At 42.8% G+C, this 288,358-nt stretch overlaps 2 protein-coding genes across 4 annotated transcripts; one reads left to right on the top strand and one right to left on the bottom strand.

Annotated features, from left to right (window-relative positions):
• The first annotated feature begins 33,029 nt into the window (after positions 1-33,029).
• Positions 33,030-92,027, top strand: mad1l1 (mitotic arrest deficient 1 like 1). Its single transcript, XM_030422521.1, has 18 exons — positions 33,030-33,173; positions 33,763-33,918; positions 34,011-34,151; positions 36,501-36,680; positions 36,780-36,904; positions 37,010-37,091; positions 38,614-38,744; positions 39,710-39,824; positions 40,456-40,517; positions 45,767-45,853; positions 46,614-46,758; positions 50,061-50,201; positions 50,679-50,735; positions 52,284-52,375; positions 52,678-52,768; positions 65,040-65,271; positions 71,512-71,705; positions 89,772-92,027. The coding sequence occupies exons 2-18, from the start codon at positions 33,775-33,777 to the stop codon at positions 89,919-89,921; spliced, it is 2,169 nt and encodes a 722-aa protein (XP_030278381.1). The 5' UTR covers positions 33,030-33,173; positions 33,763-33,774; the 3' UTR covers positions 89,922-92,027.
• Positions 92,028-110,563: 18,536 nt separating this feature from the next.
• On the bottom strand, positions 110,564-248,911 carry LOC115584721 (protein ELFN1-like). 3 transcript variants are annotated; one of them, XM_030422360.1, is made up of 8 exons: positions 248,320-248,911; positions 198,490-198,607; positions 160,082-160,148; positions 122,683-123,443; positions 122,439-122,592; positions 121,075-121,241; positions 115,525-117,089; positions 110,564-115,480 (listed from the first exon to the last, which is right to left on the bottom strand). In XM_030422360.1, the coding sequence occupies exons 4-8, from the start codon at positions 122,964-122,966 to the stop codon at positions 114,951-114,953; spliced, it is 2,700 nt and encodes an 899-aa protein (XP_030278220.1). In that variant the 5' UTR covers positions 122,967-123,443; positions 160,082-160,148; positions 198,490-198,607; positions 248,320-248,911; the 3' UTR covers positions 110,564-114,950. The 3 variants fall into 3 exon arrangements, with proteins under 3 accessions (XP_030278220.1, XP_030278203.1, XP_030278211.1); XM_030422343.1 differs by lacking the exon at positions 160,082-160,148 and having other exon boundaries at positions 115,137-117,089; positions 248,320-248,910; XM_030422351.1 differs by lacking the exons at positions 160,082-160,148; positions 198,490-198,607; positions 248,320-248,911 and adding an exon at positions 136,307-136,327 and having other exon boundaries at positions 115,137-117,089.
• Positions 248,912-288,358: the final 39,447 nt, after the last annotated feature.

Genomic DNA, 288,358 nt, shown 5'->3' with positions numbered 1-288,358 from the left:
GTGTCAACTCTCTGTTAATGTCAGTTCTTTCGGTTGTGATGGTGGAGCTGTAGTTTCCCCAGTCAACACATTGTCCTCCTTCCTGAGCTAGGCAGAGCGGTCAGGCCAGGTCTGCTAACTAGCCCAGAGACACTGTAGCTGTGAGTGTGGAAGAGGTCGGTGTGTTTACTGGGGGAACTACCCCTCATAATCCGCCATATCAGCTCGACTGCTAGCTGTTTGTTTTACAAACCAACCACAAGAAAAGCACAGACATAACCCATTTAACACAAGACAACCACTGAGCATACGGTTAGTAAACAGCATGCTAGCAAGCTAATTCTCATCTCATGTGATTAAACAGTAAATTGATCGCGGCCCACTGACCTCCCTCTCTCCCTTTGGTTGTCCAGCAGACTACCAGGGCACACAGAGCAGTGTGGACAAGCCCATAAAAATCTCTCCCATTTTTTTCAGTTTTGTAGATGTGATAAAGGCGCCTGTAAATTGAACTCCATTTGCTTTTTCTTGCCTTCTCCCATCAAAAAACTACTTGGACGGTGAGTACAGGGAACACGAAACCTCCGAGACTTTCATCAAAAGACAACAATGGACGCGAGCCGATCAGAGGCAGAGCAGGGCGAGTCTTGTCACAAACCCGGTTGGATCTATAATAACGCGGTCCCACTCCCTCTGTAACTATCAAAGGCTCAGTCTAAAGTTGTTTTATATCCTTGAGTCCCAAAAAACGTGTCTAGATGCATTTCTTCTTTCTGCACATCTGATCTTTTCCATTTTGAGGTGAAACTTCTATCTGTTGTAACACTGCCTGCCACGGTGGCTTGCAGTCTTCTTAATCCCTGCTTTTTGCTTGTTCCTTGCTTGGTTTTTTGGCACATTACTGCAACACGCTGATAAGTGGAATAGTGTGAAGCCATTGGCAGTGAAGTCTATTGTTTGGCCCATGTCCTGAAAAAGAAAAATGGGGACCTGCTCAAATATTACTCCATTCCAAAGTGAACTTCACTACATGGTAACTTTGTTTCTTCTGAAGTCCTAAACTTCATGAGTTGGTATCTGAGTTACGTCAGCATAACACGGACTGTGATATGAGTCTGGGATTGATTAATGTTGATAATAATACAATTTTTAGAAAGTTATGTAATTTCAGACTTGGTGAATTTAACAGTGAATGCATCTTCAATTATTTCCCCCATTTTTTTGTGTCACGGCCAAAAAAAAAGGGGGAATGTGAATTTGAAGAGTGCTCAAAAGCAGCTGTGGTCACTGCAAAAAAAAATTCATAAACAACATCTGGACAGGTGGCGAAGTAAAGACATGACCTGGACAGACGAGTGGAAGAACATATATGTCATCTGGACATGTACACCAATGATGAGCAGGCCCGGTTAACCTTTTAGGATCAGGACGGCAGAGGGAAAAGATCTAAGTCTCTTACAAAGGGGATTTATAATTAGGGCACAGATGGCAAGAGCTTCAGTCACCAAGAAAAAAGAAAAAGAAAAAAAGTCATACCATCAGCTGAGTCATTTTTCACCATAATATCGAGTGTGTGGGTGTGTATGTGTGAGTCCTCCAAATCAAATAAACTCCAGAATGGTACCTAAAAGAGTTTTCTGGTTGGACGCCCCCGTTTCCACCGGATGACAATTTGTCTTTGGCTTTAAAAGTTTACAAATCGCAGCGATAGAAATAAATAATTTACACTTTAACGCTTTATGGCTGCTCAGCCAGTCGGTCACGGCTCTCATTGTTCCATTAGTTTCAGGGGCTCTCCTCATTTTTACACCCAGTAACTGGTAATGACTCTTCCACCATCCGCTCCGCCTCCTAATGTGAACATCAGGTCGTAGACGTGCATGTGAGGAAGTTGTATGACACTTCGCTCTAGACGCCACTGACACACTTTCCTTCAACCGCTTCGTTTATCGCACTATTTCTGAGTCAGAGCACAGTTCTGCCAATTCCTCACTCTTCTCCAGTGTCATGTCGTATTTTTTTCCTACAGAATATATTTAGTTGTAATATGAGCCGCAATGTCTGACTGATTGAATTTCACAATGCCGGTTTCCAATTTCAATGTAATCTGTAATTTGTAAGGACCTGAGAGCTCTGCAGACGACCCTGTTTGTGAAAGTGATTCTCGGAGCACTCGCGAGGATGGAGTGAGCGCACACACAAACACACACACACACACGTGCACACGCAATATCGCCCACAATTTCAGATATCCCCAGGACTCATGATGAGGCACTTCGAGCGATGATTGCTTTCATTTCTTCCGACATCTGGCCATTTTGAGTCCCTCAGATCTTTTCACCGCGTCCTCCTCTCTTCACTCTGTGTTCCTCTTTGTGCTCGCTGTCTCTCTTCCTCCTCTCCCCACCTCGATGCCTCGCCTTCTCTTCTTGTTCCTTTCCGTTTCGGTCATCTCCTTTCTGCCTTGCGTCATCACCAGTGTCAGAAGAAACTCGTGCTAACAATAGCCTGTTTTTTCTTTCTTTCTCTCCCTCTCCCTTCATTAACATCTTCATATTTCCTTTTTTTTGGCAAAGCGACAAGGGCCATTTAACACCAGAGAGCATCGCCGGAGGGATGCAACGCACACTCGAGGCGGAGAAACACTGAAGCAGAAATGTTGAATAATAATGCGAATGACGAAGAGGCCTCTGTTGCAAGGTCCTAAAACGCTTATATTCCATTGGCGAGGTTGATTACAGGAGGTGAATTTATGTACTGAAACGACACTCTGTCGTTGGCATAACGTCAAATTGCTTTTACTTATAAAATGTAACAATGTCAGCAGTCTGTGAAATGATGTGTCTCACCACAAGGTTCAGAGTTTTTTTAATGTTGCCTCAAGAGAAGACGACATCAGCCTTCTGCACAGATCTGAGCCAGGACGTACCGCACCGACCTGCTGGAAAAAAATATAAAATACACTATAAATCATTAACATAAACGCTGATTTGGTGATAAAAATTGACAAGTTTTGTTTCTGCATGAGTTTTATAAACTTTCCACAGTTTAACAGAGTCGTTCTTGAGTGTTTTTTTTACCGGCAGGAAAAACACAGTCGTTGCTAATGACGATAACGATGGCCCCGTTCTATTCACGTGTCCCAGTAAACCATGAAAAGGTGACAGTGAGTCACCATAACTAACAGGAGACTGAAAACTAGAGCGACTGAATGGATTTCGACCATCATAAATGTGATTTTTTTTTTTGCACCTGTGCTTTTCCTGCTGTGACAAATGTGTGAAACTGCCCATAGGACAGCCAGCACTGTACTATCACATGCGGCTGTGACTGACCTGTTATTGCCCAGCGATGTGACACACCTGTCCTGCGAGGATACACAACGGGTGACTCGCGGCGCTGAATCCGAGGCCGGTGCGCTGGTGAATTTTCTGTCAGTCAACGAATGAAATACGTATTTGATGGTCGCTTCAGCATCATTTACAAATCAGGCATCAAATATTCAACCGTCCTTGTTTTTTTTGCCTGCAGCAGGTGGAAGAAGGGACTGTTCTCTGTCAGCATTTCAGGGCTGAGCTTTGTTATGCACGTCTCAGCGGTAATGTGAACTCAGTTGCTCTGGGCAACAACGTGCAGCCTTCTGTCAGTCATTTGTGTTGCTCCGTTGTCCCCGTTGGTCTTGGTTGGTCTTATAAGGCAAACGTTGCTGTGATATTGATGCACTCCACTGGAGAAAGAAAAAAGAAAAAACTGCAGTGCGTGTAGCAGTCGAGGCACCGGATTTAAAGAGCATTTCATCAAACCTTGAGAGGCTTTGCAGGCGCATAAAGCTGAAGAAGTCTCGGGGAAGTGTGAGGAAGGCTGGTCGAGCTTTTTTTTTAAAGAAGAATCCTGCTCTGTCTTTCCTCAATCACATCATCTTCAATAAGCGGATCTAATAGACCCCCGCTGGAGATCTGACCAGACGAGCAGGAGGTCATTGTCCTACCAAATGTGATTTAGACAAATAACCAGACGACATCATCCCGCTAAATTTAGGATGCTAACCTAAGTCTGGCTCAGATGAAACCTTTGATTTCTTTCTTTAACCATTTTACTTTGCCTAATTGTTGATCGGAGCCAAATCCCTTTTGTGTTGTCCCTGTTTGTGCAGAATGAGGGAAGCCTAAAAAAAAGTCTGAAATGTGTTCAGCCATATTGATATAATTTTTTCATCACTGAAAAATGGGTTATAATTACTGGGACAATTATGAGTGTACGCATAAACAGTTGAAATATGGAAAGCGTTCTGTCAGCGTTGGCTGGATGTCAGCTGTGCTGGGCTCTGTTGCAGCTTGTCATAATGGCTTCAGTCACTTGGCAGCTTCGCATGTAATCTGTCATCCTTAAAAAAAAAAATTGATTGTTGTCCTCAAAGCAAGAGCGCACTCGGGATGTATTTTTTTCTTCCACTTATTTATGAAAAATATCCGTGTTAGCAGTTTTGGTGATCCGTCTATCGTCACCGTCACTTGATGTTGCATTCCAATTTAGTCAAATGATCCTCAACGGTCTGGAGCTTGTAGGCGAATGATAGACAAGTTCATCAATTAGCCACATGTGGTGAATCTTTTTTGCTCAAAGCAGCTGGCAACACAGCTGTAGTAAGCAAAAGCTGAGCCAAAAACACCCTTGTTAGTTTCCCTCGGTGCCTGTAAACTAACATATTGCACATGCATAGTCTAAAAAGTCTTGGAGCTGTGATGGATTTGAACTGAATACACCTGACAGACCTGGATGACGAGTCAGCTGAACTTTTGACCTGCCATCAAGTTAGTGTTTGGCACCACAAGGTCAGCGGTCGTCAATACTAATCCAGCCGTCGATACTAATCCAGTGACAAGTCAGTTTAGTGAATCCCTCTTTCGCGTCGATAAAAGACACGACAAGTGAGGATGTATCTGGAATCAAACATCACTAGAAGATTAGAGCAAGCTGCACTGTGAGGTGGTATTTTTAAACCTTGGCCCCATAGTTACATATTTCGGTGTGTATGTGTTTCATATTTACCCAACGTTTTGGAATAGGTGGAGTAGATCGCTTTAGCTGGCAGACACGACTTGGCTGCAACGTAATCTTTTTCGAGCAGCTCCTGCTGTCAAAGTTACGCCCACTGCAAGAGATTGTTTCTGCCACAAGCAGGCTAAAGTTGTTTCTTCCAAGTGTCAGTAGATATCAATAAATAGGCCTTTTTATATATATATATAAATATCCCTTTTTTCAAGGATGAGTCCTCTAGATGAACTCTCAGCTCGTCTTTCCAGCTCTGACTCACTGTTCCTTTGTTGTCTTCCTGCAACAACTCTCCACTCCACTCGATTTCAAACTCGTATCTCTGGTTAGCAGAAAGGATCTTATCAAGGATCTTTATTCAGCTGAGAGGTTCAACAGTATGGGTGATGTTGTCATGCACTCAGAATAACAACCTCAGTCCTTCAGTGGCAAGTTTAAACATCACAGTTGCCCAAACGTACGTTGCAGCCGTTACAGCCTTGTTTGGGCCGCCGGCTGAGGCGATCGACTGGATCCATTCCAAAACTTTTGAGCATGAATCATCCAAAATTGTTTCCCCTTAAAGCACATTGGTGACCTGAATGCAAAAAGCAGCAGCTAGCATGCTTACAAAAGCAATGCTAACATATGTTCAGCAGATAACATTTTCATTATGTTCATTTTCTTATTTTAGCCTGTTAGCATGACATCAAACTCCAAGTTAACCAAACAGGAAGTACAGCTTAGGGTGTCCAGTGTTGCAGCTGTATAGCCACTCGGGCTGCAACTAACGATTATTTTGGTTGTCGTCTAATCTATCGATTATTTTTTCGATTAGTCGCGATTTTTTGGCAGCATCTGTTTCGACTTTGGTTTTAGCTCATATTCTCAGAGCAAATTAAAAACCCATGAAACATGCATTTGAAAACACAATATTTTGAAACACAACTGGATTTTTGATATATCAATTGAACTAATTAATGCTAATCATTACAGTTTTTAATTGATTACATATCTATTTTGTTATGAATCATTGCATTAAAGGGATAGTTCGTTTTTTTTTAAGTGGGGTCATATTAAGTACATATCTATAGTCGATCTGTTTCCTACCGTAATCACCGATCAGCGCAGCCTCAGTTTGGAGAAGTAGAGAGCCGCTCCAGCCCAGACGCTCAGCTTTGTACTGCAGTGAACGGGGTTCAGCAAAAAAACTAAATTAACCACCTAAAACAAGGCTCACCTAAAATATTTTACATCAGGTCAAGTGTACGTTGTATAGGTAAAATTCACACCGCTTTACATGGCCGTCAGACCGCGCTTTCTTTTGGCACTACATTTTCTCAACCGCAGAACCCCCGTATCCCTACGCATGAGCGCTAATGCGGAAGGATACGGAGAGTTAAGTTTAGTTTTTATCGAAAGTAAACCTCTCGTCCAGCCTCTGCTCGCAGATCAGCTGTTGACCAGTTACGCTAGTGCGTAGGGATACGGGGGTTCTGCGGTTGAGAAAATGTAGTGCCAAAAGAAAGCGCGGTCTGACTGCAATGTAAAGCGGTGTGAATTTTACCTATACAACGTACACTTAAACTGATGTAAAAAATTTTAGGTGAGCCTAGTTTTAGGTGGTTAATTTCGCTTTTTTGCTGGACCCCGTTCACTGCAGTACAAAGCTGAGCGTCTGGGCTGGAGCGGCTCTCTACTTCTCCAAACTGAGGCTGCGCTGATCGGTGATTACGGTAGGAAACAGATCGACTATAGATATGTACTTTATATGACCCCACTTCAAAAAAACTGAACTATCCCTTTAAGTGTTGGTGTACTATTCAGTGTTTTATCCAATTTATTTTATTACTGTGTTGTACTGATTTCATATCCTACACATGAATTATTACTGATATCGTTGCTGTCAGACAGAAACCTCTCATTTGCAAATTTGACTTATATTTTCATAATCGATTTTACTGGCCACCCTTCACGTCTGTACACATTATTAACCAATGAATGCATTCAAAGAGCTTCTCTCTAGCCGGCCTCTTGTCTGATGATACCCGGGGGAGCATGGTGATGTTGTTGTCATACGAGATCTGTTGCATTTTTAATAACTATGACTTTTGATAAATCACTTTTAGGTTGCACACTAATGGATGAATATGTCAACAAAAAAAAAAAAAATGCAAATCCATTTCGGTTTGATTTACTTATAGGTCTGTAGGCTACTACAGAGTCACATGTAAATGTAATACCATGTTATATGATATGAGATATGAGGTTTCCGCCCGACAGCGACGATATGCTCCAAACCACGACAAAACAGAGCTACAGCTATAACTCACTGATAACTAAGACAAATAACTTTTAACAGTTCAAGAACTTACCCGTCTGCGCATACATGCCACTATAGCTCCAGGGTGCTTATGCTTCAGGTGCTCACGCCTGGCTGTAGTGCTGCCATGAAATGACAGCTGTGTTTGAGAAAGTTTGCAGGTCACATGTTTCGCAGTTTTATTTTTAAAATGTTCCCACACTTTGGACATTTTTGGTCTCTTTTGGGCTTTCCTGCTCTCCTATACGTGTTCCGCCATCATTCATATTCTTCTTCTGCTGCTGCTGCTTCTTCTTCTGCAGAACCGTCTTCTTCTTCTACGCCACACTGTGGTGTGCATTCTAGTGGCAGTGCTAAAGCGATGTGTGCAAAACATTTGCATTGAGGAATTTTAATGTAATCGATTACATCGATTAATCGTTGCAGCGCTTATAGCCGCCTGCAACACTAGACTCTTAATGGAAAACTGTCCAGTAGTTACATTAAAAGTCAAGGGTCAGCCAAGTCATTAGGGCTCATGAATCAGATGTCTGGGCATCAAGCCACTAGCTGTCGAGATTTTTCAGTCCGGACCAAAGTGGCGGATCTGCATACTTACATTACGATCCCCAGAGTCATGATGATTGCATGGCAGAAACCCCATCAGATCTCCATTAGCATGTTGAATAAAATCCCTCCTTCGATTGTTTTTCCAAACCCAATCTGTCTTTGTGGTTTATGTGTTTTACTTTGAATCCCAGAGGAACGAGGGCTGCAGGAAAAACCATTACAGAGCCACTAACAGATGTCCTGGATTAATGTGTCCTCAACTAAATGAAGTTTATCGTCCTGTCTAAACACATTTATGGGTTAGCCTGGCTTTAGGGCTCAGAGGGAAGCCTAGTATTATTCTTTGTGAGGACACACAAGCTGCTTTCAATTTCTGCAAATGTGTTGTAACTGAGACATTAACTAGAATTCTATTAATTAAACACAAATTGCACACAGACTCGGTATCACTCACATCTTTACTCTCTTCTTCCACCTGACAAATCAAATTAACTGTCTCTCATCTGGTTGTCTTACAGCAACTCTGAGAATATATAGTATAATATAACACAAACATGTGTGTATTACTATTAACAGTGTAAAAAATCCATCTCGGACATATCTGTACACGTAAAAGATAAATACAGTGTGTATAGTTCTGACATTATTCTTTTTTTTTTTTAAATCTTCCCTTTACCTTTGTAATGACCTGAGTGTTGTCTTTAAAAGAACTAATATACACGCCAACTTTTCAATACTGTTTGTGTTCTTTATTTCACCTGTGCAGCTCGGTACGCACACTAACCAGTCGGGCGGAACCCCCCTCAGACACAATGGTTCCTACTTATAAAGGTTCCGGGGCGCAGCCCCTCTAACACAGCTGTGATAACTCAGTCACTCTACAACAACCTTTATCTTGTTTTCATTTTTATATCTCATTCCATCTCTTCTGCCTCTCGAGCTGCTGTAGGAAGTGAATTTCCTCAGTGCGAGATACAAAAGCAAGTCATATCTTAACTGCCTTAAAAGCTCAAGGCTGAACAGGAGTAAAGGCTCAATCATAATCCGGTCTTCTTAAAACAGATTTAACAAGGAAACAAGATAACAAGCCCGTTTTTATTCATCATCAAAGGAGGGCTGCGTAAGGAAATTAAAGTTTGTGAACTCCTTCATGCCACACACACATAGAACATATATCCAGTTGTTTTTATACAGATGCACAGAAACAGGTTTAAACCCAGGTAATAACTCTGTCACTCATTCGTTTTAATTAATAGTAGAGGCAATACTGCTGTTCAGTCTCAGATTAAAAGTTGAACCTCAGGTAAACACTATCCATTAACTCTGACGGCATTCGAGCACCAAGCATCAGCGACGTCCACGACTCCTCGTCCTGCTGGAGTGCTGCGCTCTGTTGGTTCCGACCAGGGCTCGACCCAATTTGATGTTACACTTTGACGCAGGATGTAGTGGTGGAGACAGGTCTCTGTAAAGACAGGCACAGCAGTCTCCGATCTCTTGTTACTTGGCCGGCCTGAGTGCTATTTGATCATTCCTGCAACCAGACATTAGCCAGGATCAGCCTTTAATCCAAGTTGAGTTAGCTTAGCTCTTAGCCCAACTCTCTTCGTTCTCCTCCCCGAGCTCCAAGCATCAATGACGTCAACACACCCGTCCTTATCCCGCTGTAGTCCCGCGTTGTGTTAGCTCAGAACACGACTGCAGGTGTTGAGGTGGAGACGGGTCTCCGCAAGGAAGTAGGTACATCTGTCTCTGATTTCCTGCTCCTCATTTTTCCATTTCATTTTCTCGCCACCAGGCAGCCAGGAGCAGCCTTAAATCCAAGTTCGATTAGCGAAGCTCTTACCCCAGCTCTCCCTGGAGCGGTCTGGCTGGTCAAGTTGGATGGTAAATAAAAATGCCGCGGGCGGTCTTCGTCGCAATTTCTGCTGCTGCTGCTCCGAAATCCTTTTCCAATGCTGAAGAGTGAATTTCTGTAATATGGCAGGTGCCTCAGCAATAAAGCTAAAAAAAAAAAAACTAATTTAAAATAAATACTGTGCTTGTTGGAAGAAAATTGTCCAAAGTCACCATATTCTACCAAGATGACATTATTCCCCACCATTTACTCAGGAAGTAAAATATGTTTTTGGTGAGCATTTCCCTGATCACTCTTTCATTCACTCATGAATACTTTTCTTATCATGTTAATTAGAAAAACTCTAATCCCGGGCGGTCTGACACTACTTCCAAAATGTATCTGCTTTTGCAAATTAAGAGAAAGTTAATATAGTTTTCAGGAGACGGTCTTCTTCTGCAAATAATTCATCTGTTTCCTCTTCACTTTCACTGAAGAGACAAATTCAGCTGGAGCTCCGTCGGGTCAAAGTTCAGCCGCTCAATCACACGCTTTGGTTACAGATGTGACAACGATGTTGTGTGGCGTCTTCCGATTGAGCGCCGAGCCATTGATTCTGGCTGTCTTGTTCAGTGAGGCATCGCTCTGCCCGGTGTCACCGTTGTCAGACCTATGAAATACGTTTCTGTGTGGGTGAGAAGTGCTGGGAAATTTCATTAGACCTCAGATAAATCTGACTGAAGTCGGAGAACGGTTGGAGCCTCCCGAGCGACCGAGGCACCCGTCTGACTGACATCGCTGTGCGTATGTCTCACACCCCGGGAGCCAAGAGGAAAACACTTTAAATGAGAGGTCTGTTTTGTTTTTCTCCTTCTACTCAGTTGATTCAGAGGCCGCTGCGGTGAAAGACTGGGAGCGAAAAACATTACTTCGGAGCTGCTGAAATCTAAAACTGAGAGCTGTTTCAAGGCAACACTTACGCTAACTCTCAACCATGAAGATGTTTTTGATAATGACTGTGTGGGTGGACAGGCTTGCACCGTAATTACCATCGGCTGTGATCTTGTTTCTTCCACACATTGTCAGGCCTTAAAACTATTCGTCTAAAGCTCATTTGTGCATTAGACCTTCAGCAGAGCCGGTGGACAACCTTTTGGCTTGCCGATTGATGATTCTCCCTAATTTATAGTCTGGACAAACACACACGCGAGCCCTGAGTGAAACTCGGCGAGCGCAAAATGATTACATAAAGCGTACTGAGCAAGCTTGTTCAAACGACAGAATGCTTGTACCAGGAAAAAAGTGGGCAGGAAAGCAATCCCTGACAATGCATATATCAGAACAAAAAGACAAATGCACACACACACACACACACACATCCGATCAGAAATGATCCTCAAAATGTGCTTCCAGCAGTGCACAGGGAGTGTTTTCCTGTGAGCTGCAGATAAGGTTTTCTTATTTTCCACAGATGCAACAACCGAAATGGAAGCTGTGCTCGTGTCAGTGTGTTTGTATCTGCATATATTTGTGCTTGTATCCGAGGATCAGGGGGCTATCAAAGAATCTAACTCGCTGATGGACTCACTGTAGCCTGAAGTGAAGGGCAGAGCTCCGCAGATGGCGGCCGGCTCTGTCGGAACACTGTTGTGTGTCGCCTCCATCACCGATTTCCAATACTCGATATACAAATCAAGTGAAGCGGAAAGCACAACGTTTTTCTGACTGGGCGCCGAAAGCAAGAGTCACCTGGTGAGATTGGCATTGTCATAGAGCCGCAGACAATCTCCGGAATACAGTAATGGAGATGAATGAGCTCCAGAAATAGCTGTCTCTTGTTTTCCTGCTAAAAAGGTGAGTTGGGAATATTTCTCTGCGGCAGTAATTCAGTAACATCGGCTTTTTTTTGGAAAAACAGCCCAAAATGTCATGTCATGTATGTATCATGTTTCATTTGGTCTCCTGTCCCTGTGACCTCCAGGAGAAAGTAAGAGACTGAGGAAGGAAGTCAGAGAATGAAAAGAAACATGACGTGAATAAAACAAAGGAAGGAAGGCTGTTTAATATGTTGTTTACCACCAGCACCAGCAGCAGCACCACCAGTTCCCTCCAACAGTGAAGCCTCAGTGTCCTGGAGTCCACCTGCACATCACTGCAGCTGTGTGACGAGTTCAGCCACAGGACGTCTGCAAAAACACACTTTTCAGGTTAAGTTAAATGCAAAAGCAGAATGTCTCACATACCTTATTTAGCATTCAGCAGCTAAAGATTCTGGTATGTCACTCAACAGAGCAAAAAACAGAGTTACTATTTGACCTGCATTTATCATAATCTGGACTCCAAATCAATAATAATGTTGCCGTGTGACTGCTGGATGTGTTCAAAACTGTTTGTGACTGTAAGAAGTTTACTTTTATCAACTTGTAATGTGATGATATGTCAACACTGTGTTCACAACATGTTTCCTCCAAACCCAAGTGGCTAAAAAACAACATATATATATATATATTTTTTTTTTTTTGTTAATAACCATCTTATAAGGACTTATCACGGCCTATTTACCTGTTCACTAAAGCTTTGTGCGAGGACCTTGATATAAGGCGTTTCTGACGTTTGATTCCGTACTGTGGAGGTTTCCACGCGGACGGCTGTCGTTTTGCTGCATAGACTGAACACACAGTGTGCGAGTGTCCTTTTATGAGTGCGTTTGTTTGTCTTTGTTCAATGTCCTGTACAATGAACTCACCACTGACCAGTGGTGGATAGTAACGGAGTAAATTTACTTGAGTACTGTACTTAAGTACATATCCAGAGGATTTGTACTTTACTTGAGTTTTAGATTTCTTTGGTACTTATTACTCTTACTTGAATACATTTCCAAGACAAATATTTTTACTTTTACTCGAGTTAATTTCTAGGAAGGCTGAAAAGTACTCGTTACTTTCAGGTCTTGTCTTTTTTTTTTTTTTTTTAATACTATTGGACACAAGCTGTGTTTGTCAAAGAAGGAAACCTATCACAGTGCACGCTCTCCACTGGGATCTACGTGAAAGCGGAAATACGTCATCCCTCCCCATAAGGATACCACCAAAGTAGCCACGCTCTCGACTGCGTTTGTCAACACAAAACCGCGACAATGGCTGCATCAGATGTAGTTTTTTGTAAAGCAGTGATTCTCAACCAGTGGTCTGGGGACAACATTGGTCTTTGAGGGGGTTCCAGTTACCAACTTAGCTAAATGATAGAGAGTTAGTTGGACGGTGCAGGTTCATTTGGTTACAGTTTTAATGATTGTTAATTAACATCTGCATCTGCAACATCTGCTGTCCTCCTGTGATCCCATTCATTTTATTTGTTTTATAGGTGTTTCTGCAGGCTTTATATAACATTGTGGTTCTAAAAGCAAGCACATCAGTGCAGGTGGTTTCAAAGAGTTAATTCTCAGAAACAAGAGTTAAAAGCTCCTTAAATTCATTTAGAAAAAATTATAGTAATTCATTGATGTAAAAAATAAGAAATTTACTCTTACTCTTACTTTTACTTTAAGTACATTTAAAAGCATGTACTTTTGGATACTTAAGTACCTTAAAAAGCAAGTACTTTTTTACTCTTACTCGAGTAACATGTCGACTGAGCTACTTTTACTTGTAACGGAGTAAATTTTGACCAGCAGTATTTGTACTCTTACTCAAGTACTGGGGTCGAGTACTCTGTCCATCTCTGCCACTGACTCACACAATGTGACACAGTGGGTGCTTCTGTATGTGTTTGTGCTAATCACACTACAGAGACAAAATCCTGCTCACAGAGTCACATCGGAGATAGTCCCTTCTCGCGACCTCACAAGATGTTGCCTCAACATGATGATGTTTTATGTCCTGTACAGGTTCGGTGGTGTTGATTCATTTCTTGATAGATTAACGAGAACATTTGCCAGTCTGTTGACATCTCAACTTGCACTCCGGGTCACCTATTGTTCTTTTTAAAAATGGACTGTAAACCATGAAGCTTTAGCCAGGAAAGCTCATTTTCTACATGTGATGTCACCTTTGTGTTGCACTGCTGCCAGGCGATCAGGGACTCTAAATTGCCAGTAGAAGCGGATGTGAGGGTGAATGTGTTTGCCCACTTGAGATGCAGCAGTGACATGTCTCGCCTATCGCCCAGTGTATTCTGGAATTAGCTCAAGCCCCCCGTGAGTCCGAACAGGAGAAGCAGTTTTAAAGATGGATGAATGGATGTCGAAGGAAGGAACCGGGGGTTTGGCTGGCCCCGAAGATTTTATTCAGATCGGCTCCGTGCTTTCAGGAAAATGGCTGGATTTCTGTCACAGGTTTCTAATGTATGGATCCTCTTCATTTTCCAAACATCACAACAAAAGTGTTCACCAAAGAGTCGGCAACAATAGGCGGTAGTTAAATCACCCGCGACCTTGCCCGAACAAAGGAGACCGACATTATCATGAAAATGCAGTTACAGGATGCAAAGAATAAATGTCTCCTCCTGAAGAAAAATCTGCAGAGGGCTACAGGGTTACAGAGAAATGGTATTTATTCATAAGCCTTGTATTTCACTTCTCCTATTACAGAAAGACCAAAGTGCATTTCTGGGAAAGCAGAAGTTGTAACCCGCAGTTTATCTACATCTTTCATATTTGCTGCCAGTGGTGGAAGAAGCACCAATACCACACTGTGAAAATACTCCACTACAAGTAAAAGTCGTGCGTTCAAAAGTATGCAAGTAACATAAGCAAAACATATATATATATATATATATATATATATATATATATATATATATATATATATATATATATATATACATATATATATATAGAAGTACTTCCAATCCAAGAGGGTTTTTAAATAGTTTAATTACCTTAAGATAATGTCCTCAAACAAGCACTTTATCCTTGAAAAGGAACAATTAACTGAAGCTGTCAAGACAAATATAGTTGAATGAAAAGCACAATATTTCCCTCTGATATAAAGTCGAGAACAAAGAAAAAAAATTACTTAAGATGGAGAATGGTGTGCCAACTACTTGGACGAGCATTGTCCTGTTACATTGCAGGTAATCAAAGCACAGAGGATTAAGTTCATTGCAGCATAGCCTGATGAAGAGCTCTCATCTGAAGAGTGGCTCTGGTTGCATTCATGCATCCGCAGTGGTTACTGTGTCATAAAATCACCCACTTCTGTTACAACAGTGCGATGATAACGACTCAGATTGATTTGATAGCCTCAGACCTTTTTAAATAAATGAGTAGCCTTGGACACAGCATGAATACTTGAAAACTCGTGCTTGAAAACTGATTTCCCTACATGCATTCGCTGCACTTGACTGTTAACTTTTAAATTCGATGTGTCTTATTTCGACTCTGCAGCCACTTCAGCAGCTCATCAACATGATTCTTCTTCAGGGGGAAGTATTATTGGTGGGGCACCGGTGGAGGCGATGTGTTGAGGATAAATGCTGAGAAAAACATCATTAACACTTACATTTCAGCTGGTAACGAGTAACCGGACATAAATTACTCCAATACTGTTTAAAAAAGTAATAAATTACCATTAACTTTTGCTTCTTGCTTTTGGCAAGTACAACTACCTTGAATCTGTTGTTAAAGGTGGGGAAAGCGATTCCGGACAAAAATACTTACTTTAAAACTTTTGGTATTCATCCTCACTCCTGTTTATCAACCTGACTGCAGCAGCGATCAGCGGACGTGTTGGGTGTTCGTGTCTTGAGTGTGAAATGTTCATTACTTCATGAAGACAGTACAGTAGCAGGGTGTCTGGTGAGTGCTGAATTCACTGAGAGTTGACCTGATTTTAAACACACACACACACACACACACACACACACACACACACACACACACACTCGTTTACACTAAAGTAACAAGGCTGTTTGCAAAGAAACAAAAATCAAACTCGCTCAACACAACATTAAATACCAATTTAAGGGTATTCGGTATTCGGCCCATAATAGCCAAAAGTGCTGCTGTTTGATGAACTGTGAATGAGTTTAATCAACTACCTTTCTCCAGAATTACCTTCCTACCGTTAATTGCAGTACTTCAGTAAATGTTAGTTGCGACCACAGTTTGCTGCTGTGTTTTGCAGTCTCTGTTGGAAGAGGGGGAATCGGAGAGCCTAAGAGCAGCATTAGGAGGAAATTGGCAGCAGCCTCTTATCGCCCCCCCCACTGATTTCTTTGGACTGTGGCTGTGGCCAGCTTTTTAAATGGTAACAAGATCTTTTGAAAGCTACCCTCAAATGGTCCTGGCCTGGATTCAGTGCCACCAGCCCCCTGGCTCGGCTGCAGCAGTGACCCCTGCAGACAGCCATCCATCCAAACAACACGCTGCTGTTGAGAAAACCGATGACAGCTGCCTGCTTATGTCTCTCCCCTCTAGTCGGCCACTCCTTCTCCCTGAGGCGGCCTTTAGTAGACCAAAAATAACACTTTTAAAAATCACACCAGTCTGTGCAGGTGTGGGTGTGTTGCTATGGGTGAGAAAATGAAACACAAACTAGGGGGTTCGCTTTTAAAAGGCTTGTCAGAGGCGGTGCATAACAATTTGATCCATGCCAGGATTTCATGTGGAGAGCAATCGTGGCAGCCGTAATTCGCCCCCTTCATCATGACGCCTGTGAGGACAACAAAAGTGGTGATAAAGCGCCGTATTCAACACACAACAATGCAATCTAACTGAAATGTTTATGACATCTGTCCTGCAAAAGTTGAGGCAAAAAAAAAAAAACCCACTGTTGTGCCGCAGTGGGCTTTGTCGGCCATGTTTTTTGAAGCGCCGCTGCTTGTCTGAACACATCCTTAATGTCCTCTGTCTCGCTGTTGCTCCACATCCACTCTGGCCACGCACACGCCTGGAAGGGAGAGCGCCAACAGATGTCTGTCGCAGGTTGCTCGGATGGCTGGTGTGTCAGCACTTTCCTCTTGTGTAGCTTCAGCCATTATGTATTCAAGAGAGTGCGCCACCACCCGCCGTCGGTCGGCTCACACTGTATCTGCGTCCGAGATCAGTGTTCCTGACGAGATGCTGGATCAATGTATTCCTTTTTTATCATCCTCTCTGCACCGCACTCTTTCATTGTTGTATATTCCGTCTCCTCCCTTACAATTGACCTTGTTTTTATTACTTTCATTACACAGACCTTGTTATCATCTTATTGTAAGCTCTTACCAAAACGTCCCAATTATCTTTCCATTTATTCTTCCGTCAATATGCGCGTAAGGCATTCGTGCGTGTGCATATCCAAGGTGTAAACATCCTCGGTGCGAGAGATATTGGACCATCTCTCAACATTAAACGGGCCTCAGCGCAATAAACAAAGCACCTTAATGCAGACGGATCACTCGCAACAGGATGAAGTTGGCGTTATTGCACTTTTTGTCCGAGTTCTCCTCGGTGATTTTTCCTCCAGCCAGAGCTCCGTGTTCACTTTTGATGCGTGTTATAAATAAGAGATATTTTGATGCGTGTTATAAAGATGTGAAGTGGCGAACCCCTGCCATCCGCGCCCGGCGTGAGCAGCTGTACTGTACGTCGAAGCAGACACAGGTGCTGAATCACAAACGCACATCAAAAAAGAAAAGACCCTCTCCGCCCTCTGGACACTTTCTTTTTCTGCCGGGGAATAAGCAGGACTGAAAATTATGAGAGAATAAATAAGTCATCGTTTTCTCACGAATAAAACATTGAAATCGCAGGCAGTAAAATGCATCTTTGCTCAGTTTCATTCACTCTGGGGTTTTTGCTGCTGCAGCCGTAGATGTTATGGTGGCTTATATTGCTGAAAGAAGAATCCTGCATACAAACGTCTAGAAATGACTAGACCTTTGTCATTATGTCTATTTCCAGTTGTGTTCTTACATTATCCAAAATGTTTAAAACAATGTTTGAGGCCAGAAATCCACAAATTGGCGCAAGATAACCGAGCATTTCACTGGTGTGTTGTCGGCGGCCACCAGTTGGGTTTAAACTGTTGTTTTTCATGGATTACAGCATGAAACTCCTGATAATGCTGTTTTTTGGGTTGGACAAACAAGATACGTGTTTACTGTACTGAAGTTTTCGAGGTGCTGTTTGTCAGACTGGTTATTTTACCCCGTTTACCCTGTTAAAAGGGTCTTTTTTCCATCAACACGCAAAATTTTCCCTCACTCGAATCGAGGGTCTAAGGACAGAGGATGTTGTTCACTGTACAGATTGTAAAGCCCATTGAGGCAATGTGATTGTGATTTTGGGATATATGAATAAAATTGATTTGATTTGATTTGTTTTCCCCAGTTCTTGGTCTTAATGCTAAGTTAATCTCTAATGTGGCCATCGTAGAGGAGCATCAATCTTCTGATCTAACTCTTGGAAAGATAAAGGATAAGCACTTACCGCTTAAATGAAGCCTCGTAGGAAGTGCTGACATTTGGACAATTTAACCACGACAGCAATCTTTACCTCACCTGAAAGTGACACTTTATCTTCTTTTTGCCAGCTTTGTCACGTAGAGCTTTAGAGCTGTAATCAGTAATCAATAATCTGAGCTACCTCTCAGATGATAAACCAAGGCAAGATAACGAAGACCAGCGTAAGAGAAGGAAAAAGCGTCAAGCTCTAGATTCAAAACCACAGAAGCACATCCTGATTGACCGGGTATTTCCAACCACGAGATAAAACAATAGAATTATAGTATTCAAAGTGAAAATAATAAAGCTTTTTTACATTTTTATTGAACAACACTGAGGTAATTTCACACTCCGGTGGACCTGTGCATTAATCACGCCATGTGTTTGCTGTCAGCGTTCCTCTATTAGAATATTTAGCAGCCTCTGAAGTGAAGGAAACACACAGTGGTACGTGTAAGTGTGAGAAGGGAGGGCCGTGGAACGGTAAGTAAGAGGCAGAACCAATCTGGTGGTGAAATTAACCGTTTTCGACAGCGACCATCTTGAACAGGAAGGAGGTCAGTTTGGAAGGAATTGGCATACATTCAAACCAATCTACTAAAGCTCTTTACAGTTGGCAACGTGCCCGTAGCTTTCCCATCGCTTGATGATTTATTTAGAAATAAAAGCTGGGGTGAAATGTTGGCCCGCTGAATTCATTAGCTGTGTAAAAGGGCTCCAAACCTGCTGTTTTATTAACCATATCATAGTGATGAATTATTAGATTTACAACACAAGTCAGAAAATACGTTTCATATCAGAAATTATAAGTCGTCGATAAACTACAAATAACAAGAAGATGAAGAAGAAGAAGAAGAAGAAGAAGAAGAAGACAAGTGGTTTATACGCCACTGTCTGTTTTTAATGGCTGGTCCAACGTCCAGTCAAAGGTGGAAAGCATAAATGTTGGTGGTGTTTGTGGAAGACGATCATGGCGATGATGAAGACGATAAAGATCACTGTGTTCTGGCTGCCTGCTGTTATGGCTTTTCTTTCCGCTTCCGTCTGAATTAAGCGAAACCCTCCGCGACAACATTTTACCAGGCGAGACACAGCTGTCCTCCCAGGCTCGAGCCTGTTGCGACCACTTACTGTCTGTTAAATGAAGCTACGTTCTCCGTGTCCGTAGGCTCGATCTAGTGGGCAAGTTAATAAATTCTATAAATTTGCCGCGGAACACTGTTATCATCGTACAGCTTCTGTTCGCAGCTGTATCCGGGAAATCCGATTTGTTTTATGAGCTTGCGAAGGCCTGGCTGTGTGTGGTACATTGTATACAGGTAGGAAACTGTAAGGGAGTGAAATGTTTTGTAACATTTATTTGGTAGAAAATGAGTTATAGTCTAGTTTTTACATTACAATCTGGATGCTGGTGAATCGTTAGCCTCTCTCCAAATCTACTTGCTAATTCTAAGCAGGTTTTGTGTATTTACTGCCTCCACAACGGAAAAGCGATTAAATTTATTCACTCCTGCATCGATTGACTCTGCTCGTCCCATATATAACGCTCAAGGGGAACAGAGAAAGGCCACTGAGTCTTTGACTCCCGTAAAGTTGTTTTCACCTCATTTCACAGGCATCAGAAACATGTGGACGAATACACCTGCAGCCAATCACAGCGAGCGCACGTCATCGAACAGCCGACCTCAGATCCTCGGGCAAAGTGTAAGTCGGGTTCAACACTACTATCAGATGGTGAGGCAGCCTCAACAAAACGATTCATTAAATCTATGTAAAAGACTTTTCTTGCGTTTCCCTGGCGGCGTCTTTCCAGCTGTAGCTCGACTGACTGTTCAGCAGCACAGAACACAACATTCATTCCCTAAAGTCCTGTACCACATTAATATAGAGGAGACTTAGTCATAGTTCTTGACGGTTAAATTTGTCGGGTCTTCTCTACTCAAGCCATAAAGCGCACAATTTACGGAGAAGTGTGTCACAAACGACCCGTGCAACCCGTCACTTACGGAGGCTCTGCACTGTAGGAATTATGATGAATGATAAAGAGGGCTCAAAAAAGGCCTGCAGGTCTCCTTGGAGCCTGGGGCGGCAACGGGAGTCAACCCTCTATAATAGTGACTGTCTCTACTGAGTAAGGTTAATTTGACTCGTCCTCCTCCTCGGCCCAGGTGATCCTCCGGGCTGCCCGTGCCCTCACAGATCTCTCCTACACGAGCTCCCAGTGTAGCATTTATCACTCTGGACTCTGAACAGCTGGTGAGCTCTGGACGTGGGTCTACATTTTCTCGCTCTGATTAAAATTCTAATCCTGTTTCCAACAAGGTTCACACCCAGAGAAATCCACAAATAAGCTAAGGCAACATGCATTTCATACGATAGCCCGTCGCTTTAACTTCCAGGAAGGAAGTCAGCGAATGCGACTAAATGTTACGGTGCGAGTCCCGTCAGATAGATTTTCATCAGTAATGGTGGTTGTTTAAAGCGAAACCTAGGTTTTTTTTTTTTTTGGTTAATGTATATCAGTCAAACCATCGTGTAAAAGCATAATTACGACAAAAGAGGCACTTTTAAGATTTACCGTACTTTCGTTTTCAGGTCAAACTAATTTTCAATGGGAGTGCTACGGGCACTTTAGCGATAGCATCAAAATCGCTATTTTTAAAACACTAAGAAGTCTCGACACAACATGAAACTTTGCTCGTAGTATCACCAGGGTCTCTACACATGAACACGAGCATTGAGAACATTGTTTGTGTACACAGAATTTGCTAAAAGGAAAGTTTTTGAACAACTCACCTTAGCAGTAGCTTGTTCCGCTAGCCGCCATCATGGCAGTGGAGAAATATTGATCTCCGAATGCGACGTAACCTGGAGGGCAGTTAAGGTGGACCGCTACTGTCTTCTGGCAACAACGTGACGCGATATCTCACGTGACTTTTCCGGCTTTTTATTTTAGTATTGTTTCTTATTTGAGGCTCCTTTTTCCACTTCAAGGTCAATATTGTTTTTCGCTAACGACAAAACAACGAATTATCTGTGCATTTATATGGAGCTAAGCTTTAGGAGTGTTCCACCTTAACTCTGCTCCATGTTACGTCACATTCGGAAATCGATATTTCTCCGCTGGCAGGATCATTCCAAAAGCTTAAAATGAATCCCTCGCTCCTCCAGTGTGACTCCCACTGCTTATTCTTGCAGAAGGCCTGGTTTGGAAACCTGACTCTCTCTTTCAGAACTATCTGTTTTATAGGTACCCACTTAAAATTGAATGAACAGGGCGAAGGAACTTTTGACAGTTGTTCACATGTTGCGAGAGCTTGCATTTAATATGAAGCTCCATATTTATCTATTGATGCTGTTTTTCACTGCTCGTGTCTGTTATTACAGCGTAGTCTTCAGGGCTTTTAGTGTCCATTGTATATGAATTTTCCTCTGTATGTGAATGTGGTATTTAGTATCTATGCTTGATACATACTTTCATATAGAAAATTTTAATCCGGTATTTACCTCTTTATTTCCTGTGGTGAATGCAATTGGTTTCCGACTTGCAGTAACTCCCTGTTAAAGATGGCATCTCATTATAAATAACTACTTGCCTGATGTAAGATCTTTACATATAAATGCATTTTTCCAAGTTAGACAGTTGCTGTGTTTCAGTTCAGGGTCTGCATCCTTCGATGGACCCGGACTTTGAGGTCTTCAAAGGCGAGTCCTTCAGAGAGACCTTGTTTTTTCTTTTTTTTTAAAGATTTTTTTCTGGCATAGACACCTTTATTAAGCAGTAGACAGATAGGAAATATGGGAGAGAGAGGGGGATGTGACATGCAGCAAAGGACCTCCGGCTGGAATTGAACCGGGGTCGGCTGCGTATGTGGCATGCGCTCTAACCACTCAACCACCTGTGCGCCATCAGAGAGACCTTGTTAACCACTTCAGCCGTTGTTAAATGTGACGGTCTAGCCTTTGGAGCATTTCCTGGTTGCGTCACCAGATGTTTTACACTTACGTCACGATTTCTCCCGCCCAGGCCTGCGAAAGTGACGATCTACGCCACGCGATGTCGCCATTTTCTCTCTTTGTTTCTTCTTTTTCGGGGATGCAAAGAATCTTGGGATATGTGAGGCCATGAAGGATAGTAGCGAAAAGAAGGAGCGTTTGTGGGCTGCATTTGGAGGAGCCTTCGGATTGGGACAGACTGTGCAGTGTTGTGACATGATTGGCCTTCAATTGCTCCTCCGAAGGATGCAGACCCTGAATTGAGACGCAGCAAGTGTGTGGGAGTTTGCTTTGCAAAAAAGTGGTGAGGCAAATAAAAGAGTACATTTACCTAAGAAAGAAAGAGATACAACTACACACATAGTCATTTTATCCAGTGTTTATATGAAGATTTTGATTAAAGCAGCTTTGTCGGTGTTGTGCTCGCGTGGTGCCTTCCAAAATTACAATGCTTCTATAAACTATCACAAAAAGACACACAGAAAACCAGCCGAGGAGCACGGGTTGGTTTACAGCTGGTTTAATATTAAAGCTGTTTTGCTGCTGTGTGCACTGTTCTGTGGGGAACAGGGTACATACACACAGCGCGCACAGTGTTCGGAATATGACAATCAGAGCTCATGGAGCAATAGGTCATCCATGAAATATCTTCCATTAAACTCTCCAAGGCCAGTGCCAGGGCACAAATGAGGCCGGCATTATTAGTGGCGGAGGGATCGATGTTCTCTGACAGGAGACAGAGAGAGAACAGTCGCGAGCAAAAAGTTATCTGACTGTCCCGTGTTCATTGGTTTGAAATGTTTTTCACTCTCATCTTGTATTTCTCAAGGAAAAGGACATTTTCTCAGCTGGTGTGTCCATCGCACTGTTTATCTCCTCTGAGGTGAGAACCTGATGTTATGATGCCGCTGACTGGAGACGAATCCGCAGTTAAACCGAGCACAGATGGCAGTTTACTGCAACATAAGGCCATAAAACTAGTTTCTACATTATTATCATCCTATCGTAGTTGATAATAATGTAATTGTCATTGTTGGAAATGACTTTTGATTGTGGGTTTACTTAACAAACTAAAAGAGAGGATAATAAACTCCTTTCTACCTCCTGAAATGGATTTCCTTGTTTAACCAGCCCCGCATTACATTGTTTCAATAGCTTCATATCATTCTCTGTGAGCCAAGAAAGCATACAGAAGACATAGTGTAGGAGGGCATACTAATAATCTTTACTGAAGTGAAAGTAGCAGAACCGCACTGCAAAAATACTTCACCATGAGCGTCGGTGGAGTCCGGCTGTCTGAAGGGGAAGAGGAGAAAAATAAAAAGGGCACTCCGGAGGGCACTTCATCATGTTTTTTCAACTGGAAAGGCACCAGAGACGGCACTTGATCACGTTTTCTCGCACAAGGGTTCACTGTAGAGGGCACTTTCTCATTTTTTTAATCTAATATCAGGACATCCAAGAGGACAAGTAGAGGGCACAATTGGAGCCCTGTTGCAGTGTTGATCCAACATAAAGTTATTATCCAACGGAGCATTTTAGTGTCCTTCAGCTTGTCGTTTTTGGTTTTGCGATCCACAAATATTTTGGCTCATTCTCGCTGCTCTGATCAACTTTGTCTCTAGCCTCAAAGGGCAGCCCTCCCTGCACACCACCTGCCCAGCACCTGACAGCTTAGACACAGCTACTCTCTTAAATCTTTTACTTCAGGCTCTCTTAAACTCGGCTAAGCAATGTGCGAGCGCTGGATCAGCTCCCCCCATGCGGAGAAGCAGCGAGTAGCGCCGGCAGGAAGTAGGTAGTAAACCGACTAGGGATAAGTATCTCATGCAATCCCACATCAGAAGACCCGAACCGTCCCTTTCATGCGCATCACAGAATAACGCCGGAAACTCTGGATGAACAGCTCAGAAAGACTGACAGACAAACAGTGAACAATACACAGTGCGTATCATGTCCAAAGTAATAACCCTTAAAGTGGATACATTTTATGCGTTAATCATTTTTGACCTCGTCTTCCACACATTCTCACCGAGTATCTTTGTTGTTCGACGATGCTCCCTCTGAGTGTCTATTGTTTGAAGTACAGAGGGCGACTGCTGACAGGATGAGAGAGGACAAATTTCAAAAGCCGGCTGCCAGAAATAATAAGTGAGAAAATGACAAAGCTGAACCTTTTGGCCAAAGAGAACAGACGCTGGATGTGGGTTCATGTGTGAATCAGTGCGTGTTTGATAACAAGAGAGAATAATTGAAACGGAACGAGGACTAATGACGAAAAAAAAAAGGGAAAATATAACTGTCAGGACATTTTACAGAAGACATTTGTAAGAGATAAAATCCACATTCGGACAGGGTATTCATTAAACTCTATTGCTCTCGTTTTCACACACACATACACACAGCCTTCTGCTAATGGCGGAGGCCTTTTATGTGAGATAGGCCAATCTATTAGACAAGGCTTTTTATATGTCTTTGATTTATTCGTCCCTTTTCTCCGTGGCTTTCATACTCAGAGACAGGGTGACTATTCCGAGCTATAAAACCAGCAAACACTTCTGACACTGGACGGATACTGATGCTTTGTATTTACGGTCTTATAAATACACACTGTAAATATAGCAGCAAATAAATCTGTTGTCATCCGTTATTGCATTCTAGGTTAGTTCATACAATTGCGATGTGTAATATAATATTGTGGCAATTTGTGCTATTTATAAGCTGATAGACTTGAGCACCTCCTACTCCTACACGCTACCGCTACATAGCATCTAATGTGTGCCCGGATGGGATTCTTTGTTTTGCCCTCGCCTCAAATTGACTTCATAATTCTCGAGTATATATCACCTAATTGGAAAAGAGGGAGACAAAAAGCATCGCACATTGCACCTTGATGTGTAGCCACAGGCCATCGGCTCCCATAATGTGTATTCACGTTGCACTGTCCTGATAGGTAATAATTGATTCTCAACAAGGACGGCTGCTCTGTGTGGGGTTCAAAGACGCTGGAGGTGGAGTGAGAAGGTGGAGCTGCACTAAAACTGACGAATGAATAAATATGTCCGAAATGACACGAACGCTTCAGCGATCTGACGCTCAGGCTCGGGCCGGAGGTTTTGTTTATAATTGTTGTCATATTAAAGATGTAATATGCAACATTTCTGCGGTAAAATCATTAAACCTTTCTTATACATCATTTGAGTTGTGTACTTCTAAATGATTCTAATAATGTTCCAACCCAGAGAAATCCATCATTTTAGTCAATGGTGTGTTTCATTTGGTTGCCCGATGCTAAACGTTCCGGGTAAACGCCGGACGATACGTCAGAGAGAGGAAGGAATCTGGTTAACGTGACTTAACGAGACGCGAATTAAACTTCTACACAATAGCTCAACCATGAAAATTCCTACCCGAGTCATTGGCAACGGCGGTTGTTCAAACAGTAATGACAACAACAACTCCCATGACCCCACGCAACTCATCAAACGTGTCTTTTCATTGTTTTTTAATTGAAATACCCCTCGCGGCAGATATTACACACTGCGTGTTTACAGGAAAGGTGACAGATGATGTGTTGTATGTGGTTCAACTTCATAAATAATCCAAATTGGACTCTCACATATTATCTACGATGATTGTCGGTGTGTCGGTGGAGGTAATAAGAAAAGTCTAAAATGATCATGAGAGTCTGGAGAGAAAAGGGAGGAGGAGGAACTTGGCACACGAAAAGGATGTATTTCATTCGTTGCTTGTTTCAGATAATCTCTCCCGCTGTGTCCTCCACCTGGTGTGTGTGCAAATGAATGAGCCTGAAGAGAAACAGCAGTCCGCTGAAACTCCCAACACCCCTCTGTGCCGGAGTGTGCTGATGATAAATGATCCCGCTGTCGATGGCCAGTTATAGTGGCACATTACTCAGAAGTAAGCAACACACACACCCTCCCCACAAATTGTTGCTGTCCTCAGTTAGACACACACCTTGGATTTAAAACACTGCAAACTAACAAATACAATAAAAGGACAAATGCAGGGTTCACCTCAGTGCTGCGGAGCCTTTTAGCATCCGCCGGCTCGTTGTTTTGGTCCGACGATCTCCACTTTCGGTTCAGCCCCACCACTCTTTGTTTTAACAGTGTTTCCCGTCAGCATGTTCTCACTCCCAACGTGTCAGATACAACAGCCTCCTCTAGCGTCACGTCTTGACGCACTCTTCCGGTGGAGTAGTCTGAAGAGTGAGAACAGACCGAGTCAGGTGGTGATTTCATACATTGAACTTTCTCTTCAGGGACCAGGGTTCTTGTTGTGTTTTGGACCAAGAGTAACGTGAGTGACAAACATACTTACTCTATGTGAAGTGAGTTACAAGGCTGAACATGGTAATTTAAAATTATACAAACCGCAACTATTTGACAATGTCAATAACAATCCAAAAAAACTTCATGTGTCAAAATATGCAACGTTTTTTTTGAAGGTCCAGCTGGATGTTGGATATAGCATAACACATAGACCTTTTTATGCTGAGGGGTAGATAGTGGGTGATGGTTTGAAGCTTAAGGCCACTGACCAAGCTGCATGTTGTTCAGGCAGTAGGCTCTAACAATGCTGGAGCATTTAGCCGCCATACAGCCGGATAATCCCTCCAGGAGTTGGTGTTGACCAGAAACAGAGCTGAAAAGAGAATGAACGTTGGTCGTACAGCGTATTTATTGTTGATTTTACAGATGCGTTAGGACGTAATGGCAAGATTAAGCAGGCGAGAGCACGGCGTTTCTTTCAAAGTGGACAGTTTTCGGAGGATTTACAATAAGTGCTGAACGCATTTATCTGAAATTTGTGTTGAACGGGACGTAAAATAGTGGTTTTCTAATTCAGCGTTGCCTCTCTTCTATTTCCCATCCCCGCCCCAGGAAGCCCATTTCCCCCAGGATTAAAATCAAACTGTGTTTTAATAATCAACCCATGAGATATAAAACGTGAGTAGATTTTTCATTTGTTCAAGCATTATTTTCTTGGTTCATGATTCACCGTATGATCGATATGTCTCGTGCCCGGCTGTCTGACACGCATGTCAAGCGCAGAAAAAAATGACGGCTCAAGATAATGGCGCCAGTATTGATGTAAGTAGGAGGAATTACGACGTTAATATCCCTTCTTGATTTATTCCTCTGCGTCTTCTGTGCTGTGATTTGTACAATTATTTGTTCTCGCACAAACAAAGTCATCCATCCACGTACTGCGATCATTTACATTTTCATCCATTTTCAGATAAACTGATGAAGAAGCTGCCGGATCCTCTCGTCTTAATGCGCATCCAATTCCAGATGTTCTGTGAAGCAGAACGCCCTCACATTTGTAAGGACTGTAACCACGGCAGCTTTCTTTTTTGCGTTCGAGTAAAGCTGCGTTCATTCATGGGAAATTCCACCACATATGTGCCGAAGGTCTTCATCATAGACGAAGGAGGACTACAAAATAGAGAGTCAACAGGGCAAAAGTGCTGATTGATGAACCGACTGCCTGAGGCTGGAGGAGGTACATGGGAATTCACTTCTATTAGAAATCGGTCCCTCCCACGTTAACCCGCTCATCTTTCCTGTTGTGAGACTCTGTCAGCCTCTATCTGATTCGCACCCAATCCAGTCACAGCTATCATATCTGCAAAGGTCATGGGGGAAAGAGTAATTTTCTTCATAGTGTCACACAGATCACAAGGCACAGCGGCAGCCATTTCTGCAGGCTTCACTGATTACCAAGGAAAGTCCTTGCAAGTCTGTGTTTAAAGTGCAGTAACATTAGTATTCAGTGTGTATGGCAACGGTACGTAATGCAAGACAGAAGAGAAGAATGTAAATTAGTGCCTTACATCTTGCTCGTCGAATAGACGATAGTTTAAGTCGCCGCTTAGGTAAGTCTGAAGTATCAGATGAATGTTGTGAAGAGCGTTAAGAGCTCGACAGTTAAGAAAAAGCATTGATCTAACTTAATCATGTGACACCACCGTCCTCACCACCGCTGTTTGAACGACAGAAATGGTTCGACCTGGAATTCCAAGTAAAGTAAGTAAAAGTTATATAAAATACAAGCAAACTGCACACAAGTGCTAACCCTGCACATTCTGTGTCTACTCGCAGATTGTTGACATAACAACAAATGAACAACAAGTTGGCCCCAAAGGGACATCGGGGGCAGAGGATGGCGTGAAAATGCTCCCTCCATCTATGACTGGTCGTGGCAGCAGCAGGCTCAGCATGGGAGTCCAGATGATACTTCTCCCCAGAAAGGTTTTTCAGCTTCTTCTCAGATATCCCGAGGTGTTCCCAGGACAGATGAGACACGGTCCCTCCGGTGAGATCTGGGTTTGCCTCTGGGTCTCCAGCCTGCTCCTGCGACTTCTGTCTGCTCCTGCGGAACTTATCGAGTGATGTCGTTAGGTCACAAATACTATATCCATGTTTGTCTGAAGCAGGGCGGCTCAAAGTTTGATTGACCTCCAGGATGTTATTGTGTATCAGCAGTGATGTGCACAAGGGGGGGGGGGGGGCCAGGGCAGTCGCCCCCCCCCCTCTTGGCCCAATTGTGGAAAGACGCACGCTAAAGTGCCCTCCTGGGAGCCAAAACCTGCGCTAAAGTGCCTTCTTGGAGCCAAAAAAGTGTGTCAAAGTGCACTCTTGGTTGGCAAAACACACTAAACTGCCCCCTTGACTGGTTAAAAAATGATAAACTGTCCTCTTGGGAGCCAAAACGTGTGCTTAAGTGCCCTCTTGGGAGCCAAAACACACGCTAAAGTGCCCTCTTGGGAGCCAAAACACACGCTAAAGTGCCCTCTTGGGAGCCAAAACGCACGCTAAAGTGCCCTCTTGGGAGCCAAAATGCTCGCTAAAGTGCCCTTCTTTTCGCCCCTGCCCTTCAAAAAGTCTGTGCATGCCACTGTGTATCAGTATAGCAGTAAACTCAGTACAGGGGCCTCAGATATTAGATACAGGCTTATATAGCCTCCGTGATCCTGCTCACGTTTTGACAATAAAGAAAATCACTAATATGCTTCGAGAAAATAACCCATTTCATGAACTTTCCTATTGGATACAGGGGCTATAACTGAAGACAAGAACACGTGAGGTGGATCACTGCACGCCAGAATCAGCTGCTAACCTGAAATACTTTTGTTGGCCCTGGGTTGTTGATGATAGTATCATTCATTATTGACTCTGTTGGTATTGGCATTCGTATCAGCCTCTAGAATCCAATAAGAGATGAAAAGGCAGGATCAGCACATGAACACACATCCCTCCACATGGGAGTTATTCATGTATGTTGCTTATCTGACTGTTGGGTGCAGCTGTTTTTCCACATCTGTGCCTCTTCTCCGCATCTTTTACCTCCTCCTCCTCCCCTCCCTGCATCTCCAGTTTATTCCTCATCTCCTTCTCCAACCGCATTCGGTGTACCACCGTGATGCCTCCACCTTCTCCTCCCACTGGGGTTTTTTGTTATTATTATTCTCCTTCCATTCCCCCCGACACACCTGCAGCAATGCCTTGGTACTTCTTATTTCCGCGTGTCAATCAAGCCGCCCCGCAGATAAAAACCCATCTGTGCAACTGGTCGTATTTCAGCTGATGGCTCACATAAGTGGCCACACACACACACACACAGACACACGCACGGCACACACACAACACAAACGCGTATCTTTCATAACACAGTATGTGATTCCCAGTGGCATGCTGCTGGGCAGATTATTGACTGACAAACAGATAAGTGACAGCAGTTCAGGAAAAATGTGATGCAGGCCGCACATCAACACTCACACGGTCATACAGAATGTTATACGTGCGCACACGAAATGACCCTTTATTAAACGTCTCCTATAAATATTTTAGGTTGAGCAGAAGAAAAACGCTCCTGACTTTGCGACGCGTCCCGCTCTGACGATATTGCTTCTCTCTGGAGGGCCACCCCGCGGACGGTAGACATGATGTTGACGTTGGAGATCCCCTTGGGCGGGGAATTCAGAAAATCACGTGACACACACATCAAGTCCCCATCTTGACTGCTCCACTGATTTGCTTATTTTATTAATTAGTAAGTGCAATTTTTAATCCCCCTTCAGTTGGTGGTTCCTCTATGCATCATCAGGTACCTCTCCCTGTGTGTGTGTGTGTGCGCGCTAGGCGTATGAGCATGCACGCCAAGTTAATATTGTTAAAGTATTCCCTGGGGCTGGAGAACACAGGAAGCCTGAATCAGCTATTGACTCTGTCCTCCTTCATTAGAGGAGTATAAAATCACTACATTATTGATTCCTCTCTTTAACCTTTGCCTCATTTGATCTCTAACATGGTTTTCTTTCCCTCTCTCTGCTTTTTTTCCTCCAATTTTCTTTTTGTCGCCCTTGTTCTCTCCACTTTAGGGACCCATCATGGCCGCAAATTCCCATTTCTCTGTCCTCACCTCCTTGCCCCCTCTTATCTATTTAATCTCCCGCTTTTCTCCTAATTGCCCATTTTCCACTCTTACAGTCACAATAGTTACTGAGGCAACGCGTTGTGTCTGAGTGACCTTGAAATTACCTCCTTCTCTGTCTACTGTGAGTGAAACATGATTTGACTGGCTTCGTTTCTATTTCAGGTCCTCGCGCAGCAGCTCCCAAGAGGGGTGTTTTCTGCATCACGACGACATCGTGCTTCAAAAATCGAGAGTCATTTAAATAAACATGAAGTCTATAACAGTTTACAACTACGAGACACGAATATGAGCATAGTCGGGAAATAAAAAATAAAAAAAGACTACTCAGACGCACTGAAGCAGTGAATGAATGTGTAAAAAAAACCCTCTGATTCTCACCATTTAGCTGTTAAGTTGTGAAAGTCGAGATTGTTACAAACGATAAGAGGTAACAAAATACAATACAGATCTTTCTATAGATTTCAGCCTCGCCACTCTTTACAAGCTACATGAAGCCGCTGTGAGCTCCTGAAAGTCTCTCTGTGAGCTGCTTTCACATTTTTCACAACAGATGGCAATGAAGGGCACATCTGCAGGCACTTCTGCTGATTTTCTTCTTATGGTTCGTGTGTACATGTGTGTGCCGCATCTGCAAGTGTGTGGTTTTTCTTTTTTCTCTCCTCTTTTTTTTTGTTTTTTTGTTGTGCGTTTACGTCATCTAACAGAAATCACCAAGGCCGATCTCAGGAGGGGTGCGGGCAGGTGGAGGAGGTGAGGAGGTCCACGAAACACTCGAGAGAGAGGGAGAGAGAGAGAGAGAGATGGAGAGAGGGGGGATCGACTGAGTCAGACTGTGACGAATAAAAAAGGACAGTGAGGAAAAAAGTGTTAGTAGCCAGTAAGCGAGGGAGATAAGGGGTCCAAGAAAAGGAGACAAGAGAGGCTGGGGAGGGGTTGAAGGGGTGTGAGGACAGCGGGCCAAAACAGGCAGAGTACTCTTGGGGGTGAGGAGATGAGAAAGAAAGAGACAGTGACAGAGGGAACGGGAGCTCTTGTGTCACTCTGAAGAGGACATGTCTTCTGCCTGACCTTTTCAGACAAATTCACACCCCTCCACCCTCTCCCTCTTGTATTTCACCCAACTTAAAGAAAAAAAAACTGCACTCTGTGGCTCCCCCTAGCTTTTATGTCAAGCTAAAGATAAGTCTTTCTTTAAATGTAGGTGAGTGAGGGCGACGGCTCTGACCTCTTCAGCCGCTGCAGTCCACTGGGACCTTGGTGTGCTGATTGAGCAATTAAAGCTTTACTCTTGCTGCAGACCACTTTGGATCAGACCCTCTAATGGCCGAGGTGTGAGAGCGCCGCTCCCTCCCTGCATCCACCCTTCTCCCATCTCGTCACAATCACCGAGCCGCTGACGGTTTCCTCTGCTTAATTGAGTGGCACAGTGTCTCAGCAGCACTCAGTGCTGTAATCTCACAGGTGAGGCATTGATTCTTATGAGCATTAATGTAAACATAAATCTTCTGAGCCTTCCACTTTCTTCTCGCATTAAAAGACATAAAATGTATGTGAGGTGTAATGAATACTCTGGTGATCGCCTCAGACCACAGCACTTGTCACAGAGCTAGAGTTGGTCCCCTGGTGCCGGGCTGCGCTGTGGCTGTCACATGCAGGGAATGAATTTGCTTGTGGGGATCATGAAGTAATTATGCAGAAGCCAACTGGATGCATAAACATGGGATATAGTTGGCTATATGGCTATCAAGGTCAACACTGACACAGACGTAAGCCCATAACTGTGCCATCAGAGACAGAACTGGGCTCACGTGTCTTAAGGCAGTGCCCAGTGAATGCCATCAGTGTCAGATCAGTCAACAATATGAGTACAATATCCATATCTAGTTGTTCACATTGAATAAGTAAATGTGCATCTAATGCAAGCCAATCAAAGCTTGCTGGTGACTAGTCTTCCCCCCCATGCTGTGTAAAATACAGACTGATGAATGAAGCAGTGCTGCTCTCTGTGGGACAAACTTGGCAACTACAATTGTAGATATAAAAAAAATAAAAAAATAAATAAAATTAATAAAGTCACTCATCTCAGTACATACTCGCATACATACAGGTGTCAGGCTAATGGAAAGGCTCATAAAATGTATAATATATTTTCCCAGGGTGCTCTGTTTTTATTTTCTCAATTTCGTTAGACCAATGTGAGCTATTTGTGGTGATAATGACGTTGTTGACGATCTCTTTTTGTTTTTTGTCTGCAATCACCTATAAAAGTCACAGGTTTATGATTTAAAAAAAAAAACAACAACGGAGAAGCATGTATTTAATGTGGTAAAACAACAGTCCAGTGCTACTTTGATCCATTTCTCCATACACGACGCCTTTAATGCAAGTCTGCAACTGACACTCTCGCGATATGCGATTAAGTCTCGCGATACTTCGCGCATCTCATTCGAGCTAAACTGGAGGGATTTCTGCATGTATGTTGTGAGTGCAGCTAACATGCTAGCAGAGCAAAGATAACTTATCTACGAGTAACTTGCTCAGCCTCACAAACAAGTCAGCTTTGAGGTGAGGACATGCTGCGTGCTTCCAATCGACACTGTAATAACGTAAATGCTAGCTGGCTCTTGTAAGATTGTTAGCTTGTTAGCATTCTCTGATTTGCAGTAGAAAGTACTCACACTTTGAATGTAACGTTGACTTAGCAGTATGCCTGGTCTGTTGGAGGCATTGAAGCCAAAAAAAACAGTTAAAACTTAAACACAGAGACGAGAAAGACAACGCGCTAAGATATTTTAAGTATTGGCTTTCATTTTTCACCGTTTAATTAGCGTGGATAACTTCTTTTGCTGTGTTTTTGTTAGTGAGAATAGCTGGCTAATGTCAGTTACTGTTAACGTTACATAACGTTAGCTGTCTGTTACGTTAACGTTAACTCAACAGCTAGCCTTAGGTTTTTTTTTATAACGTTGAGTTGGTGAACCTTACCTGGGACAAGTTATCATTAGAGTTATCTGTTTATTTTAACATCGTAGTTGATATTTTTGACTGAATAATAGCCACTAAAATGGCTATGTTTTATTTTGCAGTACTGCTGTACAACTTTACAGACCGTTACTTTAACTGTGACTCTTACATTTGTGCTCTGCAACACCAGCGAGTCTGAAAAATGGATTTAGAAGACGATACCACTGTGTTAACAACCTTGAAGTCCTTCAACTCCTTCATCAGCCACAATGAACCTCCACAGCGGCTGTCAGAGCACTCAGTGGGAAGTGGAAACCTGCAGAGCCAGTACAAACGCAGCATGGAGGTACACAGACACTGACCGCATAGACAATAAGCTGTGTAAAGGCAGGTGTTGACATGAGACCTCTGCACCTGCTGACTTGTGTTTCCTTTTAGTTGTTGGAGGCAGCAGAGAGGCTTCACTCCAAGAATCGCTACCTTCAGTTGGACCAGGAGAAGAAGCAGATGGAGCTGAGTCACAAGCGAGCTCGATTTGAACTAGAGAAGGCTGCTTCTGACAGCGCACGAGACCTGGAGGTAAGGGGTCACACATCCTTAAACTAGGGTGCACCGATCTGATATTAAGATCGGATATCGGCCCCGATATTGACAAAATAGCTGGATCGGGGATCGGAAAAATTAACAGATCCACGGCCGATCCAGTTTGTTTTTTTTCCTCCGTTGCAGCACATCCTACGTAATTCGTCAGTGTGCACATGCACGTGTGTCGCATGCTGGAAGAGTTGACTTAACCGTTAAGCAACATGGAGCGAGCCAAACAGTCGGCTGTGTGGAGATATTTCACACTTGCCACGCCAACTAGTTTGACGGCTGTTTGCAATGTCTGCAAAGTAAATGTCTGGACGGGCGGTGGTAGTAAAGTTACTGCAAAGTACAACACTACCAACTTATTCAAGCACATCCAAAAGCACCATGCTAAGGAGCATGCTGAATTCCTGCAGCTCAACAAAACCAAAGGAGCAGGAGACAGTACAGCCCAGCAACTAACTTTGGCAGATACACTTCAACCACACAAAGTTTCCTATGGAAAGCTTGAAAGCGTTGACAATAACACTTAAAGTTTTAGAATTCATTGTTTATGCTCAACCGATGTCAGTTGTTGAAGACGAGGGCTTCCATCGCCTACTGAAATACTTAGAGCCAAAGTACTCTCTTCCATTATGCAAGTATTTTTCTGAGACTGGTATACAGTTTATTATTAATTCAACAACGGTATCGGATTGCTATCTGGTATCGACAGATGCACAAAGCCCAGGCTTCGGTATCGGGACTGAAAAAGTCTGATCGGTGCATCCCTACCTTAAACATTCATATAATACAAATAAGTCTATGGTTAAGATCAGAGTTACTTTATTGTCTCTCGCAGGAGAAATTATCTTGTATTCAAACATCACAGTTTGAATATTGAAAAAACTTGTAATCTCAACACCTGCAGATGTAAGCTTAGGATAAAACCGCAAAGCAAAGTTTGTAAGCAACCTTTAGTACATAAATTGAAAGCAAAGAAACACCTCTCGCTTGACATGCTGCAAGCTTCTCTCTCCTCTCCAGGAGTTGTCCATTAATAGTTTCTGTAAAGGCATCCCATCAGAGGTTTTTATCCCATCAGAGGTTTTTATCCCCTCAGAGTTGCAAAAACTCAAGAGTTGTTGGCATTTTTGAAATGTGGGAAGGAAAATGAAAAAGACTTTGTTGCGGCTCAATGCATTAATGTTACATCTCCATGTCCCATTGATTTTCTTAATAACCATGTTTGATAATGAATGGTTTTGTTAGCCCAAGATGCTTGGTCAAATCATTGCCAGCGACGTTTCTTTCAAATTGTGCCAATGATATTTACATTTTCTTAGCTTAGCGTCCTCAGTACATCTAGCCGGCTAGCCAAGTTACAGATACCTTGTGCAGAGACGGAAGACCCTTTTGAATGCAGCATGATGATGCAATAATGGAGGCGCCTACCTTATAGTGCAACAATGGAAATGGTCAGATAAAATTCTATCCAGTCGCTGAATAGTACATGCGTCTAACTGAGAATATGTATTTGCCTTAAACTTGACTGTTAGGTTTCCAAACCAGCTGGTCACATAGTAAGGTAAGGTGGATTCATGGTAGCTCTGAAAAATGTTCACAATATTCCTACAGACAACAAAAACTCAAGAGTCCCAAGAGGAAATGGAGGCGTTGTTGGATTTAAGCACCGACATCAGCAACATATTTGCACCAGCTTAAATCTATACAAAGGTTCCCTTTCAAGGTTTGTGCAGGTTTTGGGCCTGATAAAACACAACCGCAGAGCTTCATTTTTCGCTCTTCATCACTCACTCTGCCTCTTTTTCGGTGCAGCCTATGCAACTTCTCCTTCCTGATACATTTGAATACTGATTTGTACTTATGTAATTTTACTAAAGCATTTGTACAAGCTTCAAAGCAATTGGGTCAGCCCTGTCTTATACAGAGTAAACGAAAAGTGTGAACTAATCCATCATTAAAACGACTCTTTTAGAGAGTGCTGAATTAAATTGAACTTTCGTAGCCTGTAAGCCTGCCACTTAACATCAAAAAGGGTTTCACCTTCAACAGAACATTTTTTTTTTATGCAAGCTGTGTGGATGATTAGTGTTAAAAGCAGGAAAGAAATCTTTAAAACGCACTCTGGCATTTGCAACAGTGCTTCAATACAAGATGCAGTATTTTGGAAATGGCATGATTTGTGCCATATGGTGAAAATTATCTCTAATAGTTACACAAATACTTTTTTTTTTTTTTTTTGATTTCTTTCCTCCCTACTATAATACACAGAGAATCTTGCATATTATGTGAGAAGACATTGGGTAAAACATGTTTTCCTAACCTTTTGTATGACAGCATGAGTTTGGTCGGAACCAGGACCTCATCGGGCAAATAAAAAAGTTGGAGGAGAGGGAGACCGGGGCCGCTAAGAACCTAACAGAGCAGACGGAGGCGAATCGTGCCCTCCGTAAGAACCTGGAAAGCCTGAACAAGAAACTGGAGGAGCGAGATATGAGACTGAACACTTCTAACCAGGTACACACAAACACACACATGCAGACACACACTCACTGTGTTTGTACTCTGGTCATGTCTCTTATCTTATGTTGGCTTACGCCTGTAATCTGTTCCCAGCACATCAGTTCTTTGAGGGATGAGATCAGAGAGCTGAAGCAGAAGATTCAAAACCAAGACTCGACAATTTCGACTCAAACTCTGGAGAACCAGGAACTGCAAGAACAGTTAGATTTACAACGCAGGTACAGACACGCACAGAGGCTGTCTTTCATGCTGCTGGATTGTAAGCTGTGCTGCACACGATAAATGCTGACCACACACTTCTATCTGATCTGTATTATAATCAGGAAGTATCAGGAAGTCTCTCAGCTTTGCCAAAGTCTCCAAGCTGCTCAGTCCTCCTGCTCAGAGCACATCATCAAGATTAAGGTTTGTTACGCACATTTATTTTGGCCACTCTGTGATCTCATGATAGACAAACTGAGATCACAACATGCGCTTAGTTCGTTGATGCCCTAGCTGATAGGGGTGTAATGATACAGAGAAGTCACGTTTGAGTACGTACTGTGGTTTTGGGAGCCGTGGTTAATTTATTTTCAACAGACAATATTGTGAGTTCCAGTTTGTTCCACCTAATTTAATTTATTCCCCCTGCGATAGTTAGTACCGCCTGTAGTGCATTATGCAGTAAACAATGAACATAGACTCTCAAGTAGGTCATATTTTGATGCAGGGCTTATAAGAAAACAAATAATAAATGTAGTGTTTCCTCTGTAATTGTTTTTTAGTAGAGGTGGCAGTGAGTACATCATAGTATTTTGCATCTATTCCTGTTGGTCTTCGTTTTGGTTCCGCTACACTGTATTTAGTTATCTGATCATAATTGAAGGCAGACGTCTCTGCACTATGCTTGTTTATGTTTTATTTCGTTATCTAGGTCAAAATATTCAGTTTTTTATTTTATCTTGCTGTGGTGGTAATGTTTTTTACAGTGGTGGCCCACTACCTCCTGAATGAATGTAGAGGAAAAAACTGGTAAATGTGATTTAAATGCTTATCCCTTTCGGTAAGGTCTTTGGCCTCGTCTGCTTTCTCATCTAGAGGCTGTTTAAAAACAGTGGGTACAAGTTGTTGGACTGATTGACACATCTGGCTCATGCCTTCTAATGTGCATATGTTTGATGGGTTTTACTCACAAGCAACTGTAAAACACTGCTGACACGCCGTCCTTGTCCGATCCACTCCTTGCCCGCCAAAATTTTCGAACACAGCTTTTTATTTTTTAGAAACTGGATAACGTAATGTCCAGTATCCCCAGTGTCCCGTTTCACACTGTGGTCTTGGTTTGTAGTGTTTGAACAGGGTGGCCTAACTTGTCTGCTTTGCACATACTGAGATCAAAACATGCCCCGTCATCAATTTAAAGATGCAGTTGTTGATCATGATATTTTAGTTTTATTGACTTACTATATCAACACTATTTATGACGTACAGGAAGCGAAACTGGCAATGTATAAAATAAGTTGTATTGCTTGTTGCTCTCGCCCCCCATTAATGATGACAAGTTAGAGAAGTCAATGGCCTAATTAGGAAAAGTCAAGGAGAAATACAAACAATGAGACAACCAGGTTTTGACTTATGACCAAGACAGTCTAGTGCATTAAAACAACCCCCATATCTCATGTTACAGTATAGTTTATCATTTGAATTATTGTCATCGGTTTTCTTGTTCAGACTACTTTTGCACTTAATTAAAAAAAACATACATGTTTAGGGCTTGTTGCATGTGCGTATACATGCAAGTTTTCCATGATAAAGATTCATGTTCATAACTCTTTAATTCACCTATGCTTAAAAAAACGGCAAGGATTGCTGAATGCTTGTGCAGTGCACTGGATAGACACATTCTGTTTATTTCTTTCGGCCGATTTCTCTCTTCGCACTTTGGCAGGAGTTGGAGCGACGTCTCGCCCTCCAAGAGCAAGACATCGCCATCGTGAAGACCGTTAAGGCTGAGGTTGCAAAGGTTCCAGACCTGGAAAAGGAGCTGAAGCGCCTCAGAGAGGATAATGCCTTTCTCAGGTCAGATACATTTTAAAGTTTTTTTTTAATGCCTTCCAAAATGCTTCACATTTCAATAGAGTGTTCAAAGTTTTTGCTTTAGAGTATTTGACATTTCATTCTGACTTGGGGTTAACAAACCACAATAGCCGGCATTGGGAGACAAGTGACTGTGCTGCTCCTGTTGTTTTTACATTCTCCAAACCGGAGGATGTGTTCAGGTTTTTTTGCTGTGTATTTAGTGTAGTCTGGATGTTTTCAAGCCACATTATGCATACAATCACTGTGAAAAGCTGAGGAGGGAAACTGGGAGAGAAGTGCCGAACGAGAAATATCAACAGAATGTCAGACCAAGTGCGGAAAGCAGCATACAGTGTGTTTTCTCACACAAGATAACGGAGTAGAAATAATGTTGCTAACAAAACTATAAATCTGCAGAAGATCTTGTAACAGACTGCTGGGTAATGTCACAGCTTTGCTAGTTTTATGATAGTTCTCATTAGGCAAATGTGCATGAGAAAGAAGCAGAATATCACGTTGGAAAGTAAACTGATAACATCCTCACTGATGATATCTGTTGGCTGTCCTCTGTAGTACTAAAGGATTTCTCATTTGCAGCTGAAGAAGTGCTGTAAAAAAACTCAACACTCATTTCTTTTGTGCCCATCTTTGTAATTATAACCTGTTTGATCCATTTTTAGAGAGACACTACACGTAAAGTGGGTTTTAGGATAATAAGATTACTGTGATACAGGTTAAAATGTTCCCCAAATTCCTGCATTAACCTGCTCATTTAGAATAATCTTTGTGTGTGTGTATAGTCACGGTAACTGTGATCTCACTACATCCAAATCAGATTTTAAAAATCAAGCGTGAATGTAAAAGTATGCCATTCCTACATCCGACACAAAGCCCCAAAGCTTTGAAGTTAATTTTCTTCTTTGTTTTTTTTTTTGTCTTTGCGCCGATCACTCCGCTTTGTCCAGGGAGAGCAGAGAGAATTGCAGCCTTTTGAAGGAGGAGGTGGAGGGGCTGAGGAGGAAGCTGGAGAGGATGGCGAAGACAAAAGAAGAGCTTGTCAATATGGAGCTGGAGAAGGAGGTAAACTATGGAGCTGTGAGATTGTACACCAATAGTTAGAATTTTTGCATTTGCAATTTTAGGCTGCATGTTTGTGTATTTTTGACCAACTTTACTTTTTTGTAGTTTGCAGTTTTTGTTGCTTTTTAAAAGAGGCAACGCCACACAGATCCAAGAAATCACAAACATGAAAAAACAATACGACATAACTGAAAGGGAGAGAAAAAAAATATAGTCAGTTTAAAAACTGGTTTTACATATGACATTGCTATAACATTCGATCAACTGTAGTCACATACATAGTATATATTATGCATGGTAAGTATAGTGGACAGATAATTGTCCCTCCTATCAAAATGACATCATGCTACCTTTTACATTTGAAGGTAACAACCCTTAATCACAGCTTACATCATATAGTTATTATTCATATTTGACCAATTTTTCTTAACTCAGGTTTAACATATATTGTTTTTGTTGTTGTACTTCTAATATTTCTAGGATTTCCAGTAAAGTCTAGCATAGAATACCACTGTTATGTTGTTAAACTGTGGGCTATCATATTTTCTTTGTACTTGACTGCTGTCATAACTATATAATGTACTACCTATACATGGACAAACTGGTGATCTTTTGTGTCATATATCCTTAGAGGTTTGCAGAGAAGCTCAAAGCCTGGGAGAACCTTGGACAGTCTACAGGACTCAACATCAGGTCAGTCAGTCAGACAGACACTGTCAAAGTGTGCCTGTGTGTGTGACAATGTGATGGGCACAAGACGGAGACAGACGAGTGTTCAAACATCTTCCATTTTTAAGAAATATGAATAAGAACCACTAGGTGGAGCTCTGGTCATTGCAAATAAATGTGCCTGATCACTCTGGATTGATTTCACCAGCGTCTATAGGCGTGTGTGGTTGTTTTTATACCTGCTCATGTGTGCGTTGAGCGTGTCTCCATGCATCCAGTCAAAACTGGTAATGAGAGAATGATTGCATGTTTCCCTGTGAGCAGTGGAGCAGATCTGACAGATTATAAACACCGCAGCCTCGTACCATCGCATGCACATATGCATGCACTCACACCACACACCATTTTCGCTGTGATTAACTCTAGCTAGGATATAAAGGAAATGGTAAATGGAACACATCCACGGAGCAACTCTGGTTTGTGAGTGTGTGTCTGTGTGTGTCTAAACTGTGTGTTGCACCTTCCTATAGGCCAAGTAGAAAGAGGTAGATGTTCTATATTTTTTTGTAGATTCAATCTTTCCTCTTTTAAGATTTCACTTATGTAATATGTTAAAACTTTGCAGCTATTAAAAGACCTGGGAGGATCACAAAAATGCAAAACCAAACTTGATATACACAATATTTGGTTGGGCTGTCCATCATATTTTGGAAAATTTAAGCCAGTCTAGGCTGTCATCCTGGGTAAATTGATTTGGAAACTTGAAACCTTCTTCAAAATTCAGGTGTTCAGGCTGCCATGTCATTGGCTGCCTGAGTGCTGTTGCTGGGAAAGAAGAAAACTGCGTTGCACATAAGGCTTCTAAAGGGCAGCCATATGTGTGAGGCTCATACTGATCAAAAGTAAAGGTTAATGTAGCTTGCAAACAGCAGTTAGAAACTCCTTCCAGCTGTTTTTATTGTTTACTAAATGGCCAAGTTAATTGTCAGGATGTTGTTTTCCCGACACAGTCCTGTGATGTGAAGGAAAATGGAAAACAGGAGTGTTTCAGTCAGCAGTCTGTTTACCTTAATTTCACTCAGTACAACAGTGCCGCATGAAAATTAGTATTGATTCTCATTTGTGCATTAGTGGCATATTTTGATTGCCTTAAGCAGTCACTATATAATAATTTGCTTTGTGCTGAACCTGTTTAGGTATATGTAATTTCTATATAAGCTTTATTAGGAAGTTAAAGTCCCCCTTCACTCAAAAACATGTTTCCTTTCTGTTCCTACATTTAAATGTTCGTCATCGAATGATGTATGTGCAGAGTTTAACTCTTTTCCCATTAATCTACTCAGTATAAAGTTTCTCTGTGCTTATTGTGCATTGGATTTTAAGAGGTGGGCCTACAAGCATGATTTGTGACATCACTCAGTGAAGTGGCAGACATCCTCTATGAAAAAGATAAACTTTTGAAATGATGCATTTATCATATTAACAGATTCAGGAGATTTTAATAAGAGAGATGGAGGTGATGTAATTTAAAAGATTTTTACACTGTACTGCATTTAAAAAGAAACATGTCAGAATTGTAAGTCAAATTACTGTTTCTTATTTACATCTTACAGGTTAATTTCTCCGGAAAATGATAATTCAGTCCACAAAACTTTTTTGCAGCATTTTTTCTAAACAACTGAAGTAGATCGGGACGTGATCGTGGTAAAAGAGAACAACAAATACATGAAATGTCTGCATACAGCTCATCTGGCATAATCCAACTCTGCAGAAACCTTGACATGCCAAATTTACTTGAAAAGACAGGATGTACACACTTGACGTGCTTCGGGATTCAAAAAATTAACTCCCAGAGGATCTCCGCCTCCCTCTGACACGCCTCCTACATACTGTTAGCCAAATGTCTGCCTACAACTCAAAGCATGGGAGCAATGATGCAACATAAGTTTTTTTCAATAATCAACGTAAGCTGCAGACTCTTGAGTATGCTCTGTCTCTGCATCAATGCAAAATCTTCCACGTCCGCATCGCGATTCTTTTTACAAGCAAGAAAGTTCCACACCTCTAATAGAAAATGACTGAATTTTCATTTTGGGTAAATCTTTCCTTTAAAAGCATGTCTGAGGGGGACCTTTTTAAAGGAATGATGATAAAACTGAAAATTAAACTGGATTTATGCCATTGAACTGTTTTGTGTGATTGTCAGGTTTTGATAGAACAGAAATTGATGACACCGCATTGATAGAATTATATCACAGTGCCATCACACCGAATTAATGTTGATGTCTAAACAAACCTTTCTCTTTCCACCACAATTCTAGGCTGATCATGAAATATGAAATATCTCACAGGGGCTGTAGTGTTTTGGCAAACTAGTGTGTATTTGTATTTTTGAGTTGTTAACTTTGCTTGCCTGTAAGTCATTTCTTATAACTGCAAGCCACTGACATACTTAATACACTTACTGGCTTTAGTTTACGTATTGGAACTCTTTCTCTCAGTTGACATTGCCGGGTGGTCATTAGTGGTGTGGCGAGAATATGTTGTGGAGCAGTTGTTAATGAGGAGTAAACATGTTGGCGCTGTGGTTAAGGAGTTCTTCTCCTACAGGATTTGGTTTCCTACCAGCTACCTATCGTGTTTTGCCAGATGAAAATAACTTTTTGGACAGAAGTTAACCCTTTCCAACAACAATTAGTGTGGCTGCCTGGTGGAGTAGACAAGCCCCACAGCCACAGCTTGATTCAGCCAGCAGTTGGCTGGCTGCTGGTGTTTATTTCCTTTCCTTCTGTTACACAGTCTGATAACTCTGTGTGTGTGTGTGTGTGTGTGTGTGTGTGTGTGTGTGTGTGTGTGTGTGTGTGTGTGTGTGTGTGTGTGTGTGTGTGCGTGTGTGTGTCCGCCCATGTGGTTGACAATTGAAAATAAGATTGACAGAAACAAAATGAAAATATTTTCAATGTTGAACAGACAGTCGATGAAAATATACAGAGAGGTTTTCAGGAAATGGATTTCTTTTTCTGTAATGCTTTCACCAGAGAATTGTCTCAAGAAGTAGAAATAAGTTTGAAAAACAGCTTTAGTTGTTTATATGTGAGTTTGTGTGTGTTGTTTATGTATGCCCTGAACCTGTTCTCCACAATAAGTCATTCTTTCTTTGCATTTGTATTTTCTAAACTGCTCCCAAGTTTTTCAAATTAACATTTTCATTCTTACATTTGGCAAGAAAATATGGTATTTCATTCTGAGATTTCTCACTCTGAGCTATGCTACTAAATAATAATACAATGCAGTCAGTCAAACTTTTTTTGTCTGAACCCTATATATTGTTTCCGTAGAGAAAAAAAATAGTTACTTCTCAACAGTTTTGGTAACCAGTTTCACGTTAAATTAAACTGTAACAATCTCAAACCTCTAAAAAGTGAGGATTGAATGTCTTTGTAAACTTAATATCTTTGCGTTGGAATGGAAAAGATGAGAAAATTCAAGATGTTCCCCGACGCTTTGGGAAACTTTTCTTTTAGAGGATTTTAGAGCAATGGATGTATATTGTTGTTGATATGTAGATCAGACTGAAAGGGGGCAATTTGTGGTGGAATATATGGTGGAAATATTATTTTAAAATCCACTTAATTCAAGCTAAACATAAAATAAAACTCATGAAAACAGCATCGGTGCATCTTTAAAAAAAAAAACCCTCTTTTTACAGAGTTAGATGTGAAAATATTTCAGCTCTACACGCTGAGTTTACTTGCTACTGATGCCCGACTCCCTCTCGGTCTTCTGACACTTCATTCCTGTCCTATTCTATGTCTTTTCATCGCTGGAGTCATAGTCCTGATCAGAGATGATATAAATCACCTTCTTACTGTATTCCCAGACTTCAAACTGGCGTTTGTTGCAGAGTCTGTGTTCAGTCCCAGCATGACGTGTTAGGTTGCAATAAAGGCTGGCTTTTGTCACCTAATAGCACCTCTTAGCTCCATGGCCGACTAACAGCTAGTTTCAGCATTCAAAGATAGCCACAGTAAAGTGCTCAGTAAGTGCTTATGCTGCCCCTTGTACTTTATGAACTTCAAATTCTGGCCATTTTGACAAATGGCACCTTTAAAAACTCTCTGGGTTAAACTGTGGTGTTAGAACCACTTCCCTTAATTCTGTAAACTAGCACCGCCTTGCCAGTGCATATACTCATGTTAGCTTCCTAGCAGTTCACGACCTCCCACCCAATAATAATCAAGAAACATGTTATTTGCCACATCAACAGAGATGTCTGGCTCATGACCTGCAAAAATCCCCCCCTCAAAATCAGCACAACACAGAGAAGAGCCTCTCGTATAAGATTAGGAGAAGGCTAATCCCTCTCTGCTCTGGGCAATGTGGAATTACCTACTTTGGTTACCATAGTTATTCCATCGTATGATTCATGAACTCATATTTTAGTCATGAGATTATTTCCATACCTAAGGCTCCACCTAGCGGATGTGGGAGCGGTGATAAATCCACGCCACCCCAACATTCACATGGCGCACTCCGGCTTTGCAGCCTTGATGTTCACCTGAACTGCTCAGCCTTTTCTAATTTGCCTCATGACTCAGCGGATTGCCTAATGCTGGACCACAATCAGTTGGATTACATGCTTGATTTGTGTTTTGAAAAAAAAAAAAGCCCTGACCGCCTATGCGTTAGAAAGTTGGAAGTCTTTTGCCCTCATGTCCGCATCTAACCTCATGATGTCAAGTTGCAACTCAAATCAATTAATCAGTTTTCACTTGTGTGATTTTAACAAGTGCCAACGAAAGAAACGTTTTGAGCTAAACTCCCCACACGTCTGCCCATTTCAGAGGCGATAAAGAGATAATGGAATTCTTTTTTGTCGGACAGATCTGTAGTTCCAGGACTTTGGAGGTCATGTGATACATCTGTCAGAATATGTGACCTTCTGCTTTGTTGCCTTCCCACTGAGTGTTCCCGTGTGTGTGTGTGTTTTGTAATCCGTCAGTCTCTCCAAAGGAGTGAGTTTGTTTTGTAAAATTGTGACCAGTATTTAGCCCACTATCCTCCACTCATCTCTCCCTCTGCTGCTCATGCCATTTTATTTCCCAGCTCCCCACCGGCCGACTAACAAAGGAATATGGAAAAGCGGTCGTTTCCATCTATTCTCTGTCCTTCCTGCTCTCTCTCTTGTATAGATTTTTCATTGTGTGTGTCTGTGAATTTGTGTGCTTCTGTTCACATGTGTATGCTAAACTGTTCTGTGTGTCTGTATGTAGGAAACCAGAGGATCTGTCCAGGGAGGTGATTCAGATCCAGCAGAGAGAATTTGCTCTGAAAGAGCAGAACTACACACTCAACAGCCGGTAACAGACACTTCTTCACACACACACAAAATCCCTCTCTCTGCCTTCAGACCTTTTTCTCTCATTCTGTCTGCCTGTACGCCTCTCTCCCCCCCCATGTATCTAATAGAGCGTATCTCTGAGAAGTCCTTAATTGTCACAAAGTTAATTAAAGTGGTCCTGATTCTGATAGCACTCCTGACAGTAACCACTGGTGTGTGAGTGCGCGTGTATGAGAGAGATTGCGATTGAGAGAGAGGGGGAATTCACTAATTAAACTTGTCCTGTTTAGGCAGAGGTGATGTCTGTAGGGAGGGCTGCGCGCATGCTCTGGTATATTCATGCTGCAGCTCAGTCCAGCTAAGAAAGCTTTCATTAGCTAACAAGCGTCTCTTTTCTGCTGAGCGTATTGGGCTCATTATGAAATATTAGAAACGGCAGAATGGGAGAGTGGTGGGTGTGGGAGGGAAGGGTGAAGGGAGCATGTGGTGCAATTATTGTCCTCTGGTATAATTATTGTCCTATTGATCAGTCCTGGCACAAATCCCTGCTGCAAATAATTTCTGGACAGTTGTCTGGGAATTATTAGGTGTCAATCAGGTACGTTTTCTGTTGGGGAGTTTTATTTTAAATTGACTATAAATTGCTTTCTCAGATTGTCTTAACATCCAGCGCTAATCATCCTGTTTCCCTTTTCCTCTGCCCTCTCCTCTCCCCTGTTATTAACCTACACACACACGCGCTTTTGATTCTCACCTATTCATTTATCGTGGTCTGTCAGAGTGAGGAGTGTGGAGCGTTCTCAGTCTGAGCTCCGTGCAGAGCTGACCCAGCAGCGCGGCAAGACTCTGGAGGAGCAGAAGAAGAGGGAGACGCAGGACGCCCTTGTCCGTCGACTACAGAAGAGAGTGCTGTTATTAACAAAGGTGCGACGACAATCAAAAACACACACAACAGACCTGTAAATACCTATACATAAACAAGTATTCAAACCCTCCACTATCACCCCAGAGCCGGAATTTTACTGTAAATGCTCGGGGAACACAGAACACACTGGAATCTCAAGGCCAGCGCAGAATTCCTAATCTGCCCTTCTACCCTCGCGTCCCTCTGATTGGTCGAAAAATGTCATGTGACTCCTCAATCTGTCTGGCCTGCTTCCCCCTGCGCTGCAGTTCCTGACTAGACCTCCCTGTGATATTGATTTCTCAGTGTGTGTAATTCCCTAGGTCAACATGCTCTGTCTCCTTAGTACACAAATCACACACACATGCAACTGTAAGCACGGCTACAGGCATGCTGAAAATGTGGTTCGGCCGGACACTGTCTTGGCAGAGGATGCATACAACCATTCGCAGTTTACCAAATGCTCAGAGGGTGTGAATAAATGCTGATTCTCATCAGGTCCCAATGTAGTTTAGAATAATATCCAATCTTTTGAATAATGGGCTCTTTAGGACTTTCACTCATTCAGGGTTGTTTTACTTTACATCTTGGTTCTCAGCAGCTAAATGTTAAATTATACTGAGCTTAATGACTGGTATGAATTGAATCATATTGCATTGCAGTTTTTGATGACGATTTGGATGCCGTGTTTTGTTTCCAGGGCCTGACCGATGCTATCCGCCACCCCAAATCAAAGGACGAAGTGTATTTGGTTAAGAAATAACTTAAACTATTAATTAAATTAATCAAAAATTACTACCTGTGGGAATAATTGTAGCCACATATTTGTGCTCAATGATGATGAAGTGCCTTGCTCAGTTGCACCTTGACTGCACTTCTTAGAGAAGTGGAAAAGAGCACAAATGCCATCCTTCCCTCTCTGCCACAAGGCTGCAGCTCCTTTATGCTACTGCTCAGATGTTTTGTGTCTCACATACTTTTGTGGGACAGACTCGCTGACCTATTAGAGGCACAGTCACATCTTTACGCAGTAGATAAAAACAGTTGACATAAAAGCAATTTTTAAAAAAAGAGATGATGAAAACTGTAATGATGAGTTTTATCACGCCGTCCTCCTGCTCCCTGTTTGTGGGTTTTTTAGAATGAGAGTTTTTTATCGGAGAAATGCCGACAGATTTTTGATTTAGATTGAGTGCATTTTGAGTGCACGTTAATAGGCAGTAAATAGCCAAAGGGACTGCTGGTTAGGATTGGCAGCGGACCCGTACACACTGACCTCTAAATGTGTTTGTACTTTTTTGTAGTGACTTTTGTTCAGTCTGTCCTCATCTAGGTTTCTCTCTTTTCTCCTTTCCGAGTTTATCAATGGATGGATTCGGTAATTGTGTAATGTTGCATGGCAAATGATGCTGCTTTGGTGCTAAAACCAATAAAGTTGAATTAAGATGATTTCACATATAGTGTTTTTAAATGAAACAGACTCTCATCTGTCCTCTTTGAATGGATTATGTTGGTTTTGATCTGGTTAATCACTGGCTGAATCTGATTAGGGTAATCACGGTTTATTTTCCAATACTAGCCTATGAGCTAATCTGACAGGACTATTGAAACCCATTATTCACAGAATTTTAAATGCAGGAATTACAAGGTGCCTTTAAGCCACTCTTGACAAAAAAACACTTCAGTCAACATAGTGCTTGCAGGTATCTCAACTGGTATTTACTGCAGGTATCCAGGACCTAACTTCAACCCGAATCGCATACGCTTCTCTAAATTAGCACCCTTAATAAGAGACTATTGAGCTTTTAATGACCCTCAAAAGTCAAGATGCTCCAAAGCAGCTGGGCTGTTGGTGAGATGTTTATTAAAAGCCTGATTGCCACAAAATGACGCCTGCTTGTCTTTGTAATACAGAGCGGACGAGCGCAGTGAAGGGAGGGGAGGAAACGCATCATTTTAACAGTTTTGACTGACACTTAATTTGCATTAATAAACGGGCTGTTTGCCAGTTTTTAAACAGATGAGATTGTTCTCACTCATCATGTTACTTGGCAACCAGTACAGATTTACTGTGTCAAGACATGAATTAAATGTTGTAATCAATCAGTACTGTTACAAGCTAAATATTGTTTCAAGAAAAAAATTCAAATGTTATTGATGGTGCATTTAAAAAAACAAAAAAGATATATAAATTTCTTTTCGTTTAACTAAATGATGTTTTTTAGCATCAAATATACAGCTGGTGGCTGATTACATTGTTGGTTCTTAACATATCAAACAGACAACTGACTCAACAGCAATTGCAGACCTGTTATTAAGAGTTAAGAAGTTGAAAAGGACCGTCGGTTTAAAAAATGTAATGACTTTGATACTGTTACAGGAATTTTGCTGTTTGCTCGTGTTCTGCGTTCACTAATACACATCATAATTCCTTTTTTTTCCACAATCTTCAATTTCTAATTAGTCTTATAGCTGGCTTAATTTTCTTGCTATGCTTTTTTGTTTGTTTTTTGGGGACCGTATCAAGACATCCTTGCTTGTTTTTGTACGAGAATGAACATAATGTAGACTCTCAAACATCAAGCCGACAGACGCGCGCTGACAAAGACTCGTGAGCTATTTGGAGACGATGTTTCAGTCTGAGTGACACTTGAGAAGACGTTGACTTTGTGAAGAGCTTTTTATCCTCTCGTCTCTGAGAGAAGCGTCTGCTTGGTGTGTCGGTGTATTCACTGGACTGAGTGTGTGGAGGACAAGTCTTTCATTCCAGCATTATAGAGGAGAAAAAATTCATTTGAATTTTTAAATTATCTCATCACATTTCAGATAAGAGAGATGAGGCAGCATAATATTATATGCTTCATTTGCAGAGACATTTCTCTGTCGTGACTCTCTGATTTAATTTTTTTGATTTATTCTTTATTCTTTGTCGCCAAAGACATTTGTCTTTGATTTGATTATTACATGAGGAGAAATGCAGATGAGCACGACCGTAACCTTAAGCCTCTCTTGTCACAGCTTGGATGAGAAAGGCGCTGCTGCCTCATACTTTGTTCTTCATTTACAAAGACGTTTGCCTGTCATATTAATGCATCACACAGTCATACAGAAGTAACACGGACGAATCAGAAAAAGATCAAAGAGCTTTGATTTTCTCAATTTATTCACTCTCATGCACATTGACATCACACATCCAAAAGCACAAAATTATGTAAGGTCAGGACTTTTTTACTCCTTGGCTACATGAAAATGTGTGTATTGTAGAATTTCTTTTGACATTTTGTTGTATTAATGTGTCTGTATATGCGTGTTTGCGTTACAGGAGCGGGATGGAATGCGTGCCATACTGGAGTCCTATGACAGTGAGCTGGCGCCTACTGAGTACTCCCCTCAACTCAGCAAACGTCTGAGAGAGGCAGAGGACGTCCTGCAGAAGACTCAGAACCACAATGCAGAGATGGAGGTGATTGTGCATGCATGTGCACACTCATGTACACACATACAGTAGTAGTGTCCTACTTTGGCTTCCATATAACCAAGTGCATTGTTGTAAAGCAACATTTGAATATAAAGTACGTTTTTATACTGTTGCCAAGTGACACTTGTGTCATAGCCTAAGGTGCTGTGAATGTGTGCTGCTTAGCTGCGCTTTGTCAACACATTCAGGACTCCTGCTCGGTGGGTACACTGACAGATATCTGGTCTGAAAACTGATAAATCTGCACTTGTGGTAGACGGGCATTGTGAGTAACACTAGGAAAAAATGGAGAAGGCTCAGTGAATGAATTGCACACTTACGATAATATATGGCTGCTCCTGCTTCTGCTCCGCTCACATGCTCTGTTTTTGTCAATACTGTATATCAGTAGGTGAGGACAGGAAGTTATTTGCTGTCCTTCTCATCTGTAACTCTCTCTCTTTCTACTGTCCTTCGATTCAGGCCCAGCTGAGCAAAGCACAGGAAGAGACGGGGGCTCTCAAACTGCAGCTGCAAACAGTACGTATACATATACATATACATACACTCAACACACACACTAGAGATCTTTTTTCTTTGATGTGCAGACAAATGCATAACACTGATTTCTTTTATAGTTTAACATATTTGACCGTAGTCAACTTGAATTCGTATTCCACCAGTACATTACAACAAAAACACACCTACAACATACTATACATTTATTAGAGCTATAGAAACAGGTTTAGTTTAGAAAGTGGATTTTAAATGCCGTAAGCGTATCCTCCATGCAAAATGGTGACGTACTCCCCCATGGTTGGAGGAGGCTGCGCAGCCATCGGCAACTCTCAGGGCCAAGTTCAGCCTATAACAATAGATTGTAAAAGGTCCTGTCGGCCAAACTGATAAATCAGTCGACCTCTACCAGGTTCTATATAGATATTGTCAGTATCAAAATGCTCATCCACATGAAATGTGCACAGTCTGTATTCAGTTACTGTGTTTTTTAACAAGCCTTTTAATGATTAGACAAAGCATCACAGACCATGTTACTTCAGGCAGCACTTAAGCTGTCTCAGGTACCTTTTAGTCACGACTGTTATCCTTGCAGGTGTACGGCGGCTTTCTGTGAGTCAAAGATGCTCTAATGCCTCTGTGACTAACATGCTGACAAATGTCTTTTTTTCGAAAGGTGCCAAACGGTGACATAAGTCTTGTGGACCTCTACAGTCTTATTTAGAAGCTGCATTAGCATTTAAAGTGCAAGTGCAGTAGCTTCCTAGTGTTAAGTAATGTCTCCCTCCTCTTACATCCAAACCGAAGTGACACTAATTGACACGTAAGACTAATATAGGAACCTCTTTTTAGAATGATTAAATGAGGTTGCAAGGCTTCACTGAAAACATATTGCGGGCTGTGTGGAGATTGCTGTATGTATATTATTTTAATTTGAGGCGTGGAGAAATTACAGAAAAGTTACAAAAAAAAGTGGGCTGCTTCAAAAAAAAATACTGAATAAAGCAGAAAGTTGGCAGGTGTGACCTAAACTCTCTCACACACTGTGCATCTATCTTTGTGTCTTCACTTGTTCTATGATCTCCCTTCTTTTCATGGCTCCTTGTTGCCGAGGAGACATCAGCATAGCCATGGCAATGAGTATTGACGCGTGAAATCCACCTGTCTGGTATAGCAGTAATTACTTATCCGTCTTGGGAAGCCTGAGAGTGAGGATGAGCGGAGAGACGGACAGATGCTGTCAGAAAAAGAGGAAAAAGGGTGTGCAAATGGAAATGAGGGATAATTGCAGACAGGAGGGCAAGATCAGAGAGAGGAACTAAGACATAGACTCACTGAAAACAAGTACAGGGGAAAAGAAGATTGTGAAATGTAAAATTCGTCTGTGGGCTTATGGTGTATCAGGAATATATCTGTTTGTGGGGATGTCTGTCTCGGAAAAGGACAGGAAATCAGTACGCCGGAACAGAGTCATCAGGATTTATCTGCAGCCAAAAGGTTTCGGCCAGGCACAGGGCCAAAGGTGTTCAGATGTTATTGCACCAGGCCCATTTTCTCCTCTTTCTGTCCCAGGTGGAGCTGGAACTGGAGTCTCTAAAGAAACAGCAGGCCTCTGCGGCTGACAGTAGCTCTTTAGTGACCAAGGAAGAGGTCAACATACTCAGGTAGTTGGCGCACACACAAAAACACACACAACCTGTTGCTAAAGACCAATTCATAACCTGGGCCATAAAAGATTCATGCATGTTATCGAGGTTGGGTTCACTCAGGCTAACCGTACATACCCTGTTTGTGAGCAGACCTAAACCCATGGGATTAACCTATGGAGTCAAAGATAAGCCTAGTAATTATTCTGCATGGTTGCATTTTAATAAGCAAGATGTGTCTGTGCGTGCGTGTATGCGTGCATGCATGCTTGCGTGTGTGTGTGTGTGTGTGTGTGTATGTGTGTGTGTGAAATCTTTAGACAGAAAATTGAAGATTTAGAGACGGAGCGGCAGCGTCTGGAGGAGCAGAACAACATTCTGGAGATGAGACTGGAGAGACACAACCTACAGGTAGGCACCGAGTCTTCCCTCCAACTGTTTTCTGTGATGGATTTAGTCGTCTGGCACAAAGGAACCAATTTAATAACCCCAATGGCAGCGGCCCTGCCCGTGTGACACCGCAGATTGATTCTCACAAACGCCTCCCATATCTGACAGTTTTTCAAGCGCAATTGGACCCAGGTGCGATTCCAGCATCGCCCAATGGAAAAGCTGTGCAACCTGTGGCTGATTTAAAGTCCTCCTTTATTGGTTGAAGGGATTAGAATGGACAGAGCGGTGGGGGTAGATATCGTCAGAATAAATGTAGACCATCCTTAGTGTCAGCTGGGAACGAAACTGGCTGAAATGAAATGAATTCTGGTTGGTAGCCACCTTCATATTACTGACACACACACACACACACACACACACACAAACACACATGCATGAATGTTCATCTAATCCAGCTACTTTCTTCTCGCAGAGATACTTAACTAACTCCCTCTGTTATACCTGAGCCCTACTCCTTTTTAAATTGTCTCTCTTCCTATACAGATATAAATGTGTGTGTGTGTGTGTGTGTGTGCGCGAGCTTCATCTCAGTCAGGTCCTCTTACTCCCTGACTCACACTGTGCCAAACTAAGTCTACTAGGGCACTTTAATGAAACGTGTGTGGGCAAGCGTGTTGGTTCCATTTAGCCGTGGGGTGAATGAAATTCATGTGTTCTCAAGCATGACCACCACTTTTAAGGCAATTGACAACTGAGTGTGTGTAGGAGTGTGTGTGTGTGTGTGTGTGTGTGTGTGTGTGTGTGTGTGTGTGTGTGTGTACGTGCACAGGCTTCAAGGTTGCACGGTCAATGGATCAGTTCTTAAGAGTTAATTCATATGACTCCCCCATGGTCTAATGCACACCAAGAGACCTACATTAGACCGCGTGAAGAGATGAGTGACTGAATGGAGAAGCGTTTGAGAGGGGAAATGAATGGCTGAATGAGTAGGCATGAATGACTTATAGAATTGAATGCTTTAATAGATTGACAGTGGGATTTTCACTATATCAACTTGCGCGTCAGATTCCTGTGGCCTAATCCATCATTCCCGCCCTGTCTTTATATTTAGATCACGCTGACTAGTGTGACTGTCAGCCGCTCAGATTACCAATGTAATGAGACTGCTTCTTGTAGACTCTGGCTCAATCATCCCCGCCAGTATTCCGGAGGCACTCCTGAAAAATGTTGATTTCCTTCCTGTATTTGAAGTAAAAATATATGTACATTATTCTCAGTGGACGTTTTTTAAAGACCAGCACAAGTCTTACTATGCAAATAGAATGAATGCAACTGACTCAATCTGTATCATGAAAATTATAATTAAGAAAAAGAAATGACTACCAAGGATATGACCATATGAACTACAGATGTCAATAGTTAAAAGGGATTTTTCTTGACCTGCAGTGCTAAATGAAGTGGGGTAGAAAAATTGCCTCAGGAAATTTTAATAGTAAAAATGGCGAAATCAGGTTGCTGCTAGCTGGAGGGAGAAAGTGTAACGTGTGCTGGTTCGAGGGTATCACACCTTTGGTCTGCTGTTGGATTGAGACCAATCAGCATGACATGTGATGAGGGATTCAAAGATGCCGTTTACAGCCACTGTGACTAAACACATTGAAAAACTCTTGTAGAAGAACAAGGATGAGCTAAAAACTATTAGCCAAGACAGACAAGTAAGCCCTGACTACTTGACGGCACTCACCAAAGTAAGCAACATCTCAACTAACTGTCACTTCATCAGTGCTGACTGGGATTTGAATCCACTGTGCTCCCCACTCAGAGCCTCGACGTCCAACACATGCCAGACAATTTCTGCGAGAAACTGACTTGTGTGGAGGAGACATGGGGCCTCAAAGGCTGTGTGTTGGCCTGCATCCAGGATAACACCAAAAACATTGTGCCAACTAACTCCCCCTTGTGCGTCCCAGGGGACCATATTGTGGACACAAACTCCAACTTGCCATGAATGCTTAAAGCGCCTCTTGTATTATATGTTTGCTTTTGTTGTTTCTTAAGAATGTAATGGTTGTTGGGCTATAGGAAGAAAAACTAACCAAAACTGACATGGCTTATCTAAAAGTTGAATGCTTTTAATTATTGCTGAAATTATGGCTATGAAATGGAATACTCTTCACATTGCATCAAACATTCCTGAAATGTTGGAATACTTTAATAACTACTAATATGATGATGGTTGGTGCTGAAATAAGATCTTTATCACTGACAGGGCTAATTTGACTTTTTCTTTGCCAGTTGCGCATAAAGCTTGTTCTCCCTCTTGGCAACACAAACTGTTTGCACTTCAGTAGGTTGACTAAGTAACGATGGCCATGTCTCTGTAGCTAAAGCCAGACCTTGGGGCCAAATTTGCAACATGCATACATTTCTTTAAGCAGCTGCTTATTTTCTTTGTTTTCAAATGTGTGGTTGCTGTTGTTGCTCATGCTAACGAATGAGTTCTCTCCCCGAGAATGGAGCAAGCTGAATTGTCGGCTCTAAGGTAATGTGTGTGGAACGAGCACTTCTGCAAAGCTTTCATCTTTTTATTTTCAGACCTGCAAGATTCTCTGTTTATTCCAGCCATTCATTATTGATGATGAGAGAAACGTCAACATATTACATCCTGTGCACCATAGTTTTTGTTCAGAATATTAAATGTAGAGGCTTTATGAATTGGTTATAGATGTTACCTGTTATCATTTGACGACAAGAGAAGAGAAAAACTTAACTTAATTTAATGCCTGGCAGGCTAAAAGATACATTTAAAGACTGTGCTGAATGTTTGTTTTATTCAGTTTTTAAGGGTAGATTGAATGATATTTGCTCCAAATTGTTCTGACAAGGCCTCCTCAAAGAACTATGAACAATGTAATTTCCAGGTGGATTTTCAGAACCTGAACCTGTCAAGGGCTTTTCTGCTCTCCTTTATTTTGCTTCAGGTAGCCCCTCGGTGGTTTGGACTCCCTTTCTGGTAAATTAATGTTTATTAATATGGAGGCGAATACAATCACTTTCATAGTTTCACTAACTACAGCATAATTATAGCTATTTTGATTTCAGCTGGTAAACAGAACAAAAAAAGATCTGTGGTCGTATATCAATCCATTCCCTACAAAATTCTGTCTTGTCTTGTTTTTCTTCACTGCTTTATTACCTTTCGCAACACACCGTAGCAGTGATAATGGCAGACTTGATACTGCTCTTCTTGGTCTTTTGCTTTTGCTGTCATGCCAGTGTCTAGACAGAGATAATTGTTGCTCTTGCAAGAGGTTGCATCAACGTAGTCTCTCTGTTGTACATGTGCGTACATGAGCGTGTCAAATTTGTGTAATAACATCACCTTCAGATAGAAAGAGACATAGTACTAGATGATAAAGCTATTGATATTTTCTCTTGACCATGGCATGCTAGTATCCAAGTAAGATTTTTTTTCTGGTCTTAATGGACATTATAAGCTGTGCTGCTGCTTTTGTCGTGATGTACTTTGAAGGTTTGCACATTCACGGCAGTTTTACCTATTCAAGGGTTTGATCAAATAAATGTTTAAGGCCTCGAGCAATCCCTTGAATGCTCTGTTGACATTTTGCGTTTGCTATTCCAGTAATGAGGCTAAAAATATAATATATAGGGTTTTTATGGCAAAGTGGAAAGCAGTTATGCACATATTTTGTTCTCTTGTTAGATGTTTTGTTGGCCAGAATGACGGACCAGGTAATTGCTAGCAGGTGAAATAAAATAAGAGCCTATTCGCACAAGGACGACAGCTGCGAATGAGTGCAGTGACTGTCTCTTCATTCAGGTTTGGTTTAGTTGGAGGAGGCCTGCATAGTATTAGACTTCCATATGCCAACCTTACTTTTGAATTTGTCTTAACTTATCACAAATGTCCCTTTATTGCATTGAAGCCTGTGTCCCAACAGATGGTGTGTTGTGTACACTGGTAGGAAGACAAAAATCATGGCGTTCCTGAATAAAAAATCGTAACAGCCTCCTGACTCTTGAGCTGAAGAGATGATGGCAGTGCTGCTCCGTTTTTATCGACTAAATCAGTGAAATGATTCGAGACGTCAGAAAAGAGTGCCTCGTTCCCCTTCAGCCTGCTCAGTGTAAGATGTAATTTTGGAGAGAAATGTCAGTCATGACAGTTATGGTGAAACCCATTCGATTGGACATACAGTCGCTTTTTTGCTTCTATGTAAAAGCTACCAAAGGGGAAAAAAACTGCTGGAAAAGTTTCTAAACACTCACTGAAATATTCCCTTTACGTGTCTTAAAGCCATAATACAGCTATATTTTGGTATACAGATAAATATTTCAGTGATGAATCAGAAAAAGACCCATTTGTCCACTGGCTGACACATTGCAACAAACAATTGTTGGAGTCCAATTACCAGCCGGTAAAGACACAAGAAAGGTCACCCCAACACTTGGTGTACAGGTGAGATGTCATTTTCCACATTCCTGTTGTTCCTGAGTGAATCTTTGACCCTGTACTTTTCTCAATGTTGAAAAACTAATTAAGTATGAAGGCAGAGGAGTGACCTTGCAGCTCAATCTTCCATGGAAGATGCTGCAGCTCTGCAAACCTTTTACCTTCATGATTTCTAGGCACAGTCTCACTCTTGTTTATCCAGAAACTCAGTAAGCTTAGGTGCCTGTGGCAGAGTCTATCAAAGATTCTGATGGTAATACTACAAGGCCAAAAAGCTTTGCAACTTCATCTCCACCAAGGCTACTCAGCTGGTCCTCTGCCCCAGTTGGAGGAAGTTGTCTAATCAGTTCAACCAACACAAGAACACTGCTGCTATTTCTTTTTTGCTGTATTGGTTTTGGAGGGAAAATGACAGGCCAGCAGTTATCAGCTGTTTTATAAGGCATGGAGACTCTGACCGCACTCTGATTGCTATGTGGGCCCTCCAAAAAAAAACAAACAAAAAAAACAAAACTGAAGACCTAGGCGTCTTTTTAAGGTATGATCATCATGTTGGCTCTAACCATAGAGAGGCAAGTTTGTGATATTTATTTCCCGTGCAACTTCACACTAGTGTATCTGAAGGTGACCTCACAGCCTTCTTCTGCTTTTATCCCAAAGATGACCAACTCGAGCTGACATGTGGACCTTGGAGCCCTTCGGCAGTAGTCCTACTGCTTTTGAAAACGGCATATTCCATTCCCAGTTTGTGCTTTGCATGTGTATCTGAGCTTAAAGTAGCGTTACGGATGTAACATTGATGTAAAAAGATTGCACTTGATGCAATGTATCTCAAGGATACACACTGTGATATTGTGAGTAATACTATATTCATGCCAACGTTCATGCATTTATGCAGCTTTTTAAAGTTGCGGAACGAGAAAGATGCATTGTTTTTTCCAGAGCTGATGATCCAAGTAGCTCATCTTTGTTGAGAGATGCACGGTCACAGTATCTGGCAGTTGGTACAGATCAGGTACTGTGGAGGCCAGTGACAATATTATGGTGGCTACTTTTTAAAATCAATTTTAATTCGGTCTTGCTTTCAATCTTAGACCTAGCTTGTCGATCATCTTTCCATCAATACCCATCAGAGCTAGGGCCGATTCGATTTAATACCCGAGACCACTGCAGAGTCAGTTGACACAAGAAAGAATGCCATATCTTTTTTCACTGAGGGCACAACCAGATGTGTTTGAGGGACAGTCTGGGTTTTCTCCGGTGCAAAAGAGGCATTACATTGAATAACTGTACATAACTTTTGTTTGTTTACAAGAGAACTCCAAAAGGCCCCTTAAACAAAAGATATTATCAGAGGATACAAGATATTCGTGTCCTGGCCTAAGCTTTATAAGGATAAGACCATTACTAAACAAATGTTTCTCAGAGCATAGTGGATGCTTTTGCACATGTACTACTACTCCTAACTCCATCTTGAGCTTTCAAGCTCCAATTGGCTTATGTCTGCCTTCCACCAGGGACCTGTCGACCTCTCTGGGCTCCGTATAAGTGAGCCTCCAACAGACTTTCTGTGCTACAGCTATCTGGTTATCCTCAGATTTGACCCATGCAGGAGAAACCACTGAAGTGTATCTTTCTCCTGGATTTAGTCACAGTACCCTCGTTGCGTTTCGGACAGGTAGCAGTACCTGTTTAGCAACCGCTCTGCATTCATCATAGCCAACTCGTATGACAGCAAAGCCAAAGCAGAGTTTGTGCACGTTGTGATTCCTTTTTTTATTTTATTTAATTGACATCATGATTTTGAGTAACAGCTATCAGTTATCAGAAGACACTTGATAAGTGCCATCAACTAATGTCAACAAAACTAAGGCTTGAAAAGGAATAAGAGGGAGACTTTCCCTTGCCTTGGCAGCAGCTCGTGTAAGAATTCATCTCGTCAATCAAGTTATTTTTCTTGTAACTGCACCACAGGAGTTCGGACCAGTCAGCATCCTATGAGAAACTATTGGTGGCTACAGGTGATTAGTTGCTAGCCTGTTATAGACAGTGATAGACAGATGGTTCATCCAATCACTTGCCGAGTATATGTTAAAATCGCCTGCCCTTTTTCAAACAGTTTCCGAGGACAATTCCTAGTTTCCCTAGGTCAAGACAAAATCCCAGACCAATGTGAAAACTGGTTTAAAAAAAAAAAAAAAAAAAAAAACAGCATTGAGAGAGCCCATTAAATAGTAGCAATTTGAATGAGTCAAATCAGTAGTCAGTTTATATGTTTGTTTTTTTCTTTTTGGTAATTTGGTCGGTCTGATGGTGGCTAAAACAGCCAATATCAAGTAAAGAGCTCCGCTCTGTTAAACCCTCCGGTTTCTCCGGCTGCCTCGCCGTTCAACCTCACTTTTATCAGTTCAAGGTTTCAAGGGTTTGCGTTTGTGCACTTGTTTTTTTTTATTTTTTCTATTCTTTTACTTGTTATTTTTTGACGGTGCCTCTGCCCTCTGCACACTCACTCCCCATTAGTGTGTCACCTGCTCCATCAGTGACTCGTGTCCCCTGTGGCCGGTGCTGGATTTAGTATATAAGTGGAGGTTTCAGCGCAATTTGTTCAGCTGTGTTAAAAACAGACGTTCCTTGGACTTCGATGGCCCCTCCCTCATATACCTTTGCTTCTTCTCTCACACACTCTCTTTCTTTTCTCTCTCTCTCTTTCTCTCATACTCTTGATCTCCTGCTCGGTTGCTCTCTCTCCCTGCCTCATGCTCTTTTTTAAAACAGACTCTGCTCCCTGGTATTAGATGTGTTGTTATTGTTGTTCTATGAATAAGAGATACGTAGCCTTGGGCACTTAGAATGGCGCTCCACCTTTCTGCACTGTAAATACTGTGTGGAAGAGTAGGCTGTATGTATGCATGTAAAAAAAAAAACACACACACACAAAGACACAAAAATAGGCCAACTGAAATACTGTAATATTTAGTAGCAGTTTTCTAACATCCACTTTGAAACTCGGGCAATTTGTCATTTTTCTGTCATTGCAGCAGCAAACTAGATTAGAATTAATAAACATGTGGTGCAGTGGCCTTCCCTTTTTCTCAAATGCAGACATGCATGTTCAGTGAAAGGTGATTATAGCTGTCTTCTTTTAATGGATGATCCCTGTTTGATTTTTAGATTTAGTTGTTAATTTCAGCGGCTGATACTCATTCACTTGATTGCTTTTTGTCTTTCATACTCCCATACTCTGCACAGAAGGTAAAGTGGATGAAGATGAGAAGATTTCCCATTTTCTCACGTTGGTATGATATATGAGGAGAATTCAACCAATTAAAAGATGATTATGAAAGCGACTTGCTTTAATGCGGGAGAAGAGAAATACGTTTCCTTTGTTTTTTGCTGTTGAGCAGTCAATTAAAAACTTTGCCTGTTGGCTCAGTCCAGGCATTCAAAAAGTAAAATATGAATTGCACGGCCAAATCGTTCTAATTTTCTGTAGCTTGACCTAATTTTTAGGCAGTATGTTTAAAAGAGTCTTCACTTTTTTGACATGGTGTAGCTGTTGGCTGCGTTTTGAGGACTTTGCTCTTCTATTTGTGCTGGGTTTAAAGCTCTGATCTACATATCTGTCTCACACTATTTGGCTCTTCCTTCCTCTCCTCTTCTCTCGTTGTTTATCACGACACACACATACAGATGCATCCTTGAATGAACCCTTCGTATACAGATGTACAACTTGAAAAGATTTAAGCAAGAACAAAATAAGCCAGTGCTTTTTTTGGCTGTGACGTGTGTGCGCAGTCCAGTTGAGAATGTTTCGACATAAATACACATTCTCTTTTCCCCGTTTTGGTAAGCTCAATCCCTTTCTTCCTTTTGAATTATACAAAGCGTTATTTATAAGCGTGCAAAGGCTTTTTTCCCTCCATCCATTCTACTACTCCTCTACACCGAAGGCAATGATACCCCAACCCTCTTTGTTTTCACCGTGTTCTTTTTTTTATGTCCTTCATCGTTTCCCATCTTCACATCCCCTTTTCTCCTTGTCTGCCTCTTGCCCCCCCCCCCCCCCCACGCCTGTAGTTTATTTGGCAACTGTCGCTTGGGGGCATGTGGAATCTAATTTAGCCAGTAATCAAGAGCTCAGATTGGTGTGTGTTCCTGTTTGTGCTTGTCTCCTTATTTTGGCATTACGCTAAGATAGTCTCTCCTCATTTACCCACACCTCATAGAGTCGGAAGAAAACAAAGAAAGAAAAGAAAGAAAATCACGTTTTCTAGAAGCAACACACTTTTTGCTTTAGTACTGCCAGCTTTTTTTTTTTTTTCTTTTGTCACTACCATGTATATATATTTACCACTCACTGTATGTTGTGTGATTTTGTGTCAGTTTGCTGGATAAATATACTGCTACTTTAAGTTCTGTCATAATGGCATCAAGCTCTAATGAAACATTTCGTTTCAGTAACTTTAGAGTTTATGAAATATTCTGTAAACCTATTTTATTGCCTACATGATCTATTTACCGTAGTATATTCTGCACATTATATGTTTCTATGGTTAAAACACAACAACACAGCACTTTGATTAACACCCCAGAAAATTAGTAAATGCTTTTAGTCCTACCTTGTAGAGGTGTGAGATCTTCACTGGCCTCATGATTTGACTGTGATTCAATCTGTCAACGATTTGAATGCACAATGATTCTGAAGGCATCTCGATGCATCTCAATTATAATCCAAGCTCAATTTTCTTAATTACTTCACACTGCTTTTTCATTATTTAATACAGAACTCTAAATTCCCTTTTTATTGAGTAAATCCTTCCAACAGTCTGATATATATAAAAATGATTACAACTGAAATCAAAAGCTAAGCAAATATAATTTTCACGTAGCACCTCCTGAATGTGAAACATCACAAACCTGACTCTGCTTCACACACCTCCCTGAGTCGAACCACAAAGTCGACAGCCCTTCCTCAAATCTTGGCTGATTACCTGGGCCTGCTGATATTTTTATGGTTGCAGACCATCAGTTGATCATTCGGGTGAAAACGGATCACCTCCTTAATAGAGTTTGAGGCAGATTTTACACAGAGTGCATCTTACACAGAGTTCATGAAGTCTGAAAGGTGCCCAGATGTTCGCTTTCATAATACTGGGTGCGTCATGTCTCCTAACATAAGTAACACTGGCATTTTGCCTGCCAACAATTCAGAGCGAGAGAATGACGTTGTAATGTGACCATACAGCTTTATCGTCTGGACAAGGTCAGAAAGTGCAGAAACCAAATAGGCAGCAAACTCCTGATTACGCTCTGTCTCTGCACTGAGGCAGGATCTTCCCCATCCACATTGCAGTGCATCTTGTAATCGAGAAATTTCCACTCATCTACTGCTATGACAGTTGTTCACATTGTTCATATTTTAGAGCAAAAAAAGCTTTGTATCAACTGTACTCCTCTCGCTGCATACAGTGTATCAGTGCAGGGAAATCTGCTAAAGTGGTCCAGGCTGCTCTGTGCTGAGGGCAAAGAGTAGCACACTGGGAAATAAGACAGGTAGGCAGTCTGATGCTCATAACTTCACTGTATGCTCCTGTAGCCTCTGTAGTGAAGATTTTTGGCAGGCAAGATAAGGCAGAGCATCCAGAGGTTACACAAAATAATATCTTTAGAAACAGAAAGTTGGAAATAAAGTTACTTGTTTAAATTCCAAATTCAGTCTCCTACACAAACGTTTAGTAGCAGACCTGCTTCACCCATGCAAGGCTGGCACCGCCAGTTATTGCTTTAAATAGATGTGAACACAAGCTGCAATTTATTTCGTGTATGTATGAGGTATTTCATGCGTGAATGTATGTAAATGTTTACATTTTTGGTAAATGTAGCACTTGCAGCAGTTCATCGTGTTTGATGAAGTCGATGAACTTGCGTGATTCATGCATTTTTTGTGTTATATCCACATGGTTGGAGACACTTGCAGCAAGTTGCCTTTTTAGATTGAAATGTCAGCTGAATGGAATAAATGTTCCATTTCTGAAAACTGCCAAAATGCTATAAAGTTGCATTCTAATTCAGTCCAGGTAATAACAGAACCCCTGTTGTTTGCTTCCCAGTTAAAATTAATAAGAAAAGATCACCTTTGATCACTGAACAAGATGACCAAGATCACAAAGGAAAGGTCAGACTCTTCAACTGCCTTCACCTGCCAAGTCTAGACACCAATAAACTAAACTATTAGAACACAGTTGTAGAATAAAGTATCCTAAAGTGCTACTTACATCACACAAACCAAACATTTTTTACTGTCTAAAAAAGCTAAGGGTGCTAAGCGTGGAGATGGAGACATAGCTTTTCAGCAGCACTTGAGTAGAAAAAAAAGAAATATGCAGTTAAATGATAAATATCACTGAAGTGTCTAATATTTGAAATATACAAGTTTTCTGTGACTGAAAGCATGGATTGTTTTCTTGGAAAGCACTTTTATGCGCACACCTCACCTCTCGTCTCCTCCTCATTTATTCCTCGGAGTCATAGTCAGCACACTCTGATGGTTTGCATAAAACTCTTCCTGGCCTTTTTGATTATGAAAGTCTATTCAAGCTTTTTCTGATATGCCGGTGTTGTTACCACATGCATTTCACAGAAATATACCAGAATAATTTACTTTTCATGTGCTGGAGCCTTGTGCAGTTCACATATTCTAAAGGTTTTGTGAGTTATGTCTGAGAACTTCAAATGCTGTTTACTTGATCAATAGCTTAATAAAAGTCCATGGGGAAGGACAGAGAGGGGGATGCTCTCCTGAATAACAACACTTTTAAGTCCTATGTACTTTTTCATCCAAACCAAGACCCCACAGACCTTAATTGACTACATTATCTGATTATCTATTGATGTGACAGAAGATGCACTTCTGTGATGTAATGAAAGCTGCACAAAGACTACCCAGTCCATTAACAGCAATTTAATCTGCAGCTGTTTTGATAAACGGTCAATTATTTATATCGTATTTTGAAGTAAAATTGTTCTCTAGTTCTAGAGATTTAATTTTCCAGCAAGACGATCACCACAAACATGGATGATTGCTATACGAGGGCTATTTCAATGTTTAGCATTTTGGGAAATATGCTGCTTGGTTTTCTTTCCAGCAGTGAGATAAGTAGGTTGATAACCCCGTTTATCTGTGTGTCAGATATGAAGCTAGAGCCCAAGTTCAGTTTAGCATGATAACCCCAAACAGGAGAATATAACACATTATATCTTATTTGTATAAATCACGCAAATAAAAGTGTAAAATAAATAATTTGTGATCTGATTTGGGGTTATGCACTGGACTGTATCTTAATTGGGCACAGTGACCTCCCTACACTTAAAAAACCATTAACATGTGGCAGTCGACCCAAGAAAATGGCTACAAGTAAGCAGAGCACACTGGTTCAGCAGGGATGGATTCTCTTGGTGTTCCAAACCAAAATACAATTTTGGACACCATCGACAATAATGACATTTAAAGAGTATGGTGATATATGAATTCTCAAAGAGCTATTCCAGCCAACGGAAGAAAATGGTCTTTAAGTCATTACTAACGGCCTGACATCGACCGTTGAGATTTTTGGCACATGATGAAATAAGAGTTTTGGTGGAGGACGCAGACTCTTGGACTGTATGCACTGCTGTTACGTTATCTATCACATTACCATTAATAGTGTATCATCACTGTATTTTTCTTTTAAAAATAATGTATTTGTATTCTGTAAAGAGGAATTGAAGAATTGCTGGAGGTCTGATCTTCGTCTCTTGGGTCTCTTTCTGTCTCAGGGAGACTATGATCCAGTGAAAACCAGAGTTCTCCACCTAAAAATGAACCCTACTACTGTTGCCAAGCAACAGCGGCAGCAGGAAGTGGAGGCTCTTCGGGAGGAAGTGACGCATCTCAGGGAACTCTTGCGCTCGGTGCAGGACGGAACCGCTCTCGCCCATTCGCAAGACGACTCCAGTATGCACACCTCTGGCCTTGGCCTCAGTTTGCCACCATCGAAGGAGGTGCTGGGTAAGATCCACAACACGGACTCGCATTTATAGCCTCGCTTGTACTAAATTAACTCATTAGCTTGCACCAGAGTTATAATTAATGAACCTGGGTAGGGCAGGTGGATTGACTCTCTCATTGTCCAACACATTTCCATTACCATAAATTTTTATGAAGCTGAATGTCGGTGTCTCAGCTGATGTGACAGCAGTTGGAGAAGAAATAAATCTTCAACAACACTGAGTACGATAATGTGGGACACAGTAGGTACATGCACATAAAGTGAAATTAGTTACAGCCAGTTAATAGATAGCGTTACGCTTGAAGTGTTCTGTATGTACTATAGAAACCATTGCGTTCATTATGATTACATAACTGAAACTGTTATGAAATGGTTATAAAATGGTTAAATGTTTGGATGATTACCTCCCTGTGTTTGGTAACTTGTACTTTTCCCTGCCAAGGTGAAGAAGACCTTCATTGTATCATTTCTAAGATACAAGGTTGATTTATCATTTTCTATGACAAAATGCAAGATGTGGTCCCTTTATGCTACTCACAAAACAAAAACTAAAACATTTTTTATATTGGAGTGCAAAGGATGAGTTTAGAAGTCTCGGAGCCTGAGGCAGCAGGGTAAACAGGTTGTGACTGGGTTGTGTGCTCTCTTTTGGTGTATCTTGGGATCTGTGCCAGCACCTTACCTCACTGATATATCCTGGAGCTTGGTCGATGTGTACCACTGATGTTCTGGGCAATTTTAATCATCCTCTGCAGAGCCTTCATGTCCTGTCACGCACAGCCCAATTTGTAATGTTGCTAGTCATAATGCTTCCCGTCACTCCTCTGTAAAAGAGTTTGGCAAGGGAATTTTGCCCTGAGAAATAAAGTAACATCAGAGCTTTCTTTACCAGGATGGTGATGCCTGATGTCCATGACAGGTTCACTTTGATTTGACTTCTTTATAAGGAAGCCCTTTGATATTTCACTGCTTTCCACACAGCGCATTTTTGACATGTGTTTAGGCCCTGTCCACTTTTAGACTGATAAAAAAAGATTAAATGAGAGGAACTGTTAACCTACGTCCTTTTACTGGTTGCACTCTTAACCAAAGTAAGAAGGAAATTGCTTCATTGATATTTATATGTGAGGTCACTGAGACTTTTGTCCTCTTAGGTGTGAGTATATGACAGGCAGTTAGAGGGGGAAAGTGTAGTTATGACAGGGTTAAATATTTAATTGGAGTTCAGGGCAGTTCAGTGCCGGAAGTCTGGTGGCTAATTTGTCTTGTGAGGAGAACACTGCTCTGTCTCATTCACACTTCTTCTGTCTCTGGCTCACTAACACTTCTTAACTCATCTCTGGTTTCTTCTCTTTTTACAACTCCCACTGTCCTTTTTTCCTTCCTTTCGCTCTTGTCTTTTCTTTGCAATTTTCCTCCATCACATGTCTTGGTATTCTGTCTGTTCCTGACCCATTCTTTGACCAGTCTTTTTCTATCTGAAATGATAATTGAGCTTTCACCAGTGTGCTCCATTTATAGCCTGGCAGATAAAGGAGACCGAATTTTTGATATCTGTTCTTATCTTCAGACCAGGTCAGTAGGATGTGGAAAAGTGTCAAAGATGAGTAATGGTCAGATGTCACCATGCAATAAGACTAGATCTATACCTGATTATTATAATGATTTCTTGTCAATAGTTTCATGACTTAAATCGAGCATTTTCTGCAAATAGAAATTCAAAATTAATGTCTTACTGATTATTTTCAGATTCACTTTTTGCGTATCTTCTCGCTACACATTATCTCCCTCAGATTTGATATCCGGTAAAGATTAGAATTGCTCAGGCACAACCACAATTAATGCTCTTATGAAATTTTCCATTTCTACTATCCACCAAGATTTTTAATAGCAGCCAAGAAAAATGACAATGGGCACCTGTGCTCACTGGCACTTCCATTGACCTTTGAGCCAGGTAAACTCTACAGTTACGTTTTTAATAAGGTTTTAAACTTAAATGATGGCAAATACATGTAAAAGTAAATTTCAGTTTAAAGTGACAAGAGTGATCATTTAACTTTGGATCATTTTGGGCCAGATTAGAACCCCCTCTATTGTACTCATCAAACACACACAAAAAAATTAAATTAAAAGGGTGAATTGAGCTGGTATTAGCTTTATTAAGTTAGTATTATTCCTAGCTTTACACATGACTACATTTTATGAATGAAGGATTATTTTTGCTCCTTCACGGTTGTGTCCTGAGGGTCTCCAACTCTCCAGCTGAATGTTAAAATTATTGAACATATTGAACACACGATTGACCTTTTTTCCTGCTGTAAGGCTCCTAGATAGATTTTTTATTTCCATACCAATTTTTTTCAGTGGTCAAAAATCTAGCCAGGAATTAATATCGGTGTGTTTTATGTCACAGTGCTTAATTTAGTCTTTCAAGTTATTATTTTCTCTCAACTCTACAATTTTTTTTTCAGTTCTTTTCTTCTTTTCTCCCTTTCTACTTGAGCAGTCTTTTAGAAGTCACAACAAATGAGAGCAGGGCATTGTTACCATTGTGTTGAGTTTCCTGGGTAGATAGTTCACAGTTGGTGTACACGTCTGTTTTGTTAACTTCTCATTTGTGTCACTACCCATTTTTGATCATTTTTCCATCTTGCATTTAACTGATGCCGAAACATACTTCGGGCATACTTCAGGTTGAAAAATGAGCAGACCGAAATATATGAAATATATAAATAAGAAGCTTCCGCAGCAGTGGAATTTTCTTGACAGTTTTTAAGAGACAGCGTGCCCAGACCCGTAGAGACCAATTAAGGGCAAAAGTCAGAAGTCACCGCTAACTTTCTCAAGACTTGACAGTTGGTGTAAAAATCTTCAAACCCTGAATACTTTGATCTTGTAGCAACTAAACACACACTTTGCGTGTGCGCGTTCATTTTTGGGATTGCTCAGGCAATAACATGCCCATGTCCCTGCTTATGTGTCCATTTGTCTGCATGTCAACAGTAACTTTAAGCGGCGTCTACTTCATGCTGTCACTTGAGAATTAACAGCCATTTTCTGGGCAGTTTGATAGCTGTCATATGGTGACAGTTTTGTCACAATGCTGAAGTCTTGAAACAGTATTTATCAGCACTGACTGACACTCAAGAGGAGCCAAGTTACCCAGGAGACAGACAGGCACACAGTCAGACACACTCACTGACTCTTAAGTTTATACTTTCTTGCCTTTTAGTTGTGTAGTAATGATGGATACAAGTGTAATAGGTTGAGATGTGTGAAGGGTAGAATGATGGGTAGGATAATTATCAGTCGTTGCAGGGTTGGAACCCTGGGCTATAAACATGCACCACTGTCACTATTAACAGCTCTTGCAAGAATATGTAATGTGATGACACATGAGAATTGAAAATGGCTGTTGCTGACTGTGAGAAGGTGTCAGCATTGGTTAGGGAGAAATTGTTTTAGGAGTAGATGCACATTTGAGGATCTGAAATGCTTTTGACCTTGAAAGGATTAATCAGAGCAGGCTAAGCATATTCAGAGTTTTAAAGAAGCACTTTCTCTGCTTTGGTCAAATAGAATTTAAAAAGAGTTAAAAACTGTCTGTGGTCCTCTTGCCTGTTTTTATCACCCATGTTTTTATGCCTCTGCACTGGTGTGTTGATCCAGACATCCTAATCTTAAAGGAGTCATCACCCGGAAATCGCAATTTCTCTCGTTAAATCATGCATATTGGTGTTGGACCTCAGTTGAAACTTGCCTGAAAAGCTGGAGTTTGAAAGTGGCTCAGTTTTTTCGCTTTGGCTCTTTTTCCGAACAGGAATAGTGCACAATAGTGCGCGTTCCTAAAGCATGAGATTTTGACTCTGCTCCTGTGGTGACGTTACCACAGTAGGCTACTTGCATAAGCATCGGCTCACAGCCGTCCTTAGCCAGACTTTCTGAGTGAGCACGCCGAATCTGCTTATTTCTCTGTCATTTTCACGCCATACATCGTGACCGCCAGCATTAAAACTCAGGTCTTGTGAAAAGTAAGAAGGAAAAAAAAAGAATTTACCATTCAGAGACATCCTGCTGTAAACGTGTCTTTTCCACCGTCTCTGCCTCTTCACTCTCCCGTGTGCGCCATGACAGGGGGCTGTTTATGTTTTGGAGTCTGTGTGTGCATGCAGGCTAGCCCCCGATTCCGGCTCTGTCCTTCCTGCGGCCAATCAACGCGCGCCTCATTACATATTAATACAATGCACATCCGGACGGGTCAAAACCTCGCGCATAATCTCGCGTGAGAAAGTCGCGGTATGAAAAAGTGTCAGAACAAGCTCTCTGTTTGATTTAAAAAAAAAAAATAAAAAAAAAATTCTAATAAGTTTTAAGAATTGATCCAAAGTGATCCAAGAGGGACTGGATATGTAAAAAAAAACAGGTGATGACTCCTTTAAGTGCCCGCCAAACTTTGTTGATTGTACAGACCCTTTGTGCTGCCACATTGAGGATGTGTGTGAAGCCTTATCGTTTTAGAATGTGTGGCTTTTTTTTTTCAACAGCATCCAGAATTTAACTGTTCCCTTCAGTCATTGCTACAACTTTGTGTTCTGTCAGAATCAGTTTTATTAGGCGAGCAGGTAAACGCATACAAAGTCTTTGCTGTTTTAGTTCTCACAATTATCTTACAAACTGACAGTCATACAGCAGTAGTCCACCATAGGCTCCTTGGTGCAAAGATTGTCACCTGAAGCTCAATATCAGCAAACCATGTGATTCATCTCCTTTGTACTCTTCCGTATAAATACTCCTAAGTGAAGATGGCGTGTATCTTACTGGAAGTTATTTACTGGCAACATATATGTCCACATAGTGATAACTTCTATTTCACAGAGAACAGCACTTACTAATTTTAATCAAATTTCTTCAAAGTCTTCACTACATATACTATGAGTCTGGACAGACATGTATGTGAACTGCAACTTGACTTTTTGCTGGAGGCATAAAACTGCAAGGCAGTCCCTCTAGGTAATACTTTTGTGCTTTTGTTTAACTTTTCATAGAAATGATACAGCCAAGACTGGCACATTGTGTGGTGTAAATGGCAGAAACAAGATTGAGGACAATTGTCTGTGATTTAGTGAAGTCCGAATTTACACCATGATACTTAATGCTACTTAAATGGAGCAATCTGTCCACTTTTCATCCTGTGTGGACCTTTTTCGAAGGGTAGAGCATGCACTCCCACTAAATATGCCTGGTTCAGATGAAAGCTTCAAAACTAAGCTCCAATTTTTGGCTGAAATTATAGAAATGGCAATCAAAGGACACTGAGTGTGGATGTCTCTGCCAGTATCAATAGAGACTAAAAGTTGGCCTCAGCTGTCTGCCACTGTGGTTAGATGTTTCAGTAGAACATAGACAAACATGGAGAATGTTTTTCAGTGAATGTGAACACTAACATAATGGAAGCGTTTGGCTCTTCACTGTTGTTCTGTTCTCTTCTCACTCCTTGTACCATTTCTAATGTTCCATTATATTAATGCACAATTACACCGATCACTTCTAACATTGTAAATAATTCCCTCCATAATGACTCATTTTTTGTTCAGACAAAATTATTTCTCTGCCTTCTCAAATCAAGTCTTCAAATTAAAGTAATTATGGCAAATTGATTTTCAACAAATTAAAGCCGAGCCCCATCCTGCTTCTCCTCTACATGAATTGCTCCGCTCCCAGCTAGGAGACACAGCTGACTGCTTTAGTCACCACTACTCTCAGTGCATCACAGTGTTTTGTAGATCCTAAGTGAGCAGATGGAGTGCTTCAGGGAGTTCATATTTGATATGGAGTCGTCCATCTATGTTGCTTTAGCTAAATTAGTTGAGCATGTACTTGTGGAGCTTCATAGGGATGTCTAAGCAACATGTAGCTTAGGACTTAAAATGGATTTCCTGAGCTGCCCATCCTTACAGTCCAGGGATGTCATTAAAGAGTAAGACCCTATCTGCTAGTCATATCTTAAGTTTCAAAGATAGGAAAAATCTTATTTCAAAAGCAATTCCTAAACTAGTGTCCTTTAGGTTGTAATATTTCAGTGTCAATGTTGTTCCCCATTGTCCTTGTCTTTGACCATACAGACCGAACAATAGTGGTGGTGCCTTTTTTTTGGTGCAATAAATCTTAGGAAGTTTCTGTAATACCCAGTATCCGACTATCTCGTTGATGTATTCTCCCACCTTTTGTGTATGTTGCAGATTTACGTAAGCAGATGGAGAGTTCGGAGCTCAGGAACCAGAGGCTGAAGGAGGTGTTTCAGAGAAAAATTCAGGAGTTCCGCACAGTCTGCTACGTCCTGACCGGCTACCAGATAGATATCACCACTGAGAACCAATACAGGCTCACCTCAGTCTATTCAGAGCACATGGATGACTCCTTGCTCTTCAAGAAGGTATTTTCACACTTCATATGTAGTGCTGGGCAGTTTGAACACAATCAAATTTAATACTTTAATGTGGAAATATTGTGAATTTGTAACTTTCCTAGACACAGTATTTACACACACGGAAGAGATGAAAGTTAGGTGAATAAGTTAGCAATGGCCTTAAACTGCAATACAACCCTTAGGACCGGACAAGACATTTCAAAAGAGTATACCACTTTGTTATTAGCAGGAACAAAATCCCAGATGTCCAGTCTCATTTACTGATATCAGTGTCATCAGTAGGTGGCTATATGTATTTCTGTAAGCATATGCACTTGATCATTAACAGAAGTGTGAGGTTAAGAGAGAAACACTGTCAATGTTAAATTTCCTCAGGCTGTAGCATCTGCGTGAGTGCTGATATCTGTCTTGGTGAGATCGCAAATGCCTCAGGAAGTGAAAATTTGACCTTGTGAGGTTTCTCTCCCCTCCTTTCTTTAACTGTATCCCCTATATCCGCTGCTATGCATCATTAGGCCACGTTATAGCTTTGTGCCTGACTCGGCCGTGCGGGGAGAGGGACGCCACGCGACAGGGAGTCTCCGCTGCTGTGTGTATTGACTGTGTGTGTGCACCTCACAAGTGGAGGAATGATGATCGTGGTGGTGTGTGTGTGCGGGAGAGAGTGATGACTGGGCAATGTCACAGGGCTGGGCTGCATGAATCGATCACCACTCCCCTTACGCTCATTGAGTGGGCTAAATAAAAACTGTATGTGTGTCTTTCCCCTAGCTGTTGAGCAAATCCCTTTTTCTTAAGTAGCTTTACAGTGAAAACATCCTGCTGTGCTCCCTTTGCACTTACCTCTTTGTCTCCTTCCTTCCTCTTCTCTCCTCTCTCCATCCTGCCCTGCCACACTTTTTTCTCCCTTTATCTCTCCCTTGTTGTTTATCTCTCTCCTTCTCTCTGTTACTCTCTGATCTGAGTGTGTAGCAGTAGCTAATCGCCGTGTTGTTGCTGTGTTTTGTTATGATAGGGGGGCCTCTAGCTAGAACAGAAGCCGTGGAGAATCCATACTGGCGAGGTAGAAGGCAGCCTTATTATCTTGGCAGGGTAATTATTGTGGTCAAGTGCCAGACGATTGCGCCTGGGCATGACTGCCCTGCTCAAGAACTTACTTGTATGCTAGCGGACAAGAGAATAACACAAGACTAAGACACAGGTTGGATTTGAACGTGCATGTGTGCGCGTACGTATATATGTTTTTCCTTGCTGGTATGTCAAATCTGCTCCATCGAGCCCACCTGCGACCCTGCCAGAAGAGATAATTCACTGTCAATATTGATTAACCTCAGACTGTGTCCATGGAACACACGCACAGAAGGACGCACACAGACACACAGAAGCACAGACAGACACACAGACTCATAATGCCCTCATAGTGCGCACTGTCACACTCAAATGCACACATACTCCAATCTCAACACTCTCCGTCACACCACACTTCACCACACAGCAGCCCCACTCCCCCCACAACTCTGTTGGCTGCACATGCATACAGATGTACGGAGACAAACACACACATACACACACAAAACAGATGCTAACACCTCCTGTATTAGTATTCTGGGTGTTCTCCACTGTTTGAGTGTGTATGACACACACGCCTGGTGGCCTATGGGAGCAGAGAGGCCTGTACTACTAATGGAATACGACACTCACACTGTGCACACACACATATAAAGGAACACCCACACTTAAAGGAACTATAAGTACACATGAATAACATGCATAACACTTGCTCTGTGTGTGTGTGTGTGTGTGTGTGTGTGTGTGTGTGTGTGTGTGTGTGTGTGTGTGTGTGTGTGTGTGTGTAATATGGGTTATGCGAATATAAAGTGGACTAATTTTAGGATGAGGCAGGAGTAAGTGGAGAGAAAATGGGGGATTTTGGACAGGAAGCATAGAAGTCTTTACAAATAGGATTCTAATATTATTCACCTCAGCAACAGGGTTGCCAGATAATCCTGCTAATATCCCCCTCTTGCAGAGGCACCCAAATCCCCCCTCCTATGGCGTAAGCTGTTTAACCTGCAAACTATCACATTCCCCTCCTCTCTCTTTTCTCACACATTCATTATGTCGCACTTTCCCTCAAATGATTTCTTCGACCTATTCATGTTTAGCTGTAATTTGGTAATTGAAACGTTTCAACTTAAATTGTCAAATGAGATGTTTTCTGACTCAGTCAGTCCTGTGTTAGTCTCAACAGTGATGGCAGAGAGACATAATGATAGTGGTAATTATGACTGCAAGAAACGCTTTTGTTTATTCAGTCTTTGTTACTTGGCTCAGATGTAATTATAACTACTTTATCCCCATTTCATCTCTCAGAGGCGTCGGCACAATTAAATGCTAAATCAGGGTTTGGGGCAGAAGAAGACTGAAATAATACTTAAGTGATAATAACCTTTTATGAGTTATGATCACTTTCTTAAGATTGATAGAAAATAAGTTATTTATTATTGATTGATCTGCTAATTATTTTATTTACTAATCAAAAATCAATTAATTGGTAAAATGTACAATAATGTGGAAAATGCTGTTCACCATTTCTCAAAGCCACAGATCATTACATTACATTAAGTCATTAAATGGCTTATTTTGTTTAAAAAGGGGGTGGCTGGAGTGATTGTGGCAAGCCTGGCTATAAGATGAGGCCATAAGATGAGACTGTTGTTCACTCATGATGGACTAATATGGACACATGTGCAGACACACATGTAATCTGTATGTACTGTCTAGAGCTTGAATTCAGCTCTGTATGCTACTGCTGTAATATGTTTTGTCAAAGGTCATAACAAAAGAAAAAAAGAGAAGAAAAGAAAAAAGTAAATTGCCAAAGACAAGAAAAGATCAGAATGAAGATTTTATCCTGTGGGTAATGGGGGCGGGACTTGATAAGCTTTGGCTTCTCCCGCTTTTCCCTTTCGGCCATGTGTGTTGTATTATTTGAACAATGATGAAATGTGATGCTTATGAATTGACATGCCCGAAATAAACAACATAAATAAATAAATAGTTATTAATCAAGGAATAAACAGAGTAGTTTTTTATTAGGCCCCTTGACATATTCTCCCTACCCAATGTAAATATCACTGCACTATGTACAACAATGCCACAAATTACCGCCTTAAAAAGTGCCACATAATTGTGTAGACAGCTCTCACAAGCTTCAGAAAGATTGTGTTTTGGGAGGAAGGCATTAGCGTTTACAGGTGTTCAAGATGTTGTGTCCAACCTCTCTGTATTTCAAAGAAGAACTGCTGGTTTTGATGACAGTAGAGGTCCTTTGAGAGCTGATGGCATTTAAATGAACTGCCAACATTATTACAACAACAAAAATATAAATTCTCTTTCCTCAGGATTTCTCTTTGACTTACTAGTGGCATTGCTCTGGGATTGTTGATGTTGAGGTGCATGATGCACACAGCAGGGCACGTTGATGGACCTGTTGCTGTATTTGAATTTGCATCATAGGACTCAACTTAATGCAAATGAGTCCATCCAGTCTGACGTACCAGGTTCCAAAAAATTAGATTCAACTATCAAACTGGACAGTGCTGATAGAGAATCAAGATTCTGTTAATGCCTTGCCTATTTCTATCTTAAGGTGTTTTCAGAAATGTATTTTAGTGCACCATTTTGCTTGCAGGAAAAAGTTTGTTAACTCGCTGTGATGATGAAAATAGATGAGCCAAAACCAAACGCCGCCCAAATAACAGTTAACGGTCCAGTGTGTCCTCGCCCGATTCTACGTACCTGCACCATTAGTCAGCTGTTAATCAATCAATCATTCCTTAATATAATGACTGGATTCCTGTCAAGTTTAGATCTTAGTGCTGACATAGTCGGCTGACATGCTAAGTGTTTATTTCATCTTACGTTAACTTTATCTTCTGTTTCCACAGTATTTACCCCAAACTTCAAAGTCAAAAGGGATCTCATTATATTGGCACCTTCATGCTGTTGGTTTTGATCAACCTAGCAGAATAAAGTCAGAAGTTGGAATGCGTTTCTGTTAACAGTCAGTATTAGAGTGATGGAAAAAACAAAAAGTTAAGGGCTTCAAAGTCATCTATAACTGTGTGGGTCTTCTATAGTGTTACAAACAAGAACCATTCAGGTTCAAAGGGTACTTAGTCAGAGCTAGTTTATATGGGGAAATACTTCTTGTCAATTAATAATGGATTTATGCAATGTTATGTTAAAATGACTGTGATCACAGAATTAGTTTGATAGGAAAAGTGCGCATAAGATGCTTGTGTATTAGCCATACTTGAGCATGTGTGTAATTCATATTTTTAGCTCACCCCTAGGTGAGAGGGCTGATTAGCATCAGTGATTAGGTATTTATGAGGCCCTGCTAATCAGTGAGATAAACACCTTAGCTGTGTAAGTGAGTGAGTTATTTGAACATTTTTCTTCCAGAAGTTTCAAGGAGAGGGAGGCACCGCTTGCATTTTACATGAACATTTGCCCCTTTTTACAGATAAACAAAAAAGTCCAAAAAGTCAGTTTGACATTACAGGATAGAGGCTTAGTCAACAGTATGTGCACACACAGTGATTAGATTGCTGTAGACCCAAAGTTGTATTAATTAAAATTCAAATATATTCTCAAAGGTTTTTATTGAGAATAGTACTTTATTTTTATTGTGTTATCCTGCTGGCTCAGACTTGAGGTAGTTCAAATGAGGACGAATTTGTCAGATGAAGACCTATGATGTTCTATTGTTCTAATTTTCTACATGACAAACTTTAGCAACTCAAGTTTAGTCGGAACAAAAAAACTCGAGAGGCACATTGTAGACAAACAGGTCTTACAAGTTGTGCGTCTCTTTAAGTAATCTCCCAAAGCAGACCCACTGCTGGGCTTACACACCTCTGCTATTGATTAGCTCGTTAACAAATAAACAAACACACACACAGAGCTGTGCTCTCCGGAGCAGCGTCTAAAAACTTCTAGATGTTCTCTATCGACCTGACTTTTCCGTCTTTTTTTCCCTTCTACTAACTTTATTTCCTTCCCTTGCTCTCTCTCACTTTTCCTTCACTTCCTTGACACTCTCTCCCCCCGTCTTCCCTTCCTAATGAAATGAGAAGATAGAATCTCTGGGCCACCTCATTAAAACATACTCCCAATTAACTGTCAACCCTCTCACCAGAGAGAGATGGAGGGAAAGAAGAGAATCTGTGGAGGAATGGTGGAAGGTAGGTGACGCGTACACAGAGCAGAAGGTTTAAGATGGCAAAGATCTCAAGAAGCAATGAAACGCTGCCTTTTGAAAAAGCTAAACAATCTGTATCTTTGTCCCTGTGTGAGGGTGGTAGAAGGCAGAGAGTAGACAGTTAATAAAGTACAGTTTATGAACACTGTTGAGTCTTAATGACCTGTCTCTGTTTTATCAGCCACTTGGGAATGATTAACGCCACACAAATGTGTGTTTGCCTGTGTGTATGTGCGTAAGACGGATTGTAAGCCATTGCTGCTTGAATGATTCAGTCATTTGTCTGTTATAGCTTAATTTTAAAATAACTTTGAAGCTCGACACAGCTCGACTGTCAGGGAAGCTGCTGGCTACAGTTCCAATAAGATTTGAGCCATGGGAGCGGTCAGAGGGTGGTGCAGTGGGACCCAGCTGGGCCACTAGCCAAAATGTTTCTGGTGTCACTCTTTCTCACCCAGTGATAAGACGGTTATCTTTGTCTCTCCTTTTCTGACCAATCAAATTTAATGCCACCAGAGTGTTAGAGTGTGATTTGTAGCAGGCAGTGTGGCAGCTACTTAAACTGATAAGGACCTCCAAAGATGTTGTATTTTCTTTTTTAACCATTTTTTTTTATTGATTAGAGTAAAATGGAATGAGTGAGCTCATTTTAAAGAGAATGGCTCTTACCGCACATTCATAGCGCACAACAACACTATTGACGGCAGCCAGCAGTGTGTAAAAATATCAATACAGCTGATTTTTAAAAGGAGGACAGTTTTATTGATGCAAATAACTGCACTGTCTGTACCACACATGTGAACACGCCTGTAACCAAACAGTAGCAACAGGTACAGTAACGGATTCAACGGATAAAATATCGAGCAATTGTCTCCACCAAATAGTTATACAATGGACCAGCAAACAGATATGAAGAGTTTAAACCCACAGTGTGGAACTTTTGCCTCCTTCTGATAGTGAGAGTTACTACACAAGCTGTGACAAGTAAAGGAATTCTGATTCTGAAGCAGCCCTTGATTTTACCCTTTTGATTTAGAGGGACTGCATTTTATGAAACGACCAAAGTAAACCTGCTTTGTTTGATACATGGATCAGAAAAGACTGTGATTGGTGGTTCACTGTGTATGCAGAGCCTTGATGCCACTCTGAAGGAGCAAACTCCAATGAGTAGATCCCTGAAATTGGACTAATTTTGGCTGACCTTGTGACCTTGTGAAAAATGAGAACTGTGCAAGCTTTGCGGTTGTATCAAGCGGCAAAAAAGTTGAAGCATGGTGTGCAGGCGGTGGAGTGGTTAGAGCGCATGCCATAGACGCAGCCGACCCCGGTTTGATTCCGGCCGGAGGTCCTTTGCTGCATGTCACATCCCCCTCTCTCTCCCATATTTCCTATCTGTCTACTGCTTAATAAAGGTGTCTATGCCAAAAAAATCTTAAAAAAAAAAAAAAAAAAAAAAAGTTGAAGCATGACGTGTTTGCGTTAACTTGTCTTACTTGGCATTGAAACTCATGCGATGGGACCAAACTTTGCAGTGTTTGTACTCGAACTGTATATTGTATAGCCCTATCGAGTAAACTGTTAATCAGAGAGATTTATCCGGCAGCAATAGGCCCAGTCAGCATTGTTTGAACTTGTTTGGCAAGGGATTGAATGCAATGGACATTCGCTTAGATCCCGCACTGCTGATGACAGAAATGATCTTGGACTTTGAGATTTTGTGCCGTCTCCTATTGCACTATTTTATGAAACATTTTATTTTCACATTGATAATGCAGTGATGCGCTGTAGCCTTTAAAAGAGTTTGTTTTATAGAAGCCATTGTCTTGCATAAAGAATCATTTATCCAATTGAATCATAGCTTTGAAATGAAACATTTATGGTACCCAGTATGATACTTGACCTGACTAAAACCCCTTCATTAAGAAAAATATTGGCATGTTGAGCGAATAAGGAGACTTACAGTGCTACTTAAATGAAACATGTCCATCTTATTACTGGCCTCATTTACTATATTAATGTATTCAGGTTTCATCCATGAAGACTGTGCCTACTGTAGTCCCCACTGTTCAGCTCTTGCTCCAACAATGTAGTGTACCTATTTTTAGCTGAATCAGATCAAACAAGGTCATGATGCAGACGTAAGACCAATGCAGTTAGAAAAGATTGCTTAGCCATCGTTTGTGTGTGTGTGTGTCTGTGTGTGTGTCTGTGTGTCCTCAATCTTTCCCTTTTCAAGTAGACTTGTATTATTGCTGAAATAACATTAAGATCCATTATGTCTTACGTTATGTCCATCACAGTCATCTAAAATGTCTGTGTGTGCGCATGCATGAGCTTTTGTTCATGGGTGTAATACAGAGCAATAAAGTGAATATGAAACTAAAAAGGGTAGATGAGTGGGTGTTTGGGAAAAGACAGAAGGCTTACTGGGACTAAATTTCACTTTGCTCACTGACTGAAACAAAACACTCACTGATGTATCGCTGATAGCTATGAAGATAAACATGAGCAAAGCACTAATAAACAGTAAACACAAAGGCTGGTGGGAATACAAGAGTGAATAAATTAACTGGATTTTCAGTGGATACGACTTTATGTGCTTAAACCTTCAGAGAGAAATCTTGGAGCCGAAATCCCAGAGAACGAAGAGAATGTTGACTCTGATTTCTCCTGACAGTTTCCTGTCCTGCTTGCCCTCGGGGTGTGTGTATGTGTGTGTGCGTGTGTGCATGCACGCTTGTGTGCGCGCTTGTTGCCGTCACTGGCTCCTCTGGTCGATGTTCGGAACATATGTCTGCTGTCTCCATGGTAACGTGATACATCAGAACCGCACTTGAGTCCACCTGAGGTCATGAATATTCCTCAACCGGAATATGGTCTCTGAAGCTCTGCGAGGAGTCTCTGCAGTTCACACATCAATTTTGTCTTCATATTTGAGCTCGTCACTTAACCCCGTCAGTCTCTTCATTTCATCCCAACATTGAGATTGAAATTTAGAAAAAAGATCCAGTTTTGTTCGGGCTTGGTGATTATATACGATATATATGTCTATATCATCATCGTGATACGAGGCGGTATATTGTCTGAGATTTTGGATGTTGTAATATCATGATGTGGTTTCAGTGTTAAAGCTGCAGTACAGTAAAGTGATGTCATTTTCTGAACTTACCAGACTCTTTAACTTGTTATAATACTTACCCCTTTAATCATTAATTCAACATTACAGATGATTATCATAAATCTCAATGTGTGAATGTTTTGTGAAAGTACCAATAGTCGTCTCTACAGTATTGTTGCAGTATCAATATTGAGCTACTGTTACAAATATCATGGTGATTTTGGTGCTCTATCCTAGGGCTGGGCAATATGGCCTTAAGTCAATATCACGATATATTGAGCAACTCACCTCGATAACGATAAATTATCGTTATCGAGGTGAGTTGGCCCCCCCGCGCCTAAAAAAAAAGAAGAAAAAATGTGTATTTACAGAAATGCCACTTTAAAGGACTGTAAAGCTAGTAGTTAATTTTTATATTATTTATTTAGTAGTAACAACTGATAAGCACACGATTGAACAGCCGAAAAGCACAGATTACTTGAAATGACAACAACTGAACAAGTGCAAAAGTATAGAATAACTTAAATTTCCTTAAAACACAAAGTATTAAAAATACAGTCTCTTATAAACAAATTCTAAATATGGATATTACAAATTGAATTGAATCACATGGTTGTACTGCAGGTGGTGGAGGAGGTTGAATGTGTTATCTTGACTTGTCGCAACAGTCTTTTGGCACAGTTTACATTTGACATTTTTTTGATCGACATCGTCCTTGCTGAACCCAAAATGACGTCGGTTATTGTCGTAAATTTCGGTGTCTGTAAATTTTCGTTTTATCGCCCAGGCCTACTATATCCTAACATTTATTAACTGCTTTCAAGGACATTACAAAATATTGAGATATATATTGTGTATCAAGAAGCGGTTTAAAATGATTATTATTTGCACTTTTCATCAAACCATACCTGGATTTTGTTTAATGTTTACATAGTTGTTATATATACCTAGGTATAAGACATTTTTGTGATACACAAACATAAAAGTTCAGCTTAGCAATTCCAACAAGCTGCATTACACATCAGCCAAAAACGGCATCTCTAACGGTAAATATATGCGGATAACAAACTGAGTATCACTGCAAATTCACAGTTCATTTGGAAAAACCTCGCCTGTTGCTGAGCTTCCAGCAGCTAAATCTTGTTTACCAGCCCAGTTTGTTTTGTTTGACTCCTATCTAAAATGCATGCTGCGTTTTGTATTGGGTTCTGGCTGAAATTCGCACCGCATATGAATACCCCCCCCTTTTTTTTTTCCTCTCTTGGAATACACTGTTAGGAATATTAATGGTGAAAAATCCAGTCCAGTGCACAGGTTTCTGCTATAATCGTCCCAGCTTTGTTAAATACTACACAGAGGTCAGCGCACTGTCATTCTCTCAACTCTAACTGGCTGATTAATGACCTGTCAATCACACATTGAGGGTGACTCCCAGGGCTGAGCAGTGTTGCATATTTTTGTGATTCACAATTGTTCAACATTTGAACCAGGAAAAGAATATTATAAAGTCAACAACCAACAGGGGAATCTCTTCTTGATGGCATTTCTGTGAGCTTAGCCCACTGCCACAGTTAGACTCCATTTGAGTTATAAATGCAGTATTTTTGACTTTCCTCTCGCTTTGAAAGGCTCCGTAAATTAAGTTGAGGCAAGGATGAGTCAAATCCAAAATAAACAAAACAACAAAGAGTTGAGAGTTCTTTGAACATCTAACACATGTTAAGTTTTAAGGGTCTTATATTGACAACTGTGACTAATTCCATGTTTTATTTATTTATGCTAGTGAGCTTCAGGTTGATGAGTTCGTTGGGTTAATGGTGTTTATCATACCCCTCACAGAATAGTTTTTCTGTTAGATGTATGTAGTCATTAGTTATTTATTGCTCACAACATGAACAACGCTTTAAAAACAGTAAACAAAAAGCTGATTAGAATATAAATATGGATAGGATTGATGCTGATTTAATTATTTTTGGTGGGAGCTGTACCCCATCTCTCTCTCTCTCTCTCTCTCTCTTTCTCTTTCTCCCTCTCTATCATCTCACTGACATCCTCCTCCCGACTGCAGAAAAATGCCAAAATCTGCATTTAAATTGAAAGCTATTCATCTGCATATTTTTGATTATTCAATTAATTTGCCTCCTGTTTTTTTCACCCCCACCAATCATCAGCTATGCCATACAGTGGAATTGTTTATTGTTGATGATGAAGCTGCTGTTGGTGGGAAAGGGGTGTATTTGTCAGTACCGTATATGTGTGCGGCGCAAAGGTGCAAATGAGAATTGAATGAAAAGTGAATTGAAGAGACATCCATTCTGTAGAGGGAGGAGAGGACAAGACAGAGGGCGAGGTGGGGAAGAAAAGTCCCCTCATTAGCGGCCGAGAGCGGAGACAGAGGTCAGCTGATCTGTGAACAGCATGCCATCACCTCAATATAGAGCCATCTGTCACAGCCTCACGTGCACACACAGTCTGAGGACTCTATTTAACAGTAAATACTGACAGTAAGTAGTATGTCATGACTGTAAGGACGGTAAAGCTTTCTTTAAGAATTTTATATGGACTTAAACAGCTCTGAGAATTGTGATATACTGAAAATTGTAGGTGAGTGGTTATTGGTCATTAACTTTCAGCTTGTCTTGCCGATTACAGTTACACGTAGTAGAAACCGCCCATCAAATGGAAATGAGAATGCAGAGAGCTTTTCAAAGTACAAATAAACCACAAAAACATTTGTTGTCTGGGGACCTCAAAGTGGCAAAACAAGAATATAATTAAACCATGCTTTAAAAAGGAAAACAGCTGCTCCTTTTTAAAGTAGAGTTTATGTTGGAGGAGATGTCATGTTTGCTGTGAGTGATGCGAGTTTTTTTTTTTTTTTAATTTGCAACACAATGATCCAAATTACTACAACATGTAATACATTGGAATTAGCACAATAAAGGTTTGTGCAATTTATTAGACTGTCGTGATTAATTAGGTTGCATTTAATTAGCTTTGGTTACATTTACATGAAACGGTTACGTTGTTGCAATCTAAACTATGAATAAATGGGATCAGTTGACTCATGTAAGACTTGGAAAACAAAAAAAGAAGGAAAACCTTTTTTTTTTTTGCCCGTTCAATGTATACAATTACAACCACAATTTAGCTGAATCGCTTCAAATCACAATTAAAAGTGTATTTAAGAAACAATGAGTCAAACACCACGACGGTCAAGGTGGTATCCCCTGGTAACCCAACTCTTGTCCCTGCGCCTATTCAAATACTTCCAATCAATATGCCACAAATGACGTGCAAACCAAAAAAGACATGCTTTTTAACGTAAGATGGTTCTCAGTAAAGTGAAAAAACATCTGCCATGGCCAAACAGTCCTCTTTTTAATTTGATAAAGCCTAATCCAATATATATAAATAAAAAATTCCACTAGATCACCTTTGTATTTGGATCAGCATCAAATTGGATTCACTCATTGATACCAGACATCTAAATACACCTGTTTTATTTTTCATCAAGATCAATGCATTATGGTAAATTTACAAAAATTGCAAAAACAATCCTATCAAGCAAAGTTAAAGAAAGTGAGAAAAACATTTCTGGATCCGCACCGAAAGTGTATTTCACATCAACCAAATAACAAAAAATAAAGAACATGGGCAAAAACATAACCTGTGAAACATACTGTGGTGGTAAAGTGCATTTTAAGTTAGCAACAAGTGGAGTTGCCTCTCATCTTTGTGTTGGCAGTAAAACAAAGGCCTCAGTCGTTGGTCTCATGTGTTTCGGTCTAACTGTCTAAGGTGGGAGGGTGCGCACCTTCACTCTCACCCTGTCTGCTTTGGGAGAGAATCATGATTGTCATTCAGGCAGCATGCAGCTCCCTGGTTGGATGAGGTCACCATAAAGCCCCGCCCTGCATCTCAAGCCAAGAAGTATCGATTTCCTTTAATTGGATAGACAAATGAAAAGAGGGGATGAATGGGATAGCACTGCTCCTCTCCATTGTTGAGGTGTGTCCTCCTTCGGTTTTGTGTGCAAGTTGATCTTGTTAGGTTCTTACCGCTCATCTCAGGGAAACAAAAGTTTTATTCCATCCGTCTGTTTGGTGGGATGAGGTTGATGACATGCTGTAGAAGGAACCTGTAGTATTGATATTTACCTAAACCTCACATTGCAGTTTTTTCTGCATCTCCATCCCTTTGCAGGTGAGAGAAATCCAGTTGTTTTCAAATATAAACAGAACGTGTTGGTTTCATAAAGGTCAGATATTGTCTAAAACACTTTTTGGTGAAGTGTGAATATGCAAATAAGCACTGATAAGGTCAGTATTTGAATAAAACTGATTTAAAGTAATGCCTCTCCTGACCTTTTTATTAACTTTTGAATTTGTTCCCTGCATAAGGAAGGAGAAACAAGTGTTGCTGAATGTGTTTCACTGTGAGGCACTTCAAAAAAATTGCTTCTTTTAAACAAACACTTTTTTTGCTTGAAAACATTCTGTTAGAATTTAGTCAAAAACCATTAATTAGTCCGTCTGGCCTAATGGTGAGAACAAACATGACTCAAACACACATCTTGCATCAGAGTACACACTGTGTACTCTGATGCAAGATGTTTTACCATATGTGAATAGAATCACATAATATTGGTGCTTCATTCAAGTACTTCATTAAGCAGATGGGCTGTTATAGGTGCAGCTAAATTTGCTGTCATTTATGCAACCAGGTAGGGTCCTTCTGTGAAACATTTACCAGAACAAGCATGCTTATTTCATGAATTCACTCATAAATCAATTATGCACTGATATTTGTAGAACAAACTGTCAGTCATTTGACGATCACTTTAATCTTTCTTCCCCACAGCAACAGGATGTGTTGCAGCACACTCAGCTTTGATTTGAACTGGCAATAGACAAGCTTTCTCACACAACATATCATTATGAAGTAAAGTGTTGATGACACAATGTACTGACTGTAAATTAAAGACACCGCTGGCATTTGGATTGGTTCCCTGTAAACTTTGCTTTAACTCTGCTATTTTGTATGCCAGCGGGCACAGAATCTCTTGGGGAAATTAAGGCTGACTGGAGATCCAGTCAGGCTGGCAGCCTTTCATGTCTCCATTAAAGACTTAATGAAGGAATAAACCCGTGTTTGTCCTGTGTTGTTGGTAGTTACCAATCTGAGGAGAACAAAAAGAAAGCCAGTTGTCTTTGCAACAATAATAGCGCTTGGAAATGCTTGGAAGGGGAAAGTTATCTGTTTCCACATGAAGACAGAATACCCAAACCCAAGTCAAACACAGAAAGGAAACACTGGTTTAAAAAAAGAGAAGCAATTGGCTTTTGCAATTTTCTGGCTTTCTGTGTTTGGTCCTGTTCTAACAAGTGACTGTCCATTATGCTGCTATGGTAGAGGAAGCAGTAGGAAGCATTAGTTCTTTCAAACATCCCTGGAATGACATTCACTTTTGGTGTAAACTTTTCAATTACGATAGGAAACTACCTGGCTGCAGCAGGTAGAGAGGGAAGGAGGATCCAATAAAAAGGTGAATTACAGCATCATTAAACAGACCTCCTTTGAAAACCCTATCATCTACACACCGTTAATCAGAGTGTTGAGGTGGAATTTTCCTTCAGCGCAGGAAGTGCAACCAAGTATTCTCATCTTATAAACTTATAAACTAGCTGAATAGAAGCTTTCCCATAAGGAGATACTTCCCCGAGTCACAACCTTCACTGTGTGGGATGTTTGTGCGAAGGCTTTGCACATCAAGTGTCACCAAGTTATGGAGTTGTTAAGCTTTCCTTGTGTGCACTGGTGTATTGTCTACTGCTCCCTTTCACATGATGAAGACTTGCCTCGGTGAAAATGTGCAAACAACTACCCTTGCTTTATTTTTTAACACTTAATGGGTGTAAGTGGTCGGTCAGTCAGTCGACTCACCACTCTCATCGTTTCTGGAACGTCTCAAGAACTCTTTGATAGCTCATATAATTAACAGAAGCTGAGTCCCAATCATTTTGACACTTCCCTGGTGTGTGTGTGTGTGTGTGTGTGTGTGTGTGTGTCCGTGTGTCCGTCCAATAACTTGATCACATACTTCACTGATACAAAACCAACGACATTCCCATCAGCCTCAGCTGTACTTTGTCTGTTTAGAGCTAATTAGTAATCGTTGGTGTCACCGTCTTAGGGAATATTGTCATAGCTTTATCAGAGTGAGCTCGTTAGCATGCTGACGCTAGCAATCTGCTCAAGCCACCGCTGTGCCAAAATGAAGTCTGTCATGGCTGCTAGAATGCCTGTAGACTCTGAGTCTGTAAAGAAATAGAGAAATCAGGGCTCAACGTTTTTTCCCTTACCTGGTCAGGCAAGTGGGTGAAAAGCGTTTGCACAAATTCAGTTTTTAGGTGCCCCAGAACAAATTTGTTTTTTCTATTAGCAACATCAGGACCTAACCACAGGCCGCAAGCAGGCAGGGCAGGCGTGCTTTGGCCCCGCACCAGAGAGGGTCCATCTCGGGCGTGGTGTATCTCAAGTCGGCATGATTAAACTGGTAATGGTAAAGAAAATCAGTGCGGCACAGCAAAAAGGTTCAGTGGAAAATGGGTTCTTTTTCTTGTGTCTACTACCTTGGGTTTACACTAACATCCCCCTTCAGACCTAAACCACTGCCACTTCAGTTTTGCGGCCGTAACCTTTTTTAATCTTTGTAAATCGCTCAGCCACCTGTGTATCTGTGCGTGTCTGCAAACCCGATTTGGAGACGCTGGTGTTTCTCCAGCGTATGAAGCGGTTATCTCAGTTTTCCTCTCCAACTGGCTGTGGGAGGCCTCACAGTCCTTGGCTCCCATAGCCCTCAATCAACTCGTCCACTGTGTCTCTCTCTCTCTCTCACACACACACGCACGCACGCACGCACACACACACACACACACACACACACACACACACACACACACACACACACACACACACACACACACACACACACACACACACAAGGCTGTTCTGAGGACAAACTTGGGCAGAAGGTGTTTCAGACATTGGGATCTCCATGGTAACTGCTCGCTTTTTTTTTTCTTTTTTCTTTGATGTATGTGTTTCATGTTCCCAGAACCCCAGCAGTTTCTCAAGCCGTGTGCACACACGTGTTTGTGTGTGCGCTTGTGATGAGCGTAGCAGCCTGAGGATATGGCACGGCTTTCAGACAGGCATGCAGGGAAAGAAAACACCGGGGACCGTCAGGGAAATAAAGCCTCAGAGTGAGGCACTTAGATGGAGCGGCGGACAGTCGTCATGAGAAAGCCGGTGCGATTAGAAAAGCCTCACTGCGATGTCCAGGCCTGTGCAATAAAGATTGATTTAGAATGAAATAAAGACCACATAGAAGGAGTAATGCTCGAGGAGGGGACCGAAACTGTGCCGTTGTGAGGTGTCCTTCATAGCAAATGATTTACAAACGCTTGTCTGTTAAATGTCAACAAGATTTTTCCTGCGGCCATAACTGAAGTATCTGCTTAAACTGGTTGTCCGTGTTTTTACACTTTTTCCATTTAAGTAATGTGCTATGTTGAGAAAGTCCCTCCTTGAGTCAAAGTAGTCAAAACTTAGGGAGCAGAATGTCTGAGATGTTTTGAATTATAGGATTTGTAATCTCTGTCATTTCTCCCTTTTTAAAGAAAACCTTTCACATCATGTCAGCCTCATTTGAGATTTTTCACCACCTCACCATGTATTCATCCATCAGACCAAGAGGAAGGAACTTCTTTTATACCAAAGAATTCTTTGTTGGGCAACTTTTTGATAATGACCCAATTAATGACAGGAGAGCACATTTAAATAGCACTGTGTCCGGGTGTCACGGTGGCCTCGTAGTCTAAGACGCTTACCACGTAACCGCAACAAATCCAGCCGGAGACCTTTGTTGCATATCATCCCCCAATTTCCTGTCTACAGCCGCTTGACTGTATACTGTCCAAAAAAGGCCCATTGATAATGCCACAAGGTTAAAAAGACTTATTAGATAATAGGATGAAACAGAACAGACTCCCTTCGCATATACAAGAAAAAAAAAACAAAATCATGTAAAGGACTTTTTCTTTATAATTTGAAAGCGGTGGCATTGCCCACATCTGAATAAATGTCATCTTCTCTTGTTCTTTTGAAGCTGGAACGAAAAGGCACCATCAGAAATCTGTGTTTTGGTCTTGAATTCAGAAATAACTTGATTTTGTGTAAGGTAAAGAACTGCTGTTGCAATAAACTTTGTAAACTGTAGGAACCGTGATCAGTTTCTAGGATGATAAAATTACTACATAGAACGTTCTCCTTGGGGAAAAAAGTGGATTCAGAATTACTCTGAAAGAAGACTCCGTTAAGGCAGAAGGAATCGACTGTGCGGTTGTGTCACAGAAATCTTACCAGATGAACCAGATTAAGCCTTTAAGCGAAGATGAGCAGGAAGCTTTCACCGCTCAGAATTCAATTAACCCTGAATCTTCTCTCAGCTTGTCTCCGTCAGCGTGGTGGACTGTAGGCTAATGTCGGTTGCGTCTTTGGGACATTTAGCTAAAGAACGACACTGAAACGGCAAGTCATTCTGCCTGTGTCTCTGGAGCGCTCTCCATACTGCTTTTAGCCTCGGTTTAGCACTGTGCAGTCAGCTTGCAAATGTCATTAGTTCAGTTATCCTCTCCTCTCTCTCTCCCATTAGAGATTTGTGGCTGTTGACACAAAAGTGAACAGCTGAGTTCACCTCATCCTGTTGTGTGTGAGGAAGCACACTAATTGGTTTATCAAGTAGGATTTACTTCAACTACCCTCCTTTCCGATGTCCTATTAATACAGCCAGTTCAGTTTTCAAATGGTAATGCTGAGCTTAACTGTATGATAATGACCTCCTTAACATATAGGTAAGAAATATCGTTTGGTGGCCTGTTGCTATAACTCCTGGGAGAGAGCGAGGAAGAAAGTGTGAGTCGTGTCAGATCTTCGTCAGCAGCAGTGGTTGTTACCTTGCCTCACCATTGCCATTTTGAAAATACGAATCTTTTATAGCCGCACATCATACAAGTCATATTACCTCATCACCATGCATCCTGCAAAAAGAAGTGTGAAAAATGGTATTAAAAAGTACTTGTATATGCTAGCCAGATCAAGATCTTCAAGACAGCAGGCGGTGGTGCTCGTGCCATGTTTCTACCAATACCAGCGGATCATATTCTGTCATGTGTTTCGGGCAGATCTGTGTCTCCTGCACACAGGACGTTTCTCAGACGTCTCCGTATCTTCCCAGCACGTCATGGGACTGCGCTCCCCGCTACCTTCCTCCCCTCCCCGCAATGCTTTAATTACTTTATCCCTCGTTTCTCTCCTCATCCCTTTCTCCTTCACTCCATCGCCCCGAGCTGCTCCTCATTCCTTTTAATTAATCCACACAGATTTAGACACCTTCACCCTGCTGTGAATGCGTACACACACACACACACAGAACACACACACACACACAGAACACACACTCGCATACTCACTTGACAATCCCCTCTAGACAATAACAACTTTAAGTGAGCTTGCCTCACTTTGAAAGTTTTTCTCTGGAGAGGGATGTAGTGAAAAGCCCAGGTCTTATTGTTTGCTATTGTCTTTTGATACCCGTGTGTGCTCGTGTCTCCGTGTGCAGGGCGCGAGCGGAAGCATGCAGCTCATGGAGACCGAGTTCTCCAAAACTCTGGGAGAGATGGTGGCCCTTCATCTGCATCACCAGAAGAGCATCCCGGCGTTCCTCTCCGCCGTGACCCTCGACCTCTTCAGCCGGCAGACCACCGTCTGAAGTCACCCGACGCCGTTTCCGACGCGAGGATGAAGAATTTCAGTTGGTTTTGGTTTTAATTTCCCCGTGTTTTTGGCTCTCTCCCTCGCTTTCTTTCTGTCTCATCCGATATTCACAAAGTGTTAAAAAATGTGACGGTATTCTCTCAAAAGCTCTGACATATGAATCGGGCCGTCAGCGCTGTGTTGTGGAGGATGAACACCTTGTTTGATGGAATACCTCCAACTGGCATTCAGACAGCTATGAAAGCTTCTTGGTATCCCCATTTGTACACTGAATATTTCATCAATGACACTTTGAAAGATACATTTTTTTTTCCTTAACACAACAAAGTTGTCATCATAACAACACAACAAGACGCTCAGAGTTGGAGCTTTTTTTGTCTTTTGTTTGTTTGTTTTTTTTATAGTGGGATTTTGAAAGAGACTTCCCGCCGAGTTTAATACACACTGCGTGAAGCAAAGTAAGCGTTTGTGTGGGTCTCTGGATCTGCAGCAGACGCGACTTGCGTGGTCTTTACCAAGTCTTTGACTCTTTTTATATGCCGTCTTTTGTGGCCTTTCTCTAGGGGCCTTTTAAAAGGTTTCACCCAAATAAAAGGTTGCACCCAAATGTTTTGTGGTAACAAATAATCCAAACCAGCGCAAAGATGGTGTTAAAGAATTCATTTGAATACAAGTTTTATTTTCCCCCTCCTTTAACTGTGATGTATTGGAATTTGAGGTTGGTTTTCATCAGTGCATCCACATGATTTTATTATTCCGATTAATGATTATGTGCGTCAATTCAACATGAAATGAACACTTGTTTCTCTCCAGACATTCCTATTAGGAGAGAAGATACAGAGATGAGAGCCGACCTTGCCTCCCTCTCGACACGTTCAGAATTGGCTCTTTGGTTTGACTGTAGAGAAGAAAAAAAAAAATCAATATTTGATCTGTAATAACCTCGCTAAATTCAAAATACACAGTTCGTAAGCACAGCGTGCATTACGATGTGCTCGAATGGAGAGAGTTCAAGAGCAATTTGTCTGTCACCTGGATCTGTTGCATGCCCTGTTGACCTCAGTAAGCTTGTCTCTTGTTTTTTCTTCATTAGCGCATAAAAGAGAAAACTGAACGAATAACCGTGACACCAAAACATTTAAGTAAGTAGTTAAATATGTGGAGTCAACACAGTTAGAAGACTCGTCGGTGTAGGTACAGATGTTTCTAGCATTTGCAGTAAGTTTAAGGATATTATTACCTGGCTTACATTTTAATCGGTTTGAACCAAGGTGTTAGTTCTCATTAGCCTGAGCCATTTTAATAACAGGTTCAGCTTTATCACAGAAAACCTGTTTTTATGACGGGGTTTTACACATTAGACGCATTCTTTCCTCTCCTCACCTGCCACATTCATATTGGTAATGGTGTGTCGTAAAGTAGAGATTAGACTGAGAGAACACACACACACACACACAGATCACAGGGATGCTTTAATGTTTGTCATGAAGTCTTTGGATGTGAATTTGATCAACTATGAATTTTTCCTATTATTAATTTAGTTAATGATTGCGCCTTCGTGTGCGTGTGTGTGCGTGTGTGTGTGGCGCGCACACGCTCCGACACGAGATGAGAAATGTCTCGGTGGCGATAAAGAGAAATGAGAGAAACAAACACGGGGTGAAGAGGAAGCAAGGGAGCAATCCAATAAAAGTGAGAAACAAAAGGAAGTGAACTGAGAATAAAGGCACTTATCACAGCGACGGTGTGAGATCTCCAGCTGGTGCAGCCATATGTCTCGTGAGGAAAAACATATTCTCCTGTACAGCACATGCCACATACTGTCCTTGTTTTTCTCTTCTTCTTTTTTTTTTCCACGCCCTTGCTCATTTTCACGACACAGCACATCTTCTGCACACCCCACGGCTTTCAGCTAGAGGTGATATTTTAGAGGGTTTCATATTAGATGTGCAGTACGCACGGCGCTCGAGCGCACAACACTGTCCTGCAGCCGCGTGTGATGTATCGTGCCTTTTATCATGAATGCATCTGATGAAATGACTGTATTTTCTTGCCGTTTGACTTGCTGAAATGTAATCAATAAAGCATATGTGGGACTGACTATTGGAGATTGTACTTTACTTGACGGAACATAAATTCGGCAGCAACGTACAAGTGTTATAACTCACCCACTGAACGTCCGGCCGGAGCAAGATCAGCGGCTGTGAGAAACCGGAGGATTCAGTAACTATTCTCACCGCCCCGTTGTCGCGTGGCCCCGTGACCCCGGGTGCTGTGTCGTCAGGTGAAACTCCCTGGTAGGTTCTCCAAAGGCTGTTAGTTCAAGGCTAGAGGCCAGGCTAAGTGTGAGTCACAGGCCGCTGTGAAACAGTGTCTTCACAAAAGGGCAAAATCAACAGGGACTGCTGGAAGGAGTTCTGTGATTTTCCTTTATCCTGGTTGAAAAAGAGAGTTAGTGGGAGGGGAGGTGCAGAAAAGCCCTACACCTGTTGTGCGTATTCTCTACTTTCTCTGTCACATTCCACAGACACAGTAGTTAAACTGTAGTGAAATGCTGCTATAGTGTCTACATGACTGTCCACAGGTCGTTTTCAGGTCTATTTTGCTAAACGTGATAAATGTAGGTGAGACTGAGGACCTCTAAACGGCAGCTGTGCGGCTGTGCTAACCTGTTAAAATAGGCACTGAAATGTAAAGCAACACTTTCGGCACTGCACATGCAGCATGTGTGTTCAGCCTGTCAGTGTTGCGACTCTGATACCGTCTTGTCACTTGACTCTGCCGACCTCCTGGTCCATCCAAAGACGGGCAAAGAGGTGAAGCAGAGGCAGTCCGAACGAAGCCCGGTGCTGACAGCGAGACAGCTAGTGGCTCGCTGTCACTCGAAGCGGTCGTGCCCTTAATTGAGCATTACTTTAAGCATTGATATGATTTATATGATTTAAACAGGGTTCGTACGGGTGCTTGAAGTCCTTGAAAGTGCTTGAATTTCAATGTTGTGTTTTCAAGGTCTGAAAAGTGCTTGGATTTTAGTTTAAGTGCTTGAAAGTGCTTGACATTATAACTCTGTGTCTTTCACAAAATTAGGATCAGACTGGATAATTAATATCAGAATATCAGAATTTTAGATGTTTACAGCATAATACAATGTACATAATTGTGATAAAAAGTGAAGAATAAATCATGAGTGTATGTGTATTCCTGTAGATACGTACTTTACTCCAGCAATAAGGTGCTGGAAAATCTTGAAAATGACCCTTAAAAGTGCTTGAAAAGAGCTTGGATTTGACCTTTAAAAATGTGTATGAACCCTGTTTAAAGGATTAAATCCACCTTCCATAAAGGAATCACAAACAAGGAAATGATCTTTAGAGACCACACACTGTTACATCAGGCTGTAAACATGTTTTCTGTTATAGAGTTGTGCTTTTTAAGACGAGGATCTGTGGGGACCGACTGTTTGAGGAACAATATATTTTTTTTGCCGCTTCTGCGTCGGCTTCATTTTTTCGGCCCTGGAGGTTGCCGCGTGGTTCAAACTGATTTCAGAGCGTCGTGAAATAACTTGATTAATCATTCATTTGAATGAGGCCATTCCATTGAGGCAGTAGAGGTGCAAACACAGAGGGCTTTAGCGAAAGGAAACACCAGGTTTTTCACCCAAAAACTGAAAAAAAGAGGCTCAACTATTACTGTAAAAAGCAATATCATCTGGCTAGGCGCTGCACTGGCCAATCAAATGTTCACATTCCTTGTAGATTACTGTAATCTGGACACCGTATTTCTACTATTTTGCCTGGTGGAAGAAAATATGATGCTGTGATTTGCCAGAGCAGTAAAAACAGTCTTCATAATGTTTTAAACCACTGCAGCATTTTCATATTTCACTATCTCCCCCGTACCTGAAGCACACTTCCTCTAACACAACCTGCTGTTTTCTGTCTGAACGTCAACGTAGTGTAACTCGGAGACCTTTATCTGCCCGGACCAGGATACCAGGGGACCCCCGGGAGTGGAGCTTGTAGGGCGAGCATGTCATGGCTGAGCCTGTACCTGTTCACCTGCTCAGCCTCAGCCTGAAGACATAACACGGGGGGCGACCACCCGCAAAACTGAACAAGTGCACAGGTCCAGCGTTTTGCCAATTGGGTGGAAGGGACATTTTTATTTACTGAACCTTGCCGGCAAAAAACTAGCTGTTGGGAGGTAAAATCTCACCCCCATGTCACCGCAGTGGAAGGTGGAGAATTACCAACTAGATGTAAATGTCCACTCTATGGACAGTGTCGGTTCTGGAGCTCGCAGATAAAGGCCGGACTCTTCTTATCTGGATTTGTTCAGGATGGAGGCTTCTGGTGACTGCCTTGGTGGCTGTAAAAGAGAGCTGGACACATGGAAGGAGTCTGTTAAGCTGAAGACCGAGGCACTCCTGGCTTGTCAGGAGGCCGGGAATCCAGAATGTGCCGGTCGCAGGAGCAAAAACTCAGATGCGGGACGAGTTGAAACACGATTCTGTTGCCCGGCAGGTGATTGTAAGAACGGTTTCTCTAACAACGTCTATCACAGGCTGACTTCAGCCAATTAGATCAATGGTAGGAAAGTCCTTCCACCAACAGAGCCTGTTGGTAAGTCACACAAAATCTTTTCCATTAAAAAAAAAAAGAAAAATAGCCATCCGTTACTTTTCGGTTGGTACCAACTTCTGTCCATTGATTCCACTAGAGGAGCCGCCATTGTTGTTTGTAGTCAAACCGTCACATCTCTTCCTGCAGTGGCTTCGGGGAGTTCCTCATTGGTTCAACCAGCGTTCAGCCAAAATCGCACAAAAACACTTGATGCCCTGAAAGATGGATGTACGAGACCGCATGTTCAAGTAATCTCGCGAATCCCAGTTGAAAACAAGTTCAGCGGGTCATAAAATATGATTTATTTGACAAACTGTCAGTCCACGCAGGCAGAGCTGAGACGTCGTGTTTCCCGGGCATTTTCTGATCAGAGGCGAACGGCCGACCTCCTTGAACGATGTGTCGGATGGTGGAGGGAACATTTTTATTTCATTTCCTCGGTGTGTTTTTGCTAGAAATGTGAACAGATAACAGCAAAAGGAGATACTCTGTGCTGATCTTCTGAATGTGCTTCCACTGCTGTGATGTTTGAGTTCTGCCTACAGAGAAAGAACAGGAAAAGAAAACCTTCTCTACTCAGCCGTCATCCACTTTATTTTAATTTCGGTCTCTCTCTACCTGTTATGCCCTAATTTTCCTCCTGCCCCTCATCCTCTGCGCTTTTCCTGCTTCTTTCCACTCTTTTATTCATTCCTTTATCTTTATTTCATCAACCCATCATCTCTCAGTCGAAAACAATTAGTCCGCCCCCTGATATCTCGTTAGCTATTAATGAGATGGCAGAGTGAAGTTGAAAATGCCAAAGCCGCAGCTTCATAACTCCGCAGCATACATCAGGTTTCACACACACACACACACACACACACACACACACAAACAGCCGCCGGTCCTCGCCGAGCAATAAACAATCAATTTTGAAAGGCCTGTTTTCGAAAAAAGAAAAAAAAAAAATAGGTGGCAGAAATAATTTCAAGGCAGCGCTAAATGTTTAAAACGCATGTTTAATTTAGAAGAAAAAAAGTACAGGAGTGGAATTTGAATTTTTTTCTTTTTTTTCCCTCCCACCACAGAGAAATATTGATAAGCGAGACCTGCTGAGAAGAGACATTCCCACTACAGAGGAGAATCTCAGCTGGAAACCAGAGAGACTTATGGGGCCGAGAGAGCGGAGAGAAAAGACGACCTGTCACTTCTCGCTTTCATCACTCATCCCTCTTCTCTTCCCGTCTATACCTCCTTCGCTTAACTCTCCATCTGCCTGTTTCCACTCGCGCGGGGAGCTCGGTGTGTTTATCTCCCGAAGAGTCTTGTCTCCCACCTCTTCCCCGCTCCTTCGCTAAAATCCCAACAGAGAGAGACGGAGCAGCTGTCGTGCCTTCGTTCAGATCCGAGCCTCTTCTCCTTGAGGTTTCCCCCTCAGAGTAGAAGCGGCGTGATATTGTATTCGCTGAGAAGTGGTGTGTGAGAGTGCGACGAGGCCTTCGTGTGTTTACTCTGTCAAACTGTTTGCGGTTTGACCTTTTCTGGCGCCTGAATTCAGTCGAACCTTTACCTGTCATCTCACTGTAGCCAGTGCTCATCTTTTTAAAGGGTTATTCCTTCAGGGTTTAGTAGCATAGATCTTATTTTTGGGCATCATTTCTGGCCGTAATAATAACATTCTATGCTTCGAGGTGATTGCTGCGATCTTGAAATGCTCCCACATTACTTAAAAGAAGCCCCGCGGGACGGAAAACACAGTAGTCAGATGATCATGAAGCTTTTCACCAACCAACTTTCTGGTTCAGCTCTGACCTGCTGTGCTCACCTGCAGTTACCTAGATTTAGGGTGTATTATCTGATGGTGCTGCTAACAGTATGATAATCTTAAAACAGCGTCAAGAAACACAATCAACAAGCCAATCGCCGTGATTCAATGCTACTGCTTTTCTTTATGTTGCAACTTTGCATTTGTTTAGGTTCAGTTTCACATTTGTATCTTGTGACAATGCTTATGCTCTGGTTAGGCCACAAAAGACACTTATCAGGAACAAGCATTGTGGTTTGGCTTAAAATACCTCTTTTGGTCGCCACACACAGGCTGGAAATGTCCCGAGGTCTCCTTCAAAAACACCCTCTTCTGTCACCGGGAGCACAGCTGGAGATGACCCAGTGTCCTGTGAAAAATCTCCTGTTTTTCGTTGCCACAATCACAGCTGTGAGTGTCCCGGAGTTGCCTTTTAAAAAACACCCCATTTTGTCGCCACAGACACAACTGCTGATGTCCAATCCCTCCGTCGGAAGTTAACCCTCACTCTCCGTACAGCCCTACGTCACCCACGCACAGGTTTCTGCAGCACGGATGGAGACACGGCGCCGCCACTCTATTTTGATCAGTCTGTCAATGAGTCTACGGTGCCACACGGGCCTGTGTGCTGCACGTGCTGCGCGACAATCTGTCCGTCCACGAATAAAGTTACCGCAGTAGCACACTTGCAAAACGGCGTTGAGCTGCGTGTGTGTGTGTGTGTGTGAGACAGCCGCTTGTGTTTGTGTGTGAGGTGAATCACAGTGCATCGCTGACAGTGAGACGGCGCCTGGTTTAGGGCGACAGATGGGTTTGCAGCGTAAAATACAAAATGCAGAAGTTTCGCACATGAAATAGCGTGGACTCTCTCCATGCTAATGTGCATGAATAAGTGAAGATATATAAAACAATGTCTGCATGGATTCTGTGCTATTTTCAGATGACAGATTATGGACAACACATTATGCTAATGCTCGTGCTGTACTGATACTGATGCATTTGAGGCCTCTGCTGCAGAACTTTGAAAAGCCATTTGCTTTATAGTAAGGCTTGGCAATATATACAATACTTATCATTACTGCTAAAGGGATTATAGATTATATACCATCTTGGATATCGGGAATTGTTATGTCGTCTTGGAGCATAGCTGTTCAAATGAAAGCAATTTTAACAATAAAGCCCATAATCACAATCGCATTTGTCTCAGTGGGCTTTACGATCTGAACGTTTAACGACATCCTCTGTTCTTAGACGCTCGATTCCACTGAGGAAAAACATGCCACACTGAGAAAACATAAAATAAAAATGTTGTTTGTCTAGTTTCAAAGGCTGCACTAAAGAAAAGTGATGTCACTTGCTGTATCTCAATTCAGGGTCTGCATCCTATGGAGGACGCATTTGAAGGCCAATTACGTTTAGATTCTTTGCGCGCCCGAAAAAGAAGAAACAAAGAGAGAAAATGGCGACATCGCGTGGCGTAGATCGTCACTTTTGCGCGCCTGGGCGGCAGAAATCATGACTTAAAGGGACATTGTGTAACGATTTAAGTAATTTATTAACTCAAATCAACGTCTTCGTTCATAAGTAAGTCCTCATTGGTGTACAATTACCTCTGCCAACAATCTGACTTATCCTCCTGAGCGAAGAATTACCTATCTGAATATTCATAGCATGGGCAAGCTCTATAAAGGCCGCCATGTCTTTCCGGTTTTAAAAAAACTACGGACTGCCGAGAGGGACACAAAGCACTACGTGGTACTACGTAGTAAGGCTAAACGCGTTTTCGCTCAGAGCTAGCTTGACTGCAGAACTGAGAGGGAACCTCTAGTTTTATAGCCTTAATAACTACCTACATCTTTACCTCATTACTTGAATCAGTAGAAATACTCGACGCTGTTGGGAAAGAGTCCATATTTTGAAAATGAGTTTCTTGTCCGTCAGGGCCACCGTAGCTTCCGGAACGTCTCCAACGTCCTCAGAACGGGAGGGGTGAGCAAAGGAGTGTTGCAATGTAGAACCTCACAGCTAGATGGCGCTAAATACTTGATATATTACACACTGTCCCTTTAAGGTTAAAACATCTGGTGACGCAACCAGGAAATGCTCCAAAGGTTAGACTGTCACATGTAACAACGGCTGACATGATAAACAAGGTCCCTCTGAAGGACTCGCCTTCGAAGACCACAAAGACCGAGTCCTTTAAAGGATGCGGACCCTGAACTGAGACACAGCAAATACCTCAACTTACCAGGCAGTTCTACTTGTTCAAACAATTGACCCACTTAATCATTATATCCATGTTACAGATGATTAATTATCATGAATCTCATTGTGTTAATATTTGGTGAAAGTTCAAGTGGCCATCCCAAAAATATTGCAGTATCAGTGTTGAAGTATTCGGTCATAAATAATGATAATCTGTTGCTCAGTCTCAGCATTTATAATGTGTTTTCAGGACATTTCTAAATATCAAGTTACATCATGTTACAGCCTGAACATATTATGATATTTTAAGGCCAAACTTTGATTTATATTATGTAGTTGTATATTTACATATATTTTATTCACACAGGGAATAAAACCCAGTTTTGATAAAAGTGCTCGTGACAGCTCAAATGTTGGTTTAACTTACAGCTGCACATCTCAAAGTAACCCGATATGAGTCCTGGCCGGTACCGCCCGGCCCCGTCGGGTTTCTTGCTCCATCAGTGAAGTTGTGCTCCCAGATGACAGCAATCAAGTTGATGATTGCGGTAAGACAAGCTTTAATTAAAGGGTGCTCCACTGGTTTTGATCAACGACGCTGATTTATGATAAACATTATTTTAAAAATTGATTAAAACCGCTGCAGCAGAACCCGACGTATCAGAGATTCTGATCCGTTGTGCTAGTAGTGGCTACAGTAGCCTTGAACTGTTAGCCTCCAGCAGAGCTCTGGTCTGGTAAACACTCTCCACGCTCACAGATGTGTTGTTTTGTTTGTGGTTTTTTTTTCCATTTTCAGCCGGACTGACCTCATTTCATATGTATCTCCATCACACAACTCCCTCTGGAGCTGTACAAGACTTGTTTTTTTTCACACACACAGCACCTTCTACCCAACACCTGTATACAGACTTTGATGTCTAAAGTGGTTAAAATTCTTTAACCACGATCATCCTTCCATATCAGGTATTGCATTTAATGGCCTAACGCTGTGATTCTCAACCATTTTGGATCGGGGCTCAAAATGAAGTCAGTACAACAAGAAAACGAGCCACGTAGAGTCGAGAGCATCCTTTATTTCAGTCAGAAATCGTGTCAGAAAGTAATATTTTTTCATTTTTTGTCGTATCCTTTTTATTATGATGGTTCATCATGGGATCACTGGCTTAGCTCGTTCACTGATCACACATTGTTTTTACCTTCAAATATTTTCGGACCATTTTACAAAGCAAACCTTATTTTGAAAAGCTTTCAGGATTGATTTCTTGCGTTCCAGCTCTCCATTGTGTCTCCATTGTGTCTTCGTACCCTGGTTGAAAACACAATGAGCTTGCAGAGACATGAAACCTGAAATTGGAAATCCATCAGAATTCTTTTTATTTTGGGTTGTTTATGCTGTTGTCATTCTGTAATACACCTATGAGCAAGGATTTCTTTGATATCTCTTTGTGGCAGAGACTTTCAAAACGTTCCGACACCTAAGACAGATTAGAGCGCTGACTGCACAACATCGACGAGCTGCAGGACTTTGTCAGACAGACTTTTGTCTTCGGGTTTTTTTTTTTTCTTGCATGGACTAAGTTTCTGTCTGTGGCTGACTCTGAAATGTCAGTCGTCAGTGTGAGCCTGACGACTGACATGGAGAGTTTTTAAAACACTCTTCGTTCCCTGTTTGGTGACAATAACACAACTTTGACAGAACCTACAGGTGAGGTACTGTTGGTTGAGATGGATCACCAAAGTCAACCATATTTCCTGAAGTATTTGGAAACCGCTCGGTAGCGATGTAATGTGTAGATGTTTTTAATTTCTCTCTGTGGATGAAAATCTGATAAACCTTCAAGGTAAAGGAAATGGCAGAAAGCAACGCAGATCAAGCTTTTAATGGATTTTTATTTACTTTTCCACAAAAAGAACATGTCAAAAATGAATGACGAAAAAAACTCTTGGTAGCACAAACTCTGCTTGATATTAACACGGCTGTTTGTTATTGCCAAAACTGGCGATGGCCAGTGAAAACAAAATAATTGGTCCGGTGATGCTGAGAGGTTTGTGATGGTGATAGAAGGGTGTATGTAGAGAGACACACAGGAGAGAGAATGATAACAGTGTTTATTTTTGCTATTGGTTTTGTCTTTTTGAAATATTCTGTCATTTGGCTGCTGGGACAAACAAATGTTCTCGTCTGCAGGACATTAAGGGATTTCTGATTCTGATTCTGATGGTGGTGGGAATATTTAAGTCTGCAGCTGTTTTGCCTCTTGTGGACTTTGACACCTGGACAGAATTGACTCCACCCTGAATGAGGAGAAGCACCACTCCATTCTTCAGAGACAGTATAATGATCCCAAACACACATCAGACCTTTGCAAGAACTTCCTGAAGACCAGAGAAAACCAAGACGTCCTGAGTGTCATGGACTCTCCTCCACAGTCACCTGACTGCAGCGCCATTTCTTTGAAACACCTTCAAATCATGCTGGGATAACAGGAGTCTGCAGGTGTGGCACAAACTTGTGGGGTCCATGCCAGCTCGAGTGCATGCCGTCAGTAAAGCAAAGAGAAGACGGTGACAATGAAAGACTCAACCTTTCCCGCAAATTGTTAAGTTGATATCATTAGTATTGCACTCAAAAGAAAAAAAAAACAGTAAACGTGTCTTGATTCTCAGACTTTTGGACCTCACTGTATCTTTAAACTTTAAAGTTTGATTTTTGGGGGTATTTTCGGCCGTTACCTCGGGCTACTTAGCAATCATCCTCTGGCAGAACAATTAGCCAAAGCTAATGGTGTAATAATGCACTCAGAATTGGTGCCAGACCAAAAAGAGCACATTTGTGACGGGGCAAAGTTTACACCTCTGATGATGGACCTCCGCAGAGCCGCTTCATTAACACAGATCTCTCCATTCATTATAACATTTTGGAGCTGATGCAGCGCTTAACGTCTGGCGAGAGTAATTCTCAACTGTGGCTGCCTCTAATCCTCGCCTCCATGCAGTATATATGGCTGTTCAGACGGCCGGTGGAAATGTGCAGGCAGGTCTCCAGGCAGACTCCAATATGGCTGCCAGAGCAGGAGAGTGACAGTTTGGCTAATTAGAGCGCTTTTAATTTGCACTGCCTTGATCTCTCGTCTTAGCCTCCTTCAATCTGGGAGCTCGTGTGCGTGTGCAGGAATGCATGCGCGCGCGCGTGTGTGTGTGTGTGTGTGTGTGTGTTTGTATATTTTCAGCCAGTTCAGTGTCACCTTGTGCGGTAATTTAGAGAGGTGAGATAGTTTGAGGGAGGCTAAACGACCACATATCTGTCATTTAGCCTTCCTCAAACTTTGTCCATCCTCTACTTCTCTCCCTTTCCCCGGTAATCCATTTTGTCTTCTCCGAGAATTATTATCGTCTTCACGGCTCAAACCTTGCCCATTGTTTTTTCCGGCACCTGGCTCCAAAATGTCTCCACGCACACTCCTTAACGAACGCCGCGGAAGAGTTTCAGGGTCGACGATCTCCTGGTGTCCTTGCTTTGAAACGAAATGCAAAAAGTCTTGTTTTTAAAAAAAGAATTCACATTTGAAATGTTGCTGCGCCTCTTTGAGATCGCATCTCGCCGACGATCGGCCTCATAAGATATTTAAACAGCAGCGGGTATTTTACGTTCACGCGCCCAAAGAGAAGATAACCAGTGTAACCACTGACCTAATAACTCCTAAGTCGTGTTGTTCGCCTCTCAGGCGCCCTCGACCTTTCCACACTGTTCTCTCATTTACACTGTACATTATTAATGCTTCTTGGCCTACCGTTTACGTGTGTGACTGTGTGTGTGTGTGTGTGTGTGTGTGTGTGTGTGTGTGTGTTGCAGAGAGGCTCCTTTTAGAGGATTGATTTTAATATGCATTAATACAGTGGTGAGAATGTTTCCCATTATCACTCTTAACATCGCGCTCCGTCAAGCCGCCTCCTTCTACACGCTGGCCCACATTAGGCTGCGATCTTTAACGGAGACAGCGAGTCTAATTCCCATTTTTAAAAGAAGGTTATTTCACAAAGACAACCCCCCCGGGGGCTCGGAGGGAAATCAAAACTCTGTAAATGAGCAAAGAATCCCGTCTTTCTCTCCTCTTTTATCTCCCCCAAGCCCCTTATTCTTAATTCCGTTTCCTGCTTGTCTTCCCCCCCCCTCCCCCACCCTTCTCTTTCTGTCCTCATATCTCTTCTTCTACCTTCCATCCCCGCCGGAGGTGTCACTGTAAATGCCATGTGGAGAACAGAGGAGTGGGGGTTACTGTTTGTGCCTGGGGGATGCCTCTTTTTGTACTCGGGCAGGCATCAGCGTGGACAGCTATAGAGTGAAGGGGGGGGGAGACGGGCAGCACACACACACACACACACACACACATAAAAAGACAGATATTTTGGTCACTGCAGCTCCGGCTGTGACAAGCCTGACAACTACTTGTGTTCCAAACTCTGACACCGGGGCAAGCTGCAGGCTCCCTCTCCCGCTCCGCGTCAGACTTCTTTGATAAGACCACGTCTAGAAAGGGCAGCCCTCAACCACGGCGCTTCAGAACTAGACTTAATGTAGGTTCTCTTAAAGCTGTAATACCGGGAGTTGTTTGGCTGCCCTTTTCAGATGCCCCACCGGGTACTGGGGACTGAAATCTTTCATTCTGCTGGCCAGGAGTGCTCTTTAATAAGCCGGCCGAGCGTCGTGACTGCATTATGTGCATTTCTGTAAATATCACGTGCGGTTCAAAAGTTCAGCATCAAAATCAGCTCTTAAAAAAAAGTTTTAGATTAAACAGCGGTAAAGTCTCGGAATAAACACTACGCCTCGCTCTCCAAGTGTCTGTTAAACCTGTTTCACACTGGACAGAAAACATGATTTATTGTTTGTCAGCCAACATGAATAATTTTGCCCTGATTTCTTTCGTTCTTATGCCCAAAGTCGACGAAGAATATATCTCTCCACTGCGTACTGTAGTCTTTCCTGCTTGGTCGACCTAACAACAAGACCTAAAGTGGGCGGGACTTTGGTTCTGACGATTGGCATTCACTCCCGGGTCGAACGTCTCTGCAGCAGTCACAGGTATTTATCTGCTGTGTCTCAATTCAGGGTCTGCATCCTTCGAAGGACCCGGCCCTTGTGGTCTTCGGAGAGACCTTGTTTACTGCGTCAACCGTCGTTAGACTTTGGAGCATTTCCTGGTTGCGTCGCCAGATGTTTTACCGTTAAGATTTCTGCCGCCCAGGCCCACAACAGTGACGCTCTACGACGCGCGATGTCGCCATTTTCTCTTTTTTTTTTCTTATTTTTCAGGCACGCAAAGAATCTTGGGATATGTGAGGCTGCGAAGGATAGTCGCGGTGCATCCTCCAAAAAGAGGGAAAAGAAGGCCGCATTTGTGGGCTGCATTTGGAGGAGCCTTTGGATTGGGACGGCCTTCGCTGTCCCAATCAGTTGTGACGTAATTGGCCTTCAGATGCGACCCTGAATTGAGACACAGCAATTGTCTCCAGCTCCGGCAGTGACGGAAACATGTCTGCTTCTGTGGGATGTGCTAATTTTCAGCCCCTTTTCCCGCCACGATCGATCTGGATACGTCTCTGTTGAAGAAGTGCTCAAACATCACTCAGCTCTTTCAGCCTCCCTCTGCTTCCCTTGCTTCTCAGCATGTTTTTTTTACATTGAACACGATGCAAGTGATTTATCTTTACCCAGTTTGGATTCATTGAAAAAAAAAACACATTTTGGTAAAAAAAATGTGACATGAGTGTTTAAAGCCCCTCTCCAGCAGGTGTTACTATCTTTTTAACGGCTGACACCTACACACCTGCTGTCATATACAGCGGAGGCGATGACTCACAGTTTGGGAGACACCTCCAGTACCTCCACGCCTCCTCAAGCTGTCTGAAGTGCGCCTGGGCGAGCTTGGAGGATGATGCATGAGCTGTTAGCTTACACCATACATCACACGCCATCGTCACATCTGTCAGCAGCTTGAGTTTCTTTTAAGTTTGAGCGCAAAAGTCGGTTATTTGTCAAAAAAAAAAAACACTTGGTGGCTAATCAACATCGTCAGGAAATGACTCGGGACAAAACACAAAATGTCATAAAACGCTCGCACCGCAAGATGAATGCTGGCAACTACACTCAGTACTCCGATCTCGGTGGGGGAGTCTGAGAGCGAGCAGGAGATCTGAGGTGTCACAGAGGGAGGAAAATGAGGTTGGGGGAGACCGATGATGTAACTGTGGAGACACGCCAAATTCACCTGCCCGGGGTTAAAATCACACAAGGACAGATAGGAGATGGGGGGATAATGAACAGACCCTGTTAAGACGCGTTCCCTTTCGCACCGTCTCGACAGAAGCCGCCCACCGACAGGCCCCGCAGCCACTCGTACCGTAGTGGTTTAAAGATAAGGAGTAATGAACCTTCGCCGGTGTCGTACTGAAGTTGCGATTTCCACTCAGTCGTCTCAGAATGGAAAAAGGATTGGTGCTCCTGCACATGAATTACAGCGCCGTTATGAATCTAAAGGGTTATTTCACCTGGATAGATGAGCCCCTGGTTCAGGCTCATTGTGCTGCCGGTCTGTGTCAGCGCCTACGTTTGCACTCGACTGTGTCGCAAGATGAGACCAAGCGTGGGTGAACAACGTCTCCACGCCCGGATCGTATTATATACTTTAAATGAGAGATTTCTTTTTTTGCTTTTAGATCAGTTGAAGAGTTACACTTTCCTGCTATCAGCTGTTTCCGATTTCTTTTTAATTTAAGAGACATTTTTATTGCTCCACTCTAATGTCCGTGTGTGTGTGTGTTAGCAGTACAGTGACGTCCTCTGACTGCTCATCCGAGAGGCTTCTTCAGTTCTAACTAACTGGAAAGGAGTTGCAGGCTTTGAAACTCTGTGTGGGAGTGTCCTTACAGAGTCGCCAGGGCCACTTGTTGCATGGAGCTAAATAGGGGTCAAATGTTTTGCACTTGAAAAAGTAAAATTTGAAACTGAAATTTCAAAAAAAAAAAAAAAAAGAAAAATATATCAACATATTCAAAATAAAGATAAATGTACAATAAGTTTTTAGTCATGATGTCATGATGCCACGCCCCTCTCAGTTGATGCCACGCCCCTCTCAGTTGATGCCACGCCCCCCCCGCTAGATCAGGGTCAAAACTCTGAAACTGAAAAAGAAAGATCTGAAACTGAAAAAAGATTTAAAACTGTAAAAAAAACTAAGATCTGAATCTGAAAAGATAAAACATGCAACTGAAAGAAATAGGATCCCAAATATTAAAACATATGAAAGTGAAAAAGGAAAATCAATAATTTATTCAAAAGAATTACCAGAGTTGATCATAATTATTTTTAACCTGAACATTTTTTTGTACATTTATTTTTATTTTGAATATGTTGATATATTTTTCAAAATTCAAGATCAAAACTTGAAATTTTAAGTTTCAAATTTTACTTTTTCAAGTACAAAACATTTGACCCCGATTTAGCTCCATAGTGTTGGCCGTCGACTTAACCGGCCTTCATGTGGGTTCCAGGCCAGGTGAGCTCAGGTGTGACTGATCGTTAAGATGTCTCAGTACTGTATTGTAGGCGGGTGATCTGTAATGTCTCAGGCCACCTCTTCTGTTCAAAGACGGTTGTTCCAGTTTGACATAGATGGACTCCTTTACTCATCTTTCAAACCATCCGTCCACTCCGGCCAAGATGTTCGGTCCTCAGAGGAACGATTTTTCTCTCCTTCAGATGTAAGTGGACAGCAGAGTGTTGACCTGTGGAGTGTTGACCTGTGGAGTCGGCCCTCCAGTGTCGGGCCACTCGTTTATGGAGAGGTTGTTTTGTCTCCCCGGTGTACAAATCCGTGGCATCCTGGCTGCATTGAACAGGATAAACCACACGACTCTGTTTATGCCGGGGTTTTCTGTCCACTTACATCTGAAGGAGAGAAAAAAATCGTTCCTTTGAGGACAACAATATAAACATCTTGGCGGCGCCTCGAGCTCTTTGTTACATTCTCGGCGCCGCTCCTGAGCGTTTCTGCGGTGTAGTGGGATGCATTGTCCTGCTGGGTGAGCCACTTCCATTGTGAAGTGCTGTCGTCATGAGAGGAAGTCTTCATGGCAGAATCGTAATAAGAGGATCAATGATATTTACTTCACCTCTTGGTCCTTTTAATGTTCTGGCTGATCGGTGAACTGTATTAACATATGTCAAAGAGAATTAACAGGATTTTGTGTACCTGTTTTCAAGGTGCAGTATTTCAGACTTTGCCAGTTGAAGGTCACTCCAAACAAATTAAAGCAGCATATCAACAGCAACCACTATACTCTTTTTACTCTTTGCTTTGGCTATCCATGGCTTAAGCTACCTGCAGCCGTTAGCTAGTTAGCTCAGTTAGCTCAGTTAGCTGTGCAGCTAGAGGCCCATTATAGACTGGAGTTAATGCAGACTGGGAGTGTGGAGCAGTGGGAGAGTCTTGGTGTTGGAACGGAGCTGAACAGCCTCAAAACTGATATTTTTTCAACTCCTGTTGATGATTTTTTAAAAATATTTATATATTGTAAGCTATAATTTACACAGATTTTGCATATTGCACCTTTAAAGCTACACACAATGACTGTTGGTAAGAAAACTGAATGGTAAGTCGACTTCAGCACACTTCCAGCTCAGCTGCGTCCTTCTGCTTCAAGCAGGAGGGAGTTTGAGATCTCCTTACCAGCTCCTCCACAGCTTAGTAATTAACATACTCTGGATAGTTTGATCCATACACGAACAGAAATTCAAAAATTACGGTTTCTTATCTCAAGGGAGGTGTATTGTGCAGCTATTCCAGCACTTACGAGCAGCTGTTTCCCTTCCTCCAATCTCTATTCTGAGCTAAATTTAGCTAATCACCTCCCGCTGATGCCGATCGTCTCGTATACACTAAGTGTCGTCAAGAAAATGAATCAAGGCGGTCTCCTTGTCATACTATATCTTTAATCCCTTTTTAATGTCAAAAAGCTCCATAAAAGTTGGCAATTTGAAGAAACAGCAATATTTTATCACCAATTTAACATCACTTAAATGTCTGTAAGCCGTCTTAGCAGAGGCTGAGAATATGTGGGAGTGAACTGAGTAAGCAAAAAGCAGGCAAGCAAGAACCCTGGACCCTCTTTTCCCAAAATGCAACATGATTGTGTTCCCATTTCACCTTACCTGCCTCACATCACCCACATTTTCCAGCCTCCACACCGCCCAGTTTGTAGCCGAGGCTTTGTGTTCACAGTGTTTAGTCCCCAAGCAAAATACCGGGTCGATGTCACTTCAGTGGTTTTCCTTCAGACTCGACAGCGTAAAGCTGTTTTCAGGGGCTGAGTAGTGCTCATCTTGATGTGTAAAAAATCACTGCAGCTCAGCAACCGGAGCACTTGTGACATAACCGCCCATGTTGTGAAGGACAGCCAGCAGCTGAATGGCGGTTTTGTTATTGTGAGATTCATTCAATTCGGAGTTTTGTAACCACGGCATCAGGCGCCGCTAAAACGTGGACGAGAAGAGAAGTGGTAAGAAGTGAAGCTGCGGCCTCGCGGTGCGTTTCCGACGCCTCTCAGAACAAAGCACTCACCTGCTTCATGCACGGTAAAGCTTCTCGTTTAAAGCCTCTGGATGAAATCGGAGAGCGTAGCTGCGTAGAAAACGGCCGCGCGGAGGGATAAGAGCGAGTTAAGACCCCCGTCTTTGTAAGTAAAGGTAGCCTAGATTTTTCAGATGATGATGTTTACACTGCCGACTGTTAAAACTCCAACCACGTCCGACCTTTTGTTTCGCTAAAACACATTCAGAAATTGCTGGAGAGGTAAGTTAAATCACGAGTGTCGCGAGAACAAACACAGAGTAGTGCCTCACGCACAGAAAAAGGAGACTGTCTCTAAATGTCTCTCTTATTTAATCTAGCTTCTTTCAAATGCTGCTTTTTCTTGGCATAATAAACACCAACGTTTTTCTAAATGCGCTTTGACTCGCTCGATGCAGAGATGCACTCCCAAGACACTCCTCATTAGATGGTTCACTTGGTCCATTCAGTCGCTGCTGTCAAATTAAAATTCAGCAACGTAAGCACCCTAATTCATCTCACCAAGGACGCGCTCCAAATAGGGCCTTTCATTCACGCTGCCAGTCCGACATGACATTACTCCTTCCCTCTTTTTTGAAGTCTCAGTATTTTGACCGAGGAAGTCTCGGGCCTGTCAGAGTTCATCCAGTCTTTCCTGCAGCAAATTTGGCCCGTCGTTACATTTACCCGCGTTCTGACTCGACTGAGACGTTTGTAGGTTTTTTGCCAAAATGATTTTTTGTTTTGTTTTGTTTAAAACATCAGTTCTGCAGTTTGTTTAACGGGATTATGTTTAAGTACAAGCCAAACTGTCCACAGTCATCAGTCAGTCACGGGTGAACCAATTTGAATTATTAAAGTCACGCGGTGTTTTCATGTTGTTGTGTGTGTGATCTGACAGCATATCGGATGACGCGACGCTGTTAAAGTGCGGTTCTCACCTGTCTCCAGTAGGATCTCTTCATAAAAATGGTTTTAGGGAACATTTCTCACATTTCGGTTGATTTTCTTTGCTCTCTGGATGGCAGTGACGTCCGTGTTGTTCCACCACTTCGGTCCGGACTGAAAATTTCTCAATAACTATTCGATTGGTTGACAAATCCTGATGACTTTGGCGATAAGTCGGCTGTTCTTCTTGGTAACTAACATTTTCACTTATCAAGTGACGTCTCTAAATGTCTCAACAGCTGCTGGGAGGATTCTGAAGCCATTACTTGGTCAAACACTTTGACCTGCAACATAACTTTCCCAGCAGCCTCAGCTGTAGTTTGTGTTTAGTGCTAATAACCAGCCATGACAGCTTCTTCTGATAATGTTTTCAACTTGTGAGCGTGTACATGTGTGTCATCAACGCAGTATCGGCCCCTGAGACACCGATTGTAGCAGCAACTAACATAGAAGCACCAGATACAGTCACACAGCTTTACAGGTGTGTGGTTAAGATCAAAATGAAGGCCGAGTCTGAAGTTGGGTTTGGTCCGACCTAGGGCTGCCCCCAAATAGTCGATCAAGCACTGGTCAACAAAAAACTCATTAGCCGACCAAAATTTCATTGGTCGATTGGTTGCAGGAAAAAAAACAAAAAAACAAAAACATTTGGAGCCGTGTCTTGTCAAAATTAAGTCAAAATCTATGTGACTGGCCTGGCCTGTGTATAAAAGGCAGGAGGGCTTTTAATTTGAAGGGCCAGATACAGGAAGTCGTGACACTCACTCACTGTCAGTGTTTTTTCTTAACACGGCAGGTCCCTTCGACATCGCGGTTAGACAGTTAACAATTAATAGCCAACCATGTCGGGAAAGACATCCAGTTTACTGCGCACTTTACATATATATATATGCGCCGATTAGTCGACTAATCGCTCTAAATGACGACCACTGGTCGACCAAGAAAATCCTTGGTCGGGGGCAGCACTAGTCCGACCTATTTGAACTGAGTAGGAATGTAATAACGACTTCATGGCTCAGTCAAGTCATCTTGGCTGGTGTGATCCCATCGCAAAATTGTCTCTAGTTACCGAATGTTAGCATCTAAACTGAGGTGGCGGCCGCTACCATGGCAGCTGACGTTAGCGTTTGGCTGTCTTTAGGTTTGGAGGCAAAATCTAGAGACAGATTGAAAAAAAAAACAATGATGTTAACCAGATGAAATTTGAGGTTAATTGAGAAAATGTTCAAAAATGTTAAAAATCACAATTGTATCTGTGTTGCTGCACTATTGCTGGTGTCACTGTGGTCTGCATCGACAGTGATCCGATGACCTGACGCAACATTGATGATGAACGCAATTCCACCTGTTGCAGTCGGCATGACAACAGAGACGTGATTGGTTATTTCCACGGCTGATACGTAGGTGGCAAACACCTACTCGCAGGCTCGCAGAATTACTCGTCAGATAATTCATGACCCTGTTTCTGGCACCAAAACACCTTTAATTTTAATCACACAGTTATATAAGTATATATATAAGACACTTGCTTATAGTGTTGGCCTAAAAAGAGCATAAATTAGATATTTAATAAAGTTATCTGAGCTGTTTACATACTGTATGCCCTTATAGTGAACTGAATGACTTTGAAGCTCAGTTAAACAGGTTTGCAGCAGGTTTAAACCTGAGAAACTGTAACCTCAGCAGTAGTAAATGATTTCTACTGGAAACGGCAACCAAGGTCAAACTATGGTTAAAATGATCATGTGATTGTGACCCGCGCTCGGCTTTAAACCCACAGCTAAGCCGGCGTTGTTGCAGAGCGATGTCTGCATGTCTTGTGCTTATTGTTTGACTGTTTGTTCTTTCATTCCAGAAACTGTGTCGCTATTATTCCGGATAATTATCCAGAATAATAGCGACACTCACTATCAACAGTTGTGACAGGAATTACTTTATTTAAAAAAAAAACTTTCGATTATGTGTTCTGTAGATCGTCAGAGTCAAAACAGACATCTAAAAACATTTCAACACATTACACAAGCGGTCGATGGCCGGATACCATTGGAACGAAGTAAAAAAGACCCTTTCGTCACTCGAGCTAAAGAAATCCATCAGATGTCGTTGGAACGTGAAATGAAAGTCCTGAGTGTGTCTGAGACGTTCGGCGTGTGTGAGGTTTTTCTCCAGGAAAGGAGACAGTGAAAGAAAGGCTATTTTATTGTGCTCATTTTAATTTTTTGACAAGAAAATAAAGAAAGAAAGCCTCTGAGAAATCCTATGGCAGAGCGTTCTCTCTCTCTCTAACTCTCTCTCTCTCGCTCGCTCCTGAGTCAGTCACTAGAAGAATACAACACAAGCTTCCACTGAAGGTTTCCTCGCTGCATGCTCCACTGTCGTCTCTCCCTGTTGTCAGTAAGACCTCTATTTATTTCAACTTTCTAGGCATTGTTGTTTAAAAAAAAAAACACAGTTTCTCTTCATCACGCCTCAAAGAACAGCAGCACTGATTAGGGTCGCTGCCGTCCGGTCGCCTCGACCGCCGCGGCTCGCCGTCGTCAGATTCTAGACGAGCTCTGCTGCTCTCTGACGCGTGATGAACTCAGGCCATTATTGTTCATAAACAGAATGGTAAACAAAATAAAAAAACAAAAAAACAAAAAAAACAGTAGTTTAATACATCGCTACATTGATATTACTGTTACTCAAAGAATGCTCAAGTGAGGCTTAAGAACCAAGCAATTATAAAATTGCAGTCAGGAAAGTATAAGTTAAGAAACCAGGACGTTTTTTTTTTTTTTTTTTTTCATTTTTTTTTTTTTTCATTTTCAAAGCAATGCCAAAGTTAAAAAGATGAAAGAAAAAATCGAATGTTTTAAGGCTGTTGTTTAGTTAAAGCCACAATCTGGGACGTGTAATGCAGAAACAACCGCGGCTCATCAGTTCCCTTTTTTTTACTGGATCAGAGTTGGATTGTTTGCCGCAGCAGCGCGAGGAATCCTGTCGCGGCTGCTGCGGCACGAGGGGAGAAAGAAAAAAGACTGCCTTCGTTTTAATTTTATTTTTGTTTTAACCGCACAAACGAATGTGCTTTTTTTTCGCAGTGCTACAGACAGCTGCGGCGATTTCACTAACCCGCGATTATGGCTTTAACTGGGCTTAATGACTTGAGCATTCTGAACTCATTATAGCAGAGAAAAAAGATTTTATACAGTGTTTCCTTTCCCCAATAAACGCGTCATTGTTCGACCAGCTCTTGTTGTTTCCATTGTTCACTTTTCAGTGGTTGTTTGAAGGAGTCAGTTCTGTTTCAATTCAGACAGCGAACTGGATTGCGATTCCGTCGGTATAAGCACTTGTAATTACAAATTGGTTGTCAATACTGTGAAAACTACAAGCTTGTTTAATTGAAAATCCACTGAATTGAAATGTCCTTGACTCCATCCCTGGTTTACAGACTTCTTAAATGAGTTATCGTAGCACAGTTCAGTATAGAATAAACAGCAGTATTTCTCTTATCACATGTTTCTCCTCTTTACAGCCTCCAGATATATATGTAGTCTCTTTTCACCACGCTAGTGATACTAATCACATTAGACAATAACACTTTTCATATATCGGGAACTTTTTCAGTAGAAAGTAGACCTTTGATAAGGCAAAACCCCCATTGCTATTACTTCAACAGACGTCTACAATGGCAATTTTGGGCTTCTTGTGGACAACATTTGGCTCCATTGGTGGCACAAACTGATGTGAGCAAAGTCGTCCGGGAGAATCCGCCCTGAGTGGGGCCAGATTGAGTGTTTTAGAGAGCCAAAAATAATCCTCATTTATCTCCACATCTGCAACACAAGTGGCCATCTGAGCAAAAGGTTTCCATCAGACAGATGAGGACACTGTTTGAACACAGCTTGTACATCGGAAAAACAGAAAATCCAGCTGCTGAACAGTGTTAACTTCTCAAAGAATACATTCATCTGTGTGTGGTCGTGTGTGTGTGCATGAGTACATTTGAATGCAACTGTAAGGATGACGGTGGGTCAGTAGCTGGGGCCGGGTTCAGGGGCTATAAGGGTCAATTTACTACCACAGTACTTTGGTCTTAGAAATGATTGGAGGATAGAAAGGGGGGAGCAGTGAGCCAATGGGGGTGGATCTTTTTGTGCAAATTGTCGTTCTGTTTGGCAAACGGATGTGTGTGTCGATGTGAAGGAGCAGAGGTCTGTAAATAGTATTTAAAATCATTTCAAATACTTCTTTGTGATTGATCAAGTTGGCACGATGGCACCACAGTGGAACCAGATGAATCCATAGAAATTAAAAGTAAAAAAAAAACCTGGGAGAGATGGGAGGAGGAGGAGGAGGAAAAGAAAAGTGACTTGTTGATAAAACACAGTGGATCTACAGTGTATCGGGAAGGAAGCTGAGAGTTTTAGGTCTTTTTTCCTAAGAGTCGTTTTTTGATTTTGAACAGTGCAGATATGTTTTCCCCCTGTGGGAATTGAAGACATTCATTTGAAGATTCGAATTTCTTTAGTTAGATTTTTTTTCTTTTTTTCAAAATCAAAAACGTACCGTTGTAAGTGAGCAGGTAGGTAGGTAACTAACTTGGGATTCTGGTTTCTGAAAAGTCTGAAAGATTTCAAAACCCATGTTGTACAAACAAAACAGTCACCTCTGTTGCAAATATAGAACTTCTCTCTCTCATCTGTACAGCGTCGCCTCTTTAGGAGGATGAGGAGCAGGTGGAGCAGGGGTTCACCAAGAGAAAAGACGGGCTTTGTTTTTGTTTTTGTTTTTTTTTGCGGCTCAGCGGAGAGCACATTCCTCTCGGTAGAAAAGAAGAACTCAAATGTCTCGTCCATCACACTGTTTGTCTCCGTTGGTGTGCACTTCTCGGCTGAGAGGTTTCAAAAGAGTCAAAACACAGTCACACGACAGAGCCATGCCATATTCAAATAATAGAGTATTAATGATGAGGAGCATAGGAATAATAAGAAGACCAGTAATGTAATAAGAATAATTAATAGTAATAACATATCATTCTAGGTTTTTTTTTAAATTCTGTATATAAAAACAGTGGCGAGGAGAAGTTGGTACACAGTAGGGCTCTACTATCCCCTTGGTTGATTTGGCACATTAAACTCACTCTCCGTTGAGAGCTACCTACTCGTTCTCAGCACAGTTGAATATTACTGTTGCCTGGCGACCCATCCGGAGTTTGTCGTTTTTGATGTTTTTAAAAATCGTCCAAATCAAGGCAAATCGTTCTTGGTTTTTTTTCTCGCAGCAGTATCGCAGGGCGCGATGCACAACAAAAAAGCTAACAAACAACCACAGCAAACTCTCGTCCGATCCGCTGCCGCAATGAGAACTGGTGAGGTTAATCTGCCATTATCAGGTTTGGTGACGAACGTCAGTCTCAAAGGCGGATTTTAAAAGCCCGGCGGTTCAGGATGGGTTGCCCGGCAACATTTAAGGTTTTTCTGTTTCTTCTGGATTTTTTGTTTTTTTTCCTTCATTCAAAACTTAGTACAAATAGCTACATAAGTCTGAGCTATAATTTTCATTACATTACAAAAAGTAACTCAGTCTCTCTATAAGTTATGATTTTTGTTGTTCAATGTAATATATTAGTTTGGTCCTCCTTCGTGTTCTCAGAAGCAAAGGCTTAGTTTGTGTAAAGTGTGAGCCAACGTGTGTGTGTGTGTGTTTGTATATAGATGTATGTGTGCAATCTGATTGGTTAGATCCTGTAAGTTGTGTGCGTTTGTGTTTATTTACAGGTCTGTGTATCTGTATCAATATGTTATGTGTGCAGAGTTCTTGGTTTCCATCTTCAGAGCTGTGTGGGGCCTCCAGATGTGGGATCAGGTCTTCTGCTGGGCGGACACGCCCTTCCAGTAGTCCAGTATGTCGTGAAGATCCTCGTCCTTGGCAAACTGAACTTTTCGCCTCAGCGCGTGTCCGGCTGCCACGTATCCTTCGTCCTCCATGGACGCCTGCCGGTGCCTTTTGCGGTGCAGCTTGAACCTCTCCCACAGCCCCAGGGTCGGGGTGCAGAGGAGCCCTTCCTCCTCCTCGTCTTCATCCGGGCTGGAGCAGTAGCTGAGGTTGTGGTACTGGGGCGAGAGTGGGTAGTGTGGCGAGAGCTGGGAGTAGGCCAGCTCCCTCTGCTTGGCCTGCCTGCTGAGGGTGAGGGGGTCTAACATGGAGGGCTTACGGCCCCCTGGGTGGTGGTGGAGCTCCTGTAGGATCTGGGGGTGGTGCTGCAGCTCCTGCAGGTGCTGCTGGGAGCCGGGATAGGAGTGGCGGTGTTCGTTGTACTGGCGGATTCTCTGGGCTTCAGCTCGTAGGATAGCTGCTGCAGGGGTGACTGTACGGATGGCCTCCCCACCTCCCCTCTCTCCCCTCTCCTCTCCCCCCTCTCCCCCCTCTCTCCCCTCTCTCCGGGTGAGGTCCTCTCGATATAACGGGTCTCTGACGTGTGGTAGCCTCCCTCTGAGCGGAATGAGCGAGGGCTCCGGGCCGAGCCGGGAGAAGAGGAGGTGCTGGGCCTTTTGGAGGTCGGAGGAGCCTCCATGCTGTGGTGTCGCTGTAGTGAATGATGGTAGCTTCTCCCCCTCTCCTCCCTTCCTCCTCTTCCTCCCTTATACACCGGGGAGAGGAACTCGCCGCCTCTATCTCCTCTCTCTACTTGCTCAGAGAGAAGCACCAGCTGCGGCTCTGCGGTGGAAACGGCCCCTCCGCCAGCAGAAGACGGGGATTTCATCCCCTGTTGAAAGGAGGTAGACTCAGATTTGAGAGCGTCTATGCAGTTGTTGATGATCTGGTTGACTTTATCGACTTCTTTAGCGATGGTGGAGATCTCTGCCACCGAGCCCTGGGGATTTGCTTGCGGCGACATGTCCCTCTCCCGCTCGCGCTCTCTTTCTCGCTCTCTCTCCCGCTCCCTCTCCCTCTCAATGCCGGACCCTCTCACCTCCATGTAGTTAAGTTTAGCAGGCTTGTGCGGCGGTGTTTCTATCACCTCCTGCAACTTGTATGGATCTATCTCGCCACCCTGAGGCAGGTAGGGCATTCTGGACAGACTGTCCCCAGCAGCAAGCTTCTGGGATCCTCCACTCCCTCCCTCTATATCCCCCTCTCCACCATACTTGAGCTCTATCAGAGTCCTCTGGATCCTGCTCATCTTCCTCTCCTTCTCCTCCATGATCCTCCTCTTCCTCAGGCAGTGGACAATGAAGCCAAGGAAGATTAGCATGCCGAACAAACAGCCGATAATAGTCATGATGTAGTGGGTGGCCGACGACTGATTGGCCACCCGTGCGCCCCCGGCCCGGCGACCAGTGGAGATGGTCAGGCAGGTGTGGTTGAAGCGCAAGGAGTTTCGTATCGACGCCACACAGTACGTGTAGTCCGTGTTAGGTTTTAAGTTCTTTAGCTCAATGTCCTCTCGTTGGTTTTTCAGATTCTGGATATCTGTGAAGAAGCTGTTGTTGTAAAGCACCAGGATGTACATTTTCCTGTACGGATGAGGGATCTGAACCGTTATCACAGCGCTCGAATGTAGCACCTGCTTCAGCATCATGATCGGATTGGCTTCAGAGATAATCGGGCCCGAGTTGATTTCCTCTTCAGGAATCGTTCCAGAAGAACAGTCCTCCAGCACGCAGGGAGAGGAAAAATCCGGGGCCAGGGTGGTAGAATCGCCCCCGCCGAGGATATAGAAGGATGTCACGCTGCTGCCGTCGTCCGTGCATACGAGACTTAACACGTGCAGAGCGTTGCGTTGGGTAGGCATGCGGGGGTTCTGGCTCAGGAGGTTGTAGCCAAAGAATCCTTGAGGCGAGTCGCACACCATCCGCTCGCTGGTCCTGTTGGGGAAGGCCGAGAGCCAGCGCAGGAAACCCAGCAGCTCACAGGAGCAGTTGAAGGGGTTGGTGTAAAGTTCACAGGTGGTCAGTTTAGAGAGTCCAGAGAACAGACTACCATCCAGCACCTGGATCCTGAGGAGAGACGACGGAGAAATCATAGATTTAGATTTTCAGCTTCACATGCACTCACATGGCTCAATACAGTCTCACAATCTGTCACGAAAAAAAAAAAATACTCCTAGCAATTCATCTCCGTAACACTGAGGGGATTAAGACGTGTTATCAACATTAGTCTTGAATGATCCGATCACAAGTAGACAGCTGTAGGTCCGTCAGTTCACACCTGGCATTAACATGCGTCTCCACATGCATCTAACACTCTCTACTCTAGTTTAAATGAAATATCTTAAATACTTTAAGTTTTTTAACCCATTAAGGAACACCGTTCCAACATAGGAACACCCTTGTTTTTGGACGGAAACCAAAACCTGATTTCCAACCTCTGTAACTCTGTGTCAGTATGTCATAGAATCACACTTACACTTCTAGAAAAAACTTGAGGGTGTTACCTTTCCAATGGTACCAAGCACATCCCTGAGTCTCAAACTATGTGGGAGCTGTCATGCTTTTAATTTCAGTATGTCATTTTGGAAAAAGATCCTTAAAATGGGGAGTTCATTAAGGGGACTTGACAGCACAAATGTCTATATTAGAAGACTTATATTACTTATTAGGCAGATTTGACATGTTTACCATCAGTACAATGTTGTCCTCTCTGATAAATGTAGCTTAAATGCTAAAATGAGTCGGGTGTCGGCTGGTACAGCGGTGCCGTGAAAAACAGACAGTTTTTACAATGTAATGTCATGGTATAAATATTAATGTAGAATTTATAAGAAGGCATGAATTATGTAGGATTTGCAGGATCCATTTTAATTTATAAAGTTTGTCCTCATTCAAAAACTCTTAAAATCACATTATCTGTCCGGGTATATTAGTCTGGGTGTGCCGCAGTGTGTAGCTCAGTGCTTAGTTGACACAGAATGACACCGGCAGATAAAAAGGTATTTAACATTGCAGTGAACTTCATGTAAATCAAACAGTCTGTAGTCCGTCCTGCCTGTAGTGGTGGCTACTTCTCAGTTGCGGTTCTAGACCAGTTTTAATAGGGGGGCCAGGTTGGGGCCGGCCTTTTTTGTTGGGGGGGCACATACAACCCAGGAAAAAAAGACAAATCCCTCATTCAGAAAACAGTGTTTACAATTTCAACAATTTTGATTGGGTAGTAAACTGCTGATAAACTTTATTTCTGTCTTTCCCTTCAGTTCAAAATCAGTGCAAGAAATCTGTCATTGTATCATGATGCAGACTCCCTGTCAGGGGGGCCACAGAGGGGTCTGGACTCAGAGTTAACCCCCCCCCCCCCTAGAACCGCCCCTGCTACTTCTCCTTGTTTTTCAGGGGATGTCAGTTGAGTAGGCGGTCCTTCAGCATGGACCAGGACACGTAATAGAATGTGGTTTGAGGAGTGATTGGATCTCACATGCCTCCTCAATGTGTCTTCGGGCTGTTCACAGCTCTGATTGCGTTCGGATCACTCAGAATGCATGTTGATACCAGGTGTGACTGTAAGTGTAAAACCCATGATGGACAATCACAAAATTTCTCCTCAATCACTCACAATGCAACACTATCACCAGCAGTACAGTCAGAGTTGGGTGTGTGATGTTAGTATTTCCTATATAGCCTCCAGCTGTTGGCCTGGAGCAGAGGTCTGGTGAGTTCACTTCTTTCTAACCCCCCAGTGTTTTCTCATTTTCAAACTTGTAGTCTTCAGCTCACTATCAAGTGGCTCCTGTCGTCAGACTTCTTCAAAGTCTGCAAAGCTTCTTCTGGTGTTGCAGAAAGCTATATACTGTATTTTCAGTACTTTTTTTTCAATATGCAGCAGCAGCAGTGCCGGCCCAAGCCTTTTGGGAGCTCTAAGCCGAATTTGATTTGGGCCCCCCTCCCACCACCGCGGAGTCACCTGTGCTTGACATCTATTGACACAACTGTCACACTATAATGTTACATTATAAATTGCATTATTACAATGACAGATTATGAACCACTGTCCCCCTCGGCACAGATGCATAAGATTCATTCAGATTCATAGCCTTTTGCTTTTTGACTCGTTGAGGTAGTGACCTCACGCCACGACTCGGGCTTCAGGGCCCCTTCACCTCTTGAGTCATTCAGGTTCATTCAGAGGAACTCCATCCAAAATCCATCCTTGCTTTGTCTATGCACACGAGGTGTCTAGTTTATGCGCATGACTCAAATGCTGGCAGACACAGCCGTTGCAGGCAGGTATATTGATCATGAAATCAGAATCATCTTGTCTTGAATTATTCATTAATTCATGTTACTTGTTTAATGTCTTTAATATGTAAAAATTAAAGGGGCCCCAAACAGCCGCTTAGTTCGCTTATGCCTCGGGCCGTCTCTCTGCAGCAGTACTCCGAGACCTGTCCGCAGATTCTGATGTGTAAAATCAGTGCACTTCCCCTTTAAAAGAACTTCTTATAGAGTCTTCTTATACCTTAGTTTATTGTCCAAGGTTACATCTCCCAGAATACCTTTCAGCGAGCTCAAAAGAACAGTTAAACCTGTTCAATTCGGCCACATTTAAGTCAAGAAATCAATACCAGTTACAGAACCGATGGCGAGAGCGAGACAGCTATTCCCACCGTGGAAGAGCAGGAATCCCAACTTCTATTGAAAAGACGGCTTGTTGCAGCATTGCATCATGCCTCACTGAGGAAGACTATCTCTGCATCCCCTGCAGTGCTTTCTTTTTCCTGGTAAGTCTGCCCAACATCAGTGCAAATTGGTGAATTTGGAAGTCAGCCCTCTGGGTGATGACACCGAGCCTGTTTTAAGAAGCTTACTGCATTCTTTCATCTAGCTCTGCTGCGCTGGAAATGTTCATTTTTTTTTGTTTTTTTTCCTTATGACTTGTTTTTGATGTTTTTTGTTTTAGTACACATATACCTAACAGCTCACCAGGGGCAATACAACGCAGCTCATATAATAATAGTTAGCTTTGTGTTACGGGTTACTTTTGCAGTCGTCCCCAGGAAGAGTGACTTTGGATGTATCTCGCAAAACAGGCAGAGAATAATGTTCTTTTTATATGTAACATTCATATCCATGTGTAATAGTAGTATTTACGACATGAATCTATACAAAGCAGATAATCACAGTGAAGAAGTCAGATAATAATGTTACAGATGAACCAGATGTTAGGAAGAAATAAGAAAATGACAGAACCAAGTATTTTCTTTCTTTCTACGTAACATTCTTGTTCCTATGTAATAACCATTTTAAACCATACTCTCACAGTCTTCTGGAAAAGGTCAGTATTTCCATATCATACATTTCCCTTACAGTCACAACTCACTCTCCTCTTATTGGTTAGAGTATCACCTGGAGATTTCTTGAAATACCTGTAGTAAAGGCGGAGGATGTCATGTCCGTAATTCACGTTGTTAAAATTAGCTCCGTACCAATCAGCACGTCTGTGATCTGTGGTTACGTTTCTCTTAAAACATCTGTTTCCTGTTCTCAGACAGCTGAACAACTAAGAAATTAAACTGCGGCTCAAATAAATATGTTCAACAGCAGTTAGTGGCTGTGCTGTAAGATCTGCTGTAGTGACGTTTCAGTGTGATGATGGAGAAGGTTCGCGGCAATGAAAGGTTGTCGTGTTAACGCACACAGCTGCAAATGTGTGGTATTAGTTGGAACACATTCAGAAAGTGAAATCAAGTTGAACCTATAATATTAATGTTGCTGCTGAAAAACAAGCAGAACAGAGCACAGAGCCTTGACATCACACTCACGACATGATGTCGAGTAAAAGTAAAACACCGATTTTGCTCATCCTATGCTAATACGCAGCACGAACACTTCAGGTGGTAATTTCTAAATCACAAGAGGTTCCCATGCTAATGTGAGTCCTCTGTGAATAGGACTTATGTCATCTGATGAATCCATCACCTAATTGTTTCTATGACAGCTTGTTTTTCTCTCCCTGTCATTACACACACACATACATGGACCCAGGTGGTACCTGTTCATGGAGAGGTCTATATTCTCTATGTTGGGGCATTCCCAGAAGGTATTGGGTGTAACAGTCTCAATGAGGTTGGCTTGCAAGTAGAGATACTGCAGCTTGCCCAGGCCCCGCAGCATCCCCTCTGTCAGGTTCCTTAACTTGTTAAAACCCATCTGGAGAACCTGGGGAGACAAAGACAAGTGGGATTATTCTAATCTCTGAGGAGGCGGCCGGCGCCAGGCATCACTCCCTGCGAGCCGGGAACATACAGAACAAACAAACAACAGTTCTGTACAATTCATGTTTCACATGGTGATCTAAGCCTCTGTGCTGCGCTGAATTTACTAAGATCCTGTTCACATTTTACCTCCTGGCACGGCTCCAGCAGCCGGGGTAGATGTGTGAGCATGCCAGCTCATTATGGCCGCGCTCCGCTCAGTTTGGTGCAAACACTTTCGCTTCAATGTCTCTGGAAGCCATAATGAGAGGGAGTTGTCTTTCATGTGTACGTGTGTGTGTGTGATTCGGGGAGAATTTAGATCCTTCACTTTAGAGAAAGTATCAGTATCACAGTGTCAAAATATTCATTTTGATTACAGTTACACGTCCTTCATTCAAAAGCTTACTTAAGTTAAAGACCTGAAGTATTATCAGCAAAATGGACTTTTTTTTTCCTTCTTAATAAATACTGATTACTATGCTACTTGTTCTGCCACTGGGTTTGATCTTTCCTGGAAAAATAACATTTTAATTAATTAAATCGACACTGTGTGAATAATACACACATGATAATACTGTGTGAATAATCCAGTGAATATGTCAGGCCTCATGCATCTTTTGTTTATAGGTTCATCTGGTTGCCTTTTCATCAGAAACAGAGTATTCTGAAGTAACTGTTCTGTGTGTACAGTTTTGTCCTTTTTTTGCAGTTATGGTTACAGTACTCCTCCTTACACATTACGTATTTTGGGGGTAATTTATTTGCCAACACATGCCGTAAACAAAGTTACAGATACATTTGATTGCTGGCATTTAAAAAAAAATACATTTCTATTGATATGAATTAATTCGCTGGCGATAATCATGTTGTGAAAATCTGGTCTCCTGACAGCCCTAATTTAAACTATAAGAACGAATCATATTACGTTATCAAATCTTTTGTCTGTGAAACCTTTAAATATACTGTTACACTGTCCAGCATCATCACTTCAAAATGAATGTAGTGAAGTCAAAAGTGTAATATTTATAAAGTTAACCTTCTGTAAGCTCAACACATCACACTTCCCGGGTAATGTACTTCCCCCATTGTGTGTATACACCTCACCAAGCGCCTTCACGAGTGTGTTTGTGTGTGGCTGTGCGTTAGTTCTGTTGCTCACCTGCAGGTTGAACTGTGCCGAGAACGCTCCGTCCTCCACGTAGCTGATGTCGTTCTTGGTGAGGTTCAGATAGGTGAGGTTGCCGAAGCGACTGAGCGAAGAATAATGCACCGAGCGGATCTTGTTCTCGTTCAGCCTCAGATCCACAATGGTGCTGTGGAGAGATGTGTGAAGGCCGGTTTTTGTGAAAGATGCAAAAAAATTTACGTCGACGAAACTCACTTTTCATCGTAACTCCTCTTACCTGTTGATGTGGGAGGGGATGGCCTCGTAAGGCGGCTGGTTCATGCTGCAGATCGCCAGCCACACGAAGCCCTTCTCCCCCTCGATGAGCCAGCAGTCGGCTGTGACCGCCGGCAACCGCATTACTGACACCAGGGCGAGCCAACAGAGGAAGGAGCTGGCTGTGGACAGGACCGCTGATGAAGAGCCTCCGGTTAGGTTATGTCTCTGCCGTCCCTGTCCTGTTCTCTGGGCCATTTGGGATGTCATCACAATATCCATTGGAGAAAGCCGACCAGAGACCATCTAACATTTATTCAAGCGGGCGGGCGCCATTTGAAAAGGGAGTGAGCGCCGGTTTTATAGACTCATATATTAGTTTGTGGTGACCTAATGTTGTCAGATGTGTGTCTGCACAGCTTGAGGTGTAGTCACAGCATGGTAACAACGCTCCTGTGTTTTCTACTCGGCTTCCTCGTAATCGTGCGGCGGAAAAATTTGAAGTTTGAGTCGAAGTCGGGTTCGGGGATTAAGGAATTTATGTGCAGGACATGATGGATCGCTCCGTTGGCAGTGTGCGTGTCCAGGTAAAACTGTATCAGTTGTTCAATTAGGGGGTCGCATTTGATTTGTTATGTATAAATTGGCAAGCGGAAGTTGTCCTGGCGCCAGATTGGCTGGTTCTCATGTCTTCTGTGGCCATCTGCATATCTGATTAGACAAGCACCTCTTTTCTTTCTTCCTCATTGCTCTCTGCTCTGTACTTGGTGTGAGAACTCGTCCCTGGAGGGGGAGAGAGAGAGGGAGGGGAGGGAGGGAGGGAGAGAGAGGGGGGGGAGGAGGGTGTTAGAAGAGAGGCGCTAATGAAACACAGTGGTTTATTCTGTGAGATACCAACAAACACAACCCTGTTACCAGCATGATGAGATGGAGGTAGTTATTTCTTCTTATATAACGCGGCCCGGCGCAAACACGCTTTACGCATGCACACACACACACATTCCACCGCGCTCATAAGACTTCTTCTTGACAAGTCCAATTAGCGCACATCGGCGCGGATACACAAAAAAGCACCTGCAAATCTTTATAAATACACACAGCTTCGTCCCTGCAGTGCGTACACACATTTTCCCTGCCGCGCTATTAGCCCTCGGGCGCCTCGATAGGCCCGGGCTAAGAATGGCCGTTACTCTGATACTGTATCTAATTAATTAATCTGCTCTAAATAAAACACTTCCTGGGAAAAAACAGCTGATGTCTGATGGAACATGAGGAGATGAAGGAGGGCTGAGAACAGAGAGAGGCTCGCAAAGCGCTGTGGAGTGGCGAGGCGGAGGAGGAAAAAGTGGGTGCAAGGGAGTGTTGAGGAGTGATGTTTAGGGGGGGGGGTGGAGTAGAGAGGGAAGCGAGAGGGAGGGAGGGAGGGAGGGGTGAGGCGGTGAAAGAGGCAGTGATTCTGTGAGAAAAAAGGATGAGGCTGGGAAGAGAGAGGGCTGTAGAGTGGCTCTCTGTCTGGGGAATGTGCTAGAATAGTGGCTTCCTCTTCTCTTTGAGAGCCGGTTTTCTCAGCTCTCATGAGAGCAGCAAACAGGATGTGACATCACGGAGGTGAAGGAGAAGGAGCGGGAAGGAGCGAAAGGTCCGGCGCCCTCCGCACAAAAACATCTTTTGGCCGCTGTTCCCTTCCTTATTGATTACAGATGAATAGCGAGGCGGGGAGGTGCTGATGTGTCACCTCTAATCTGAGGAGGAGGGTAATGCTTTCTGTGCGCGGGACAGAGCGTCTCTGAACTATCGGCGTCCTTGTAGAGAGAGAGAAAAGCCCTGATGCCACATTCTGGCTCGCCGCAATTTCATTATAGTCGCTTCTGTTACTCTGTGTTATCTTCCAAGTGTCTCTCTGATCCTTCGTCCTAAAGAAGTGAAACTTGTTCATCACGAGTGTGCAGAAGATAATCAAGAAGCTGCTGCAGCATTTCACGGATTCAGGGAGCAGCTCGGGAGGGACTTGTCGCAGATATTGATCGGTGTTTAAAGAAGCGAAAATAAGATTTGAATGCGCGTCACATTACGTTAACTTTATGACACGTCAAAGCTGCTCAGTTGGGCTGTAATTAAAAACAGCTACCGTCGTTATTTGCCAGCACATGTGGTATAAATCGTTCAATCACCTTCCAAACAACTCAAATACAACTCAAAGTGCCGTGCGTGCGATTGACAGAGGATGTGAGGAAACATAAATACATAATTACAACTGTTTATTATGCGTGATGTCCACAATCGCTCTCTTCTTGTATCACCCCGGCTACTCAGCTCAGCTGTCATCGCTGCCGGCTACACAAGACAAAGATCCTGCAGCAGCCACCAGCGCAACGGTGCTAACTTAGGGTTAGCGTCACTTGTTAGCATTCTATCACTTGCTAATTAGAAGTCAACAGATTGTAGTTGAGGTTGATGTCGTTAGTTTTGCAGGTATTTGGCCATTAAACCAAAGTATCTGACAAATTTGCATTTTGGCCTGATTGTGGAAGTTGGAGGATCACCAGAGCTAATAAACGGTTATTCCTGAGGAGAGCATGACTGTGTTATGTTATAGTAGTTGAGACATTTCCTTGACATCCTCAGAGCTGCAGCGTCTATAAGGGGTTGATACAACCCAATACTCAAACTGGACTCACACAGTGGTGATCTATCTGGTGTTACATTACGCTCTAAGAAAATGAGCACACTTCTTAGTGCGTGGCAGGGGGTCTTTTACAGTGTCATTTAGATTATGCATGCCTTTCCTCGCATAATCTCAAGCTTCCTGTACTCAGCTGCCATTCAGTGGATCGCTACCAATGAGCATTAAGATGATTAGCTCTGTACTTAGCATTAAGTCCTAGCGTTAAGGCTGCATGGAACAGTAGCTTTAATGGTGATGTTTCAGGTACTTTTCAATTAAGGATTGTGGGACCGGCGCTGCCGTTTCCTGCGCCAGGATATTTGAATGTTTCATGAATTCATATTATGCATCGTGAAGAATTCAACCGATCAGTTTTGGCGTCATTTAGTTGCGTCGTTTTTTTCTGCCTGCTGCAAATTCTCAGATATATTACATTTCTTTTGTTTGCTGTCAGAGTTTAAACATGCGTCGGATCATTTGGTGGTGACGGCGACGTGTTCAGAAGCCTTTTAATGATACACTCACTCTCCCCCACACATATACATCATCAGACACTTTAAATAATACAAATATTGATGTTGATATTTGTGAGTCTGGCCCTGGTATTTACTTGGCATCACGCTGAAATCAGATTTTGTCACAGCGCCCATCCCGACTGCTCGGCCCTCCTCGCTCATTCTCACGGCTCATCAGTCAACTGGCGTCGGCCTGTCTTTCAGCCCGGTGACATTTAATCTGCAACAGCTTTGGCCTCGTGGGACGCGGTGCTTTTAAAAAGGCAGAAATATTAAGTAGACAGAAACAAAGATGAATGTAAAACCGCGCCGTCCTTGTCTAGACAAAACGGAGTGGATCCCACGGCGGTTCGGTCGGGATTTCCGTCGTCCCCCTTTTTTGCTTACGTGATTTTGAAAGGAGGGAGGAAGCTCTGACCTCTTATCCCTATAGGAACGTCAGGAAATGCACACTTGTAAGGCGTGCACGCTCACGCATGGGCTTTTCCATCCAGTCAGCACAATCTATAATTGATGCTGAGACTTCCTCCCACATAGCGTGAGACAAACTACCCGGTTAGGCCACCGGAGAAAGGGTATGAACTGCTGCCAGCCACACACACACACAGACAAACAAACACATATGCACAGGAAATGTCCATTTTGCTGAGCGAGGGTTAAGCCCGGGTAAACAAGCTGTTGAGAACAGAGAACGCGAGGGTGTATCGAGGATGCGGAGCAGTCGGGGAGGCCAGACAGTTTGGTTAAGATGCGGAGACAGCTGAATTCTGCCTGACCTCTTTTTGTATCGAGGTGAGTGATGTCGGCTGAAGAGCCACGAGACAGAGGAGCAGCGCAGGGCAGCGGAGAGCAGGAACAGATACAGTAGCAGTTACTGGTTTGTACTTAACCTCCTTTTGTAGTAAATACACTCGTAGTAGCTAACGTGAAATACGCAGAGGGGACCGCTGAGAGTCTGTCGGCCTCTTTTCCATTTTGCATCATTCATCGCCTTCCCCCGACCGCGCTCCAGCTCTCAGCGCGCCCTTCACACACGCCGCTGCCTCGGCTTGCTGAGAACAATCCCGTGGAATATTCCAGCACTCAGCACCATGACCGGCTCGCTTTCCAGTCGTGTCACACTCAAAGATTTATAGGGTACAAACCGTCATGCGGAGGGGAGGGAGACCGAGGTGGACTCTAACCTTGCTTTACTGAAAAGGGTGACTGGTTACGGTGTCGGGAGCGCGGCGGTTTCAGGATATATTGCGTACAAGTACACGTTTTCTGAGAAAGAATGAAAGAACGTGTGCAACGTCTCCATTATACACACCGTCGGAAGCAGCCAAACCTGCTTCTGAAAAGACAAAAACAAGTCCGGCATCTTTCGACTCGACGACGACGATGACGCCGTTGTAAAACCGACATCTTGTAGGCTCATCGAGGCAGCCGGCAGCTCGTCAGAAACAAACTAACAGCAAGCAAGTAAGGCAAGTTGACAAATGTATATAGTAAAAGTTTAAAGCCTCAGCAACAAGAAAAAAAAAACATCTTTATTGTGTTTCTGATCCTCAATTCTTCCCTCCGTCACACGAATATCCAGAGTTGAGCCCAAAAGATACAAGAAAGATGCTGTATCCTGTTGAGGAGTGTTAACGCTTTTTCTTTCTACGTCTGCCAAGAAAGCTGTGTGTTCCAATCCTGTTTGTTTGGTACTTAACAGATTTCAGTGACATCTGGTTAGGGGGTTAGGCCACGGGCCAAACAAAAAGTGGTTACGTTTTGGTGCAGATCCAGGAGTTTTACCGACTAATACTCTTATCTGAATAACATCCTCGCGCGCGCATTCATTGTCTGCCAGCGGTGTGCGTTCCGATCCAGACGCCGATCACCCAATTAAATAGTTCTCTTAATTAAAACACCAAAAAAAAATATGAGACGATTGCACAGGTTTGGTTGAAGTACGCACTCAATTTGTGCATTTTCTCGTTCGCTGTGATTTAGTTCCAAATGTTTTGTTATTAATTGGCCCCATCTGCCGCTGTTTATTATCCGCGGGAGCTCCCCCGATCAAGGAATAATCCTGCACAGAACTCCTCTTAAAAACTACATCTGCAAAGATTAAACAGACGAGATGTGATGGCTGCCTTGCCTTCAGTCTCTTTACTGTAGCTTCACATTCAACATACAGACATGAGTGGTATTGATCTTCTCATCTGCGGGTGAGAAAACGAGCAGATATCTCAAAATGTCTTCAAACGTAACTGCCGCGTGTCACAACCCCCGAGCCAGAGGAAGTCGCAGTTACTCTGATTTTATTACGGTTTGGGTCTTTTGCCATCCTGTAGCTGCTGGAACAACTTTGTACTCACCAGACTAACTGCTGAGCGGCGACGTCACTACTACAAAGCCAAACAAGCGAGCAGCCCGACGATCAGACGGGCTGCAAACAAGCCGGTAAACAGTTGAGTCAGATTATTTAATGCACTTCATTTGGAGGTAAATGGTTTATGTGCGAGCTCCAGAAATGTCAGCATTAATCCCTCATTGGGCAGGAGCTGTGTTGCATGCTCAGCTACCGGGGATCGCTGTGGGTCAAAACAGGAAGTAATCTCACGAACTGATGGATGTTTTTAACCGACACTTGAATACATTTGACTAAACCAGATGTGTGTTTAACATCAGCACGACTGATCCAAACTGGTCGTTGATGGAGTTGTTGTGTTGCGTCTCTTTTGTGAAAATACAGCAAAAAAAAACCCAAAATGGGGATACAGGCACGACTACCGGAAAAAACAAGAGGAGTAAAAGTAGAATTATTATTATTTTATTATTTTGCGCTCGACACAATAAAAGGTGTGAAAAGTTTGGCCGAAATAAAAATAAAATGGACAAAACTATCAAATAAGAAGTATTGTCCCCGAGCGCTGCAATAGATTTCTGTGTGATAAATACCAACTCAGAACACACACACACACACACACACACACACACACACACCATTCCAGCGCTCCCCTGTGAATGATGAACAGCACTTAGGAGATGGGTTACACTCCTGGGCAGGTTGTAAGCGAGCCAGAAATATGAGCACATTAATAACGGGAGCACATTAAAATATGCACGTGCAAGTTCACGGGCACGCTGCACATCGCGGTGTGTAGCCGGGGCGCCTCACGCTCCGCCGCGACTCCCATTACTATTCCGGCACCGGTGTGGAAAAACAGCAGCGCCCAAACGAAGCTGCCAGGGAGCCGTCGACAGAAACACGACGATGAGGGAAAAGCACGTGTTGGCATGTGTCGCAACGAGGAATAAAAATGCGGCGTTTGTTATCTGCAGCGACGTTTTCGGTTCATTAAGCTGCGTTTATGACATCATTATGTAACATTTTTACCTTAAAATATCAGCTCCACGTCATGTTGATGGCACAGTGTGTTGTCGTAGGGTGAATTGTGTCTCTGTCACATGTTTCTGCTCTACGTGAGGAGATTTGTTTGTGGTCAGCACCGACATGACGTCTGACAAACTGATACGTACCTGGGATTTCTATTTACGACGGGTGTCGCACTCATCAATTTCTACATAATGCGACTTTACTGCATGTAAGACAAAGACTGATTGTTTTTTGTTCTTGTTGTTGTGTATCATGTCAGGAACCCTGCACATCTGCAGAGGCACATTTATTATATAATGCACACGTCATGTACACACAAGGACAGTTACTGCAGTGTTTATCTTTATTCTAATAGTTTTTAATTATGTTTTGTATTAAATTCATTAGTTTACTCTTTCTAATATCTCTTTATTATTGTCTCTTATTATTATCGACTCTTGTGCTGCTTCTTATTTCCCTCTGTACTTCTGTGTTACCTGCAAATTTCTCCCAAGGGGGATCAATAAAGGAACATCTTAATATTAATCTTAATTTCTTTTTTAAGCCATAACGATTTAAAGTAGTTACAGTTAATTAGTTAATGACTTGACATACTGTGTTTTTTATTGGTAGCGGCGACCCAGAAATCACAATCACAAAACTGGATCAAGTAACAGTTTTTACAGTGTTGATTAAACATAACCTATAAAAATAGACATGGAAGAAAAACAAGCATGTAAAAATATGTGCCCGATACTGAAATATCAAACGACATCTATAGAAATATGATGTACTACAGTCGTCACCTTAAAACAGGTAACAAGGTGTTCATCTAATCCAGCGCAGTCTCATCTGATGTCACTGTTTACCATGTACACAGTGTCTCAGCTGTATGAACTTACTGCTACACAAACCAACCCAAGACTGATGTGTCACTTAAAGAGCATTTAACTGGCAGAACGCAGCGTCATTCGTTGGTTTTATCTGGCACGTTTTCGACAGCGGCTCAGTCTTGAACACTGCACGGAGTATTTAACCTGAAGGAGCAGCCACGAGGAGCTGAAGGTGACAGGCTGCACACCTTCAGCTCCTCGGACAGTTAACCGACTCCGTGGCATGAAATCGGATCGCGGTCTCAATTATTCTCGTCTGACTTCCTATTAAAACACCGTGTGGCTTCGCTCTGCACAGATACACCAGCTGGTTTTTCTGGTGTATCTGACAAAGCAATTTCTGACAAAGTGAATGCGACAGAGTTTGCTGTTGCTGTGAGTTTTCACGGTCTGGTTATTTTGCTGTCGCCGTAAACGGACCCGACAAAGAGAGGCAGCCAGTGACTCAGCAGGTGTGGAGATTTGAACCGACAGTACTTCCAAGTTAACGTCGGCGAGCCGTGCCGCCTCCTGATTTTACCACGGGACTCCTGTTTTTCACTGCCCTCCTCCCGTTTCTTCCCAGGGTCACAAATTAAATGTACTGTTACCCTGAAAAACATTCTAGATATCGCTGAGTGTGAACGGTGTTTGAAACATTTGGATTCATGTTACGTAACTACACAACTCAACAAGGAAACCTGTCAATATGAAGCTGTTTTTGGCTATTCTAACGCGTACACGTCACGTATTACATCTTTGAGGCCTCGGAGTTCTGATCTCAGATGCTGTATGTCCAAAAACATCTTTATCTTCTTTTAAAAAAGTGGAAAAAAAATGATGCATGAAAGCGGCTCCATCATTTCACTTCATAGTTCCTCACACAAGAAGCGCAGAGAATTCAAAGTTCTGTTCAACTTTCATGTTTTTCCTTCCGACTGCAAAGTTCTTGATTCTGCTTTGAAAACGCTCCGCGGCTGCTCGCCGAGCGCTGTCACAGGCAGCTCCTCTTAATGCCGTATGTACCCTTAAAGTTACCAGGCTATTTTGGGATCGCTCCCAAATAATTTAGGTATTTATGTAACACAGAGATATGGACGTTAGTGGCGTACAGTGTTTTTTCCCTTTGTTGCCTGGAGCCCTGACAGAGATGTACTCGACAGTCCTTATGATGCTCTGAGTTCATCGTTTAAATTTGTCTGCTTAAAGGCTCGGAAATTCAGAAACTCATTTCTCTGCCGGAGTTCAAAGCCTTTTCGTCGGAGCGGCGCGAGATGAATCCACGGGAGTTGTCATCGGTCTGAATAAGTTGTTGGTTTGGGTTTTTTTTTTTTTTGGGACGCTGGTCCTTTGTCTGTCTGTCTGTCCGTCCGCAGAAGCTCTTCTGTTATTTATCCAAAACTTCATCCACGGTGATGCTCCCAACTTGTCGGTGAGGTCTCCCTTGCAGATTTTTCTTTTAGATTTCAGATGTTGTAACCTGGTTAAATATAGATTTCAAAAAAGAAAAAAAAAAAAAAAAGTGAATTCCCTTTGCCTGCGTTTCTACTATGAAGCTTATTGATTCCCCAGGACGCGGGGATGTCAAACTGTGGACGAGCTTGTGAAGAATTAATCTTTCCTCGGCGTCTTGGGACCACACATCAGACCGTATTACACAGTCAGTTCTGAACAGTACAAAACTACTCGCCCCCTGGTGTATACACACTCACACACACACACACACACACACACACACACACACACACACACACACACTTTACAGGGCACAAATGACACACGAGATTTGTGCAATCGATGAAAGTGAGTCATCTGGATTAGATTAGATTACGGAGTAGAAGAAGTGAGGAGGAAGAAGAGGGAGAGAGGGAGAGGAGGTGAAAGAGAGTCGGATCAAAAAGCAGCTCGCTCCGAGGCAAGAACAACTACATCTCTCTCACGCCGGGAGCGAGTGCGCGTCTGTCTGTCGTCGGCACGATTCAAAGACGTCCACGAGGGTGTAATTTGTTTTGACTCCCAGTCTCACCCATCTCACCAATCCCCTCCCCCCCATCTTCCCCCCCTTCTGCCCCCTCCCCCCCTCTCTCTATTGGAGTGATTGACTTTTCCGGAAATAAGGCTTCAACACCACACAAAATCACACATCCCTGATGGGGATCACAGGCTGACGTCTTTTCTCTCCCCCCCTCTCCTCTCCCACCCCGGGGTTTAAAAGAAGGAGGACTGTGGGGGTGGGGTGGGTTGGGGTGGCGGGAGTTTGGAGGTTGAGCTGACGTCCAGACTCGGCGTGATGGACGTTTCTATAAGAGATATGGAAACACGGAGCGTGACGGACATTTCTATTATAGAAATATTCCGCTGCGTGCTGCCCGGGCTGGGGTGTTGACAGAGGGGGAGAGAGAGGGCGAGAGACACTCACTGCTGTGCTGTGGAGGACGGGAGCCGGGGCTAAAACTGGAAAAGAAAAAAAAAATAATAATAATGCTATTGATACGAGTTCTTTTATTTACACTTATCGCGGTATAAAATCTCTGCCTCATCCGTCTCTGTCGTCCTCCTGCTGCAGAGTCTCCGGCTGTCTGTCTGCCTGTCTGTCTCTGTCTCTGTCTCAGCAGTTGTGGGGGTTACGCCAGAATAATAGGCAACGCTGATATAAATCTCCTCCATCGGCCCCGCGGTGCTCCACTTGTCACTCCCCTGCAGAGAGAAGTGAACATGTGAGATGCCACGGATGATCCTCTGTGGCGAAGCGATGTATGGTTACGTAATCCATTTAGTATTCAGAGAGGAGAGAAGGGGAAGAAAAGGGAGAGATCGGGGACAGAGGGAAGATGGGAGGCAGTGGCGGGAAGAGTCGGAGCGACATGAAAGAGAGTCGAGTAAATGAGAGCGAGGCGCAGAATGGAAACATGTCATTGAATAATATATAAAGTGTACCATACCGATTAATTATACATTGTATATGCTAAAAGTCGCTCTGACCTCAAGGACCACGGTCTCCGTTAATGGCGGTCTTGATAGTCGTCGCAGCTACGTAACGGTTCTGGAGGTGAGACTGTTTTGATCAGCGGCTGTTTCCAAGGTCGAGAATGAACTCTGAACATCAGCTATTCTACACAGGCTATAGTTTTTCCAGTAATTAAATCATTAGAGGGGGTTAGATAGGATTCTTTTCTTTTTTTTTTTGAAGTGGGGTTGCATGAAGAATTTATCCATAATCAAAAAGAAAATGTGTTTGGCACGAACAGAGATCTTCCCCAGGACCTCTCCGGGATGAAAGGGATTTTTTAAGCAAATGACGAACTGAAGCGAGCGCCAACTACGACCGAGCGCTTCTTTCTCGCTGTGTTACCGCACTTATCGCTCTCTCTCTCTCTCAGTGCTGGAAATGCTCTCACTGGCTGGCTAGGCCTTTTTACTGGAGACCTAAAAAAAACACCCAAAAAAAAATCATCGGACATCGGAATATTCATCCCAGATAGCAACATTGTACCAGACACGTTCATCTGGCCCACATTCTGCATGGAATGATGGCGCTCGGGCGGACCGCTCCTGTTTGCAGATGTTCCCAGATCTGGCAAACGGGACCGGACTGCCAAAACGCCATCGTTCCAAGCGGTATGTGGGCCAGATGAACGTGCCTGGTGTTGGCCAGATCTGGGCCGCAACAATTTTGCAATCTGGGTTAGAAAATGTACTATTGATGCAGGAAGCATCTTGGTTATTTTTCCCACTGATTATGCTACATTGTGAACAAAAGAAATCTGTGTGAAGAGCTAGTTATTTAGTCGGTTAGCTAATGTGTTAGCAGACAGTGGGCTGCTAACAGCTAATGGAGCTAAAAACTAAACACACGGCAGGACTGAGAGTTTCTGTTCAGAGCAACATGAAGCCTTGAACAGCCTTTTGACTACTTTTGATTTTACCTTTTTATTTCACCCTATAAACTGTTAACCTTGCCTTGTTTGGTGTCATTCTTTTCAGCACAACCTCACATTTACAGTTATTTTATGATTTTGACATACTGTATTAACACATTGGACCTAAAATCACACAAAAAACATAAAATCCGTGCAGGAAAATGTTAGATTTTTTACTGTGAAAAGCACAAACATGTTTAACGAACCATTTTTATAACTTAGAATGCAGATATAAATTGTTGTTTGCTAAATTTGTACATATGTTTTTGAAATGTACAATGTTATATACAACTATTTACATTAAAGTACTTCAACTGAGTACTGTTTGGCAGTAAGAGAAGCCTACTTTGAATTCTTATACTTCTACTAACAACTGTAGATGATAATAACACAGTGAAGAAGCAACATTTTGATTCCAGATGGTTTATAAGCCAACTGTCCAATCAATCAGCATGTCCCCAAAACCAGTACAGAGGCTGAGCGATGCACTGCTGTATTCTACGTTTATAATATTTTCAACGCTTTAGCCTGCAATCAAACAGCCCTTTTTCCAACTAGAGGCTGACGCTATTATATGAATCTATACTCTTTTCAGAACCACGGGACTCCTTTGATAAAAACAGTCATTTGGATCCAAACATACCATTTAAAAACACCAAAGTCTCGCAGTAACAACAACAGAATCACGGCAGCGGTGGACCAGCAGCTCCTCTGTTCTGTGAGGTAAAACGACTGTTTTTGTTAAAGGAGTCTGGTTGTGCGCTACACGGCCAAAGGTTTGTGGACACGCTTGTTTTTATTAGTTTGTTGTCCGGGGCTGTTTTTCATGCTTTGTGCTAGTTTCCTCGCTTCAGACTTAACGCTGCAGCATGTTACATAATGGTGTCGACAGTGGCACCCACACTTTTTTTTTCCCAATGACCCCTTTTTACAAAAGTCAAGTGTATATCACATGTGCTCCTCATAACAGATCCCAGTTTTATGAGCTTTTAACATGTGAGGCAGCCGATTCCAGGTCTTCAAAAGTGTTGAATCTAGCATTTCACACAGAAAAGCCAAGAACAGAGACAAATAAAAATACACATAACAGTGTTGTTTTTATATTTCTTACCCGTCCATAATCATCTGGGGACCCGTTGTGTGGTTGTGAATCACAGCAGTAAACAATAACATGCTTCTAGCTTTGCGGCAGAAGTTTGTTTAAGGGCTGATGCTGTTTCATCACGCTAATGCCCCCCTGCAGAAAAACAACGCCTATAAAGATACGGCGACCTCAACCTCATCCAACAAATGGATTACTGACTGTGAGCCAGCGGTTTCACCCGACATAAGTAACCGACCTCACTGCAGCTTTTTTAGCTTGAATGGGAATAAATGCATAGAAACCTTGCAGAGCAGCAAACGTGTCAACATATGTTGTTTTTTATAATCTAGATAAATCACACGCAAGTGTCATGTTTAGCTGTCCGCATACTTTTGGTCAGTTGTTTTTTTTTCCTTATATTGTTTTGTGTTACACCGGAATTAAAAACGAAATGTAAAAATTAATTTTTTCTATCAGAATTATTACATTTTATTCTAATAAAAGGATATTTACTCCTTTAGTTGTATTGCATTTCAAAGTAAAAGCCTTTCAAAAAAGGACTGTTGTGATTTAATTTAGATACAGTTAATTGCCAATGTATTGACATATACTGTATATAATCTTTTAATTAGAGTTTTAATTCAGCGTTTTATGATTTTTTTTAATATATCAATGCATTAATTTATTTTAATTAAACACTGAAAATGTCTACTTATAAACTTTGATGGCATATGTTGAATAATTGGTTTTAAATACGATGTCAGAGAGGTAAAACCTGTGTTGAGAGGTACAACAGTGTTGATGGTGTGACATGCACATCAGAAAATTACACAGACACATCCAGAGGCTGATACACACACACACATACACACACACATACACACACACACAGGTGTGATAACTGTGTGTGTGTGTGTTTAGTCTCTCTCTCTCTCTCTCTGAGCGGGCAGTAGGCCAAAGAGGGTTTTAACACACTTAATGGGATTTCACACTCCGCAGTACACACACGTACACACACACACACACACTCGGACACACAATAATGTTGAAGATAAACATGTCTGAAAGCTATGTGTGATCCCAGACAAATAAACACACACCCACACATGCACACTCTCTGATATAAAAGGATTTGTCAGGCTCCTGCATTCTACACATGCAAAACTAATGGACTCTGATATCCTCGCGGTAACGTTACTGTTACTCACTCGTTTCCACAGGACGCGACTTTTACACACCTGCCAGAGTGGAGACGCAGGAGCACACGCGGCCGTATCCTCCCCTTTAAAATCTGCCATTATATGTGTGTGAAGCATCAGTGTCGCAGCGGTCCTACAGTGGTCACTGTGACCCCGGTACTCTGCAGGTGGTCATACAGGTAATGCTGGAGTTCCCTGCTGCAAATCCGTCTGTTGAGTATGAAACACTCGGAGCATAAAGATCTCGAAAGGTGACTCAGAGAAGTCTGTAGGATTTTTTTTTTTTTGCAGAGGAGGACAGTTCAAGCAGCATTGGATTCACATCAGTTACCATAGATCCCGATGGTGACTCAGAGATATACCTAAAAAAAGAAAATAAAATGTGGGTCAAAATCTTTATAGAAACTTTTCAAACTGCTCCTCCGCCGTGACCCATTTTTCCACCGTGGATCTGTACATTCAGTGTGTTCCAAACAGTCATCGCTTCGCCAATACGAACTAAACACAACACTTTGAGCTCCAATACAGACACAGTGCTACATGAAAGGAGTGTAAACAGCCACAGTGTGTTGTGTTGTGTTGTGTTGAACAATATGAGAAGAGAAGTTACCGTGGACGTTCTGACACTCATATAAATCATATATAAATCATGTTCAGTTAATAGGAGTCACTGCAATCTGAGGACTAATTAATTCATATGATGCTTTTTCTGCTGTAGGTGCAGCACTGACGGCACTGACGGGTCTATAAGAGGCTCGACAGAAGAACCATCGTGTGTTTGTTCCCCATCTTTTTTGCCCTTTTTTGGAAATAAACGTTATATTATTTTGCATCGGATCCAGCGTCCAGTACCATTCCTTATTTATCATCTTTACTACGTTGTTTTTGTTTGCGCATGGTTTTACTTTAATTACATCCTCGTTGCTCCGTCTCCTTCCGCAGTTGTTAAAAGGCACCCGACTGGAGAAGCAATGCCACCAACTGTTTATCCAGATGTGCCCGATTTGCTTAACAGTGACTGGAAATGCTGATTTTTTGGGGGGAGAATGTCGTTGAAATTTGCAGCGAATTTCGATGGGAACAGGGGCGGCTGTAGCTCAGCGGGTAAGGCAGGTCGTCTAGTGATCGGAAGGTCGCTGGTTGGATTCCCGGCCGCCCTGGGCTGAGCTGAGCTGCGTGTCGAAGTGTCCTTGAGCAAGATACTGAACCCCAATTGCTCCTAATGTGCAGTCGGCACCTTGCACGGCGGCCTCTGCCATCAGTGTATGAATGTGTGAATGGGTGAATGTGGCAAGTACTGGAAAAAGCGATGAAACATTTTTGTTACAGTCACAGGTTCTGCTCTCCTCTCTCCCCCCACGGCTCTTAACTGAATCGATTGATTGATTGATTGATTGCACTTTAATAATCCCCAAGGGGAAATTCATTTGCCACCAAGCCACCACACACACAACAACATACATCAACAGACAGTTGATACTGAAGACAGAGCACAGTACACCACACACTACAACAAACAATAATAATAATCCAAACTGTTGTTATCCAATAAAGGCAAAATGGGTTATTGTTTGATAATCCTGTTCTGACGGATTATAAAGTCATCCACAAAGTCGATGTAGCGTGGCATTCAGTCTCGTGACGGCGGTTGAATGTACAAACAGGTCGTCTTGAATTAATTGTTGTTGTCTGGTTAGAGGCAGCCAGTCCAATGACCATATAAGTTGACTGTGAGAGGAGATTATAACGACAACTCGCATTTACGTTTCTTTATTAGGCATTATGACAGCAAAGAAGGTAGTCAGGCAAATAGGTATGAAGTGGGACCCAACCATCCATCCCTGATGCGCCCTTAAAGGTACTATTTATAAGAAAAATTGATTTTTAAGTCGTCAAATACTGACGCTTTGGGATGGCCACTCAAAAATCAATTCTTTTTTTTTTTTTTTTTTTTTACAAATAGGAGCTTTAAGGGGACATCAGGGATGATGTTTGTGTCACACAAGCGCAGTACTTTCACCCAGGAGACTGCTGTACGTGTCCAGTGGGCAACCAAAAGTAAACAGTATGTATATTTTTTAAGAGTTGCTGGCAGCACCGCCTCTTTTACAAGTATTTCAATTGATTTCACTGTGCTGCACTCTGGTCGAACCGGACGTTACTCTACCTGCTGTGGATCCGAGCTGACTGAGACACAAGCCAGGAGCTCTGCAGAGGCACCTTTCATGCCTACCGGCGGTGACAATTTGATACTCAGAAGATTTTTTTTTTCTCCTTTTTTTGTGAATTATTCCTCTAAGAGCACCTCAGTTTGATAAAAGCTCAGAAGCAGGTTTGTTTGAGATCAATCAGTTCCTCCAGAAAATAGTCTCCAGCCTTTCTCTGAGAAGTGGACTGATTTTTTTAACGGAACAAGCGGCTCCACTGTAGTTATCTGTTGTCTTCGGAGCATGCAGTAAAATATGGGACCTCTACACCGCGAGAGTGAGTGAGGGCGAGGGTGAGAGAGAGAGAGAGATTTCTTAGTAATAGAAAGCAGAGCTTATGTGCTCTGGTAGGTGGACCGTGTTATGGCCTGTCTGAAAACTTTCGCAAAGTTTGGCTTTAGAACTTCAACAGACAAATGACCGGGGCTTCATTCCATAACTCATAGAGAGAAGCATCCCTCTCGCTCTCTCTCTCTCTCCCTCTCTTTATATTTCTACAGTATCTGTCTTCTCTCGTACACAACACACACACACACACACAAGCACACACACAAGCACACACAGCTAGCAGCAGCTGAAGAAGCATCACTCAGACACCTCAAGCTGTTAATTTCCTTCCTGTCTCGATACATGCAGCCAACTGTGAAATGTTATAAAAGCAACATGAGTGTGTCCGATGAGCACACACACACACACGCACACACACACAGAGCCAGAATCACTTTTTTCCCCCCACTGCCACTTCCTGATAAACACATTATGGTTGAAAGTATTCATACGACCCGTAACTCTGCCACCAGTGCGTGTTTGTGTCTCTGTGTGCCTGCCAGCACACGTTGTTCGTTTTCTGCATGTTTTGCGTGCGCGTGTGTGTGTGTGTGTGTGTGTGTTTGTGACTGAGTTTCGGAGGTCGAGCATAATGGAAACGCTGCTCACCTGCTACTCAGGTTGACGCTGCGTTGACAGAGAGAGAGAGAGAGACAACCTCTGATGTGATGCTGGGAACAGCAATTGAGATAAATGACGGACATAATGGAACACTGTGGTGGTCCAAACTTTTATTTTTATCTCTCTCTCTCACACACACACACCACAAAAAAACTACAGATATTCAGTTACATTTTGTGCAACCACCACCAGCAGAGCGTCACATCGTGAATACTAAAACCTGCTTTTATCACAGACTGTTTAAGAAATCAGTGTGACTATTCCGATTGATGGTTTAAAGTATGCAGAGTGTTTATCGGGGTTCAGTGAGTAGTGGCTTAAAACGAGCATTTGGTGCAGATAATGTGCTTTTTGAGACGATCATCTGAGTAAAATGTGTCAGCATCCTTACTCATCGGGTATCTGACTGACGTTTATTCATCCAAGTTGATAAAAAGCTTCTTTCGCTTGAAAATGTTTCAAATAAATAATAAATAATGCAACTTCTGATCAACCTATGTCAAATGTCAGGCTTGTAGTTATGTCACAATCACAACAAACCTGGACATATAGTGATAATAAGTGCAGTTAAGCTTCATGTGAAAACTCTCTCTGCTTTCAAACAAGAGACAGAAGGCTTCGCGTTGCATCACCTCCCTCGGCGTAGCTGACGAGGTTTTAAAGCTGGAATTCCACTTTTCGTTCTGATCTGATTAATTCCAGACGACTGGATGATTTATGGACAGTGAAGGAAAGTTGTACAACAGGATGAAAAACTTTGGAATTGACTTTATTTGTTCTGTGTCAGTTTGTGCAACACTTGTCAAATTGATAAATTGGCTTTAATGATGTATCTTAAGATTATCCGCCACCTTTTTTTGTCATAATGCACCTCCTCCAGTTTTGCCCCGGAGCTGGTACCGAGCCACTGAATGAAACGGCAGCAGCTGTCCCGGTCCTCCCTGCCATTAAAACTCATCTGTACTTTTTAGTACTTAAAGTTGCACTTGGCAGGTCTGCGCTGCACTGGCAAGATGCACCGGGCTTTAATACCAAGTAATCATGTAACATATTGCCAGTAAACTGCACATGGTGGGTCAATACTTGCCAAAGTCCTGCTTTAACTTTACAGAGCTCTGACTCATCTACCTCAGATAAACTTTTGTGCTTTGTTTGAACTCTGTAAGATGTTTATATCTCTCATAATGTATATATTTAACCTAAGAAGATAAAAGAAAAAGGTCACACTGGGTGAAGATAAATCACGGAGATATTATGTAAAAATCTCAGCAGCATCGATTGCATAAATACTTTGCTGCTTTGAAACTCGGGCTCTGATGCCGACCAGCACCGAGTCTGTGAGCGGGAGGACGCTGGATGCGTTTCCCACTGGTCGGGTAAAACAGACCACATCGTCCGTGACTCGTTTAGTTTGGAGATCTTCTCTAACGCAGTTGTACTTTGTGATGTGGGCTGAAGGAATGTTCATCATTTTACAATAAAAATCCTCTTTAATCAATCAATCTGAAATCGGGAGGAGCTGCAGTGGGCCTGTAGCTAAAGGTGATCCAGCCCAAACTGAGCTAAATCTTGTCCTGTGTATGAAGCGTCTTATCTCTCTCAATAATCTAATAGTCTGTTGTTCCCTGGTCTCCTCTAAACCACCACCGAAACTGTGAAACGCTAGCTGCAGGGCACCTACAGCCTCAATGACACAACAGGAGAACGGACCACTCGTTCTCTCTCCCTGACACACACACACACACACACACACACACAGATACGCTCACACGCATACACGTCAACATTACCAACAGGGCACTACATTTCTCCACCATCTAAGAGGGGACCTCTGTTATTGGTCATTTTGAAACAACAAAAATAGAATGGAAAAGCTTCTTCTAAGGTGTTTTACCATAATATCACTTCATATGTGTTCCATTAACTTTGCCAAGAGAGGGAGAGAAATTGCCTTCAATCCTTCAGCCACGTCCACCTATCAAACAGGGGGCTTACACACACACACACACACAAACACACACACACACACACTGAATTAATCAGGCTCGAAACATTAGTATGCCTTTGTTGTTGCTGCTCGTGTGCAAAAACAGTAATGTGTCAGCAGGAAATGTCCCTACAGTTAACATACACGAAGCACACAAGCACACAGATGCTTTTAAGAAACACTACAAGGACCTTCGAGAGCGTAATTTAATCAGAACCCGCCTGAGGATAAAGGACAGTGATTGAGCGCTGACTTGAATGGACTGGATGTATTTTATAACTTAAGGCACCTGGAAACATAAAAACGTTGGAGCAAACGGATGGATTAGTTTCTGGGGTGAACAGTTGAGATATAATTTTAATACCAGACGACAGGTTGGAAAATTATTTATCGTTGATTGTGATCACATTTTATCTGAAGGTTCTGGCTCGAGCAGAGACGATGAATGTGCTTCACTGGATATCTGGTTCTCCTGAGTAAACATTAACACCTTTTATTTATTTATATTTCACTCCACGTCACTCTGTGGATGTAAATGTATGTACATTTATAATGCGTACATTGTAACCGCAGTGAATAGACGTGGATGTGTTCTGCATTGTTAACTCAATATTTCAGTGGCTTGATTTGTCTCCTCCTCAGTGATCGCAAAGAAATAAAACACTGCATATACAAGTAGAAGACACACAGCCAAGTAAGAGAACAAAAACATTTGTATCAACATATAATTAGAGTACGAAGAGAAATCACATTTTAGAATCATCTATATTTCTAATTATAATTATTGATACATTCAGGTGTTCATCACTTTAATGTCGAAGCTGGTAAAGGTGGTTTAATTACTTAGTTTATCGGCTGGTTAGCTTATGAGTAGTACAGTACTTGAGTAAAAGTACTTTGTTACTTTCCACCGCTGATGCTGTATCAATGATGCCATCTTTCCAACTGCTCTATCTTTTAGTAAGAGACCGTTTGTGAGCAAAGTTACCAAATCCTCAAACTAAGTGAACAGCAGCGACCCTGGAGAAGTAGCCAGTAGCTACGACAGTGACGTTTTCTGCTGTTGGCCATAATACAGAACACAAGTGTTGCTGGTCGTGATGCTGAATGTGTCAACAGCATCTTACTGTCTGACTTCTCTCCATCCAGCTGTTCTGTTTTTAAATTCTACATTCAGAAATATGGAAATATCTCCTGTAAAATAAAACAACCAGTGTTATATTAACTTATATTAACAACACTGTGTAGGATTCCATTGCTTATTCCATTTTTACACCAAAATGAGTATGTATTTATACTTCTTAAATGGGTAAACTAAAAAATAAGCATTTGATTCCCTTTTTGTAAGCGTCAAATCAAATGCGTCATCAGAATACATCTATAAGATGATAAGGCATGCTTTAAAACATTATAATAACGTTAATAATTAGACAGGAGTTGCTGAGGAGTGAGTCATCGCACTGTCTCATCTCTGCGGACAGTACCTATCATTCAGCTGACATGGACTGACATGGACGCCGCTGACAAAGTTATGGTGATTAATTTTTAAGTATCTTTGACTTCACCCTCTCTTGCAGACTCAAAGTCGACTGAAGGACGTTCGAGCGCTTGCCTGACCAGAGAAGGATAGAAAAGTGTTACCAAGCCACAGTCTGTACCTCAAACACGCCTCGTAACATCGAGCCTGAAGGGATGAAAATTGTGTTTGCGTCAGAGAAGATCCGAGCTGGAGCCGACAAACACCCATGACTACTGCAGAGACATTTCATGCCGGTGGACCCATTCACATTAAAGACAACAGCCATATGTTGGTGGGCGTTAGTGGGGTTTTTTTGTCTGCTGCACAAGGGGTATTATAGCAAAGACTTAATAGGATGGTGTATTTTCTCACTCCATGTTTGTAAGACTGTAATTCTCTCACTCAGATCACGTGGGACTCGGCGTGCGCCTGCTTTGTGAACGTGTGTCTGGATAATGGAGAGACCGGTGATTGATGGAAAGGTTAATCATTCCAGACAGATGGTATGTGCTGCTAAATCAGCATTAGGTGAAGTCAGACTCAGACTGTGTGTGTGTGTGTGTGTGTGTGCGTGTGTGTGTGTGTGTACATCTATGTGTGCATGCCTGCTTAGGCTGTAATGAGCGGGTGCCCGCCACTTGATTGGCCTTGAGTGGAGGGAGACCCGGCCAGTCAGGCATCATGGGAACCAGCAGCCTCATTATTTCCAGTGTATAGAAATGTGTATCCGCCTCCTAGCTTGTATTGTGAGTGTGTGTGAAAGCTGCTATGTGACATGAGAGACAAAACAGCTACCGACCAGGCGGGAGCGGAGGTCAGCACCTCATCACGCCGGAGCTCCATCCAAGTCCAAACAAGCCAACGGAAAACCGCGCCAAGGTCATTTCTTAGCAACTGTGAATCAAGTGGTGATTGGAATGACCCGACACTGAGAGGCTGCGTGCATGTGTGTGTGTGTGTTTGTGTGAGTGTGTGTGCAGGCATGCGTGTGTGTGATCTGATGAGACTCAGTAAACCTTTTGTCTCAGCCTCATAAAAGCTGTTGACCTCAGGACACTACCTCACCGAATCGACCTCACCAGCAAACACACACGCAGTTTTTTTAATGCATAGCTTGTTGATTTGCTAAGACATGCATTATGGCAGCGATGCTTCCATGCATTACATACATAAAACATGATTCCGTGTTAAGACAAAATGCCTTCGCACAAGCAAACTCACACACACACACACACACAAGCTGAAAAGGGAAACCGAGGCAGCAAACTACAGCTAGCACAATGTGATAAATGTGTTTTTAGATCCAGTAAACACACAGAAACTCTCTCACGCAAACACATGCAGCTCCAGAGGAGGAAGGGGAGTCAGAGAGGAAACGGGGGATGGCAGGTTTTGCAAAGGAAACTAAAAGATTGTAGTCTTTCTCTGTGCATTTAAAACATTTAAAACAAACAGGAGCTCGATCATTATGCATGCGTCTAACCCCGCGTGGACGGACACGGTCCTCGGATGAAAACAGCCGGCACCGGTCGCTCGAAAATGATCTGTTTATGTTTTCCTGGCGCGCAGCCATGTGGACAATGACTGACCTCCCTCAGTAGCAAGGGAGAAGGAAGTATGGAAGCATGATGTTGTTATACTGCAGCAAAACCTCCAAGGCTGTGTACAGACTGTTAAAAAAAAAAAAAAAAAAGCTGTGTTTAGTAAATCACAAGGGGCTTCATCGGTGTGGGCAGGATGCTACAGGTACTGTTGAGAATATAAAACACAATCCTGGATGTGTGGTTTCAGTGTTACACCCACAAGACTGATGGTTGCTGCAAAAGGTTTAAAGCTGCTGTGCTCAATATGCTTTATGCTTTATAACAGTAGGTCAAATGACTGTGTGCGTGTGAAATGTGCTGCTGGTAGTGATGAAGACGAAGGTCATTTTCACACTTTCGGCTCCTTGTCTTGGTTTCACAATCCGCAAATTTACTGGTTGCTACCGAGCAAACGATCCAAAAAGACAAGTTCAAGTTCAGAGTCATTTTGGACATTTTTTCAGCTTCAGTTCCAGGCGTGTAAAGAACTTATTGGCTGCGTCTGAAATTCCATACTAACATGCTATTGAGTATGGTAAAACAGTATGTGAGATTTTTTAGTATGTCCGAAACCTTAGTATGCACCTAATAGTAAGTGAGGTGCATACTATTTCCGGTAAAAATTACAGTATGCAAGCACTGGACACTACGCCGGCATAAATATCCCACAATGCAATGCAGCGGTGACGACAACAACAACACAACAGACAACAAGTGCAGCTTAAATGCAGCTCTGGTGTAACGTCTAACGTTATAACGCTTCAATTTAAGTTTCTAACGGTACCCGTTTAATGAACGTTAGCTCCTTAATTAACTCAGTTAACATTATAACCACAATGTGTTAACAGTGTGTTATCATAAGCGAAACCTTATACTTCAGTAAAAGCCAAATGAAACATGTTTTACACAAGTATTATTGCAGATTGCCGGTAGAGGCGAGGTTGACACGGGTTACCGCGGATACGCATCTCCAATCCAACCGGGAGAAAGTGCGTCACTTCTGCGCTAAGCAGTGCGTCTGAAAAGATGCATACTACTGTTATTCACTCAAAAGTATGTTGAACGACAGTACACATATTGAGTATGTAGTGTATGGTATGGAATTTCGGACGCAACCATTGTGGTTAAAAATGAAAGTTTTTATGACAGCCAACATTTACTCCATGCAGCCGAAGCGACAGGGTGGAATCGGTGATGATGATAGTTGATCTTTTCTTCTCACGTGCTACAATACGGAGCAGTTCTGACCATTCTTCAACTTATTCATTCAGTTGTTGTGGTAATTGTTCCCAGCTGTATGTCTGTTTCTGTGTAAGTACACTGAGGGGAATGTAAATTCCTTGTATGTACATACTGTGCCAATAAAGCCGACTGTGATTCAGCTTCTTCCTGACGCCGCTCTTCCTCCTCTGTCATTATGCTCGGCTCTGATATTGTCATTGTCGCACGCTGCGCTCCTCACAGCTCCATGCATATCAACACACCTCATATGCATACAGACGCGCAAAGACATACGACCGAGCTTTTCATATCAATAACTCCATAGTTTACACACCACAACAAATGTTTTCTCTTGATATCAACATGTTTCTTTCCTCCCTCCCGCTCATCTATTTATTTTTGGTCTTGTGTTTTTCTTTGATGTCACACTTTTGTCACATTTAAATAATATATAAAATGGATGAATAAATAAATAAGACCCTCGCTGTACTAACACTGTATCTCTTTGAAATGGGAAAAAAAAAATCCTTTTTAGCGCTTTTGACAGTCTGAAAGCACTTTTGGGAGGAAGTGGATGGTTGGATCTAAAAAGGACATGAATTTGATACTAGAGAGAATAGTTTTTTTTAAAAAAAGTATTTCCCACCAGTGGTTAACATTTGATTCTTTGAACCAGCAGATGATTTATTCCTCCACAATATCCAAATTTGACTGGCTGAGTGGCGTCACGTGAGTGATTTACATCACATGTGATTTGCCTGTGAGTTTCCAGGGCAGCTGGTGCTGTGAAGGCTTGAAAAGCTGCACAGGTTAAAACGGAAACACTCTGTCAAAATGTAATAATTCTAAATAATTTGTCAGCTATTGATCCGTTTGCAGACAGGAGGGTGTCTGCGTCCAGACCTGGAACGTGACCCCATATTAGTGATCTCCAGGAGGATGGAGAGGGATGGAAGGTTAACAAGGAGAATGCAGTTTAGTCATTTTGCTAACAAGCGGGACGGCTTCCCCCCTGAGGCCCATTTTGTACTCACTCATACCCCAGCTACCAAAATACACCTCTTTCATCAAGATCCATGCATTATTCCTAGAGACAACACTGAAAATATTAACCCGCCAAGAACTGACGCTTTGGAATTCTCTCCTCCTTGTCAGCCTCCTCGGCCTCCTTGGCGGAGTTGATAAATCAAATACAATAAAGAGACTGTCCTTGCTTTAACAATGAGATGCGACGGATTTCAAAAGGAATAAAACATGTTTAACAGCATCTGAACTGCATTTAAAGAGCCAAACACAAACAAACTACTAGCCCAGAGTCTCTCCACAGGCACAGTGTCGCTGTGTTGAATTTGAAAGTATATCATTTTTATTATCGGGAAGCGTTTCAGAACCTCCGTCTCCGACCCATACTGCTGACTTCAGTGTCAGGGTTGAAGGAAGCTGTACTCTCCTCAGGGAAACACAAAAGAAGTCCTTCTCTGCTGCCGGAGGTAAACAACTTATGTAACACGAGCAGTGACATAATCGTTTTGATTGTCAACTGTAATGTGATTACTGGATTTAGGAACACTAATGTGTTGGCAGTGTTTACGTATGGGTTTCTACACAAAGTACTCAGTGACATGAAACTGGCGAGGTCAGACAACGACAAAGACGCGAAAAATGAAATTTAAATGGTTTTCCTGAGCGGTTAAATGATGTCACCGGTGAAAAGGCACTTTAAATAATTCGCCATAGTAACACAATTAGACAGCTCTCCATTAAAAAAAACGGCTCCCAAATCTATTCCCACCTCAACTCTTTGTGTAACTACTCTGTGAAGAATTGCGCACACGACCAGCACAGCCACAGTTTGATTGACATCTCTGAGTGAGCTGGAGGTGCTGCATCGAAAGCTTCATTTTCCACGGCTTCACCTCCACTCACGCACAACAAGCTGCTAATAATCTCTCTGACCACCGTCGTATTTCATCACCGCTTCCCTCTTTGTTATGCCAACCTCCTCACATGCTCTGTATTGTGTTACAGAGATTGAAGACTTGGCGAACATGCAACACATTAAAAGGGCCGCTCAGCATCACTCAGGCGCACCGGAATGCCTGCTACGCTTCTGATACATCCACTGACGATTAAGTACATCCATGAAATCGCAAATTCTCGAGCGACGAAAAACCACGAAAAAGTGCGTGAGATCAATTCACACAACTGTCAGTCTGATGAAACCAGCACCAGAAAATAAAAGAATAAGACATTAGTATCAAATTCTCCAGGTTACAGTTCTTTTTTAATGATTTATGATGCTTTATATCAGGTTTTCTGCCCCAAAACATGTTGATTTCCTTCACAGATAAGCCAGCTGTGTTTGATAGTAATGGCCCTGAACGAAAGGATTTCGCCGATATAATTCCTAATTTTAGCTCCGACGTGCTTGATGATTGTGACTTTAAAACTTCTGGAACATCAGGGGAAAAAAGCACATTTGAGGATTTTATGCTCTTCTCTCCGAGGTGTCACATTTCCCTAAAAACATCCAATATGTTGTAACACAGATCTTTACAATGACACAGTGAGTTTATACAGCAAGTAAGTCTGTCTTTATCAGTTCTACCACATCACACCTGTCGTGTAAATGTCAAATGGACTCGCATTTCTATAGCGCTGCGCTTTACAACACTTGTCACATTCACACACTGGCCACTGCTCATCCGGAGCAACATGAGACTTGCAGCTGGATTCGAACCAGCGACCATCTGATCACGTGACAACCCGCTCTACCTCCTGAGCTACAGCTGCACATGTAGTAGTTGGACAGCCTGTTCCTGTAGCAGCAGGTGACCTTAAGGCCCCCACACACCGCCCAGACGTCCAACTGCCTTATCCGACCACTCTCCGACCACTCCGTTGCCTCTTGTCTGACCCGTTCGGCAGAAAAGTTGCATTGAACACACCGCTTCGACGTGCTGCCTACTCCACAGTAGCGTGTACGTTCTGCGCTTGCGCGAGATGCAATAAGCGGGTGGCGCTTGTGTTGTGAGTTGTAAACGAGAACCTTATGCACGCAACTCTCTTTACTTTCGATCAAAACGAAACTTAACTATTTCCGATAAAAACAGCTGCATACTAAACATGCAGCGAGGCATTACCAAACTGACACAAATTAATTCGTCCTGAACGGACGTAACAACTAGTCTGGTGCCACTACTGCAAAACATGAAAACGGGGAATGACGGAACGGAGTGCATAGAAAAACAAAGCGCACACAGTATTCCGTCCCTCCCACACACCGCGCTGATTCGCCAGCACACCGCCAATCAGAACAGCCATTCAGCTGGCACACAACCAATCAGAGGATCCAATGGCTCAGAGGTCCGACGGCCCTCCTCCTCAGACTTCGCATGCTCAGTCGGATCCGACCTCGTCCGAGCCTCTCCAAACGCTTCAGACGTCCAACGGTTGGGCTGGTGTGTTCCTGCCTTTAAATATGTTCGAACATGAGCCTGTTAATGGCTTTAATTTAAATGCTCCGGTGAAATAAGTAATAACTAGGTACATTAACTCAGGTACATATTTGAGGTACGTCTGCTTGAGTATCGTCATATTCTGCTACATTATAACTATTGTACTTTTTAGCCCACTATTTATTTAGCAGCTGCTAACTTAACAAAAGACTTTACATAAATAACGCAGCATTATATAAAGTAGTTCAATTAGCTTCCCCAGACCACCACTACATCCATTTTCTACGATCTAATAACGTTTTTTTCATGTGTGGAACTGAGTGAAATGTGTTTGTTTTTTTTCAAGGAGACAGAAACGCTCGTTTGCTTTTGTAATACTCAATTTCACTACAAGCTGCATACGTACAAACGAGTGACACTGCTGGTTTGAATGTTGATGACAAAGTGAATTCATAATTAACATTTGATATTAAGTGTAATGAAGTGTGAGAGGCATCGTCATGTGTAAGATGACACATTTCATGTTTAATTTCTACAATCAGGCTTTAATCTACTACCTCTGTGTCACCAGTTCACCCAGTCTCCACAACGATCGTATGTGGAAAAAAAAGTCACTTTCTTTTATTTACCTATTTTGTAACTAACCCTAACCCTGGGGAAACTGATGACTAGCAAATTTCTTCGAGTAGAAAAAAAAATTAAAATTCTTGTGAAAAAGAAAATGTTTGCATGGAAGAAAAAAATTCTCCTAAAAAACATTTTTTCATGGAGAAATAAATTAATGACTCCGTTCCAAAAAAAAAGTTTTCTCATGGAAAATAATTTTTTTTCTCTTGTAATAATTTAATCTACCACCTCTGTGTCACCAGTTCACAAAGTCTCCACAATGATTGTACGAGTAAAGAAAAAATAATCACTTTTTTTAAGTACATGTTCTGTTGAGACTGGGTAAACTGTCGACTGGCACATTTTTTCCAGTAGAAAGATAATTAAGTTTATCGTGAAAAAAAATGTTTCCAGCATAAAAAAAAAAGTTTGAAGTGAAATAAATTTTCATGTAAAAAAAAAATTACTCCATTTCAAACATGAAAAAATGTTTTTGTGAAAAATTTTTTCCCTCATGAAAAAGTAATTTTCTTGTGAAAAACATTTTCTTGTTAAAAATAAAATGTTTGTTAAAGAGACAATTTCCAGCCAACACAGGACTTCTTAAGCCGAAACACGATCTTTTCCTCAGTGTAAACATCGTTTTTTCCCTAAAACTCACCAGTATAAATACAAACTGCTGTTTGTAGCTTCTTGTTTCTATAAGTGAAGTTTTAATTTGAACTGATGTGTTAAATATTAAATTTATATGTTTTTTTGTATCTAATGGTAACAAGCATTTGATATAACTGCCATTTCCGTGTTATACTATATTTACTCATCACTCACAGAAGTTCACCCCCCCCCCCAGGAACAATTAATACAGGTTTCTATGATCGCACATTCAAAACAATGTGCACTGAAAGACTCATGTAAGAATTAATTATGAAAAAGAGATTCCAGTGCAGTTTTATGGAGAAGCGATGAGAAGTGTGGCTCCCTGACCATGACATCACTAAAGACTTTAGACTGTCCATGTTTTTGTTTTTGAGGTTTATGTGAACGGTTGTGTTCTGCTTAATATCAAACATTACATCTGCTTTAAGTACGAGGTCTAAGTGCTTCACGGTCTAAGTGCTTTTCCAGCTCTTGTTCAAAAGCACAGTGTGCCAAAAAATCTTTTCATATCTGCCTGAATCACAGAATTACTCCACTGGAGAAGAGCGCAGAGCTTTCCCCGGATGAATATTCATGTGGTGAAACATTGTGGAGCACTTTTACAAATCTGTTCCAAATGAAGCACCTCACATTCATGCCTGCTATCACAGGACTTATCTCGCTGAGCACCGTTTATTGCTGAAAATGAGCTCTTTCTTTCACTGCTCCTCACCTGCCTTTCCCCCCCTCCTCTTGCAACCAAAACCAACATCTGCACGGCTTATTTTTGGGTTTTCCTCTGCCTCAGACGGGCATTGTTTTGGATTTGTGACGAGCTTAGAGCCGGGATCTAAAGCGACGACGAGGGATTATTCTATTAGTCATTTTTCCTCCCCAACATAATGTACTGGGGAAGATTTAATACGGTTTTAGGTGCTGGGTGGAAGAGATCTGACTAGGCTGCAGATTTACAGCGAGGTTCCGACCGTTTTGCATAATCCCAAGAGACATCTGTCTGTGAGTGAGTCCCACCTTGCAAATTTCACATTTGAAGAATTCAAATTAGGTGCTTTAGGGACGCGACACACATACAGACTTTCGCAAAACACATACGGGCAAAGATGCTAATTTCCAGCAGATAATCGGCTATTTGAGGCTAATCTTTGTTGCCCCGGAGCGTGTACGCACTTTGAAATCTGATTTTTTTTAAAAAATCCAAAATAAACCTTAACTTTATGTATGTGTTTATTCGAAGTGCATGTGTGTGTGTGTTTGTGTGCGAGTGTGAAGGAAAGGTAAACCCTCCGTCAGAAACTTTCCAGCTGCAGCCTGGTTTGTTTCTTGCTGTCACAGTTTATGTTGTTTGTTCGTTGGTGTTTTTTTGTTTTTTTCCGTATTTGCAGAACTCAGTAGATACCAACACACTTTTGTCTCAACTTATCCAACCCCACCACACACACACACACACACACACACACATATATACAGACACACAAATGCACCTCCATCTGTTATGCTGTGTCCCTCTCTCTCTTGTTCCTGGTAGTACCTCTGCATACCAAATGCACCCCCTCGTACTTTGTGATTTGTCTTGTTTGTTTTCGGTTTTGTCGCTAGACGATCGTCTGTCACATCTCGGAGGCGTCTGTGCACGTGCAAGCGTGGATGTTTGGGTCTGTGTTAAAGCGGGGAGAAGTTATGTGGCTGATTTTGATCTCCTTTCAACTGTCAGCCGCCTCTGCATCGTCTTCTCTCCATCTGTCTTTTGCTGTGTCTGTCTCTCTTTCTACGCCTGTCACCGCCACGCCGCGGAGACAAATGAACCACGAGGATGCTGACAGGATCTTCTCGGGACATTTTTTTTTTTTTTTTCATTTCCCTTCCTCACACACGAGCGCTGTTGCATTCGCTAAGCTTAGCATTTAAAAATAAACACACCATCACCACCTCCATTTCGGGAGGTTATTATAATGAGTCACAACTAACACTTACTTTCCTCTGCATCCCTCTGGATCAGATTTCATAGGATTTCGACAGAACTGCTCTCACGCAGCAAAAAACCAGAGGAGGCTGTTTTTACACTTTGCAAAACATCTGCTACGTTTTCATCTGTTAAACGTGTACGAATGAGAAAGCGCAGCAACAGAAGGGTTTCGGCCTTCAGTCGGCCGTCTTCAGGGATCGAATCAGGAGACGGTGCGTGACGTTTTTATGCATTCATTCAAAACTCCACATTACTTCTGCTCCTCCACACACGAGCGTAGGATGCTCGCTCTTCTGTTCTTTTACCGAAGAGCACAAGTTTTCTTGTTGGGTGCATCCCAAGACGCGACACCAGCTTTATGGGCTTGTTCTTGCCTGTTACAGAGACATACAGTCACAAATCTCAAGTCGTCTCAAAGCAGTGAAACATAACTTCCTGGAAAAAGATAGTTGATTGTTGAGTCTCTTCCTCAGGTGGTCAGATACCGATGCTTTGGGTTGGCAGCCAGTGGCGCCCCCAGGGGGGGCCATGGCCAGCCCTGGAAAATTGCTGGCCACCCCACTGGCCCCCCAGTGCTCCCACCAATTTCCCTGACTGACTGCGGCGCTGGCTCAATAGGGAACTGTAATTTAAATCTCCACCTGTGGGGGTGCTAATGTGCTGAAAGGCGTGCAGTCTGACGGGAAGTCAGCGCAAGAAGCAGAAGAAGAATCAACAACATTTTTGTGTTTTTCTGAAACGTTTGTGTGTTTCTCAAACTTGAGGTAAATGTGTTGGATGCATATTGTCTTTTTGATGAAAAAGAGTCAAGGGGAATGCAATACACAGCCACAGACTGGAGCTGAATCTGAGTTGCCACAAGAAGGACCATTTTGGTGGGCCACCCTAAGATTTTCACTGGCCCCATCTGGCCCCCCCTATGAAAATGTTCTGGGGGCGCCACTGTTGGCAGCTCGGATCAAATGGCAACCCAACCAATCAGTCATCGTTTTACAGGAAGTGACAATTTTGTTTCTTAAAACAAGTAAAAATAAGATTGTGGAAAAAGGAGAGAACTTCCCGTAGGAATCAACTTCTGTAATTACTCTTATCAAAATATGTCTGATTATCTTGAAGGCAAATTGCTGCGTGAGAATGAAGCACACATACACTTCAGAACGTCCTAAGCTGTTGATTCAAAACAGAAAAGGTTGAAACTTTCTTACTTTCTGCACTGGAAGATTTTATTTTTTTTAGCTTGTTTTCAAATAATAAAACTTTTACGACATTAATGGCGTGATGAGATGAAGATTTCTGCAGCGCGGTTAAAGAGATTAATTGCTGATGTCGGACGTGGAGGGAATGAAAAGGTTGTCGGAAATAAACCCAAACGTCTTTATCTCCTGCAGAAAACCCAAAGAGACAATAAGTATGCAGATACACACCAGAGAGAGACGGGACGACGGAAATCAACGTCGCTATGAGAATATTTATGGGATGTTTCGTCCCAATTTGAACAACAAAAATCACACACACAATGCAGCATAGAGGTTATGGTTACGGTCTCCGTTGTAATTACACCACGGTATGGCAAAGATATACATCGATGTTTACAGATGTCACGCCTAGCACCTGTTCAGTCAGCTAGATACTGGGATAATTAGAGTGCGGCGCTGATGAAGGCTGAGCGCTGAAATGTGTCTCCCGCCGCAACTTTATCAATAAACCGAGATGGATCTGCCCGTCGAGCCGCTCCGACTCGTCTAATTTGGATGTTTATTGGAGCCTACACCCAAACGGAGAGCCACTCTAATGATATCGGAGCAGGTTGGGCACACTTCTTCTTCCTACTTTATTTAATCAACAAGTTATTTTAATGGACAAATCCTCACTTCTTCATCTGAGCTTCAGTCGCCATCTGTCAGACTGAATGAAAGACGACGTGACGTCCAGGCGATAACAGCGAAGAGAGGATTTGAGACGAGAAACACTGTGTATTGGAACAACAACATACTGTTTTGTTCGCAGGTTCCTGCATCCTTTTAGCAATTTTCACAGAAACATGCTTTTTTTGTTCCTTTCAGACGTGTTTGAAATTGATTTTTTCATTTTAAACGCCCCAAACTGTTGTGATTCTCCAAAATGTGTAGAAAACGATGTTTGAGATTGAAGACAAGAATACGGAGAATGCACCAGTCAGTAGCTGATTGTAGATTGAGGTTCAGAATTTGAATATTCTATTCTCTATTTTCACCTTTTTACGTTTGATATTTGTTTTTACTTCTGGTCGTATTTCTTTTTATTTATATGAGCTGAAAGGAATAAAAAAAGGGCGAGTTAACAGCCTCCATCGTAAATGAACACTGACACACCTCCGTTAAACCTGCTGAGCGGGATTTTAAATCATCGTCTTACTCCGGGAAGTAAGATTGACTCCGTCCTTGGTCTTGCATAGTCAGCATGAACTAACAGCCCCGCAGCAGCCATTGTATCATTACGCACCATTACATACCGCGAGTGCTAACAGCCCCGTGATTGATCACTCAGGACCGGGTATAAATTATGATCTGATGTGTGTTTTACGGCACGTCCGGATTGACAGCGTGGAAAGCTATTTACACCTGCTGGAATAAAAATCACACTGTTTTCAAACTCTGGTGAGACTTCACCAGTCGACGTTGTGAACAGATTAAAGGGATACTGCTACTGAGTTTTTGACCACTGGCGGCACTGCACATGTAAATATTCAAGCTGGCAACATTCAAACCCTGATTGGCGCTATTTTTTATTTACGGTTTTAGGATTTTATCAGGTCAATATTCACTCATTCTCTTCTTTTCTTTCACATCTCACATTAGTATCAAGTCCTCTTTTTTGTGTGACTTCCTCTGCAAAGCAAACATTTCTGCAGGGTTAGAATTTTAAAAAAGGATTATTTTGAATAAAGCTCAATACTTTTAGTTCAAGTCTGATCCTTAACCTGTCTTCTGCTCCACCCCGGCTTTTAGAAATTACTTTTATATATTATACATTTGTGTTTCCTGTTATTATATCACATTCATAATGTATTTCCGGAGTGGCCTTGAGAATCAACGCACAGCAACATACTCTGACAACGCTGTGAAATGTCGTTGCGTTCTGTTTTGTGAAACGTCATCTTTTGGGAAATGTCCTGCTTTGTCGTTCGTCGAGTTTCCTGACATGTGGTTTGTTTTCTGAACCATCGTTGTTTTGTGGGAATTAAAACATCTTTTTAAGATTCAGGAATCGACGTATGGATTAGAACACAACAGGATTTTAGATGAGGGGATACTCTCTCCGCCTGCGGCGCGTGGGGAGTTGTCAGGATTAAAGCGTGTCAGGATTTCGTATGAGGAGCATGTTCTCTTTGCCTCAGGAGTGAACAGGAAGTCAGATCAGCTGACAGTTATTGTCCTACAAAACATCAAAGAGTCATCGCCCCCGGGGGAGAGGCATGATTAACACCTGTCAGGAGGTCCAGTCAGAAAGTCTGAGGTCTGCATGCTGCATGTATTAAACAGATCGGATTCATCACACCCAGTGCAACGCTCAAACTTCAGCAAGGAGTTTTGACCCTCTGGGCCACCGTATGTTTCCCTGGACACACGTTTTTCATTCAATAAAGACACATATGGACCACAAATTGATCACGCACAAACACAAGATACGGTGTCTGGAGTTCATGTTCTGAGTCCGAGCTGATGTTTTGTTCTGGTGACAAAAGGAAGACTGAGGTTCTGGTTCAGGTCCCAGCTGAATGTGTTTGTATTCAACCGAGACAGATTGCTTTGATCGCCAAATGCTTCCATAACCTCAAGGTCGCTGGCTCGACTCCAGAATGGGAACCTTCGCTGTCAAACTGACCAATACGGACTAATAAAGTGGCTACTTAGCGTACAGTATGCTGCCTCAAATTGTTAAATAGGAGCGTTACAGTCAAGTGTTATCGATGTGTTCAGTCGTTTAAGTCTGTATGAATAAAACAGTCATGACTGGAGGTTCACCCTTACGACACCAAACAAAACGTTGCCCAAACTCCATTTCACACAGAAGTCGGTACACACGGTTAAAAAAACAAAAACAAAGTGTGTCTATTGAGGCTTTTTAAAGACAGTTTCCAATTTCCGAGCCAAAAAATGCCGTATGCATTGTTTTTGTGCGTATGTGTAATTTATTCAGCCGCCCACTGGGCTCCACAGGGCCACACCTGTCCCTCCTGTCGGATATATCTTCTCTGCTGTAATGTGAAACTCCACTTTGCCCCCCCCTCCCCCCCAAAAAAATCACTCGTCTCTCCAAACACTCGCTCTGTTCACACCCCAGCCACCTCCTCTTCCTCTCTCCTGCACCCGTTTCCTCCCTCCATCTCTTTCTTTCTCATCCTCACACACACACACGCAAGCTTCTGCCAAGCTGTTAAATTTGAGCTCTCCATCTCCTTTCCCACACACACACTCACACACACACGTTTGCACACACACACACATACACAGGCACGCACACACAGAGGTAAACACAGCCTGGCAAAAATAGCATTCATCTCTACATCCATCTCTGATTCTGGGCTCAAAGATGAGAATCCTTTGGCAGGAATTTCTCTTTCTCTCTCTCTCTCACACATACACACACACACACACGCACAGCACACACACACACACACACACACACACACGCACGCACACTATCTCTCTGTCTCTATCTCGACACACAAATTGAATCTGCGGTCTTGACAGGACAGGAGGACAGGGAGGACGAATAAAAATCACCTCATTACACACAGCTTTACACTTACACATCCACTCAAACAGCCTCACACACACACACACACACACACACACAGACAAACACACACGCACGCAGGTCATTCACATGCATTAGGGATGGAAATAGAAAAGCCTTGAATCCTGGTCAAACATCGTTTGGTGTGTAAATGCTAACAGACGAGGGCAGGAGGCCACATGTGACTCGGTTTGTCAGAGAGACGACGGGAGCGGCAGAGGGACGGAGCAACAACAGTGTGCACAGTGGTGGAGGTTGGAATAATGCTGATTATCATTAAACTGATGAATAATGAAGGTCACGGTGACAACATAAGCGATGAAACTGATGATAATGATGATGTTCTCTCGATCTTTATCTCATCCCTCCCCTCGGTGGCGAGGACTGTGATTTTCCGGCTGCATGTGAATGCGATCTGTTGATGATCTCTGCGATAACAACAGGTCTGACTGACGACTTCCCGCCGTGCAGCCGTGACTGCAATTCAGAGTCCAAGGTGCAGCTGAGGAGGTTATTGATCACGGCAGGCTGGAAAGATATCCAGATCGGCAACACCTCCTGCTGTTAATTCTGTTGTCAGAATCTTTCTGCGTGCGCAGCGCTGACAGATTTCCGGCAGGTGTCGGGGGTGAAGTCTGGATAGTTTAAATAACTTGTATTCGCCTATTGATTTATTTCACTGGATGAAACTCTTTATTCTTGCCAAAAATGTCTGAGTAAAGATTAAAAAACCAAACAAACATCTGCTGCACCACCAGCTCAATCTCTGCTGAGGGCTACATCCAGAATTATACAAAAAATAAACTGGGCCTTCAACATCATTATTATTAAGTTAACTAATCAATTCTTTTTAAACCTTCAACGACTCTGACACACGAATTATCTTTCAAAGCTTTATCAACACTGCCCAGATTAACATTTGGGTGGATACGTGAATGTTTACCAAAGAGGATAACCGGCTGAGTGAGGCCCCATCAGATGTCAAACCATCTTATAGACCCACCAGTTCACTGTGTCGTGGCGCCGTTTGGCCTCGCCTTCCTCCAGAACCAACCCGATCGGGGCGCTGTTTAGCTCAGTTGGTAGAGCAAGCGTCCCATGTGCCGAGTCGCTGCAGTGGACCCGGGTTTGACTCCTGGCCTGGGTCCCTTTGCTGCGTGTCACTCCCCCTCTCTCTCTCCCTATTTCCTGTCATATCTTCAGCTGTTCTATCAATAAAGGCCAAAAAAATATAAAAAAAAAACAAAAAACAACCCGATCGCCAGAATAAACGCTGGCAATAAACGTTTCTGACAAAACAGTGTTATTTTGAAGCTCTACACTTCTTCTGGTTACATTTAGGCACAAAATCCACTTGGTAAAAGTTAGGAGAGCGTCATGTTTTAGCTTAAAATCCCTTTTGATGGTTGCCACAAACGCAAAACGCCAATAAACACCTAGTTTTTGGACCTGCGATCACTGGATTGGCAGCCTCCTCACCTCAAACTCAATCCTGTCCACCTTCAGATATAAAACTCTTAAAACACCTGTTGTTGTCGCCACAAACACTTCTGGAAATGTCCTGACTTCCTGTCAGAAAATATCAGCTCTTTTGTGACCACAAACTCAGCGTCACGCTTACAAATGTTGAAACTCAGTCTCACACTGCGGTCACTGGCTTCGCAGCCTCCTTGTCTACAACTACACCACCTCCCCCTCCACCTGTAGACATGACAGTCAGGTTTAAAACATGTAATGTGAACGTGATACGGCGTGTTTTGTTGAAATGTCAGCATGGTGCGTAGACTATAACACGTACAACTGTGTCCTGCCGCAGTTTGCAGAAACTTGAGCTACCAACATTTTACCCATGGCGACTGGAAACCAACACGGACTCATTACCCAGAAATCCTGTGGACACCATTAATCTCCACCTGAACCTCGTCCATAAGAACGTTGCTCTCTCAATGCTACATTTTATCTCCTGCTCCCCTCATTTTCCCTCCTAATAGACGAACCAGCAGGTACTAATGTGTGAAACTGGCTGCTTCACAATCCAAACCGGAGACAATGAACTCTGTAATTTGAGGGAACTTCAACACTGAAAACAGCCGCTAACCCTCTCCAGATCCCTACTGATGTGCTCCCCTTGCGGCCCCGTGTTTTCAGGCGGGTTAGGGCTCTGACCTGAAACCAATTGGATGGTTAATATGTGTTAATGGGATATTGAACTGAGGAATAAAGGACTCTGGGAACAAAGATACGCTCCCCTGTGAATACTCTGGGTTGCCGAGTAAAGAAACAACATTATGTGATGACCTGCGTTTTTCATCCCGCTCCGCCCGGCTTGATGTTTATTTCAGACGAGATCAGACGCTCCACGGTAAACACCGCGCCGTGATGCGCAACGAGGTAAACGCGCTCACGAAGCTTTAAGCTGCGCGTACGTCGGGCGTCTTTGTTTTTCTGTTACAAATCCCGTCGTCCTTGTGTGGCTGCAGCTCTTAAACCTTTGACAGCCCACAATTTCTCGCAAAACGGTAAAGAAAATAGGTTTCTGTGTCCCTCTCTCACACACACACACATTCGAAACACACTTGAATTTGTGTCATGAAGGTTTTCCCGAAGGAAATAAAGCGTAAATCACATGATGAATATCCTGCTCACTCTGGTGCCTGCCTGCGTGTGTGTGTGTGTGCACCTACCTCGTGCACATACTGTAGGTGTGATGTTTATTGCTCGTATTTGCCGCATGTGATTTTCCGACTGGGCGGTTAAAGCGGTGTTTGGTATTCCGCCGATGTCTCCTCATCTAGCGGCGGAGGTTGGCGTGCGGGAGCGAGAGACGGGGAGCAGAATGGAAAACAGACGGAGCGAGAGAGGAAGGAGGGGAAAACTTTACTTTACCTTTTTTTTGCAGATGGAGGGACCCTCTCCGAAAAACCGGCAGAGTCTCGGCGCGCCTCTCACATCACTATCAAAAAGAGAGAGAGAAAGAGGGGGAGAGGGGAGAGGGGAAGGGGAAGGTGGAGACAGGCGGTGGTTAGAATGACAAAGGTGAGACATTTCTGAAAATGGTTTGGCGGCAGCACAGACTGACAGCCTGCCACATGAAAAAACACCCAAACAGGGACAGCTAGCAGCACGGAGACAAACCCAGAAAGTGGGAATTCAGTTTTTTGGACTCAGCTATTTCCCCTGGTTACTGCGGTAAAGTGAAACTCGTTAAATAATAATAATAAAAAAAACTGGATTTATATAACACAATTAATAGGACACCTCAAAGCTCTATGTGTGTCAGAGAGGGAGGGGAGGAGGAGAGGAAGGATAGACTGAGAATTGGGACGCAGAGGGAGGAGAGAAAAGCAAGGGATTGTGGAAATAAGGGCCGTGTGAAGAGAAAACAGAGGGGGGATTCCCATTAGAGAGACAGATGAAGGGACGGCGGAGGATGACAGCAACATCTGACAGTTGGCAAGTCAGTGATGGACAGAGAGAGAGGGAGGGAGGGAGGGAGGGAGGCGGAGAGAAAGAGCTCCTATTTTCCAAGGCTAATCCGCGGCTCTGCCTCACAGGGAAAACACAATCTCGTACGGAGAGAGTTTACAACCTTCGCTGTCCTCTCCGTCACATGACTGTTCATCCTCGAGTGTCGGGCAGACCTCTGCATGCCAGTGTCTGTGTGTGTTTACACTATGTAAGGATCCAGATAAAGACTAATATTATTCAGACTGTGGACAAAAACAAGAGCAAGCTGAGCAAAGAAAAAACTACCTGTTGCTGCAGGGAGTGCCTGTTTTTTGAGCTTAGGCTCCGCTAAAATATAATAAGCTCCTGGAAATTCTGTCAGACATCACCACAAACCACACGCTCAACAAAATGACCACAAATGTGATTTCACACCTTGGACACAACTCCATCACAAAGCCTCACAAAGGAGCGTTTTCTAAAGCCCTGCTGTCAGTCGCTGCCTCTGCATCTGTCCTGCTCTCTGTTCTGCTGCAAGCAATTCTTCAAACAATCATTCTTCAGTTTTTATAAAACAAAAACCATTCAGTCTTTATTTTCGAGAGGGCGACTGTGGAGTGTGTCAGCTGTAGAGACACCTGTCGCCAGCTGGTAACTTCAGCTTTGGCTAGCTAGAGTAAGATAACGCTTTTTTGATTTGCTATGAAACAAATAGGTCTGTTAAAAGACGTTGAATATCTATAATGTTTTAATTATTTGAAGGATAGTCCCTTAAGATGAATCATCTTGTTTTCAAGGGAGTCCTTAACATGTATACAGACAATAACAAGACAAAACATTACAACATGACATTACATTATAGGACATACAAGAGTAAGACAGAACATTACAACAAACGATACATTACAAGACGATAACACCCACACAACACACTCTATATCTATAATCTAATATCCCAGATTAGTTAATGATCCATGTGACAGACATGTTGGGCAGCTCTGTTTGTGTAGAGCTAGTTCGCCCCGGCATCATAGTGCAGATAAGAGCTGCGCTGTAGAGCCAGAAAAAGCGATTTGAGGACGAACAATCAAAGAGTTTTGGAAATGAAACGCCACTTGATGAAACTTTGGCTGAAGCTGCTGAGAGTAAACCTCCCCGAGCCGATATCATCACATCACAACGTCTCCTCAGACCGACTTAGTGAATGTTCCTGTCCTGATCAGGTGTTTTTCCATACTGTGTAGTTTAAATGTATTTCTATAAGATCTAAAAGTTATTTGTTCCTGGTCTTTGCACAATATAACTCCTTTTTTACTTTCTTTTTTTTTTTTTTTTTAACATATTCTGACCTTATTTTTCCCCAAGAAGGATTATTTAGATTTCTTGCTTCTTGTTATACTACACCATCATATATATTATTTATATTTTTGCAGAATAGCACATTTTTTCATGCTATTAACGGACCGTATCATCAAATTAAGTGGTTTTTTTTCATAGGTATATATTTGTACCGTGTTGGCTTTGACTGTAATCGCTCAGTCAGTTGTTTGGTAGATGATGTCGTCCCGTTCTCTGTGTTATTATGTCACAATTTCAAACTTTTCCGAACTAATTTCTGGCCTCACCATCAATTTATGATCTATTCTTGACATTTTCGCGCTTGTGTTTTTGATTTTAGGAAGGCTCGACAAAAGACACCACGCTCCAGACTCAGAAAGCTCTCACTTACTGCTTCAACATGACTATTCCGCTCTTATCTACATTTTACAAGCTATGATCTGACCATTTCTGTTCAGGGAAGGGTTAACCAAACAATTCATCTGTTGCATGTTTGTACCATCAGGTGTTCGTGATGTCTTATACACCACTGTAACTCTATCCAATCGAGTCCTCAATAAGCGTTATTTGATTCCTTTGCAGCACATTTCAACGTTCCGAGTTTCTTTGCAGAATTACATATTAGATGTAAAAAAAATCGCGGAATAATAATGCGAGTTGAATAATCTCATTATCTGCATTTTGCAGGATAATTTAATGCAAATTGGCTGAATGTTTATATTATGCATGCACTATTCTGACGCGTCTAGTCTTCTGTCAAGGTGCTTTTCTGCATCATAACCCATTTACGCTGTAATTTGGCAAGCGACGGTTGTCATCTGAGCGGCCCTGCGATTCCAAAAATCAGTCTTTGATTCAAAAATATCTCTTTTAAGTGCCAAAAAAAAGAGGACGTTTTTGTTCACGTAAATTACACATGACAGAATTTTTTCCCTCACATGGAATTAGCTTTTGTCAGCGTAGGACAGACATGTAAAGTCAGACGGTAATTTCAGGCGAAGGATGTTCTGAAAACCTCTGGAGAGACTGTATGTGAACATCCCTCATCTTTTTGCTTTATTCACCAAATGTGTATCCTCTGCTTCTCTCTAATTTCCTCAAAGACACATATAAACGCGTGTTGCAATGGTTTTAAGTCTTTTGGGTGTAAATCCAGGTCATAGTCCGAGTCATTTCACACTGATCTAAATCAAGTCTCTCAATCTTGAGCTTTGAACCTTTAAAGAGACACTTACTGATGTAACTCCATCGTGTGCCCGAGTGCAAAAAACTAAACTACAGTTGGCTAAAAGTGAGGCAGAAATATGTACACACATTCCTTTAATCAGATCTATAAAGCCGTGTGTGCCCTGATTCTGTTTTATAAATCTCAATTATTGAGGAATTTGGCGCACGCACAAGAGCCTCATTACCGCTCCAACGGTTAGCCCTGGATGGATGTAGAAACATTCACTTGTTTGTGTATAAATACTTTTGCTCATACTCGTACTCATTAGGTCCGTAATGTGATGAGCGGCAGGGAAATAAGAAGTGCACTAATTGTATCAAATCAACACGGTTCTCCGACAGCACCGGTCATTACAAGCACCCAGTACGCGTGGCTGTGGCTATTTAAAGTGCCCATAACACTAATTCAGCACATATTCTGTGTCTGTAAACAATCATCACTGGGATTAATCATCATTATTACATTTCAGAGGGATATGGTGAGTTATAGTGCTTGTATTGAAACAGGGAAACGCCATCACTCATACATCATTCCAAATTAAGTGTATAAATGCACCTTTAATTAACATTTAATGGCTGTTTTTAGTCGTGATGGGTCAGGCATGGTGACGACCTGTCCTTGCCCCAAGTGAAGGAGTTCAAGTACCTCGGGGTTTTGTTCACGAGTGAGGGGATGATGGGGCGGGAGATTGACAGGAGAGTCGGAGCAGCGGGTGCGGTGTTGCATGCACTTCACCGCACGGTTGTGACGAAAAGGGAACTGAGCCGAAAGGCAAAGCTCTCGATCTACCGGTCAATCTTCGTCCCTACCCTCACCTATGGTCATGACCGAAAGAATGAGATCGCAGGTACAAGCGGCCGAAATGGGTTTTCTTCGCAGGGTGGCTGGGGTCTCCCTTAGAGATAGGGTAAGAAGCTCAGCCATCCGGGAGGGACTCGGAGTAGAGCCTCTGCGTGGAAAGGAGCCAGTTGAGGTGGTTCGGGCATCTGATGAGGATGCCACCAGGGCGCCTTCCTAGGGAGTTGTTCCTGGCACGTCCAACTGGGAGGAGACCTAGGGGTAGACCCAGGACCAGGTGGAGGGATTATATCTCTTCTCTGGCCTGGGAGCGCCTGGGGATTCCCCAGTCAGAGTTAGCCAATGTGGCCGGGGAAAGGGATGTCTGGGGCTCGCTACTGAAGCTGCTGCCCCCGCGACCCGATTTTGGATAAGCGGTTGACAATGGATGGATGGATGGGTCAGGCATGTGTGAGCGGACCAATCAGAGGAGGTTTTCAGAAGGGGGGGTTCCTTAAAGAGACAGAAGCTAAAACAGACGGAGGGAGAAGAGAGGACAGCATGGTGTACACCCGGTCCGAAGTACGTGTTGGATCTACTCACCTTCTTTTATGAATACCAGCTCATGGGAGGGAGATGGCGCCTGCGTGTTTTTTGCTCTTTAAATCGTTTATATTGCTGCACCCTGACGCTGAATAGTTGAAAGGTTTTCTGTTGTGCCATTTCCCCCCGACCTTAATCTCTCCTTTTACTGACTACTCTGTCGATCTCACACTGAAGAAGGTTTCGCTCTTGTTCGCGTTGGCTCACTTTTTTCTCTCGGATCTCGAGCCTGTGACATGAGGGTCAAGTCAGAGGTCTTTGTAACCAACGTGTTAGTCAAGATGCACCACATTCAGAAGGAAACTGTTCAGGTATCAGTATGCAGAGCTGTGGTACAGCAACGGTGTTTTCACTTGGCTGAGATTTTGTCCTTTCATAACGCACGGATCTTAAACATGAACATCCGGTGTGTGTCGGTTGCAGGATTTCAAAACATACATGAGACTTTTTGTCCTAAAGATATAATGTGCGACTTTTCCAAAGTAACCCATCTACTCGTTATATGTTTGTTAAAGTTGGAGTTGAAGTTTGCTGCTGCATACTTTTTAGTTTATGCCAAAGTTTCCATCAATGTTTAAAACAACAGAAAATACTCATTTCAGTCAAAGTGACGGAGCGCTTCATGTGGTCGCCTGTCGCTTTAACCTCTGGGGAAAACATCAGATAACACATGAGGGAGGAAGTCGCCACTGAAAACATTACCACGACTATGAACATTTTCTGAATGAGTCACGCCAGATAGATTTCCATCGGCAGTGGCGGTTGTTCAACAATGAAGGCAACAACTCCCATGATCCCACACTGCTTCAAAATGTCAAACGACGCCTTTTGTTTTCATTGTTTGGAGTGAATGACACCTATGGGCAGCCATTGCATACTGTGTCTTTTGAGTCCAGCCTACAGATGCAGTCTGTAATATGAGCCGCGTGTATCATCGTCCCGCACAATCAAACGAGAAGAAAAGAAGAGAAAATTATGGAAATGAACTGAACACACAACAACAACACGCACACTGCAGCTCTGCTTTTCTTTTTTTTTTTTACGTGCAGCGAGGCTGTCTGAGCCTGAGGATGTGGAGATGGACAGAACCAACAAGGAGATGGAGAGAGAGGCTGAATGAAGGAAGAGAGGGATGCTGGGAACAAGAGGAGGCCTGAGTGAAAAGGCAAAACAGCGCACTGTTACAAATGAATAGCCGGCGAGTGTTGCTGTCAGCTGAATTGCCAACACATGTAGCGATATTGACGCGTCTGTGTGTGTGTGTGTGTGTGTGTGTGTGTGTGTGTGTGTGTGTGTGTCTCTGCGCAGTCCTGTGAGCCTGTTGGACAAAATAAACAGTCCGACGTTCGGTCAACATCCCCGAGCTCCCGTGCTCCGAGCGCTGCCGCAGAGCTCAGCTTTTCATCACGAGCGTTCTTTAATCACTGCAGGCAGCGAGACTCCACACACACAGAATTTTGTCTCTCTCGAAGGTCGTTTTTTGGCCCGAGTCCACCTGGCCATTATCTAACTCATTTGACATTAAAAAAAGCCGGGGAAAAACAACACAAATGGAAATCATTCGGGTGAAGCATCATGAAGTGGAAGAGGAAACAGAGGAAACGCAAAAAAAAACACAGAGGGGGGGGGAAAACACGAGGGGAGAGATGGATGTGGAGCCTGCAGAAAAACAAAGAATAACTAAAAAACAGAGGCTCTGATGCATTACTGCTGGCAAATTAGCTAAACATAGAAACTACTACTGAACTGTCACACACACACACACACACACACACACATACATGCAGGGCACTCTTTAGCTATTCCTTGTGCATCGGCAGTGCGTTTGCTCCTCTGTAGTCCCCTTGACTGCGACTGGAGAGGACAGCAGAGAGAGGAGCTGGGTGTTTATTGTGATCCTCACAGACTTGAGTCTGTAAAGGCTAAAAACACAGTGACCAACGAGCCCAGGAGCAGTGTGAGTGAGTCAGACTCAGCTGGTCTCCATCAGTGGGAGGTCTGCAGTGTGGGATATCTGATTTGTTGTGAGAAAAAAAGGGAAAAAATCAGGTTGGCCGCAGGCGAGCTCAGGGCACAGCGAGCCGGTCGTGGCAGCCTCGGCCTGACTCCTCTGAATGTCATTTCCCTCTCCTGCTGAGCAACACACGCATGTGTCCCATGTGTAATTAACCATGTGATACATGTTTCATGTATGTGTGGTTTTGATATGTGACGATCAGGGAAAATGCTGTCAGTGATGACGAGACAAGACAAAACAGAATGTTGTTTTTTTTTTTTAAAAACAGATCATGTGGATTTTCAGACGAAGGGTGCCGTAAATTAAAAGGAGGTTAAACTGGATTAACCCTTTGCCCCCTCAGTCTTCCTCAAACAGTAGAGTATGTTGGCTTGGAGCAAACAAAAGTTCCTTTTTCTGTATTTTATTTGTATTCTTTTCACATTTGATGAAAGCTTCCTTGACGTCCTTTCCTTAATTTCGCACTTTACCCAATGTGATGCGATACTGGGTTACTGGGTAACTAAATTCAGCTTCATTGAGCAACTTAAAGACACATGAAGTGGCATCCTTGCTTCCTAAAACTGGCAATAGTCAACTTTGACTTATAACTCTGAAGGGGATACTGATTGTTCAGTGACTCCATCCGTGTGATACCGTGGCCCTGAAGTGCAAATCACAACGGCAAATCAAAAAACACAACAACATTAACCAAACCAGAAAAGGTTGGTACCCTGGGGCGACATGACCAGTCCAATCAGCGACGATTCATGTCGTCTGAGGGTACCTACCTTTTCTGGTTTGGTTAATGTTGTTTTTTCTGATTTGCCGCTGTGATTTGCACTTCAGGGCCACCACAGGTGTATAGATTGGTTCCTGATAAACCTCACTTCCACTGTGCTGTTCAGTCTGCCACTGGGCTCACTTAAATCCTGGGAAAACGGAGGATGAAGTGTGTCTGCGATACGCAACCGAGACAGGAAGAGGCATCGCTTTCCCTGGTCGCTGTCCCCAGGTAACACTGGAACAACTGTAGTAACTCAACACTGCAAAAGAAAAAGAGCCCTGCTGATGGAGGAGGCAAAGACGGTGAGGAGGGAAAGTGATACAAACCGATGTAAAACCAGAGTGAGCAGCCGGGCGTTCACTCATAGAGAGCACCGGTGTCGTGTCAAAATCTGCTCCCCGGTTGATATGTGTTTCCTCTCACCACTGGGACTTCAGGCATTCTTTCTACTACATCAGTGCATAACAAAGCCTGCCTACCTAATACAACCGGGGGTTTGACTCCTTCTCAAAGTACAGAGATCAGCGTTTTTTCTGGGTCAAATTGTGATTCTTACGGTTGTATTATGCTTTTTGAACATTAGCGGTAGCCGTGTTGCTTACGCTGACAGCGCTGCCAGCAGCCCAGAACAAGGTGAGGAGGGGGGGAAAGTTGAAAGTTGTCTATTTCCACTTTAATATAATGCTTCATGCTCGGAATGGGGCATTACATAGCAAGAGTTTTGGCTGCGCTTCATTCCGCTGTGTCGGTGTGAAAGGGCGGGGAAACCCATTTAAATAGTGTAAAAGTGGCTGTCAGAGGCTGGTAGTAGATGTGCTGTTCGAAACTTTAATCTTTTCACAGCTTTTAAATGTTGGCAGAGACACAACAGCACCTTTTACCATTTGGATTGTGCCAAGACGAGCCTCGTGAAATATGTGTTTAGCAGAGATGCTGTTCAACACATGGTTATTTGTTTACTTGCCGCACAGTCGATCCAGTTAAGCAACATGTTTCCCAAAAATTATGCCAAGTGAAAATGCTGTGTACCTAAACTAAACCGGAGCAGGCTTTTGAGCACACTTGTTGAAAAGTGCATAACAATCAGCGGAGCTGTGTTGTTTTAAATTAACATATTAATATATTAATTTTATGCTCATGCAAATCAGTGCAGGTTGATGTCATCAGCTATCCAGGAAGCCGAACCAATGCACGGTGGTTTTAAAGTCCAACCTAATTCTTCTTGTTCCAACGGTCGAATGTTTGAGCTTCACCGTGCAGAGTTTGACACTACAAGGCTGTTTTCGCATCAGTCTGCTCAATGTGTACATTTTCTCTGTGGTCATTAAAAATATGATTTGCTCCAGGACGAGCATGATTTGTGACATCACAAACCGTTTGGAAGCCGATCCCGGTCCAATATTCAGCAAACACATGAGGAAACTCGAGGCCTCGCTGAGTGCACACAGGATGAGAATGGACTTTACGTCAGATACTCCTTTTTTACATATTGTTCATGAGGCAGAAGGTTTTTTCTGTAATAACTATCTCTGGCAAGAAGGTTGTGTTTTCACCTCGTCAGGTGTATTTAGTCGGCTGGTATCTGTTTAAGATATGATCCAAATAAAAATCTGGACCTAACAGATCTAAACATGATTTATCTGATAAGAGATGTGACTGAAATTAATTAAATGGGACTTTTGGACCTTGGCAGAGTTATGCACTTTACTGAGTGCCATTCTAGCTTTACCTTTTTTCTGCAAAAACCAGTCAGTCACATATGAGGCTATGTTCAGACTGCCAGCCCAAATCCAGATTGTATTCTGAAATCCAGGAAGTCTGGACAGCAGATTTGGTCGCTCTGGCCGCTCATATCGGATTTCAAGGTGTCTTTTGTCTCTCGCAGCGCTACACACAACGTCCAGAGTCAAGGTATCAAAGCGGCTGAGCAGAATCCACACAGAAAACAACCATCTGTTGACAGTCAGGCTGAAATATCGTCTGCTCTTTGACATATCTCATGCTTCCATGTTGTAAAACGGAGTCACATAGTAACTGACACCAGGGTTGTTACTACAGCAACTCATGCAAAAGTAGGTTTATGTTGTCTGGACGCAAAACTCTGATCTGATCACCTGTATAACATTGCTGATACATTGCTGCAGTCTGATAGTCTTAGAGAGTTTCTATGAATGCCTCAACACATGTGTGACGGGGGGTCATTAAAGCTGCATGAATTTAGATTTTTATACTAGAAATGGTTGAAACGACTATGTTTATATGAAAGGGGTAAATCGGAGATACTCATAGATGACTTCCATCAGCACTACAACGCTCTTTAACGTCTTCCAGTTCAGCGGTTTGATTTTACAGCCCTCAGCTTTGTTGTTGCGTTTGGTTCAGTGGTTTAGTTCACACTTAAAGATCTCATCTACTTTGCCGAGCTGCAGAAGAAAATGTTTTTTTTTTTTCAATTTTATTTTGCACGCTACCTGCCGAGCACCAAACAGCAGTCAGACAAAGTTAGTGACCAGCCGGTGAGCATAATGGAGCGTTTAGCTGCTGAAGAGACAGTTACGTCCCCGAGGAGTTGGTGGAGACTGAACCAGAGCTACAAGCGGAGTGAATATTAGACTTGGAGATTCGCAAGAAACACAACTCCAAATAAATGCTAATGCTTCTCATTGTCTGCTGGATGTGTAAATAAACCGCCGCTTGCTAACACGACATTACGATAATGTGTCAGTGTTGTGTTTACAGCTTGTTTTCCCCGAGTGGCCGCTTATTCGCGCCATCGCCTACCAACAAAACACGCTAATTCATGCAAATGCAGAAGCAGGACTTTTTTGTTCGCGTGTTATCACCTTTTCATCTACTGACTAGTCAGACCGTGACTTGATCCTGCTTTGCTGGAACCCCACCGCTCGTCAGGACTGCGAGCGCTCGGTCTCCGGAGTGTGTGACGGTCGACAGGATCGTTAATGAATGCACGGACTCCTACCTGCTCTGTGGGACATCAAAGGACTCTCCCACGGCATTTCGGATTACTTCAGCGCCTGTGTGGACACTTAAGATTTTCAACAAAAAAAAAACTGTTTTTTTTCCGAAGGACAAACTCCGGATGACAAAGCCATCAAAATCCCTTCTAAATAGGAAGAAGAGAGCCTCCCAGGGCTTTGGGATGGGGAGGAAGTTAAGTCTATCCAGAGGGAGTTAAAGGGGAGAATGGAGGATGGGAGGAACACCTACCAGGAGAGGACAGAGAACAATCTGCAGCGAAAAACTGTGTGAAGGAGGCGTGGAGAGCGATGAGAACAATCGAGCAGGCAGCCAGGCGAAACCGAGAGAGGAACAAGTGGACCGCTTTCAGAGGAAACAGCTAGCTTGACCCCTCACTTCCCACTCCACCACCACAGCAGTATATATACACTGAAAGCAGCGCTGTGGTGATAGATTCACCCCTTTTTCTAGAGTTAGAAATCATTATTCACAGGTTTATTAGGTGATTAGGTTTTTTTCTTTATCATTGAAAGGGAGAGGCATTTCTTCTTTGGCCTCCGAGCTTCCGAGTGGGTGTGTTGGTGGCTGACAAGTGAGCAGGCAGACTCACGGACACACAAGATGTAAATGAACTCTCGCTGGTAATTGTAGCTTACAAGTCACGGACAGGCAGCATTTGTTAGCAGCTGCACAGAAGCAAGTGGGACGGGTTATTTTAGGCGCACAAGATTTTGTGAGTGCAAAGCTTCATAATTTCCTTGCAGGTGACTGGCAGCTGAAGCGTTCGAAAGGCTTGGATGGGAATTAAACTGTCCTGAGTGTATCATCAGAGCAAGAGATGAGGGACTGTGCATGTAGAAGCTTGTGTTCATGCAGAAACAGCCCGTCCTAATTAGGAAAATTAGGTGTTTCCCACACATAGACTTTACTTTGGCAGGCTGCTCATGTATATTTGGACAGCCCGTTTTACAGTTTTTTACTTTTATTTTATTACCTGTCCAAGAGAGTGACTCCAGCAATGATAACTTAACCAGTGGACAATCTGTCCTCGCTTTATCTCCCAATCCACTGACATTTGTAAATGCTCTGCAGAGACAGAGAGAGCTGTTCCTCCTGTAAAATAAAACTACCCACCATGTTGGTTTTGATAGTTTTCATAGGGTACATTATTACGACAATAACTGCCCCCACACACAGCTCACCTGCTGTTGCGAAAACTGAGTCATGGGTGAAAAAAAAATCCCAAATACCAGGTGTGTTTTTTGGGTGACACCTGATGAGGACGAACAGACAGACACTGACAATTAAAGCTACAGGATGCAGGCAAACTTTAAAAGTGATTCCGAACTGTGAAAAGCAACTTGATACCTCTCTTACTGACGTCTCTTGTTAGGTGGCGACCTCCAGCTGCCGTGGTGAACATGACATCAGCATAGGAGGAAGTCAGGTCAGGTCGTATAAAGACCAAGGAAGTAGTATAAGTTACAAATATAGTATCTGTGCATTTGTGGGCTGAATTTTCATAAGACCGTAATTGAACTCAAACCCAAATGTGTAATGAAGTAGGTCGTTTTGCCTGAACCCAACTGAGAACGTACTACGGAGGTCTGTTACTCCTGTTGTTGGTGTGCAGAAACAATCGTGCTGTTTTGCGAGTCACTGGCAATCAACTGAGTCGCTCAGATTTGAGGCTGAGTTGTGCAGAAATGTTATTTCTATATGTAATCACTCTCAGACTGCACAGACAGTAGGCACAATCATAAAACCAGAAAATATCAAATATTCATGTCTTTCATTTGGGTTCTGATATTATTTATAACGCAATTTACAGGGAAGATCTGAAAAGTCGGGGGAAAAAATGCAATTAAATTTCAGTTGGACTTTAATGTAAAGTACAGCTCGAGCTGCGGCAGGAGAGATCATAATTGAACTCCCTCAGTTATGAGGCAAGACGCCATTGTTCTTAGTCATTACTCCCAGCATGCTCTGCTGGGTCGCTCCCTCACTGGCAGGGAGTCAAACCCGCTTCCCTGCGTCGCCTGACGATGTTTTTCCAGGCGTGGAGCTAATCTCTCCTCCAAACAAATGAAAATGGATTCAGAAGCGACTGCAGATACAAAATGCCAAGAATCAGAGCTCACATTTCTCTCCTCTATCTGCATGCACAGTCACGGGGGGGGGGGGGGGAGCATTTTCCATTTCCTGCTAATAGCAGCACTGCCAGACACACACACACACACACACACACACACACACGTGGTCGGGTCAGCGATCGGCTGTTGCATACTGGGCAAAGTTATGAGGCATTACTGTTGCACACATCCACAGAGGAACACACAAACACGCTGCCTGAAAGCTGAACGCTGATTTGCTAATGAGCTGTCATGGTGACAGATACTGCCGTTTAATTGGCTGGTAACGGAAGCAATTAGAATTCAGCGCGTATATGCACATCAGAGTCGGGGGGGAGGCTTTCTGTACATTATGTGTGAGAATGTGCGCGCTTCAAAGTGAGACACATATCGGGAGACCGCAGCCATGTCACTCACTTCTGTAAATTATTCATTCTGATGATCCTATTTAACTGCTCTGTGATCTTCTACCCTGCTGCTCTGTGTGTGTGTGTGTGTGTGTGTGTGAGCTTCTGTATTCCTCCCTGTACTTCCCTTCGTTTCTCCTCCGCCGCTTTAAGTTCGGTAACTTAATCTGCGTCCTCTGTTCTCTCTCTCGCACTGTACTCTGCTTTCCGTCTCTCTGCGTCTTTGTCTCCGTCTCTCCCCACTTTCCCCTTCTCTTCTTCCAACTCCACCATCTGCTGGCTCAGTGTGCAGCATCTGTCCGACCGTTTTCCCATCATTCCTTCCGTCCTACTCTCATTTTCTTCCCCGTCTTTTGTCCGGCACGTCTCGCTTCCTGTCTGCTGGTCTGAGTGCAGCCATTTCATTTGTCCTCCTTCGCTGCCTCTTAACTGTGCTCCATCAATGTCACCATCAGACTGAATACACTGGGTCCTCATGATGTTAGAGGACCCCTTGAATGAATAGCTGTGGATTTGGGGAGGAGCCTGTAGAGAACGCCTGCGTACAGGTGTCTGAACTTTGTGTTCACCCCTGGTCACCACGCTGTCCTACAAAGCCAAAGCTCGTCCATGCAATTTTGGTCAAAAATTGAGTTATGACTGAAATGTTTACCTTTAAATGTCTGTTTAGTCTTGTGACAAACTTTAAATGTTCTTTTCCAGTGTTCAATCTTGCTCTGTTTTATAGAAGAAAGCAATGATACAACTGCAATAACTGTTCAATCCAATCAAAAACACTGTAAATGACTGCAATTAGTGCAGGCACTGGTTTTTCTGAGCTCTGGCTGCAGTTTTTATGTGACAGCTGCCTTTAAGACCGGGACGAGTTCATGTTGTCTCATTATATATTGTGTGATTCTAAAAAAAGGTTTACATACATTTGACAAGGACGCTTTAACATATCTTAATAGGTTAATGATCATAAAATATTAGCTGCAGATTGAATTATAAAATCACAAGATGATGAAAAGAAGACTGTCGTAACTGTACTCCGCGTGTTTACTCTATGTGTGTTTCATGTATTACAAAAACAGAGCGTCTGCATTTTCAGGGTCACGGGTCAAATAATTGGTTGTGATTTTTGCGACATTGACACACTGATCTTCCTGTGACTTTAACGCCATTTTCACTTTCGTAGTTAGTGCAGTTAGACTCTGTAGGACATTGCTTTTTTATGCCTAAACAAACTCTCTTTGCTCTCTTGACTAAATAAACGGAATAAACAGACAGACCGTGAAGGACAACACAGTTTTATACTGTATAACTTTGTTTATACAGTATGTGGCGGACCCTGCCACCTCTACCGGCTTCAAACAGCATTCTGGGACCTTTTTTTACCTCTGAGAACAGCTTGTTTATTCAGTTACGGGGAAAAGAAACATTTCTGGATGTTTGTATTATTTCCTCATTGATATTGTAAATATTCAAACATTTTTTGTTCTCAAAAGCACAGAAAAACTTTCTTATTATGATTTTTTTTTCACTTTCAGATACTTTAAACATTTTGTCAACGTTATTGTAAGAGAAGACTTTTATTTAGTGCTTTAAATTATCACTCTTATTGGATGTGAACATTTCCGTCCTTGTTGCTGGAGGCTGCTCGATGGGTAACTCTGAATGTAGGAGAACATATACAATGGCATTCTTACTGCTATTCTTCACAAACTACACCACATAACGAACCGTACAAAGATATTGTGAATAAACAGTAAAATAAAAAGTGAAGGCCATTAAAAGGGATAGAAAGGATTCACAGGTTGTTCTGCAGGTTTTCCTTCAGGCTGCGACTTTCTCTGACATATTTTCAGTAAGTAAATATCGAATTTTGTTCTGGTGCGAGTTCATGTTGAATTCTTGTTATTCGGGTTTTTATTATGGCACAGAACTCGGCTCAGGAACAGTCAGTGGAGCTTTTTCTCACGCCCCTGAATCTTCCTGTTTTCTCGGGGTTGCCAGGTTTGCCTTTCATTCAATCTGCATTTATTTTGTTTTTCCTCTCCATTTCTGATGTGTGTTGCGAACGCAGTCTGGTACTCTGCATTGTCCGTGGAGGGTTACGTAGAATTTCGTTTCCAGTGATCCATTTATTTCTTGTTTTCTTTGGCTTTGATGTGTTTCTCTCTTTCCATTCGTCTCTTTCTTTTTCTCCTTCTCTCCCTCGGAAAAACCTTCTCCAACCTCGTGCATAGTTTCTCTTCGTGTGTTTCCATGTCTGTTAGTGTGTTTGTTTCTTTGTGTGTGCTTTCATGTGTGTGTGTGTGTGTGTGTGTGTGTGTGTGTGCTGCCTTGTATGTCCCGGTGAGGAGCTGGCACAGATCAGTGACCTTCGGACTGTTACATTTTTAAAAGAGGCCGTGAATAATAGATTAAGTTGGAATAAAACGGCAAAGGATGAAACATGAATTAAAATAATCTGAATTACAGAGAGGAGGACCGAGGGGAAGGGAGGGGAGGGAGGAGAGGGACGTGGGTGAGTGTGTGTGTGGGGGAGCGAGGGATCGAGGGAGAAAAGGAGTCGACAGATCTCAGAGGGAACGGACGGGGAGATGTAGATGAATGACACTTCAGAGGATTATTATTTATAAAGACACGAGGCTCGGCAGTCACATGAAGTCATGGCCGACATCGTGAGGTAGATAAAGGGATAGTTCACCCAAAATAACACACGCCACACTGTGCCTCTTTCTCTCTGCAGAAACAAGAAACTGTTTTTCGACTCGTGTCTGCTGATTGTTGTGATTAGCAGCATCCATTATATTTAACAAAAAGACGTCACTGTGGAGCCTTTCAGATGTAACGCTGCGTTGCTAAGAGCATCATCAGATGCTGCTGAGTAACAGCTTGAGTCTTTAAATGTCAGAGATTTGCATAAGTAACTATTGGGACGCATAGATTGAACTCCAGGTAAGAGGAAAAACATGTTGAAGTGATTTTTTTTTTTTCAAAGCAAAAGTAGCTTTAACTAAATTAAATCAACGGCTCACCTTGGAGTAAACAAGTGACAATCACTTCAGCAAAAATGAACGCTGAACTTGTTTAAAACTCATTTTGAAAACAAAACGTTTATTAAAATCGTCTGAAAATGAATCTGACCTCTTCTCTGTTTTAGTCTTCTGATTATTTCGGATCTGTGGGAGAAACGAGACCCGTCTCTTGATGAATGTGTCCAGATCAACTGAAGAACGCAACAGTCGACAAAAAGTCTCTATGCACCAAACACTCACCGCAAACACACTCCAACAGGCTCACTAACACACAATAACTCACACAGAAACACTCGTGAATCTGATCTTATTTTGAGTTTTGCTCCAGTTTCAACGTCCAATGAGGTTTGTCTGAGTAAATAATGTGTGTAACATGATTTTGGATTATCGTCATTCTCACATTCTCATCATCACTCCACCAATTGTGCACGTTAAAGTGAGTTTACGGGCCTTGAGGAATTGTGTTGCATGAGAGAGTGATGTGACTCAGCGGGTAAGCTGCATTGTGGGTAATGTAGGCAGTCTGCTGGTCTGCGTTTAAAAAACTAATGATAAAAATCAAAACAGCAGAAGACTTCATCCATTTTATATCACATATTCTTCTTCATCTTCAGAAACCAGTGCCTACATTACCCACAATGCAACGTTGCCACTGGGCGACATCCCTGGGGGAAGTTTATCAGATCACATGCAGCTTCCTCTGGAGCCACAATAGCCTTTAAACTACTTGTTATCCTTTATGTTAGTTAACTTTATGTTGCCTTTAGCCAATTACTGCAGTGAGTTTTCTTTCATTCTGCTCGTCGATGTTTCTGCTCAGCTCTTCAAGTGCTCAGAAAACAGCATTAGAACATCAGTCAATACTTTCCTTCACTCAACAGGGATGCTTCACAACTTTCCTCTCTGTAGATCTTAAGAAACACCAGTTTTTTTAGTGTGCTACCAGCAGCGAAACCTCCCGCCATGCAATCAGGTTTTTAAAGATGATTCAAAACAGAAAGAGAACTGCCTCAAAGTAAAAGTTTAAATCCTCGGCGGCAAACTTTGTTCCTCGAGTCAAGAGCTGAAGCCAGTTTATCAGGCTTCTATGATTCGACGCCCACAGCTCAGCAAGATCTCCTGGCTACTCTGAACTCCCTCTTCTGTGTTTACTTCATTCATTGATTTATTAACATTGAACTTGTGGCGACTGCAACTTTGATTGGACATTTCAGGAAGTGTCCTTCATGATCACTGCCGTGGAGATCTCCTTCCACTCCCATGGAGAAAAAATCTATCGGGACTTCAAACTTTGAAGTACCCCAGATACTGAATGATCAAAAAACAAATGAGTTCTTGCTCATCAGCAAACCATCGACTGCTCCGCTGCAGATGCTCGTTAAATTCAGAGATTGTAAAAACGAGCTTATGGCTGCTCTTCCCCCCGTACGGAGAGATGAGTTGGGAAGATGACTCGCGGAGAGGCTGAAAGACGTTCTGCTGACAAACCTCGTCAGATCGTCAACATGTCAAGTGAAGCAAAAAGCTCTCCTCGGATAGTTAGCGTCATGTTGAAAGCGAACTTTGCTTCGTTTTGTTGAGTCCGCCTCACACAAACAGCCTGCTGGTGACGGGGAGCTCTGACAGGACGAGCTGACAGCCAAGTTACGCTCGCACGAGTCACTCAAACAGTCCGAGAGGCGATCAATCGACAAAGCTCGACTGAATTGAAACAAGCGACAAACAATGCTCCTTCCGCGGTCCGACACCACAGTGCCCTGGTCATCATGTGATGAATCGAAGTCGCTCCGTGCGGGTCGAGGCGCTCTGCTCTTCTGTACCTCTGTGCCATCACTGATGACATATTTCATAAATCATGTCGTTTTTTTATTGAGCAGCGAGAGAGAGAGAGAGAGAGAGAGAGAGAACCGTCTCACCGAGGGAGCGCAGGCTGTTGAGAGAAGGCAATTTTTAGTGACATTGAGGATGAAATGCATTTCACATCCCATTGTCCTAAATATGAAACCGCCGCAGAAGCATATTCTAAGACATCCCAGTAAATGGGACAGCCTTTTCAAATCAGTGAAAAAAAAAAAAGAACCTCACAATAATGTTACAGCAGAGGAATTGTGGCAGTTAAGGTTTCTGCACGCCGCTGATACGTACCGCACTGACACTTTCTACGTGTCGTTCGGTTCACATTTCATGTTTATGACCTCACTGGAGGGTGATGGAGCTCCAAAACAGGGACGGCAGCTCAAGGCTGTGTTTCAACATTTGTGAGTATGAAGTGCGCTGGATACTTCAGACCAGAGACCAAGACGTTTCAACAGGAACAGGATCTCGTTGAGGGACATCTCACGCTGTTTTAGAGCCACCGAAACAGGTATTTTAAGCCTAAACATGATCTTTTGCAACCCTGAACCAATCGCCATTGTTGTGCCTAAACCCAACGACAGCATGAGCATTGTAAAAACAATTGAAGCTAAAGGAATGTAAATTTTCACATGTCCTTGGTTTGCAGAAATGTAGATTGATTGGGTTGTATAACAGAAAAATAGAGATTATTTTTTACGTTCTATAACTTTGAGAATAAAGTTCTCGATCAGGTATCTAATGTATAAGATTCGTGTTTCACAGTTGACACCTAAAGTTTCTGACGAGCTGTATTCTCTTATTCAGAATGAACTTGTCATTATGATCTATTTAAAACAATCGTGCCTTATGTGAGGACGAAGTTCCTCCTCCACACAGAGCGCCACGTGACAACAGGCTAAGAATAGAACAAAGTCATTATAACACGTACATGGCAAAGAAGGTGAGAAGGTGTGATAGCTGTTTTGTGTTTGTTTTCATTAGTTTTTATGGAGTTGTGTGTTTTTGACGTGTTTGTTTCTGGTATGGGTTACAGGGATTTTTATCTTGTGCTTTAAAAAATACATTTGACTTGAGTTGACTGCTGTTGCTATTTTTTTTTTATTTGTGTGTAGAGTTATTTCATTTGTTTTCCGATCTGTACTCTTGAATTATTCTGCACTTCGCTGTCTTATTGATACAGCGCAGTTTTATTTATTCTATTTTTGTTTTCCTGGCTGTTAACGTCAATAAGAACTCAAGGAAGACTTCATGGACCGCTTCATGGAAGCTAACAGGAATGAATTAAAGAATAAAAGTAGATAGCTTGTCTTCCGAGACATGTCAGTCTTCTCGGTTAAAGTTGAAAGAAACTGATGTAGAAGATAAAACAGCATCGCGCTACTTCCTGCTGCGCCGCTGAACACGCATAATGGTCACTTTAAAAAGGCGTTAAACACTGTTCTGAACCCTCCGTGTTTTGTCAGCCAGCATATCATATTACATAAGTACAAGCGCACATATATGCGCTTTAAATGCACCCGTGATATTCATGCCTCCAGCTATCCCACATAAATAGATGTATAACCTCTCCAGCTGACCTCGCTGCTTTCCATAAATACGTGTTGTTGTGCGCGTCCTGTCAGATACCACAGAGGGCTTTATACTCAACGGTGACCTGCGGTGGAAGTTCAGACACTAAGTGCCGGAAAGTAATCATATACATTTACTCGTGTACTCTATAATGTACTTTCCATTTTATGATGTATTTTGTTCATTTAACTACCAAGCTCCACATTAGCCAGCACCAAGGTAGAAGCTTTTCTTTACCACACACACTTTAAACTTCCACTCCATTGGATGCCAAAGACAAATATTGCACACAGCTACAGTTTAGTTTGTCTTTAAGATCTACGTTCAGCATGTAAAACCAAAAAGCAGCTTACAAAAGAATACAAATTGTCATGGATAGATACTTTGCCCAATGAAAACTGTTACTTTTGATACTTTAAATACAATATAAGCGAACTTTACATTAATAATTTTGAATGCTAGATGTTTACATTGGTGTATTTCTACTTTTGGCGAAGTAAGTGATCTCAGTACTCATTCCATCGGTGCCATCACAACTAACGAACACACAGTAATAACTGAAGCATGAATGAAAATAAACCGAGTGTCTGGGTTTTAAATCGGAAGGCATACGAGATATTAGGCAGGCACAAAAAACAAAGAAAATAAAATCAATTTAAAGTGACTGCGAGGAACTTTCACTTTTTGACAGAGAGACCGCAGGATGGATCGTGATGAGGTAATGTATTTATATGGTCTTTCACTGAAGGTTTTGTTTGCTGTTACAGGTTGTTTACAGGACTCACAAGAATGTTAGTCCTAAAAGTTCCTCATAGTCACTTTAAAAAGCATTAAACAGGTTCAATGAAGATAATCTAAATCAAAGAGTAAGGGTTATGCAAAGCAAAGTGTTGAATGAATCAATATGGATTTGTTTCAAAGTTTTGGGATCCAAGTCAAATGGAAAGGGGGAAACAGTCGTCCAGTCCTTCCAGATTTTCGTGGAACAATAAGGACTTTACAGCAGATGCAGTTCTTTTTCTGGAGAAGATATACATTAATATACTCAACCTCTAAAACTCTGTAGGATTATTACGTCTGGTTGTTTGGCTAAAAGTTGCCTAAACGCCGATCAACTTCATTTGAAATTCGAGCAAACAAACCAAACTTCCCAAAGAAATATTCTGGGCACTGGAAAACTGGAGAAACTTTGGTGAAAAAAAAAATCAATCAAGAGTTTAAAGGTTAAGTTAAAAATATTACTAATAAGCAGCTAGAAAAGCAAGAGATGTGGATTCAAGGCAGATGCTGAGCCACACTGGAAGTTGTAAACATTGTGAGCATGTTTGCATTTGAAGACACGACGTTGGCAATGCACGTTTCTCCAAACCACAGGTATGTTGAAACTTTACTCCTATGACACGTGCGCGTGTGCAGTTATCAGAGATGTTAACTCCGATCATTTTAACACCCGAGCTGTGAAAACACTGAACACGTTTCATCAAGCCCTGGCTGGACACCAAATCTGAGCTGTCCTGTACTCTTTTTATAGTTATCTCGCTCTAACCCCACTTCCTGTTTCCCCTCGGCCACCCTCCCCTCGCTCTGTCACAGGAACACGCACAAAATACACACCTCTGATTTCACGTCTCATCACCCCCGTGACCCACATAGACCAGGAATTAATTCGCACGGGCCCGAAAGAGACGGAGAGGACGAAAGAGAAACATAAAAGGTGACGGGAGGCAGACCAAACGAGGAGGACGGGAGGCCGACGCTAAATGAGAGGACGCGGAGAGCCAAAGCAGAAAAGACAAGCGCGGTGCGGGGCAATGCTGAAGGCGAGATGAGAGGAGGAATTGGAAGGAGCGCCAGGCGAAAAAAGACATGAGGGAGGAGGAATGGAGCTGGATAATGTAGCCGGTAAGTGATAGACCGAGCAGCGGGAGAGGTAGAGCGAGGTCAGATGGAGAGATGGATAGAAGGAGAGGAGGGGTGGGAAGAGAAATTTGGGTCGGCGGAGTGCAGCTGCATCGGGAGAGAGCCGAGATGAGGAGGGGTAAAAAAAAAGGGGAGGGAGAAAGAGAGAGACAGGAGGCAGGAAATCAGTTGAGCAGACAGAATGTAGAGTATGTGTAGAGAGGATAAATGGAGGGGGTGAGGATGAGAGAGAGAGGTAGGAAGAGAAGGAGGAGAAGGGAGGGCGCAGAGTAGCCTAACCGTCATCAGTATTCCAGCCGTGTGCTCCGTTTCCAGCCAAGACAAATGAGAGCCAACATCAGGGAGGAAGTGGATCAGCTGAAAACACACCAGCCTCTCCCTCTGTCACCTCGCTCCCCTTTCTCTATTTTTCTCCCTATCTCCCCCCCCCCCCCCCCCCTTTTTTTTTTTTCCAAAAACAGAACGAACCTCATAGCTGCAGTAGCTCACACTGGCAGGACGTTCCCAAACACACACACACACACACACACACACACACAGAGCATCATAAATAATCTGTTTCGGTGTGTCACGTTCACCCTCTCCCCAGGTTGTTTCAGCAGCGTGCAGGGGCGTCAACATTAGACTTATTTGAGGGTGTCATCAAGACAGGATATTTTGTTTATTCATTTATTTATTCTTTATTGACATTGTTTATTTATGAGTTTTCAGAGAGTGGTGGGTCTCCGGGGGGAAATATACAAATTTGTTCTCCGCAGTTTCGATTAATGTTTTACTAAACACAAAGCGAGCTGTTACAAGATGCTTAAATAAGACATTCAGCCAGCAACATTTTTGATTTCAACCAGGAGCTATCTGATCACTGAATAAGTGAGGAGGATTACAGATCTGACATTCAATGCCAGATTTTAGGCACTTTGCAGTTTTCATGCTCAGTTTTCAACGTGAAAAAATGAAATGCGCTACAACAGTAACTGTTGAGGTTCTATATCCAGCTGCACTCTGGAAATAATCACATCTTTACACAAATTAACAGATCAGAATGTAAGATATTTAGTTTGCAGCCTACTTTATTTTTCCAGGTTTATTCAGAGATTATTTAATTGATGGTAACCACATATTCTTATCCTATTACTTCATTTAGAAGACGAACTGGAGGACGTGGTGCACAACGTCAGTGTTCTCTTGTCCCGGCCCTGAATCGTCACACTGATTTGCAAATGCATTATAGTCTGGTCCCTCTCAGTTCATTCTCAGTCCAAGGGATGTTATCAACAGACGCAGATGCAGCCTTTGGATGCAACTAGACAACCAAACAGTCAGAGAAAAACAAAACGTGGGACATAGTGCTGAGAGACACGTGCAAGTTGGGTCCGTCGGAAGCTGGATGCATTACTGATGCAGTAAGTAGAACCAGAGACGTTCTACTATTGTAGAGACTGATCACTCTGATCATTTTGAATGGGGAAATCTGCGACGCCAAAGATGGCGCATATCCCGCCCCTTTCACCAACAGCCAATCACCTGCGTTGTCACAGCCGAACCGGGAAAATTATAGCCCAATCATGTTGTTTCACCAGCGCATGCGCACAAGTAGTTTTTACGACAGCGAGAACGTCTCTGGTAGAGTCATTAACGGCACCGGAGTCCGTTTTTCTTTCTGCCGTTGAGCTCACTATATAGTGCACTATGTTGGACTCACTATGTAGTGACAAGGGAGTAGGGAATGAGTGGGTGATTTAGGACACAGCCCCAGAGCACAGCAGCCGGCACAGATTCAGCCGTACGATGGACGTCGGTGTCGTAAATCCGCGCGTATGCGCAGTGGAGTTCTCCCTGTAGGAAAAGAGAGTTTTAAACATCATTTCTATGGTAAAGTCGATGTTTTTTGGTTTTTAAGTGTATCTTATTTCACTGGCGAGCATGTCTGTATGTTTTTTCCGTCCTGCTATCACGTTAAAGGGTGGATTTGACCATGCCTCCATTCATTTAGATAGGGGTCTGGTCTCTTTGGGCTTTTCGAGGCGTCACCAAGATGGCCGCCGAATGGCATGACTTGCCTAGAAGGACTTTGGTAGAACTCAAACTCCAAACGAACCAGGTAGCCAAGTTAGCGTTAGTGGCCTGGGGCTAGCTGGTTAGCTTGATAGCTTCAATAGATATCTCTGCAACACAATACATTTGTGTCTTTCTTATGTGGTCAGTATTGTTATTTCTTCAAATTCTGTTTGAATGTTTTACACAAAAATGTGTACGTATTGCTCCTGGGCAGACTTGTAGAGTGGATCCTATTTAAGGTCTACAACCAATCAGTTGTCCTGTTTGGTGAGCAATAAATTGGTCCTGAAACAAGCACAGGCAAAAAAAAGTTTCCTAAATGAAATCTAAACTGCATTTTAAAGTGTCTCAATTAGCTTACATCATGCACGGCTTCTTATTTTGAACTTTATTAAGGTCATATCAGCCTTTCCGACCAACCAAACTGCCCCATCGATGGAAGTGATGACACGTCTCTGATTTGGTAAATATTGAGCAGAGCGACTACACACTGTAAATGGTGCGTGAAACCAATGCAGCAGTTTGTAGCGTGATGGTTGAATATTGTACCAGACATGATGTTGACACACGGATACATTAGAAAAATACTTCTGGAATCTTCTGGAAGCTTCGGTTGCGTTGAATGAAAGAGGTTATTTTCATGTGTGAGTGTGACTGTGCTCTTATTCTTCACAAATAAATGTGTTTGTGCACCTGACTGACAGCAGTCTGCCAGTAAAAGATTGCTGAAAAGACAAGGACATATGTAGCCCCAAGCAATAAACCTCAACTATAAGAACAAGATAGATTCCGCATTTATAGGCACTTTGATACCAAAACTTAGCTGCTAGCCTGCTGTTAGCACTTTAGCTAATCCTGTCTAACTGACCAGAGTGGCCACAAGAACCTGTAACCTTCAGCTGTTATGGTTACGTGCGCATCAACTTTTACATTTGATCTCCAATCAATCTAAAGAATACTAATTATCTGCAGGTTTAGTGACTCATCTGATCCCTAGTCAATGGACGCAATGATGCTTCATGGGCTTGTATTATGTTACCGCTGCTGAGGAAGAGGTCGACTTTAGCCCAATCTCACACCGAAGCTCATATAAGACCCGCCGATCTGCAGGCGAATAGCGTGCGAGTGTCAGGGTTTGCCTTGTTTAGGCACGAAAAGTACAAGTGTGTAGGAGGGTGAAGTATCAGCATGGGGTGATAATAAAAAGTAACAGAAAGAGCAAATTCTCTTCATTGGGAGGAGGTCGGGAATGTCTGGATGGTTCATTCATAGGATGTTCACCAAGGCAACCAGTGTCAAGCACAGCATGAGGTCAACAGTCAATGCAAGCTGATTTCAGGAAGTGGCGAACGTTTATCTATCTATCTATCTATCTATCTATCTATCTATCTATCTGTCTCCTTTTGGTGCTTTTATTTTGAAAATGTAAACGGTAGTTGCATGTTTGTTATTGTAAACTTGAAAATGAAGCAGAACGTGATGCTTTTACGTGCAGACGAGGCCAAACAGCAGTTCTGTCACATGGTTTTTGTGTGATATCAGGTTGTCTTCAGCATCTTACCAGGCTGGTTTGTGATTCTGCAGCAGGAACAGGCAGAGTAAAGTGACCTTTTAGACTAGAATATGATGAACTGTACAGACTGTGTTGACCTGGCAGCAATTCAAAAAATCAAGACCACACATTTAACTATTTGCACAATCTAACTATCTCTTTTCTTCCTGAGACTTTCCCAGGATCTGCAATGAGCTTCGAGGAAAGATTTGACAATAAACAAAGATCCTACAAATCTCTTTAAGTGCCTTTTAAAACAAAAAACAGTTTTTACATTCCAACATGAACAATTTGACATTTTTGAGCAAATGCAGGGCTGGAGCCGGCGGCGCTAAATATACACTTGAGCACATGATTTTTTTTTTTTTTTGCAGCCTCGCTGATTGATGGATGTTAGAGAGAGACGGACTATGATCTCGATGACACTGTAACATCAGCATGAGCCAGTCACATGCTCCGGCCCCGCCACGGCCCTCAATCAGCTTTGAGTTATCCCTTCAGTGTAATCTGCCCCCTCCTCCCTCCTCCCTCCCTCCTCCTCTCTCTCTATAAGGCACAAACAGCAGCACACAGTAATGATTCCACCCACTCTCTCTCTCTCTTTCTCTCTCTCTCTCTTTCTCCCTGCTGCCCCCCCACTGGGTTTTCCTGCTCTGATTACTGTTTGTTCATACAAAAACAAAACCCACTGTGAGAAGGATGTACGATTCTGGCAGAAAATGAGGAAACACAGATTTGTCATGTCTCTCTCTCTCTCTCTCACACACACACACACACACACACACCCTGATGCAAGAGGATCAAAAGGTTATGACAAGCGCTTTATGAATCATCACAACAGACACAACATTCCTCACGTCCCCCCCTTCATCTCTCTCATTAAAGGATACCTCTGGTGATAGACCATATATTTTGTTTTGCTTACAAATCTGATGAAAAGACCAAAATCAGTAACGACTTGATCCTGTCTGTGCACCCAAAGCCTGATATGTATCTTATTCTCCGTGGCACAGAGCTCAATTGTTGCCCCCGAGCTATTAAAAAGACATCAGTGAGCCACACTGCAGCACAGAGTGACACGTTCATTCTCTACAGTGAACACGGGCCACTGTAGGTTTTCTTGAGTTGATGTCACATAGACCTAGCCTCTGAAAGGCTACCCACATCCACGCAATTAATGCAATATGCAGTAAGTCTGTTCGGTTAGAGAAAGATTCAACCAAATCGGAGCTCTGAAGGAAGGATCGAGAATGTTTTAAGTCATCCTGCGTGGTTAGACAAAGAGAAATGGCTGCAGAATTGCTGACAAAGGCTGTCTGAGACAAAGGCAGCTGTGTTACTGTAAGTTAACTTTAGGAAACCTTAAACTCTTCAGTTATCACGCAACACCAAGCGACTTCTACCACAACTTTAGCGTCAACAGAATTAGCGGGATGGAAACGTAACTCACAACTGACGAAACAAATTGATCTACTTCAACTTCAACGCCATTGATTCGATCTCAAGCTGTCAAATAAAGTGGGATATAAATAGGAAAAGCCCCCAAAATCTGTAATAAAGGTGATGAGTTAAAAAAGTTCTTAAAAGTTTGGTTTATAATCAACCTCTGGCAGAACTAGTGACATTATCATCATCACGTTAGCTACACTTTGCATTGTGCTTATTGGCAAATTAGCACAACATGAATCATTGTAGCATGCTAGCTTTCTAAACTAAAACGGTCAACTCGGTCATGTCATTGTCAGCATGTTAGCTGATTGAAGCTAGCATAAACCAACTGATACTAGTTTGCTGATGCTTCAGTATCTCACCAACGTTAGCCGGCTAGCTACGTTACCATGTTATCGCAGCCTTGTGCATGACAGTCCTGCCTTTTGACTTATTTTACTTTCTTCTCCCTCTCGATGGCACGTGGCACCCAACATTTTAGTCCAGCGGTGAAGTTGCTGCACTCGGTACCGCTCCTCAAATATCAGCCCAGACCGACAGTGTAGAATCACAGGTTGCTAATGTTAGCCTATAAATCACCGGCGGCGGACAGGTAATGAAGCACAGTTCTTTTTTTTTATTGGATGATTTGATTGATAGCACGAGGTTGCGAATGAATCGCGAGCATCCATGCTTTTCTGTCTCCATCAGATAACGTCAAAACAGCATTGTGATAATACCAGAACTGTCAGAGTAACGCAAGAGAGATCACCGCAGCTGAAGATGGCATATTGGAAATGTCCGGTCGCATCTGTTGAAATAAACGCCGTTGATGTATGAGGGTCTTGAAAGGGTTGTCGCATTTCATCGGTGGAGATTTCAACAGGAGGGTGAAGCAGGCACCGTAACACGAGGGGTACGAATTCTGAGCCCGGGTGTCGTTTAAAACGTCTTTCCAAAAGTTCATACTTTTGACGAGACGCCTTCCGCACTTTCCCTCCCTCCGACTGCTCCCCGGTTCCATTTTGCAGACTGACATAATCTTGAATTCGGAAAATAACATTTTTAATTAAGCAATATGCCTACAGGAAATTGGCATGTATTTCTTCAAATCAGCCTCTAAGCATTTATTTAAGACTCTATATTTAGACATTAATTAAAGCATTGCGGCAGCCGTACTGTTGAGAACAACAACTCCACTGTTATTACGGCACTCTGTATTGTCCTCATTGCGTCTTTCTTCCCCCGTCTCTCCGAAACAAACTGCGCACACAAACACATTTAGGCTGCGCGCACACACACACACTCACACACACGTTTGGATGGAGTAATAACGGGAATGAGATAGAGGCAGCCAATTGTCTCTACTGTATCTTATTTGTACCAGGGAAGATGAGCAATCGAAGAGAAATTAAATGAAGGAGGGGAAAAAAAAACGGAGAGGGGCGAAGCCGCAGCCCCCCCCCCCCCCCCCCCCTCCAAAAAAAAGAAAAACTGTTGTTAAGTTGAATTTAAAGTGCTCTGAAGAGGATAAGCAAGTAGGCCAGTCAAGAGAGGAGGAGAAATAGGAGGAGGAGAGGAGAGAATGGGTGGAGAGGAGAGAAACAGGATGGGGAATTGATAAATAGATCATTGTGTGCACGGAGCAGCTCTGCCTCTTCTCTCCGTCTTTCCCACGTCTCCCGCCGCCCCCTCCACCCCCCCCCGACACCAGATAAACAGAATTTCTAACTCATCTGTTTACTGTAAATGAGCCTAAATAAGGCCATAACACAGAGGAATCACACACACACACACACACAAAGGACTAACACACACACCAAACAGTTGTACCGCATAACATCTTTTTCTGTTTCACGCCTTGTTTGTCTTGTCTTTTCATTGTAGAGAGTCCTCTGCAAATGAGCTTCTGTGTGTGTGTGTGTGTGTGTGTGTGTACTCAAGGTTTTGACAGCACTCATGGCTAAACTCTTAACAGCACAACACACACACACACAAAGACACACAAATACACACTCAGATACCCACTAGGCCCAGAGGCTCCTTTGACATACTGTATCTCTAATGGAGGCGGCAGGCTGGTGTACTATTAGATGGGAAAGAAACAACAAGACAGACACACAAACACTCTTCGCTGATTTAATAGACAAACATAATAGGAACACTGCACGGCTGTAATGACTTGTAGCACTAGCAGAGACATGACGGGGGGACACAAGGATGGAAACGCCATAAATGTACCTCAGAGATGTATTTTTTTCTCCCCCCTCCCTCCATCTCAAGTTTTATAGAAACATATCTGCAACCCGTTTCTCATTTTCCAGGCATCCATGAGCGCTGTGCATGTCTTGAACGCCTCTGTGGGGAATGTTTACCGGGCCAGCTGTTTGTCTGTCGGATGCTGCTCACGCTGCGGATGCTTGCATGATTCACACGAGGCACGGTCGCGTTGTGATAGATAAGGTGAGGAGCCTGTGTGAGGCGGGAGTGTTGCCTCGGTGCTGCTGAACTACAAAAGCTCAACGGCACCGAAAGCAAGAAAAAGTCAAGCATAGAAAACGATCTCCAGTGAAATGTATCTGATATTCCAGCTTCTTGGTCTCTCTTTGCTTCTTGCTCTCACAGGGTAAGTCATCATCCCTCCTCCTACGGACTGTGCAAAAATTATTAGGTTGGGGGGAGGGGAGGTCAGAAATGAGGGTGAGTAATGTTTTTTTCCTCGTTGCTGAAGGGAGGGTAGCCCAATCTTTCTGTTCGGGGAAGCAGGAGAGGGAATTTTTTACCCAACCCAGTTTTATATTTCAGCCTTCCCTTTGCGAGACGGATAAAAAAAGAAGAAGAAGAATCAAGCAGTGCACAGTGGGTGCACGGAGTCACGCAGTCCTGTTACTGTCTCAGGCTTTAATTCATCTACATCACAGCCATCTAGCTAATAGCACCAGTGTGTTTAGCACGAGAAACGCAATGGTAACATTTATATTTTTGCAACTGATGTTATTAATAAATGTGATTCCTACCAACAGTCAACCAATCCTGGAACTCGTCAGCTATCGTCTGAGGAATCTGCCTCTGGGGGCGGACGTCCAGATAACAGGGCCGAGACTTCCTCTCTTCCGTGTGCCGGTCGTTGTTTACAACACGATAACAAACGTGAGACGTGCGAACGGAGCGTGCGCATGAACGCAGATAAACATTTTTTTTTAAAGCTAATAGAAAGCTTAATTGTCCTCATATGATGGCTGATGGTTTTATGTTCGTGCATTTCCGCCTCCGCTCTCCACTCTCCCGCTCTAACACGATTGGCGAAGGCTACTCAGATGGACAGCCAATGGAAACCAGAATGCTATCAATACCAACATTTTGCCGCTTGCCTGCAGATTCTGTACAGAGATCTGTTAATGGAGAATAACAGGCAACAGTCCCTCTAAGGGAAAGTCAACAAATGCTCAAGATTAGGACATTTTTTTCTTGGTGCAGGATGACATTATTTGTCTACGCCTTACAAAAGCCTGAAATATTACTATTAAACGTAAATTTAAAGTGGCTGTATGTAACAATTTGTAGCAATTCACATCTGATATTCACTTTTTATTGGCTGTATGTGAGCGAATTGTAACATGATGAATGAGACCTTCCCCGTCTTTCTCAGTTGCCTGTAAAAGCCAATGAATGGTTCGTTTAAGTTGTTTAATGATGCTGGACTGTGGATTTCTTAGTGTGTGTCACAAAGTATGTGACTTTCTACACATTCTCCACTGCCTCATTTTATAACCAAACACAGAAGTTCCACAGAGCCCCTTTTTTGGGGGGGTAAAGTTTGGTTTCGCTGAGCACAAAATCAACTTGGCTAGGAGACATTGGTCGTCACGGTTACAATGATAAACATATTCTTCATTGTTATTCTCGGGACGGTCTCTCCACAAAGATTAAAGAAAGTGAAATGCTTCTTAGAAAGTTGATTCTTTTTGCAAGACGTGTGACAAGAATTTTCAGAATTCTGTAAAATGTGTCATAAATCAGAAAATTGCAACGTGTGTATTAGTGATTATCACGAGAGTCATTTCACCAAGATTTTCATGTTTATATTATATTAAACCATCTCAAAATCATTTATGCTTTTCCTCTTTTAGTTAGTAATGAAACACCTTTTTTTTCTAAGTCAAGAGGACGGCCCAAAGAAAATGTTGCTAAGGTTACAGATGGTTTTGTCAAGATTCAACACCTCCTCATCAGTCATTTTCATACGGTCCCTTAAAGGTTTTCCACGCTCCCTGTCCTGCTCTCGGGTTCAGCCGTGACTGAATTTTCAGCCCAAACACATTTTCCCCCTCCCCCCCCCCCTCTCTCTCCCCCTCTCTCTCCAGACAACTACTAAAAATCCTCATTTTGTAAATACAAGGCATTTAAACGCCACCTGTTCTCTGCCTTCGTGTCCCCCTGCAGTTTATTTGCAGCTGCTCTGTTACAGTGCGGGCTCCAGTACTGCAGTAAGCGACAGTGTCTGTAAGTCCATAAAAGACAGAAACCTAATGAATATGAACAATAAAAATTACCTAAAGTGCACAACAAACCTCACATGAAGAGAGCAGATATGTGGCATGCGAGGAGCGGTCAGTAACATATGAAAAACATCCTGCCTCTCCATTTTTCAGTCTTTTATCGTCTTCATTTCGCTTCCCGTTTCCTGACAAATGTGTTATTGGTGCATATTATTGACGGTTAAACTCCAGAGAACGGGCTCATTATTCATTTGTTAACTTGTAAACTATGTCTACAAGTCCTTTGTGGCTTTGTGGCTGAAAAGTTGCTGATAATCTTTTTTAGATTTCATGCTGTTGAAACGCTTTTAGATGTGATCGAGACGTCTTGATGAACAATACATAATTGCTTAAACACAAACATTGGGAGCGACAAGGACACTTAGACAGGATGGATTCAGGGACACAATCCTCCACCAACATTGCGTTTTTGCATTTATAAAACACCAATCTGAGCTACATCCGTCCTATTGTTCCATTTGTTTTTCCATGCACTTGCGATGTCAAGCTGTTAATTGCGGTTAGTGTTTGCAGCAGCAGCATTAACACCTTTATGTCAGGTCAGAAGCGACCGTGCACACGGGAGAAGAGAGTAAGTAGCTTTTGTGTTGTTTTGTTTGATCATCTGAACAGATAAACACTTGAAGGTAAAAGCAGTGGTTGTAAGTAGATGACACACGTTTGTCGCACATTTTTGACGAGTTTGTCTTGAAAAACGTTCTCACCTTGAAGCTGCTGTGAGTGTTGTCGTCATTTAAGCTAACTTTCAGCCGCTCTGTAGCTGAACTTTTCCCCAAGCTGTCAGAAGGATGTTGCTTATTATTATTTATCTATTTTCTTTATTATTATTATTATTATTATTATCATTATTATTATTATTATTATTATTATTATTATTATTATTATTTTTATTATCTGTTGTTAGCTGTAAAACACAATGGGTCCATATTATATCATCTTACATGGTCCAAGTTCGAATTAGACAGCAATATCACTGAAAATGAACACTTTTTTTTGGGGAAATATTCAAGCGCCTGGCAAAATATGTCATTTTATGACCTCAAAATACCCCTATGTGAGACTACCTGGGGCAAAAACTCATTATAATTCTCTAATTCCATATTTACCCAAACTTTGTGCATATAAAATAGTAAGAAAAAAAAAATATTAGGTGGAAAAACAGCATATTCAAAGAGAAAAATGCATAAAACTACATAAACAACTACTACTCCTGTCTTTTCACGTCTCCATTCAAATGGAGGACTCTAACTTGTAATACAGTAATCATTATGTTAAGTAACAGATCTGAAAAAGTTCTCCCACCATGCTTCATTAAAAGCAGCCCACAGGACATGTTGTCATACATCAAATTTAATTACACAATCTTGAAAAAGTTACATCATCAAATAAAGATATCTGCATCAAGTGTCTTGCTTGTTGTCATTATGACCACTTCAGTCACAACGTTAACCGAGAGTTCGGATGATTAATTCGTCCCAGCTGGGAGGCGTCGCGGGATGTGCTGAGCCGCTCTCCCCTCATTGTTATTCAGCTGCTTATCAAAAGGCCAATTTCAATTTAAGCCTCCACCTGTTACTCTTTGATCACTTTAGTCTGAACTTATAAACACGGAACAAGGCTCTCACTTATCCACAGCAGACAGCCAGGGCTTCGTTCCCCAAACGTGTTTATAGTCTTGTTCTTGGTTTCTCATGCTGATCTCTGCTCACGTCTCTCCCGGATCTGTCGACTCGAATTATCTTACTAATATTTCAGAATTTGTTTCCCTCACATAAAACAGCGGGGATCCGTTTAGTCGGCGCCCGCTCTGAAAGCACGAGAAGCTACGAGACAATCCCGATGAATATAGGAGCTGTGACATTAGCGCTATGGATTTTCATCTCTGTCTGCTGCAGTATGATTTTTAAAATGTATGTGACCGTGGAGTGGGTGCGCCGAGATCCTACTGTCGCATAAAATTAACCTCTGCAGGAGTTTGAATCAATACCAATGACTTACTATTCCAAATGCAGATACGCACGCACACACACACACACACAGACACCCTCGGAAAACTTTTTAAAGACGGAGAATGGTGGGCGTTTAAAGCGAGCTTCGAGCGTTACATCACATTTCATTCTTAAGCCATAAAAAGCAAACGGCCTGTTTTATTTCACGCAGGCCCGTGGATGCTGCTGCACTTGGCTCGCACCTGGTAATTGCTGATAGCAGTCATAAATTACATAATGCTCTTTTAAACGTCTGGTAAAGGAGAGCGGAGGCAAACAGAACATCGGCGCAGAGATAATAAGACAAGCTAGCAAACATAAATCAGTCAGTGGAGGAGCTTCTGTCATTAAACGCGCACAAAAAAAACAAAAACAGCCACTTGTCCGTGATTATACGGTCCATTCAGAGCAGCCGGGGAAGTGGAAGGAACCATTTCACGCCATGTTTGTGTTTTAAAATCGAGCCGAAATCTCAATATGTGATACGTCACAGAAAATAACAAAGGTTGATGGCTGAATTCCATTTGGCTGCTTCAGTTTCAGGGCTCCTGGTGTGGTTCATGTTACCTCGCTGTCACGCTGTCCTGGTTACACCTGAGTGGATCGGAGCATCGTTAATGTTAATAGAAACACCTGTCAAAGTGTCAGCCGTGAAAAGGTTCCAGCTTCCAGGGGGGGGGGGGTTCCTCCGTACAACCTGCAGCTCTGCAAGTCTTCAAACAACCCGTCAGTCACATCTCACCGCTGGGTTTTGAACCGTTTTTCAGCTTCATGACTGTAACGTGTGATATCATCTTAGTTTAAGAATGATCGCCGTCCCCACAAATCAGATCGAGTGTGCATAAACAAAGGCTTGTAATTACACTTGTGACAATCAAGGTCAGGCAGATTATTCTCTGTGGCAGATGCTCCTTCAGATTTCGCTTCACTTTTTCAAACATTATTTTATTCGGCTTTATTGCGGAAACTGATATTATGCATAACAGAAATACATTCATCAGCATTGGAGGAGAAAGCGGCAGACTTTGAAAACGAGTGCTGCCCACGGCATCTTTCAAACAATCCGACCTGACCAGCCCCCCCCTGGGGAGGAGAGAGGAGAGATCCAGGATGGGAGTCATGCTAATCCAGTTTGCACTTAAGGCTGCTCCTGGCTAATGTCTGGTTTGCAGGAAAATGAAATGGACAAATGGGACTCAGGCCGGTGAAGCAACAGGAAATCAGAGACCGTTGTGCCTGCATCTTAACAAAGACCTGTGTCCGCAGCCACATCCGGCTGTTATACTCCATACGCAACGTGTTCAAAGTGCTATAGATCCTGCAAAGTGCAGGGCTGCTGCAGGGGGAGGAGGAGAGGTGGACTCTGTGTTCACGTCATTGATGCTCTGTGCTCACATGCACTCAAAGCGGATGGACAATGTTTTCCAGATCTCAAACTTTTTAATGAGGACGCTCCTCATGTTATCACAATCATCTTGCTGCTGCTGTTTACATTAACCCCGATGCAAAAAACGTGGTGATATATATATATATATACGTACACATATAACTGCATGTATGCTCCATATGTTTGTGTAGCTTGGAAGAGATTACAAACAGAATAAATTACCTTGAAATGTAAATGATAGGCTTAGAAAAACAAACTCGAAAATATATCTATGAAGCGCCCCTCTGCTGCAGTATAAACAGCAAGACGAGTCCAAGATGGCGGGTGGTTGTCGTGGTTGGATCGGTCTAACAGGACTTTCAGGGTTTGAAGGGCCAGGATTGTTTGTTTTTTCTTCATCGCGTCGGGGCTTCCCCGACCGGGAAGCTGATGGAGGAGAGTTGAAATCTGTTTTTAGCTTCCCAATAGCTTCCCTAGCTAAGCTAGCGGAGGTTAGATGCCCCGGACTATGTGCTGAGACCCTATTTGTACTGTTGCTGAAGTTTGGTGCTGTTCTGAGCATTATTTGTGGCTTTTTGGTGGCGGTTTATATTCGGATCCATTTACTGCAGTGTATTGTTGTCGTGCGGTCGTTTCTGAGGTTGATAAAACTCCGTAAATTAGCGTTCTGCTAACTTGATCTCTCGAGAGGGAGTCTAACACAGTTTCCCGGTGTGTTAGACCATGGATTAAACTTACACCAGAATATCCCTTTAACAACAGCTCAGAAGTCATAAGATCACATGGTATGACATGTTAGTCATATTTATCATTACTAAACTGACCGTGGAGCCCTGCAAGTGCAAAACTGACACTAGAGCGTTCGGCAAAGCATCATATTCAGAAGCATAAGACCACTGAGTAAGCCGTCATATTTGAAGAGTTGAGTGAGAACGTCTCAAAAAGTTTCCAGTCGATGTGAATTCACTCGGCGTGATCGGGGCAAAGAAGCATCCACGCGGACTGAATATGCTGCAGTTTCAAGTAAACAGTATGTTTGTGTTTATCCCAGAGTTGTATGACTCAACTATCAGTGAACACAGAGAGACAAGAGGGGAAAGAAGAAAGAGGGAAAAAAAAAAGAAGCAGTCGCAGTTTCGACTCAGTGTAGATCAGTCTGAGACATGACTGGTACACAGCTAACAGCTACTGCTCAGTCTGTTTATCGGCTATTTGACTGCCCAAGTAAACAGAACACAACTCCAATCTGGAAATTAAGAGAAAATTAAAGTAACTGTTCCAGAGGCTAACAAATCTACTTCCTCGTCCCTTTTTTTCTCCACACATTTCCTGCAACATGTGCACAAGTGTTGTGGTAGTTTGTGGGAGTTGTTTTTGTGTCAGGATGCTTTTTTTCTCTTCCAGGGAAATGTTCTGTTTTTCTGATGAGAACAGACTATTTGTAATTTTACATCGTCGAGTCAACCCTGAACCCTTTACTGGTGGAGAAAACTGAACAGTGGAGCGCCGCTTAACCACAGGCTGGTATTATTGAGTCAATTAGATAGATAGATAGATAGATAGATAGATAGATAGATAGATCTTACAGTCTTACTCTACATTAGTGCTCTTGTATGTAAGTGCTTCCAACATGTTCTTTACCCTTAGAAAAGCTAACAGTGGGCACATCTGGAGACATGAAACGTCGTAGAGACGAACGGCAGGAGACGGATGAGACCGGGATGAAATACGTCCGTGTTCTGTGGAGGCCTTTTGAGAGTGATTACCAGTGTGAAGAGGGCTTTAATTTAAGCCCGGGGCTGGAGGATCCTACAGTATGTGGATTTTCTGAACAGCCCACATACTGTACTAATGACTGTGTTCAGTTCATTTTTCATCAGAACGTACAGGCTGCGCCGTCTCACAAGTGCGAGTGTACACAACTGTGCAGCTGGCAGTCCGCAGAGGCTGAGCGCTTCAAACGTCTGTCATCTGGAAATGGAAAGTGGATTGATGTGGCTTGTTGTCGCGAGCGCTCAAATGAGCAACTCGTATTTTTTGAACGCTCTCGAGTTAACGCAGAGTGACTACAACAGGGTGTTAATGGGGGAGCGAGTCGGAGCGCCTGGTGATTCACGCGAAGATGTAAAACTGGGTTGTATTTATTAGAACGCTAAGAATAGGCCTGCTGGTGTGGGGTGGCTGGTCAAGTCATGTGACCACTTAAACCTCCTAATGACTATGAAAGGAAGAATGAGATCAGCACTTGTGTTGTGAACTAGTCTCCTATTAACCATTATATTTTATTAAGAAATAATAGTGTTGTGTTCCAGCCTTCAGCCTTCTCTCCCTCATTTTCCTACAGGCATTAAAAAACACACACACACACACACACACACACACACACACACACACACACACACACAGCTACAAACTGTTAGACTCTAATTCAGAGTTCTAAAGTGGAAATTCAAGCCGAGCCAAATTCATTCAAGCTACGCAGCCTGATCCTTAATTAATTTTAATGATGCGGTTCATCAGCCCAGTTGCCAGGATAAAATGTTGGCAGTTCACTTTTCTGCAAACAGCCGATGCGTTCACATTTCAACATGTACTCAGCTACGCGTTATATCTACATTTCTGCGAAACGTCACGTTATGACCCGACTTTAATATCGGGAGGTGGAGGAGTTACAGATGAGGAGGCTGCTTAAGCTTTTTAAGTGTGAAACCACCAGGGACCGTGGCGTTTCAACATTTGTAGGCGTGACACCGCTGGATATTTATAGACCTCGGGACAATTTGCAGCCGATGTTTGTAGCGACGAAACTGGTGTTTAAACTCAAGATGTGATCTTTTAACTGATCTATTAACAAAGAACAGCGTTGTCGCACCATTAAATATGAAATTGACTGATTGATTGTCTTTTGCAGAAACGCACAAAATAATTGCTGCCATGTATTAAACCGCGAGGTCCATCGTGCGTCAAGGCTGTGTTCATATCAGTTAAAGATGTCCAGGCTTCCAGAGACTTGGATTATGCCGGACGAGCTTTACGGAGCCATTTTATATTTGTTTTTGATTATTTTTTTATGTTTAAACACAAGTCCCCATCTACTTCAGTCAGTTAAAGGGACAGTGTGTAACGCTTTAAGCAATTTATTAACTCAAATCAACGTCTTCGTTCATAAGTAAGTCCTCATTGGTGTACAATTACCTCTGCCAACAATCTGACTTATCCTCCTGAGTGAAGAATTACCTATCTGAATATTCATAGCACGGGCAAGCTCTATAAAGGCCGCCATGTCTTTCCAGTTTTAAAAAAACTGTGGACTGCCGAGAGGGACACAAAGCACTACGTGGTACTACGTAGTGAGGCTAAACGCGTTTTCACTCAGAGCTAGCTTGACTGCGGAACTGAGAGGGAGCTCAGCGAGTTTTATACTTTTGTTTTATAGCCTTAATAACTAACTACATCTTTACTTCATTACTTGAATCAGTAGAAATACTCGACGCTGTTGGGAAATGAGTTTCTTGTCCGTCAGGGCCACCGTAGCTTCCGGAACGTCTCCAACGTTTTCAGAACGGGAGGGGTGAGCAAAGGTGTGTTGCAATGTAGAACCTCACAGCTAGATGGTGCTAAATACTTGATATATTACACACTGTCCCTTTAAGAGAATGCTAAAACACTGTTTTGCAGTGACGCTCCGGAAAAGTTTTGCGGACTACAAAACTTCACCTGACTTTCCATCTTCGTGGGGGCTGAGTAGATACTTAGTGCAAATTGTTCCTGTACTCATTTAATCAAAACACGCTGCTGTGCCTCAACCTGACCTGCATGTTTTAAAGAAGACATTTATTTTGTCATTTAATTGGTGAAATTGTTGAGCGACAACCTGGAGACAACCAGTCACACTCACTTCGCTTCCTTTGGGAACGAGAAGCAGAATTGTTTTCTACTCGGCTGTGGTCTGTAAAAGTACTTCAGACAAAAATGTTCCGGCCGACAACAAATCTTGATGCTGTAACTTTCTACGGGACCTAAAGGGACTTGAATGAGAAAAAGGATGTGTGGGGAAATACATTACAGTGTGTAAATGAAGTGCTCAGTGCCGCGGCGTGATCTTAAGGATTGTGCGAGAACACTTTAAGTCCATTTGTGTGAACAGACTTACATCCGCATCTGCATTTACGAAGCCTAAAGCACAGACTGGTTGCCGTAAAGGGATAGTTCGGGTTTTTTGATGTGAGGTTGTATGAGGTACTTAGTCAGCGCGTTACCTTCAGTAGATGGCCGTCAGCACCCCCCCCATCCTGGAGAAGCAGGTAACAGTGCCGGTGTAGGAGCTGAGGGATGTGCTGCTGTGGACCGGGAGGAGGCAGAATGTAGTTTAGACACCTAAAAAAAAAAGATAAAATTCACATCAGTTGACTCTATATTTATATTTTCACCACACCGCCTTTTCATCAGACAGCCCATTCGAATCGTGAACTGAAGCTGCTGTATCTTTCTACGCTGTCCTCAAAAACACCAGACTCCTTTGACAAAAACAGCATTTTTACCTCACACAACACAGGAGAAGCTGGTCTACCGCTGCCTCGATTGATTGGTTTGTTTGTGACTTTGGTATTTTAAAGTGTTGGTTTGGATTTACCAAAGTCATACCACTGATAAACAAACCAACCAATCTACTGCAGCAGTGGACGACCAACTCCCTGGTACTGTCAGGTGAAATTACTGCTTTTGTCAAAGGAGTCTGGTGGCTTTAAAGAGAGCGATTTCACAACTCAATTTCCCCCAAACCAGGGCTGTGCCAACCACAATGCACTAATAATAGACTGACTGTGGGTAAGTACCTCATCCAACCACATTTGAAAACCCCTGAACTACCCCTTTAAGGCCAATTATTGATTTTCGATCAATCTGAGAGACTTGTAACCTGGCATTACATTCATTATAGTACAGTGATCATTATCTTTACCCAGTCCAGTCCAGGAGGATAAGGAGGGTTTCCACTTATAAAAGAACAGCCCGACCGACCTTCCAATCCTCTGTTTGAAGGAGTGTCATGACATTCTGGAGCCTAATGGAGGACTGGCTTATTACCAATTCAATACGTTTTCCCCGTGACTGCTAAACTCTGAGCACGTGAGTCATTCAAAACATACATTTTTTAAAAGTTTGACCCAAGTTTTTAAAAACAATGAGCCACGGAATTGCTGAAAAGCTTCTCATTCAGCGGAAAAGAGTTTGAGGAATACTGTGTGTGTGTGTGTGTGTGTGTGTGTGTGTGTGTGTGTGTGTGCGTGTGTGTGTGTCCATGCAGGTGCTCTGTAAAGGCATCAATACCTACAGAGGTATGCATGTCATGATTTTTGTTACACACACACACAGATGCATACACACGCTGTCTTTTACAAATTCAGTATGCATATTGATAAGATGAGCCACTGAATTATTGAAAGGTTTGAAATGGAGCCAATAAAAAAGTGCAGCATTGTCTGTATGTGTGTATCCGTATGTGTGTGTGTGTGTGTGTGTCCGTGTGTGTGTGTCCGTGTGTGTGTGTGTGTGTGTGAGAAAGAGAGATCCACCCGTTTATTTAAGTACCTTCTTCTGAACAATATGGCAAATGATGAAGCACGGCCTGCTATTAGTGGCTCCCCCTCACACACATTACACAAGAGTGTGTGTGCGTGTGGGTGTGTGGGTGTGTGGGTGTGCGTGGGTGTTTGTGTGTGTGGGTGTGTGTGTGTGCATGGGTGTGTGTCTAAACAGCTACAGTTGAAGAGCTGAGTCAGGTTTGTGCTCTCGCCCTATTAGTATGACACGATCGTTGGCCAAAAGGTCAGAGCCCATCGTTATTGTGTGTGTCTGTGTGTGTGTTTGTGTGTGTGTGTGTGTGTGTGTGTGTGTGTGCGTGGTTTCAGCTTTCAGATCATAAAGTTGTTACTGAGTGCAGAAGAGAAGAATATTTTAGTGACATCGCTACACACTCTTGCACATTTCCAGATGTGTGATTTTTTTAATTGTGTTGATCGTTATTAATGATCACTCAGGTGAGCGCAGGTTACTTGCCATGAGGGAAACTTCTAGCTCGAGGAAACTTTAACTATATTTAACAGAAAACTTTGGTGAAAATGGTGTTTATGAGGAGGAGGGGTGTAACAAAAGATGCCGCCAATCCACATCATGGGAAGATTGTACAGAAATCAACTCATAAGAGATTCATTTTGTCAGGTAATTTAAATCTCCCTGTTTAGATTTTGAACTATTTTGTCTTAATCTGTCAAATTTAGGCTTAATTCTTCTGTGCGTATCTTCATTGCCCCCGATAATTCTCTATCCTGATTGGCTGGAAGGTGAAACTTTTAGTGAGTGGACAGTTTAACTTTTGAAACATGTGACGCAGGCGCTTGGTCGCAGCCGTGCACGCATATTTGATTTTCTTCATCAAACGTATTGGGTGTTATCTGTTAGATTAACAGTTAAATATTCTAGACATGGGTTCATTGGTTAGCTAAAAGCCTGGCTGCATTTCATTGGTTGTTGTAGACATTCTCAGTTTATCCGTGATGTCGCTGGCAAAGCTACTGAGGAAACAGTTAAAGACGATACTTCCGCTGCTCGGAGTACGAGGATGAGCATCCTGTTACCACGGAGAACGTTGGTCCTGTTTAAGGGACTGGACGCACTGGGAGTTGCACAAGGTATCATGGAGGCTCGGTCAGCAATTGATTCTGTCAGTAATAAGATCCAATCATATAACTTTCTGTATACTTTATTTTAAATATATTTCTAAAGTTTTTTCACTATAAACAGACATTTATTTGATATTTCAAGCAGTAGATAATCACATTTTTGTTTCAGTTGGCAAGAAAAAGTCAAAAACAAACCATTTCTTCGCCTAATTGCCTTTTCAAAATTCATCCATCTTTTGCTAATTTAATTGTGTGTACAAGGGATGATGTCATTGATCGATAATGGGAAAGTACAATACATCATTTGCCATTTCTTAGACTCCATTATACAAAGTTACTGCCTTCATTTTCTGGATTTCTCCCAAACATGTAGTAAAGAATTGCTCTTGCTCTGCCGTTCGCTCCAGTCCATCACCGCACAGCACATTAGAAATATCTGGAGTGGGATTTACAACCTCCTGTGTCGGGGAAAATGTTGTTTATGCCTCGTTCCTACTGTGCAGAGGGGTACTTTCCGCAGTAATGATAATTCACCATCATTAAGATCTCCCATAATAATGATACGGGCTGTATAGCTGCCTGCCAGGCCGCAGTACCTGAGCGGTTTTCATAAACCAGGTGAGATTCTATGAGCCCTTGTTCCGTAGAAACACGCCGACAACAGGCTGCTGAACATGTGCCGCCACATAAAGGAACCTGCAGGTGCAGACGCAGCAGGCAGCCGCACAGAAAAGCTCATTTATACGAGTACATACTCTGTTCCCTTCAACCATGTCAGATTCAACATTCAAATCACATAGAGAGGCAGCTGCACGCACAACGTCTCACACACACACACACACACACACACACACACACACACACACACACACACACACACACAATCCATACCTACACGTACAAACACAGATACAGCTGCAAGGACACGGATGTCAATCAATTATTAGTCTCATCTTCCACAGGCTGTCACCGCCACTGCAGCTTCACACTTCACACCCAGCGCGTGAGAGTGTGTGTGTGTGTGTGTGTGTGTGTGTGTGTGTGTGTGTGTGTGTGTGTGTGTGTGTGTGTGCTGACACAGGTTATTAGCGGTCTATTCTGAACACCTGCACCTTATGTGCTCTGAGCATCCTTCTCTCTCTCTCTCTTTCTCACTCTCACACACAAACACACACACAGACACACACACACACAGACACACACACACACACACACACACACACATTTTCACCCTGCTTTGTGATTGACAGACCATATTTTTGTCGTCCAGAGCGGCTGAGACACTCTGGTGTAAAAGGATGTTCTCTCCCGCTCTCTTTCTTCCTCCATCCCTCATCCCCTGCTCCTCTTCTTATCTGTCTTCGTCCTTCCTCCTCGGCTGTATATGTGTGTGTGTGTGTGTGTTTGTGTGTGTGTGTGTGTGTGTGTTTGTGTGTGTGTGTGAGTGTGTGAACGCTCGCCTGGTGCAGCTCCCAGCCTTTCATTGAAATGTTATTTAGCCAACCAATTAGATGTGGGGAACAGCAGGTGAGCCCTGAGCTCTATCCAATCAATGACCTTAATCCTTCTTAATCAACCAATTAAGATTCTATTATCGGCACAAAATCACGCACATACATACACACACACACACACACGCTAGAAATGTGGAAATGCGGCATTAGCTAATTTCTTTGCAGTGATGGAGATATACAAGATACCTACGTTTTCATTACCTTCTTACGGATGTTGAAGAGAAAAAAGATTAAGAGTTGGTGCTTCAGTTAATTGATTGCTAGTTTATGATATGGTGGACAGTCAAGAAGCTTCGCCTCGTTTACTCAGCCTGAATGAAGGTCGTTTGAGAGGACAAAATGTTACAAACAAAAAAACTTCTCCAGGCGGCTCGAGGTGATAATAACAACAGTAACGCTCTGTCAGACTGTAGTTTTAAACACTTTAGTGGTTGCACAAACTGTTTGGAAGCGCACACTTGAAATATCTTGGCTGACCACTCGGCTGAAGTATGTGTTGGCCAAATTTAAATTTCCCAGGGTGCACAGCGGTTTTCAAACTGAACCATTTACGATGGCGTCAGCATGCAGCCAGTTTGTGGTGAAGCATTCATTATCTAATTATATATTTTTTTCTATTAAGTTCAGTTTTAGAGAGCTGAATGAACAGAATGTTGATTAAAACCCCTCCAAAATAAATGTCCTTCACTGGCAGATGGAGTGCCGCTAACCATTTACCTTCAACTTCCCCATTTAGCATTTCAAAGTAGTGAACAAACATTTCACAAGTTGTTCATAGCTCAGTATAATTGAGTTGAATGCAAAATATATAGAAACAATATTAAAAATATCATAATATATGAGAGATATTCTATATTATTTGCATTGTAGTTGATTATATTTTCAGATTTCTGTTGACACACCAGTTTCGACTTGTGGCCGCCTAAAGAAAGTTAGTTTTTAAGTCATAGTTTACTTTAGTTAATGTATTTGACGCGGACGCATCAGTTACATTGATGCTGCAAAATACAATCATACACAAGCACCAGATGTACAACACTTAGTTGTACACAAATGCATACATAACAAGTGATATCCGCTTACAAATACATTATAATGCGTCACTGTGTGTGTAAATCACTTTACATAGAGTTAATGTTGCATTAGAAACAATGTTTTATGATTGTAAAAACCAACGCTTGTGTTTTATTGTATATCAGTTGAGGGGTTTTACTTGTTGTTACGTCTTTTCAATGTAAATACAACCACTGATCGGGTAAATCAAGAGTGAGATTGATGATGTTGTTGAAATGATTCAAACAAATTCAGATCTAAGCGCGGAGACAGTTGTTGGACTTCACTCTGATCACTGTGTGGGTGCAACTCCTGCCTAAAGGGAGATTCTCCATTGACGAGTACGGGAAATATGAATATTCAATGATGGCATCTAGAAAATAAACTGAAATGCAGATTATACTCTGGCTGCTATTTGGCTGTTTGGTGTCCTTTTGAATGGATTTAATAATTAAAAGCATAATTTAGTTCTAATGTAAAATATTTGATTTCTTGAGTTTAACACAACATTCTTATCTGTAAAAAAAGAAAGATGTCTGACTGACTAAAAGTCTTTCATTTCATTTAAAAGAAGGAAAATGAATGCGCGTTGTTGGAAAAAAAAAATGCTTTTTACAAGAAAATGGACACAGCTGGAAATCATTATTTCTTTCTCTCTGGGTGAAACCATGAAAGGGTTCATCCAATTAATTACATGAACATCCCTTCCCACGCTATTCCCCGTCCTCTCTCATCCTACTGTACACTGTAAAATTAAAGTCAGAAATGCCATCAATGTTTTAAATACGTCGCTGCATACGCGTCCTCCAGAGTCCCGCGGAGTCTTATTTGCAATGGAAATGTCTCCGGCTTCTTTAGGTCTCTTCCAAGATCTTAAGAGTCGCAGCTGCGGAAACCGGCCTCGAATGGAGGTCACGGTAAATGAAGGACCAGGACGGATGATTTGCGGAGATCCACTAATAATTTATCGTAAGACAAACATGAATATGTAGGAACAGACGAGCAGAGAGGCAGAGAGAAAAAAAAATAGGAATTATGTATTTCTCTTTGCCCAAGAAAGATTGAAACCCCTCAGGTCTGACAGGGTTGTATGTTTTCTTTAGTAACCCACTGAAAAATACCTTCTTTCCTCTCGTGCCTTTAGGGATATAAATTCTTTAAAACAAAGCTGCGTTTCAGAAATACGTGGATTGTGTGTTTGTATGCATGTGTGCAAGGCGTAAAAAAAAAAAAAGACAGTGCTGACCGTTCTGACGCTCAGCGGCAGTGACATCCTCTTTGTATACCTCTTATTGCCTTTCTTCATCTCTCCCTCCGTTACATTTCTGCGGCGGCTGACATCCCTGCATTTATTCAGATGTATTTTAGTCCAGAGTAGCTCAAACAAGGCAAGTAATTGTTTGCTCTGAGCGATAAGATGTGGGAGGGAGCGGTGGAAGAGATAGACGCAGGGAAGGGAATTAAGTAAGATCTGGAAGGCAAAAGAACGGAAACTCCGCAGCAACGAGGACACACGAGTACGCGGATATTGATGGGGGGGAGAGAATTAGCTGTTGAAGGAGGAAAGCGTTCACAATTTAAGTGCGTCACTTATTTATACTTAAAGAAAGGGACCAAAAAAAACAGATGATGTTTCTATACAATCAGCTGCCATCAGAAAACATGGTAAACATTCATTGCTGTTCCATTATAGACGATAATCAAGCTCCAGCATTGAACGCTTTTGTTAGAAAATAGCTTATTTTCATAGAACAAGACTCCACTTAGTGATTTTACATTGTTTCCCCAGCTCAACACTACACATTGAACTGCAAGCGGTTGATGACCGGCCAGACCTTTTTTTTTTAAATAACGAAAAAAAGCTGCATCAACCTTTGAGTGTGGAATGGCACAGAGCACGGCTGTTATCTTTTTAATGGAGAGAAAGGCTGCGTCCTCCTGGGCAGCTGTGCGAACCGCGGCGGCACACGCTGCCCTGGTTTCCTGCCAAAGTTCAACTAAACTGAACCTCCGACGGAATTTGGCAGAAGTTGCGACGGCACCAATTTAACAACAGAGGTGGAAAAGAAATATGGAGAAGTTAAAGGATAAGACTGGAAATCTTCTGCTCCACTTTCCTTATTGCCGACAAAACGACCAAAACTAATGCGCCAGCTCATCTCTCTATACTTTCCGACCTCCGCACTCTGTATATCTGCTCTCAGCCTCGAGCGCATTCCCACTGAAAATGGAAGAGACATCACAAATTAATAGTTTTATTCTCCCAACAGCTGGAGAATGTAGTTTTCAGCAGCTGTTACTGAAACAGGTGGAAATACAGTAGTGCACTTATCTGGGATTATTATTAGCTGCAAAATGAAACACATTTGGTGCTCTAGTGAGTATTTTCAGCAGTAGATAAAAAAAAAACATCTATAATCAGAGTTTGGATACAAACTATTTCTTTTTTTTTATCTATTTTCTTGGGATTTGCAGCTAGAAATAAAAAAAAATGCGTCGAAGGAAATATCTGAAGGCACACGGTGGGAAATTGTTACTGAGTTTGTTTGAATTTCGGGGAAGCATCTTAGTTAATTTAGCTGCTTTACGAACTGAAAGTCTAAAAGAAAAACTTTCTTATTTAAGCAGGCTTTTAGTTAGTATCTTAAATTGCTTTATTCATTGTATTTTTATGTTTTTACTGTTGTATTTTATCTTATTGTGAAGCACTTTGTGATTTTTATCTGCGAAAAGTGCTATATAAATAAAATTGACATACTTACATTGTTTGATTGTGCAAACAGGACAGAACGTGCTGCCGTGTGGAAGAAACTGGCGTGACGGGAAGCTAGAGTGTTGACAATCGGTAATCTTTCTGAATATTTTCAATGAAAACAGATATTACCACTGGTAAACATAGTCGGTTAAAGCAGCTTATTGTCACCTGTGCTTCCAAAAACTACAAAAGAGCATATGTCAAACTATTAGTCCAGTGTTACTCCAGTTAACTCCAATCAGTGGATTTTCCTAAACCAGTAGTTCACCTGGATCTCTTGCAAAAGTTCAGTAATCACGCCTGATCTTTTGCCTGCTTTGGCCTCATGACTCATGACGTCCTGCTGTCATTATCCAGGGTTGTCATTTGAGATATCAGCTGTTCCCATCAGCCGGTCACGTCCATCCAACAGCACAGCGACACGCCGTCACTGTCACTCCTATCAAATATGATTCCCTACATGCCTTTAGTTCATCCATGCTGCTGTTTTTGCACCCCTCCACCTTCCCATCACCGTCGCAGATTCACCAAGCTTCATCATTTTACCAGCCAATCTGTTTCAGCAGAGCCACCACCACCACCAGCGTCTGGACTCCATGGGGGGACTTTTCCGTGCCGACGCCCCTCGATCACAAAAATCTCCCCGTGGAGTCCGAGCGCCAATTATCACATATCGTCTGCTGTAACACACGTTATCATTACTGCATCCACAAGGCTTCGACTGATGGAAATTACATACTCTTTTCTCTTTTTCATAATTAATGTAATCAAGCATCTTGACCTTATCAAAACGCAGACAGACATACAACAAACTGACACGACGCGGCTCCTCAATCACTACAATTCTGAAAGTAGTTGAGATCCACCAAATCATCTTCTCAGACTGAGAAACAGACTGTAATCCCAGGGCGACAACCAGGAGCCATGTGACAACAACAACAACAACAAAAAAAACACTTCACACCAGATTCTTCTCCAACCTTCACTCGAATTCCAGCACCGTGGCTTCCTGCGATCCCCGTGTTGCCATGGAACTCCTGTGTTTGTACACATCCTATGGCTCAGTGAGCAGTTCCAACCTCATTATGTAAGTCCATGATTTTCTTTCCACCACCCTCTGTATTGTGTGTGTGTGTGTGTGTGTGTGTGTAAAGAGTGAGAGAGGATGTGTGTGTGCTCTGCATTGCGTTTTAACAGGGTAGCACATGCTGAGACTGGGGAGCAGTTCTTTACATCTGCCTTAATTGAACCGCACTCAAGCATAAATTAGTCTGCCCTGCCAACTCTGCACTTTCTCCTCTGTGTGTGTGTGTGTGTGTGTGTGTGTGTGTGTGTGTAGGTGTGTGTGTGTGTGTGTAAGGGGTACCTGCCCACACATGTGTTTGTGCATTTGGTAAACAGATTACAAACTGGGCTATTTTTGGTTTTTGTCCACTTTATCGATTTTTTTGCACACGTTCTCACTTTTGGGCTGGTTTGAAATCACAGCACAGTGTAATGACTGCAACTGAAGGATGAATCCAAACATCCTTTTGATGATTTTGAATTCAGAAGGTTGACTGATAAAGATCTCTTCTCTCTTTTTATCGTCTTCTTCACCTCCTGGTTTTCACCGATACACTTCCAGCCCTTCAATTATTTCCACAGCTTCACGCCGTCTAGCTTCCCCTCAACTTTCGGTTTTCTGACCAATTAGCTTCCTCCCCGTGTTCTATGCCAGCTTTAAATATTCATGTGTGATATTATCTTCCCGTCTTTCAGCGGAGTCTTTGCACGAACCCCTCTGCCTCCTCCATCGCCCCCGTGATCTGCAGGGGGTTTCATCCTCCACCTGCTGTCTCTCCTCGACCGGAAACATCGAGATTCTGGGAAGCATCCTGACAAGCGCTCTGACCACAAGAGACTCGTCCCTCATCCAGAAACAATTTTAAAAGAGACAGCTGTAAAACAACCTCCGAGCTAAAATACAAAATACCTTGTTTGGCATCGAGTTTAAAAAAAAAATAAAAAATCACTGCCAGTCTTCGCTACTTGGTCAAAAAATCCAGTATTATTTTCAATTCCAGTCTGTTTACATGCTTAATATGCACTGCACCTGTACTCACCCTCTGTCTGAACACTCAGGTTTGGTTCCCCCCCCCTTCCCAAAAGTCCACTCTGCTCTTATTGGTCAGCTCTCCCAAGCCTGAGTAGGCACCGCCCACTTGGCCTGCATGTTTTTTGCAACTCACTGTATTGGGGTGTGGCTGCAGAGCTAATTATACACTCACTGCCTTCATCCATATTACACTTGTGACATCACAACCTTACTTCATTCAAATAAAAAGTGTCTGTTCATTTTTGTGCATTTAAACAAAACAGACATGGAAATATAACAGTTCCTACAATGGAGAGCAGCAGAGACGACGTACAGATGAGTAGACGAGTGTCAATGTTTGGTATGATGATGTTTAAGGTCTTCGGTCGCTGTCTTTTGTAAAGAGACAAACACTTTAAAAAAGGTCACAAATGGGGAATTTAGCAACGTATCTTACGTCATAGACCAAAACATGAACATCTTCGTGTCATTCAGACATTGACATGAAAACTAAAACCATCGACATCAAGACGAGGAAACCAGAAGTCCAAAATGTAAACTCATAAGAATATGTCACTCTTGCCTCGTCGAACACCAAAAAAAAAATGACTTGATTACAATCCAAAGAAACCTGCCAGCAGCCTAGAATAATACTCAGACCTTCATCCAGTGTAACCGATACTATGCACGTATGTTTCTCCAATCAAATCCCTTCCTCACCTCATCAGTACGCAGCCCCTGACAAAGAGCCACTTCCTCCCCCCCTCCGCGCTCGGTCACAATCAGAGCTCCTTTTGTCACCTCCCCGCTCTCCTCCACCTTTTCCACCTTCCCCTTATCCATCTCTCATCTCCTCTTCATCACTGTGAGGTTAGAGGAAGGAGAACTCACTTCAATCAAACCATCTGGACTCCTAAAAAAAGGGTTTCTCCCTCCCTTCCTTTCTCGTTCTCCCCCCCCCCGGTCTCGCTGCTTAGGTCTCTGCGGGAGACGCAGCCATAAAAATCCCTGTGATGGGTCTCAAGTTGGGGGCAGAGGAGCCGTTACGTGGAAAATAACACAAAAGGGCAGGAGAGGGAAGGAAAGGTAAGGAGAGAAGAGGGCAGTGCGCGACAGGAAAGGACGGATGAGGGGTGAAGAGGAAGGGAGGGTCAGCTGGAAGAAGGGAGATCAGCTCCAAACAGAGAGCATTTGAGTAGCAGAGTCGGCTCAAGTGCTGCTGCTCGCACTCCAGTCCGGCGTTAGTGGTGTCTGGGGGCATAACAGGAGTGTGTCGGCGCTCGGATGACGGCGACAACTGGTGATTGGAAGCCGCCAGGGCGTCAGATTCGTGGTCTCGGCTTTGAAAACCGTCCTCTCCTTTTGATAGCGTGTGTTTGAGAGAGAGATTGTTTCCCCGGGTCACAGCGCTCCAAGGACAAAACCACAGACGGAGAGACAATGGATTGAATATTTAACCTCCAAAATTAAAGGCCGTGAGAATAAAAGAGGGGATGAAAGTCTGAGCGATGAGAAGGCTGCCGGGTAGAAAAGGTGGAGACAGTCTCGGGGGAAGAGTGTGAGGGAGAGACGGAAAGATGTTTGAGTGAAGACAGCGGTGAAACAAGGAGCGTTCACGTCAGGGGTCAAAGGTTACGGAGTGCATTTGCTCCAGAACCGGTACAATTTCGAAGGTGATTTGAGTATTTCTCATTTCATTTCGGGTAAATATTCTAGCCGACGAGCCTAGATTTATTTGATTGAGTTCAGTTTCTACCAGAGGGGGCAAAAGCACACACAGCCTTTTCTCAAGAAGAAGTACAGACAAAAAAGAAAGTAGAAAAAGTACAGGCTCGGAAATGTAATCCAAGTATAAAAGTATCCCTCTGAAGGACATTTCTGTTCAAATCTAACTGAACCTCACGTCATATTGATATAATTCAAAGACCATTAAACTAAAGGGCAGCTGTTCGTACACACACCAGAAAGAAGTTCATTGTTGAGTCTCATTCCTAGGAGGACAAATGCTGACATTCTCGGGAAAAGAGCACGACGGCAAATAAGACAATCTGAGCAGAGAGCTGCAGGATCTCTTCTTTTACACACCTTTCCTCTTCATTCAAGTCTCCGTCACTTGACTTTTTGCATTGGTCTGCTCGCTACATCTGCCGTCTGCGATGTGCACTGATGTTGAGAAGGTGCAAGGACCCAAACATGATCGATAATCCCCCTCAAATTGCACTAAAGTAGTATTAGTAGTAGTATAAGTATCAGTGATTTGTTACTACTGGCAGGTTCAGATTAGAGCTGCAATGAATCATTGATGAATCAATTAGTCGATCAAAAGAAATTTAATTACAGACTATTTTGCAAACATTTGCTGGTTCCAGCTCATTAAGCATCACGATGTGCTGCGTCTCTTTTGTCATTTTATGACAGCAAATTAAGAGTTTCGGGGGGTTTTAAACTGTTTGTTTAACAAAAGAAGCAATTTGGGAGACTGTGAAAAGCGTTTTCCACAAATATCAAAGACCAGACGATTGATTAATTTATCATGAAAATAGTCAGCAGATTAATTGTTAATGGATAGAATTGCTAGTTGAGGCCGTAATTCATATTTAATTGAAAATATTCTCAACGAATAAAAAAAAAAAAAGACATATTATCAGGTTGAACTACAAAGCAGTATATAAAGTCATTTAAATTAGCTTCCAGCTGCAACAGTAAAGTGATCCATTGGTTCATTAATCTGTCAGTGATCAGAGATTAAAGATATAATATACATTATTCTGACATGAGCCACTCTGCATGATGGGTCCTTTTACTTTCACTACTTTAAGTATATTTAGGAGCTAGGTACTTTTACTTAAAGGGATATTCATGGTCTAAATATAAAATATAAAATAAATAAATAAAGTGAAACTGTGTTAGACTTCCTCTCGTGAGATCAAGTTAGCAGACCGCTAATTTACGCTAATTTAAAAAGCCACAAATAATGCTCAGAACAGCACCAAACTTCAGCAACAGTACAAATAGGGTCTCAGCACATAGTCTGGGGCATCTAACCTCCGCTAGCTTAGCTGGATTTCTATTGTGAATCTAAACATATTTCAACTGTCCTCCATCAGCTTCCATGTCGGGGAAGTCCCGACGCGACGATTACCGAGTGCGATTAGAAATGCTCAATTCCGTTATTTTCCCTGTCCGCTCTCGATAATAACTGTTATAAACTGGCAGGTAAGACACATATGAACTTTGATTGCTTTTCCATGGAGTCATAATCATACATTTTCATCCATGAGCCGCGGAACTCTACTGCACTCGGTAATCGACTCGTCGGGACTTCCCGTCAACAGGAAGCTGCTGCAGAAGAGTGGTAAATTTAGTCAGCTTTTCAGTAGAAATCCAGCTAAGCTAGCGGAGGTTAGATGCCCCGGACTATGTGCTGAGACCCTATTTGTACTGTTGCTGAAGTTTGGTGCTGTTCTGAGCATTATTTGTGGCTTTTTGGTGGCGGTTTATATTTGGATCCATTTACTGCAGTGTATTGTTGTCGTGCGGTCGTTTCTGAGGTTGATAAAACACCGTAAATTAGCGGTCTGCTAACTTGATCTCTCAAGAGGGAGTCTAACACAGTTTCACGGTGTGTTAGACCATGGATTAAACTTACACCAGAATATCCCTTTAAGTAAGGGTTTGAATCTCCCAAGATCTCTTTCACACCTGAACAAGTTGGTATTGTGACTGAAATATCAGTCCGGACAGTCGGCGGCGCCGCCCGGTTCTGATCACAGGGCGAAGCTCACAGCGCTCGCAGCTCGTGCTCAGACCGAGGTGTTGCTGTTAACCTGTCGGAACATTTTTTGAGGTCAGTTTCTCGTGTTGTTACGACAGATTGCATCATATTTCCAACTACTTCTGTGATTCATGTTCATTTCTTATATATAAAAAGGTATCCTTTCAAGACGTGGGCTCTGTGTGTACACTGTATGTTGTAGTGAGAGTACAAACTCACGTACACAGTAAACACTCACACTGAGATCGAAGTGCTGCATTGTGGGTCTCGTGGTGCGCCTGGTTTCCATTTGGGACGTGAGAGCTGAATATTGTGGGGGAGAGATGAGCACAGGCAGTACTCGGGCCATATGGGGTGTAGCAGTGTTAAAAAAAAAAAAAGGTGCTCACATTCAGAATTTACATAATTCTGCTCCTCTGGCCAACGAGAGCGCCTCATAAACTCAGAAAGGCAGATGTCTGAGATTGCTGCAGATTTCACTTGAAATGACGGTGCGAAAGGTTTATGTGAGGCCGCTTAAAGCCGACGTAAACAAATGAATTTAATATGTTCGTAATAAAGCTGGAAGACACTTTACTCTCACTGTGGATTCATCTGTAGATTTTTTTTTATGAACTCGTAAAAAGTTAAACAAGTGAGAGAAAAATGGTCATCGCGCGTTCCCTGAGACGATATTCGAATTACGTTTTTCGACTAAAATATTACTTTCTATGACGGAAACTATTCTGTTGTGGTGATCAGGGAAAAACTCACCATTTTAGAATATTATTTTTTATTATTTCTTTTATTTCTTTTGTCGCTCGTCTTGCCGATTCCACGGTTCGTTTTATAATACCTTTTTGTTGCGTGATATTTTATGAACTGTTTCTCTTCATGTCTTTTAGCTGTTACGTAGAGCTTCGTACAGTAAATGTACAACACATTAAGATGATATTATTGTTGACATTTTTGGGGAAAGTTATGTAAATAAAACCGTTTAGTTGTTGTTGTAATCAAACAAAAAAAAGGCGGCAAATCCGTGAATTTGAGGGTTAAATGTTCTTGTTGATTGCTTCATTCGTTTTCTGTGTGAGTTAATATAAGAAAAATAATTAATAAGTTAGTAAAAAGCAATATGTAGCGTTAATCCTGCAGCACAACAGTGAGCTGTAGGATCTAAAGGAAATGATTTCTAAAGAGAGAAAACAGTAAAAAAAAAAAAAAATCACATCCGACTCGTGCCCGTCATCTTGACCCGAGGTTTCGCGTGTGTGACGTTTGAACATTTCTTGCCGGTCGTGAGCTGAAAAGACGTCACTTTCAGATGTCATTCCGAGTCCGGGGGGATAAATTGGACGTTCGAATGGTTTTCATGCCAGTTAAAAGGGTATTCAGTGTGAAGATCAGCATGTAGCCCTTGTACTGTGAAAGTCATTTTTTGCAGTTCTTTTTGAAAGCCTCTTTTTTTACAGACACAAGCATCACAGAGACGTCAGCGTCCGCGGGGCAGGACGACCTCCTCGCTCTCGTCTTTGGCTTCAGGGGACACAAGTCAGCTTTTACCTTCAGTCAATGTGTATATCGGACTACTGAACGTCATTTAAAACCATCAAATGGCACAAATAATTCACCTAATTGTGCAGCCAGCGGCGACCTCCTTCCCCCACCCCCGTCCCTCCGTTACCAAACATTTCTGTTAATAGCTCCAGAAAGACCCTGACACAACTTCTCACACATCAACAGGAGGAGGGAGACGTGCTAACAAGGGCGTTTAGGAGAACCATGACACTACAGTCAGAACACAATCAGCCCCGAGGTGAGCCGTGTGTTTATCTGAGCGCTGGATCACTTTAAGCAGTCACAGAAGACGCTGCGCCGCCGGCCAAAGTGGTGCTTTCCAATGGAGAGTGTCCAAAAAAAGAAAGAAAATCAAAAAACGATGATTGGAAAAAAAGTTTACCCTGACTCCGCTTTAAAAATACATCTGTCGAGGCTTAGTGGATATTCCGGGGCTGCCCAAAAATTTGTGCGCTATTGGCACAATGTTCAAAAAGAATTTTGCCTCCTAATAGGAAAGAAAATGATCACAGACTGCCGGTTATGTCATGGAGGAGATCACGACTCGGCTTCAGCTAAAACAGAGACATTTGTGGAGAAAAGCCGGGACTGCGTTCGAGATTAGGGCCTTTTCTGCTCACGAGTTTTCTTTAAATAGATTATATTATTCATTTGCATTAGTACTCCTTCTGCGAGTCGTTCTGGTTTGTGATGTGTTCAGTCTACCGCCGCGTTAACAGTTCAGCGTTAAGCTAAAATGCTAACTTTAGTATGCTAACGGCCTTAGTTTGACACGGCAGCGTGCAGAATGTGCGCCGTGCTGCAACGATTTATCTTTTCCTCATTCATACGTGGTGTTATTGGGGCGGCTGCGGTTCAGGAGGTGGAGCAGGTCGTCCATTAATCAAAACTCATGGTTTCAAACTCCCGGCCTGTACTGAACCCCAGATTTCTCCTGATGAGCAGATTGGCACCTTGCTCGGTCGTCAGTGTGTGAGTGCGACAGGTGTTTAAAAAGCTCTTTAAGTGCTCAGCAGACTGGAGAAGCTCTTCATAAACACAAGTCCATTTACCATCTCGCGGCGCGTTATTTACAGTCTTTCCCTCAGTGTGCGCGAGACTTAAGGCTCATTTACGGCCCCTTTATGTGCAGGAATAGAAACGCCCGTCACTGCCCGCATACGTCCATGTGTCCTTCAGGTTGGCATGAATCAAATCAGTCTGAGAGACACTTTTCCTTTGCAACCGTCCGAGTTGCGTTTAATTTCCGTCCAGTACCCTCCCAGCTCCTCTGTAGTAACTGTTCGTCCCTGTGCAACATAATACAAATCAAACAGTTTTGCAGGTATTAAAACATTGTGGCTGGCTACACCTACACACTGTCACCCATGACGACTGGAGTTACTGCTCTGTTGGTGCATCTGTAAGTTTTCAGTAACAGTGACCAAGTAAACGTACCAGGAAACATACAGAAGGATCTTTGGCGGCAGGTTTGGTCGCCCTCTCCCAAGAAAACATTATGTTTTTATGAAAAAATATACAACTTCACATCATCAGTATCATCATCATTAGATCTAGAAAAGGTCATTTAGTTTGTTTTGATGCTCAGTATATTGACTTTGCTTTTCTTTGGATTAGGTGGTGCCCAATAAAGCGAGCCTTGTTAATGTAGGGTAACTCTGATGTAGCATAGTCAAACCGAGGATGAGTCACTGAACTTATAAAATGAAAATACTTAAGTAATTAACTCATTTATTCATACGATTACACGTCACCATTACAGTGCCTGATCTTCTGTTTCTGTACAAAATGAGCATCTCATGGTGTAACATCTCTGTATGAGCATCTTTGATAAAATTCAATGTTTTTGAAATTTTGAATCTATTATATATCTCAGAATCAATTTTACAGTGTTTTCACCTCCATTTTTTTCTCCATTTAAAATCAGAGAGTGTCCATTAAAATCGACTTGACCAAGACATAAAACTTTAAAATTGGATTTCCACTTTGAACATTTGTTATTTCACACACAGAGAAGTTACGTCAGTGCAGGTGTGTTACATTGAAACCACTGTGTGTTTATTCGCATGTGTTGATAACGATGATATGATGTGTGTTAAATGGCATTAATCAGATACTGCATGTAAGTGGGAACCAGAAATCAAAAGTTTCAGACTCACTCACACTTCGCGGCTTTAGCGTAAGAATCGGCGTCTCAGATAACAAATCCTTCACCTCGGCCCGAACCTAATTTGCTGCATTTGCTGCAAGTCACCAGAACATTATATACCGACTGTGTGTTTCTTACACTTTCGGCGCCGACTGAAGTGCTACCATAATGCTCCGCTCAGGGCTGCAGAGAGACGCCGAGGGGAAGTTCAGTAGCTCCTCAAATTCCAGATAAAGGATGAAAATTCAATCAGACTGCAGGCACAACAATAAAGCTGAAAACGATAGCAGATTAGCGCAGAAGTGATATACTGGGGTAAATTAAAGTTGGCTCAAGCCGTCCTCCGTATGCGGCAGAATATTACTGCTCTTGTTTGGGACTCCGAGGCAGGAGGAAGTCTGACTGTACGACCCTTTTTTTTTCTATCACACGAGACCAGTTACTGTACTTAGAGCAGGCGCTGTGTATTTAAAGACATAATGCCAGTTAAATATAGATGAATATGTTTTGGCCGACGCGTCTGTTCTTTAGTTAAAGTTACTCAGATGCTCTCCAGGCTCGCCGAGGCTCAATAATCTCACCGGATCCGTTACAGGTTAGGAAATCAAACCAGTTTCTCCCACGAGAGCGGCCTCGACAGACCGAAATGTGATTCACCCACGAGGCGTGTTTCCTCATCTGTGAACGGTGCGGTTCTCACGTTTCCTTGACCAGAAAAACACCTCACTCGCGGGCTACACGGCGCTGTGTAATCCACAGCTGAATGGTACCAATTCACAGCGGTGTCTCGGGAGGAAATTGCTAACTGAACTAAAAGTACACGAGGGTATGCAGAGGAGAGTAAATTACAGCACTTTATCGCATAATAATTCTTGGAATTGCGCTGAACATCAGAGCTTAATGGTTGACAATAATGCCGCAGTCTCTGAGGGGGAATTTCTTCTGTAATGCAACCGGGTTTCTCTACCGAACAGCAGGAGCTGCTGTCTGAGTCGAGCTTTCTGCCCTTCAGACAGCTCTCAGTCTCCTCCAGACCTGCACGCAACGCCGTGAAACACACACAAAAACACCTGCGAGAACGTTTAAACCAAGTGCAGAAACGTGTGCGCGCAGCAAATATGTCGTGAGGATTCATATGTGTGAGTTTGTCTTGGGGTGAAGGCAGTGTTTGGGGAGCAGAGTGAGACGTGACTCAACTGGTAAGTGTCAGGTTGAAGTCGTTTTTACCAAAGATTAAACTGTATTGAAACCTATATTTGATACTCTCTAAGATCAGCGTGTTATCAGCAATAATCAGCACGTATTGATGATGGTTTACGTCTTCTAAGCAGCATTCAAATTGTGTTCCGTTGGACAGGATCGTGAGCTGTGCCGTGTCTTTCATCGTTAAAACTTTGTGATGCCCACTGTTAGTTTGGCTGCACTGAAAGACGGACACACGAGTCGCTCCTCTTCTGCAACACCAGGATAAACGCTGGAGCTGTACACTGCTGCAAACCGCTGATATGGAGCAACTTTACGTTTATCAATTTTCTGTTTCATGCTGTGAAAACACTGCGGTTTAGGCTCAAAAAGGACTTGGTTAGCGTCAGAAAAATATCACGTGTCGGCTTAAAATACCCGAGTTCGTCACCACAATAACAGCTGGAAAATGCCAGACATCCCGTGACAAATGATTCGCTTTCGTTGCCACAATAATGGCTGGAAAACTGTCTGATGTCATCTAAAAAATTCCCCGTGTTGATAACTAAAATGGAAGTGAACAGTAATCTCTTGCCTGTCGCCAACATCTCCTCCTCCTCCTCCTGATGAGAACGTCAACTCATACACATGCAGTCTGAACTTAATATGATTTATATCACAGAAATGTTGATTTGATACGTATGAAGCTAATTTAACATGGTTTGCAGGAAGACTGGGCCGTCTTCTGCTGCATCACCGACAGAGCAGCTGCTCCCGGTTGTGTTTGTCAAACTGTGCTAAATGCTTTTTTATTGTATTTAGTTTTTTGTCACTGAGAAGAGTCCCCAGGAGCTGAACCCTTTGAAACACCCACGCTGATGAAGCCACAGCTGAAATGTTAAGGAGTGTAGCCACGTCTTCTTCCTCAAAGAGTCTCGTGAGACATAACTTTTAGGAAAGGAGAAGGGATGGTTGTGATGGATGCACTTAAATGTGAACTATGACATTTTTGAGCACAGAAAGACAACATTTACCATATTTGATAAGACAGTGAAACAAAATCAGGCTTATTTCTTTAAACTAGTATCTTATATCCATAACTGAACAAACAATCTGTCCTCTGAGGGACATCAGGTCACCAGAACAGTGTTGAAGCTTGAAGGGTGTTTAAATAAAGTATAACATTGTAAAAATGTGTTTGTCCTCTGATGACCGTTTGTTTTAGAGTTTTTAGATTTTTCTCTTCTGGTTAAAGTTTCAGGAATGTGATTATTAAAGAAGGCTTTTTGTCCATGAAGGTTCTTCTCAGGTATAAAGACGAACGGGCTATTTTGAGGACCGACTGATTCATCGACCTTGAGATCTTTGCCGCTCCTCCCTTTGTCCGCTGGCTAACACTCTAAGGGATATTGAGGATCCTTTAGTCGCTAATAAAATGGGTTTCTTTGTCATCATTCACCCAAAGACCAGCACAATGCTTCGCCTTGGTTAAAACACTGCTGAATATTGTGTTTGGGCTCATGCATTTTACATATCAGGGTGTTCTCGTTCAGCGGTGCAAAGTGAGTGAAGATGAGAAAATGTGACATGTGACACGTGACAGGTTCGTTAAATTTCCCCACTGGCTTTAAGGCTAAAGCTAGGAAAACATTTAGAGGCTTGGGAAATTCCTCATGTCCACGAGGGTCCTCAGAAGTATAGAATCTGAAACTTTAATGCGTTCGTGTGTCAGATATTGCGCTGTTGAGGAGCGCTGGTCTGATGAGCAACACACAAACACACACACACACATATTAACACACACACGTGGTCTTCAGAGAGATGGCGGTGTAACATTCACTCTCTGTGCGGGAGATAAGAGTCGCAGAAACTAATAACATCCGTTCCTCGCCCCTCTCCGGCCTTTACGATACTCCTTCGTATGCTAACATTACACGTTCATTGAGCATAACCAGATTTGACCCGAGCTCGGATGACAAAATGAGACAAACAACGTTTGATTTAATCGAGTTGCCGTGCGAGAATCTCACAGGCAGTTTACAGCTACCTTACGCCGAGCACCACACGCCTCACAGCTGAGTCGTGACGCTCCTCGAGGAGCAAAACACTTTGATTTCGCTCAGCCGGAGAACATGCACATCTGCCGACGCTCTTTTGGAATTCAAACCTGAAACCACAGCACGGTCTTTAAAATGGCATGTGGACAAGCCCAGGGCCGAGCCGCGGATCCCTCCAGCAGCATCGTTTAAGTCTGCTGTTAGCAGGCATACGGCACAACTAGTGCACAGTGTGAGGAGAGGATGCCTGTTGCCTTCCAGCCTGTGGCAATACATTAAATATGTAAAGTCATTTGGCCCAACATCACTCTAGAGTGCCAATACTGGAGCAGGAAGAGAGGAAGCTATAATAAGTCTTTCTCACCAGCGCGGTAAAGCAGCTGCTCCCTGGGCTGCAGGATGATTTGGACCTCACTGTGACCACCCATACATTACTAAAGTGGACTGTGAAATGAAAGCCAATATGTAGACAGAAGACCTACGGTGACCTTTCTTCCGCCGGAGTCACAGAAAGTCAATCTAGGACTGGCACAGGAAGCGAAAAACAGCCCCACCAACGCTTTCACTTTCTGGACTTCGGAAAAGAGTACAAAATAAAATGGTTCCCGACATGAATAATGCATGAGTGAGTGTTTTTTTTTCCTCTTCCTCATTATTCTCTCCGCACGAATGACTGCAGAGGCATTCCTTGGTTAATTAACACGTTCTCATCACCCGAAGAAACACAAAAACAATGGCATCTATTTCGTTTGATGTAAGGAGAGGAAAAGGAAAGTGGCGCAGAATGTCCCCGATACGATCGAGCACATTCTGAACTGTGTGATTTTCGGAACCCCCCTTCCCCCATCGGTCTTTCCTCTTCCTCGCATTCCCACCTCCGTTCTGTGAAATATATTGCTCTGAGCACTTGAATATGTAGCCGTCCTGACTCTGTTGGGTGAAAAATGGCTTTCATCTAGGATTTGAGCTAAAGCAAATTACCCCTCTGGTGGTATAGATCACTTTTAAGGAGGTAGGGTGAGACACCGAAAGTGAGAGAGAGAGAGAGAGAGAGAGAGAGAGGGAGAAGCTGTGGGAGGAAAGAGGCGCAGCAGAAATACTATATTGATAAAAGTAAAAGAGTTGGGCAGGATTAGTCAAAGAGAATAAGAGGGCGCGTTAATGACAGAACAGTTCGATCTCAAGGTTTTTTTAATCAGGATTCAGACACACAGCGTGGCACTCAGGTTATGTAAGCCTCCTGCAAAAAAAATGTGAAAATCCACCGCAGAGCTCGCAGCACACGACGGAACAGCTGGCTCACATGGTCAAGTATCATATTTGAAAGGGAGATTTAGAACAAGGAAGCTCTTTTTGTGACACCCGTGTGACCCAGTTCTTTTTCTTTTTTTTCTAATGTTTGTTTTTGTCATTTTCTCAACCTCAGGGGAGGAAGATTTCAAAAAGCTACTGTCAGGCACGAGTTTAATCACCGAGCAATAGAAGCCTCGGAACAGAACTTCATCAGTGGAAAAGTTCAACATCCATTTTCAATTAAATTCACAAAAAACATGACAGGAGCAAGACAGAGTACAAGGCTCAAGGCAGGAGAAGGAAGAAAAGGGAAGGTGAAGCCAGAAAGAAAAGGAAAGAGAACAAAGGGGGAAGAGAAAGAACAGGAGAGGGGAGGAAAGGAAAGGAAAAATGAAACGGAAAATGGAAAGGAAAGGAAAGGAAAGGAAAAAGGAAATGGAAAATGGAAAGGGAAGGAAAGGGAAGGAAAGGAAAGGAGAATGGAAAGGAAAGGAAGGAAAGGAAAGGAAAGGAAAGGAAAAAAAGGAAAAGGAAAGGAAAGGAAAAGGAAATGGAAAAGGAAAAGCAAAGAAAGAAAGGAAAGGAAAGGAAGGAAAAAGGAAAGGGAAAGGAAGTAAAAAGGAAAGGAAAGGAAAGGAAATAAAAAGGGAAAGGAAAGGAAAGGAAAAAGGAAATTGAAAATGGAAAGGAAGAAAAGGAAAGGAAAAGGAAAGGAAAGGAAATAAAAAGGGAAAGGAAAAAGGAAATTGGAAAGGAAAAAGCAAAGGAAAGGACAGGACAGGACAGGAAACGGAAAATGAAGGGAAGGGAAGGAAAAAATAGGACAAAACAAGAGAGGAAATTGCACTAAATTGAATAAAGAGCCAGACCTCTCCATCATGAGGAACAGAAGGAACAAAGGCGCGTGGGAACGATAGCCTATGCTGCCCCGAGGCGTACGTGTGTTGTGCGCTGCCATCAACATACGCACAATTATCTAATGGCAAAACTGGCTGGAAGCACTCCGTCCCTCGTCTCGCCCGCCACATCGCGCAGTTACCGTGGTGTTGACTCAGACTTGACACATACCACCACACGCCACATAAGTCCATCCATCAGGCCGCAGTGATGACAATGAATGAGATGGCTGCAGGCGAGCCGGGTGATAGGTGCGTTTGACAGATGGTCCCATCAGCGCGGGCGTCAGGACGACATCGAACTCCCTCTTTATCATCCGCACTGACCTCGCTTATGCTCCTTATAATTCTCCACTTCCTTCCCCTACTTTCACACAGACCGTGCCACATGAAAAGTTTGTGTCTCAAAACTATCCCGTTTTTCATTTAACAGAGAAACAGCCCTCCGTTTAGCTCAGGTTGGTTGAAAAGTGATGGAAGAGATCACTGAGATGACGAGACAAAGAGAGAAACGAGTCAACGAGATGAGAGCGTGACGAGATAGGACAGAGAAACGTCAGAAATATACAGAAATTAGATGAGATGAAGAGATTAAAAGAGACAAGCACGAGCACTGAAGTTAACAAAACTACATGAGAGCAGATGTGATGGAAGGATGAGAGAGAGAGAAAAAAGTGATAATGTGAGATAAAAAAGAACTGATATGAGATGAGAAAACATTGAAATTAGTCCTAAAGAAAGAGATACAAGAAGGGAAATATCTAAGATAGTAAAATGAGATCACCAAAATGACGTGAGATACGAGAGATGCCACGGAGAATACAATGAGAATCTACATCATGAGATGAGATGTAGAAATGAGACCAAAAATACGATATTTAGATATGACATAAATATAATGAGATTAAATGGGGGAAAACCAAAAAAAGAGGTAAAATAGAGAAAAAAAGACACAAGATCGACAGAAAAAAGAGACGGATCAGAGGAAATAGATACAAGAAAATTAGAGTGATTCAGATACGGGAGAGAGAGAGATAAGATTACACAAAAATGAGTTAGATAAAGACATGAAAGAACAGGAAAGAGATTAAGCAATCAAATAAATGACATGACGGAAGAACGAAATTTTAAAAACGAGATGAGATTCAAAACATAAGTTGAGAAAAACTGACATGAAAGAAATTACATATGAAAGAGTACTAGTGTAAACGAAATCAGACGAGACGGAAAAACCAAAATGAAATGGAGAAATAAGACTGAGATTCTAAAGTGATGAGATAAGAGAAGAGAAAAGGACATGAGATCTCTCTCCAAGCAAAGATGGCGGCACCCTGTCTGGCTGTGGCTACATTGGCGCATGATAGCTAGGTATGTTTTTATCAAGATTTGCCGCCTATGATGACAAGGACCGGCAAAAATCTTTACGGAGGCGCGGCTAATCCGCGGAGAACGTCACTTCCCTCCATCCTACGTTCTTAGTCCGAAATGTATATGCCGTCATTCTTTTAAATACATGCTGTTGTTTTTTTTTTTATCCTGCACTATCCTGAGCCATTGAAACAAAATTTCGTCCCCATTGCACTGTGAAGTGTAATTCAAATGACAATAAAAGTAAGTCTAAGTCTAAACGAGATGAGATGAAAAATAACGAGAGAAATGAGCCAAGACATTATATCGAAGACAAGTCAAAAATGAGACGACGATAACCGAAATGAAAAAACAAGCAGAATAAGAACATGAGACTAGAAAACTGACCAGCCACCTGATGCGATGAACATATCCTGTTCGGTAAGACTGCTGAGCAGTGTTGCCAGGTGGGAAATGTAGGATTATCGTACCAGAGACATAAAATTATCGTATTTTGAGGGAAATTATCGTACACCCATCATCACCAAAATAACAAGTCTATTGATGCGCTATAGTCAATCTATTGTTGAATAGCGTCCAACAGGCACTCGCGGCTTTGTGGCGTCAGCACAGAATGGATTCATCAGCAGCCCCACATTTGCGTTAGGCTAACGTGTCCCCCATAAACAATGACGGGTGGGAACTAATGAGCCAAATCATGAGGCCTGGAGGCAGTGTTGCCAGGTGGGAAATGTAGGATTATCGTACCAGAGACATAAAACGCTTCTTCCAGACTGGCTCTGCTTCTTCTCACTCATGGGGCGGGCGCAGCGGACTATTCAGCCAATCATGACCGTTGATCTGAGGCAAACGCATGCACGTCACTCGTAGCTCACATTTAGAAAAGCACGATTGGCTGAAAACTTGTCACATGGAAACAGATGCCTTCAGGGTTCAAAAAAATACTCCGACAGACAGTTGCGATAGGCTGATTACAACCGATTACAACAACACATTCACGGAATGCTCAAATTATCGTATATTTGGCCTTTTTTGGGATTATTGATCGTACATTGTACAGAGGGCAAAATTATCGTACAAATACGATAATTATCGTACACCTGGCAACACTGCTGCTGAGATTCCTGGCGCTGCGTATTTTTCCCGGCGATGGTCAGCAGCTGTTTTGCTTTAAAATCGTCTGCAGTCTCATTTTGCAGCAATTCGCCCATCTAACAGAATAACATATCGCTGGCTGGGCCTGACGACACGCCCTGTTATCGCTTAAAAAATGACTGTTGCCTCTACTGTATGGAAACAAGTTGATAAAGCCAACAGGAATAAAAAAAAAAATTATTAAAAAAAGTTACGCAACCAGGCCTAGTTAGTAATTGATGGAAGCTTGGATTTGATAAAAGGAATTTTTGATGGGCTTCGCTGTGAGCGAGATGAGAGAGAGATCAATGCTCAGCCAAACAAAATGACACCGCAGTATTTCAGCACAGCTTCAGCGTGTGACAGACAGAACTATCACTCAGCGGACCCGGGCCGGACGCGGAGATACCACGGGCGGGCCTGATAAGATGTGACACATGGGCCCCCACAAGCCCGACGCATATATACAGCCCTGCAGGAAGGGCCCCCCCCCCCCCTCCTCCAGCTCCAGGCACCCCTGCAGGTATTATCGCACACGGAGGTGAACTGACTGACATCGCTTCTTGTTTTTAAGTCACACACACTCCCTCGTTTTTTCATATCTCTGACTTTAACTCCCATCTCCATGTTCGCTCTGCCCAAGGACATCTGTCACGGATGCATAGAACATGTAAATGGAGGGGGGGGGGGGTTAAAAAAAGAGAGTAAATCTCATCGCATAAGCAGAAAAATATTTAGAAGGAAGAGATTAGAGACCTGAGGCTGCTCGTCACATCAAAGACATCACTCTCACATCTCTCCCTCCCTCCCTCCGTCTCTCTCTCTCGCGCGTTCACTCGCTCTTGTTCTCCCCCGTCTCCCTGTGACTCTCCCTGCCTTCCCTTCCATGAATGCGTGGGTGCAGCCGGTTCCTATGGCAATGCCAGTCTCTCTAAGCTCGACCTATGCCCCCCCCATCCCTCCTTCCGAGTGCCGCTGCTTCATTAATTATGTACACATACGGACGCGGACTGGCAGAATTTCCTTGACATTTATTTGATCTGCGCATTTAGTGATTTGTATTCATCGGGCCATCATGCAATATGTAAAGAGATCCTCTCGAAGATGATCATTTCGGTTCAGACCCCCGGCGGCTCGGCAGGGAAAATAGCACTTCCAAAATCCACTTCCTAATTTCCCCTGCACTTTTAACACCTCGGCGCTGCGATAAGGCCGATAAGAAAAAGACTCTTCAATGATAATTAAATCAGGTGTTCATCATCTGCACATCAGGGCCACTGATAATAATTAGCAATAATGTGATGCTCTGTTTATCCCTCTGGGGAGTTTCTCTTTTCGTTTGCCCTCCGGCTACGGAGCAGTAGCCTCATTCCGAGCCTGTTAGGAGTCCGCGTCTTGCTCAAGGACGCTTCAGCAGGCTGGATGTTCACGGTCAAGTCACGCCGTTTCCGTAGCAACCAGGTGACGGACAAAGCGGGGAAGACAGGCGCGGTAATCAGCTGACGACAAGCAGCAGATGGCCCCGGATGACCCGTTCAGGAGATATCTGCTCCTGGAAACCAGCCGCATGTGGAGACATTAGAGGGCCGATCGAGCGCGATCCCAGCAGGCCGGGAAAACAACTCGCAGGACACGTCTGACCTTTTCGCCGTGATGCGCACACACGAGATGATGTTGAAAGGATGAGCATTATTTCTGTGGTTTGTATTCTGTAGCATTTCCTACGACGTGCGAATTAACAATCTCACTGTGTTGGGTGACAAACAGCTTGTTTGTTTATGTCTGCGTGAGATTTCCAGCTGGTTCCAGCTTCTGACAGCCAATAGTAAAACACCATTTGGTGTCACATGTCTCATCAGCGATCAGTAGTCTTGTTAGTTGCCAGTTTGTGGACAACAATGTAAAAATGGCTGAGTTCTGCAGTATGTGTCCAGATTACTGTACCGCCCTTACTGCCCCTTTAGCTAGCTAGCATTAGTGACATTAATGCTAATGACAATTAGCAATGTTAGTTAGTGCAACCAGACCGCCAGGAAGAGCACCAAGCTGTGATGTCAACTTTCTTAGTGGACAAACCGTATAAATCCATCGCCACGTGATGCACTGGGGGCTTTAAAATACTTCCTCCCATAAGCTAACATTGTTAAAGAACTGTAAAACAGTGGATGTGTTTCTGTTACAACTGCCATGAAATGATTCGTTTCACTGTCAGAATCTGAGTCTAGAAGAGCCGCAAGACTACATTTGTATCTATACTCTGTAAGTTAGCCGGGCACTAAAACAGGAAGTGAGCCGCTCGGCTGGCAGAAGTCTCCGATGGGCCTCACGACGCGGAGGATCTGGGTAATTTCATAGCCGGGATGTCGAGCTATTTCGGCTTCGTGTGCAACTGAGCAGCTTCCATGGGAATCAATGGGGCTCCGACCCCTGAAGCTGTGTCCAGGTTTTAATGTATCCTGCATCAAACTGGCAACCACTTAAGGGGACTGATGATTCAGTGTTGTGATGTAAATGCAGCAGCAGGGGGGAGATGGAACGCCACATTTAGTGGCTGAATGTGATCAATACCGCCTTTTAATCTAAATGGCAAAGAAGAAAATAATGCCCCGAGAGGCCCACAAGCTCTTGGTAAGTATATATTTCTTACATATTACTTGTTTCTTAGCCTCCCACGTATCAATAAAGTATTTCTGATTCTGATCTGGTTCTGACAACCTGCACATCGACTCGTATTGAATGTATCTCTGTTTTGTGTGTCAGCCGTACAAAATCTCTTTTAGGAAGTCCCTTGGAAAAAAAGGAAATGGGAATGCCTGAGCATCTTATTGGATCCTGTTAACATCATTATTCGGCACGGAGCCTCAGGTTCAACAATGCTCTCAGATTACTGCCTGTTGTTTTGGGAGTATCAAGTCTTTGAGCCAAGCAGAAAACATGTCCAAACAAATAGCAGCCGTTTCTTTGAGACTTAAACATGAGGATGAGGTAAAAAAAAAAAAAGAAAGGTTGTCGTAGGAATACAAAGCACATGAGTTTGATTCAGATTGAATTGTTATCAAGAAAAAAGAAGATACTTTCTGTTATTCTCTGCTATGAGCTTCTGCTACTTTAGCGGCAGAGTAAATGACTGACAGTTCCCTTCTTCACCCCCGGGGCCTCGGGCTGAGGAGAGTACAGTTCGTGTTCCCCTCAACAACACACACAGCATTGTATAAAATTTGAGTGAACGCTGCCTAAATTTGACTGATTTTACGTTTCATTCTTTTAACGAGGAGGAGGGAAGAATCCAATTGGAACATGCCAAAAGTCAAACCCAAATCCTCCTGGAAATAGCTTCCGTCTGACTCGCGACCGTGTTGAAATGTGAGCTACCAGAACAGGAAAAACCTGCGCGGGATGCTAAAAATACGAACGCAAATATGTGGCAGTTTTTTCTTCTATTTACTCAGACATCAGCATGGACCCTACTGATTCTGATCTGGGCAAACAAACCACTTGTCTGTCACTGCCCGTTGCCAACTGTGACGGAAGCACTGTCACATTTCTTTTTTTTTTCCCCCCAAAACAGCCACAAAAATCAGTCTCTCGATAAAGTTAAAGCTCGGGTCGGTATAAGCTGTTCTACAAGCATGTTCTGTTTTTATCTGTGGAGAATCTCTGAACATAACAGCAATCAATAAGTCAAATGCTCTTACAAATGAAACACTTAAAAATGCTGTTGCAGACCTCTAATGAGCCCATCCAATCGTCTCATCCGGCCCGTGTGACAAAGACTTTCAGGTGGATGTACATGTGAGGGTATTTATACCATAAGTGTTAAACCCAAGGTTGAAAAGTAGCTCATAGAGCGATAATACTCCCTCAAAGAAATGGTGATTTACACCACGTTTCAAAAGTTACGCCTGGTAGTCTTTCAGGAATGAGACAGCCATTTTGCTCGTGTTTATATGTTTAACAGGAGTTTTTATTTACACATTCATTCCTGCAAAGGAATGCGGGGTATTTGGTTTTGGTGTAGTCAGGCGGTGTTGTTGTGTTTCTGATTGGCGGCTTTGGAGGGAGGGGGCGGGACATCTTCAGTGGGATACTTCCAGAATTTCCAAAAATCGCACCAAGTATATCAAAATCAAAAAACTGAACAGGGGAACCGCTACAGCAACTATGTAGAGATTATGGAAGGGACACCTTATTGTCACAAGGGGTAGAGAAAAGTTCCGTATATCAGCTTCTTCATCGTGGTTTATCAAATTTTCCAGGATTTATCAGGTGGAATGTCATCAGGAAACGAGCTGGCCCGAAAGTAGCCGTGGGTTGCCAGGTTGTGGTGACCGACTGTTCGGAATTGTATGTAGTGTGTTGATTGTGTGACACTTGTATTTCCTAAACAGTTGGGCATACGCAAAAAAAAAAACCTATGGATCCATGTTTGACAATTATTCCTGATAAAGGCAAATTTTAAAAGAAACAACAAAGCGGGACAGCGCGGGGCGACATCAGAGGGAAACCAGAAGAGTTGGCAGGTCAGGTGCAGACAGAGTCCAAGGCACTAATTCAAGTACAGTAACTTTGTGTAATCATATGCGTGTATGGCTCGACTTTAAATGCAAAAAAAAGGGCTCAAGCTGCCAAGTCAACGGGAACACAGGCTGGATGGACGTGGGCTCCAGATATGACGGATGCGCTAGACTCATCAAAAACTCTCTCTGTTTAGTTTTATCACCCGCTGGTCACAAAATGATCCTGTCACTCAAATCAAAGAGTCCAGTGTTGTGCAGTTTTTCAGGCCAAAGCATAAGGAGCCCTGGTTGGATTCTGATTGGCTGCCGGCCCGTTGACACACAGCTGCTGGCCGCGCACATCAAAGGGCTTCGAGGATGGAAGAAGAAGAAGAAGAGGAAGAGCCAAATATTCCGACAGACGCTCGGTTTTCTAATTGTGGAATCCGCGGACGGACGGACAGTAGACGACTGTTCGGCCGTCATAGAGAGCTCCATTCACGCGCACGTGACCGCCCAGCAAGCGGCTTCGCGCTCGCAAACTAAAACACAAATATATGCGAGCAAACGCGACCACACATGCGAGCCTCCCGAAGGAGCTCATTACTGTGATTGGCTTCGGGACCTTTTGCTGATCGGGACACTCTTTCGCGTTACATTTGCATCTTGAGCGTACAAAGTGGCTGCGAGTGCACGTGTGCGCAGTGCGGGCACGTATGTGGTTCAGTTCGGAGTTACAGGAGCAGCAGGAGCCGGTGGAGAGGGAGGGAGAGGAGAGGAACAGAGGTGAGCGGGAGGGAGGGAAGGAAGGAGGGAGGGGCGAGGCCATGCATGGTCAGAGAGGGCAGACGTGAGCTAAATAGCTGAGTTGGCAACTGTAGAGCAGAGCGGGAAGAGGAGGGTGGGTGAGTCACGCTGCTGTGTGATGAGGTACAGTGTAAGGACAGTAGACTTTTCCTGTGTCTTCCTGTGTTGGATGTGTTCTCCGAGGCTGGAGGCAGGGAGCAGTTTGCCTGCACAGCGCTTTGTCGTCGGTACGTTACGCCGTCTATCAACGCGGAAATATCCTCGTCTGAAGGGATTATTCTGGTGAAATGAAACAAAACTAGAACGCCACTCGCCCTCGCCAAGGTCTCGCAGTACCCTTTAATTCAATCAAGCTTTATCCGGTGTCAAACTCAATGGCACCGTGTCATTTTAAAACTACAGAACACCCACGACTGCTTCACCATACGTTAAGCTCACCAGATCTACAATTGTACATAAAAGAAAAATTCAATGCTGCAAATAAGTAAATGCTGCAATAGAACAATGCAAAAGGTTGCGGTGTTTTATTGCACGTTACAAAGTAATCTAACAAAAATGAGCGCTCGCATGTCTTTGATTACTCCCGGGAAACGCCTACTCGGGTCACACTGCTTCATGTTGCGGCAAAAGTTGAGCCCAGTTCTACTTTTCCCCGCAGGACGAGCCTGTCCTTATTTACCTGAGCCCTCTGCGGTGGCTCGGCCGGCTCATTAAGGACACGGTCTGCTGTCTGTATGCAGGCGGCTTAAGGTCTGGCTTGCAGTCAGAGTTCAAGTTCGTCGCAAAGGTGCTGGATGAGGTTCAAATCAGGGGCACCCTGCAAGACAATCAAATCGTCCAAACCATTTCATTATGGACCAAAATATCATTATATGCTGTAGATTTTCCTCTATCAGATCTAAGTGCACTAATCCAAACTAGATCTGTAATCAATCAATGGATCAGTCGATCGACAGGAGATTAATCTGCAAATAATTTGATCACCAGACAGTCGTTTTTCTTAGCAGAGAAGCCGAACATGTGTGGGTTTATCTACTCCTCGTGTTTTTTTTTTTGTGCAGCTTGTCTTAAAGTGTTACCCAGTACTTCTACCTCAGGTCTTCAAAATAAAGCACTTCTAAACAAGAACTTTCTCCCTCATATATGTTGGGTATTGCGAAGTGTGAATCTCCCAGGACGGGCGGGAGGAAAGAGGCTCCATGCTGCTGCTGCTGCTGCCTGAAAGATTTCTCAAACACTGGTTACTTACAAGGTTGGGTGTTATTTATTCAGTACAGACTGCTCAAGAAACATGGAGAGAAGGCAGAAAGCGGAGGTGCTTCTTATCCGATGTGTGGATATATACGTATATGTACACTCAACCTCCTGTCCAGGGGCCGAGTTTATGAAACTGACCTGATATCAGTTTTGATTTTTTAAAGTTTTATACGTTTTTTTGAGCAACGTGCACTAGAAACAAACTCCCAAGCTGTGTGTTTGTCTCCGTTTGTCCACCAACTGTTTAGTCCACTGAATAATACATGTGGCCTGGCTTCAGTCTCCTCTGCAATCATGATCTTATCCTCCAAAAAGGTGCCACATCTCTCCTTTCCATCTCTATTCCTGACCAAACCCTCATTTGTGCTGGCATCGGAACAGTGGTAATCACACGACAGGTGCTGTCAGTGTAAATTGATGTGAGATTTTATGGATCACAGCTGCCTGAGATACAAATAGGATTCTCCAAACCTGCTTAAGCAAAGATTTTTATGCTCGGCGTCTTTCATGAATCGATCTGAAGCACGCCATCAGCTGTTACCTTACGATGGAGTTCAAGAACAAGTCGGAGAACATTTTTTTACAAATGAGGCCCCTGGGATGACGTGGCTGCACGCGGCCGGCGGTCGTGCAGCCGGATGTTCTGCCAAAGTCTCCGAGATGACGCCAAGATGGCCAAATGAAATGTAGTGCAATGAACATTCGGAGCGCGGCATGCCAGCACGCCCTCTTCACAGCCAACAGTTTGACTTCTCAAAGCAGCGAAAGCGCAGGTGGAATTTCCCCCAAACATCAACCAGGGCTGCATTCCATTTAGGTGAGCCACTTCCAGAACTACTGACGTGGTTTACGGGGACACTTAACGGAACGGAGCCGTCATTAAAGTTATTCGTCACACCTGTGCTCGCCCTGCTTTGACGGTGTCTTAACGCGAGGAGTCCGTCCATCGCTTGCAACATCTGTGGCATTGTGTTGTGTGATAAAACTGCACATTTTAGAAATGTTTTCTTTCATTGCGAGCCTTCTGGGGCACACCTGCGCACTAATCACGCCGTTGATGCGCCACACCTGTCGAGTGGAGGGATTATCTTGACAAAAGGAGAAGTCGTTTTAACAGACTCGCGCTCAAAACTGAAAAGAAATCAGCCTTTTGTGCGCGCGTGGGGGAAAAGTCAAAGATCTTTCACTTGAACTGAAAATAAAAGTGTTGTGTTCGATGTCTGTTCTCTCGCATCCCCACGCGTGTTTGGATGTGCATTCGGGCAGCGCAGTGCAGTTCTTATCTCACAACTCGGAGAATAAATAAGGAGGGGGCTCTCGTCTTCTGTCGGCACGTCGTGCGCTTCAATGTTTCATGTCGTGGATTATTTTTTTTTAAAAAGCATCCGAGCGGCTGTCCAGATATTTTTGGCGGCAGAGTGCACGAGCAGCTCAGTGCGGCGATTTGATGGCGTCAGCTTTGTTTGCACAATTTGCACCCTGTGTCTACTGTACGTGTGTGTGTGTGTGTGTGTGTGTGTGTGTGTATTTGTGTGATGCGGGGACATAGTGCTGCACCCATCTTTGTGTGACATGCATACAGACGCGGACACACAACAGATACCAACTCCCGTGTGTGATATTTTCAGTTTACACGTCTCAATGTGTCCTTGACTGAGCTTGCTCCGAGTGACGCAGAAAGAAGCTCTGCACTCGGTGAAGTCCCCGACACTCACATCTCTCCCTCCCTCCCTCTTTCTCTTTCTCTTTCTCTTTCTCTTTCTCGTCCCACGGCCCCACCAAGCAATCCGGTCTTGATTCTAAGGGACATATCTGAGGTTTAATACAATTTGTAGGGGAAGGAGGCAGAGAGGAATGAATGATATATTGACTTCTATATAAAAGGAGGGCTAGGGTGGTAATCTCATTTCAGGATGCTGTGATGAGATTCTGGCCTGTTTTCTCTCCGAGATGATGTGACTTTGGTCCTGGCATCACCACTGCTGCTGCCGCCTGCGTGTGCATGTGTGTGCTTCATACTCCATGATACGCTCGTCTGATTGTATCTGAAGGCTCAGCTAAAATTGCATCTCTCCATTTTCAGGCAGCACGCCGGAGATAAAAATCGAAGTATTATTTTTTTTGCTCTCTAAACGTACGCGCTGCCCTCCTAAGTTTGTTCATTTGAGGGATTTTAGAAATAGAAAAAAAAAAAGTCTTTAAGAAGGCGAAATACCTGTTAATGTCGGCAGCGTCGGAGAAAGGTCAGGCGTTAATGAGGATACGATGTTTTCAGCCCGCCTCGACATGCTTTCTTCTCGGATATTCAAATTCAAATCAGATGTCATCGACTCGACAGAACATGCGCTGGTTACTGCAGGTTACAGCCGACACGCGGGAGAACTCAGAATAGCTCCTTCTTAAGTGTCGCCAACTTTCTGCTCAGCTACCTGTTGTTGTTCAGCTGCTCTGCTTCCAGCGTGTAAATGGCAGCGTGGTCGCTCCCCTGACGGCGTCGCCTAGCAACACTGTGTACATTTGTTTCCATGTGACACTTGAAGTCGTTTGAACCGGCTTTTCGTAGCCGGTCACACACAAAAGAAGCATCCCTATGAATTAATACGTTATTCTTCTTGTTGTATTTTGCGCGTCGTCTGTCCGTGAGGTCCTCGTGGATGGACGGTTGATTATTCCGTTTGTATTTATCTGTATTTTTCTGTTGTTAAAGTCTACTTGCTGTTGCTGTTGCAATTCAGTTTAAAGACAATGAGGGTTTACTTGTACTGAAAGCTGGTAAACAAACAAAGCGGTGTCTAAATGTTTTTTTTTCCAAACAACTTATGATAATTCTTGTCACAAAAAATGTTGAGTTCCGCGTCACAAGACGGTGTATTTAAAATTATTCCAGAGCAAGCTTCCTGTTTATTACTGGCTGCAACGGCGTGGATGTTATCGTTTTCACCTTGCGAGACTCTGTGTGTGTGTGTGTGTGTCATCGTAGGAAAATGTGGCCCTGGAGACACCTACTGTAGCGGGAACTATCAGAGAAGCAGTTTTGAGTACTTTGCCAGGTGTTTATGTGTCTGTCTGTCTGTCTGTGGACAGATTGTGTTGACACAATAACGTCACACCTGCGCCAGATGCAGTAGTTAAGCTCAAAATGAAGGCTGAGTTCGAAGAAGGGTGCAGTGTGAGCGAGGTAGCCAGGAGTGGGAGGTTAGGAAGTCGGGAAGGAGCCATTAAACGCCCCCACTTTATGCCCCTGGCCTACATTTGTTGTGAAGCAGTCGCAAAGTTTTCCAGGTGAGTGGCTGAGATGGAAACGAAGGCTGAGCATGAAGGTGGGTGCGGTGCGACCCGTCAGTACTCGTGTGACGGCGTGGTAATGATTAGTGACGGGTGTCTCGGCTGGTGTGATCCAATCACAAGACGGCCCATTAGCTGATGAGCCGCAACAATCTGCTAATCTGCCAGAGGTCCAAGCCTGACACGCAACACACGACACATTAAAGGCTGAGCTATAATTGCGTTAATATATAGAGAATTGCATCAAAGGGGCTCTGTGGAACTTCTGCGTTGTGCCGGAAGTCGTTTGTTTCACGTTAGCGGACTCCATCTCCGAGCTAACGTTAGCGGCTGCTGCTCTCTGTTAGCGGGGGGCCCGATGGAGGCACTTGAGAATGTGTATAGAGTCACATCCTTTGGACTGTCGCGTAAAAACCCGACCTGGAGTCCTTCACGAATAAATCCACAGTCCGGCAGCATTTAACAACGGAAACAAATCATCCGCAGGCTTTTATAGGCGACCGAGAGACAGAGAGAGAGAGAGAGAGAGACGGGGAAGGTCTCATTCTTCGTGTCACGCTACAATCCGCTCACATATGACCAATAAAAAAAGGGTTTAATAGATTTAAATTGCTATAAATTGTTACATAGATCTGCTTTAGCATCAAAATGCATTGATAAATCAAGCCTGTGTGTACGTTTAGGTAGAATACTTATAATAAACATCAATGTAAAGATGATGTCATGTTACGCAAAATGCAAATATTGAAAACCAGTCCTGAATTTTATCTCCTACTATTTATTCTTTCACCTGCATGCCAATAAACACTGATTTATTGTTTATCAGGCAGATATTAAGTGGGACATTATTCAGATTGTTGTATTGTTACGCTACAATAACGATAACCCGGTGTTGTTGTTGTTGTGTTTGTTATTGCTGTAAAAAACTATCTGGTGGAATGGAAACGTGCACCTTTGAGTCGATGTGTCCAGTGCGACTGCATACGGAGAAACAATTATCGTCGCGTGGACTCGATCTTGCACGCTGCTCTGCCTGTAACGTCAGGAGCTGTCACGGTTCACCACAACATTTACCCCGGCTGCTGATTCACATAACCGCTGCATCTATTGGAATTTTGATATCTGCTCTCTTCACAATTATAATTCTCTGCTACTCCAAAAAAAAAAAAAAAGGTAGCAGGGCTGAGCGTGACTGAGGTGATATAGATAGATACGTTTTGCTGCTAACAGTGTGTAATTTCATGTGACTTCTTCCTCCCGTGTAAAATCACACTCTCAGTAGAAGCTCGTGCGCTCGCTGTGGCCGTGGAAACAGTCCTGAGCGGTTGACAGCGCTGCTTGTTTGTCATTACCCAGGATTCTCAGTGTTGTCATGGTAATGCATGTCTGTGGGAGATCTAAGGGGGATAGAGAAATAAGGACGGGAGTACATCTAACATTGAGCCATTGTGATACATTTAGAAACTCCTTGCCTTCGCCTCGCTTAAGTTCTTTTTTATTTTGCTCTCGTCTTGTAAAGCTCATTGTGTAACCGGCGGAGCTCCGCCGTCTCAACAAAGACGCTCTGCTTCTTAAGCTGCTGTTCCAATTAGTAATGCAATTTTGTGGGGTTTTTTTTTTCTTCTCATTTTATAGAGGAATCATATTTCAAGTTAATTTTCAATTTCAGCTAATTGTACGAGTACGGGAACCTGCGTTTAACGAGTCGTAAACTTTCCACATTATATCCGGATTCAAATTAGATGAATGCTTCAGGGACGAGAATTAAGAGTTGAGATTGGAGATTTGAGAGGACAGGTACCTCTCTGTTGTAAGGGAACATATCTTAAGAAAGAAACAAAGATTCAAAGACAAAATGTTGGTCTTCGAAGAGGATTACAAATAAGAAAGCCTGCCCAACAATGGAAATTAATTAATAAATGTAACATAATTCATTCTCAGGGTTAGACAAGAGGTAGGATTGGGCATCAACAGCATTTTATCTTTTAGAAAACCCCGAAGAATATTTATGGAGGAACAACAGACGTGAACCTCAGGGCTTGTCCATAAAGTACAGCACATTTATTGGGGTTACCTTGTTTACCGTCCCCATGTCTGTGTTAGCGAAGTCGACATTAGTTACTGGATGTTACCTCTCGCTGCAGGTTATCGGTTCCTTTTCTTTTTATTGAGCATCAGTGATATGTTACATCGTTTCAAATAGAGGACACAATGCTCGTATTTATATTTTAACCTCCCATCCCAAGAACATGTTGGACACCAATCCAGTAAAAATAGATAACTGAAGGTAATACAAGATTAAAGACACATTACTTTTAGTACATTAAAAACATCCATATGTCGAATTGCAGAAAAAATCGACACTGGTAACGGCGACATAATCGCGACGCTGCCCAGCTCTGGTGTCAGTGTGTAAACTATTTGCTGCCATCCTGTTAATAGTTTATCAGTCGCTCTTTTCACCATGTGGAACAAATCATCAGTGTCAGAACTTCCTGTTAACACAGAAATAACAAAAGCAGCACGAAGGGTTAAAAATAACTTTCAACTTCCTGGATTGCTTTGACTCGTTACCAGGCAACAAATGGACCAGGAGGAAAGTCACAGAACGTTTCTGCAGCCCGACACAAATAATCTGGCACCAATAATACGGATTTGTACGGATTAAACAAACGAGATTATCTCATCTTGATCTTTGTGAGCTCTAGAGGTGCTGGTAGTTTGATTTGGTCTATAGCCATTTCAAGTCTTGGTACTGAGCGAAGCTAACAGGCTGCCGGCTGTAGGCTCATATTTACCGATTCAGCTCTCATCAAGAAAAATAATTAATACATTTAGCAAAATGTCAAAGTATGTCTCCGGTCTGAAAAAGCGTCCCTCTTGTTTACAACGCTTTCTGGTTTGGATGTCTCTCATTTTTAAGAGAATTTAGATTAGAGCAGAAACAATTAGCCAAGGAAATTAATTGGCAACTATTTTAGTATTTGAATGAATCATTTTAGGTTCATTTTCATGCGATGACGCTCTCCAGCGCGAGGATCGACTGCCTTCTCTGTCTTGTCTCATTTTGTTTTATTGTGTGAAGCACTTTCTGTTACTCGGCCGTATGAAAAGTACAAATAAAGCTTGATTTTTTTGACGGCTTGTAAATTGATTCTATTTGGTTCTTGGACTGAGACAAAACAAAACATCTTTCTTTTCGCTCGCTACATCCTGAAGTGTTATTGACCAAACTACGAATTGATGAATGGAGAAATTTGTTAAGGAAAATAATCATTACTTGCAGCCCTGGAGTGAATAGTTGTCGTTTAAACACGGCATGTTTTCACCCTCTCAGATGTGCTGAAATTAAGGAGGCTTTGAATAAAAGCTCTCCGAATAAAACCAATCTGCAAAAAAAATAAATACTTGAAGACATGAAAACATGTCACGCCGCAACACAATGCACGAGAGACAGAAAAGTGACAGTGACAAAGGGAGAAAATGATAGGCTGACTGCAGGCGGCCATTATAAAATCATATACACCTAATATTGCTTTCACTCACAGATTTTAACCCCCTGCGTGCGCCTCGACACGCGGAGAGGCAGAGCACGCCGCACTTCTAACACCTACTGTAAACAGCTGTCAGACATCAACGCCGTTTCACTCGTTTTCTCTGGTTCTGCTCTCATGTACATGCTGCGCACACACACACACACACACACACAAGAACACACACACTCTCACTTTCTTTCACGCTTTCTCGACACTTTTTCCAGAATGTCTCCAACTTGGCTACAGAAATGCACAGCTCGCTCTGGGAATCTAAAGGCTCGTTCAAAAGAGAGATACGTAGCTCGTCTACACACACACACACACACACACACACACACACACACACACACACACACAGACTATATCCCCGAAATGACATAAATATCCAAACATGACTCCTGACCTCACTCAAACACACAGAATCAAGATGCCCACCCACTCATCGACTCTGTCACTTAATGATTCACACACACACACACACACACACACACACACAAACACCCTCCGCAGCGCAAACACACACACACAGTGCACACTTGGCTGCCGAGCGCTGATATTTCCCCCTGGTGTTACTGAGTGCTAATTGACAAAAGGTTTGTATGGTTTTAGCCCCTGTTGCGATTGCCAATTGGCTGAATTCACAAAGCTTGCGGATAAGTGGAGGGCTAAATTGAACAACAGAAACCAACAGAAAAAAACACAGAGAAGAGAAAACATCAGTGACGTGAGAAACCCCTTCCCCGGGTTAAAAAAAAAAAAAAAAACAGGCAGCGGGAAGAATCAGTCAATGTCACCTTTATCATTATCTGTCAGTATCACCATGCAGCAGCTTACACCATTAAGTTTATACACTGCGGGCACAGTTTTTAATATGCACACGCTGCATCTCCATCTTATCCTTCATTAATCGTCTATCAGGCGCCCTGAGGACTTTTTTTTTTTTTCTTAAAACGGTAGGTAATGCGTTTTAGCAGGATTTAATTGTGTTTGTTGAAATGCTCTTTCAGGTCGCCAGAATAAATATCAGCAATGTATGTTTCTGCAACGTGAAGGCCCAGTCCCACCCAATAGTCCCCCTCGCCCACGCTACTTAATCCTAGCCCTCAGTTCTGTGTGTTCATGTCTAGGATTATTATGGTTTCCTGCTTCTTGTTGATTGTGAGGGGTAAGGTGAAGTGTGAAGGCTACATAGCCCTCAGAATGGAGATTAAGTACCTTGTTGTTTAAATCTACGACGGTCCTTTTCTTTGCAACAAGCACAAAACAATCACAACCAGAATGATGATGTCTCGGTAGCTAACTAGCTGGCTCGTAATGTTGCGTCGTTAGTCGCACATTTTCACGTATTTCAGTGTTGCACCCCTTCCCATTGATCGCATATGACACCCAATATTTTACTCAAGGCTAGCAGCTAAGTTGCTGCAGTCGGTACCGCCCCTCTATCATCCCACCAGTCCAGGAACGCGGTTTGCTAATGTTAGCCTGTAAAGCGCCGCTGACGTTAGCAGCCAGTTATAAAAGGCAATGTTTCTTTTATTTGATGGCTTGATTGATAGCATGTCAACGCTGTGAAAGAATGATTGTCTATCTTCATCAGTTAGAAGGCAAAAGGCATCATGATACTACCAGGACTGCCACAGCAGAAGACGCCATGTTGGAAATAACTGATGACGAATGAGGGTCTTGAAGCGTTTTCCCAATTTATAGGGGGACATTTCAGCCACCACCCCCTGTAACACTGCTCTGACGGGCAGGGATTGCAACTTTGAGTACTGTACTTACAGTCTGGTACAGTATGATCATATTAGGCTTAAAACACGGTGACATGTGGTCACTGGGTTGTCAGCTTTGTCATCTGCACAGATCAACAATTTTCCAATCCATCTGGTAAGATCAGAAAATGACACCACCACTGTACTGTGCTGCGGCCTTTAAAGGGACAGTGTGTAATATATCAAGTATTTAGCGCCCTTTTAGCTGTGAGGTTCTACATTTCAACACCCCTTTGCTCACCCCTCCCGTTTAGCCTTACTACGTAGTACCACGTAGTGCTTTGTGTCCCTCTCGGCAGTCCATAGTTTTTTAAAACCGGAAAGACATGGCGGCTTCCATAGAGCTTGCCCGTGCTATGTATATTCAGATAGGTAATTCTTCGCTCAGGAGGATAAGTCAGATTGTTGGCAGAGGTAATTTTACACCAATGAGGACTTACTTATGAACGAAGACGTTAATTTGAGTTAATAAATTACTTAAATCGTTACACACTGTCCCTTTAAAGCCAGGAAAAGACAACACTTGTGCCATATCATGACAATATATTGTCTCATATCACCATCTGTCATCTATCATCTGTCTTCTTCTTATTTCTCTCAAGCCACTGAGTCATTTCTACATATTTCGGGAAATAACAGCAGAAATAATGCAGGGTGGCAGACTCTTTTTCAGCCAAAAAGAGCCCTTTAAGGCTGAATAATGCAAAACATGCTTGACAAGGTGTAGCCTAGATATTTGCAGAGTATGGTGCATAGCATCAACTGGAAAACTTCTTCATCTCGACTGGTAAGTCGATACATCCGTCACGACTGTTTGGTGAACCGCTAACGTCGGCCTGTGTTCAGCCTGATTGTAGCGCTGCATCGCGAAACAAAGTGGCCTCATTCCTTTCAATTACACCACTGTGGAAGTGCGGCTGACCTCACCTCAACTTTCTACTTGGATTACTTGAAATGCTGCGCCGCTCTTCTCCGAGCCCCATTAAATCTGGGCGACACTATCTCACACACTTAGACGAACCTACGGCAGGAACGCTCCGGTTATTATCAACTCCATCGAGCATCTGAAGTGTTCTGCTGCTGACATACATACTGTTGCAGGGGAAGGAGAATCTCCTTTTGAATTTCCTCAAAGTTTGTTCCATTTTTTATGGGCTTATCGTTTTCTGGGGGTTTTCTTCTTGTCTTCTTAGAGAGCTCGGGCTCTGAGCCGTTGCTGTTGTGGGCCCGGAAAGCCCATTGAGACCCTGAATAGGATATTGGGTTATACAAACAAACTTGACTTGACATGACTTGACAGACTGAAACCACAAGAAATATGATTTTTCTCTTTGTAGATACCCCATTCACACATGTACCTCAAATACACATAAAGTAGCCTCTGTGCCTCAGCGATTCATTTTGATCCTCTACCAGAGCACAAAAAAGGAAGAAACAAAGAGTTGCTTGTCAACGCGACTCGAAGATTTCAGGTGTTAATGTCATCTGACTGTAATGAGTGCTATAAAGTGACCGTGGCTAACTGGTTAGCATGGCACCTGAGGTTCACGATGATAATGGTGGCAGAAACACCGCTCAGAACTGTTGAAACGATTCCTGGATTTTGAGACAGACGCAGACAGTCGCAGATCTCACATCTCCAGCCAATGACTGTGAACGTGTCAGCTGAAATAACGACTGTAACCGAAAGATTACTCAGATCGTTCAAACGGCAGTGACTTTTTAATGCGTCTTACTAACTCCCTTTAAAGAGAGAACACTGTAAAACTGTCACACATGATATGTAGAAAGATATATGATGATATAAGAAGGAAGCTGAAACTACATTTCTTGATTGTAAACCCATCGGGTCGTCACCTTTTGGTTTACAGACTATTATGAAGCGTCAAGTTTGGCACCATGGCCGTCGCTGTCTTAGATTTATGGAGCCAGAAGTGACAATATTTGGACAAGATTGTGAAGTTACTGACTTGATCTCGCAACTTGTCCATTAGAAGGTAGCAACGTCCTAATGCAAACCCTGTTTTATCATCTATTTCACTCTAAATGGGACGGTGATTTAGAAAATGAACACCGCGCCGTATTGAAACCACGGAAACTGTTTTCTGAGGTAAAAAAAAATATAAGAAGTTGTGTCCTTTTTTCATAATCTCACATAGAATAAGATTCCTTTTTGAAACCAGTGGCTCGCCCCCTGCTGGCCATTAGACAAAATGCAGATTTAAGCTAGTTAGACTAATTTGAGAACCAGAAGTCCCAGAAGTTTATATTTCAAAGACAGAAGAAAGACTGTATTGTTTTCCAGTGTAGCGCTAGTGAGGCCGAGTATTATGTGTATTTTTTAAGTCTAATGTGTGCCCAACAAGTCTTAATTTCTCTCACCACAACCAAATCCACGTAGCTTCCACGTAGCTACATGATGGACCTGCTGTGTCTGCTAATGGTTTTTAAGCTACGACCGGACAATCACTGTTGGAGGGAAGTCAAAGACGGTTTCTGAGAACAAAACATGGAATTGAGTCTCAAGAGCGCTCACTGTGCCACAGAAAGAGATTTATACAATTTGATATCTTTGATGAAGCCGTTGATTATCAGCGGGTCGTAAAAAAGGAGCTTCAAGGTATTAAAAAGACCCAAACAGGGAGTCAAATACATTAGAGGATTCAAACGGCCCCTCAAAACTGAAACTTATCTGTTTGCTAACAGATCCAATCTTCGCCCCTTCTCCTCCATCATTTTCTCTGTCAAGAGCCTCTCTCAGGATATTTCAAGCAACAGGAAGGGGATACAAATGACGCCCAAACCCTGGAGAAATATTTCACCAGGGAGGCGAGGAAACAGAGAGAGAGATGTCTGAAAGATAAGGAAGGAGAGAGAAATAAAAAAAAAACAATCTCCCTGTTGCTCTCCTGCAGCAGGTATCTGGGGGTTTGAATGACAGATCTTTGTCGGGAAATGGAGAAAGAGCCAATGTGCGGCTCAGTCAGGGGAGGTAATACCATTTCAATAGTCCGGCCTCTAGTAGTTAATGGGACAGCCAGAGAGATTTCTGCTCTTAGCCCTGAAGAGCACCTGAGAACAGAGCATCAGAGGTTTTTTTTTATTTTTTATTTCCAAGCCTCTGCAAGGCCACAGTGTCTCCAAACTACCTCCGCCACCGAGACAGTGCAGCCTGCAGAACAGAGGGCAGAGGTAATGAAACAGAATAGAGACGAGTCGGCTGGGAGGACAACACATCTATTGAACACTTTCTCCATCTTTCCCACCCTTTTGTTATTTCTTTTTTTTCCCGCCTGCCTTTTCATTTCGCCCCGCGGCGTCCCGATCCCTCTCCGTGCGTATCTCTCCGTCTCCATCACCACCTCTCGCCGTCTCCGTCCCCTCTCTCTTCCTCTTCTCCCTCCTCTCTCCCTCTCTCAGCATACACACCACGATCTCTCCTTGATTTCCAGAGAGAGGCTGGTATAGCAGCAGCCGGCATACAAACTAGCTGACTCAATATACACACACACACACACACACACACACACACACACGGGCTGCATGAATAGGGTGTGTGCATTGTGGCGGTATGGAAAGATGGAGGCAGAGATGGCGAGAGATGAAAAAGAGGAAAGAGGAGGAGGAGGAGGATGAGGAGGATGAGGAGGAGGAGGAGGAGGAGGAGGGAAAAGGTGTTTGGGGATTGGGGATGGAAAGAAGAGGAGAAGGTGTGAGACCTTTGCTGGAGAGTTTGGGTTTGGATTAGCTCCGGTTCTGACCCGCTGGCATCAGCAAGACATGCGTCAGCATACATTAAGCAGCTCATTCATCATTCACGCTATGAGCGCAGGGTATGAGGTCACCGTTGGGTTGTCTCATTGTTTCAAAATGTAAAGCTAAGTTAATGAAACGGGCTCTCAGGAAGCCTTAAAGTACGCCCTGAGACCCGGAATGATCCTAGTTTTCAGGATTCACCCGGCGAGAAGAGAGACCCATCAAAATTTGATGAGCCTTGGGCCAAAAAAGTTTAGGCACCATTGCATCAAAGACAGTGAGGTGTAATTCAGGGCTGTGAGATTATGAGTTATGAGAACATGGACTTGCCATCAAACTGCCTCTTTATGGACTATAATAAAGGGCTGTTTCACTCAAATTCAAGGGAAAACATTGTCTTGCTCACCTATAGTATGGTGGCATTAAGCCAATGCAGATCTGTGGCCCTGGTTTTCACCCCTCACCTGTTTGGATTGGTTAAACTGGACCCTGATGCATTTTGTTTCAACTTGTGTGAAAGCTGTCCATCAAACAGTGGTGCGGACCAAACACAACTGCACCACGCAAGACCAGCCGCGGGGATACTGATAATAGATATTTGATTTTAGCACAATCTTAAAGGCTACATTATGGCTTACAGCCAGAGAGAAGACAGGAAATGTGAGGAGAGAGGCAGAGTGACACGCAGCAAAGGGCCACAGGTCGGATTCAATCGGCGGACCGCAACCTCACAACACACACACACAGCATAAAACAAACCAATTATTGACCTATATGCACTAAAACATAACACTGAAAAGGTATAAAGCACAAAATAACTTGCGTCCTGAATGAATGCAGAGGTTGTCTGGAAAAAGAGTTCGTTAAAAAAAAAAAAACATGGTGAGTACGAGCAGAAAGATGTATATCTGAACTCGTCTGTTCGTATGACTTATATTCACCTCTTTTGTTTTGTTTGTGAACTTTTCCTTCGGTCTGCACCAAATGTACCAAACTACAGGCATGCAAACACTCTCCCACCGAAACACACTGTAGGTAAATAGAACTAGAGCTTGAGCAGTTTTTAATTGAGCTACTTTCTATGGAGGGAAATGAGAGAAGTTACTTGTAAAACTATACTTTTCGACTGCTCTGAGGAGAGAAACGTATTTCAGATCCCACTCTGTTATACTGGGGTGAGGTGGGCAAAACCCCAGAGACACACAGCTGATGATCATGAGCCTGCAACGTCCTGAGAGGATTTGTTTTTTCCTGGCCTTTTTTTTTTATCTCGTGTGAACAAGATGCGCCTATTTTTCCACATATTTCTCAAACGTATTCCATTTCTATACTGCACATTCTACATTCACACACAGGAATGCAATTATAGCAAATCTATAAGAGAAAACATCGTCGGCATACAATTTCAGACGTTTGGTAAAAGATAATTGGACAACATCTAAGTTCATTTACTTAACACATGTACAATGTGGGCACCGGAGCAGGGCATGTCTCAACATGTTGTCAGAGAGGAGACTGACACACAGCTAGTACTCGAGTATCAGTACTGCAACAAAATGATACTGAAACCATTTCAGATATTCAGAATCGTGTTGTGTCTTTTGATACTTCTGACAAGGCAAAATCAAAATACTTTTGAAGTAACAATAACGCATGCGAGTTCTGCATCGCCATTGTAAATCTGGCTTCTTAGTTTCCTCTGAAATGCAGTGAATTATAGGTAAAAGAGGCAAAAGGTAGAACTACTCAGTGCCTCACCATTGTACCTAAACAGTACTCAAGTTACTTTACTCAGTTACATTCTACTGACTGCTTTCTTAAAGGTGGGAGAACAAAGAAGAAGACAGAGCACATAAGACACAACGGAGAGCAAACCGCCCATCCTCTCCTCACTATTTGCATACTGTGTGCATACGTGCGTGCGTGTGTGTGTGTGTTTGTGTGTGGGTATGTGTGTATGTGTGTGTGTGCGTGCGTGTGAGTATGTGTGTGTGTGCGTGTGCGCGCGCGAGTTGCAACTTGCAACAATAACTTCCTAATTACAGTTCCCCAGTGTTAGTGCAATCTTCCTGAAATGCTAACTAGCCTCCTACTGGGAATATGGTACATTATTAATCCGTGTGCCTGCCTGAGCGCGCGCATCCTGTGAGAGGGAGTGTGTGTGTGTGTGTGTGTGTGTGTGTGTCTATGCCTCGTGCACACGTCTGCGCGCGCGTCTCTGCACAGCCCCCCCCCCCCTCGCGTTCCTATTCAGGCGCTTTGTTTCGTGCAGGCGTGGTGTGCACATGTCTCAGTTTGTGCGACACACAGTGTCGTGTCACGAGCGTGGGCGTGTGTTTGTGTGTTGAAAAGCGTTTACACTGAATTTAAAATGTGTGTGTGTTTGTGTGTGTGTGAGTTTCGCTTACTTTAACCTAAGATTTGCTTGCAGAGGATCTGTATTCCGAGTGTGTTGCAGTAACAAAACAGAAAATGAATAAATGCAACAGAAGACAATATCCCAACAATAGCAAAGTGAAAAAAAAGAAAAAGAAAAAGAAGTCTCCACATTGAGACCCAGTCAGCAGGGAGGTGCCATGTTAACTATGCATGCAGATTTGCTTCCACACCGCGGGGGTATTCCCTCTCCACACAGATCAACATTATGACAAGAGATACTGACGGCTCTCTGCGTACCAACACGCTTAATATGAGGAGCTGCTTTCTGTTGAAAAATGGATGCTCTGACAAACACTAACTGATGAGAGTTGATTTAGAAACTTATCCTGGGATTTTAGCGGACGCGTCGCCCCACGTCGCTGAAGGTGTGCAAAACGCAGTAAACGGAAGGAGGGATCTCCTGTTACCAGCGGCGGTTCTAGACCAGTTTTAATAGGGGGGCCAGGTTGGGGCCGGCTTTTTTGTTAGGGGGCACATACAGCCTGGGAAAACAAGACAAATCCCTCATTCAGACAAGGGATAAATGGGACTTCAAACAACGTTTACAATTTCAACAATTTTGATTGGGTAGTGAACTGCTGAGACACTATATTTCCACCTTTCCCTTCAAAACAAAATCAGTGCAAGAAATCTGTCATTGTATTATTGATGCAGACTCCCTGTCGGGGGGGCCACAGGGGGGTCCAGACTCAGAGTTACGGGGGCATTGGCCCCTGTAGACCCCCCCCCCTCCTTAGAACCGCCCCTGCCTGTTTCTTTGGTGTTCCTTGAGAAATTGCCCCCCAAAGAGAGGAACTGTGGTTGTATCACGGATGGGTAAACTCCCTCCTGGGTCGCCGGCAGATGACACAGAGGGGAAATAAAGCCCTTTTAAACTGAAGGTGAAGGTTGAGAGCAGCAGCCGAGCACACCGGCCCGACAGCGCAGACATTAAACCCATCACATTTCATTCATTTGTACTCGCAGACATCCTGGCAGCTCCTCTCGACTCAACTTGTCACTTTCCATTACTGCCGATTTTTTTTTTCTTTAATGTTGCCACCTGCCTTATTACGCCCCCACCATTTTTTGACATTTCTGCTGCTGCAGCACAAAAAAAAAAAAAAAAAAGCTCTCAGCTGCCTACAGAGGGATTTTTGTTTGGTTTTAGTTTTGTTCTCGGGAATCAAACGGAGCGGTTTGGTAACCACAGGTGCCTCAGAGTCCCTTTTTATTTTTTTTTGTTCCGGCCCGATTAGAAGTGTTCTGCTCTCACAACTCTCGAGACTGGAGGAGAGTGCGTGTGCTGCAGCGAGCACTGCAGTACTAATGCAGGATGAAAGCAAGATGAGCGACCTCTAAGATAGTTATCAGTGATTTCCCAGGGCAACCTGAGGCTACGCTGTGACTGTGGATCGCTGGCCTTCAAAAAAAAGAAGAAGAAGAAGAAGAAGAAGAAGAAGAAGGAGCCAGCCGACTGTGTCTCACACCCAAACGCATAATATCCCAAAATGAGTCACTGGAGCGATTCTGTTTTACTGGAACTACCTCATGTCTATTCATGGTTGTGAGAAGTGGGAGTCTGTTCCTCTCTCTCTCTCTCTCTCTCTCTCTGTCTCTCTCTCTCTCTATCAATCTGTCTGTCTTCCTCTCCTTTCCCTCTCTCCCTCTGTGGCGCTCAGCCAACAATTGGAGTCAGTCAGTGGAAAAAACTCTGTTAGTAGTCCATGCCCTGTGGGACGAAGTGGCAACAACATCCGTTACAATAGATAGTGGGGCAGTAGGCAGAATTCAACTGGCTGAGCGACTCCTGGTCACACACATGCACTCGGTGTGTGTGTGTGTGTGTGTGTGTGTGTGTGTGTGTGTGTGTGTGTGTGTGTGTGTGTATGTGTTTTAGCCGCACGTCCAGAGCGTTTTTAAAGGCTTATACGCGCTCATGCCAAAGTGGAAGTGGCGATAAACCCTCCACAAGCTACTTGGCATGCGGTCTACAAGTCTCTGCTCCGCCGGAGTAGGATGAGCGCCATTCATCCGAGAGATATTCTCCTCATGTCGATGTGTTGATGATGGCGCTGCCTGACACGTCACTCCAAAACGAAATTTTAAAAAAAAGAGGGGACACACAGCGCACCACTCACATTATCCTCCGTGCTCATTAAGCCATTCAGTGACCCCCTTCATGCTCTGTATGGAGGCATCTGCGTTCATTACGTTTGTAAGTGTTTCTCAATGTGTTCTGCTGCTCTGGAGAGGCTTCCTAAAGTTTCAAAGAAAGAATCCAGATGATGGAAGACGGGGAACCGAAACAGAGTCAGGAGCTGAAAGTCAGGATATCTCATCATCTTTTGGTTATAGCTCCCTCTCTCTCTCTCTTCCTCTCTCTCTCTCTCTCTCGGGGGTCCCCTGACTTCACCTAATCCCAGGAGCGTCCCCTTCAGCGTCTCACCTGTCTATACCTGGCCAGTGTCTTGCATGCACAAGCGCCAGCGGGCTGTTCTGCAGTGTATGGATCTGCACGTCGAGTCTGACTGGAGGAGAGGTGCACCTTTCCTCTCCTGGCAGCTCAGAATATGAGGTAATACAGTTCTACAGCGTGATCTTTGAACGTGTTTACTGCCACACACACACACACACACACACACACACACACACAAATAAGAAACATGCAAACACATGAAACTACCATTTCAAACAGAGCAGAGGGAGCTGGATGTTTCACAGGAGTGTGGAGGAGCCGCTGTCCAGGGTGCTGAACACTCCGCCGGGCTGCTGGGCTGCGGTGCCGCCTCCCTCTAGCCTGACACCGCAGCCTGTCCCGGGACCAAACACTCTACAATTAACGGCCAAAGTGACCAAACCTTAATGTGCGCCACATGTGACACGTTTGGGGTTTTTTTTGGGGGGGGGGGGCTCGGATTAAAGTTGCACAGATCATCACCAGGGCGCCGCGCACATCCAGCAGGAGCAGATACTGTCGATCTGGGATCTATGCGTCTGCGGACGGACAACACACGGGCACGGAGATAAGACGAGAGAGGCTGCCTGACAAGAGCCAACCAGCAGATCCCCCCCCCCTCTACCTCATTCAACACACACACACACACACACACCGATGGGAGGTCAGTGTCGGTGATTTCAGAACCGCAGGAATGCCAGAGCTGCTGGCGTAATTCAAAGTTGCCTACGCAATGCGAGTCCAGCCGTCACCCCCAAGAAAAATAAAAAAACGAAGCTTCGTGCGCAAAATCTACAGATGTGTTTCACTTTACCTGCTCCAGATGTCAGCGTGGAGGGAGACGGGAGAGGATGAAGAGGGACGTCTCTCCTCGGCAGAGCGGGGCTCCTCTCGCTGCCTCTGGTTGTGTTGATGTGGGGCTTCTTTTTCTTTTTTTTTTTTTTTGGTCAGTGATTTGATCCGGAGCTTGCACGTGTCTCCTCTGCGGCCCCTGTGTGGAGCCGGTGGCCGGGTGGACGAGCTCGGCTGTGGCGGCAGCAGCAGCAGCAGCCGGTGTGGAGGAGACTCACGGAGAGATCTTCTTTTTTTTTTTTTTGTCGGGATGGAAAAACGGCGCCTGATGTGATGCGCTGCCTCCTCGCCGCTGTCTCCCTCGTTCTCCTGTCTCTCTCCTCTCAGTTTCTGCCTCTCACACTGCGTCAGGCTCCACTCCCCCCTCCTCTCCCTCTCTCTCTCTCTCTCTCTCTCTCTCTCTCTCTCTCTCTATTTGACTGCCTTTGACTCTCTCTCTCTCACACACACACACCACAGTGGAACAGCCGGTGATTAATTCGCTGGAATTCAGTTTCTCTCCCCTCCTCTTCTCCCTCTCCCTCTCCCTCTCTCTCTTTCTATATGTGCCTCAATCACCCTCAATCCGACGCCTCTCCCCCTTCTCTCTCTCCCTCTCCCCCTCTCTCCATCTCTCCTCTCCCTCTCCCCTGAACTGAAGCGACCGCCGGCCAGCTGTTCCGGTGGAGCAGAGAGGGGTTTGCGTGGCACTTGACGCGCCGCAGACAGTCATTTAGATTAGATGCTTTCCCATTTGGAGAGCGAGATGGCCCGATAAGTGCCGTACTATCGAGCCCAATCTGGCAACAAAAAAAAAGAAAAAAGAAAAAGTTCTTGATGAAATTGTGTGAAATCCAGTTGAAACAGTCAGCGCGCACTCTTTGGATGATGATGGGGGGGGGGGGGAACCCACGTTTTTCCGGGTGTTTCTCTGCGCTCGGCGGCTGCATCAGGTCTGCTGCTGGAGGCGCAGCAGCTACAGTGGGCCTTCACACAGCGAACAGTCAGATGTTATTTGAGTTTGGCCGGGTGCCTAAATGCACTATGGGGCAACCTGATGTCCTGCCAGCAGACATGGTCAGATTAACTGCCTCTTTAGCGCCGGGCACTTTAGCGCCGGGCGCACATGCGCTCGGCACAGGCGCGGAGGCGGGTAGATACAACAACCTGAGAGAGAAAGCGAGAGAGCGAGAGAATGAATGGATGAATGGGTGAATATTAGCATGACAATGTGCTCGTGTGCTCAGATCTGGCTCCTGTACAAAAACACCCAAACATGAGCACACAGAGAGCATAAATCCACAGTTGTGTGCTCTCATAGCTTACATCATGTGTCGCATTAGTGGATATACAGCCTATATATACACCCAGTAATCTGCTGTTATATTGCTGTAGGTGATAGCTGACTTTGGAGTGAACCCTGCCCCTGTGACCCCCCCTCCTCCATGATGCATGATTGAGCAATTAGGAATTAAAGAGGGATGAGACGCAGATGAGGTCAGAAGGGGTTCAGAAGGAAGAAATATAACGGCGACATCATCCATTCACGGAAATCCCTCCACTCCCTGCGTCTCTGCGCCTGTGTGGGTAGAAAATGATACAATGGGCCCTCCTGAAGTGTCCATGAATGACGTGCTAAATGCTGCAGAGACGCTGTTAGCAGCCGACCTTTGACCCCGACCTCTGGCCTGTTAATACCTCCACAGGGGGTGAATATACAATGAAGCATCGTAATGTTATTGATAGAATAAAAAGATGAGAGCGCGTTTCCTAATATGCAGTGGGGTCATGGTGCTTATGCAATTAGTATGGGGTCAGGACCGTGAGCTCGGCTACCACAGAGGTCAGAGCGTCAAGATTTCATGAAATTCTTAAGGATGATAAGTTCACTGAAACAAATCGGAGCTCATGTTTACGATTGGCAAAAGTGACGGCTGGTAACGTTTTCACCTTGTGGCAGACGTGTGGCTCGAGCCATTTGGTCCTATAAGTTCTTTTTTTTCTTTGCAAAGTCAAGTCTCTTCCCATCCCAAAGATTCTGCAGTCTTACAGCAGTTTTCAATCTTAGAAACAAAACAGACAGTACCTGCCTGGGAATGATATTATTGGCCAATTTATGTAACCAGTTCAAAATGTATGGCAATGAAATGTGTTTGCATTTTATCTGATAATCAGTGATATAAATGTAATCAAACAAAAACAAGTATTTAGTATTGAATCTTAAGATTTGTCAATACAAAGTGTTCCTACCTCGTGACTTTTAAGCAGTGAAACACTATATTACTAAATGTACTTTTAAATTTGACTGAATTTACTAAATTACTAACTAAAAGCCGGTAAAACAGTTTTAAAGTGACACTCTCGCCAAAATGCAACCTAGGCTTTTTTTTGTGAATGTATATGAGTCAAACCTTCGTGTGAAAGCATAATTATGATAAAAGAGGCACTTTTAAGATTTACTGTATTCTTGTTTTCGGGTCAAACTCATTTTCAATGGGAGTGCTACGGGCACTTTAGCGATAGCATCAAAATCTCTGTTTTTAAAACAGTAAGAAGGCTCGACACAACATGAAACTTTGCTCGTAGTATCACCAGGGTCTCTACACATGAACATGAGCATTGAGAACATTGGGCCTCATTCACCAATATCTTCTTAAGAATCTTCTTAGATTCTTTCTTAAGTTGTTCTTAAGAGGTTCCTTAAGAAAACCCTACGTCAGATTCACCAACTCATTCGTAAGGCTCAGAATTGTTCTAAGCTGTGTTCTTACATTGATAAAAGCCGCAGGAGCAATATATATGCCATTGTTTTGCGGGCCTTGGATGGAAAAACTGCCACGTATAAATAGCGTGGGGGGGTTAGTAATTGATGGCATGTTTCCAATTTACTTGATTTATCTTAAATCATTGGCACATTTAATTTATTTTAGAATTTCAATTCTTTGTAAATTACCAAAAATATGAAATAAACAAATAAATGAATAAATATGACAGAATTATCACTGTAATATTGCATTTTATTTAACTACACAAGAGAAGAAAACACAACCATGCCAACATTTCGGCACTGAAATGTGCGTAAGAGTACTCCTGAGTGTTCGTAGGATTTGTTCTTGCCTAAGAAAAAATCCTAGATAAGAAAAAATTCATGAATGCCACAATCTTCGTAAAATCTTCGTAAGTGGGACTTAAGAACAAATTTGTTCGTAAGAACGGTTCATGAGTTCACGGTGAATGAGGCCCATTGTTTTGAACAACTCACCTTAGCATTAGCTTGTTCCACTAGCCGCCGTCATGGCAGCCAGAAGTACTGATCTCAGAATGTGACGTAACCTCGAGGACAATGCTCGTGTTCATGTGTAGAGACCCTGGTGATACCACGAGCAAAGTTTCATGTTGTGTCGAGCCTTCTTAGTGTTTTAAAAACAGAGATTTGATGCTATCGTAAAAGTGCCCGTAACACTCGAACACACTTGAAAATGAGTTTGACCCGAAAACGAAAATACGGTGAATCTTAAAAGTGCTTCCTTATTCGTAATTATGCTTTTACACGAAAGTTTGACTAAAGCTCTACCTCAAGCAGTCTTTAACTTCCAAGTCTTGGAAGTCAGTTATTTTCTGTCGAGTCAAGTTTCAAGTCATCAGAACAGTGACTTTAGTTCAAGTCACATCTCTGCCTTTTTGATACCACCTATGGTCACTGTACTCCATAATTACATCCTCCATATAGAGGTTTCTAATCCTTCGTGGGGAGCACTTTTCCACACAGGATTCATGTTACCATCCCATGAATGAGGGTTTCACAGCAAAAGATGCACACATGTAATATTCATCATGTGCATTAACACGCTAAATGTGAACTGGATCATTTTAATCTGTGTGAACTGAACTTTGAGCTGTCAGAACTTGACCAACACTGGTTATCTTACTGTTTGTAATGTTATGCTATTTCTTGTTATGTTATGATATATTATTTTATTTCCACATATGAAAAATTACCAAATATACGATGTAGAATCAGGAGAATTACCTGAAAACCCTCCAGGCACTTGTAAAGTGTCTTTCACAGGCAGTGAAAACAAGAAACAGTGATTATTGAATGTAGAGCGTAGTGGAACACGGAGACTCTACTTACCGACAATTCCTCCAATAAACACACGTATGTTACAGAAGAACTGATGAATCAGACAAAGGTCACGCCCACACACATGAATTCATTCATGGAGTATGTAAACACATTGTTTACAGTCTAACAACATACTCATACGTGATGTTATTTAAAGATCGCCGAAGACAAATGAAGGTAAACGGAATAAGAAACAAATAATTGCACAAAAGGAAAATGAGCAATATTCTCAGAAGGCATTTTAGGCTTGAGGGTGAGAGGAGACGTTTACTGAACCAGCAGTCCATATGGGATGTAATTCAAAATCAGCCTCGCCGTTTACTGTTTACACATCTTCCTCATGCTGCAATACATTTTCTGCTAATGCAAACCCAACAGCTCCTTCTGCTGCTGCTGCTGCTGCTGCTTAACATGGAGAGTGTTCAACCGGTGCAACACGAGGGCGAGCCGCTCGAACCAAACAGTGGATTTGTCACCGAGGTTAACACCATCATCAAAAATTCATCCAAAAAAAAAAGCGTCTGACTAAACAAGACAATCTGCAGCATTTTCTGACAGCGGATCAGTTTTAAGTATTGCAGCGAGTAGCGGAACAAGTACCCAGCTCCTCCTCCCTGCCTCCCGCTGCTGTGTGGGAACCTTCTTGCCCCTTCGCACAGCATGAAATCAGATCACCGTTGCTCATGACATGTTCGGGAAAAGGCCAAGTAGTGTCTGCCTTCTTCATTAAAACATGAGACTGTTTGGTTCTAAATGTGAATAAATACACCAGTTGCTTCTTCTGTTGCAGCAGCTCAGTGTCAGGGTTCACTGTGTATTCAAAAGTTTATGCATTTTAATTAAAATAAAGAAATATTTAGATGTTGTTTGATCATAAACAGGCTGATGAACATGTGATCACACAGCGTTACGTCACATCCATCTTAACTTAAGGCAAGAAGTCAAGCTTACTACGGCGTCTGGTAGCTGCTCTCCACAGCTAAGTGACGACTGTAATTCATGACTGCTCGCCAACTCAGTGATGTCATTGCACACGAACACTCGTTAGTGACATAACGCTCAGAGACATCATGGGATCATCAGTTTGCCGGAGCCTTCGGATGGCAGTGACTCCCCATTGAGAATGTAAGCAATTAAAAACGGAATTAACCAACTCATTAATCAGATTTGGGTGCAAAAGTCTTCATTAAAAACAATCTGGTTACAAACACAAATACTTACTTGTCAAATGTACTGAAAGAAAATACTCGATACTGGCGTAAGAAAATGTTTTTAATTAAAATTCATGTAATGTGAATTTAAAAAACATACAGAGAGACATTCTGTACAAACTGATATTATTACATGTTGTGTCTTTGGTAGCCTCAGTATAATGAGCTAGTGACATCATCAGTCAAACTACTCTATTGTGATGTAACGTATCGTCCATCACATATGTTGGATGAAAAAACATCCAACATATGTCACATATTATCAATGAGTAACCAATAATCGATTGTTAAAGCAGCCAATCGATCAATTAGAGAAATGGCTCAACATTTCCCTCATAATAATAATAATTATCAAAACAAATGGAAAAAGCAAGCCAGTTCTCACATTTGTGAAGCTATAAACATCACATTTAATTACATTAAAACCAACTAAACTGTTTAATTTACTATTTTCTCTCAATCAACATCAGTGATTAATTCACAAATCATTTGAACTTACCTTCCTGTTGGGTAGTTTTATACCTTATATTTTCTATATTTATAACAAAACATCATCTACATATCTATATATATCTATATATATATATAGCTATACTTGACTGGAGTGGTAACTAAAGCCAAATGTAAAATGTAATGGAGTATAAAGTACAACATCTCCCTCTCAGTTGCAGAGCAGTAAACTTGAATTAAAAGAAGGACCTCAGACGTGAACCTCAGTAGAGTAATTGAATGAATCATCACTTCCAAACTTAAAACAAAATGAAATAATAAGCTCTCTGGAATCGTCATCGCTGAAATGAATTCCCTGTTAAACCAGTGATTCACACCCCTGTTGTTAATCTAACAGTCTGTTGTAGCACTTTTCTCACCCTGCGTCCTCCGCTTCCATCATTCAGCTTTTCTTTTTTTTTTTTACTCTTCACAGTGACTTTCAACAACACCCCGAAAATGAGAATGAAGCTGCTGCCTTCAGCTGTGAGTCATACATACAGTCATGCACAGAGACAGCAGCTATACGTCTGAGCTGCTGAAAGATTCAGAGTCACGGCAAGAGATGTGCAGTTTGAGGGAGGAAGCCACCGGCCTTGTTAGCAAAAATGACCAAAATGCATCCTGCTTGTTAACCTGCCAACCCGTGGCACCGACCGAGGGGTTGCTGGGTTGAATACGTTGATCCGGTCTGCCTGACTCATTCATCTTGTATCTGGCTGAGTTAGAATCTATGGCTCCGAAGTATCCGCAGCCTCTCTGAGCTGCGTTATTGATAAATCCATGTCGCTGTCCGTGGTGCTGAAGCAGCAGGCGGATTTGCGGATCCCTCGTGGGCCTAGTATTAGGGCGGTTCTCCCACCGGGCCAGCACCGATATTAATAATCTGGTTCCGCCCCATTAGTCAGGATGGGTCTTGTATGTGTTCTACATTGTGCCACACTAATGCTATAAATGGAATCTCTTGATTGAATAACACTTCATTCGAATGGTCCGCCTACAGAGAGTTTACAGAGTTTTTTGTAATATTTCAACAGCTTAATAGTTGAGATTCAACAACTCAACTGTTTCACTTAGTCTCAAGCTATATAGTATATATATATATATTTGACTGCAGCCAGCTTAATATTAGTATATCAAGATAACGCCAATGTAGAGATGTGCATGTGAGAGGTTAAAGGGACAGTGTGTAACGATTTAAGCAATTTATTAACTCAAATCAGCATCTTCGTTCAAAAGTGAGTCCTCATTGGTGTACAATTACCTCTGCCAACAATCTGACTTATCCTCCTGAGTGAAGAATTACCTGTCTGAATATTCATAGCACGGGCAAGCTCTATAAAGGCCGCCATGTCTTTCCGGTTTTAAAAAAACTATGGACTGCCGAGAGGGACACAAAGCACTATGTGGTACTACGTAGTAAGTCTAAACACGTTTTCGCTCAGAGCTAGCTTGACTGCGGAACTGAGAGGGAACCTCTAGTTTTATAGCGTTAATAACTAACTACATCTTTACCTCATTACTTGAATCAGTAGAAATACTTGCAGCTGTTGGGAAAGAGTCCATATTTTGAAAATGAGTTTCTTGTCCGTCAGGGCCACCGTAGCTTCTGGAACGTCTCCAACGTCTTCAGAACGGGAGGGGTGAGCAAAGGAGTGTTGCAATGTAGAACCTCACAGCTAGATGGCGCTAAATACTTGATCTATTACACACTGTCCCTTTAAGGATAGTCGATATTTGTCAAATAAATAATGGATAGACATGGTGAAACATTTGTTAACCATTTGTCTATGAACAGGCAACACGTGTATTTATAATGTCAATGAGTAAAATTATACCATCCATAGGGCTCGCAGCCGACATACAGTACAAGGGTGGGTTCACCTGTAGACGCACCAAATTCTACCATGTTGTAAATGCATCTGTCCACAGTGTCAGTGTGTCAGCGCTTGTTAACTAACCAAAAATTAAAGCTTTGGAGTTATTTTTCTCCACTTTACTCATTTTTTTTTTTAATTGATGAACATTATTCAACAATTAAATGAATAAACATTAAGTGTTTCTTACTAATTAGTATCTGAATTAGTCTTCAAATCAATTCTTGTGCCTCTGTTTTTTCTTTATATCTTCAGATGTGCGATCTGGAGGCAAAAACGTCTGCATGAAATTACTAAATGTACCCAAGACTTTCTCTCATCCTACATCCAGGTAAAGTATCAAACCAACCTGTTAAAAAGGCAGCAGAAGATAGAAAAAGACATCTCCATGATTGAGTATCAACTAATCACCTGTTGAAATCTTACAAAGACTCTTTAAGTCTTTGCAGACGGACTATCGGATTAAACTGTTACCGTCGATGGTCTACGATGGTTTTTTCATCGTTATGAAAGTTGAACATCTGCAGGTTTTTTTGGTATCTAATGTTTCGGATCGCTGAGAAATGTCCCACTTTTACTCTTTCATAGCAACACAGGAAGCATGTGGACGTGATGTCACACCTCACATCAAGTTGTTAAACTTCCCTGAGCCAATTATCAAATAAACCAAGCACTCGTACGTCAAAAATGTAGAATACTCTGGCCTCGTCTTTCCCGTCTGTCAGAGGAAATTTTAGATTCAAAGGTTGCTGTGTCTTTGATTGAACCACTGTGTGTGTGCGTGTGTGTGCGAGTGCTCAATTAAACACTATCATAACGACCTTAATGTTTAGGAGCACTGGAGGGCCTGTACTGTTGTTCTAACAGACTGTGATTTGATTAATTGTGAGTGAAAGTGTCATCTGAGACGACAAGATCACGACAGCCAACACAGACATCTGCCCCCACGTGAAGCCAGAAAAACGCACAAACGCTCAGTATACGTTTAAAGCCACATTACACACTGAATTTTTCATACGCGCGCAGTATGCAGCTCGTACGCGGCAAATCTGCGTTGACATGCACAAATAATAACTACACGTGCAGGCATGTATTATTAACGTACATGAATGCAAACATGAGACATTTATTGTACTACAGTGATACACGTTGTTTTACATCGTCTTTGTGTTGCATTGCGGCATTTATTATGCTGACTTATGCGATCACAATATGTATATATTTACTTCCGAACACGAGAGAATTCATCTTTGTTCCCTCAGTATATTAGCGTGCATCAAATCAAATCAATTTTATTTATATAGGCAAGAATCACAATCACATCGCCTCAGTGGGCTTTACAGTCTGTACAGTGAACCACATCCTCTGTCCTTAGATCCTCGATTCGAGTGAGGAAAAACTTTTAACAGGGAAAAAAAAAGAAAGAATAAACCTCAGGAAGAGCCACAGAGGAGGGATCCCTCGCCCGGGACAGACGGGGTCATCCCTACGTTCCCACATTTCTAGGACATTTTCAAGATGAGGTCTAGTGTTCCTTCACTTCCCTTCAATTTAAGCCCTATTCTCCCACAACATTTTTTGGGTTAGCGGTGTAATTGGCTACCAAACTGGGAGAAAGGGGGATAAAATCTGATCAGATTAATGAAAAAGGACATGTGGGAACATAGGGCCTAATTTTTGAAAAAAAAATCTTAGAAATGTGGGAACATATGGCTGCTCCCGGACAGACAGACATGAAATACATGTCACAATGTTCAGAAAAGAACAACAAAATCACAGTTTTGAAGTTGCATTGATGGAATATCTGAGAGCTGGATACCGCCTGGCATTTGAAACGATGCCGTTCCAATATTGTTACCTGGAATTTTGCACTGGTACCCAAAATGTTTGTTAGTTTCAAGTCAGGTGGAACACTTGCAGCATGCGTTTTTTAGTCAGCCTGGATAACCGGACTGAACATACTGCAGCCAAATGAAAAAGGAGGTGAAGATGGAGAGAAATTCCCTTTAAAATTGCTCAATTTTGTGAGTTGTTGAGTTGGAAACCTCTTTATAAGCTTTGTGAAACGCTGTCCAAGACAAATTCAAAATGATCTGGGCTTTTTTGTAAATTCATCAAATGTCACACATCAAGTTCTTTCTATCTTTGTGTCCGTTTGCCGCTGTGACGTAACCTATGTGTTTACTACATATAGAGCACAGTGGTCTCTGGAGACGCATGTCGAGACGCATTAAGCCGAGTGTGAAATGGACAGAGCTCTGCATCTGTGAACGGATCACCGAAGACGCGCGTTGATACCGGGGACAAACAGCCTCGTAGTTTCTGACAATGCGTCGCAGCGAGGAGACAGAGACGAGCATATGATCACCGATCTGCCCGTTTGTCGGTGTTAACAGGGAATCCAGTCAGCACTATCAGCATCAGACACCTGACAGGTTAACCACAGAACTGCAGAACAACTTCTTCAGACATCATAATACATCCTCTTTATCTCTGCTGTGAATGAAATTGTTTTTTCTCATGAATCGATTGCTGTTAGAGGGGAGCCGCAGCCCTTTCAACATCACCACTTACTGTGTCCAACATGTTTTAATGTTAAAGAAATAGCACGTAAATATGTCAGTCGAACAGTCAGACGCACAGAGCCACAACACTGCAGTCAGTACACTGTCATGCCAACTGAGGCAGACAGAGGAATAAAACCGCCAGACTGAAAGTAGGAAACGCTGACAGGTGGAGGCTTTAAGATGATTAACAGCGCAAGGGAAGAGGAGGATGGAGGTGAGAGGAGAAGTCTACCAGGCATTGTGAGGTTACTTTTTGGCCTCCCTCATTTGTGCACAGTGTGTATTTTCATGTCTTCATTAGTTAGTATTAGGCTGTAATAGTTGAGGCGAAAGTGAAATTGTGAAACTAAAGCCTCAGCAAATTAATGACACAAATTATTCCCCTGACCAGAAACCGTCCAATGATGAACTGGCGCTGCAACGGACAGATGTGTTAAACTTTGGACTTCTCATCATGTTGAAACAGTGTGTATTTTTTTTTAGCCTTTCCAAACCCAAAACACTCGTACATCTCAGGGATTTAACACGTTGTTTGTCTGCGCTAAAGTTAGCTGTAAACATTAGCAGGCATGTAGAACTGGCTTGATATTTATACTTGTAAACAGGAAGAGCAGTCAGAAGCACACCATTAACCACAGTCCTGACCCCATCCATCGACTGAGGAGTACCGACCCACTGCAGAGCGGTCCTGGACGCTAACGGACTGTAGTGTAACCTGAGCGGCTCCATCTGTCCTCCTCTGTATTGGATTTGTTGGGATGGTTTACGCTCCAGCGACCGCAGCCAACGTTACTCAGACATCATGTTGGCTAAACACATCGATTAGTCGTCACCCCGAAGCCCACAAGTTAAAAGTGTGTGACAACAGGACTTGAATATACAAAAGAGTGGGCGAAGTTAGGGCCAAACTAGCACCAACGTTTCTGTATTTTCATGTAATGGATCATACTGAGGCCATTTTGCCTTGGAGCGTTGTCTTTGTCCGTTAGCTAAAGAGCCTCCCTGTCACTGTACATGGAGCTTACAGCAGTGTGTGCAGCCATCAGATGCATATTTAAGAGCACTTTTTGAAAGTTTCTAATAATGTGAGTCACCTGAAAACATTGCAAAAGCAGCTGGTGACAACCGTTCTCAACGTCAGCTTAATTAGCCAGCTAAATATCCTTTAGCCCCCATGATAGCCTTCCTGGTGCAAAATATTGGCACGCGACTTCGAGTGTATTCTGGTGCTTAACTGGAAGCGACATTCTCCACGGTAAAGTGAAGCTAATCCTCTTTCTTAGAGCGATCGGTGCAGCGTATCATTCATTCACGAAGATCTAGGTTAGCGACTTTATCGAGTGAATACTGCCAACGCTTCAGAAGCGTTGAAAGTGCCGCCAGTGCTTCAGCTGTTATGATACTTTTTAATTACAGTAGTTCCGGTGGGTGAATGGTAAATGGACTTGCATTTCCACAGTGCTTCTCCAGCCTACTGATCGCTCAAAGCACTTTACAACTCTTGTCAGATTCACCCGTTCACACACTGATGGACGGAGGCTGCCATGCAAGGTGCCAACTGCTCATCAGGAGCGATTTGGGGTTCGGTATCTTGCTCAAGGACACTTCGAGATGCAGCTAGGGGGAAACCGCGACCTTCCAATTACTAGACGACCTGCTGTACATCCTTAGCTACAGCCGTCCACCGTACCGTAAATATCACAGTGTTACCCCAGGGAAAAAAAGCTCTGCTTAATTGCCCCCCAAAACTACAAACTGGGTAACATGAGATAAATTGTTGGAGACATTAAAATGTATTTTAGCCCCATAAAACCAAGTACAGAGTGTTTAAAACGTAAACATCTAGTACTGGTCAGTGAATTAAGTGAATTCCCTCATGCTGCTTCAAAACTTTAAAAAAGATATTAGCTACTTTCCAGTATTTTCTAACTCATTCCTGCTCAGGAAAATCATCAACAACATTAGACTGGATACTGCGAGGCTATCACACCCTCTTGATGTTAGACGCTGTTAGTTACAAAGGTCTTTAGAAGTGACATGAAAGTTATATTTGCCTTGTGATGGCCATCTGTGTGGTTCTGTCTGAATTATATGTAACATATAAGGTGTTTTTACACACAATTTCGGCTCCTGTTATCACCTTATTAAGCCTATTTGCTCTTCTAGGTCCACTTTCGTGGCAGAGCGCAGAGGAATGCAGCTCACTTATGATCCTTCTTTCTTCCTATTGACTCACAGAGCTTCGATCCCCAGATTCAGGTCGGCAGTTGGACCCTGCTGGACTTCACATTAGCTTAATTAGCTTGCTGGGGACGTCGCCAAAGCTGATAAAAATCTGTCATTTCAGCTGGCAAAATTGACAGCGGGTGGCTAAAAATGAAAAGCCTCCTTTTGTTGCCCACTGTCTGAAAGGGACATTGTTTGGGGAAAAACACAATGAGTTTCCGGCGCTAATTCTACCGCATTGTCATCTTCATCCAGTGTGTGTGGAGCCAGACAGTCACTTCCTAGTCATGACGTGCTATATGAAATCTTTAGGTTGTGTGAGTCCATTATAGACTGCACTTCATGGTGTACAGTTTGCAACAAAAAAATAAATAAAATACACTGTGCAGCACTTCTGTCACATGCGAGAGTGTTCTGAAAATAGAAACGTACTGTAGCTTCATCTGCGTTCATCTAAAGCCAAACTGAACATAGCTCAAAACTGATAATAATACAGCATTAAAATGTAAATGAAATCCTGGTGTGTGTGTGTGTGTGTGTGTGTGTGTGCAAGATTGAAATAACAACATTAAAAAAAGAAAAAAAAAATCAACTGATGCAAATCGACCAAATCAAATCCCGATGCATGTGTATGCGAGTGCATGCGTGAGCAGTGTGTGTCCCTGTGTGTGTGTGTGTGTGTGTGTGTGTGTGTGTGTGTGTGTTAATCTGTGTCATGTGTGTCTGGGTCTGCAGCCCCAGAGGACCAAAGTCTCCTTTGATACGGAACGAAAGGCCAGCGGTGGCAGCGAAGACTAGCCGAGGCGAGAGAAAACATGAAAGCAGCAGCCGTAATTATGCTTAACCCTCCACCCCTTCAGGAGAGATTTGGTGATGTAACATCACTCTGTGCCTTCGCGAGGCTGATAAAACACCAGCACCTCGCCCTACCTCCTCGGTAAGGCTAAAATACGAAGAAAGGGAGAAAAAAATCACATCGGTGTAAACACACATTTGACGGAGGAGAGAACCGAGTAGTCGCAGGATGCAGAGGAGGGAGAAGGAAAAAAAAAAAAAAACACACACCACTCCAAATCATGAAAGCTGCTTCTGTTATCGCTTCGACTCTTTAATTACACCCAACCCTTCACACGGTGGGGTTCTGGCCATGTGCAGCATCTCACTAACCTCCATCATGCACACACACACACACACTCACACATGCATGATAGAGATGCACTCATTTATCTCAATACAGTAATAACACTAATGATATCCCATGGGTACCTCAAAGTATAAAGGAGGGACTGAGGAAGGAGAGTGGGAGAGAGAAAGAGTGGGAGAGTTAGAGTCTTTGTGAACAGTATGCTCTCATCTCTGTTGGCAGGAACGCCATTTGTGAGTCTGTAAGATGTTTAAATAGAGACAGCAACTGACGCGTGCGCGCACACACACCCTCGGAGAACGCTCGCACATGTGCACACTGACGAGTGTGTGCGCTGACTAGAAGACAGAGAGACTGGGGGAATGGAGAAGAAAAGAGGATTTAAGCGACACTGGCAGGCTCTCGCACTGTTTTTAGGTCAATGACAAGAAGCCTATTCAACACATACGTACACACACACACACAGAGACACGCGAGTGAACAGTGCACACACCAACGTACACATCCACACACAAGCTGTGCGTACGCGCAAAATATACTTAACTGAATTTACTGTCAGCCCCAAACAAAGAATCTCTGTAACAGTACTAGAAAGGCTTGACAGATATCATACTCTCTTCAGCTGGTATTTCTTCCTCATTGTCCTCTCCTACGCGAGTCTGCCTCTCCGTGTCCGTCTCTTCCCGCTCTCCAGCGCGTAAACAAGAGTTAGCTAATGCTGTTTTCTACATGGACCGGCTCCATTTCCTGTCCTGTTTGGACACTGTGTGCTCCTGACCCGTCGTCTTGGCCGGGGTTCAAAGTGACAGTGTGTTGTTGTTGGTCGTGTGTGTGTGTGTGTGTGTGTGGGGTGGTGGGGGGGGGGATACAGGAGCAGGCATGCAGATCAAAGGGGGCTGAAAACAGTCTGTCATCCCACTAGGAAGCATCAACTCTCATACATATTCACCAGAGGGGGTGTGTGTGTGTGTGTGTGCGTGTGTGTGTGCATGTGTGTTCCAATGAGGCCCACTCATTTGCTACCACATTAACCAATAATGTCTGCATATGATAACCTATGCATGCAATGTAAATCTTGCATGTTTGCAGCTTGTAGATGTACTCACGTCGGTCACGATTCCCTCCCGAATATCAGGAGACGATAGATTGGTTGAGAAATTGTGTGAAAACATTTTTGGGTCGACAGGAGGGTTGAGTCTTGAGTTTCACTTTTAAAAAAAACGCCACACCACATTTGGACGCTTCATAAGCCCAGCAGCCAAATGATAAGCAAATAATTTAACACTATTGAGTTACAAATGTTTACTTCGGTCTGGAAATTGCTGCCAGGAAAAGTGACTCAGACCTGCGTTCTTCCTGATGGCCAGCAGGTGGGCGACTCCACTGGTTGCAAAACGAGTTCCAATTGTATGTCGGCTTATGAGAAAATGACCCTACTTCCCACTTGATTTATTACCTCGTGAAGCCGTTTCCTCAAGTCTCTGCATCAAAATGATGTTTATTCAGTAAATTATGGTCCCATTCAGAGTAAAATAGACGATAAAGCAGGGTATGTTTAGGGCGTAGCTACCTTGTGAATGTCCTGTTATCAATACCACGACTCCTATTGATACTCCTATCAGTTTGTTTCTAAAGCTTCAAGTTTTCGTCACCTGGTTCCCTTTACTGTCTCCGTCACCACCTCTCTGCTCTGCTGATTTCGCAAAAACTTGCTAATAAACGACACCAAAAAATACCAGATTGAAGAATCGGTTATCCTTATAATGTAGGTTTCAGTATCCAGATAGTTGTCAGATCCAATGAGGTAAACCTCCCTTCTCATCTAAATATGCTCGCTTCTGGCTCCAAAGAAAAAAAAAGATGAAGTGTTTGCAAAGCCAAACTCAAGTGGTGACGTCATCGTAGTTTTACACCAAGTTACAACTCGTTTCACCATCTATATGTCACAGAGGGAAAGCGTGAAGAATTTAGAGTCGGATGCAGTACTCTAATAAATATATCAACAGAATCACACATGTAGGCCGTGATGTTGCGTTTAAACTTCAGTTAACTTGAAGATCGACGTTGGTTCAGCGTATCTAACATGTGGACTCTGTGATGGGAGGGCGACACATAAAGCCCCGACACAAAAACAGAAGTGATAATTCATATTTCAACAAAAGGCTGAATCTTTAATTCTTCTTCATCGCAGGCAACATACACAACCTACACCCGTCATCTGAGCTTCCTCTTAACCTTATATTTTTCGTACAGTCTCCTATTTACTCTACATACAGACGTTAATTATGAATAATGGATGGAAAGATGCAGCATCAGTGTATGAGAAGTAATTGGATGCCGCTGAAAAATATGGAGCTGCAATGATTAATTGATCAGTCTATCAAAAGAAAATGAGTTGCTATCCATTTTGAAAACAAGTTAATTGTTTAAGTCATTGTTCAAACATTTGCTGGTGTCAGCTTCCTCGAATGTAAAGATTTTCTGTTTTTCTTTGTCGTCTTTGCTCGTGGATGAAGAGTCTTTCAGTTTCGGACTGTTCGGTGGACCACGAACACAATTTAAAGGTGTCACTTTGGGCTCTGGGAAACTGTGAGGAGCATTTTTTCAGAATTGTTTGAACATTTTGTGGATTTTAAATGATGAATCAATTAACTGTGATCATCAAACTAACGTTGAAATAATCCTTTGTTTGCAGAAACCGAAACCTATTTCCAGAAACCGGTTTGAGAATTAAAGGCCAAACGGTGTCAACAGTGTGCGAGAAGCCGGGAGACTTACTGTAGGTGGTTCCTTCGGGGCAAATGAGAATATCCAGCAAAGCAAAGAAAGAGGCTGAGGGTGAAATCCAAGCAGAAAAAAGGTGGAGATTAAAAAAAGGAATCAGCCACTCTGGGGATCAGCACTCTGCCTGGCAGCACACGGCTGCCCGAGTAGGAAATCCAGCTGGTTCTGCATACAAACTGGCACTCACATTCCTCCAGATGTACTTTGTCTTAGTCATACTCGTGTGCTTTTACTCTGCTGTTCTGTCAGAGCGCAGGTACGCTGCTCAGAAACTGTATTAAATCTCAACAGTCCTCTGCTCCGAGTCACCTTCCCTCCTCTCTTTCCCGTCCTCCTCCATTCTGCTTTGTTTGGGATGTTTTGGACCCGCCCACTCTCACAGGTGTCACTCATTTCTACTCCTCAACCTCCTCCGAGGCTTTAAAGGGCTAATCTGCACTTTCAGTCCCTGTTTCCTTTCTCGCTGCAACACGCTTCCCTTTCTTGTTCTTGTAAAAACTCTTAATCTCTAGGACATGCAGGGTTCTCTGTCTTTCTAAGCTGTTTAGGTCTTCAGCATTATGAGGTAGAAGACATGAAGAGCTGTCGGATCCTGACCAGTATCCTCGAGGACAACACTGCAACACTACTTTGTCCATTCTGCTGTTCATGTTCCTGCCAGGCTGTCCGGAGGAGCGGCTCCAAAACTTCTTTAGCCGGATCCCTTGATACAAAACAGTGTGTCTTCTGCATGCAAATCCATGAGTTTAGCATTTCAATCTAGGCTTTTTTGTGAATGTATATTAGTCGAACCTTCGTCTAAAAGCATAATTACGACGAAAGAGGCACTTTTAAGATTTACCGTATATTTGTTTTCGGGTCAAACTCATTTTCAATGGGAGTGCACTTTAGCGATAGCATCGAAATCTCTATTTTTAAAACACTAAGAAGGCTCAACACAACATGAAACTTTGCTCGTAGTATCACCAGGGTCTCTACACATGAACACGAGCATTGAGAACATTGTTTGTGTACGCAGAGTTTACTAAAAAGAGAGTTTTTTAACTGCTGTTTCCTCCACTCACCACCGTCATGGCAGCCGAGGAGTATCGGTCTCGGAATGTGACGTAACCTGGAGGACAGTTAAGGTGGACCGCTCCTAAAGCTTAGTTCCATATAAATGCACGGATAATTAGTTGTTTTGTCATTAGCGAAAAAGTCACGTGAGGTATCGCGTTGCGTTGTTGCGGGAAAACAGTAGCAGTCCACCTGAACTGTCCTCCATGTTTCATGTTGTGTTGAGCCTTCTTAGTGTTTAAAAGATAGCAATTTGATGCTATCGTAAAAGTGCCCGTGGCGCTCCCATTGAAAATGAACCCGACCCGAAAACGAAAATAAGGTAAATCTCTTTTGTTGTGATTATGCTTTTACACGACTGTTTGACTCATATATATTCACAAAAGCCTAAGTGGCATTTTGGCCAGAATTTCGCTTTAAAGTACAAATTTAGTCAAAGTAAAACTAAAGTTAATAAAGAAATGCAGCCTGGCTATCATCTTGTGATCCTTCCCATTCATCTCAAAACCCTTGTCGGGGTCATGACCCCTCACATTGAGAAGTAGAAGCAGAGACTCAAAGGCAGCTGGATGAGTGTGTCTAGATTTAAAATCTTTTCCAATCCGTTTACTTTAACCTGGTACCTCTGGAAGCTAGGGCTACATTTTAAAGGTACAATTTGTAAGATCCTTATTTTGTCGAGTGTCATTCCCAACCTACTAAACCAAACTGTACATGAAGACCTTAGAATTGTTTTTTAGTGGCTGTGGCTCAGAGGAAGAGCCAGGGTCTTGTTATCAGAAGGTTGCTGGTTCGATTCTCCCTGGTCTGCATGTTGAAAGTGTCCTTTGGCAAGATACTAAACTCCAAACTGCTCCTGATGTGCTGGTCGGCACATTGCATGGCAGCCACCATCAGCGTATAAATGTATGAATTACTGAAAGTCGCTTTAGACAAAAGTGTCTAAATGCCGTAAATGTAAATACCTGAAATGTAAATTTCCCCCTTTCAGTTATTATCAGTCTGCAGATGTTAAACTAATCTCGAGAAGACTTCCTTTTCAAGAAACAAGCGACTGTTCGTATCAGATTCCATCAGGTGAAATATTCCACAGTCAGCCTCGGAAATCGATTATTTTCACATCCATAATGTGTATGCCTCGCATTTCATTAAAACTTTTGGATGGAGTCTTTCCAACATATGCAAACTAATGTAAATGGAAAAAGCTCCATCCATCCGTTTCTGCTACGTGTTCAGGACCAGGTTGTTTTTCTGGCAGCAGGCTCAGCGAGTTGGTCCATACGTCTCTCTCCTCCTCAGCTCGTTCTCCAGGGTCCCGAGGCGTTCACTGGTCGGATTAGATGAATGATCTCTCCAGGATGTTCTGCACTGTAAACTTTAAAAGTTTACTTTTTAAAAAAAAAAAAAAGTCAGGAAACAGATTTACCAAGTATTACCAAGTAAAGAAGGCTTTTAGTAGTCTACTTTAGTTTCCTCAATTTTTTTTTACTTTTTCAAAGTAAAGTCAGATTTCACAGTGTGGGTCTGTCTGTTACCGAAGGTTTGGTGTTGATGTAATTATGAGAAAAAGACATTTCAAGCAAACTGTTATACAATACAAAACTCTTGGGGTTTGCATCCCAGTTGGAACATTATCCTGTTGACTCATTTTTACATTTTGTTCACTCATTTTTTTAACATGGTTTGGGATAAAATACATCCTCACACAACGGTACAAACTTTTCCCATGCGTGTATTTGTTCAGTCCTTCTCCCCCCCACAAGTCCAAAAGCTTCGACATTACTAAAAACAGGATTGGTCAGTCTCAATGACAAGTCCTGGAGCAACACAGCGATATCAGATTGTTCCGAACTCGAGGCCTTGTACCTTTGGAAAGCCTCCAAACGAAGGCGCCCAGGAGGCATCCAGATCAGGCGCCTGAACCACCTTAACTGACTCTCCCAACGCTTATATCCAAAACTTAAATCCACAATCTCATTTTTATATATTTTTTTTTTTGCTGCCCACCCAAAGCCCATGACCGCAGCTGAGGGTTGGAACGTAGATTGACTGGTTTTGCCTTCCGGCTCAGCTCCCTCTTCACAACAAGTCTGGCACAATGCCTGGCGTTATAGTGCTGATGCTACATGAATGCAGCTGTCAGTCTCTGGCTATATTTTACCCTCACTTGTGAACAAGACCCTGAGTTACCTGAACTCTTTTACTTGCAGTGTTTCCCTCCACCGTGTTTTGGCCTCAGACTTAAAAAGGAATAAACGTGCAAACCTATGAAGTCTTTTCTTGTTTCTGTCTGTAATAAAGACATGCGCACATTCATAAAGCATTTTAAAAGATTTGGGAGATTTCAGCTCAACCAGCGAAAATGGCTTTGATGATATCTGGCTGCATCAGAGAGAGATGATTATCTTTCTTGGTGCCAAAACCCCGGCGCATTCCGCTAGGTTTTAAGAGCTGCCTTACATTGCTGTTTTCATTTTTGTTCTTAACTCTTTAGCACACCTGTGGTTTGTGTTTGCAAGCCACCGAGCCTCCAAAACTGTTTTCTATTAATCAAAAATATCCGCCGTGACACTTTGAAAACATCTACCGCGAGTGTAAACACTGAAAGACGAGAAGAATGAACAGTTTGAGTGAAAACAACAGAAACCAATACGCAAGAAACGCTCCATGTGAAATCCTAATGGCTGCCATAACTCACCGGCACCTTAACACTTCCCTTAAGACCCTGTATCTGTTTATGCATGTGTGTGTGTGTGTGTGTGTGTGTGTGTGTGTGCGGGACATTGATTTATCCGTTCGCGGACGATTTAAGCAGTGTCCGTTTTTAAATGGGTCCATTTAATGGCCTACTATGTTAACAAGCCCTGCAGGACTCTTCAGCGATGGAGTTTCTTAAATAGATAAATAAATCAGGTCAGGAGACAGAATCAGAGTGTTACAGAGGGACGCAAAGAAAAAGATTAAAGTGGCCGAGTTCAAACCAAAGGATGAGTAAAAAGGCATATTTAATTTGGGACTCAGATTTTCACCTGTCATGCAGCGCAGGAGATATGAGATATGTTGCTCCTCCAGTGCCCGGCCCGAGGAACGGCTTCTCTCCCTGCAAAAATGTGCCCTCAGGCATCAATAGACAGGCTTAGTGTGTGTGTGTGTGTGTGTGTGTGTGTGTGTGTTGTGTGTGTATTTGCGTGCGCTCTGCATGTACGTGCACGTCTTCAAGTCTTTGTCTGCGTGCCTGCACGGGTATGTGTGAGCCTTGTATGTGTCAAGGACAGCTGTTCCTTCTGTTTCTTAGTAGGGCCTCGGGCGAAATCCCCATCCAGCCTGTCCAAACGCTCCTTTCTTCAGGGGACAGCGATAGATTGTCACCATTCTCCGCCCTTAATAAATCCTTCCCGACGGCAATCAACGCGATCTGAGACCGCGGCTGCTCAAAATTTCTGTTTGTTTAATTTCAGCGCTGGAAGCCTGGGACTTGTGGACTGCAAGTGTTGAATGTAATATAGGATCTCCCTGCGTCTCCCAAAACTGGTGCTTGTCATGGTCCCAGGCGTTTGATCAGTTGATCTCCTGTCTCACGTTGAAAGTTCCCCCTCGTGTGTCGCGTTTTACTTTCCTTTACCCGTCTTTGTCTGTTCTCCTGCCATTTTCCTGTGCACACCTTTGTTTTATTCCATCACTAGCGCTTGTGTCTTTAAGTGTGTGTTTTAACTTTAGTCACTGTTGGTTTGTCTGTGTTTGTTACTTGCATTTTGGTGGTTTTGACTTTTGGGGGATTTGTGGATTCTGTCATTAAAGTCTAACTCTATGTTGTTGCACTTGAGCAAAGACAGGACACAGAATTACCCATAATGATCACAATGAATACTGAACTGGGAACCTTTTTAAGTACAACCATGCAACAATCAAAAGACAAGAAATACAAGGAAGCGGCCAACAGTGTGTGTAAGAGGCTGTGCGGGAATATGGAAGGAATGAGCAGTGACAAATTCAAAGACTGCAGATGACTCAACTGAATGTTGACTACACCCCGTCCCAGAGCAGCGATTGTCCATTCATAGTTCAGCATCTGTAACAAGGCACAGCAGGTCTGTCGAGCTTTGGATTCCCCAACATGTTGAAGCAGCGTGCGAGCAAAATTCATCATTAAAGATGCAGAAGGTTGTGTCTTTTTTTAGCCTCTGCTAAACCGAAAGTAGGAAAAAGGAGAAAACCCTGTGTGTATTTGCCGTGACATAAGCTGCAATCATTAGCATGTAAGCTAGCTGTTAGTTTGCTTCCTATAGTCGTCACATTGTTACCTCCAAGGCAAAGAGTTAGCATTTAACATAACCGGCTCTGTCCTGCTCCCTGATGGATTTTGGGAAAGCTTCTTCCAGCAGCACCACGTCAGGCTTCCATCAGTCCTCATCCACAAAGGTTTTTACTCTTGTTATGTTAATGAAAAAATATGTATGTCAGCTAAACACTCCAGCAGGCCTATGAGAGAATTAAAGTCTGGTCTTACATTTTCCCTTTTCTGCTGATCGCAGCAAAGAAAGACTAACGTGTCTTTATATCAATATCACTGCGCGGGTCATCACGGGAGGATGCTGACAACGGCCTGTTCTGTATGTGAGGCTTTAGCATAAGTCTCTTAGCATTATTCACGCGTATTGCTATCAAAATAGGCAATTTAAGACCCCATTTGCAGGGTTTATGTTCATATATATGTCAGCTGGAGACATTAAAAAGTCAGCAGGAGACAATGTTTTCAACTATTACGGAGCTAATGGGCTTTTATTCAGCCAGCCAGCCACAGGTGATAAAATGTGCTGGCCTCAGTTGAGATTGCAGCCTTGACAGGTGCAGGCGGGAAATGAGCATTTTTGCTTTAATACAGAGAAATCTGATATTTTCTGCGATGATCTCTGCCACCAAAATAAACTTTAGTACCTCGGGATTTGTATATTAAAGTCTAAACGGCATAAATGTTAAATTCGGAAATTTTTACGACTTTGATGGTTTCTGAAATTCAATTTAACTTTACTGGAGAAAAAAAATCAACTCAGAAAGCACTGTTATCATGTTCTGCAGCCTTAAATCATATCAAAGGATCTTTATCACTAGGTTGCGTTTTTCCCAATTGTCGTGGAAGTGGTGATAAAGGACTTCTTGGCATTGGAGCATTAATCTCAGTAAATCGGTCCAGTGGCTGATGTTGATCTGCACCTCTTAATCCTTCCCTCAACTGCTGTTTCCAAAATTAGGAACGATCTTTGAACATTTGCTTACAAGGAGACGGACATGGTAGATTATATTAACCGTATATCTTGTCAGCTTGTCGGCTTTTCTGCGATTCTTGAAAGGTTTGAGTTTACTCAGGCAACACAGAGTTTGTTGTGTCCCGGCATTTCTGGCTTTCCTTACCAACCTGAGGTACTTTTCTGAATTATTTCCTCCAGTCGAACTCCTATCTAAGCATTTTAACAGCATGTTTACCTGCAGATAACGCCCCCGCACACAGAGAAATAGACACCGTCTCAAAAAGCAGTATTAGGGAAAAACTTGATACCCATCTTGCACCGAGCAAACACATTAATAAACACATCTCTCTGGCGGGCAGCCGTAGAAGGAACCGCGAGAGCTCAGTGTGGATGTTCCTCCACCATCCTTCAGAAATACAGCTGATATTTATTTTTCTCAGCAGGTTACATCTTTTATACCTTGTGTCATTCCTCTGAATCTTCGGTCCTTCCCATCATTATGCCCTGCGCAGGTGTCTCTTCAGTGCACTTAAGGTTCGGAGCTCTATAATGCTCTGAGGTTAGGTTTTTACCAAAGCTGTGGCTTCAGGGGTTTGAGATGCTGACCGTGTAATCCAGGAGAAAACCGTCTTCCCCCACATTTCCCGGCCAGCTCTCTGTAAATATAATAAAGGGGAAAATGGCCCAAAACATCCTTGAGAAAAGTTTCCTCATCCCATACCTCATATTAATTCTTGAATATGTATGTTCACACCACAACGACAAAAACATTTGCTTGATTTTTGAATCTGGTGTTGGTGTATTGTACTGTATTATATCACATATGTCGGCTCAACACACTGCACGCGTGCAGACAGACACATCTCCCTGGATAAATGCGTTATTAACCCTAACTCTGCCATGTGTATCTATTAATATTCTCTAATAATATACATTTTTCTGTATGTAAACTGCCTCAATGTATGCTCCGTGATTTATAGATAAATTTGACCCTCGTGTCAGCTGTAATAGCATCACGCTGCGCTGCAGTAATGGATAAAAATATAAATCCCTCCATGTCGCCCTGAAATTACCGGGGCAGGTGGTGCAGCAGGGATGTCCATATTGAAGGTATGGCGTGACAGCGATCACACATGACCCGCGCTGATTGGAGCCAAGCTGAATGAGGCGTAGAGTTCTTTTTTCCGTGCCCTCGGCGGGAACCTCTCTCTCGACTGGAGCAGAGCACATGTGTTACAGTTTGTGGGTTGGTATTCTGGACCAGAAAGCGGACGCGAAGACAGGGGAAAGGTTTCAAATTGAATTTTTTGGTTTGCCCAAGAGAAAGGGTCGCAGGCGAGTGGCACAGGAGGTGGTGTAGCCGGGGATCGAGGAAGCAGAAGGTAGAGGCTGAGGTGGAGGCACAGGTGAGTGAGACACAGCTGGATCCACAGAGTTTTGCCGTGTCTCAGTTCAGGGTCTGCATCCTTTGCGGTCTTCGAAAGGCGAGTCTTTCAGAGAGACCTTGTTAACAGCATCAGCCGTTAAATGTGACGGTCTAGCCGTTGGAGCATTTCCTGATTGCGTCACAAGATGTTTTACCCTTACGTCGCGATTTCTGCCGCCCAGGCCCGCGAAAGTGACGATCTACGCAATGCAACATCACGATTTTCTCTCTTTCTTTCTTCTTTTTTGGGCGCGCAAAGAATGTTGGGATATGTGAGGCCACGAAGGATCGTAGCAGCGCATCCTCCAAAAAGAGGGAAAAGAAGGCTGCATTAAATCCTGGCTACATGATTTACCATTTCTGTTGAAATTGGAGAAGGTCAAATTTAGCCTTAGAGGCTGTCCCGAGAAGTTTTACGTGCACTGGAAGCCATTGCTGGACTATGTTGATTAACTTCCTGCTACTGAAACATCCCCCTGATCCTGCACCCACACTTTGCCCGAATCTGCCGACCCCCTCCTCTTGGATACGACCCCCTTGAATCGGACAGGCCCAAAATAAGGGGCTGATTGGTCGGATATGTAGAGACGCAGGCAGCAAACAACCTATGGTACACCTCTTATGTGTGTGTGTGTGTATGTGTGCATATGTATGTGAACGTGCGTGTGTGTGTGGGCATGTATGTGGGTGTATATGGGTATGTGTATATACATATACTTTAAATTTAATTATTCATTATTCGTCTTCTTCTTTATTCATTTTTTCACCTTTTTTTTTTAAATTGTATTATTTATTTGTATTTATTTATTTATTTTCATTATAATTTATTTATTTTCATTAATTTTAACTTCATTCTTACTTTATTCTACTTATTATCTTAACTAATTATTTTTCTTCCTGCAAGTACGCGTCGTCACTTAAACTGATCTGGATACGTTATCCTGTGGATGTAATGATGTAAGTGTCTCTAGGGCGGGTGGAGTGGGTGTTGGGTTATACAGAAAAATGAAAATGTGACTCTCTCTTGGAATGTATTGTCTACTGTAACTGTGAATCAATAAAAATATTATTAAAAAAAAAAAAAAAAAAAGAAGGCCGCATTTGTGGGCTGCATTTGGAGGAGCCTTCAAATTGGGACGGCCTTCACGCGGCGTTGTGACGTAATTGGCCTTCAAATGCGACCCTGAATTGAGACACAGCATTCGTCTCGTGGCAGAGGTGCAGGAGGCTGGACGGGCAAAAATCAAAATGAGTCAGAGTCAGTGTTGTTTAGCCACGAATACCACGGCGATGATTGGAAACAGTCTGGCAGCGAGTGGAGAAAAGACCAGAGTATTTTATCTGTCCATTCAGAAAGGCGAGGCTGTGTAATAATCCACACTGAAGAAAAATAACATCCAAAGAAAACATCACAACATTCAGCACAATAGGCCCACACTGCGGACAATAAAGAAAAGAGGGGGGGAACCTTAAAAGAAAGACGTTCTGACTTATGGTTGCTGAGGCAGAGAGCAGTACAAACCACCTTCTCCCACAGTCTGGGAGTCATGTTGTGTTAGCGCGCTGGCCCTGTAAACACAAGAGTATACGCTTCATAGCCTCCAGCCGAAACAAGAAGATCTCCTTCTGGAAATGATCGAATTTTCTTTTTAAAGCGGAGTTCAGCCGCGGTCACGGGGGAACCGCTTCACAATTCGGTAACAAAATCACAGCGTTCCCTGTTTGCTGGCGCCGCGTTGATTATTTATTTCATTAAGCTCCCATCATCAAACGGCACACGGCTAGGCTTTGTGTTCGGGAGGAACATTCAAGAAATGCGCGTATCATCACATTCTATTCTGGAGTGCTGTTTGTTTGTCTGTTAATTATATTGTAAGAGGCTTAGACCGAGTGTTCCTGCGTGTGTTTTTGCTGAAATTACATGCAATCGGGGATGTAGAGCAGCCTCCCCTCACCCCGCGTGCCCTGCGAATATATTTGCGTGGGGCGTTTTTAAAGTACAAATCTATGGACGATAATCAATAACTCCATCCTCTCCTGTGTGTATCTTTTGAGCATTGTCTCTTTGTCTTGGATGATGCATTCAAGCAAATTGGACTTCCAACAAACTCATCAATTAACGTCCGTCTATTGATTTGTACTTTACAATACAAACACACACACACACACACACACACACTGCGAGGAGAAACTTTGTACATCAGGAGTTACGGGGGAAAAATAAAACTGAGCAGCAGGAAATGTAGCTCAGAGCGCACGGAATAACCACATTTTCTTTTGTAATTGCAGCTCACCTCGGCGGACTAACACACACGAATAACACTGAATATGAAGACGGATTGAGTTGTGGATCCGATGAACTGGCAGCAGTTATTAAAGATTCTGCTACAGGCTGTTGTGTTAACATTTCAGCAGAGAAGACACGTGGACATCTAGAGGAATTCACGCGGGCGCCGTCGAGGCGAGGAGGCTGTTTCTGAGACGGCGAGGTTTGATACGGAGGGTCAAATGGTTAGCGGTTAACTGTGCGAGGCCGCGGACGTGTTTGCGTGAAGGTCAGCGTGTTTTGCCTCACACAACGCTTTAGCGCATCGTCGGTTTCTCTCCCATCACCGCACGTCTCCGCAAACCCCGAAAGTTAGACATCAGACTGTTAAATTAAATATAAACTCGCTGTTTTCATAATCGACACCATCACCCGCTCGTTCCTTAATATTCAGTTCTCGTAAGTCCTCGGGGGAGAGCATTAGTAGCAGCAGATGTCCTGTGATTGTAATATCCAAGAATCTTTCAGAGATATCACTGATCTTTGCCTCGCTGCCACGCTGAAGGAATCCCAAGTGCCTCCAATCTACAAAATGATTCCTCTGACAATTGCAGTTCTTTGCAGAGCGGCAGTAAGTGGTAACTTTTAATTTACTCAAATCATCTCCTCGCCGTTCGGTTCACCCAGAGTCACGAAAACGTAGTGTTTTCCTGCTTCCCACTACAGGTACATATCAAGTCATACATATAGAATGAATCCTCAACAGGGCCGCCGAGAGTCTTGCTCGTAACACGGGATCTCCACAAGCCCCTCCAGCACATTATTCTAAGGGTTACAGGTCCCTTTAAATCCAGAAATATCCTCGCATTTTTGTACATCTGGTTCCCACATCACGAAGTTATGTTTGGTGGTGTTGTTGTTGTTGGATGCCTGAAATAAGGTCAGTGGTTAACACAAACTTTTCACATTTTGTTCCACGAAATAGACCACATCAGTACATACCCCACATGAATGATAAACATTAACAAATATTTAAAAAGAGGCTACATGAGACTGAAAACAGTGCAGCACAGGGACTCATCTACTCACCAGTCCGTCTTGGCAACACAACAAGAACAGGCCGCTGTCTAAATAATTTGCGCGAGAGCTAGAACTTCATTTTCAGTGTTTACCGGAACATTAAAACTGCACGTACAGAATCACAAGCCATATCTAATGAAAACTGCTCAAGGAGTTCAGAGACTTTGCTCCGAGTTAAAGGTAGGGAAGTCGATTCTGTATAAAGTTATTTAATTGTTGAGTCTCATTCCTGAGTCGTTATACAGTCGGGTTAGGATTTCAGGCCGGAGACAGCAGGGGCGGTTCTGGGGGGGGGGTCCAACAGGGGCCAGTGCCCCCGTAACTCCGAGTCTGGACCCCCCTGTGGCCCCCCCCGACAGGGAGTCTGCATCAATAATACAATGACAGATTTCTTGCAATGATTTTGTTTTGAAGGGAAAGGCAGAAATAAAGTGTCTCAGCAGTTTACTACCCAATCAAAATTGCTGAAATTGTAAACACTGTTTTATCTGAATTAGGGATTTATCTTTTTTTCCGGGTTGTATGTGCCCCCTAACAAAAAAGCCGGCCCCAACCTGGCCCCCTTATTAAAACTGGTCTAGAACCGCCACTGGGAGACAGACCAGAAACATCAGTATTTGGTGACCTGGGAATGAGAAAAGATCAACTGTCTTTCTTCAGCACCGCTTTCCCCATCCACTTGTTTTACGACTCACACCAGAATGTCATGGTGAGACACCGTCAGCTCATTACATCTTCCACTTCCATGCCTGTTAGAAGTCCAACTGCAGCCTCACCACATCGGGGGAAACTGTCATGAGTCACAACTCCGCGCTCACATCAGTGCAACAACACGCTCGGCTGATATGTTTGCTGGTTTCGGCCGAGTGTGCGTCATACACCCTCCATCTAAGGACTTTTATATTCAAATGCCTCAAGTGGTTTGTCCCCTCGCTCACAACGTCTCTCGTTTGGTCGCGTGTCGTTTCAATATAAATACAAATATCAGTTCCGAGATGTTTGCTTAAAGCCCAACAAAATGGAGATAAATGGAACTTTATTTCTGGCTCTTAAAATATTGAAGTGACTCAACAGCAACACAAGTTCCCAGAGACAATATCTTGGTCCGTGTTAACAGCTTTCATTGGGATTTCTTTCTACCAGAGAAAATGAATTTTTTAGATGCAATATTTTTTTGAAGAGCGCAAACAAAAAAATCCATTCCCCTCCATTTGGTTGGTGGCAGAAGAAGAAATCTCCAAAACCAGAGCAAATAAAACTGAAACTATCAGCCTCAACACTGTTGCCTGACAGAACACTGATATTCTGATATTCTCAGTTATGTAAAACCAACAAACACTCGACTCGGCACTTCCCCTCAGCTCTATAGTGAGAGAGAGTTTTCAGCAAATCAGAACCGGTTTTTGAATTATTTCTTTAGGAGTTTTTGTCAAGTTCAAGGAATTTACCTTGGTATTTTGGTGCGTAACAGTAAAGACTGTAAGAGAAGATATGCAGAATACTGCAAGGAGGGAAAACAAGGTGAAGAATCAGAAGTTCACAAGTAAAAAAATATATATTATAAGAAAATACATTTTCTGATATGAAAAGAGCTGAACAGCGTTCAAAACAAAGAGGATGGAATGGCCAAGGAATGTGTAAATGTTTACAGTATAAAGAAGATGAGCAGTATGAAAGATACAAATTCAGAAATGTGGGCTAATCTGGTCGCGTTTGTGGCAGCAAAAAATACATATTCTTGACAGGTAGTCAGGACTTTTGTGCCCAGAGTACGAGCACGGCGTTATCTCAGGATAGAACTGAACACTGATGGAAGAATTAACCTAAAGTTACAACATCAACATATGTACAGACTCACACTTATGTACAGTTCTGGGCCCTGAACCTGAGTTAAACATGCAAACACAGAAAAGGTGATGTCAACCTTGATGTGATGGTGGTCAAGGATCACAATGATACCATATACACCGTACCAAGTTTCATGCTTTTATGAGAATGAGGGGTGTGCATCTCTCCCTCATAAGACGATTCGATGCGCATCTAGATACGAGTCAGGGACGATACTTTTTAAATACCGAACGATTTGATTTGATGCGATTCGATACGATACAATACGATACGATATGATACGATACGATACGATGCAGTCTGATACAGTTCTTAACATCTGTTTAATGTAGACATTCATTTTCCATTATAAATTAAAATAAGCATGCCGTGATGAACTTGGACCTCACAAGTTGTGGCTGGAAAAGTCTTTTATAACCATGTCGTTGTCTTGCATGTTTTTGCTTGTGCTAGCTGTAACGCTACTAACATTAGCATCCACAGACTCCTCATCACCTGCATACTTTTCTCCATGCCGTCTCACCAGGTGAGTTTTCAGATTTGTCGTGCTACCGCTGCACTTAATAGCTCTTCTACAGACCTTACATACGGCCAGATGTCCCTCAAATGTCCCTCCTTCTTATAAAATCCAAATCTCTTCCAAACTTTAGATTTCAGATTAGCTGGTGCGTTGTGAACAGTGTTGGAGTTGTCGGACATGTTGTTGTTGTTGTTCTTGTGGTTTTTCGCTCAGATATGCTAACTTTACTCTCGCGAGAATCTTGCGTTGACCTTTAACCTTTTACGAGAGTTGAGCGACGCTCTGCAGAATCAGCAGCAAAGCTTCCGTCAACCGATACGTAACTTCAGAATCAGGCCATCGACCAATTAATGGTAAATTTATAACGAAACAGGGGTCTGCGTATCGATGTAGTCGCATCCTTAACGTTAAAAGCAGTTGCCGATTCATATCCGTGAATCTTTACACCCCTAATGAGTATGTGAACTATTTACCTCAAATATGGTACATTTCTCAATCAAGTACACAACCGGAGAGTTCATTATGCATATCAACATGATTCTTTCATTTACTGCTTCTTTTTCTCTGACTAAAGCTAAACAACATCCACACAAACATTTAGCTGTCCATCATGAAGCAGAGCATTGGCATCGACCACTGTGCTGCAGAATCATCTACTATCAACCACACTGTTAGGGATGCGAGGCTGGCTTGAATAAATTGAGGCTTTAAATCTGTTTTGCATGTTTATTAGGTGACAGCGTGCGCCCCGTGTATTGTGCCACAATGGTGTGACATTAGCAGCAGTTCAAATAGGCTTCATATATTGCAGGAACATGTCATTACCTGTAGTCATCACCGGTCGTACGGTAATTTAATTTTCCAGTATAGCACGCCAAAGTTCTTTTCCCCCGGCTCCGCTGCACACTGCGCCGAGTCTCTGCACGTCTAGTTACTGCAGCCCGGCCTGAAAGACCTCCAACAGTCTCATTCCTATTCAATTTTCCTATACTGACTGGGACTTCCTTTGACACATTTGACACTCGAAAGCTCCCACATTTGCATTTCTGCTCATGAGGTAGCGCTCACATCTCTCTCTGTGCATGACAATTTACACTATTTCAAGGTTTTATTAGATTCGTATCCCGCTACTCAGCCTCACATGTGGTACCGCGCACGCTCCAGTTCACAAACTGCAGTGACGGCTGCTCTGAGGGTGGGCAGCAGCTACTGTGGCTAGTCTGTGGGCAAATAAAACCAAAATAGCACGTTGGGAAAGAGCTTTGAATTTGGCTAAAAGTGAGCGAAACCCATGGAACATCTAACAGTCATCATCTCCTGTACTTTCCGGGTGATTCCAATCAAAGATAACGGATATTAAAAGCCAGTTTTCGACGTATAGACAGCTGCAGATTGATGAATTTCCAGTCCGTCTGATCTGATTCATGAGATGGATAACTGCCAAGGCTGCAACAACAGACATTTAGGAGGTCGTGAAAGATAATAAGATAATACCAACAATAACTCCATGTGGAAGTCATGAATATATTAACTTCGCCAAAAAAAACACCACAGACAGGATTTAATCTTCTTCCTCACAGCCTGCTGCTGACCAGAGATACAGCTTGTTTTTATTATCTAAATGCGATTCTGTGCATGTACTGTATACCAATATGCGGACAGAGAATAACAGGGGGGAGCGTATACGTGTACACGGTATACAACAGTGCAACAGTTCATGCTATAAATGTCGAGGGGGAGGATGTATGGACTAGTCTGCTGGGAGGACGGGCTGATGGAGGAGGAGATGCACAGGACGGAGCATCTCATCTGGGATGAAAAACAGCTCGCTCTGGGACTTGTGAACCCACAGCGAAGCTCACCTTCCACTCTTGTGAACAGGGATCGCACTCTGTGTGTGTGTGTGTGTGTGTGTGTGTGTGTGTGTGTGTTTCCTCACAGGCTACAGTTCAGCCTGCTCTACACAGGCATGAGTAGTGTAATAATTAAGAGAGGCCCAGGCCTAAAGCCCCGGTCAGTGGGTCTATTATTGGTTCAAGCTGTGAGTTATGTCTGTGCGCAGTGGACTAGAATAAGCACTGATTTGATCGGCCGGGAGACAATTAATCATTTCCCCCCCTTTTTTTTTTTTAATTGTAATGCGCTAATTTATACTGACGTTTCAAAATTAGATTTTAAGTCTTCGGGAGTCGCACACCGTCAGATGTTCACGTTCTTCATCCTATTTGTGTTAGCTTCTGCACGCTTATAGTGAACAGTTTTTAAATTAACCGTTTTCTTTTAAATTCCTGTACCTCTCTATTCAAGGATGTAATGAGAATGACAATCATCCGCCTCGTGATCTCTTTCCATTAATAATCTTTTTGATATTTTGCTTCGGCTGCAAACCGCCTGGCTTCTAGTTTTTTTTTACCAGCGCTGTGTTCTTTCTCTTTTCGGTGTTTTTAAACCGGCGTGGCACCTTTGAAGTGCTGCTATAATGTTCATTCGTGACACTTTTATGTATTACAGCATTCAGAAGTTTAATTTTTATTCTACTGGTGCCAGACTTCAAACACACCATTTGCGAAAATTACCCCAGTTTGTTTAGCCCTTATTAAATTGGCTCCTCAACCCACCCAACAGAATAAATGTTCACGTGTTTCTGCGAGCCACAGACATGTTGTATATGTTTGTGTGTTTATGTGTATTTTTTTTATGTCTTTTGATTCGCTTTTTTAATCTGCGAGCCAGCTGCAAAGTGATTTTGTTCTGCTGTGAACCTGTCGGGTGTACAGTCAGCATGACAAGAAAGAAAAAATCCAACAGGTGATGGGATCTTTGTTGAAATACTTTTTGAGACACCTGTTGATTCAAGTCAGTGTTCTTTATATTCTGTGTAAGTATATAACTTTCATGATAATGCCGTTTTTTTGGAACAAAGATGTCTGTCCTCCTTTTGTCTTTCCAGCTCCATTTGTTCTAGTCCAGACACGGGAGAACCCTTTTATTTATGGTGCTCCCGGCTTGAATGCAGGGTTAGCGTTGCGTGATTTCAAGTTCCTCCATCATGCATGGTCCTGCAAACTTGTAATACCTGTTGTGAGCTCTAAAAGTTCTCAGTGTAGACTTTATGTCACAGAAATAGTTGGAAATTGCCCAGAGGTTTACATCAAACAGATATTAATTGGTGTCACGCTTACAAATGTTGAAACAAAGACTTTGGCAGCCTTCTTGCATGCCAGTGTCCCCACTAACATCCAACATCCACCTCCTGACATGAAAGTCAGGTTATAAACATATACAGTGAACCTGATATGACAAGTTTTGTATAAACATCAACATGATAGAGAATGTGAATGTATCAGTGGTTTGTTTTGTCAGAACAGCGGAGCCATCCCCTCGACAACTGAGCAAACTCAACACCCTGATGAAACAGACTGCGTGGACTTTAAGATCAGATAAAAACGCATATTTTGGTAAACGATAAAAGGTGTTGCTGTGTTTAATCCAACTTAAAGGACCCACGTGAGAAAGAACCGGGCTCTGTTTCTCTACTTATTATCTTTAGTCAAACGAAGGTCACGCAGCGTTTCTGCACACTACACTTTATTCTGAAGGCTTTTAAGGGTTTTTCACATCCTGTCCATTAAATGCATGAACCGACTCTGCTTACATTTTTAACGGCTCCGTACACCCACGCAGGTATTTTCATTTGCTTGGACTAATTACATCCCTGTTTAAAAGTTAGCTGGAAATCACTCTTCCATTTACTCTTTCTCGCCGTGTTATATGATAAACATAAAGTTTTGTAATTGAGCAGTAAATTCATATTTTGAATGACCATTTTGCTTCATCGCTGACTCTTGCGTTTATATGTGCATATATTTTATGTGCCTCACACTCGCTGTAGCCGAGCAGCATCTCTTCCTCTCTGCCGCGTGTATTGTTTTGCTGTGCAGTCTTTTAGAAAATATAAATAATAATAATTACAATCAATATTTCCCAAATGAAAGAGCGCAAGACCGCTCAAACTAGACGGGTATGGAGAGCCTCGCAATTTAGCGCGTTAAAGTTAAATCAGATTTAACTCCGCGGGAATACAGAGAGGCAGATCAATTTGTTGCGGGAAACAGGTGAGTCGTTTCAACCCGCTGCACATAGAAATGAATGGAAAGTGGAATGCAATCTCATCTGTGTTATTAGACGACACAGTAATCAGCCATTAAAGTGTAATCATCGGTGTGGGATTACCATGAGTGTGCAGGTAAATTGTATTTATTGCCTCTTTCACCTGTTTTCTCTCTGATGTTCTTCCCTTTCTTGCGACCGTAACCTGCTGTCTTTGAATTCTTCTACCTGTATGAATGAGTTTTTACCACTTTTAATAATCAGTCACCTCAAAAACCTCCGTTTTAGTGCGACACAAACAAAGCTAATGATGTTATTGTGAATCTTTCAGTTGTGCGGCTGATTGTGTCACGACCTCTGCCAGCCATTTGTCTATTTTTTCATCTGTTCAGTTCTCACATCACCAGCTCTCCTGTCACTGCTGCGATCATGTCATTACTCCTCAGCTGGTTTTCTCCGCCCATCACCTCCCCTGCAGTTCATTCCCTCATTAGTCCCCCAGTATGCAGATATATTTACCAGCCCAGGTTCATTTACTCCCCACCAGACTACTTTAGTTCTCCCTCCCTGTCCTTCCTCAGATTTGTTTGTCTTGTGTCCTGGTTTGCTCGACGTAAGTAAACTGAACTATTTGCTACACTGTCTGCTTCTGTGTTGTGCTTTTGGGTTCTGCACAAACCAGTCACCCAGAGACGTCACAGACTGGGATGTGCAATATATTCACAGGAATGCAACAGAAACCAATTTGATGAATCAACACATCCTCATAACTACTAATACATTTGCTAATTGCCAGCGACTCCTATCACAACATTTATATCAACGTTCCCAACATCACAGTTACCAGCATGTACTAAATCTTCATCGTACACCTGTAGTTTGGTTGGGTTTTGGTTAGAGAACTACCTCACAGGTTGAAAAAAAAAACCTTTTGATTTTGGCCAAAATAACTGTGATGATCATGTAACTCCGGTTATGAATGTACGTACGTTAGGTCCTTCAAGGGATATTCCGGTGTAAGTTTAATCCATGGTCTAACACATGGTGAAACTGTGTGACTCAAGTTTGCAGACCGCTAGCTAACGTAGTTTAAGTATCCTCAGAAACGACAGCACGACAACATTACATTGCAGTAAATGGGTCCAAATATAAAACCGCCATCAAAAAGCCACAAATAATGCTCAGAACAGCACCAAACTTCAGCAACATTAGAAAAAGGGTCCCAGCACATATTTCGAGGCATCAAACATTTGATATAGTTGCCGTATTTGTCGGAAAAGATCAACAAAACTCACCACCCGTTAAGCCTTCCTTGTTGTGGGGAAGCCCTGTGAGTCGACTACCGAGTGCATTACTGCGGGACTCTACTGCACTCGGTAATCGACTTGTATTGTTGCCTTGCGGTCGTTTCTGAGGATGCTAAAACTACGTTAGCTAGCAGTCTGCAAACTTGATCTCTCAAGAGGGAGTCTAACACAGTTTCACAGTGTGTTGGACCATGGATTAAATTTACACCGGAATATCCCTTTAACTTAAAGTAGCAGTTGGTAAGATATGGCCAGAATTTTAGGGTAAAAAATTAACTAACATGATCATCAGAGTGACAACAGTGTTGAAGTCATGTCAATGACATCTATGTACTGTGTTGCACAGAAGTTAGCATGCTAATCCACCAGCCTTGTCTCGTCATACCATTTTGTCTGCAAGAGCCTGATAGTCCCCTGTAGTATCAACTGGGAAATATAGTCCAGCTGTTAGAGTAATAAATTAACAAAATAAACTCTGATTTCACTCTCAGGCACATGTCCGACTTTCTGTCTGCTGTGTGTTGTGATCCCCAAAGTCATAGACTCCATTATAGTCACCGTAAATCACCTCCATACTGTGTTGGTTACTCTGGTGATATGCTGCACCCTGTGTTTTTGAAGCTACCTTTGAATTCTGGCAATATTCAAATTACATTTGTAAGTTAAAATGACTCACTATTGACTCACATTGGACGCACTGTCTCCTGGCTGGAAGTCCTGTGCTTGTGCAACCAAACCATCCACCCCGACCTCATCCCCATGTGGACTTTCTTGCTTTTGGGCCACTTCACCTGACTTCCTTCACCTGCCACAAAAGGTTTCCACCTGACAACAAATGGCAAAAATTGTTGTAATATGATCCTTTCACCATCAAAGCTACAAATATGGTCATTTTTTTCTGATGAGATAGGCATCTGGCTGGATTAATGGGTTAGCAGCTGTTCATTCATAAATCTGTACCAGGAAACTTTCAAACATATATTATCAAGTCCAATATTCATAAAAGAGAACCAGCATTTGCAAAAGTTACAGCTATCACCCTGTGAGACCCACATCATTCTATTCTTGGTGGACATTTATATTTAAACCCTCTCTCACTTCCAAATATTAAAATCATTCATCAAACTCAACAGAGATGCGACACTAAGTCCTAAATTAAATGCATAATATTCAAATGCTGAATCATCCTTGGTTTGTAGAATACATCTGTAGTTGGTTCTGGAAAGACAAATGGTTTCTTTGCTCTCAATTTACTCATCCGCTGAGCACCATATTGATTGGCCCTGAATTAATGGAAAAAACCTCTGGAGACAAGTGAAAAATATTCACTAACGCTTGTTTTTCCATTTAAAATTCATATCAATTCCTGCTACATTGTTCCCAGCAGCGGCAGACAAAATATATTTCATTTACTGAGAGGGAAATAAAAACTTCTGGAGCCATAGCAAAACTCAAATTAAACTCAGAAAAACATTCTGAATTACTGAAATTGGAAAAAATGTGACAACTGAGCAGACAAATAAGACAAGCTGTGACACACACACACACACACAAACCCACACACACTCACACATTTGTCAGGCCAAGATAATTTCCCCTTTACACAGTTTATGAGATGACACATTTTGCACTTTCTATCGCATTACATTTCTGACAGTAGCTTTAATGAGCAAAAGGTTTGAATTTCAGCTCTATTTTCCATCTCCAATGTGTGTACATGTTAGTGTGTGTGCGTGTGTGTGTGTGTGTGTGCGCGCGTGTGTGTGTGTGTTGTGTGACATAAAACACAATCTCATTTCCTGCTCGTCTCGCGGCTGCATGTCAAGGCCGAGATGTGCTGGATGTCAGTTTACAACTCACAATCAATCCGTCTTGTGAGCATGTGCAATAAGCTCTTCACATGCATGATATCACATGTGCAAACCGATAATTTTAAACGCACACGATGCATAAACACACTCGAGGAGGCGAGCTGCAATAAAAACAAGAAGAAAAAAATGAAGTTGTATGTCTAGTTTGCACATAAAAACAGATATGAGTGTGTTTTTGTGGGTTTAAGTGTGTGCGTGCATGCGTGCGTGTGTGTGTGTGTCTGCTATTGTCAATTTACAAAATGAGAATAGCCTCAAACCCTCACATGATCCCGTCTCATTATTTCTCATTTCTTTTCTCTCCTTTTTTTTCTCACTTCATTCCTCCATCGTCCCTTTTCTTTCCCTTCAAGGCTAAACTCAAGCTACCTCAGAATCCTCCCTCAGCACAAGGCTGTATAAGATTAACTGTGTGCAAGTGTGCGTGCGTGCGTGTGTGTGTGTGTGTGTGTGTGTGTGTGTGTGTGCGTGAGACAGGGAGAGAGATTTACCATAAATTCTATCCACTCCAGTCGCTCTCTTTGTTTTCATCGCACACACACACAGAGATAGATAGATAGATGATCTTATTTGTATGTACTCCATACTGACAAAAATGGGTTTTATCTGAACTGTGGTGGAAATGATAAAACTGGTGTGGGGGGAAAGACATAACCTGAATGATTCATTTTTGTCTCCTCTATTTGTTTTTTATGTTTTTTGTTTTTTTGTTTTTTTGCTGGCTTTCTAGCTCGAGTGTTTTTCGGCTGCCACTATAAAACCTCGCTGTCGTGTTTCTACAGATGAATTATGGGCACGCAGAGCACCAGAGGCATGACACAAAGACAAAAACATGCTTACTATTTTATTTATTTGTTCATTTATTGCTTGAAGTTCTGTGTGATGGCTTTTTTTGAGGTAATTTTAATTCTTAATGTCCTTCGGGATGCAATGAAGCATTAAGCTTTGGCCATACTCCAGTACAGACACTGTGAACAGAGCTGCCTCCTCTGATCTACAGCGTGCTCGATACTCATTACAAAAACTGGAGCACCGGACAGTGTTTATTCCTCCAGAAGGTCCGGGTTTGCACCTGACTCTCTCCTCCAGAGCCTGCCCGGGTTATACTGAGCTGGCCGGTTCTGGAGGAGAGAGTCAGGTGCAAAGCCGGACCTTCTGGAGGAATAAACACCTTGGGCCGGCTGCACCAAGTGCTCTTTACTAAGCATGATCCTAACTGCTAAGTCTGCCTTAGTTAAGAGCAGTTTTAAGAAGGGATCTTATGTCAGCTGCACCAATTAAACCTTGCCGAGCCCTTTACCGATGAGAGGAGAGCTCAGGGATACTTTAAAACGTTTTGGGATTAAAGAGAGTATTTATCTTTACTCCAGTTTATCAAACGGACTGCGGCAGTGATCCCTGGAGGTGACCCTCTGCTGTCAGGTGTTTATGTACTGTAAGGTTGACTGCCAGCTGGGGCTGAATGTACTGTATGTCATGAATGATTACAACACTGGAAATGTAAATAAACACAAATGATGTCATGATCAAATTCATTGCCCTTGTGGTGAACGCACCATTAAATAACCACTATTACCGATGAAAATATATCTGTTTAGTTTAGCCGCGTTTGCAGATTTCCCTCCTCACTCTGTCCCAGAAGCTAAAGCAAGTAGCTACCGAATGGAACCCACCATTACCTTGAGTTAACTCTCTGGTCGTAAGTGCACGCCTTCAAATATATAGCACAGTTCTCGTTGTTTTTTCATCCACTTTAATAAACAAAATGTGTCCAAATACCACTGATATAAAAAAATAAGAGTCTGGTGACGTCGTATAAGGGGTGAGAAAGTCTAAGTGGGGTGAATGTCATCTTCACGCGCAGCTGATTTATGGGAAAGAGCAAAAATAGACACATAGTGAATAAAAGAGATCCATACAGCTTGTTGATTCACAGACATACCAACTCTAAATCTTTATTTCTTTAGTCCAAATGACAAGTGTGAGCGTCCTGCTGACACTATATATCACGAACTCTGTCATTCATAAGGTGAGTGTGAGCATGAAACATAAATACTTCAGCAGTTAAAGACAGAATGTCAATGCTTTTTCTTTTTCATCATTTATCCAACAAGTTGTTGGTCAGGGTCATCCACGATGAGACCGTCACACACCACGCTGCAGAAATGTAATTCAGGATTTCGCCGAGAAGCTGGTTGGGCATTGACTGATACAGGCAGGCAGATTGGAGTTCAAAGTGAAAAGGGAACTGGAGGATCATAATATATAAATGCTAAAAGATTGGTTTGATAACGCACAGTGCGGAAAAAGCAAAGGCAAGGTTGTGTGAAAGAGGCAGAGGAGGTGAATAAAGGATGGCAAAAACAGACTACAAAGCAATAAGTAATAAGACCTGAGAGTTTTCTGAATCAATGCATATCACACGGTGTTTGACAAATTCACCAGGATGCTGTGATGTAGTTATCGCGCACATAATTATTTCATTCTCATCTCAGTGCCTCTGCGGTGATAAGCAGTCATTGCTTTTTCACAGATTTTTAACAGCGTGGCAGCTTCTCGATGAAAAAGTTTGAGTTTGTTATTTAAGTCTTCGTTTCCTCCAGTCGCCTGCAGACTTTCCAGCCGAGGAAGCTGATTTCACCTGGAATCACCATCACCACGAGGCCACGGCGGTCCTCGCTGCGAACAGGTTTCAGGTACAGCATGCTGATATTTCACGGGGCCGGAACAATGGCAGTGAAAAACAACTGAACTGAAAAAGGCAACACTGGCATTGAAAGTTGAGTTTTCCCATTAAAATGCAGATTTTACTTTCTACTTGTAAATTTTCTTCAAGGCAAAATATTAGTTTCAGTGTCAGTAGGCCGT

The sequence above is a fragment of the Sparus aurata genome, chromosome 1 (assembly GCF_900880675.1).
Source record: "Sparus aurata chromosome 1, fSpaAur1.1, whole genome shotgun sequence".
Classification (NCBI taxonomy): domain Eukaryota; kingdom Metazoa; phylum Chordata; class Actinopteri; order Spariformes; family Sparidae; genus Sparus; species Sparus aurata.
This window is presented reverse-complemented; position numbering and strand designations above follow the sequence as displayed.

What these genes read in the sequence shown, in the direction of transcription:
- mad1l1 (XM_030422521.1), top strand. Translation starts at nt 33,775, where the DNA reads ATGGATTTAGAAGACGATACCACTGTGTTAACAACCTTGAAGTCCTTC. An exon ending in ACAGCGCACGAGACCTGGAG is followed by an intron (nt 34,152 to 36,500) that starts GTAAGGGGTCAC and finishes TTTGTATGACAG; the next exon opens with CATGAGTTTGGTCGGAACCA. An exon ending in CAGTTAGATTTACAACGCAG is followed by an intron (nt 36,905 to 37,009) that starts GTACAGACACGC and finishes TATTATAATCAG; the next exon opens with GAAGTATCAGGAAGTCTCTC.
- LOC115584721 (XM_030422360.1), bottom strand. Translation starts at nt 122,966, where the DNA reads ATGGTCTCTGGTCGGCTTTCTCCAATGGATATTGTGATGACATCCCAA. An exon ending in ATCCCCTCCCACATCAACAG is followed by an intron (nt 122,593 to 122,682) that starts GTAAGAGGAGTT and finishes ATCTCTCCACAG; the next exon opens with CACCATTGTGGATCTGAGGC. An exon ending in CGGCACAGTTCAACCTGCAG is followed by an intron (nt 121,242 to 122,438) that starts GTGAGCAACAGA and finishes TTGTCTCCCCAG; the next exon opens with GTTCTCCAGATGGGTTTTAA.